The sequence below is a fragment of the Blennius ocellaris genome, assembly GCF_963422515.1.
Source record: "Blennius ocellaris genome assembly, chromosome: 18".
NCBI classification, from domain to species: Eukaryota; Metazoa; Chordata; class Actinopteri; order Blenniiformes; family Blenniidae; genus Blennius; species Blennius ocellaris.
In genome coordinates this window covers 8,209,697-8,465,758 of record NC_137667.1, presented here as the reverse complement: position 1 = coordinate 8,465,758, position 256,062 = coordinate 8,209,697, and the positions used below count along the sequence as shown (strand labels likewise).

General features: G+C 41.5%; 13 protein-coding genes across 14 annotated transcripts; 8 read left to right on the top strand and 5 right to left on the bottom strand.

Annotated features, from left to right (window-relative positions):
• Positions 1–76,871: 76,871 nt before the first annotated feature.
• dusp10 (dual specificity phosphatase 10) lies at positions 76,872–85,943 on the bottom strand. The gene is made up of 4 exons (XM_080514478.1): positions 85,824–85,943; positions 83,862–84,691; positions 79,173–79,541; positions 76,872–77,367 (listed from the first exon to the last, which is right to left on the bottom strand). Exons 2-4 carry the CDS (start codon positions 84,643–84,645, stop codon positions 77,102–77,104), a joined length of 1,419 nt encoding a protein of 472 aa, XP_080370604.1. The 5' UTR covers positions 84,646–84,691; positions 85,824–85,943; the 3' UTR covers positions 76,872–77,101.
• A 19,644-nt stretch (positions 85,944–105,587) lies between these two features.
• On the bottom strand, positions 105,588–111,643 carry taf1a (TATA box binding protein (TBP)-associated factor, RNA polymerase I, A). The gene is made up of 11 exons (XM_080513851.1): positions 111,518–111,643; positions 110,788–110,985; positions 110,155–110,318; positions 109,292–109,405; positions 109,004–109,196; positions 108,653–108,774; positions 108,162–108,320; positions 107,987–108,053; positions 107,691–107,814; positions 107,449–107,603; positions 105,588–105,711 (listed from the first exon to the last, which is right to left on the bottom strand). Exons 2-11 carry the CDS (start codon positions 110,912–110,914, stop codon positions 105,653–105,655), a joined length of 1,284 nt encoding a protein of 427 aa, XP_080369977.1. The 5' UTR covers positions 110,915–110,985; positions 111,518–111,643; the 3' UTR covers positions 105,588–105,652.
• Positions 111,644–113,442: 1,799 nt separating this feature from the next.
• Positions 113,443–129,334, top strand: mia3 (MIA SH3 domain ER export factor 3). The gene is given in 34 exon segments (XM_080514574.1): positions 113,443–113,577; positions 115,261–115,394; positions 115,511–115,597; positions 115,688–117,740; positions 118,306–118,626; positions 118,926–119,080; positions 122,066–122,197; positions 122,347–122,368; positions 122,458–122,546; positions 122,640–122,717; positions 122,911–123,021; positions 123,126–123,197; positions 123,277–123,381; positions 123,475–123,597; positions 123,694–123,781; positions 123,860–123,912; positions 124,007–124,097; positions 124,177–124,315; positions 124,442–124,604; positions 124,799–124,834; positions 124,926–124,993; positions 125,362–125,399; positions 125,402–125,446; positions 125,604–125,606; positions 125,609–125,640; positions 125,642–125,702; positions 125,705–125,716; positions 126,469–126,531; positions 126,627–126,673; positions 126,782–126,799; positions 126,801–126,840; positions 126,843–126,853; positions 127,225–127,630; positions 128,268–129,334. Coding segments are annotated over 34 exon segments (5,238 nt in total). The 5' UTR covers positions 113,443–113,456; the 3' UTR covers positions 128,489–129,334.
• Positions 129,335–130,068: 734 nt separating this feature from the next.
• Positions 130,069–137,234, bottom strand: aida (axin interactor, dorsalization associated). The gene is made up of 10 exons (XM_080513616.1): positions 136,970–137,234; positions 136,119–136,185; positions 135,994–136,047; positions 135,027–135,081; positions 134,882–134,945; positions 134,317–134,423; positions 133,401–133,523; positions 133,053–133,175; positions 132,818–132,935; positions 130,069–132,399 (listed from the first exon to the last, which is right to left on the bottom strand). The coding sequence occupies exons 1-10, from the start codon at positions 137,074–137,076 to the stop codon at positions 132,300–132,302; spliced, it is 918 nt and encodes a 305-aa protein (XP_080369742.1). The 5' UTR covers positions 137,077–137,234; the 3' UTR covers positions 130,069–132,299.
• Positions 137,235–137,702: 468 nt separating this feature from the next.
• rnf8 (ring finger protein 8, E3 ubiquitin protein ligase) lies at positions 137,703–141,114 on the top strand. The gene is made up of 9 exons (XM_080513624.1): positions 137,703–137,855; positions 137,985–138,113; positions 138,684–139,084; positions 139,483–139,654; positions 139,764–139,826; positions 140,208–140,288; positions 140,375–140,482; positions 140,633–140,844; positions 140,991–141,114. The coding sequence occupies exons 1-9, from the start codon at positions 137,748–137,750 to the stop codon at positions 140,995–140,997; spliced, it is 1,281 nt and encodes a 426-aa protein (XP_080369750.1). The 5' UTR covers positions 137,703–137,747; the 3' UTR covers positions 140,998–141,114.
• Positions 141,115–144,776: 3,662 nt separating this feature from the next.
• On the top strand, positions 144,777–147,912 carry drc5 (dynein regulatory complex subunit 5; the record flags this gene model as incomplete). Its single annotated transcript, XM_080514008.1, has 4 exons — positions 144,777–144,876; positions 145,321–145,898; positions 146,266–146,715; positions 147,760–147,912. 4 exons carry the CDS (start codon positions 144,777–144,779, stop codon positions 147,910–147,912), a joined length of 1,281 nt encoding a protein of 426 aa, XP_080370134.1.
• Positions 147,913–152,140: 4,228 nt separating this feature from the next.
• On the bottom strand, positions 152,141–157,489 carry tmem151ba (transmembrane protein 151Ba; the record flags this gene model as incomplete). The annotated part of the gene is made up of 2 exons (XM_080514489.1): positions 152,141–153,577; positions 157,406–157,489. 2 exons carry the CDS (start codon positions 157,487–157,489, stop codon positions 152,141–152,143), a joined length of 1,521 nt encoding a protein of 506 aa, XP_080370615.1.
• Positions 157,490–162,556: 5,067 nt separating this feature from the next.
• nfkbie (nuclear factor of kappa light polypeptide gene enhancer in B-cells inhibitor, epsilon) lies at positions 162,557–170,762 on the top strand. Its single transcript, XM_080514285.1, has 6 exons — positions 162,557–163,329; positions 165,831–165,933; positions 167,516–167,726; positions 167,862–167,950; positions 168,536–168,784; positions 169,860–170,762. The coding sequence occupies exons 1-6, from the start codon at positions 163,013–163,015 to the stop codon at positions 169,926–169,928; spliced, it is 1,038 nt and encodes a 345-aa protein (XP_080370411.1). The 5' UTR covers positions 162,557–163,012; the 3' UTR covers positions 169,929–170,762.
• A 2,003-nt stretch (positions 170,763–172,765) lies between these two features.
• On the top strand, positions 172,766–179,966 carry slc35b2 (solute carrier family 35 member B2). The gene is made up of 4 exons (XM_080513618.1): positions 172,766–172,980; positions 177,243–177,427; positions 177,531–177,691; positions 178,131–179,966. Exons 1-4 carry the CDS (start codon positions 172,961–172,963, stop codon positions 179,061–179,063), a joined length of 1,299 nt encoding a protein of 432 aa, XP_080369744.1. The 5' UTR covers positions 172,766–172,960; the 3' UTR covers positions 179,064–179,966.
• Positions 179,967–181,037: 1,071 nt separating this feature from the next.
• LOC308143038 (saccharopine dehydrogenase-like oxidoreductase) lies at positions 181,038–212,666 on the top strand. The gene is made up of 21 exons (XM_080513696.1): positions 181,038–181,096; positions 183,601–184,071; positions 185,614–185,720; positions 187,529–187,559; positions 189,635–189,721; positions 189,834–189,987; positions 190,415–190,436; positions 190,512–190,581; positions 191,587–191,855; positions 194,770–194,914; positions 206,465–206,577; positions 206,659–206,739; positions 206,838–206,967; positions 207,055–207,104; positions 207,476–207,606; positions 207,756–207,873; positions 208,991–209,110; positions 210,104–210,160; positions 210,687–210,798; positions 211,270–211,351; positions 211,452–212,666. Exons 2-21 carry the CDS (start codon positions 183,984–183,986, stop codon positions 211,579–211,581), a joined length of 2,097 nt encoding a protein of 698 aa, XP_080369822.1. The 5' UTR covers positions 181,038–181,096; positions 183,601–183,983; the 3' UTR covers positions 211,582–212,666.
• On the top strand, positions 198,159–200,791 carry LOC308143087 (tubulin alpha chain-like). The gene is made up of 4 exons (XM_080513770.1): positions 198,159–198,262; positions 199,219–199,453; positions 199,533–199,681; positions 199,753–200,791. The coding sequence occupies exons 1-4, from the start codon at positions 198,260–198,262 to the stop codon at positions 200,731–200,733; spliced, it is 1,368 nt and encodes a 455-aa protein (XP_080369896.1). The 5' UTR covers positions 198,159–198,259; the 3' UTR covers positions 200,734–200,791.
• Positions 202,252–204,852, top strand: LOC308143148 (tubulin alpha chain-like). Its single transcript, XM_080513857.1, has 4 exons — positions 202,252–202,342; positions 203,296–203,518; positions 203,598–203,746; positions 203,818–204,852. Exons 1-4 carry the CDS (start codon positions 202,340–202,342, stop codon positions 204,793–204,795), a joined length of 1,353 nt encoding a protein of 450 aa, XP_080369983.1. The 5' UTR covers positions 202,252–202,339; the 3' UTR covers positions 204,796–204,852.
• A 2,449-nt stretch (positions 212,667–215,115) lies between the features above and the next one.
• On the bottom strand, positions 215,116–231,691 carry snap25a (synaptosome associated protein 25a; the record flags this gene model as incomplete). Of its 2 annotated transcripts, none has more annotated exons than XM_080514278.1 (7): positions 215,116–215,184; positions 215,456–215,600; positions 216,596–216,715; positions 222,070–222,187; positions 226,604–226,652; positions 229,850–229,891; positions 231,620–231,691. In XM_080514278.1, the coding sequence occupies 7 exons, from the start codon at positions 231,689–231,691 to the stop codon at positions 215,116–215,118; spliced, it is 615 nt and encodes a 204-aa protein (XP_080370404.1). The 2 variants fall into 2 exon arrangements, with proteins under 2 accessions (XP_080370404.1, XP_080370403.1); XM_080514277.1 differs by lacking the exon at positions 222,070–222,187 and adding an exon at positions 221,715–221,832.
• Between the last annotated feature and the right edge of the window lie 24,371 nt (positions 231,692–256,062).

Sequence of the window (256,062 nt, the reverse complement as noted above, 5' to 3'; positions counted from 1 at the left end):
GACGACTTGTTCCTTAATATATAACATTCACCGACTAAAAAGAGTAACCCAGTTATTTAGATGGAAAATGCACGTTCCATTAAAGTCTGAAAGCAAGTACAACTACTGTTGAGTCACTTACTACATATGTAGTCAAATGTACAAGGCAAAAATAGTCCGACGGGTGTAAAAGTAACCTTTTCAACTCATTCTCAAGTATCAGTTGAGGTCAAATCAAAGCCAATCAGAGAAAACACACATATGCACAGGGAGAATATGCATTCTCCACATAGAAAGTCTAACCTGGACTCAAACCCTGGATTCTAACCACAAAGTGAGAGAGTTAACCACTACACCAGTGCAGACTGCGCACTTATGGTATGGTGGATAATTGGACTCACATCCTCAGTCTTTTGTCTTTCGATAGAGATATTTGATGGAGTGGCTGGACAAGGCGCATGCACAAACAGGGGAAACATGCAAACTCCACACCGACATTTCCAACAGATGTGGTCTTGTAGGTGTGATGAATTAAATGTTTGAAAAAATGTACATACAAAGTGCAATAAAAGTCATTACTCACTCACATATTTCTCACTAGATTTAATTTTATAAACACTCTTGTTAACACATATTATACGAATGATAGAGTTCTCCAATATATTGGATTTTTAAATATTTTATTAAAAAAAGTCAAAGTGATCTGAAAATAACTCATTTGAATTCCTTGATTCTCATAGTTTTTAATAAATTGATTTTTGAACAAGTGTACAACAACCAAAAATAGAAATATATAGACATGAAATGCAATAAAAGAAAAAAACAAGTAAACGGCTGTGTATTTTCACTAGTCCTTCACAATCTAAACATTTTGTGTTTGTATGCTTTCATCCATCTTTATCACTTAGTCTAACTCAGGGTGGTGGGGTGAAAGCGTTCAACACACTGGACAGGTTATCAGTCCATCTCGGAGAGACAGTCAACAAACATGCAGATTCCCAACTCCAGGTAATCACAGCGTAACCTCAAATGCATATTTTTGAGCTGGAGGAGAAAGCCCAAGCATGCACGGGGAGGAACTGCAAGCACAGAAAAGCAAATATATCAGTTTGATTATTAGCTTGTGTGACTCTTTTCCAGACACCTCTGTTAACACTAATACTTGTGTGACCATTACATGTGCAAAAATAGAAAAAGACAGGGAGAAAAAGTGGGGGGGAAACCTAATTTGCCATATTGTTCTTCCACTTCCAAGGCTATTCCTCCCTCTGGACCAATTATTCAGAACACATGGTCTGACTGATGCTTTTGCTATAAGCAAAATTCAAACTCCCAAAGAAGTAATGGTAGAGAGTCTCCCTGCCGTATCACTTATCACTGTGGCAAGAAGGGGATTATTGACTTAACTGGTCTAAACATCAACAATGAGTGATTTAATGCCTCCTCTCAGACTCTGAGATTTGTGTATTTTACTTGACCGGAGGTAGAAGAGAGAGAGGGGGGGGGGGGGGGGGGGGCTCTTCATTCCATCTCACAAAGATGCGGCTCTGCGCGACGGAAGAAGCTGCACCACGGTGTCGTCTCATCGCCTCAGCGTGATGGAGAGCGCTGGCGACTTTAATGTGCTTGGTCGGGGCTGTGGGGGCGCGCTGATGAGGTGGGAGTGGGTCGTGTCATGGTTGTGAGTAACACTAACAACACTAAATCACCTTCCAATTTAAACTAATCACACAAACATGGCACCGTGGCCGTGCGAGGGCAGTAGAAAAGTCTGTTTGAGTCGGACGTTTTCACCGGGATTTGTTTGGTTTTGAGGCGACAATATTCATACAATATGCAGATTTATTCTGGGATTTTACCATACAAGGCATTTTAAATAGTTTTTTTGTTTGGTTGGTTTTTTTTGCTCATATTGCAATTATTGTCCTCAGGTGTAGCCTTTATGTGCTTTTGACTTGCAACTGCTTCTCATCTCTATCATCTCCCCCATAAATAAATGTCTGCAGCAAGTGCATGCGCACGTGTGTGTGTGTCTGCTTCCACACACACACATGTGCTCTGCGACATGATAGACACTAAAGCTAAACCACAGAGCAATAATTTACTAATGCACTCCTCAGCCGTGCTCCCCGGGCCCGTCTGCAGCTCCTGATGGATGCTGACGGCTCCAGAGATGGACTGCTGCTGATAGGGAGTGACCAGAGAGGAGCCTGATTAAAAGTAGTGGGGCACGGCAGAGGGTGATAACCCCGATCCGGCGGTGATGAATCCACGCCGGAGAGGCTGCTGTCTCATTAGGGCCTAACCTCAACCAGGCACTGCATGTCCAAATAAACTCCTGAAACAATCCTGCTTTTATCAGAAGGATTACGCTTGTTTTTCCTTTACACAACTTTCCTTGTGTGGGCTCCGACGGAGCGTCCTCCCCCTCTGCCGGCCTCCATAAACCCAAGGTGTGATTCACCAGCCCTGACTTCACTCTGTTTACACGACTCTGGATCTATCTGGTTAAATTAATGAGCCCGGCAGCACCATTAGACAACTATTTGCCTGACTAATCTGAGGCCAACATGAAATAGTGAGAAAAAGTTGAAATAATCTGCCCTTTATTTGCGATAAAGTAAACAGTTGAGTTGTTTTAAAAGATGATAACATTAAATATTGGGCCTGGGGAGGGGGACAGAAAGAGGTAGTTTACATTCTCACTGGAGTAGTCTTGATAACAGGCCAGGGGGAATATGAGCCCCTTTAAATGTGTGCATTAGTGTAATTTATTGGGCTTCCCTCTCAGAGTCCTGCTGTTGCTCCAGCTCCTTTTTTTCTTTTCTTTTTTTCCCCCCAAACAAAAGCCAAGGCTCCAGAATGGATGCGAGTGAAAAATCATTCCCTGTTGATAATCACATAAAACAACGGCATATTTGCTGCCGAATAAGCACAAAACGTTCCATCGGCCTCTTCCCTTCGATCAGGATTAGGCGACTCCTCCGAGCAGGCAGCGTGATTTACACCCTGCGATTTGAAAACGCTTTGCTTGCGGAGTGGGTACGTGGAGATTTCGAGGGAGGTTGGTTTAAGGCCAGAGATTTCATAATTCTTGGTGCATGTCTGGAAGTCATCCACGCGTTCCGATTTTTAACCAATTTATGTCCGAACGGAGTGACCCTGGGAATTAATGAGGCTCTGGCTGCGAGTTCCAGCGCTGCAAGGTCAAGTAAATCATGCTTTAGGGCTCCAGTCCTCCCCACTCTGCTCCCTCGCTCTTCCCAACTCCACATCCTGCGATAACGGAAAGACAAGGGGCCTGAGAAATACCACCTCATCGACACTTGTGTCCATCCAGTCGAACATATTTTAGAGTGCGAGCGCCAACTGGCTGTAAAGCCTGCTTTTAGTGGAGACTGGGAGCTGATGAATGTGAGTGGGGCGGGAGCAGCGGGACTAGAGGTCACTTTCTTCATTTCACATTTCACTGCAGATTGTTGATGTTATGCACATTTCTGTCTCCAGAGGTGACTTCTTTTTTTTTCTCTCTCTCTATCTGGGTCTGTGTTTTATTGGAGCATTATATAAAGAGTTTATACTTGATTTAGCGACGCCATTTTCCTTTGAATGAATATGCGGTGGAGCCACATTCGCGCATGAGGGAAAAGTTGACATCATTAGACATAATACCGTGAAACCTAATCGAGTAACACCTAAGTAATGAGGGCTGCAAATCAGTCAGCGCTTTTAATGCTGAAAAATAATTTGTCTTTTCGTTTAATGGCTGTTAAAGTGGAATAAATTTTTATACACGTGTTTAGTGTTTCATATTTAAGAGGAAAAAGGATGACAACATTGTCAAACAAGCGTGAAACTGGAGCACAGTTCACCACTCCTGGAACATTGTGGAGAAAGGCTGCCAAGTCCTGCACGGCTGTGTTTTCTGCCCTACTGTTACCAACAAGGCCACATTTATCACCTAAGCTAAGTATACTACTTTTTAAAAAATCCATTAACGGGACATCCATCTGAAACTTTCCATGTTTTTTTGTGTGTGTGTGTGTGTGTGTGCGTGTGTGTTTTTTTTTAACCAGCAGTTTCTTTTTATTTCCTTAATCCTTTATCGGTAACTGATATACTAGGAAATAAATCCTTCGATATCCAACTTCAGATTTCTCCAATTTGAGTCTTAAATATTCCTCTGAATTGAAGAAAATACCAACTGAATTTCTGAAAAAGGTCATACATCAATTTGGCACCAGTACCTAACATAGTGCGTTATTTCAAATTAAAATATACCACTTAGTCCCACAGTCAGTGCTGACACATTTTAAATAGACCAGACCAATAGATAGATATAGCTTTATTGTCATTCATTTATTGTCACCAGTAAATTGATACTATAAAACCAATAAGTGCATTATGAAAATGTTCACATTTAAAGCACTTCTAAGGGAATCTTGAATACACTCATGCTAATATACTCGTGTTCACAACAGCACCCTGTTATCTGTTCAGTTCTGGGTTTTAGAGTTGTGTTGTGTCTGTTAATCTCACTAAAACTGTGTCACCAACTGTGAATAAAATGAGAACAGTAAAGAAATTTTGTTCATATTGTCAGTTTTACCTGGAGGCCGGATTGGACTGCAGAGGACGTGTTTGACATAAAGCATGCGTTTGACAAATATAGATTGAGGTCGTTTGTGCCAGATTTGTAGAATTAGTGAAAATGAGGATATTATACAAATCCTCCTCCTTTAACTACAATTTAGAGACAAATGTTTTCTATGTAGAGATTTTTCAAAGCTAATAATGTTGCAAATAATGAAAAATGTGTAATTTCTGTTTTGTTTTTCCCACTTTTTGTGCAAAGTCTCTTAAATTTTCTAGCTCCTAGTTTCTATGATATAATATTGTTTCTTATTGATGAGCTAATCAATCTGGATGTTGACAAATTTAAAATAATGACATTAATCACACCTACAATACTGCATATGTAAGAAAATGTGTGTTTCCATTTGTGTCTGTGCAACTTACTCATGTAACCTGATCGTCGTGAATCCCACCGTAAAGCAAAATAACCATAAATTGTTACCCATACTACTGTATATCAGCAGTGAATGGAGCTGGATGGTTGCCAGTTGAAAACTCTGGACTTGCTCAGAAAATGTGGAAGTGGAAAGCGAGTGATTGATGCTTTGTCGTGCCTGCAGTGCAACCATCAGGGTGCCCTTGAGCAAGGTACTTAACCTCCAGTGGGCCAGTGCTGAGTGTCCAGCAGTCTGACATGGGAACGCTCAACCTGCCCGGCAGATCTCCTCCTGAAAAACTGCAATCCCCACGCTATCAATTTGGTTCTGTCGTCACTTTTAAAATCTTCTTGGAAACATTGGTCTGAGAGAGTACTTACTTTTCTTCCCTCACAATAATGTTGCAATGAAGCAGATCAATCCATTCATATTAAAATCAAACCGTGTAAAGTCCCAGTCGGTCTGCGGTATAGAGTGTTTTTCTGTCAGGGCCACAAATAATTGTAATTGTAGATGCTAAACATGTTATCCAGCATAAATCATAAACTGGGCGATACAGTGGTGATTGAGCAACCTGTCCAGAGTGTAACCCAGTGTGTTGATCTAAATGTGATGAGCTGCATTGCAAAGTGTAGTTCCTCAAGGAAACATAAACCAATTGTGTCTTGAAGGAACTAAAACCAGGTTGCAAGTGAATGGTGTCATTTTACTTTAAAGTTTAAGGGGCAAAATGTTATGGTTTTCCAAGGTCTTGTATGAGACTAAAATGCAAGCTCACACAAATATATGTAGCATTTTAAGGGTGACTACCAATGAATACAAACGTGATTGACATGACATGCAAATAGGGATATTCCAATGAGGATTTTGCATGCATTAGGCCCCGTTTACTCAACCAAATGTGGCAGGTGAGCAGTCACGTATTCATCGTTTCTTTACCACACTGCAGTCCTGGCTGTCACTTCCACTACTGCAGGGTAAATTCACACTCACGTTATGGAGCAAATTGTGTATTCATCAAAACGAGTAAAGATCAGATACATTTGGGTTTGGATTAACTACAAAATGACCACTTCTAACCATGCACTGGATTCTGTGCACAGCCCATTTGCTGTTTAAAGACAAAAAGGGAACTTGCACATGCTCAAATGTGCTGGCGTCTTGGAAGGAAATATTGCACTTCAGACTGTATATCAAACCGTACTATTGCCCATAGACTTGTATATGCACACATCAAAAGCCTCAAAAGTGACTTTCCATTTTCTAAAACTCAAACCAAGGCCAAAGTTTTTACATTTTAATCCCCCAGTCAGTCTTTAAACCCCTTGTATATTTCTGCTAATGCAGCTGAAATGTCTTTTATCTCAGGTTTTCTTCTCCTTGAATGTTAATTCATTTGAAAACAAAAACCAGTTTGTGAAAACAAATTTTTATTTAAAAAAAAAAAAATCCTTACGATCCAACCAAAGAGACCTTAATGAAATCATCAGAGCTATCTTCTGAGGCTTTGAGCTACAGCTGATGTTATATGACTATTTTCTCACGGAGTGAACCACTCCTTCTGTCCAATAAAGTGAACCTGACGTGAAAATTCAGTGCCCCTTTAAAGTCATCCCATGTATCACTGATACGGTCTCAGACGGAGAGGGAGGACTCCCTTCTTGTCCAAGTTTATCCACACATTCTTTCCTCTGGCTAATACTTCACCTTGTTTATAAGATTATCCTCCCAGTAACTGTTAACTTAATGTATGAATTAGACCAGGGCGACAATTTGAAATAAATCTGGCCTGCCTGCGATTATCGCCATTACATACTTGAAAGTCTGTTAAAACAAACGCGGCGGTGATGTCAGGCGTCCGAGCAGGAGCGGCTGAGGAGAAGCAGTCTCCACACTGCTGGCTGACGGCTCCAGACAAGCACCTTGATGGCTGTAATTACTGTCATGTTCCAAAAGAGATGAGAGATACCAGAGGCCCGAATAAAACCTAAAACGGTATTGATATGATGGATTTGACCAGCTTTGTTTGAAAATTCCTCAAGCTGTCTGTCTGAGGTCTCGAGAACATGACGACTCCGGGCACTGCAGCCGGCACAATTGAGTGGACAAAAAAAAAACACACAACTTTGCAGCACTCGAATCAACAGATTGAAGCAGTTTGCACGCAGCCTGCTTGCCTCACGTGTAAGTGCGCAGACTGGTTTCGGTAAATGTCGGCGGCGCGTGTTTACATTCTAACTAATGCACTCAAATGACACTGAATCTAAACACATTCACACAGAGACTCTGCTCTGCTCCCCTTTACTAGCACATTCCAAGTGGGTCCATCTTTATGAGTGCAGATGTATTTGGGCTGAAGTTTCTCACCAGTTTGCGCTCGAGCGTAAGCTGTCGCTCACAGAATCAACAAAGGTCTGAATTATGTTGAGCCTTAAAAACAGGAATTTTTATTGTATAGGAATTTCGCAGTGTGGGAGGAAGTGTTCAGATTCTTTACTCTTTAGGTGAAGATTACAATAACATGTAAAAAGGGTCAGTAACTAGTAAAAGTTCTGCTCTATGTGCAGAAAGGCGAGTCACTTTTAGTCTATCGTTGCATCATAAAGTAATGGCCTGAATGAACAACAATTTGCACTTGAGTTAAATAAAAGAAGTGGCATGTAAACTAAAAGTTGAACGCATCAGTGTACTTTGGAATTAATCTTCACAACTTAAAATCATTCAAGAATGATTGCTCCTCACCAGTAATTTAAAAAATAAAAAAAATAAAAACCCACAATAAGGCACTTTCTACAAACTAGAACAGACACAAGTCAACCATTGTTTCTATTCTTGAAGGTTCCTGCTTTTGTATGTTCATGAAAGTTGACGGTTTGGAAAATCAAACATAGCGCACAGCTCTGGGAGTCAGGGACTTAAAGCTAGCCACATTGACTTTATTTTGTAATAACCCAATTTTGCAATCACCAGAAAATGTTAAGCAAAACACTCAGAATATATGAGTGTATGCTAATCAGAATAAATAGATTTAACATGAGATTTCAAAGAACACATTCTGGACATGTCAACAGCCCACTGTGTTGTCACTCAACTCTGTGTCCTCCCTTTTCTGCACAAACCATTAAATCTCCCATTATCCCGTGAAGCTTTGCACTCGTTACACGTTGCAGTTGTGTTCTGATGGACTCCAGTTAAGTAAATGCGTCACAGCAGGAGCTGCCACATCCTCACTGCGAGCGTGCCAGAATCCTAAAAATGAATGACTCCAGCAATCACTTGAGCTTTCACAGGCAGTTTCTCTCTCTGAGCTGCAGGATTTTACACACCAGGGAGATCAAAACCTAATTTTCACAAATGGGATTAAACCTCATAGAATAACAAGAATGGGAATGAATGGGCTTAGTGTATTAAAGAAAAGATGTACCCGATAGTCCCTGTGTGGTTTCTGTTCAACATATTTGTATGAACAGCGGACAGCACTGAGACGCCTCAGATACAGATTTTAACTCCGACAGAAGATCAATCATTTGTGGGCCAAACTGCTGCATGAAATTATCTCTTTTTATGGAATGCGCGTCAAAATGGTCAAATCATGCAGATGGAATCTAGTTTTTATTGGAACAAGAAGCAGCGATTTGTTTACATATGTTTGTAGCTGATCGTACACCAACATGTGCATCAAATCTGCTTCAGTCAAACATTTTTACACTGACAAGCTCATATAATGTGGTTTCACTCCTCTGCAAAAATATTCCATATAGGTGAAATTCCTTCAAATGAAGGAAAAAGTGTATTAAATTGCTCAAGTATCCCAAATTCAGTGTGTTCATGCTTGATCTATTAATCAATTTGTCATTTACTGTCTGATTCTGCTATAGCGCCCCCTATATACACAACCATATATGCCACTGTGTGAGCTGGAAGGATTGTGATAATTCAGGACAAGTGTCTGCAAAGACTGCACACAGACACCAATTCCCCAAACAAATGTTTGACTGAGATACTGACAGTTACTAACACTGAGACACCAGAAAGCAAGCAACAAAACAAGCTGGCCACCAGAACACACAGGAGATGCCCAATATATACCAAAGCCACCAGGTGAAGACAATCACACACTCAGGCACAGGTGAAACACATCAGGACAGGGAGCAGCAATCAAGCACGAGGAGGGGGAAGTCAAGGAGCCTGAAACCAGAGACTGTGTCAGAATAATAAGATGAGATTAATTCAAGTGATTAAGGGTTTTTAAGAATCACATTTTAAATATATCTCAGTATTTGTAACAAAAAGTTAGTTTTTTTTTCAATTCACACTCATTTTGGTCAATGAATAATCAACCAAAAATAAAAAAAAAACTCACATTGTTTTACACAGCAAACAAATATTCTGTTCCGTAATTAATTAATCTAAATTAAAGTATTCCAAATAATATATGCCGCTGGTATTTTAATGGAAAATTCACCAAGATCCTAGATTTTAAATGTGTACTATCTTAAAACCTGAGAGAAAAACATCTCCCCGAAAATGTAAAAAAAAAACATTCTTTTATGAATCATATGATATAATACTGTCATTCAGTATATTATCTTGTTTGTGTCAAATGTGTCCTCAATATGACTTTTTAATCTGATGTCAAACAGGAAAACAATTTTCACCAATTGTACAAATCCTGAGCAAACCAGGCATTGATAAAGAACTTGTCCGAAGCTGCTTGATAAATAAAGAGATAAAACACCATCTTTATTGGGTACGTGTTTGAGATGTTGTTTGATATGAAATGTGGTTCATGTATTGCATGAAGTAAAACAGGAAATTACAAAGCAATAGTTCTTACAGCAGCCATCTGAGTCATAACGAAAGTAAAGAACTAAAGCAGGAATGTCAAACATAAGGCCTATTGGCCAAAACCGGCTCGCAAGCGGCTCCAATCCAGTCCGCCAATAAACCACCAAGCAATTTGTAAAACAAATTCAAAGTAAACATTGTTTTTTAAACACATTTCTTAAGAGTATAGCGGACACAACACAGCACCGAGACCCGAGTTGGGATATCAGTGATGATGGAATGAAAGATAACACTAGCGTGAGCCTCAAATTCTGTCAGGGTGAGTTTGTTTAAAAAAAAAAAAACAACATGCATAATTCCATAGCTATGGAAGTTTTCTAGACGTTTAACAGTATTTTGCACCACAAATATTCTGTAAAATTTACTTCATGTTGAGATTGTTGTAATTTTTTTGTAGAAATTGTTTGGTCCTGTGAAAACATAGACATGACCATGACTTATACCCTGTTACTGTTGAAATTTAAAGGTTATCATGGCATTATTTCACCGGTCAAGATGAAATTGGGATGTATGTGGCCCCTGAACTAAAATGTGTTTGACACCTCTGAACTAAAAGCTAAGGGCTCTATGCTACATGTGGAAAAGTGCGTAAACTATTTTAAAAGCATATTTGGATGTTTCAGGATGTAAGAGTTCACACAGTCATTCAATTTAAAAAAAACAAAAACAAAACAACAACAACAAAAAACTTACTTTTGCAAAAACTTGTGCATTATGTGCAAACCTTAAAAATGTACAGTAAAGCAGAACCTTCCAGTGTTCTCTTCACGGCCTATTTGACATTTATACTGTATGTGTGTGTCTGTTGCATTGAGTCAGGAGGGAAATGCTCTTAATGTCTCCTCTGCTTAAGGTGAAGTGCAGAGGGAGGAATGAGTTGCCAGTTCTCGCCACAGCTTCCTCTTTGTAATACCGCCGAATCTACCGTCAGTGAACATGCCAGAAACACGATTGTAATGCTAGATTGTGGACTTCTGTAGATTCCTAGATTAAAAGAGTTTCCGTTTGTCTCGATGAGAGATCTGAAGCCTTCATTGTCCACTTTTTGTCTTCAGAAATTAGTTTAAAGTAGCAGACATGAAGAGAGCAAAGTGTAGTAACAAACTCCCACACGGGCTTTTGTTGAATTTACCAAAACTGTGGTTTAAGTTGCTTTCATGAAATTTAAGAACGGCAATTAGGAACCTCAAACATGTTATTACTGGGTTTAACTGTTTTTGTTGTTCGAGCCATTTTAGTAGTTTCAGACGTCTTTAACTTGTATTTAAGCCATTTTAGCATTTTTCGCAAGTTTGGCAAAGCCTTCAACAACACAGTTATTTCTCTACATTACAAACACTCCAGCATCCATGACGGTGAAAGAAATGAGACAGTCCACATTAAAATCTATTTACTCAAAGACTTTACTTTATTTGGATTGAAAAATTGGAAGTGATACGCATGAGTCAGAAAACATTGTCTAATATGACACATTGGGTGACTTAAGTTGACAAAACTCATGACATCTTTGTTTTACTCGTGTCACATTTGTTTCCTTAAAAACAACAGTACCTTTGAAAATTAACAATCAAGGAATTAAAATGGAAGATGATTTTGTGAAAGCCGCAGAAACGCTGGCGAAGAATTCTTAAAGTCTGAACTCAAATGGAGCCATTTCAACGCCACTTTGAGCTCATGTGTTAAATTGCCAGTGACAAGCCTAATAGGTGGGATTACGAGATGGATAAAGTGACAGGCAGGGCAGGACGGACAATGAGCAGAGCTCATCATGAATTACCAGAGGAGGAGAAATGAAGAGAGCCCTCGGCCCATCCTAAAACCACAGGTATGATTTACAGAGCCCGGTCGGTCGCCTGCGTAAAATTAATAATAGGAAATGCGAGGGTAGTCCAGTGACTTGTCCAAGATATACTTTCCCTGGCTCTCAGATCCCTGGAAAACCTGGGTGGCCTGTGAGCGGGCTTCCTTTGGTTTCTGATGTTAATGTCATTGCTTTTGCTGGTATGACAGGAGTTTCACCACAAGCATGATTTTGGTCAGACAAAAGGGACAAGCTGTGATAGCAGGATACAACCCCCCCCCCCCGCCTTTAGAAAGGAGAAAATGACTTTTATTTTATCTGAATATTCCTGTCTCAGGTCCGAGTCGGTTGCCACAGAGAGAGAAGGAATGAGGAGGAGGAGGTTGAAATTCTTCAAATCCGATTGTTTTTAAGTACTTCACTTTTCCAGAAATCAGAAACCACACGACGTATTATGGTTAGTGGATGTTTTGAATTACTTCAGCTACTTAATGGTTCCTCCTTACCCAGCCCACAGAATTGTTTCACAGTGGTTTTAAAACTTTGCTTAAATCATTGAGTTGGATGTTGAGTAATCTCCTTTCTAAACCCACCCTTCACATTGAAGCACAGAGGTTGTTCACTTAATTTGAAGGCTGCATTCTTGCTTAATATCAAGCGTACATGTGTTTTATCTGTCATAACTATGAGGGTGGAAAACATATTACTGTTATTAGGTGAAAACTGGTGTTGAATATAATCACATTTTGCTGAGGATTCGAAAAGAGTACTTTGATAGAGTTTTTTTTCCAACCTTAATCAGGCAGTTCATTTTTATTTTATTTTTTGAATGAACCCTTGAACCTTTTTCGTTCGGGGGTCATAAATAAGTCTAAATTAAGCAGAGCTTGTATTTGTTTGTCCTGTCAGAGTAAGTGAGAACAGCCCCGCTCGCAATAGCTTCGTGTTAACCCCGTTCAAGTTGGCGCCGTCCGAAGAATCCCCTTTTCTCTGAAATAACAGAGGATCTAAGGCCCATTACTTTATATACAGAGTATTGTAAAAAAGGTAAGTGGAGGCGAGTGGAACATTTTGTAAATCTTGTGTCACCAAAACCACCGCGAGCAGGATGAATGCGTTGCCTTCGCCAACAGGATATCCCCCCCAGACGTGCTCGGTGCGTCGATGATGAGGATAACAGAGGGGGCATTATTTTTGCTCAACAGCTCGGGAAGGTGATAAAGGGCTCCCAGATTCTCCCACCGGGGCCACAACTGTACACACACCCATTGGAGTTGACGCAACATTTCATCCCGCCAACTACAAGGGGCTTCTCTGACTTTAAACCCTTAAACAGAGTCACCGCCGGCCCACCGCATTAAGAAAAGATAAGAATATGTGTAAATGTGTATTGAAAGGAGTTCTTGCAAGTTTTTATAAATCCCATTTAAGATGTGATACAATAAGGTAAAATATACAATACAATACAATGGTATCCAATATGATGCAGTACTATAACGTGATAGATATGATTGATTTGAAGTGAAACAGTAAAATATGGTGTAGAATATTAGTATAATTATTGTACCATACAATAGGATATGTTACATCACAAAACAATAAAATATAATAAGACGAAAAGATATGATAGGTTACAATTGAATACAATATGATAGGATAAGATAAGATAAGATAAGATAAGATAAGATAAGATAAGATAAGATAAGATAAGATAAGATAAGATAAGATAAGATAAGATAAGCTCCACACATGCTTATTCACCGACCTGCAACTCGAGACACTTTCTTTCCAGCACTGACGTCACACACCTATTTATATGTTTACTATTGTGCCTATTTTATGTTGCTTTTCTATTCTTTTACTTTCTATCTCATTATTTACTTATTTATATTTTGGCATCGACCAGGCCTCACGGAACATGTCCCCTTGGTCACATTGTTTTGGGTTTTTTTTCGACATCTGTTTCTTCAATGCGGTTATTCAGCTAAATCTACTTTATTCTATTGTTTCACAGTGAACAGTGTTAACAGTATTAATTTAAATAATTGTCAGCTTTACATATTATTTTAATACACTTCAAGCCAAACATATGTTTAAGGTTCTGTGAGGAGGTCCCATCCTCCCACACTGTGAAGACCTCTGTTTCAAAGCCTTTTATTTAGACTGTAGATCCCATCCTCACTTGGAAAACATACAGTACATATTGTTCACAACACCAGTGAGAACTACAGTATGTGTGGACGCTTGCGTGTGTGCGTGCATGTGTTCTGTGAAAGTCTGAACATTTTTGGTCTGTCTCAGAACCGTTGACAACAAGACAAACTCTATTGTCTCCTGTGCCCGGTGATTAAAATGAATGATTCCTGTTTTGACTGGTAGACTTGTCTTACTTCCGCTCCATCCACTCGCAGTACTTTTATTGTGACGAGCCGCTTTTTCAGTCTTGATCAGTCTGGGGTGGAAACAAATTTACAGTAGCCAAACTTCCCTGTATTTTCTACTATTTTTGAATTGTGGCCAATTATTATGTCAAAAGAACATATAGCGGGGCTCTGAGGGCTAAATAAATAATGAAAAACCAAATCCAGTGCTTTCATCGCACACATTTTTTTGTTTCCTTATCCTTATTAACCTCTAACAGCTATTCTGCACTTCACCTAAATGTTTTACACATATACTGCATATATCAGATTTGACTTCACCATAAGTAGAGCTACATGCAGTAATTTTTGTACAGAAATCAATAAGCAAAATATCAATTAGTGATTAAAAGAATAGTCTATGTGCATTTTATTTATTTATTTATTTTGTATTTGAAAAGTTAATATTTAAGTAATTAAAAAGCCTTAGTGGGCTGATCTTGGGGTGAAGACCTCCATGTATGGTGAGAAGCTTTCAATCTGCTTCTATATCCTCATCTGGCCAACATCCCGGCAGTTGGATGGGACGGTTCCATCCACAGGTCCTTCATGATCAGGACTGTTCTTGTCTGGGTTCCCATCACTGAGCAGCTGGTTCAGTTGTGCCACTAGTCCGCCCTCACCACCGAGGCACCCGTACCCATGCAGATTCTTATTTCCTACTTCAAGCATGGAAAAAGAAGACCAAAACTGGCTCCTAAAGCCATTTTCACACTGAGCCAGTGACTCACTAATTTTAGCCCTGCTTGGTTGGAGCAGGGTTTGTGTGAACTGAGTTCATTAGCAGGGTGGGCCTACCCGTCATTCGTCAATAGAAACACAGCCAGTAAGAAACTCGTAGTCTCTTAAACATTCATTATGAAAATTGCTGAGCTGGCTCAGACTCCAGTAATTCAATATGAGATGGATTTAGAAAAAGCGTGATTAGAAAGGATTAACTTACCAAAAACTATTACCAAAATATTAAGAATGTTGTCCATCTTTGTTGGAGGAACAAGGTGGCCTTTCTCATCAGCTTTAAACAGGATATGTTTAGATGTTAGTTATTTAAAAAAAAGAACAATATATTAGAATAGACTACCAACAAATAAATATATAGATGCATGTATGTGCTTGATTGTGTTTATTCTGTAATTAAATTGAGTTGAACGCCTGCTACATTTGGTTATAAGGTAAGTAATACCCTGGGCTATTTTTGAGAAGAGGATCTGTACTTAAGCACATCTACTGAAAGTAAATACGTACAAACGGTATTTTTCAATACTCTTTCCACTTGTTGGTGTCATATACTTGGGTCATGTTAGAGTCTAAAATCCTAAAGTTGAATTTATTCATTAGTTTACTTGACAAAACAATTGCAGTCATACTTGAGTTGGAGATAATCTGAATTTCCATAATAATCCAGTACAAGTTCAATAAAGTCTTATCCCTGAAGGAAAAAGTGTTGAAAGTCCTTGTTCGCCTGTGTTAGTCTCTCCTCTATGTGTGTCTCTTTAAAATCCTTCTCTGCTTCCACAGTGAAAACAACTGTGTCGCTTCACGGCAAAATTCATCACAGTAAATCTAACCAGCGAACATTTAGACTGCTGCACTTTTGACATTTTCAAAAGGCTTGAACGGCACTGATTTACCCAAAGTTCAATATCAAGGCCTCTCCATCATTGCCATAACTCACATGACTGGTTGAAGGGAGCTGCTCTCAATTATAGTGAAGGTGGGAGAACATAACGCTTCTTTTATAGCTCTGAAATCATTTCACAGGCTCTGGTAGTGCTGGCATAATTTTAAAAAGCTTAGGTCTGAGGTAGCCCATTAAAAATACTCATAAACATTAATTTTGCCAGTGGGATGTGAGATTGTGTTTCAGTCTTGGCAGCAGCGTGCATACAGTGTGTGGTTTAGCATTGGCAAAAATAGCACCCAACTTTGGCTTCCTTTGAAAAGTGTGTAATCTAGACTGTGACTGTTTGTTAAATCTGCCCGAGGAAAGTGGACGCCACCCAGCCACCATGCGCCTTGTCATGTTGGTGATGCTGGTTGTGTCAACATGAAAGTCTGCAAATGTGATGGGAGGTTATCTGGCCAGGGAAAGTGCAGACTGATTACTGCAGCACATTTTATTCAACTTGGAGCCACAAAAAACAAATACGGAGGTCTTTGATGGGGAAGGTTTTACAGTTAACCCATAAGCTGTGGTTATATAGACCATACATTATCAGATTAAATATAGATTGGATTAAAATCATGTCATTTACACATGTCTACATGATTAGATTGGGCCTCTCTGTTTGAAGATACAATTTGATTGTCGGAAGTGGAACAGTGGTTGTTGTCCTGAATCACTAAGATCCTGCATAAAATGTGCTAAATTGCATGTTCGGGTAACAAGATTTTGCTTCCTGCTTGTATAAAATTGACTAAGAATGACTTCATGTAGTCTTGCATCAAGTCCTATTTACACAAAAAATGGTTTGCCTGCAACTTACGTGTCCATTTGCGTGATTCCCCAGAAGCACAGGCATTTGGAGCTGAATATGAGGAAGTGTGTCAGCGTGTCCTTTTAGCAGATTTGCTTGTGTGTGAACTCACAATATCATGTACCGTAACTTTTTTAGTAGATCAGACCCATGATGTTTGCTTTTTTTTTTTTTTTATGTGAGAGCAAAACACAAGTGATGCAAGATCTGGCACTGCTCTTTAACAGAATAAAACAAATTTGAAATTGTGAAAATAAAAAGCATAAGGTTTGCAATAGTCACTTGTTTAACCTGGTACATGAAATGGAAACTGAATCGAGAACAAACAAATGTATCTTCATTACTGGTTGGATGTGTGATCAGGTGCACATGTCACATACAGTCACAGTGCAAAGCATGATGGGATTGATCTACTCACTGAATCAGATGATATTCTTGATTCACGTTAACTAGTCGGATCATTTTTGTCAGTGCTCAGGTAAGCATCTGATCTCTCAACTAGAAACAACTCAAACTTGACCATTTTGAAAAATAACACGATAATCTAAATTTCCTGATGGCTTTTGCAGCTATGATTTTTGGGTGTTGTTTAGATGACTCCAGAAAAAAAAATCTAGGGATCAGTTGTAAGCTTTTTCCCCAGCATTATCGTTTTATTTAAGTTTTTGAAAGTAATTATTATACTGAGACAAATATTGCACCTGTGATAAAGAAAAATTTCAATAAATTGTAAGTTACAGGAATTGCAGTCTATTTTCTTTTGTAATTTCTCATCATCATGTAAATCAAGTAAATTTCCTTTGTCACTTGTCAGCAATGAAATTCTTTCTTTTTTCATAACAAATACATACATGCTACGTATATTCATTTTACGTGATAGGTGTGATTGAGGGACACTACTTCTTTAAGATCTCTCTCTTTGCAGAAGTGAGGTTTGTCATGTAACTTTGAAAACAGTTGCGTTGTGGATTGCACGCAGCCCTTAAACTTTTATTGGTCTCACTTGCCCAGCCACTTCCACTTTTTTTGTGTCTTCAAAACTCACTGGTGTGAGTTGATAACAGTCACAGAGCACATCCCTTTCCAGACAATAACACATATTTCTTGTGGAAACGAGCTCTGTGTCGCGTACAGGATGAGATGACAAAACTGTGAGAGCGTTGTGAAGATTTCTTTGGAGGATTTGTGTTGAAATAGCAAGTCACTTTTGTAAACTTCATACATTTCAAAGGCATTTATCTTAAAAACATTAGATATTTTTTTTTCCATTAGTGCCCTGTAAAGAGTTAACATCACAGACAAGTCTTTGCGGTCCATTTTTAGTAGGACTGAAACAATATAAACTACCTGGGTGGAAAAGGTCTGCTTATTTTAAAGAAAGACATCATGCATACACAAATGTGTGTTTTAATGGTGCTGTTGTCATGCTCCTATAATAAAGACTCTCCCCTTTGAATTAATGCTATCATATCAAAACAGGATGAGGGGGGGGGGGAAGCATTTCCTACCCTCAGAAAAAGTATTTTTCTTTAAAACAGATGTTGGAAAATGGAGTTCGTCTCATAATCAAGGTTGTCCTATATTTGGTGCTGTGCATGTTGCTGTGCAATGTCTGTTTGACATCAGCTGAATGGCCAAACCTTCACTTCATCACGAAAGCAAAATGATTACCTTTCTATGGTCCCATCTTTCTTCTAGTCTGCTGTTACTGCTATTTACATGTGCTGACTGGCAAAGCTTACATTTGAACGAGCCTCCGAGGAAACAGTGCAGCATTACTCTGTTGACTCCAGAGAGCAAAGTGTGCATTTGTGCAAAGACTATCCTATCTAATAAAGTGAACAATTTCAGTATTCCTGTGCTCTGCTGCAGCTCAACATTTGGTCTGCATCAACAAGCCTGAGTAACACTATCGTCCATGGATTTGGATTTGGGTAATTCAGCCCTTATTTTGGCAACATCCAACACCAATGCATCAAAATGAATTTGACAGTGACATGTTTAAACAGTGAAATGTGGTGTTTCAGCATTCCATCTTAAAATACTCATCGTAATGTCAATTTCAGGTGCTGCGAGCATGTGGAGAGCCGGTCAGAATGATGTGAGCAGTCAGATATATGAGCAGCTCTGTGGTGGAAGGGGCCGGGCTTCCTGGCACACACTAGGTAGCCTGTATTGATGCTCAGCCAGCAGCCTGACCCACACCGGGTCAAATTTATGGGTAGATATTTAGCTTGTCTCTGCCACTCTGAAGGGTAGAAAGAATAACAAACGGGCCTCTCGACTCGTTGCGCTTTAAGCCCGGCGATGTTTTCCCCACAGCAGAGCCAGCACATCACAGATCAACTGAGAAACATCAAAAACACCATGTCGCTCGACTCTCCAGGACTGTTGGTCAGCACAGTCTCGCTTATCCCGATTCTCTCATGCATCAGCGAAATCAACATAACGTTTTCATTGTTGTCAACAGTGTGATAAACAGTACTTGATTCCAGTTAGCCGTTAGTTATATATTCAACATTCAAACATCGTAGCGTGACTGATTCACTCCTTAAATTCTGCTGAAGTTGCTGGGAAGTCGAATGCTACTGCACAATTTACAGTAAGTCTGCTCGAGTTCAGTATTTCAGGGTGCAAGTGTCATCAATCATCAAACTTTTAAACTAATGTCAACAACACAAAGCAGGACCTGAGATTAACTACGAACCTGCACACAACAGTAGTCAGATCTTAAAGCTAAAGTTTATTTGGATACATGGATAAAGGCTGAAGCTTATTAATTGAGATCAACATCATGATGCTGCCAGGAGGGCTGATTTAGTTCAAAATAAAATCTACATCTTCTATAATACCACAACTTCTGGTAGTGATGAGCTTGGAAATATTGACAGTTGTCGATTAATAAAGCATTTACTAAAGTTTTAGTGAGCCTGTGATGTATTTGCAGTTTGAAATTCATATTAGCTTATTAATTGCTGTTGGGTTTCTGATTGTTCTTGTCATGTTTAGACCAAAAGTTATTTGCTTTATAGAATACAAAAAAAACAGATTTTCCCTGAGCATGTGAAGTGGAAAAAAACTAAGTGATGTAATTTCAACAGAACTCAATGAGAGAATCAGCTTGACGTAAACAGTGCCAACAGCTGATGTGTCACAGCAATATAACACAATGCAACACGCCATCCAGACATCCTAATTACATCAGTCAATCCATCAGAATTTTTTTTTTTTGTTTTGTATTCGTACCCCTTAAAGTATCTCTGCTATTAATGAGCAACAGGGGTAATGAGATGTAAACTGGAGGTTGTTAAAACAAAAACTTCAACTTTCAGTAATGGTAACAAAGACAGACAACAGGTTCACAATCGTTTTTAACTTGAGTAAAAGCAATTAACTCACTAAAGTTAAAGTTAAAGTCACTAAAGTACTAAAGTTTAGTAAATGTAATTGTGATATTCATGATACACAAATAATCAGTTACAATCCAGGTCTTGTTAAATACAGTATATTGCATTGGAGTAACATGTCACTTCAGAATATATCTTCAACAACACTTGTTATTCTAACATGCCACGGTGAACTTTTCAGCTTTCCGTGGTCAGTCTGTCTCTGCTGGCGAGACCGACACTAATAAAACCGGAAACAGTCACAATGTGTCATTATCAGAATGAAGAAGTAAAGATGCTGCGGTATCAATATAGTTTTCTCGAGAATTTATGAGTTAAAGTTGCAAGCTAAATGACCTTTCGGCTCGATCTGGTTAAGCATCGACACAGGAAAGCAAGAAGTTCGAAAACACACCTTTTAAAGTCATTTTACTGGTTAATACTCAGCTCAGCATGCTATAGATCACACTTCCAGGATCCAACTCTGCTGCACACTTTTTGTTCGATGAGTATGAAATTACATATAGTGCAAAAATGAGGAAGTGCCACTTTTATTTTCCTGTTACATGAACCTTGGAACATGCTGCCTTCCAGCTGCTCCAGCAGCTCAACCCCAAAAGTAGTTTCACTTCTCTATGACTCAAGTTTTTCGTTTAAGTTGCAAAATAGCCAGCGAGCTCGTTGGTACAATCACTTTCTCCCAAACCACATGTTTGGTCTTCAAATCACTGACATTAAGACTATGACTTCCACTTGCAAATAACAGACTGTATTTAAATTTAATTGCTGTTTATACGGTTTCACCACACAATTACCTGTAAAGGGGAAATCCTCAATTGCCTGGAAAGCATAAAGTGGAAAACCCTTTTTACTGAGCACTTATCATATTTGTTTCCATTTCCCAGAAAGAAGAGTCTCTGTTGATTTGTGATTTCTTTCCTTGGGTTCTGGTGGTGCTGAACCTTCTTGAATCAATGCTTTTCTTTTCAGTTTAATGGACATTGCAAAGCCTGCCAGCTACCTTGATGGGACCAGTATTATCCTAACATTTTCCAGCTCTTTGGTGTGCTTCTTGGATCGCCTGACAGTGTGTGAAATACGTCTTTTTGGATAATTAGGCTCAATAAAGGCGAAGGAGGAAAGATTCAAACCGTTTTTTCAAACACTTTGTGTGAGGTCAGTTAGAGATGCCAAAGAACTGAATCGGAAAAGACTGAAATAGATACGTTTTGCATCTTTGTATGTCCCGTTCTTCCTACCACCACCACCACAGTTCACATTTTTTCAGGACATTTCCCTAACAAAAGCCATGTGTTTTTGTTTGTTTGTTTTCAAATACATTTCTGAATCATCCTCTAGAAGCTGTTTGCAATGTTACAGCGACAAGGACACAAACTCAATTTGTTTGTTTTAGCAGCTTTGTATTAGTAAACTCACTTGCTAAACTGTTCTAATGGTTGATTATGAGTGGATAGTGGTCCCGAAATGTACCGAAACATGTTCAAACTGGGAGTTTCCCACTAGGAAGGTGAGAGATTTTAGGAAGCTTCCAACAATGGGTTTGAAAGGTAATAAATTTACTAATTTTGCACCTAAATGAGTTGCTTCTCTTATTGTTTTCCCCTCATACTCATAGGAATTCATCACAACACCTTAATTTAATCCCAGTCTTGGTCAGTGGATGTGTTGTTCAGCTTGTTTCCCTATTTCTTTTCCTCTGACACCAGCATCGCTGGAGTGACACTTAAGTTTGCTCTAAACTGGGAAATGGGACCTTCCCAATTATAACTATCCCAGGTCCTAGCTCCATGAATGCTGCAGGACTTAAACCGTCCTTCTTGTTGCCTTTAGGTTTTACTCAGAGCAAATGTCATTCATGAGTGGGAGGCGAGCACTATGTGGCTCCGCACCCTTGTGATTGCTGCAACTGCATTTATCCTTCCTTCAAAGATGACAAAACGGGAGTTAAATTCTGCTGACAATGTTGAACACTGTGTAAAATGTTCACTACAGAATTGATTTTGTGCCATGATCAAACAATAATTGGAAAGAAAAGGGCTTTTTGACAGAAAGGAAAGTCATACCGCCAGCTTCCAGAGGAGCCTCCAAAAATCCTTCGTCCTCTGAGAAGAGACTATTCTTTATCGATTATGGCATCTCGCCCTTCTCTTTGACAGCAGGGTTTTCACCATTCCTTTAGTGTGGCTATTCAAAGCAGCTACAAACCATTTAGCCTTCAAATGAGGACAGATGTCCCTTCAAAGCTGCTATTGACACAGCTGGAATACAGAGTAAAACATTAATGTTGAAATAACAGATATAAAATCCTTCTTTGTACTATTATTAACTGTTGTTCTTTTTTTTTTTTGGCATCTGCTTCTCTGTTAGATGTATTCATGGATTTGTGACTCAGGCTGAACTCCCCAGATTGTATTTTATTGTGTCAGTACTACCTGAAATTACATGCCTTCATGGTTTTCACTTGTTTTTAGTCTAAAATCTCAGTAACCGTACCACCAAAAATTCAATATAACTGCCTTTTAAGTAGTAGCCTTGCAGAGAGGGTCTCATATTTCAACTCTATTTCATGATGTGTGATAAAAATGGCTGCCCACGCAGTTCAGAGTAACCAAATATTGCTTTTAGGCTCATCACAAACGCTAAGTTTGAGTTTCAGCATGCTTTTAAATCAATCAGCATACGAAGTTAAGTAGAATTCGCGCTCGGTAACTTGACAGCTGTCTCTCGACAATAGATATTGTGTTGCACAACGTTGTGCATTTGTGCTTTGGCAACAGTGTGCAGAATGACAGATAGATGATTAAGCGGAGTGATTGCGCAGTACAAACAGTACTGCTGTGCCAGGCAAGTGCACGGGTGTAGTGCACGTGTGCATGCGTGTGTGCGTGTGTGGTTGAGGTGCCTGAGCTGAGAAGGTGGGCAAGAACAGAGGGCTTTGGAAACCGTGGAGTCCACACAGCACATTTGTCAATGTCAAAGAAAACATGCTAATTTGTAGTACAGCTGTTTCCCTATATGAAGTGTTGAAACACTCAATCAGAAAAAAAATCGGGCTGGACCAACTTGTGTCTCCAGTTCATAATAATGCCCCATTCAGGCGGTAACTGCCCCGGCCTGGCTCCCAGCGGCAGGGCCGGCCTGGGAGAAGTCACATTAAACCTCAGCTGCTCTAATTTGTAAACTACACGAGAGAGAAACGGAGTGTGTGTGGCACTCAATACGGTGGCAGCGGTGAGGGGGTCAGACTCGCCAGAGCAAAAAAAATGATAAAAAAATGTACCACATGTTCCTGATTGACGGTGATTGAATCAAATGCAGGAGCAGAAACAAAGGCTTTTCCAGTCAGTGGGACGTTTGTGTGCATCGAGGCATTTGACAGAAGGACATGGAGTTTTCACTGAAGTTTAAACAAGCGCCACAAATTGATTAGTGATGACCCATTACGCCAAAAAGAGTGTGTAGAAAGGCTCATATATTTTGGAACTGTGCTGTTGACATAGATCCAGGGGGCGATTTGTGAAGGAACTAGTGGGGGGAAGGAGCTGTTTCTGACGACCACGGTGGAGGAGGTCTGTTTTTCCCAACGTGGCTTAATTCTATGAAATTTGAACTGGTTGCAGGTTACATTGCAAAATAGTGAGTGTAACAGGAACGATTGCAGGCCTACATTTAAGTAAAAGCCTCTGACGCCGCTAATTGCACTTCTGATTGCATTTGGATTGAAAAAAAAATTTTTTATTCGCATGCACTCCGTAATATACAACACAAGGCACTGAGTTTTATCTTCAAGTTGATATCATGACTCTGAGTACATGTATTCCTGCATTACTTGCAGTTTAAAATAAAATGATTTGTTGGGTCTGGTCTTGTTGAGAGTTATTTAGCAGAAACGGAGATATTCAGAAAGAAAGAGGGGATGTCGCACCCTGCATAGATCTCACCATGGCTTTTTATATCAAAGGGAGGCTCAATTTTATATTGATATCATAAAAATCTAAACAACTTCTGGGACCTTTGAGCAGACAACAAAATCTGATCCTCTCCCTTAAGACAAAAGCATAGGAAGATGTAGAAAAAAGGCATTTTTGGGCAGTAAAAAAACCCCCCAAAAAACCCAACTAATCCTTCCTTAAAATGCTGGCCTGTGACACAATGGCCTCTAGTGGCACACCAGCGATTGACAGAGACAGCTCAATCATTTCCTTATAGGCATGTGCTGCCAGGTCCAGCTGGCTTTGACATTAACACCAGGCACTGACTGACAGAGGCCCTGGCCTTGGGCTGGGCTCCTGGGGCCTCCACAGTACATTCAGCTCTCCTTTTAGCCTGTTGATTTACTGTCCCCGGTGGCCGCTCGTTGATCCATTTCCCCTCTCAGTTTGCTCACAGGGCACCCCGAAAACCGTCCTCCAGCAATATATTTGCTTTATGATTTCCTGAGGAGCCGATGAAGAAAAACAAGCCCCCGCTCACTGCACCTGTTCCAGTTAATGTGCAGAGGGCCGGGCGGCCTCCTCTGGTCTCGGCGACTGGGGAAAAAGCAGAGGGCCGCGGTGTCACAAGCTCCATGTGGATCTTCCATTTCCCCTAACCGGCCCAGTCGGGACCGAGCAGCATGGGGATCGGGGCGGTAGGATAGATGGCATATTATATGTGTGTCAGTTTAACACACGCAGGTCAATTGGGGCCCACATAGAGTCTTGCTGCGTGTGCATTATTAACATGTGTGTGGGTGTTTATGTAGCTCAGCGCCCAACATGGAGCTGACATTAATAAGGGAACGTGATGGGAACTTGCTTACATCATTTTGGACGACATGCAGATGTGACTGAATGGAGGCTCTTAGTCATCTTCCACTTGCAATGATGTGAGCAGTTTGGTATTTACTTTCCCCCCCCAAAAAAAAGTGAGCAACAGTAAAAACACTAGGTTTATGTGCAGGATTCTGAGCTTTAAAATGCAGTTTCTTCTGATGTATCATCCAAGTTGAAAATAGGAGTAACATTGGAAATGTGTTTTTAGTGAGTTGGAAGCAGACAGCAGGATGAGCAGTTATGAAGTTCAAGGCCTGCTGAGTAATAGTCACTCAGTAAGTTATTTGAAAAGCAGTCAGCTCATTTTACACTGTAAAACACCATACAGGAGTTCAGTCGAAAATACCCATCTTTTCTTAAGTTTATTTAATATATTGAATCGTATCGTTTACACCAAGAGTACATGCATTGGACCAGATCTACCAAAGGTCTATAAAAACAGACTCAAACACACAGTGTGGAAGTTAATCTACTAAGCGCTCCCATATTGCATTGCTTTGTTTAGTTTTTCTTTGACTTTTTTATGCTATCTATTTATATGTTTGGCATCCTCATGCTTGCACTTATCAAAGAATGTGCTATTGTTGTGGGAGAGACGATGCTTCCAGCATTGAAATTAGAAGCGCAGACTATTTAAGCGAGCATGTAGTTTAGCTGCAGGATCTCAGTAAATGAGGCCCTATGACTCATGCAAAGTGGTATACCTCTTATTTATAAGATGTAAATTGGTGAAACTGCCACTGAGTGCAGTGTTCGGAAAAATCTGTGCATCCGGCCGATGCCTTTTCTCTAACATGATTTTCCTTTCTGTTGTTATTTGAGAAGATAAAAACAACAACAAAATAAAATAAAACAAAGATTCCGTCTAACCATCCGTCTTCTTTACTACATATTGTCCAGATGGAGCCACGGTGGCAATCTCGAGAGCAAACAAGTTTTGACCCAATTTATCAGTATAAAAAGTCCATCTGAAGGAATTTCGTGAATTTAAGTTTCTAAGTTGAATAAACTGCATGCTTTACTGTGTATTTCTCACCCTGTTGTTTAAACTGTGCATGTTTCCCCAAGTGTTAATGCCTGTTTGAGGTGTTTCATGGCCTCTCGTCAATATGTCACTGTCCAACCTCATCGGTGGATCTGTAACCCAACTAAACAGTCTGATGGATCTAGTACAGTCTTCTTGTGAAATGAACTTAAGTGAAAGGCCAGGCCATAATCTCAACAGCATGAAAAAGTGATTCATTTGTTTCCCAGTCTGATATTTCCATTGATAAAAATGTCTGCCATTCAGTCTATTTTCCAAGTCAGAAATGACTGATATGATCACTAAATCACCAGAAAATCCAAACTCATAACTCCAGCAAATTCCTTTTTTTATTGTGGAAGGTCAGTTTTTATTTTCAATCAGACCTTTTTTTTTTTTTTGATTCCGCGACTGTTATTAGTTGACAGGAGGAGAATTCGATTTGACAATTATGGGACTCATGTCTGGGTAATTGCACTGTGCGGAGTGGGAACAGCCCTCACTTCCTCACAGTAAGCCTCTGAACATGGTCGATCACTAATAGTCCATCTGAAAGCTGTCAACTGCCTTGCTGGCCCGGTTCTTCCTGTTTCCTTGGAAGTGGCCCAGTGGTAAAGTGGCCCAGTGGCTTTTAGGTCAAGAAGAGAGGTGAACAGAGTTATGGGAGGAAGCATGCATGTGGCAGTGTCTGCTTTTCTCAGTCATGTGTGTTTAAGTAGTAACCTGACAGAGTAAATGTATTCCAGGGTGCTTTTTTTTTTTTTTTTTTTTTTTTCCATCCTAACTCAAGTTGTCTTCCTGATGGCAGATGCATTGGAGCTCACCCTTGCGTGTAGTTGCTGAGTGTGTGTGAGTCCTCGTGCTTTTCCTCATGTTATTTTTTCCCCGTCTTTTTTCCTCCAGGTTTAAACAGTGTGTTAACCACCAGATCCCATTGCTATCAATCTTAATGGTGGTGGGTCGGCATAAACGCACACATGTGTAGGCTCTCTCCGAGAGGCACGGTTTAAGAATAATTCCCCCCCGAAAAAGGAGAGAAGGGAAAATATTCTGGCCCCATTTAGAAAATAGGTGCTCAGAAAACACCCCAGCCAGGCCTGAGTGATAGCTACTTCCTCAGCTTTTCCACTTCATTGATGGTTATGTGAGTTAAAACAACGAGCTTAATGGAGACTCTGGGCCCTCGGGGGACTAATCATAGCCACGTGACTTCCTCCGGGGCTTCCATGAAAATAACTCCATTACAATGGCCTGTGATATTAATATCGGCTTTGGGAAAGTCAGGCCCGGGGATCCGCAGGGAGGCCTCGGTATGAGCAAACAAAGAGGAATGCGCGGCATTCGAGGGAGGAGAAAAGCAGAAACGGAGCAAAAAGAGAGAAAGAAAACGGCGATCCGTCCGTGTTGAGTGATGGCGGACTGCACAGTCATGATGTTCGCTTGTTCTCTCCGTGCTGCCGCAGTATATTTTTTCGCAGCTGAAATGAGAAGTGGTTCTTGTCTCATTCATCACTTTGCGCCGAGAAATTATTACTTTCTAACAAGAGCGTCACATTTGAAGGCCTGCTCTCTCCTTCGCGCAGAGCAAGTTTAATATGTTGCACATAAATGCACCTCCATACATTGTGCACCACCATCTGACAGCTGTAGGTGATTATAATAAAGACGACAAGTAGAAAACTCTCCAGCTGTATTTCCCATGCAACCGGGTTGTCCTCCTTCAGTAGCAACTTTCTTCCATTCAGGTCTCGGACTGATCAACAGTGCAACACGCTATGTGCAATAGAAAACCTTCAATTCCTTACTTATGATTATGTATTTTGTTTTTACTCTCTGATCATGACATCCCTAAAGGTGCAGTGAGGAATAAAAAAATAGAAACAGAATATGAATCAGAAGTTGCATAAAAAGTACATGGATATTTGCAAAATATACAGTGGTAATAGATGCAATAATTCAGCCTTTTAGACTAATTTTATTACTGCACAGTGATTGTACATATCACATACTTAAACTGTTTATTCTGATTTCCATCTCTCAAAAACCAACAGTTTGAGCTACGGTTGTACTGTCTGCTATAATGAACCACACGGGCCGTCCATGAGTCTTTGCAAACAATGATCTTGTTCGCGGGTTCACTTCCTGTCCTTCCTTGGGCCACTTCTTTATATACATACAGGAACCTTCCAAAAGAGCTGCAGTTTTGTAGATCAAATCTTTATACTTTCCCTTTTTGTTCCCCTTCTAACACTTATCTTTGACAACATGTCCATGATGGTGCTTGATATCACTAACAGATGTCATGATCAAAAGAAACTCGACGAGTATATAATTCTCTGGTCAGTGGCCATATTGCTAAAGCTGACTCCAGTAATCTTGCTTTTGAACCGAAAGAAAAATTATTACTGTCAATACCTGATTCAGCTATTAGGGTCCTTTATTAGACTGAAGTCCAGGGTGCAGTTTCCTTACAAGGTGTTGTTTTAGTAAAACTTATTATAACTGTAATTATGAAATACAGACAAAAGCATGATAAATGACATCACTGGGTTGGTTGCTTTTGCTTTTAAAGACACACCTAATTTCGCAATACTGATGTGAATTACGAAATGGAAAGAGATATGGAAATATGATCTCAACAGTCTGAGTCACAACTGTGCTGCAGACACATGAGTCTAACCACAGTGTAGTGAGTTAACAGTAATCATCTTGCTGATGTGCTGATGAGAGTTACTCACTGTTACATTGAGGCTTCATTCCCTTTAAGAAACACACACACATTAAACCTGCCCTCTTCCTCTTCCTCCCATTCGAGTGGACGTGTGTGTCGGGTCATGCAGGCCAACAGGACATCTTCTGGAGCAGCTGAACTCTTGTATAAGTCACCACTTGTAAAGAAATACTCCAGTTCACGCCATCATAAGCCAGACACATTTTCCTGCAGTCCCTCCTGTTGTGGAAGATTTATTGAATGGAATAACACCGGCTTCACTTTTACCCTCGATTTTATGAATATATATATTGTTTTAACAGTGCTTTTAAATTCCTCCGACACTTTTGTTTGGGTCACAGTGCGGCCTTCATCTCTGTTAGGATTCAGCATTGTGAAGAATTTTACAACATCTATCCACGACATTTCATATTGAATAGATGCATTAAGGTGTAGTAAAATCCTATTTTACAAAAAAAAAAAAAGAAATCTACTCTAAACAAAACGATGGACATGAGATGGACATGAGAGGAAAAAACTAGAATCACCCAAGTGTTTTTGAGTCCAGACAGAAACAATGAACAATGCTGATGGATATGAAAGTAAAACCTTTCTACATTTTATATTAGTTTCTGCTATGTGATATTTTGTTTTGCTCTTGTTATTGAAACATCATGCACGTGTAAATGGAATTCATTGACAATAATTGTTATCAACGAATTGGGGGCATCCTTAAAATAAAACCAGGTCAACATACGCATTTTTACATTTTAATGTATACTAATCGCTACACATACGTAATTCAAACTATGTTATTGAGATGTTTATTGATCATTTATTCAACAATTTCAATTTTTTTTCATTTTTATCCTCAGTGGACAAAGTATTGCACACATGGTTTCCTTCAAATTTATAGAGTTTAAACAGAGTGGAAAAATTAATGAAAGAAAAAAAAAAAGAACTGAAATAAATCTCAAATCAGAACATTGCAACCTTCACCACAAATGAGATGTTCATTTTACAAGTAAAACTAAAATGATCTTATGTATATTTGTGTGACATGGTGAGGAAGTGGTGGCCGAGTTAAGGAAGTATTCCTGCAATCAGTCGTTCCCTGGTTCGAATCCCGATAATTCACTGCTGTGGGAAACTGACAGGTTGTGTCAGGAAAAGCACCCGGTGTAAAACTTGTGCCAAATCATAAACGATCCACCGAGCTGTAAGAGGAGCAGCCAAAACACACTCATATATCATATAAAGAATGTTTTGAATAGTCTTGTTTTTAGCTTCTGAGGCTTTCGTTTAACTTTCAGCATTACTTTCCTTTGTTTTCGGTCATTTTTTCTCCATCAAACATACAGATTATTTCTATTTCCCTTCATTTTTGTGGATTACTCTATGGTTAGATTACTGAGTCAGGGTCGGAATCAACACGAACTACCTGCATTAAAAGGCTCCAGGCTGATGTATAGTAGAGCGTGACGCTTATTTTAGTTGTTGAACTTGAAAAGGATTTATCTCAAAATGTAATTTGTCTCCTCACAGTGCTGGATAAAAGCCATTTATCTCTTTGAGGTATTTGGAAACTTTCAATGTCTCGCTTTTCTGTATTCGTGTCTTTCTAAAGCCACGATAATGACCACTCCACATAATATATGTACAAGAAGTTCTAAGCTTAGTTAAAAATACATTTAAAGAAATTAAATGTTTGCCTGAAAAAGGGTTAAAAGATTTTTAAATACCTTTTTATTTTGATGCAATTATGTGAAAGCAGAGTTCCACTACAGCACAGTTGCTAAGTTTTAATCATTAAGAGGGACAAATTGTGACGGACGGTTCCCTCCACAAGAATATAAAATAATTTCCACAAGTGATTTATTGAAAATAAAAGTTTGAAGAAATAAATCTTAAATACATTTATTATTAGTGCATTTACAGACTATTCAGAATAGATATTAGGTTAAAAGGTGGTTGAAATAAACTCTCCCCCCCTCCAGAGTTGGGGCTGTCAGTCTAATATCATTCACAAAGTATTTAGTATTAATTGTAATAATCAGATTTAAAATGAGCATAAAATCCACTCATGAAGAGATTTAAACATTTCTCGCCGTGTTCTCACACCACATGCAGTGATGTGGCTTTAACATCTTACAAATGAATTATTAGATGGCAGCGGCCAAGCCAAAGAAAAGGTCCTCCTCCAGGGTCCAAATAATTATACGAGTGCCATAACAGATCAGACATTATTTCCTTGACCTTGTCTCCAGCTTGAAGAACAGCTCAGACATTTTGGCTAAGAGCTGAGGCAAGTCTCCGACCTGACGTTTACGCAGGATCACAGACTCATTCACCAACGGGTGAGTGACCCTCTTCCTGGCCAGGATCAACACGACCCTCACTGTTTACAGTCTGTGGTGTAAAAACTCACAACGGGATTAGTTTGAGGGCACAAATCAGCTGTTTTGGAAAAGTTAGACAAATGAGAGCCAAACAATTTCTGTAATACGACTGTTACTGTCAGCTTCCTGAGGAAATATGAACTTGCCTGCACGACGATGGGTTTACATCCATCCGTCGATCTTCTGTACCGTGCAGGCTCCGCCTATCGGCCCCCTCTTACACTCAAACCTGGGACTTCCCCCGCTGTGCAGTGAGAGCGCCGACCACTGCACCATGCAACATTTCGTATGTGGCATATTGCATAAAACAATGTGTTCTCCAGCTGCACGGAACATCTGAGAAAACAGTGATTGTTGCCTCGCGTCCATTTTGTTTGAATCAAAGGAAGTTTGAGAAAGCCGATGAAAGTCCACTTTGTGACACACGGCCGTTGTTTTTAGCGTGTGATGCAATGCGTTGCAGTCTCACTTTCAAGTTTGAAAAGAAATCACGCAGACAACATGAAAAGCGAGCGCGGCCGCGGGCCTTTTGTTTTTCTGTTGAGTCAGCCGCCTCAGGCTTTCCTGTCAGGTGTGGCCTCATCACGATTGAAGGTGATGACTTAATTTCAGGAAATGCTGTGAGATAAGAATTCTAAACTCCTGTTTGCTGAGCTTTATGCTTATTAGAAATTGTGTAGTGTGGGAATATTTAAAAAAAAGAAAAAAGAAAAAAGAAAACGGACTGCAATCCAACAGTGGTGCTTAATCCCACTTGGCTGAATTCTGCCTTTTGGCTCATGTGGCGGTCACACTCTGAGCTGCTGAAATCCTCAGCGTGAAGAGGAACAGTGGACCGCTTACAGCTGCATGAAGTGGTTCAGATTACTTGAGCTTGCATTTGATCCTTCACAAGACTAATTATACCAACAAATGACCGTTTGTAAACAAACAGCTGATTGCAATGCAATGAGAACACAGACAGGAGGCACTGGGCACTTTAGAAGGCAGGCAGAAAACAAATATTAATTTAGATTATCCTTCAGCACACAGCGCAGCGCACTTGCATGATTTCCAGTGTGTGTTTGTTGAATAAGAAATTATGTTTATAACCAAGTTTTGTTGCTCTAAAAGCCACAATGTATTTCGACAAGGAATGTTTTTTTTGGGTCTTTTACCACAGTCCATAAAACATGCACTTGAAGTTGATTGGTGGTTAAATTGCTTGTAGGTGTATATGTCTGTGTGGTACCATGCAAACCTCCACCCTCATAAAATATATATATTTATAATTTGACACATACAACTTGAGGCTGGATCCATTATGAAGCTGGTAAAGTGTCACAGTGTTGTGTTTTGCATATGGCTTCCTCAAGTCCGTCAACACAGCAGCCACCTGTCAGCTGATCATCTCTACTTGGCTCCCTAATAACTCGCCGGTTCACTGGGGGATATGACAGATGCGTGCTTTAATGTTGATGCTCACCCATGGTTGTCCCATGCAGACTTTCGCTCCTGCAGTGTTCAAAACTCACAGTCAGAAAGAAAAGCTGTGAAGAAAAGCGAGCAAGCACAGCGACGTCGTGGTGAGTGATTTAGGACGGAGCTCTTTTTTTTTTTTAAGGAGAGCTTTTCTTTTGTGCCACCCTTTTGAGTTGGAGTTTAATTGTCAGGAAGGGGATAGATTTATTCCCCTGTAAATTACACACGTTTCTTTTTTTTTTTCTTTTTTTTTGTGGTACTACTCAGAGCATAATGTAATCTACACATGTGCACATGTGCATTGCGAGGGTGTGGGTGATCTTGATTTCTCCTCTTTGTTGAGCAGAGTTCGGAGGTGCATTTTATTGCCTTCATTTTCTTCGTCGTTTAAAGAATTGCATGATAACAGAAACATTCAAACTGATGTGACTTTTATTGATTTCATTCATTCGCCTCAGTGAGTGACTCACTCTCTCCTGTCGCGAAAGAAGTGTTTATCCTCAAATGTTTTTCACACTCGATTCAGAATAAGAACAGAATTTATAGCATTCCCCAGTAATTACAGCAAAAGAGCTTGATTGAAGCTCCATATGCAACAGGCCTGCGCAAGTTCATGCCAGGCTTTTTGGAAAATCCTTTTTTTTTTTTTTTTTTTTCCTGCAAATTGGTTTTCCTCCCTGACCATACAGAGTCGCCACTCTGCATCACGAGGACGTTTCAGCAGGGAGCCATAACCGCCGGCTAAAGGCCTTTAAATCCTCAATTTGATGGCTTGAGTATTCAGCAGGAGGTTTTGAAATGGATGAAGAGAAGAAAATTGCACATCCTTAAGAAAACAAAGAGCATTTCCTTCCTTGTCTCAGGATGAAAAAGGGAAGAAGGGAAAAACTAGAAATACATACTAATTCATCATTGGCTTTTACTGCTCCTTGATGGTCCATAACTCACTCTGACCATGATTCCCCTTTCCCTCCTCATACCCACCTCCACTACGCCATGTTTTAATGACCCTATTATAGCCAACCCTGCACAGTACAATAAAAAGGTTTACACTTTGAACTGCGATCCACAGTATGACTAACATGTTTTTATAATACCTCCTGATTTATACAGTAATGGAATAATGGAGGAAAGAGCCCAGAAGTCTTTGAAATAGAGAAAATGAGGAAATCGCACACAGTGAGTGATGAAATGACACCTCAGCCTAAAAGTCCTGAAAGGATGACTCCAAGTATTCTCAATTGTTCTTATAATACTCACTTGTGGAGGATTTGTTTTCTTTCTTTTTTTTTTTATAAATCAAAGTCCTGATAGCAATTCAATGTAGCTGACTGACATGACAAATGAGTTTGTGCTGTAACCTGTCTCGAAGCAACTTTTAAGTATCTCTGCCAGATGGCAACTCCATTCAGAAAGCGCTGCTCCAGTGGATTCCTGAGACTTGTCTGGAACTGTCATTGCTCATCCTACAGACTCTAGAGTGTATCGTCCTCAGCCCCTATTCCTTAAGGACAGTATGGAATTGACTGAATAGGCAGGTTGTCTTGCAGATTGGTATCGAGATGGATAGACATATGAATGCATGCATACATTATATTCATCCCTTACCTACAGGTTTTCACTGTTTATAATGTTAAACCACAGTGAAAGGTTGGGTCATAAATCAAAATGTGAAACAATAGTAGCATTTACAACCACGTTCGTAGAGATGAACTGCACTGGCAGTATCCTTTGGAAACTGGAGCCATAAATTTTATTACTATTAAATGTTTCTAAAGGGAGTTGACAAATAGTTGAATGGAGTTGATTTTCCCCTCCTGCTCTTGGCGCTGTTGAGCGGGGGGAAATTACATGTCTCCAGGAGAAAAAAGCGCTCTCGTATTAGTGCTGCCAATCCATTCGTCTTGATGCTGTTTGAGTGTAATTTAAGCCTTTTTTAAAGCGCCTTCTTAAAATGCAGCGTGCTTAAGGGCAGTTTCAAGCTTTTTATGAGCACAATAAAATTGTCACTGCATATGGATTAAATGAATGTTGATATACGGGTATAATGTTTTTCATGTGCCCGGGTGTTTACAGCTTAATGTTAATTTCTGCTGCTGAAGAGGCTTAAATGACGCAGATTTAGCCCTCGTTGGCATCAATCCTCGGAATAGACAAACAGCTACATCCTTAATTATGCATGGGCATCTAAGCATTGCTTTTCAAAAGTAGCTGCAGATCCTAGAAGTAAAGTTGGAGTATAAAATGGACATACAGAACACCCCCTTTCTGAACTAATGCCACAAAAGGTGATTGTCTAAACATAGCTGAGCACCTTTCCATTTGTATTAAACCCGTGGGACTTTATTTTGAGCAAAAATCAGCTTTTATGGTGTTTATGGAGGGGATGTCTTGCCAAAAACCAACAACACAACAACAAAAGTGTAAGAAATGGATGACACAGTATATCCAGTTATTTACCCGGGCTTTCAGTCGCATCAGTAACTCACCGTAAAATCGCAAAGCTTTGCAGCATATCATCGGCTAACTGCAGTTTAATGTGGAGCCGCAGGTACGTTTACAAAAGCCCCATTCAGGAACGATTTATAGCTCGGTTATCCAAAACCAAACATATAGAAGTGGGGAATAGGCAGTTTTCTGTCTCAATGTTTTACCCATCCATCCATCCATCCATCCATCCATCCATCCATCCATCCATCCATCCATCCATGGCTGTGAAGGGAAATTTCAGAATCACCAGTTACCAAAATATGCATGTCTTTGAACTGTGGAAGAAAACTTGTGAAAAGCACGTGTTGTGATCAAAGTATTTTAGACGAGATTATAGAAAAAGTGAATCAATTGGTATAATTTTAATCTGTAAGTGTATTACACTTCACTTGTAAATGAGGGTGCTGTGAGCTTCAATTTCAAATAAGAATCACAAATTAGAAGCACTGTGTAACTAAGATCTACCAATTGCATTTAAAGGCATCTACTGGTTCTTGCTTGGATTAGGTGACACTAAAGCCGTTCTTAGCTCATGGCATTCCAGTGGAGCAGCAATGAAACAATGGAAACATCAAAAACAGTCACCTTGGACAATTTTGCATCGATGAATATGATTGGTTGAGGGAAAAGTAATTAACTGATTGATGTTGTTTTAGGGCATTCATGTTTACAATATGTAAAAAGAAATCTGCTTATATTTATGCACATCACATTAAAGGACCTGGGTTAATTGAAAGGTCAATCACATTTGTGCTACTGTGACACGAAAAACAGATGGTGGCGCTCCTCATCGAGAACACTACTTTCAGCTGCATCTTTCAAATTAAAAGTGTAGTTTTCTATTTTGTTATAGTGTAAAAGAAAGCAACTTTAAACATTAGTTGTGAAAATTCATTTAAAATCTCCAAAATGAATGTCAGATATAGTTTAAGAATTAAGATTAAATATGTGTATGGATATTTGAGTTTATTGTATGAACTCATTCAGTCCGTCTCCTTTCTGAGGAAAGAGTGGATGTAACATATTCACCACCATGCAAACTGTTATGATTCACAAACAGTGAGTTTCTTTTTTTATCTAACTAAACTTGATGTCCAGGTGTCACTTGATGGTGTATATACACAACTATTCTCTCTTTAATTGACAGTCCTCTTGAAGTTACAAATATACAATTACTTATGAGGTCAACAAAAGGACAAACTCGCGTAATTCATCTGAGCCAAAACAACAAGAATCTGGGAATAGCCTTAGCAGCGTCCTGCCATCGGGCCTGTACTCATACAACCGCAAGATGATTTTGTGGAGAGACTTTTCCTTCCATGGCTCTGGGTCAGCGTGATTTACGCACATGTTTACTGATGTCTTTCAGATGGTCCCTCTCGCTGCTTATTGTCTTCTACTATTAGTTCCCAGATGAATCACCAGCGGACAAATTGGAGGATGTCTCTGTGGATCTGCGATATTTATTGAGGTTACGCATCACTGTGAACCTCTCCATTGGCTTCCCATTGTAACGAGGCAAAAACAGATGGTCCGTGGTCATGGCATGTTTGGACATTGAAACACTTGGGTTTCATGGTGCTTTTTATGCTTTTCTGCACATTTGGTTTACATCTTGTTCAGAGGTTATTGCACACTCCCCTTTGTCCTTCAGGATGTTAGATGTATATTGTCAATTTGTAATTCGGGACTTTTATAAGCCCTGAGCGTGACTTATTGACCGCTGGACAAAAGCTGATATAAAACATAATTTTGAAGTGATACAACTTCTAAATAGTTTGCTCTCTCTCCAGTACTGGAGTTGCTTACAGCCACTTGTATTTGGGTTAACATTCCTCATACCAAAGTAATTCACAATTTCCCAGTTTACACAGCAGTTCTTTTTAATCCCCTCCATTCTTTCAACCAGCTGGTAATACTCCAGCCTGTTTATCTTAATAGGGTAAAAATAAATGAACCGCAATGATTAAAGCAGATATGTAAATAATGTTTCGTGCAGTCCACGCAGAATGGGAGCCTCACTGATTGACTTTAAGTAAAGAATAATGAACTCAGCTTGAAGTGAAGACGATAATGCAGCTATTCTATTAATCTCCATACACTGTGTGTTGAGCCACATCGCTCATGCATTCATTAATAGTGACAGAACATTTGATAAAAGCATTAGAATTGCCTCTGCAATTAATATTTTATACTTCTTATACATGCAATTATCACAAGGATTTCTTGGGGAAGCATCTGAGAAAGTTGCACAAGTAAAAACCTGTGATTCAGATTGAAGAATTTGGTCTAAAGTAAATATTTCTCTTGATCTATTACTGTGTGAGGTGTTTACTTCGATGTTTAGTAAATCATATACGTACTTCTACAGTGGTGTTATTCATGTTATTATTACCTGCACTTGGATTACAGCAGATGGTAGAGGTTTTACCGCCCTAAGAGACACGCCTTGGTAGTGATTACATTCCTATAACTCAGTGGTGTTAAATCCTGGTCGTTGTGGGCCGACTGTCCAGCATGTTTTATGTGTTTCCTTCCTCTCATGCTCCTACGTCTGATGAATGAGGCATTATCAAGGTGTGTGGACAAGAGCTCATTGTATTCAGACAGAGATGGGACATAACAATATATGTGTTCTTTGTTAGAGAACTTAAATAGATTTTTCAGATATGTATACCATACTTGAGGATTCATTTTCCTATATTGGAACACATATGTTTTTAATTCCTCTTACTTACGTTGCTCACACTGGCTTATTGCCAGTTTTATTCTTTCCAAAAAAAAATATCTATATCTCTTTATTAGACACTGGCATAAAAGACCATCAATAAAGTCGTGTGGAGATTACCTAGGAAAAAAACATACAAGCAAATATGAATATGTGACCAAAGATCAGATAGTAATGGGCCAATCCAAAAACTTTATAAAGATCTGTTTATGGAAATATTAATGCAATGTGACATTTTTTTTAAAACTACAATGTATCAGAGAGGGAAAGTTTTGAACCCAGTGAGATTGTGACACAGAAAAACCAACAACAAATTTGAATGAATTTTGAATCAATGTTTATGTATTTGTTTATTTGTTTCACCCAAACACAAAAAAACAAACAAAGTGATTGTTCAATTCGACTTCACAATATGTCGTCATTGAAGGCCTTTAACTTTTAAAGTATCAGTATTTCTGTACTTGTTGAAATGGTCTCCCCTGATCTCACATTTACAGTTTATCATTGTCTGTTCTACTTCTAACTTACAAATGGAATATATTCAATTATTTTCCATTTCAATATAAACATGTGAAATCATTGTTAACAGTCAGGTTATTAAGTACTTATTATATCTTTTAAAAAAATGATTTATTTTGTGACTCATTACAAGTCGGATGATGGTCTGTGTTGTGTAACGGCTTCAAGTGTGCGTCTTTGGAGTGTGCATGTCCTCCCCGAGCATGCAATTCAATTTAATTGAACTAGCACCAATAACAATGTAGTTAACTATGTAGTTGGTGATAATCTCACTGTGAGGCAGAAGTGCTGACCACGATGTCACCGTGTGGCTTGTTTTAAAGGCAAGTACTTAAAAGTACTGAAACAAAATAAGGAGAACATCCCTCAGATTGGTTCAAATCTTGAAAACATATGGGATCCCCTTTGAAGCGTACTGGGAGCAGCTCAGGCGGCTGCACAACTTCTCACTGTTTATCTTTCAATCCCCAGCCTCCGTCCTCCGAATAAAAGGGTAAAATGTTGAAACTTACAGGGGTCGACATCGGCTCTGTTCATTACGGCCAGCTAAGTGAAGACTTCCTAAGTCACATACCACTCCACAGCTCCCTGGAGGGCCTCCTCTGTGGTTTTAAAATGTCCGCTGATACTTTCCCACCTCAATTCCCCCCAATTACACGTCTGCAGATTGGCCTGCAAACCCAGATACCTGTGTAACCTGACAGGCTTATCTAAGAAACAGCCGGTGGTCTCTCACACGTGAATTTTTAAATCAAAATGAAATATGCTTTTAAAAGTGAGCAAGTGTTATTTCATCGTTATAGCTTCCTCTCAGGCTAAATTTAAACCAAACGCCTGGACCATTATATTGTGGGACTGCAAGACGGCCCTCTGGAGAGAAACGCTGCAGGCGAGAGGCCTGGATGTATTTATCTTTCAGTTTTTCACCTGTCTTCAGATACCATTTCCTTTTTAAGTCCAGCGGTAGGGATTTACTGGGCTGCTTCCTTCCGGGACCCAGTGGAATACAACATTAAACTGCAGGGAGGAGAGAAAACCTGTAGTGCACTAAAATAAAGTTATGTCAAAACCATTCTGCTCTTCCTGTAGTCTTTCCTCAACCTCGCAACTATCCTCCAAGGGCCCGAGAACATTACAAGCCATTCACTTTATATGAATGGGCACTAACAGACTTTTTCGCCATTTTGATATGTCTAAATTTTGCAGGCATATCCTGTGGTCTATCAGGCACAGCCTTAGTTTCAATTTAGACTCTCCCTGTGGACCCCTGTCTTCCTATTTCATGTGGAAATTGTATAGAGTTTTTATCCCTGTGCACTTTTAGCTGCTTCAAAGCTGGAGATCTTTTTTTAGGGTTTTTTTCTCCAAACAGAGAGATGTACAAGCCAGCATTTTAATGCTTTGGAGAAGATTGTCAAATTATTCACAAACAGCGTGAATGCGCTTAAAGGCACGGTCCTGTCCAGCACTGACTTCAGATCAGTCAAAGAATAAATGAATGATATATCACGGTTTCGCTGCAAGATGTCTGCAAAAGTCTTTGGAGGAGGAAGAAAAGCACCTGTATTTTTATTAGGGAAGGCTTGCCTTATACTACTCTATAAAGTTTGGCCGCTGTCAGGGGAATCATTTCTGATGATCTTTAGAACAGCAGTGCGCCTTTTCTTCACACAAGTTTGGCCCGAAAGGATTTTGTCAGGAAGAAATGTTTGAAAATGATGTCAGAGAAAAGGATTCATTTGATGGGGCAATTAGGGGTTGTTATTTTATTTCATAGAAATTCTCCTGCAGTGGCCCATCACTGAAAGCAACCCTCAGTTTACTTTGACATGTGTGAACCGTAACAAATGTGTTAACCACGTAGTGTCAATGAACATTCACAGATTTCTTAAAGCATAAGGAAAAGTAGAATCTGAGCCGTTCAACTCAGCCACGTCCAACTCTGTAATTTACTTTTTGCTCTGGTTTTATGGCTGAAACAGGGAAATTCTGTGTAAGATAACACCAGCAAACCGTATACTGTGGCTGTCGGAGCTTCAAACATACGCAACCAAATACAAATCAGTACATTACCTCACTTCCTGCTGTGTGATGAAAATCTCACTTTTTGCTTTGAGTTTATGAACCTGGACAATTTTTATTTTAATTGTTCAATTGCTAATCAAACATTTGATGGTAACGCACCAGCTTTGATTAGTTTTCTACTTTTCTTACTTCCTAAAGTCATTATAAATCTTTCTTTATTCTTGTATGATGTGTTGACATGTTGAAAAACAGGAAGCAGTGTAACTAGATGCTGTTTGCCGTCCCAATTACGGCTGAAAACACTACATTAGTAATATTGTTGTAAAGGTTCACGCTATGATTTATGTTTTCTTCATTTTTTTTTGTTCATCAGTCAAGAGGTCTGAAGTTTGATTCATCATCTCAACACAGTGTTTCTCTTGACGTCCATCAGGATTTATTGTTTTAAAGCTGCAGATGCAAAGAAAAGCATGTTGAGAGACATGTAAACAATGCAAATGAAAACTTTAAAGTTTATCAGACTTTTTCAAACCAGTGATCGATTTGAAAAGCCGAGACTATTATTTTCGTTTAAAAAAAAATCTATTAAAAAAATAGTTTACCTCACTGATTGGCTTGTAGTTTATGGATGCTCATAGTTCATAAACCCCGCATATGCTGTTGTTGACACTATTTCCAGTCGTTTAGCTCCAAGCTGCTGGAACCTCCTTCAACAAGACGTGAAACAGACACTTTTAACCGTAAACTTAAAACTCACCCCTTCGTATGGCTTTTCTGAATCACCTTCAAAATGTATCCCATTGAAAGCTGTAGATGCCAAAAAAACAAAACATGAGACATAAGCAATACATAATACAATATTTAGAAAAATATGTGCGCTGTCGGGATCTGATTGAAACTCTAATGCCGAAGATTTGAAGTTACCGTACATTTTCTACAGCCGTCTCTATATGCGGAGATAAGTCTTGGGTCCAAGACTGTGGGCCCGCATCCAATTTCTTCCCAGTTGTAGTAATCATATCTGCTACAGCTGCCACTTTATCAGAGATCATGGGGACAAATAGATTCCTGGGAGTAAACACAAGTACGCCGCTGTGGCAGCCTTTGGTGAGTGACAATTATGACACCCTGGTTTAAAGCAAATTGAGAAGTGGTTAATATAATATGGAATAAATTACACATCCGCATGCCCTTAAAGGTCAAAAAGTAAATAGTTTGATGATCTTACATTGAAAAAACTCACTTTTCTGGGTCTTTCTATAACTCTTTCGAAATAAATTGTACATCCACTTAAATGTCTGGCCTCCCTGTGTTTGTGATGTCTTATTAAGATAGCTTCCCAAGACATACAGAATTAGTCCGACAGCTTTTAGAAATGACCTCACATCATCTCATTACATGCCGTCCATGTTTCCCCGTACATCCATGTCAGATCGTTTTCAGCAATTAGCCTTGAACTGGGAAAGACGATCGGCTCTGGTTTCCCATCGCTGCGTCCCTCGTCATCTTGGAGTACTTTGAATCTTCCCCCTTGCGTCCTAATTAAGACGTTAATGCTACCTCCCACGGGGACGTGAATGCCCCACTCCCACCCACCACATTCCCTCTGCTGCTTTCAAAACTGTTATGGTAATAGTCAGCTTTGCACAGGTGCAAATTGCTTACATTTAGCCTGCATTTGCTCTCAGTCGCGGCTGATCATCAAAGCTCAACTCTGCCTGGTTGAAGCATTTGCTCACAACTTTGCTGAGATGACACTTGAAAATCCCATTTGTTCGAAGTAGAAATGGCTCATTTTTAAATGTCAGAGGCATTGAAACTGCACATAAGCTGTATTTGACACAGCTTTAAAGCAGAAAATGTACATTTTCCTACAATAAATAGAGCTGCAGCTGTCATCGGGAACCTCAACACACTCGCATGATGAGAACTCATACAGACCAGGTACGGCAATACATTTGCAGACTTATTCCATCAAACCTCTTCTTGAACTTCAAACCACTGAGTTGAACTGGTGTGGCATAATGTCTATAAGCTATGCCGGGCAATTACACAGACCTGGGATTGAAAGAGAGCTGTCATTAGGATGTGCTTTCACATACCAGCCTGCAGAGTTTGGCTGCAGGCCAAGCTGGCAAATGGGAGCAGCCCTGCGAGGAGATTCAGGGGCCGGGGGCCAGGCCGGGGGCCGTGGGGGATAATTAGACAGTTTTATCCTAGCTTGTTGATATAAATGTGGCCAGCTTAGCCCCCTACGCCCTTGCTTCGTGGTAATGATCATGTCTAACAGGTGGCGGGAAAACAGACGGATGCATGAAATGGATACCTTGCTTCCTGGCCATGACTCCTTTTTTTGTTTTGTTTTGTTTTCCGGCCCAATCGGAGCTGGACTCTTCCCCCATTGTGGTTGCATTCAGGATTGTTGATATGGGGGAGTGTTGGATATTTGTCACCATCTCATCACATTCTAGCTAATCTCGACCTCCCCCAGGAGCCTCGTAGTGAGGGCCTCGCGGAGAGTTAAGCAAAACACCACCGATGTGTTTAACTCAAGTGGGCTTTTGAGTCCGATTCAAAAAGAAAGTCGACACTCTTCTTGAATAGAGACACGGTGTTGAAACTGTTAAAAAAATATAGATATATGTTTTTCCTTCCTTGTGTAGTGTTTGGAGCTTCCCGTTTTCTGTATCCTTTGTTTTGACTGACATGTTCATGAGAATACTTTTATCTAATAGGGAAAACATGTTCATGGAGTCATGGAAACACTTTCTGTCGACTCCTTGCCTCCCGTTTCGCCTCACTTCAGGGTCTCCAAGAAGTGTTTTGGAGTTAAAAGCCTCTGGATTGAGTCATCTCTGACATCAGGGGCTGAGCACAGTCCTGCACATCCAAATCTCCTGTATCCTGTGCAGGGGGGAGGGATGTGCTGTTGAGGTATGCATGTGAAGAGGCATTGGAGACCACTCAAGTCCAGGCCCCCTGATTCACTGTCATATAATGGATCATTTGGGGCAAAAAGAAGCAGAAAAAAATGATGCATGTATTGAAATTTACAACCTTCCCAAAAAAAATGTGTGGAACAGATCCGGGCCAGTGGACAATCCTCGTCTTCTCCAACAAATGCCTTTTTAATTCGGAACGCCAGTCCAGCTGAACTGACGATGTAGTTCTTTGTAGCCAAAGAGTGTGTTTACTAAAACATCCAACAAGCCTCCTGCTTCGCCTTGCTTTGTGGTCAGTCATGTCCTGCAGACTGTGGAGGCAAAGCTCCAGATTTAGGAGCTTGATCCTCTCTGGCCGCGCTGCACCGCGGGATTTTGTTATAATTTTCACCTTGCATGTTGTTTTTAAAGCTTACCCCAACCTTAACCCTGATCTTACACTCGTCAGCAGCTTAAGGCTCGACCCCGAGCTTCAAATAGAGCCATTAAAAAAAAAAAAAATGTATTATTGCAAATTTTCAAAGATCTGACCTTATTTCTTCTTTGTGGTTTGGCAGTGCAAAGTGAAAACCAATTCAAAGTGTTTTGTGGGGGACTGGACGTGACATCCACGGACCTCTGGGTCAGTCCGCATGTCAGCGGTGGGGACTTGGTATTTTTGTTAGAATTACCATGTGCTCAAATCGAAGAATGCTATGATATATGGACACGGGGCAGTGAGGAGGAAGTGCCCGGGGCAGGACGACGGTAGGGCGACGAACAAGAGTCTGCCCACTGCTGGAGACTTCGACTGCAACTGGCACCACTCTGGGTTCATAATCCGACGCTCTATATTTGTTTGATTGCCCACCACAGCTGACAGAAGGTCGTCTGCCTCGTTTAAGACAACCAGTGTTTTGACAGCAGCTCTAATAGCCAACAGGTCTGCCTTGGTATTACTTGTATCTTGCTGTAAATATTTAAAGACAAAGTTTCTCCCTTCATCGCTCCTCACTCGCCTCTTCTTCTTTCTGGAAAGATCTTGGCTCGTTTTGTCGGTTGCTGTGCTGGTTCACCGGCATCAGGTCACACCGGCTGCAGCAGAGACGTTGTGAAGCTCCATTGCACTGCACATCGAGCGTCCTATCTAACATTTGTGTTTTGAAGCATTGAGTCTAAGTGATGCAGACAGACACTGGGATCACACCGAGGCTTTTTGTACCAAATGCACTGAAGCAGATAACTTTTCTTTTTTTTTTTCAATCTCATATTATTACAAAACTTTTTTTTGCCAAAGTATGTGGGGTTAGTGTGCTTCTTGAAATGTGAGGACCGGTTAGCATTCAACTTTTTAAAAGGTCAAGTATGTCAAATTTCAAGGCTTTGCGCTATTATGCTTCTTTTGGGATTAATGGCAGTTTTGCATCCATAAAGTCACATTACCGCCACCTGCTGGTTCTAACTACATTGTTTCCAACCGCTCTCCGACTTGTGCACTATTGAGATTGACAATTTGCAGCTTTTGTGGCCATGGAGAGCAAACCACTGATTTAATATGTGTTGACAGAATGACTTTTATTTCACACCTTCCCAGACACGATTAACAGAAAGCTTGAGCTCAAGGAGGTCGCTCAAAGGGCAAACACACATAATTGTGACCAATTTAAACTCTTTGTGAGAAAGCCAGCACAAACAGGAAGAACAATCTGACAATTATTCCAACAGGTTGGGATCCGGCACATGCCCCCTGGGTGATGCCAATGCTCACCACTCCACCAAAAAAGTCAACAATTTACATAAATAGTTAAAAAACAAAAAGAAATCAAGGTTGCTGACAGGCAAACAAAACTTTAATGAGCCAAGGCTTTTCACAGTGAAATCCAAAAGAGAGCAGTAAAATCTGTGAAATGTGTGAAGTGTGAATGTCTTGTTAAGCCATTTGTCTTGTAAAGGTGCAGTAAATTAGCTGTTGATGATGTGTCAACCTCAGCTCTCCTCATTGAGACCACAGCCATTTCTTTTAACATTTTACTGTTTCCTGCTCACTAGCTCCGTCTGCTTTGTTCTCCCCCTTTGTTTGTTTCCGTCATCTTCTTTGTTGTGTGTGTGCGTGTGCGTGTGCTCGTGTGTTTCTCTGTTTACCCACTAAAAACTCTTGTCTGACCCGAAGGTGACGAATATCTTTTCCCACTCCAAAAACCAAGCGCAGGTCTAAATTCGTCTCTTTGTCTTCAAGGCTGAATCCTGTCCAAAACCTCTGACGTCTGCGACCTCTAAAGAATATTGCCCTGTCATTGTCTGAGGCCACTGGCAAGATATTTATTTTTGGCAGTGACACACAAACTCTCGCTTACACAGAGAAATACATGCAAACACAAGCAAAGGCATCCTGGTACCAGGGGTTACTGAAATAAATGTTTTCTTCTCTAAAGTAGAAGTACAGACACTTGAGAAAAAGAATGCCTTTTATCTATTTTACTACTAAATTGCCTGAAATAATTGTTATTTCTTGTCTGTAAAATTGGCAGAAATGCCTCTTATTCCAAGATAACTTCAATCATCTGTGTGTTTGTCATGGTAGTAACAGGGTTATGAATCCTGTCTGCAAGAATTCAATGTAACGCACCGACTCCAGAAAAGAAGGAGAAAAAAAAAAGTGTGCTAAAATGTAGACAGTAGCAGTTAAAAGGTGCCAGGAAAAAGTACAGATCTTTGAAAATTTCCTGTTCAGCTTTCTAGAAAGTATGCAAGTATAAGTTTCAGGTCATTGATCAGATGATATTTTTCATGTTTTATTGAGAAAACAAGACATTATATGTTTATATAGCAGGCTTGTGTAGGATCCTACATCCAATGTTGGTATTTCTTTAAATTCAAAACATATTTTGTTAGATATTCCTGATGATACTGTGACATTTGAAGAAAAAAGAAAAATAAAAAGCTCATACAATGATATACATTTATGAGAATATAAGTGTACATCCATCCATTGTCTACACTGATTTGTCTACAGCTGACTTAATGGTACGATTCATGAAAGGGCAAAAACAGAGAGACAGAAAATTAGACACATTCTCACATCGACAATTTTAGGCTCACCGATCAACTTCACATGCATGTTTTTGAAATGTGGGATTAAACTGTATAATGTGGAGAGAGCCCATGCACTGGGAGAACATGAGAGTGTCAATCTGGGATATGCAAGATCTATACAGCTGTATAGTGGTAACCATGGCAACCTGTGCTTCTAGACCACCACTGTTGACTTTGTATTAATTCTTATAATTTTTATTGAATATTAGCCGTCTAATCTTTCTGTATCTCAACTCATTGTGGCGTTTTCAAGTTAAAACAACCTGAATGTGACTCAGACCAGAAATAAATTGTTAAAAGAATAAAAGAAAATCCTTTGCATCAAATCATAAAATTCATACTTGGTCTTGCAAACACTATTAATGTACACGACAAGGCACTAATGGTGCAGCTGTCGAGGTGTCATTCTCAGTGATACCTCACCTTAGTGTTCATGTAAAGTGGTGTCACCCAGTTGACTCACGTGGGCCTAAAATACAGCCCAGATCCCATTAGCACGTCTGTGGTTGGAAAGGTCCTTGTGAAGAGGCTCTAATATTACAGGACATTATTATACTCCATCAAAATCAAAAGGCCACACTGGAGATGTTGTTTCATGCGCTCGCCTTTGGCCAAGAGGAGGTTAACAAAGACAGGAAGAATAAATAATACATTCATCACATTCTGAGGGGGCCGGGGGCCAAGTTCATGTCAAATCCATAACAAGGCGAGTATCCTCGGCCCGGCTCATTTCCCCCACACGCACGTCACACTCTGCTGGAAATCTGCGTAGAGGATGTATTGATCTTACTGGTGCTTCCTTTCTCACAAGCTCACAAACAGAGCCGCAGTATCACAGGCAGTGCCACAAAACAACCTCACCTCCACCCCTCCACCCCCCCACCCCCCCCAAGACCCATAAAACAAAATAATAAACTCCACACTCGCCAAAATAATACAACTCCCTTTGTGTGTGCAAGCCTCTGTGCTAAAGCATGTTATTGACTTCCTTTCGCTCAAATAGATGAAAAAAGTCTGTGCGTGCGTGCGCGAGGTGAAAATATAATAATGGAAATAATGGAAACAAGTTGTATCGGCAATAAAGCAGGCATATATAAGTCCAATAGTGAAAATGTCTTATTTCTGTTAAAACCCCTCTGCAAAATAAATAAAATAAAGATCCTTCACTTGAATGATTGCTTTTTAAGACTCCATAAAAAACATATTTGATATTGTTTTATGCAATTTAAAATTGTTTACATAAAACTGTATAAAAACAAAAGAAACATTAGTGTTGAAAAGGTAAAAAGTTGACATTTTGAGTAATTTAGTGAGTTGCAGATTCCTTTTCAAGTTTTCAAATGTGATTATATTGCACCTCTGTCTATTTTAGCTACGTAGCATTAGTGCAATTTCGCTTCATACAATATGCCCCCAGTAAAGACGTAAGTCAAACATAACATGTGGAACATATGATTTTAAATAAAAAGATGTTTTGTAATGGATTTTGGGATGCATACTGAAGTATATGTCTTTCGTCAGAATCCACCGAGTGCCTGTATGTATAGCTGTGACTGTTGCACCTGTTGCACTGGTTTTGCATTCTTGTCCAGTATCTTATTTTATCATTTGAATATGGCTTTCATATGTTTGAGTATGTGGTGGACCCTGGTCCTGTTACTGAAAGTGTTAACGCTAACCTACTGCGCGCTCTGCTGCAATATCAACATTAAAGCTTTGACATACTTGGAGATCCGAGTAAATACTGTATGTTGTAACTTCTCAGTGGGTTTTTTTCTCCATCATTGTGTGTTTTGTTTCCTCGCAATCAGTCACACTGCCTCTGATTATTGTGATTGTCCTCCAACAGGAAAGCGGCCTTTTGTTTACTGTTCCTGATTATTGCCTTGTTTGTCCAGCCTTCAGCTGCAGGCAGTGATCTAAAGATAACTATGAGTGATACTCGTGTCCAGCAGGATCATCGACACCGAGAGACGGGGTCAGGGTATACGGAGCAGACCCACATCTTGTAAACTGTAAATTCCTCAACACTGAGATTATCGACTGGGTTCAATCCAGTGTGATCGAGAGGGACACTTTTAGTGTGCAAGTGAAACTCTATCATGTGTTCTGCTCCTGGGTGTAATGGCAGTACTTATCATAGTCATCCTCAACATAACAAAACATGATGTGGTCCATCTGTTTGGTAAACAGTCTAACAGTACTGTATTTCTCATCCTTCTAATGTGTGTATCTGCCTTCTAGTGGATATAGCATGGCACTGCATGCACTTTAAAACACTTAAAGAGCACTGACCATATTTTATGGCATTTTATGACAGTGTGAGTCAGCTTCAAAATTCACATCCCTGCATATTTCAGATGTCTGTGCAGCGAAAGGGCATGTTTAGTTTAATGTTTATACATTACAAAGAAAACAACACCAAAGACTGCTCAGGTATGAATGGATACATTATAATATATTCCCCAAAAAGAAGAAATCACGTTTAAAAGGTTCCAATAAAGATTGATCAAATAATAAAAGAACAAATCAATTAATTGAATCAACAAATAATTTAAATAGAAAATGTGTATTGATTTATTCATTAAATGTTAATTAAACATGGCAATCGTAAACAAATAAATAAATAAATGTATAAAAATGCATCTATATGCACATGAATAAATAACTATTTTTTTAAATAACACTACCAAATGCATTTCATTTGAAAATAGTATAACATTTATGTCAATTATTATTATTATTATTAATAATAATAATAGTAATAATAGTAATAACGATAACTAAAAATAATCCGTTGCTGTATTTAATTGTTAGAGCATTGGATTATTTTACAATTCAAAATGTTTCAGAATCTTGTTTTCATTTTTTTGTACTTGGTGTATCATTTCCTCTATGTTTTATACCCTTCAGCTGTTGCGCTGACTGGTTGGCACATTAAGTTTACACAATAATTCTATTCTTTTCTTGACAGAATTGTACATTTAGCTCAGCTGAGTGGGATTATTCACGTGTCACAAACTAGTGTTTTCTTCCATGTTGATTGTGTGACACATAGAAAATGCAAACATTATCAAATACTGTTCACATTAAATGACCAAGAAAAAGAATAGGCTGAAGCCAGTAGCAGATTTATGGCCATCGTATAAATCCTATGGTTTGGTCTTTTTCCTGTTGCAGGTGCTGGATGCAGAAAATGTCAGGATTTTTTTTTTAAGCCAGAAAGAGAAAAAGAAAATACAGATTTGATTACAATCGCAGAGAGCTCCTGAAACATGACTCCAGGAGCGACAGAGAGGAAAAGAGGAAGATTTAAAGGCTGAGTAAGAGTGTGTGCTGACTTGATGATTTTTTCTTTCTTTCTCTAAACAGCACCTCGAGACACCTGACTGCAGGAAACAGCACTTGGCAAGTCAGGTGGTGGGTGAAATTCAACGAAATGCACCTCCCCTGTGTGCTTATACATAGGGAGGCTTTAAGGACTTTGGGACTTTGCTCTCTCTTTTATTTCCTGCAGACTCAAATGCTTCAGTTTGCAGAGTCAAATTCATTACAGTCCAGGAGCAGCCGAATTAGTAAAGTGATAGCATAGTAACATTGACATAATGACAAATCCAAATGTTTCCCTTTTGCTTAGTGAGTACATAATGAAAAAAACACATTTTAATTAAAACTAGGGTTTTCTTTACATATTCTGCCATTTGTAATACAATACAATAAAATGTCCAAAAAGCTGGTCCCATCTTTCACACCCAGGTTTTCTCTTTTTTTTTTTTTTTCTTTTAGCATGGAATAATGCAAAATATGACATGACTTTTGCAGAAAGATCTGTTCGGCCATAAAAATTTCTCTGCTGGCAAAAAAACCTGTTTCTCATTCTGGGGCATGCTTGTACAGCTGCATATTTTCACCAATCAGTGGAGTTTTTATGTTAATTTTAGCCCGATCTAAACTATATTTGACTGCTGCATCATCGATCATTATTGTGTCATTATGTCCACTATACTGACTGTACCCACAGAACAGGTGACGTTTGTCATTTTGTACACTTTGTAAAGTCATCCAGTGGACCATGCTGGACCTTCTGTTGGGCCAGGTTTTCCTTACGTGCTGTATGTTTGACAGCAATGGCCTAAAACGCATTTTCTTTCTTAGTTGACATGCTGTTTTTATTATTATTATTATTATTATTATGAAAGTAATATTATTACAGTGATGCAGTAGGTGTCAAACATAAGGTCAGCGGATTACATTTGGAGTGCCAGAGTGTTTGGTTTGGGCCACAAGATTACCCTGCATGGTATAAAAAGTGAAAGTAAAAGTAACTAAGTAATCTGTTCACCAGGGACTGAGACCCACAGGACAGTGAAAGATAACTTCTGCTGTTATTTTTTTTAAACTTCTGTCTTCTCTCTGAACCAGCTTTTCCCACGTGAGCACAAAAAAAGACCAGTATAGGAGAAAATAAAAAAAATAAAAAGTGAAATCCGATGTGATATCTGTAAGTCTGCTGCATTTTAAAAATGGTAATCAGATGCCCTACGTTAAACGCATGAAGTTCTCTTTCAAGAACTTTAATGATGTTGTTAAAAGGCGAGGCCGCGGTAATCTTAGCGCCAGTCTTTCCTCCTGACTGAGTCGAGCCAAACTGCACCTCATGGCTTTTCTAAATCACAGAGAACCACAGTCTCTGGAGCCTTGTTGCTCGGATGAAAATGACGAAAATGGAGTGGAGGCTTTTGCTGTCTTAATGAGCTCTTATATAAAAAAGAGAGAGCAAGAGAGAGAGAGAGAGAGAGAGCTGCTGACACCACTTTCATTGCTCCTTCTCTTCTTCCTCACACACACACACACACACACACACACACACACACACGCACGCACACACACACACACACACACACACACCTCCTCTGCACGTCACTGCATCTGCTGCAGCAGGACCCCATTGGCTATCCGGTTACGGCCCGTCTGGCCGGGGCCTTGCATTAGCGGCGTAGGAGAGCCGTGAACAGGGAGTATCAGATGCTGTAATATGGAAATTCCTCTGTAACGCAGGGGCTGCGGGATTGTGCGATTACTTAATTCATTTAGCTGAGTAAATGTTTCTGGTCTGCCAGAGCGCGCAGGGGATGTGGAGCTGGCTTTGTGTGTGTGTGTGTGTGTGTGTGTGTGTGTGTGTGTGTGTGTGTGTGTGTGTGTGTGTGTGTGTGTGTGTGTGTGTGTGTGTGTGTGTGTGTGTGTGTGTGTGTGTGTGTGTGTGTGTGTGTGTGTGTGTGTGTGTGTGTGTGGGAGTGGATCCGTCTTCGGTGGCGATGGCAGCATGTAATGGCACGCATGTGAGAGTACAACCGGGGCCTCGTCAGGAACAACAGGTTGGGCTTAAAGCTCCAGTTTCATGCGTCCAGGGAACAAACCATTAAGAAAGAGTGCTGCGCCCAAAACCTCCTCCTCCTCCTCCTCTAGTACCCACATGACCTATCCCAGACTCTGATTTGTGGCTCCTGACACTTTAATTCATTGGAAAACACAAGTCAGGACCCAGGAGTTAAGTAAGTCCATTAACACTAGGCAGAAGTAATGCTTTCTAGTGCGGTGCCAGCTCTGCCACCCAGCGTGATCAAGCACGGAGACCCAGTCGTTTCACAGTGGGTGAATATTTCCTGGAAGTTTTACACCGAGCCCGCTGACAACATAATTTAAAATGATGGTCTTAGTATGCACGGTGAATTTATGAACGAAAAATAATCATATTATCACGGTACCTGACACTGTGTATGTTTTAGTGCTCCTCTGACGGCCAGAGGTGGAAACAGTACTGAACATTTCAAAATGCAGCTCCCGCTACAGCCTTAGAGTAAAGATACAAATGACTCCTCTCAGATGCTTTTTATTTCCAAATCATCAGTTATATCTGTATTATAAAGATGATTAAACTGGTTTTCCACTAAATGCGATGTGTATGAATGCCTTTCAGAGAAAATCGGTGCAAATGCTACTGGAAAACATCCAAAAAAGTATAAGGGACAGAAATGCATTAAAACAAAGCAAATAAGAAATCATTAAAAAGAGGGAATAAATATAGTAAAATAACTCATTTATTCTTTGTTTGTTTGTTCAGGTTTTCCAATAAAACATTGATTTTATCAATATTATTTAATTTATTCTCCTATTTTAAGTGTTTCCTTTAGTTTTAATATTTTCTTTTGTGCAATTGGTCCAAAAGTGTGCTATATGTATATATAAATAAATAAATAAATAAATAAAGCATCCTTCCTTTAACTACTTGTTAAATGCTGCTGTTTGTTTACGACGAATGAATAACACCAGACACCGTTTTTGCAGTTTGTTGAGATCTGTGAATGAAAGTAGACGAGAAAAAGATCTAAATAGAAGTTGTGTTGAGAATACAGTAGGACTGGTTCCTATTAAAAAAGGATGCGGCTATTAAATGATGTAAACAGCGGAACAAAAGTTCACACAGTCTATTCGACATATTTGTTATGATCTGGATGTTTGCTTGGTTAATAAGTGAGTAATAGTTGCCTTTAGTCAAGTGTTTAATCCTCATGTAAACATCTGAATGCGTTTGCAAACCGTCTGCAGGCTTATAGACGAGAGAAATTTAGTATCCTGACAAATGACAGCCATACCTCATTTGCAGTGTCATTTAAGAAAATGCACTTGTCACCTGAGCTAATGCATGCTTAATGATGTCAGTGCAGGAATTCAAGAGCCCCCCCCCCCCCCCCCCCCCCCCTGTGAATAACTCAACGAGATGGCTGTCGAGAGTTTCAACACAATGTGAAGTCAAAGGAGAATTTTATCAGCTGTTGTATCCCCTGGATTCCCCAAAGAAACCCCCCCCACCCCCTCTCAAAAAAAAAAAAGATTTCATTGTCCTCTGATTCATTATTTATGTCAGCTGAGCTGTAAATGAGTCCAAACACAGCTGCTGGCGGATGGAAAAGCAGGAGCCAAATTCAAGTGGAGCAAAATGGAAAGAAAAAAAAAAAAAAGGTGGAGTCGAAAAGCTGTTAAAACTATCTGACAGATTTGATACGCTCTGCAATGTGGAACAGTGTTATTAATTTGGGAACTGGGCCTGTTAAATCTATCATTCCATTATTCTAACAGGAATCCAAAGGACACATTCGGCCTGCAGTTCAGCTGCCAGTGAGCCTGATCCATTGTTTTAACAGTGTAAAGTCACTTGCTCTCCTTCTTTAGAGGGAGAAAGCAGTGCCACCCAATGGAGGGATGGTCAACGTTCAGCTATTATGAGGGTTTGAGTGCATCTGGATTATTTTCAGCTTGTTTTTTTTTTTTAAACTCCCTGCTTCAACTTCAAACTCCCAGCAGTATTGTGTCTCCAGCAGTTCTGATACAATCTTCTTTTTTTCACTTTGTAGTTAATCAGCTACAGCCCCAAACAGAAACATGTATTTCAAGATGTGTCCTAGACATTGTTGCCCAACAATTTGAGTGATTTTGTTTATGTGGAGCAGATATGCCATCCCTGGAAGCTTCCCTCTACGCAGTGTGTCCCAACTCATAAACCTGCACAACACACTTTGCCAGCAGCATTTATTAAACAGAGTTTTTCATCCCATGCATATAAAAACAGTAATAAATCTCATAAACCTTTTGCCTGTAAAACTCTTTAGAAAGTGACATTAAAGGCAGTGCAGCCTCTGCCTTGTGGACGTCCTCAATCCGAGCCGTTGGCCTGTGACGGGCCTTCATCGTCGGCGCTGTCTTCAAACCGGGGTCTGTGAGGTTGTGGGGTCTCCCAGCTGTGCCAGGGGGGGGATCACAGGGGGCACGAGAGCCTCGGAGGTCCTGGTTTTACAGCGCAGCAGTTCACAGTGTACACACCGACCCCCGCTCGGCCACGACTGGAGTTTGTCACTTGCAGATTTATATTCCTCTCTATTAAAGCTCCTTTACAAGCCCATCGAGAATCCCCGAGACGTGGGGAAGGAGAGACTGGGAAACGCATAAGAGGAGGCTCGAAATGAAAGAATAATGGCAGAGAGAGAGAGAGAGAGAGAGAGAGAGATGTGAAGACCGGAGCCACCTGGAACAAATCGTTTAATGACTGTGGAAGTCTGAGAGAAGTGTGTCTCTGTGCCAGTTCAGCATCAGATTCAGGCTGATCCTCACTGATCCGTTTAGTGGCCATCCAATTACCATGGAGCTCAATCACTTATGCTTTTAGAGAAGTCTCTGTGGAGAGAGCCACCGCAGCGGGGAAGTACAGAAAACAGCAGGATTGTGTGATTTTAGGTGGATGAGTCCGGGTCACCGAGTCACAAAAACAATGATATAAAAGTAAGAAACTGGCTGAAGCCACACAAAATAAAAAAAAAAAATAACAAAATAAAAAAAACTGTCCAGCTGACCTGCAGCTGCTTCACTTCTGTGACTAAAGGAGATTGTATGTCAATATACTCAGAGGAAAGCTCAAAAGTCCCAAAACATGTGTGTTCTGAGACTATGAGTTTTGTTGGTTTGTCATTAAAGTGGACACAATGTCATTCAATCTAAAAATTAAAAACAAAAAAATTTGTTTTGGTTTTTTTTCTTTACACTTTTATATTCTCATAAAAACAAAAAATTGGAAGAAATTTATAAAAACTCCATTGAGACATACGAGTGCCGAAAAAGAACAACATTTGCAGACTATGAAGATTGACCAGATATTCCAAATTAAACGCATTTAAGCACATGAAGAGTTGTTTTATAATGTAGAAAAACCTCTGACATTTTCCTGAAATGAATTTGTATGAGACAGAGCATGAGCATTGTGAGATTCAGGGGTGTTGATGGGAGGTAATGTGGTTCAATGTGAGCCACTTTTCAGTTCAAGTGGTCACAAACAACCTAGGTTGATTTTAATTAAGCCTAAAAAGTTTTGATAATAACCAGGAAACATTGTCATTCTTTTAATGACAAAAACCATAAATTCTAATGCAGCTTTAGGTGCTGCATTGTTTTATTAAAACAATACAGGCCAGTTTTGTTCCCCGTTCCCTTTTTGTGGCTCAAGGTCACCTCGCAAGAGTGAAAAACAACATAAAAACCAATATAAGATAGAACAAAACACAGGAAGTACAATAGAAAAAGATGTACATAATATTATTCAAACACTTTTTCCTGATGTTTCCATTTTTTGACCTCAGGTTTCACTGTCAGTAATCCTACGCAGGGTAAAGTTTCATTTGAATGCCTTCCATAAGCTGATGATAATATACTTGAATGATGTAATTTCCATTTCGTTGCACCATGAGACGGTTTCCCCTTTTGACAGTAGTTGCAGATTTCTAATGCTCGTCCAAAGTGAGAAGCTTTACCCGTTCAAACCTCTTCGAGGAGTTTCTCAGGAGCCCGACTTTCCGAACTTGTTGAACGTTTGGGCCCTGATGCACAAATGAAGTTTAATTTATGTTGTCTTCTGTGGTAGCTAAAAGCCAGAAGTATCCACATCCTCATAAAATCACCCTGGGAGCTTTCACGATCCTGTTTTCCATCCTGTCCAATCATTTCTCAGCGGTCCTATACGTCTCTGTCATTAGAGGCCGGAGAGGAGAAAAGCCTCTTTCGCAACGCAACGCAACCAAAGAGAAGAGCAGATTTATTGAAATGCTATTAAACTTTTATACCACCATGGAAATTATGGATTGGATGCTGCATTTTTCACATCTAATCACAGAATAGTTTGTTTTACACAGTGAGAAGATGCAAGACCAGTGCAAAATGTTGAGGGGAAAAAGGATTTGTAGATTACATATTACCTGGATGAGGGGCAGATGTTTGCTTAGAAAACTTTTATCAAGATAATTGTAGTTTTTCCCACCATTTAAGTAAATTCCAGTTAGTTAAATACGCTTAAAGCTTTATGAATTAAATTTTTTGTCTAATTTTTAACAAAATATCCTCAAAATGATAATTGTGCCATTTGAATCAGTTTATTTTCGTCATGGGTTTGTCCAACTTAGGGCCTCACAAAAGCTTGAATAGCACTGCACCACCACAATAGTTTACATAATTCTGACAATGCCGCTGACAGAGTGTTGCAGATGTGTGGGATGTGGTGAAAAACAAATGAAGATGTATTAGAAAGGTGCTGCTTCTCAGGATGAAGCAAAAAAAAACCTTACCCCCTACCGTGAATCTTTGAAGCTTCATTCAAGCTCAACTTTTATTCTGATTTTATGATAAAATGTCTCTATTAGTACATATAAATATAGTTAATCTTTACAATTAAAACATTTTTTGGGTGGAGTTTAGATAAGAATGATTATCAAATTTTATGAGGAAGAAGAGATTTTTGTTTTTGTTATCTGCTGATCCATTTGTTAATTATCTAATTGCTCTAATTTATTCATCTGAAGGAGCACCAGTCACAAATCAAGAAATCAAAATAGAAAATGAGTTTTTAAAATTTCCATCAGCAATTGAACATATAAACACAGTAAAGTGCAGCCTGAGGGGAGACAACATTCAAATTAAATATAAAATATTAAGGAGAAATGTGTCATTAAAAGACAATTATAGTATGACTCTAGAGTAAAAGTATAAAGTAATAAAGTAACAATTGGGTGTAAAGGTTTTAAAATATAAATATGAATGTGAGTGGGACATGAATAAATACAAACACAGCTTGTCAATGTTTCTGTCAGCATGAGGTGAACAACAGTAGGCAGAGCTGAAAACATAATTTCAGGAATATTTATTTTATAGTCAATAGCTTTTAACTTTTATAGCTTCATATTTACATTTGTTTAAGTTTACAATTTAACCAAGGTAAGTGTTTGGATTGTCTGCCCACTTTCCTCTTTTATATTAAAAAATTTATAATATTACAATATTTGCAACTTAGACATTAATACAAATACCAATTTATGTGACAGACATTCAAAAACATTGAATTTAGTGGGAAATTATTTCAAACATCTCTATAATGTACTTATAAGTAATTATAAAGGCATAGTTTTATACTTCCTGAACGCACAGAACTTTATTTGAAAATGAACCTACATAGCTCCAGTCCGGGCTGGTGGGCTTCATCTATGAAGATGCAGGGGGGTTTATCCAGGTCATCTGACTTTTCCCCCCACATTCCAAATACTCATCCCCGGTTGATGTGTGCTCCAGACTCTTAAGTTGAAAAAAGCACAAGGCGGATGGCCTGGCCTGTACTGCAGCGTGTGTGCAGTTCTCTCTTTATACACAAGAGGGCGTGGTGTTCCTTTGTTAACTGAACCCTGGTCTGCTGTTGCTCTCTCGCTCTGTGCAGGAGATTAATGAGAGGTGTACACCCTCACTGGCCTTGTGTGTAAAACACAAGCTGCATGCATATGGACAGTGGCATTTAGAGCATATGGAGAGGAGGCGTCTCAGAGGCCGTCCTCCACGACTCTTTTCTCTGCCTCCTTCCTTCTGTTCCTTCTTTTCCTTGAAGGGAGCCACCTGCATTATGGCAAAAATCTGCATCGCCATCCACGGGGGTGGATTGCAACTTCCCGGAGACGTTCTTCTGCCCAACCCTCGGCTTGTAGAAGAAGCAGCACCGCAGGCACGTTTCCCCCCCCCGAGCTCTTCAGCCTCCATCCGACGTGAGGCTGCACACTGAAGCACTGCGTCTAAAGATAGAAGCTCATCTGCAGCTGCAGCAGCAGCGTGGGTCAAGCAGTGCAGGCTAAAGGTGAACCAGAAGTCACACAGCAGAGTTCGAGTTCAGCACTCTGTTTTAAGAAGCAGAGGAGGCAGGCATATGGCTGCCTCGTCCTTCCAGCTCACTCCTCCTGAGAAATGGTGTTTGTCAGAGTAATAAAGCTGTCCCATAACCCCATAACCTCTGCAATATTCATGATCCAGAGTTCGGGCTTGAGCAGGCATTCTGATAAGTGTTAGACCTGAGTGTGCTCCCAAGCTCAACCATAACAAGCACATTGTCTACCTGGGTTGCCAGGGACCGAGCCAGTCCAGACTCCCAGCAGCACGCTCCTCATTGGCTGAGCACAGAGAGCTGGCCCGCTCTGTTTATTGATGTCGCAGGCTGGACGGAGCCCATAATAGGCAATGGCTCATCTCAACATTATGACCTGTTTATAAACGAGGTGAAAAATGACACTTTTATTGCCCCCGTGCAGCATCTCTCTGTCCTGCCGTGCCCCGGCCTGTTCAGCCTTGTCACACGCACACGCACACGCACACACACGCACGCACACACGCACACACACGCACGCACACACGCACACACACAGCAGAGGAGGGGCAGGTACCTGAACAAAGACAGCTTTAATGGAGTAAACATGCATTAATCAGAGCCAGGGGCTGGAATAACTTCTGTTGCATACAGATGTGTGTGTGTGTGTGGGGGGGGGGCTTCAGCCAGTTTCCTCTTCTCCAACGTCAGCCATGGATATTGTTTATTAAGAAAGTTCACATATTTTCTTAATAAACAATAAAAATAATTATTATTAAAGCTGCAAGCAGCCTTGAATGGGCCCTCGCTACTTGCAGGACTCCGATCAAGAATGCCAGTCGACATCTATGTACTGCTCTCTCTATGTGTTGTACTGCCAGAGTGTTCACATAGATTAAACAGCCTGCCCAACTATTTTGAGAGCCAGGGACGCGTGCAGCCTTGTTCCTTTAATGACCTCTTGCAGCTCAGTCACTGACAGTCCAACAGAGTGAAGCTAAAAAAAAATGAGAAGACACAAAATCTCTGTCACACAGGTAAACATCACAGTAATACACAAAATGCCATTATGCAGATGAACATAGCTCAAGCTAGCATGTAGTAACAACTGGCAACTATAGCATGTATGCTAACTTTAGCACGTATGTTAATTGGCGTGCATGGTAATGTAAGTGCGTCTTACAAATAAAGCCAATGCCAATTTGGATTTGTACTAAATAGCGTATAATATATGCTAATTGATGTGTTGGCTAAGTAGCCCATATGCAAACCCTGGCGCAGATGCTAATCTCTTTACTCACAAGTGATTATTATCATGCAAGGCCAACACCCAACTTATTGCCTTCTGATGGATTGAATATATGAAAGGCTGAAGGTGGCGTTTTGCCCAATGGTTGTAACTGTCTTTTGACTGTAATCAGACGTGGCAACATGTGAAGTTTGATCCAGATCCGAGAATGAACACACCACGCGATGTGTGATAGTCGTCACTGTGACGTAGCTGTGATGAGCGCCGGACTCTGATGCAGTGTGTGAACCTTGATGCTGATCACACCATGGTCAGGCCATTTAAATTGCACTTCCTGTTTCATAGCGAGCCCACAAATGGCGCTACAAGTGAGTCATGATTTGTTTGTGATGAGGGCCATCCTGTCAATGTGTCAAGTTTGATACCGATCAAGTCATGTTCAGGTCTTTTTCAGAGCACTTCCTGTTCCATCGTGAGGGTGGCCAAAGTCACGACCTCAAATGGCGCCACGACTGAAAATCGTAACACGTGAAACACAATGTGCAGTAATTAACTGTTCAGCAAAACTGTTTCGAACAACAATTGTATAATAATTTTGTCAAAGATCATTGTAAGACACAATACACCTACTTCTTTTATAACTACTTTATTATATATTGATCTACATAATCAACTTTGCACAATCTCGTCTCACAGCAGTGCATGTTTTATTAACATAGTAAGGAAAACTCAATAAATAAGCATTTATAAAGCCAAATACAACTTCCCAAGTTAACAATCAAACACAATATTGTATATCTGATCTCATGCAAGGATGTATAGACATTTTCAATTATTAAATAAATACCCTTTCTTTTTTTATTGAAGGTTGTTTATCTTGTATTCAACACAGTCACTCAATGAATCATTTAAATCACATGAAAATAAATATATTTTTGACATCAGCCGTTGCCTGGATCAAAACAGGCGTGAATGAATCTACAAAGTAATTGAGAACAATCACATGGATAAGTCATTGTGGCCTCTGGGTGTTTTCATAAGACTTACAGAGGAGTTTCAGTGCTCTTCTGCAAGAAAACAACACCGTGCAGCACTTCAACTCCAATCACAGAATGTAATGGATTTGCCTCTCAAATATTTACCTACGTCCTGGGTGCGGAAGAAGGGATTGGTTCTGCTTCTGTCCAGCAGAGGGCAGCAGTCTCCTCCCTCAAAGTCAGCAGCACAAGTGTGGCTGCAGGGGAGCTTCAACATCCCCACTGTGAAGCTCTGTTCTCTTATCGCAGGCTGTGCTATTTATAAAAATCCTGATTCAGCTCCACTGATGTTTCCATTCTGGAAAAAAAAAGTGAACTTACAGGGGGGGGGGGGGGGGGGGGGCTGCTATACGTCAGGCTTATAGGAGTGCGATATGCAAAACTTAAGTACTTGCTTTACATTGGGGGATAGTGTTGAGTCACTTCAGGATCACTATTTTATTTGCATGCCTTTCAGAGGTTTTCCATTGCATGCACAGGAGGAACATGCAAACTTGATACAGAAGGCTTCCCAGTCCTGGACTCAAACCTCAAATACTCTTGGTGTGAGGTGAGAGTGCAAATCATTTTCACATAGATTATTACACTCCTGTGTGGCTGCCGAGAACTTCAAGAATTGTTGTGTCAAATCTACCATTGCCAGACTAAATAAGTCGAGGAAATTAGGGAAACTAGCTGCCTTTGGTTGGCAAACCAGCACACTTTGTTCTCTGGCTTTAATTTTTATCTCATTTGGCTGATTATTTCAAGTTGCAATGATTTACAATTGATATAACCACATAAGGTCAATCTCCCTGTCTTATTAGTGAGGAAGTTGCTTTTCTTTGTGAGGTGTTAGATTTTGTTCCAGGCATATTGTGATTAAAAATAAAAGTGGTCATATTCCAATAGATTCTTTCAACGGTGCCATTTTGGTGATTTTAGTGCTGGCGGCGCTCTTTCCTCACATTAAACGTTTCATAAAGATCGTGAATATATGTATCACTATAATTTTCACCGTGCATAATGTACCTGCAGCTCATTTCCCAACAAATCCATCAAAAAGACAAAGCAAACAATGTATTGCTCCTATGAACAACCACTGACTGAAGCCTGGTAGTTACAGGAGCCACAGAGATCTAGTTTTGTCTGAAACCCTCTGAAGCCACTTCCATGGGCTGCCGCACTGCTCTAAATGAGATATTCCTTAATTACAGTGAGTGTGAGCGCTGTAGTTTATTTTGCCACAGTCCCACATACACTATCCTACTAAATAATTGCTGGCACACCACATTTGAAGCTGAAAATAGCCCCCAACCAATGCAATATTTACCCCCGTTTGGGGTAAAACTTAAACTCTGCAATGCTCTGAAGTTATTTGGGACCATTTTTTTCAAGAAATAAAAGTGCATTTTGGAGGAGGTTTGGGGTTTTCAGTAGGGGACGAATGAGCAGATTGGAAAGAACTGAAAACTAAAATATGGAGCCTGGAACATAAATTCACATTAAAGAGACATAAGTGCCCCGTGTTGACCAATCCTGAGATTTGGAAGCGACCAACGATTCGATTCAGTTTTATTTATATAGCTCAAATTACAACATAGCCATGTCATGGCACTTTTACAGAGGAAAACCCAACAATACCACACGAGCGAGTTTAGGCCATGGTGGAGGGAGAAAAAAAAAACTCCCTTTGGGGGAAAACGTCTGCCGAGCCAAACTCTGAGGTGGATTCTTTCTCCTGAAATTGTCGGGATGAGAAGCCAGAGGGAGAGAGAAGGAGAGGACAGAGACAGAGAACAAACAAACAAGTTGACAGCAAACTAATCCACCCACTGCAGACTTGAGGAGAACAGGAGGATCAGATCATGAAGTTCGAGATCCACAGTTGGAGATCTTGCAGAGAGAGAGAGAGAGAGAGAGAGAGCACACACTACAGCAGAAACAGGGACACTGTGGCTATGAATGCAGTTTTTAATGTCTCTGTTGTTGGTATTGACTTCTGTTTTGAGTGTCCGGTTCTCCCATTTACTGAGAGTCTGTTACCAATGTCTCATGGTTCCACAGTATTAATCCAAACTCCTTCCTCCAAGCTCATCCTCACCGAGCTGGATTTATTAAAGACTGCCTTCAAATGGAACTTGAAGATGCATAAGCTGCTTGGAATTGGCAGATTTGGCATATTATTGACAGCTCTGCTCAAGAAATGTGAATAATAGATGTGTGTTTAAAACATTTATTGCCAAAAAGAAATAGTCCAAACACAACTTTCAGTATCTTCTGTCCATTATTTACACTTTCATTCAAAGATGCTGTTTCCTGAGCATCCCAGCAGTTGTCTTTTATATTCCCGACATTAATGTTTAAAGGGTAATCCATGCAAGCACTGCTTAATGACTTTCCTCTTCTATTTTGTCTTTATCTCCATATTTTAATGCATTCTCTTAATCTGTGCAGATAAATGAAGTAAATATCAGAGCAGGCAACCACTGTGAACTCAAATTCAATCGAAAAAGAAGAGGAGTCGTTCTCATATCTATTCAAGGACAGAAGTTTCCAGTTACCATGGAAAAAATTTACCTCTGTCCTACAACCGAAAATGAGACATGCAGAAACTTAAACCCCAAACAGCCTCGATGCAGCGTCCACTCGAGAACGGAAGGTGGTCTTCATCAAAAAGGATGAAGGCTGCAGCGATGCATTTTCAAAAAAGATAAGCAGAGTTATTACCGGCAGACCAGCAGATGACAACAAGAGCTGCTTTCATCATCCCGCCGGTTTGCAGGCTCTGTGATATGACCGAACGTGTGATTGAATGACGGGGCCAGTTTATTAAACTCTGCAGCTGTTGTTTGTGAAGGCACCAGGGAAACAGAAGTAATTGATGGACCTATTGAGTTACGCCGGCTGCATACGAAACCGTCATGGCTGAAAAAAAAAAGGGTCAGCGACACTAATACAGGCTCAACTTTGCACCTCGGCCCCCCTGTCCACAAACAGACCCGGCTGAGCTACTACAAGCTGTTATGACGTGTGCATGTGCATGTGTGTGTGTGTAGTGTATATACATGCCTAACTGAAAGGTTACAGTCTATTTATACTCAGGGTTTTGTTATTTTTTACCCCCCCCCCCCAACTTACTATCTTCAGTTGCTCGATGTACACTGGACCAGATTTAGCCCTTGACTGTGACTCTCAATTATCAAGCTACTGATATGAACGATAAAACTAGAATACGGACTGCAAGTCATACCGCTACGGGTCCACCATGTTTGTTTACAGGCCCATGAGCAGAAGATCTATTATCAATGGGAAGGATGGGGGAGATGTGCACATGTGCAGCAAGAGCGCATATCTCCCCCTTCATTCATTGTGCAAGAACTATATGTGTTGAATGTTACCGTCTATATGTAATTAAAAGGAGAGTAGAGTTTTGATTGAATGAGAAAAAACTTTAGTATCCCTGATAAGAACCCACCTCAACACAACTGGCCTCAAAGTCCTCCATAGTGCAAATAGTCAATTTTATTAGTTAATTATCACAGGGTGGATTTAAACTTTACGTCCACTCTGATACGCCCCCACTTCCTGAAACTTCACCCTTTATCACACCGTTTACTTGATTTCCTCCTACAGGTGTGAGATTGTGTGTGTTTATCTGTCTCTCTGTGTGTTTGCCCTGTGATGAACTGTTGACCTTTCCAGGGTGTTGTAAACCACGGAGGGATTACCTGTTCTCGTGTCTGAATAACAGGAGAAACAGTATTTCAAATAGAACCTTTCATGCCTTTGTGTTATGAGGGGGGAGCATGATTCATCGTAAAATCTTTACCAATGAAGAAACCACTAAATTTCCTAAAGTAATCCTCGCTGATGAAAACAGCCTACGTTTTTTTTTTTTTTTTTTAACTGGCACATAAGTGAAACCTGTGATTTCATAATGAGTTTCCATTTTCTTCCCACCGCTGCTGTACCGCGAACAAAGCTGCAGTAAAACTAAAGGAGCACTGAAAGTCAGACACCCACTCAGGAGGATTGTGTGTCTTTAACACAGAGATGTTGTGTTAAGAGTGACTAAACACAGGAGTAAAATGACATTCATCTTCATGATTACCATCTAAGGTCTGTTGTTTAAGGATCACCGTCGGGAGCAGACTAAGCTCCAACGCTAGATTCAATCATCTGTCAAAATTTGATGACATCATGACAGCGTGCGACTCGGACTACTTGTGCGAGCCCTCAGAAGAAAGAAGTGCCCCAGTTAACCAGGGGCTAAATGACTGTTTTGGCTTGGCAGGCCCCCCCCCACAGTGAGCTAAAATAGGTGGGTTGGATGATGTGCTATGCAGACTGTGGCGGGGGGTTTCCCAGGGTAGGATGGAAATATGAGGAGGACGGCTGCCTTGTGTCTGTGGCGGCAAGAAGAGATCAGCGAGTGTTCGTGGCGGCGACAGTGCAGAGAGACGGATCGCACTTCCTCGGGATCCGGTCACAGCCGCAAACTCATGTGAATCTGCCAAACAAATGCTCTCAGTTCACAATAACGTGGCGTCGTCTTATATTGTTTTGGGCGAAACCTTCTAGCGTTTACTTGTTTCTTTAAAATGAACCATCATAAGGTTGTTGTTAAGGATTGGAAGAGGACTCATTAGACCATCAGACACAGGCGCTTGCATGAATAGATGTGCTTGGGAAAGGGGTGGGGGAGCAAGCAGCCAACAAAGCCATGCCATCGAGATGAAAATCCACACACAGAGAAAAGCCTGGAGCACAAAGGATGCAGGAATCACAAGGACGCAACCAACGCTGACAGATAGGCGAACCGGCAAACAAGACACACACAAGGAAAGCTCCAATATATACCAAAGCCACCAGGTGAAGACAATCACACACTCAGGCACAGGTGAAGCACATGAGCAGCAATCAGACAGGGGTGGGGGTGGAGAAGAACCTGAAACAAAAGATGGAGTTAGAATCTCAAAATACCTCAAGAAAATAAATGTGAAGCAGGACAGTAATCATGTTTGCAACACACCACTTTTCTGATGAAACATTGCAGGACATTATTTCCGGATCAGGATCAGACATCAGGAAATTAAAACTTAGGGTCAGTTTTACACCTTCCAACTAATTTTTGTTACATTTTGTCACATTTACTTTAAATTACGTCTTGAAACGTTCTTCAGCAACAATGTCACAATTCTCTATTTCAGAAATCTACAATATAAATGTAACTAGTGAAACTTTAGGTATGTGATATGATCTGTTTAAAAAGGTAGATTTTTGCATTATACCAAAGTAAGTTAGATTTTTCTATTCCCGATGTTTAAAAATATGAAATGACAGACATCAAAACAATTGACTCTTTTAAATTAAATCAATAAAATGTTTCAAAATGTTGATTCGCATGGTATTTATAGTAAACACATTTGTGAAATGAAATTTGTTCAGCTGTTGAAGATTCAACAAAGACATTATTTTCATTAAAATCTTCTGTGACCCTTTTATACTTTTTCAAATAAACTGTAATTTCGAATTTAAAAAAAACATTTTGGGACCTTGAGCTGTTGCTAAGAGGTGAGTTTGATCTTTTTATTGTTTCCAGTGTTTCTGTGTTTATTCTAATGTTCACGTTCTATTTATAATCGCACTCGGTGACAGAAGTCAGAGACCTTTAACCCGCCCTCAGGCTGGTGGTGTGACTATAACCACTGCTCCTTGTGCATGCATGCATTTTGTGAGAGGTCAGAGAATGAAAAAAAATATTAAAAAAACAAGGCCAGCAATTGAATCAGGTTATCTAGAGCAGACAAATGAGTAGTAGTGTAGAAAGAGGAGACAGCTCAGCTACAAACGCTTCACATGTTCACTGGTGCGTCTTTTGATTTTCAGGCTTCGTACTGCACTGATGATGAAGATATTATGACTGCAGCAAAACCAGCCACACTCAGAATCGGAGGTTCCATGTAACATTTGTGGTTAATAAAATTAAACCAAATATTTATTCTGCCTCACATTCATTTGTATTTCTTTGTTTTCCTCCTTTTGGTTCACAACCCTTTTTTTTTATTTACACAATAGAGTTTTACTTCATTCCTGTCAGTTTAAATGAACTCATGTTTTTAGAGTGTAACAGACCCAATTTAGTTTTTTCCAGTTTAGAATATTTTTTAGATTAGTTGCATGTTTGAAAATCCAAATCCAGTATCTTGCACAACATTTATGTTGACATGTTTAAGTGTCATTTTTTTTTCTTTTTTTAATAAAAAAAATATCGAACAAACAACTCTTTCCATGTTGTTAAGCAGCTTTATTTATTCTGTTTGTCTGCAATTTTCCATTATTTTGCAAGAAACAGAAGTAAAGACAGAACGTCCGACTTGAACCAAACGCTGTAGCTTATAGATCTGATTTTTCTCATTACTTCAGACTCTTTAAATATTCACATCGACATCCAGCTGTGATGAACTGTAATACCAGCATCGACATTTTGTTGAAAGACGAAGAAGTGAGTTCACATAATTGTTTCTGGAACAAGTTCTTAAGTGAGCTGTGATGTTTTGAAGTTTGGGAATGGCCCTTTTTTGGCATAGTGGCCTGTAATAACAAGTTTGACGGCTTCAGTCCCACTGTTGTCGACCTTTAACCTTGTAAGTTGTGTCAGGAAGTGCATCCTCTGTGAAAACTTGTGTCAAATCAAACAAATGTATAACGAGAGCTAATGTGGCGGCGACACAAGAAACCTCTCCTGATGTGATGTATGAAAAGAATCTCTACTTAAGTCGGCTATATATAAACAGTCCCTGCATGAGTTAAACAGAAAAAAACCATGAGGTCAGCAGAAATGTACAAAAATATCTCTCACTCATTCGTCACTTGTATTTCATGATCGAATCTCCCATGTGTTCGTCACATCTGAATGTATGTGCATTTGATGTTTGTCAAGCTGACTTTATGCTGCAGACATGCACGTTAGCAAGCTGCTTATTTCAATCAGAGGACACCATGACTCTTACGTGGTCACAAGTTTCCGTAGATTCATGACAGCGTCGCGCTGAGTCATGCCACAAATGAGAAGAAATGCAGCGTGAATATATGAATAAATACAGTATCATTTGTTATTTTCTCACAATGTGTCACACTCATGAAACGCAACTCTTTATAAGGCGCTCGCCAAGACATGTTTTGAAGGATGTTTTAAATTGTACATGCCGATTTATTGAGTCACAAAAGTAACTGATTAACATCATTATGTGCCATTAATTGTAATACGTCGTCTGGGAAAAGTATGAACGGGAAATATATTTTGAAAAGAGGTTACAAACAAAGGTGATGATTTATTTATTCAAAATGTGTTTATTGTCACTTTAGTTTACTTAAAGTTCTTGGAGGCAAAAGGGCAGAAAAAAACTCAGAAAGAAACATCACTGTTAATTTAAATATATTATTCTTCATCGTGAGTTTGGAAGAAATGAGGAAGCTCTCAAAATATCCCAGAACACTTTAAAAGTTGGGTGTTTTTTTCAATAATTTGTTCACCCTTAAAATGGTCACTATAACAGGAAATTATAATTTTGAAAAAACTGTTTTTAAAAAAAACATCCTGAGAAATATTTTTGCATTTTTTTTTTTTTTTTTTACAACTTATACGCTAAAACTATTGAGACTAAACAGTTCAGTTCACAATGAATCTGAAATATGGAAGTTTCGCAGTTGCTGTAGCGATTAAAGAAAAAAGCCAATGTGCTCATTTTGCAGACTCACGTCGACAGCATTTTTTATCTCTGAGCCGCGCGGCGCCGGCGCCTTTGTTTGATATCACTTCGATCTCACAGGAAACCATTTTTCTCGCTCTGCGTTCCCCCCCCTCCGAGCTTTCTCTCCTCTTTTGTCCTCAGCTCCTCTGCAGGTGGCAGATTTGCATGGGCTGATTTGCAGAGACATCACCATAGCACCTGTGTCATGCCCGGAGACCTCCTGTAAGCTTCTTGGAGCACTTTGTGGAAATGGGCCGTGACCTCCCCCCCCCTCTCTCCCTCTCGCTCTCTTCTTTCTGTCCTCATCATTTCACTGCTCACGCGCCCATTGGTTTGTTTCCTCGCTGCATCGTCCTGTCCATCTCTCTCTCTGTCTTGTGAGGCAGGAGAATAACTCATACTCACCAGCAAAGAGCTGACTGCAGAGAAGAGCAGGCCAGAATGCATTTGCAGCTGGAGTACATCGCAGTGAGTGGGACAGCTCATCCGGACTAATCTTTATCACAGATACTAATATTGTGAAGCCAGAAGTTTGCGGACATCCAACCATGGATGGTATTATAAAACCTTTTTCACAAGTGAAGCACCAGACACTCTCAATGCTCGCAAACTAGCATTAGCGTCAAAGCTGCGCAGTGACTGCGTGAACAGACGCACTTCCAGATTTTAGTGAACTGTCACGAAAACAGGTTACCTGAAACTTGGCAAACTGTTTTTCCGAGAAAAATGTAGTCATCTTTATCTATTTGAGAACCTTTAAATTCATTTATCTATTTATTTATTTATTTAGTCATTCATTCATTTATTTAAATTTCGTGAAAACTAAATCAAATTTCGGGTTGCTCTGATATTTGGTTATTATGAAGCAATGTAGCAGAGATTTATTTATTTTTTATTATTTACATTTATTTATTTTTTTCAAAAGTAGCAACACCTATTGAAACAATTTTTTTGGTCATTTCAATGCTTTGTAACAACAGGATTTATTTCCAAGTATGATGTATGCAACATATGTATGTATGTAATCTATGCACTGGAGCAAAGTTACTGCATTAATAAGAAATGCTGTTATAAAAATAAATTTAACTTAAAATTATTATTATTACATTCAAATGAATAGATAAAATTATAAGACACATTTCGTGTGTTATTACTATAAACTTTGTTTATCACCTGATACAGAAATGCCACAGGGCTGTTGGACTGATGATGAGTTGGTTGTTTTTATTTCAGTATGCATACCTCGACACTGTTTCTCTCCACTCTTCACACTGATTATGGACGGAGGTCTTCAGGCTTGGTCAGCACTGCAGCTAAATCAATACAACCTCCAGTGGGAAGCTCGTGCCACCGCTAAATGCTTACATAAACACCAGGTTTGTGAGCACATTAAACAGACTGCAGACTCAAATTTACACAAACATTTACAATAAGTGTATTAGAGGAAGGGAGAAAAAAAAATCTCGGAAAGCAAGGGCCTTGTGCTGTTCCTTGTTACCATGGGAAAAAACATAAATCAGCGGTGTTAAGTGAGTGGACATTATACAAAGTAAAATGTGCTCCAGCAAGTATGTGTCCCTGTAAATGAGAGAGAAAAAAATGGTTGGAAAACTATTGCTGCTACTGCAGTCATTACTCTCAAGTACTTTTCACAGATTAAAATGTGGCCTTTTAAGCTTTGAAAAGATTTGTAATTGGAGCCAATGTCGTTCCAATGATACCATGTTCCCTCGTCTTTTATTGCGGCTGCTGAGTGTTGAGGGATCAAAATGAAGAAGTGTCGACTTGTAAACTCTCCTTCCAAGCCATGGTTCAATCTGAGCCAAGAAAAGGCCTTCTTTCCCTCTCAATCATATTTCTGACTTCCCCGATGTGTCGAGGGAGTGGAGACATTCACATTAACACACAGTGGCTTGCAAAAGCATTTGTACCCATCGAGCTTTTCCACATTTTCTCACATAACACCTACAAATATAACGTGCCTGATGATTGAGAAATGGATTGATAGAGGATTTTCAAATTTACAGTATTATTATCGCCTAACAAATAATAAAGAAATGACAAGTGTGGTGTGGAAAAGTATTCATACTTTTCAGACTCTTTTTGCAGAATAGCAGGTTTTTCTCCAACATTGCCTTGTATTTGGCTTCATCCATCATCTCATCAACTGTGAGCAGCCTCCATGTCCCTCCTGAAGAAAAGCATCCCCATAGCATGCTGCTGCCACCGCCATGTTTCACAGTGGGGATTGTGTGTTCACGGTGATGTGCAGCATTTAGTCTACAAAGATTTGTTTTTTCGGTCAGATCTGATCAGAGCACTCTCCCTATATGTTTGTTGTGTTCCAAACAGGGCTTGAGGAAAACGGCGAATAGGACTTTTATCGTCCTGCCATAAAGGTCCCATTTATTGAGGGAAGTTTGTTTTTTATCTTTAGGAAAAATGGGGGGGGTACTTTTTCCCAACATCATTTTCTCTTTTTTTGATATGTATTCATGATTACATTTTTTTTTTTAACGAAAGAAGTGGAGAATAAAACCAATAAATTGACTTATTTAGTGGCCTAAAGAAACAATGTTGGGATAAAAGGTTCGAATACCACCATAGACACTGTGCATTCCTGAGGAAGACCCGTGACCCCCCAGACTACTCCCCCCGGAAGCTTGAATTACCTATAGATCACAATACACTTCTTTTAAAAAAAGGGGGGACTCCAATGTCCAAGCAAGTGACTTTAAGAAGCATGTGCAGCAAGGCATTCCCCAACACATACACTTCTATACCCCCTGATCTGAATCCAAACCACAACCTTAAGCTCACGTCGTCACAGTTTGCTAAACATGGAAAGTATTATTTTATGCATGAGGTGTGTAGGAGCCGCTGTAGGAGCTGCTGCAGTGACATTTAGTGACGCTGTGGTGGGAAGTCGTGCAGCTCAGAAAGGAACCAGCAGAGCTCACAGATCCTCTCTGCTTTCTATCACTGCTTCTTCTGACTGGACAAGCATGCACGCAACCTCAGTGTGTGTGTGTGTGTGTGTGTGTGTGTGTATGTGTGTGGTCAGGAAAGGTGGGTCCTCCTCTCAGGCCTATTTTTCCTAATACGTCCATGCAGGGCTTGCTGAGGAGCGGTGTGCAGCAGCGCAAAGATCAGAGCTATTCTGGTGCTGCCAGCCTGCCCAGTGCTGATATGAAAAGGATTAATGAGGCGGGGCGCTCATCGCTCGTAATTAGAAACAACGCTAAAAAACTATTTCTGTGCTTGTTCCTACGGAGAGATCTTGACCCCTAGGATCCCCCACACCCTCAACTCCAACCCCCCCCCCATTAACTCCCATTCCCCACTTGCCCATGAGGGCAGGAGACGCCTGAAAAGTCGGGAGTAAATATAGGCTCGTAACTCCTGTAGCTATGTGACACATGGTTCAATGGAGGGTAACGCAGATAATTCACAACTCCGGCTGTGCACTTCTGCGGACACTTCAAATGTCAGGAGCCTGACGGAGGCCGTCATTTTGTTCTCGCAGGCAAGCTGCAGGGCCTGGTTTGTTCGATCATCAGGGGGGAAATCTGAGCTTCCATAGTTTCCTGGTGCTCCAGTTGGCCATTCTGGCTTTAATTATGAATTTATCTTGGGACTTGTGTCACGTGTACTGTTTTCTTACCCAGTTTATCCCTCAGCCTGCTGCAGTTCTAAGACAATTTGATGTGAAAAATGTTGCTGTTAAAATGATGTCACTGGCTATAGTGCTGGGAATATTTGAGAAAAAAACCTATTTACAAACTGTCTGTTGAGGGGTGTGTACAGTGGTGTAGTGGTTACCACTCACGCCTTGTAGCCAGAAGGTCCCCGACTTCCAGTCATCCGAGGTCGGGCCAATGACACTTTTTTGTGTGAAGTTTGCGTGGAAACCAGGAATCATGCTGTGCATCACTTCTTTGTTTTAAAGAGTTTTTTTTTTTAATTATTATTTGTGAAAGAAATCCTGATTAAATGAAGGTAAAAATGTTGATAACTGATATCAAAACACTTCAATTAATTGTCAGAGTGATAGAGCCATGATCACGTTCTGAAGCAATCTGTGTATGGATTTTAAACCCTTGAAACTGGAAACACATGCGTACTCAGCTTTGTGTGTGTGGCTTCGGAAATGAGAAGTGAACACAAACACGGGGTGGGGGGGAATAAAAAAAAACAAAAACAAAACAAAACAAATTTCCGGACGCCAAACTAAACTTGAAGCCTCCCTGTTTATTTCAACGCTCACAAGTAGGGATTACAAAATTACAGTGCTTCAATTGCAACAGTTGGAGGAGTAGTAGGAGAAGAGTAGGAGAGATGACAGGAAGTTTGAGCAGAGTCATGCAAAAAAGGTGTGGGAGAAGGCCTCCGTTATATTAGCACCCTTTGTGGAAGAAAAAAAATAAATCCATCTGTCCGTAGGTCAGTGCAAAAATAGTAATGAATATATGCATACGAAAAAAAAAAATATATATATATATTTATATACTGTTTATACTTGACTGTTGACTATAGACACAAAGAAAGATACAGAGACTTGTAGAGCGAAGCCCGTGTCCACCACAGCCTTGGAGCCCAAAGCAGAGACTCTTGAACAAGTCTAGTTGTAAAGAGTGCACATCAAACATGACAGCTTGATATTGTTCGAGTACAGAATCGTGTTTCCGAACAAAGTAAGGTGGGGGGGGGCAGGTGGGGGGGAGGAGGGAGGGGGGCTCTCGGTGGCCGTCACTCGGGCTCTATGACCTCTACAGAAAAGAGTTGGAAAGACAGACAGCACCATAAAGACTGCCAGAGTCCCTCACAGACCAGGAGCACACGGCATGCTTCGTCTCCGACCGGAGAGTATTGTACAGTACCATGGTGACATTATTTAGTCAAACACCACACGTAACAAGCCACGTGTGGCTGCAATTACAGGAACCAGCGGGTGGGAAGAAAAGGAACAATTTTCTCATGTAACGTTGGCTCAGATAATAAATTCTTTTTTTTTTTTCTATCTCTCTTATTTTTCTTTCTTTTGTTTTTTGTTTTGTTTTTTTGTAATAGTAACCACTGAATATAAATGCACAAGCTGCAAACAATAAAGGAGTTAATCAAAATTTTTTTTTTTTTTTTTTTGTCATACCCAGATACAGGTGCATCACAAAAAATTGGAAAAAGCAACTGTTTCGTCAGTTATCTCTACAGACATGACATATAAACTGGATCCTTTTGAAAGTTAAAAAAAAAAAAAAACCCCACCTGATCTTTTGAAATGTATCGTATTCACGTGTGATCAATCAAAAATACAAGGAAGAATGACTGTTTTTCCATTTTCCACTCAGTGTTGCCAACTCCTCAGTGAAGTCGTGACCGGTTGTCTTATAAATCACCAAAACTTCCCATTGTCACATAATTTGCCTAACCGATCCTGTGCACATAATTGAAATGGACGCTACAGGACAGGTGAAATAACTTTGTGGAAGACACACAAAAGAAAATGTTTCAAACTCTATTAATTTGTTTACGCCTATAAATCTGCGAGATCAGCAAATCCAGCATGATGGGGGAGTGAAGATTTCCTGGTCTATAGACAAATGTCATGTTATCAAAACAGAGGCTATATATCATTGTAACTTTGGGGTGAATTATCACACATCCATCATAACCGAAACTTAACTGCTAATGTTGCGTGATATTCAAATTTAGTCACTCCAACAATCAGCAGCTCCGACTCACTGTGGCATTAAGCTAAATGTGTCCTCCATCTGTCCTGACTGGGGGGGGCGGGCGCAGCTGATAATTCAACCAAACATGCTCTGAAACATTTGTCCCAACAAACTATGTCAAACATGTCGTGCGGTAACTGGTAAAGTAAAGCTATAGCTTTCCTATTCCGAGTTCCATCGGGACTGTGTTCGGTTTAGGGGTCAATGCCTTGACGTCAGCATTAATCATAATGTGGAGTAGTAATGAAAGAGTGATATAGGAAGTATTGATATTTTGGTATCACTCAAAGAGAAACTTTCATGGTTCACACAAATGAGCAGGTTGATTACAATCACAAACTTGCAAACTATTAATTTTAGCAATTACAATGACATATTCAAGAATTCTCAAGTTTTTCCGATTCTGACACTTACGGTGTCAAACAAATACGATACGGGGGAGGAACCACGATTCAGAAAAATTATTACATATGGTAACAAGGTATTTAAGTTGGCAACACTGTTTCCACTGTGTCCTAACTTTTTGAGATGCACCGTATGTTGAGAGGCACCAGTAGACACCAGCGACGACAACATCAAGTCAGAAAAAGTTCGCACACACACTTATTTCTTTCTTTTTTTTTTTTAACTTCTCAGTGAGTCACAGTTAAATCCGAGGCTGCAAACCTGTTTTTCATGCTCAAAATGTTTGCAGACACCTCATCGCACCATTTTCGGATCAATGGAAACAACCTGTCACCAGTCAATTTTGCATAGCGTGGATTTTTCACATGAGGGATTTTTCAAGCTTATTGTTTGTGAATGTTGGTGTTGTAAAGCCGACTCAATGACTGCATTGTATTTGAAAACTTGCACTCTCCTTCATGTTAATGACACACAGATGATCCTTCCAAACATTTGGGTTCAGTTTTAAAGATATTGAGCGTATTACAACACACACATGTTGGTTTCGGTGCTTTGACAGTGATATTTTTAGCCCTGTGCTTCATTTTATGCCTTTTATTTTCATGCAAACAAGGGGGGGAGTTCAACATAAAACCAGAAGAATAAGAACATAAACAGAACTAGGACAATCATTTGTGAGGAAAATGCTCCAATCAATTATCTAGGGGGACTTAAACTGTATATCCAGTTAAAACATAGCGAGCCATTTTGTGTTGGAAAACCTCAACAGCCCTTGAGTTTCTTTGGAAACAGAAAAGTAGATTGATGATGTGTGATTTTTCCAGGCAAAAGCAATGGTTCTTTTTTTTTTTCTTCTTCTTCAATCAAAAGGGAAGGTTTAAACTTTTTGGACACTACATACAACAATAATATAAAAAAAGAAAAGAAAAACAAAAGTGAAAAGCTCAGTTTTTATGTCCAGGCACACAGTCTTCTTAAGAAGAGGTCTTAAACACTGTGTGCTCGGTTCTTTAGAGGTGGTTGAAAAAGCTTGAAACGCATGCATCCCAACCAGGTAGTTGAAAAGTTAAAAGTCGAATATCTTTTCATCAGTAAAACAAATGTGACAATCAATTGTGTAAAAACCAACTGGGGAGAAGTAGAAAATGTAGAATCTGTGCACCAACGATGCAGAAATCTGCAGCTTAGACAAGAACACACAGACGAAGACGTAACTCGTGCAAGCAAGAGTGTGGGTTGGGTTTTTTTTTTTCTTTTTTCTTTTCTTCAAACACTCTTCAAAAATATATACATGTATTTGTTGCAATATGGGTCAGAGGTGAGTATATTTAGACACAAGAGGAGCGTAAACCTCCTGGCTGCATATAGTCTGGACTACAGAACTGTTTGAGTGCCAAGTTGATTTACAATTCATGGTGGTGCTCAGTTTCTCCCACAAATGCCACCTCTTGATCTACGTTACATAACGAGCATTGTTTTTGTTGTTGTTTTGTTTTGTTTTGTTTTATTTAGCATCTCTGAATGTAGTTTGGTGAAGTTCTGCATATCGATTAATCGTTGAACGAGTCAGACGTGCAACGTTACACAGAGGCAAAACCAGGAGTCGGGCGCTTTGTGTCTAGGAGCTGAAACTGGACCTCAGCGTGCTCTGCGTTCGTCTGCACGTGGTGGCGGTGGTGGTGGTGGTGGTGGTGGTGGCGAGCCGTGCGCAGGCTCAGTGGTGACACATGATTTAAGGCATTGATAGAGGCACTCGAGCAGCACGTGACAGCAGCGCTTGCCTACGCATGGCGGAAAAGGAGCTCTCTCTCGACGGGAGCCGAGCGTCAGCGTCGCTAAAGATTAGACAAAGGGTCACACCGCTCCGCTTGTAAATCAGAAAGTGTACATTTGTTTGAAGTCTGTACCTCTGCTACCTTAAGAAATGTCAAAAAAATTATAGCTCAAAAAGAAATGTAGGGCAATGGTGGGAACATGAAACAGTACAACGGAGTCGGCTCGTAGATGAATTGGAGCAAAAAAAACAAAACAAAACAAGAGATGAGACAAAAGTAGGCAGTGAATTTCCTCCGTTGTGTTTTACATTAAACATCACTAGTAGCCTCTGCCAACAGCCATGGTGAAAAATAAAGCTCTGGTGGCTGTCTGGTAATTCGTATATTGCATAAAATAAATGCATATGTGGATATGGGAATGGCAAAATAAAAAGATCAGCGTATAAATGGGTGGTTCAGTTGAGGAAAAAAAAAACCACGAAAGCTGCACTCATCAAATAAAAAAAAAAAACTATTTCCGTCTCTTGTACACATCCACACCAAATAACAACCGTATGCACCATAAATTTGAACGCAGAGAACTGAACGACAGTAAATACATTAACATCAAAGTGGTACTTCAGCAAAGAGCTGGAAATGTTTTGTAATCATCACCGATATATACACATAAGACCGAGGTCTCAGTTGCATTCCACTCTGAAATTATTGCACAGTAAGCCACTGCGGGCTCGTCATGGTCATCCCCAATAAACCCCTGTATAAAAATAGAACAACAACATTAAACACACCAAACAAGTCTTCATCTTTTTGTTGTTTTTTTGTCTGTTTGTTTGTTTGACCTTCTTCTCTTTTTTTTTTCTTCTTTTTTTTTGTCAGGCACTGCCATGGCCAACCCTGCCTGCAAAGCATGAACTGTGTGCCACAGTGTGAGCTTTAAGAGTTTCTCTTGTCAGTAACTACCCCTAAAGCACAGAGGATATCTCTTTCCAAACCGATTTTCTTCTCCTTTGCGTGCTCTCCTCTGCGGCCACAAAATGGAAAGCCTCCCGCTGACCGCTCCCTCCCTCCCTCCACTCTCTTGACTCGTCTTCTCCTCCGGGACGTCGGCCAGGTCCAAACAGTAGGGATTTTTTTGGCATTTCTCTTCACCACGCTGACCCAGAGCTTTGGCACTCTGAAAGAGTCCCAAATGAGCGTGAGGGAGATTCAAGAAGAACGCAGCAGCTCAACGCTCACACCTCACACTCCTTAAAAAAAAAAAAAAAAAAAAAAACAGCCGGCAGAGCAGCGAGATCGGAGTGCGAGCTTCGGGTCAAGCGGTTCTGCCTACACGATGGTTTCCACACCAATCAGCTTTGGCGTGAGGATTCGTGGCGTTATTCCGTTGTTCAGGTCCTCCTCGAACTCCAACAGCTGGCCCATGAAGTTGAGGTTCGGGGAGATGATGGGCCGCCTGGTTTTGACGAACTTGTAGGCGTCCGTCATGGTCATCCAGGTGTGCTTCATCAGGTAAGCGATCACAATGGTGGCGGAACGAGACACGCCTGCCTGGCAGTGGATCAGAAGGCCCATACCTGCTTGGTGTGCTTCCTCTGCAGAGAGAGAGAGAGAGAGAGAAAGAGGGAAAAAAAACAAAAAACTAAACATGTAAACAAAGCACAAAATAGTAAATGCATTGTTTCCCAATGAGGAAGCTCAGTCATCACGCACAAGATCATTTTAAAAGCTTCCTTTGTGGCAACGCGGCTATTCAGGGCTGATAGTTGACTGTCAGTACCCATTTATCTCCTACTTAACTGTGCCTGGTATCATGGCAGCCTGCAAGCCTACAGCCCCAGTTCACACACACCAACTCTTCTGTTTAAGATTTTTCCCCTCAATGCTATAATTTTTTTTTTTTTTTAATATTATTTCACATTTAACCCTTTTATACCTGTGACGCAACCAATTGAGAGGACTTGGCACGCATATGTTTCCCTTTAATAACTCCTGGAGTGTTTATGACATCAACAAAATTCAAAACCCACCAGCAAGAAGAGAAATAAAGCTTCACGCCTGACTTCTGAAGGTACGACTGTGAAACAAGCTTCTCAGTAATCTCAGCAAAGCACGCACTCAATGCACGTATATTTAAACATTTTTATAACCATAATTCCAGCTTGTCTTTTATCCTCAGATGCATTTCATGTTGCAGTTCCCTCCAGAAAAAAAAACAACAACATCCAGAACATTGGCTTATGCAATATAGCAGTTGCATTTGTGATCCCATATTATGAAGTCCTGTTGTAGAAGAAATAGAGTTTATAGCTTCCTAGAAATTGCAGTCCTCTCCTCAGTTCAACCAGACATCAAACAACTCTGCATGTGTTCATGCAACAGTGATAATTTACCCACTTATGTTTGAAGTGGATCAGTCGATCCACTTCAAACATAATTTCTTAATCAATGGCATGAAAAAAAATCTACATTCCGACTTTTGTCTTATATTAACGTCAATTTATGATTTTGCGTTTTAACGCATTATTGTGAGAGTGAGTCACTTTTGGGGGATTTTTTATTTATTTATTAAAATACTAGTTAAAAGAAGAATAGTTGTGGGGGGGTTTTTGTATTTTAACAGCATGTTTTTGACTTTTTTTCTTCAAAAGAATCTCCTATTTGTTGCATTCATGTCAATAAAACTGCCATAACTGTGCACACAAAACTACTAAACATAAAACCAATGGGTAGAGCAAAGCATGTTTACTGTAATTTTATTTTGAAGACTGTATGAAGAATGTAATCCTTAAGCTTTGCTTTATCCAATTCAATTACTACTGTATGTGGGGTATTTCAGTAATATGCATATCATGTACATTCATACATTTCTTTTCCCTTTTCTCAATTACTGTCCTGTATATATGACACTGTTGTTACAAGTGTCCCTGCTATATGATCAAAAGAAATGATCTTATCTTACTGTAACTAATTTTATCTTAAAGCCTATTTAGAGAGATTTTTTTTAACTAGAAATGATCAAATCTGTTTAGTTTTGGTCAATTTTACACCTTTTCCATGAGATGTGATTGTGTAACTTGCACATGTATTTTCTTTTTATGGTGTCTTTTACTTAAGTAAGTTTTTTGTAAATATAAATAGTAAACAAATATGTCCAATTATGTCTAATGATAATAACTGTGCTTGTTACGGAGAGCACACAAGCACTTTCGTCATTGCTGCTTTCTGACACCATCTTCTTGTTTGGTAAATGATGTTTTTCTTCCACTTCCCACCTCTGTTCACCTTAAACAATCTGTAAAAGTAAATATTGGTCTTTGGTTTTCCTTGAGCCGCGGCAAGCTTCGTCACAAGACACAAAGCTGAAGCCATAATGCAAACAAGGCATCGGTTTTCATACCAATGAATTCAAAGGCCTCCTCGAAGTACTGGCGCAGGTTCTGCTTGTTGCTGTCGGTCGCGGGCAGGCGCTTGTAGATGAAGAGGCCGGTGTCGTAGTGGAACAGCGGCAGGTGGGTGGTCACGTTCAGGATGTAGCCGATGTTCAGGCGCTGCAGCAGGTTGATGTTGTGGGCGTCGTGCTCGTTCCCCAGGTAAAGGGAGGGCAGGATCGGCGTGAGCTCGGCGTTCTCGATGTCCGGGGTGGAGGGCAGAGCGTGAGGTAGAGACCCCGTCAGGCCGGAGGCGGCACCGGCATCCAGGCCCTCGTGGAGGTGCAGCGAGTGCTCACACAGGTTCTCGTGGGACTGCCTGAAGCAGCTAAGGCCTCCTGTGAGGGAAAACAGAAAAGGCCGCGCTCAGAGCTCAAAGCAAATATTGTGCTCCCGGTGTGTGTTTTGGTTGCCCAGTGCAGAAAATGAATGAAACTGTCAAAAACATTTCTTTACCTTCATGTAAATGTGAACGCAAACCGGAACCCCTGCGCTCTCAGTAGAGCGCGCCGCCAGCACTGTTTGGGTTAATGGTTCAATTCCCACTGGAGCTTTTATTGCTAAAAATACATGTTCTCATGCCTCCGACTGCCGCATGGCAACATGTTACCACAAACCCAGCTTTACATGCACATCTGATGAAAGCCACGGACATTCGAAGAGCTCCGGCGGCTTCAAAATCGACAGAAACCTCACATGTGCTTTCTGCACAGTTACATTTGGTTGCAATTTGAATATCAACTCCATATGAAAAGGTGGACACAGTCTGCCGGCACTCCTTTTGTGTGGAAACGTATCCAAATCCACTGCACACACTGACACATGAGCAGGTAAAGAAAGTTCAACGGACCTGCCGGCCGGTTGTTTGCACTTCTCCAAATAACCAGTTTGCACCTGTTTGCACCAGTGACAGCATCAGCCAAAGTTTCCCCTTCAGCTCCAGTATCAGTTCAACTTTTGTTCACACTGCAGGAGCTGACTTCGTGCCATGTGAGGTCACTGCACAGGCTCACAAACGCCCCTCAGAGGGCAGCAGGTGGGAATCTCCTGTCGTCTGTCAGACCACTATAAACATCGACACGGAATTCAACCTAAAGAGAAGCACGTTCCGGCGGCGTTCTATTCTCAGTTTGATTGGCACATAAAGGAGTCAGCCAGCAATCACATGGGGGGCTTCCACTGAAACCGATCCAAGGCGTTTTTGCTTTTCCCACAATAATGACCATTATATCTTTACATCCCAATAGCTTAAGAGCAGCATTTGGAAAAATTCACGACAACTGATTTAATAATAATCGAATAACTCATTTTAAATCGCAAATCGGCCTCGGATTGTTTGACATGAAGGACGCAGACCGCTCAGGTCCTCTGGGACAAGCGACTCTGTTTCCAGGGCCAAAGAAGGTGAATCAAGTTTCAGTTATTATATTTCCCACCTGCGTAACAAACTTCCTGAATCTGGTCAAACGATTATCCAGTGAGCACTTTAGTTCTTGATGCTCTTCCTTTGTTTAGAATTATTTGTTTCTTATTCACTGTCTTGTATTTCAACCGTTTTAATTAATTCAACGTCTTTGTGAAGCACTTTGGGTTCTCTTGCTTGTGAATGCTGCGATACAAATAAACTTACATTGCTTCACAAATCTGTAATTTATATGGCAATTTTGAAGACTTCCTTAAATTTAAAAAGGCCATCTCATACTTTTCATTTATTTAGGCTCCATGGGGAAAAATATTTATACCAAATAGGTCTGCATGAAAATAATATTACCATAACAATATGATTTATGATACACACATGACAGTACATAACGTTAAAAGTCATGTACTGTCATGTTAAAAATAAAGACTCTTTCTCTAAACTTCTTTAATTAGCCAATAGAAGAATATTTATGAATTAATTGTGCTTTGTTGCACTTTTCTTTCCAGTCTAAGTTTGAATTTGCCCAATATGGAAGCAAGGAAACCTCCAGTCAGTCTGTTGCAACATGTATATTTTGCACATTGATATCACAATAATGATACATATATAGTGGAGCCCTAATTATATACATCATCTGACTCCCCTCATGTTTTTCCGCACACTCCTCTTCTGCTTTCACCTCACATTGTGGACGACTTTATTTGAGTAATAATGACAGGAGAAGAAATATTTTGGCATGTCGTGAGCAGGATGCTTGAAAGGAGATCTGTCTTCTCTGCTGTGTGATGTTATGTAACGGGGATGCTGCATTCAAACCACCACAAACATATCTCCAACACAATTGTGGAAGGATTTCTTGTTACATAATCTACGCGCGGACGGCGAACGTTGACGCTAACACACTAGAACTTATATCGATATCTGGTACTTTATATTTGTAGCTCAACATAATTTAGGTGAGCCCACACAAACAGAGGAGCAGCGTACGGCAAATTAAAAAAAAAAAAATATTCTGGTCAAACTCGACACTTATCACAGTAAACTGAGAATGAACAGCCTCCCGGAGCAGCACATTGCCGAGAGATGAAATCTGGAGAGTGCGACCGTCTGTCGCCGGGTCTGACTGAAGTCACAGAGGAACACATGAGAAGCGTCTCCATCACTTCTTCTAGAAGCCACTGGCTGGCTTCCTCTTTAAAAAAAAAAAAAAAAAAACAACTACCGCTTCTGCCCTGCGAGGCCTTTCCAACCACAGACATGTCGTTTCAAGCACTTAAACCCTGAAACTTCTGACATCGCTGCCATGTTGCTTACGTGTGCCATGTTGCAAAACCTGTTGTTACTCTCCTGATGGAAGAATCTGTGTTTCCAGCAGAGGAGAGAGTCACGTCACAGCCATTCACTAGAAATTGTGTTTACTGTGCCAGTAATGTATATTTGTGTGAGTAAATGAGTCAACAGCATGTGTTCAATATTCACTCATTTCTACATAGTTTTACCACAGTAATGATGAATTTATCTGCATTACATTTAGAATAGTAATATAATTAGGACTATTAGTAATGAGCACAGCAGTGGTTTGTAGAGTTTGGGGCAGGAATATTGGGATCAAGAGGATACTTTTTCCAAACATGATTTTTTTTCTATTCATTTTGGAGAAGAAATCCTGATTTAAAAAAAAATGAATAAATGTGGAGGGCTAAGTTGTTTTGTCACAACACGTGTTTTCAGTACTGAGTCATAAAAACAAATAAAGGTTAAAACAACAGTTGCAGACTATAATTGAAGAGCTGCCGTCTCTCGAATTAAAACCTCTTAACAAGCACACATGGATCCCAAAAGTCATTCACAATTATAGTGTATTTTTCTTTAATGTAATAATTTTTTGTCAAATCTGGCATTTAACCATAAATCATCATCAGTTTGATATCAAAATACGTGTAACGATCGTTTGGGGGTATTGAGGGAACCCAACATGAGGAAAGCTGGACTTAGAGTTACACTTGAGGTGCGTTGAAGTGTTGATGATTTTTGAAACGTCTCCTTACAGAGAGAAATGTGGGCTGCGATCAGAGAATTCTTTGATATCGATAGAAGTAGGTAAAAGTTAGTCTGAGCGCTCGGCAGAGAGGGTGGGCTTGCATTTTGCAAGACTGAAAGCAGTGGAGGGAAGGAGGTGTGAGACCGTCTGCCTCTTTCCTCCCACAGACGCTTGGATGCAGGATGAGAGTGAGAAGTGTGGTCAGAAGTACACGAGGAGAAGAAGAAGAAGAAGAAGAAGAAGAAGAAGAAGAAGAAGAAGAAGAAGAAGAAGAAGAAGAAGAAGAAGAAGAAGAAGAAGAAGAAGAAGAAGAAGAAGAAGAAGAAGAAGAAGAAGAAGAAGAAGAAGAAGAAGAAGAAGAAGAAGAAGAAGAAGAAGAAGAAGAAGAAGAAGAAGAAGAAGAAGAAGAAGAAGAAGAAGAAGAAGAAGAAGAAGAAGAAGAAGAAGAAGAAGAAGAAGAAGAAGAAGAAGAAGAAGAAGAAGAAGAAGAAGAAGAAGAATCAGAAGAATCAGAAGAAGCAGATCAAGCTGCTGTGATCTTTTGGCGAGACGGTGACTGAGAGGCAGTAAAACACTTTCCGCCCAGCCCCCAACGCAACAAACTGCTCCGGCTTCAAACACATAAACCAAAGATAGAAAACATGGCAGTGACCCAGAGACTGCTATCTCAACAGGCGGCCCTTATTTACTAACAGCTGCTTCTCGCTCCCCGCAAAATGCCTAACGTGTGTCATATAGAAAGCTGCTAAAGACAGGCCGCATATGTTTGCGTGCACGAGGGAAGCACATAGATTAAAAGGTGCAAAGGCTGCTGTATGAGGTATGATAAACTGCTGGGAAGTTTCTGTAGGCAGCTGATTGGATTAGAAAACCACAACTACTGTGCTGGTGGTCAATATCAGCTGACCAGAACAGTTTCACGGTCTCTCCACACACGCACACACACACACACACACACGATCATTCCAACACATCAGTTTCATATCAGTCTATATTGCCCCTAAGCTTCTACAGCTGCTAAATCAGACACTGCTTTCAGATGTCTGGAGTCGTTCGCCTCTCCGGAGTCACACTAAAGCCCATGCACTCGTGGTTTTTATCCGTCTTCATAAAAGGAAAAACCTTCGTTCCGTCTTCAGCCCTCCCGGAGCTTATGTCCCCCCGAACTTTGATACGCCTGCTTAAAGCGTTTACCTTTGAGGATGATGGGGTCCTTGCCTTCCCTCCTCAGCGAGTCCAGCACCACGTGTAGAGGCTGGGAGGACGTGAGCCGGTTGGGTTCCATGGTGCTCTCGTCGTAAACCACAATCTCTTTGGAGAAGATGCCCTTAAAAGAGTCCTTGCCCTCGCGACAGGAGATCAGGTCCAGCACGGTGATCTTGCCCTGCTGCAGCCGCCGCCGGCTGATCTTGTCGGCGCAGTTGATGTGCACGGCCCCCCGGATGTGGCTCTTGTTGTACTCCATGAAGGGCCGGCAGTCGATGATGACCGGCACCGGCCCCACGGGGTGACCCATGGGGCAGCAGGTCATCCGCTTGGCCAGCTCATTGGGGTGGATGATCCTCAGGGCGGACAGGGCTTTCGGGGTGCCCGGCGTGAGGCTGGGGGCGCTTAATGCCTCATGGTTGCTGACCATAGAGTTGGGAGGCGCAGCATAGCTGAGGTTGGGGCTGCTGGCGCTCACCTGGCTGTGGTTGAGGCTCTGGCTGTCCTTCTCATAGGTAGTCACAGAGCAGCAGCTGGCACTGCTGCAGCCACACGACAACGAGCGCGTGGAGCCCTTGGATGAGGGCATATACGTCACAAGATTGGCCGTCGCCCGGATCTTCACCACGGTGGTGCTGATGACTGCCTTGCTGCTGCTACTGGTGGTGATGGAGTCCAGGTAGCTGGTGTCCAGGCGCAGTTGGAGTTCCTGAGGTCGGATCGGCCTTGGCAGCGCCACCACAATTCTGTCGTCAAGGGGAGATGGAGGCATGGGGAGACCGAGGGCTGCACGTTTACGGAGAACTCAACGGGCCGCTCTGTGGAGACACAGGAACAAGTTTGATTTTTTTGTTTGTTTTATTTTTTAAACAATCAGCTTCCAGAAAAGAATCCTGCAAGACCAGGTTTAAGACTCGGAGTGAAACAAGCTCAACACACAGCGCACAGGAGGACCTCCTGACAGTCAGATCAACCAGAAAATGACTTCTGAAGCCAAATATTAGTAGTGTCAACACCTGCAGGGCAACACCCAAGTTGGTGGGAAAATGTAGGTGTGACAAGTCTGGCCACTAATAATAAGCAGTGAAATCCTCAGAGAGTCTCCTGTAACTGAATCACTGGCAGAGTAATTAATATGAATCACCCTCCAGATACTGTACATGCCTGTGCGATGTTGAATTTTTCATCTCAACTCTGCTCTGTCTGCTCTAAAGCTTTTATAACGAGAGAGAAAGAGAGAGAGGGGGGGGGGGGGTGGAGGAAAAAAGATAAAATACTGCATCAACGCTACGCCGCAGTTTTGTCTCTCACCCGAATGGAAAGTCGGGGGGTACAAAGAAGAAAGAAAAAAAAAGAAGAAGAATAGGGGGTGGCAAATCCAATTGATCATAAGCCCCCCTCCCAGCATTTTGAAAGCATGTCATGCTGGCATATTATGTAAAGACACACGCCGAGCTGTGCCTGTCCCAGCCATTGCCGTCCTTTGAAAGCTCGGTGCAGGTTCAGCAGGAGCAGAAATCATTCATGGCCAGATTCATTGAAGAAACCGGCATGAGAACGTGCTGTGAATGTGATATGGCTTTCAGTGGGGAGACGATGAGCTGCAGACTGACTGAATAAAACCCAATTTCACACCACTGCTAATCACATTCTCCTCGCAATTAAATAAAAAAATAAAATAAATAAAAAAAATAAAATAGCGAGAAGGTTTATTCCAACAGGCAAGGGGCTGCAACTTTGTCGCAATGGTGAGATGGAGCAATAAGCGCAAAATCAGGAGTAAAACGCACCCTTGAAATTATGTAATAATAATAATAGTTTAATAAAACAGTCAAAATGGATGCAGCTATATTTTGTATTCGTTTTATAGCAATTATATAATCGCGTTAAATCTCTTAAGACTGTGCATTTTGACAGCAACTTGTGCCACTAATTTCCAAACTTGCTTACCGGAGACTGTCGCGGATGGCCGAAGACGTATTTGTGATCTCCACTGGCTGTCAGCGGCGCCTCCATTCAGTCCGTCCCCGGGTTGTGGATCGGCAACATTTTTTTGTACTTTTACCCTGCTCCCCAGAAATAATATTGAAGGAAGTCTGCCAGCCTACAGAAGGAGCGCGGCGAGATTGACGCGCGTCTCGGCCAATGCGCGTGCTCATGAATATTTAACGCGCTGCCGTCCGTACAGTGAGGTCCGTCCCCTGCAGGGGGCGGGGCTTGTTGGGGGCGGCCCGCCGGGGTGAGGGGGTAGTGGAGGGGAAGGGGGCAGCGGTTGTCGCTTGCACTGCCTCCAGTTACGAGCGCTGGGATGATGTCACTGGCAGCCAATCAAAAGTCTCTCCAGGATCCTCGAGGAGGAAGACGCGGTGCCTTCACGTCCCGCTCGGAAACCCGGGATTCGTCTCCAGAGTTCTAAAAAGTTCGTAGCACTATGAGCTATGAGTAAGAATTCTTCATAAAACGTCCAGCGAGATCCTTGGAAGTTATAAAATGTGCTCTTTTTTAGAAAAAATGTCCAGGCTTTTTCTAACTTATTTGGCTTTGCTTAAAACAATTACAAGTGGATTTCATTTATATATCACTTCTCCATCCACATCTGCAGCAGCCCCTGAAGCACTTTATATATTGTTAACAGCCTTCACCCATTACACACACACACACACACACACACACACACACACACACACACACACACACACACACACACACACACACACACACACACACACACACACACACACACACACACACACCACACTCCATCCATCCATCTTCTATACTACTTTATGTAACTCAGTGTGGAGTTGGGCTGAAGCTTATATATTTGAACACAAATGGGGATAAAATGCTGTGAAGGAATTAACTTTCACCAAAGCCACTGCCAGGTAGAATCCCCCAGTTTGACTGCATCTTTCCCACACAGAACTGGGACCTTTCTATTCCACATCTACTTGAGAATGCACCATTTAATCTCATGACCCAAACTTCCCAAGGTTAGGGTGAATTAAGAACACTGACAGCATCCAATGAGCTTTAAAACAAGCAAAAAAAAAACTCAAACACAAACACAAACAACTTTCATTTTAAATTGGATTTGTGCCATCTATTTCCCTGTCCTCCAGGATCAAGACTGTGAGACACAATGTGGACCCTTGTGTGTATCTGATGGATTAAATTCAGACCTAATCAGTGACTGAGTCAATAACATACTCAGACAAAGTTTATTTGGTTCACACAGCTCAGATTGTGCAGGGACTGTATAATGTTGTATTTATTGATGGAGCTCGATAGTCCCAAAGGGAAGATGATAGAAGAGGACCTTTACTGACGAGCTCAGGTCAAATGTAAATGTCATCAATTTGTCATTAAAAAATCACCAAGCTGAGTGGTTAAAAAAAAACATTTTAAAAGAAGAATGAGGTTGGACTATTTCCCAGTGTACATTATTTCTGGTATTTTTTTAAGAGTTTAAAACTAAACTTTTGTATATTAATGCAAACATTTTTAGGATTGAATTATTTAGACACATCGGGGGAGAGAGCGGGTATAAACCTTCTCACCCATGAATGAGGAGCACATATGTATTTAATTCAAAGTTTGTGATCTTGACAACTTTTACACGCTGATTTAAGGGAAGTTCAATTGTGTTTTTTTTTTTGTTTCTGGTAACTTTCAACACAAAAAACCATTTTGTGTTGTGGTGGTCCTCCAGGTTTTCAGCTAAAAAAAAAAAATCAAACCAGTCTGTGTCTTCCAAGGGGGGGAAAAAACATGGCTTCCCTTCAACTCTATCACTGAAACTTTATGAAACACTTCAGATTGTTTTCAACATGAGTCAGCATGATGTACAAACTCTTTCTTTTACGATAAGCCAGCTTCCTTCAGTGGACATTTAAATGAATTGAGGCCAAAAGCTCAACTGACGAACTCTGCGATCACAGAGTTTCATTCATGTTTAAAAAGAAAAGTTTAGTTTTGCTTTCTGTCATCATAATGTGGCTTTCTGTCTTTGTAACGTGTGACCTGGAAACTTGCACCTCATTAAATTGAACTACTTTCACCACATCTTTTTCATTAGTTTCTCCTCCCATACGATGGTGTGGAACAGTGTCTGAAAAACAGTAGTGTATTTATAGTTTGATTTTCTTTATTTATAGTCATATAATCCTTTTAATAATGTCACAATTAAATGTGTCGTCACTGGAACAAAAACTAAATCATCATTCCCACTACTGATGGGGAAAAGGTCCCTATGCTTGTATTTTGATAAATGGGTGAACCTTTTATTGTGTCAATAATTCAAAACAAGTGTTAATGGCAGTTTTATTTTTGACCTGTGAAACATTCTGAATAAATCTTGGACCGGGCTTCTTCACAGAGCTTCTTCAGCTCAGCCAAATTGTGATGTGAGTGACTCTGAGTCATTTTATATAAAAGTCAGTTACTTAAGGTCTTCATTGGATTTACTTCACCGTTTAGGGTCTTGCTCTGTTGTATCTATTACATTTTATATGTGTCTTTAAGATAGTTTGAACAAATGAACTTCTTCTTGAGAATGATAAGCAAAGCAGCCCAAAGCCATGATGCTGCCTCCACCATGCTTCACCTTTCATTGTGGTCTGCTCCATAGTTCACAAACAATGTTGTCAGATATTTCCATATTTTATCAACTTACTGCAATCAGTCATATATAGTTCATTTTTTTTCCATTAGTATTGTTCAGTTCTGTTCGGTGGTGATTAAGAGAACGGTGGTTTGCTACATACTGTCTCAGAAATTTACATTTGGTTGACTCATGAACAGCCATGGAAACCAGCTCTGGTGACTCATTTTGCCTTTTGGCTGTTACTCTTCTTCTTTTTTTTTTTTTTTACCTCATTGTGTGTTACGAGCTGAGCGTCCATCATGGTGTGAGTCCAGTCAAAGTACATCACCTCTTTGTGTAGTCAGTTTGTGTATCTCTGAGCTGATCAATATTTACACTCTTTAAGACTAGTTGGGAGCGTTTGCAGCTTCCCGACGACTCGGGCGGTCTATGACCCAGGGCATTTGCGTGAGCCTGTCGTCACACAGTCATTCGTGTGAATACCAGATTTCCTTCAGCGCAGTCAACTTTGCGTGGGTGCGGTTAATCTGATTGAGTTATTGGTGATTTTTTTTTTTCTACAGTTTTCTGCCGGCTGCAAGATAGTCTTCCTGCTCCTCAGTGTTGTTTTATTGATCGGACCAAGTTTGATAACTCCTAACTCAAGTTTGCTTGTGTTGATGTCATTAGCCTCAAGGTTCACACACTTTTTCTCTCCTGCCCACACTCTGTGAATATTTCAGTGCTAAATTCAATGTGAAGACATGATTGTATTTATAGGAAGCAAAAAGCCAAACATAAACTTCAGCATGCAGAATGGTGTGACAATACCCTCTGCTCTTATACTGAAGTAGTCATTTTGTTCGGTGTTTTTCAGATGAATAATTTCCTTTACTGATAATCACACATTGCCACTGTTTTAAGATTCTCCTGATATAGATTCTCTGAGTGTAATACTCGCTGGAGTCCCCACAGTTACCACGGTATAGACAATGAGTATTCAGACAGGAAAAATACACAAAAGGCAAAACCCATTACTCCAAGTGAAGTCTTTATATAATATAGTTCAACATGTGCACAACACCATCAATACCAGTACGAATGTAATGTGGTTCATGGGACCTAGTTGGCCCACTGGAGATATCTGGAGAAGTCACACAACTTGAAACCACAGCACACAGTATGTGTGTATAATTGGTTCATTGGTTGACTAATTGAGCCTGGGTATGAAAAACAATGAATATCTAGACTGGATTTTGAAGATATCTCACGATTGAGGAAGTGTTACATTCAGGTTGGTCCATTTCAATGTATATATGAATATTTAAATGTAAATCACTTATATGATAAAACATATTAGTCTTATAATAAAGAAGTTGAGAATAATTCTTGACAAAACAACTGTTTCAGCAAAGTGTTTTTATATCTAAAATATATTTTCTATCTTGTTTAAAGACCAATGGTTGATGGGTAATATAGTAAATTGTAAAAGTTCATGCCAATTGATTTTTTCTATAAGTCTGTAATCATATGGAAATGTATTGTGGTTGTTATTAATGATAATTTATGGAGAAGTCAATAAGCTTCCTCACACTCGTTTGGGGACATGCAATCAATATACATTGTATTGTTCTTGTGTCGTATGTTTTTTAGAGCAAAAATCTATTTTGTTTGATGAAAAATATGAAGATTTTTTGTATTTGAAGTTAGAAAACTGTAAAAATACAACCAGGAAACATATTATGGTTGTTGTATATATGCATGTTCTTATTCCCTGCGAGGGCAGGATACATTCCCACCTCGGGGCAATTCAGGGTCAATTGTTCATTATTACCAATAAAAGAAGTGGAATAACACAAGTGCGCATCACTTTTCTTTGTTGGTGAATGTTTTGCATCACCTTGTATTTTCTTGTGTGCCTCACAGTTCTGTCAAAGTTTTATTGCTTCATTTCCTCACTTTCTCATTCCCCCAGTGGAAAAATACAAAGTGACCTTTGTTTCAACCTGCTGGTAGGGGAAACAAAAGAAGCTTCTTTTTTGTTTGTTTTAAATAGAAATGTGTGTGAACTCTGACTCTGAGCTCTTGTGGCTGCGGAATTAAACATAACCGAACAAGAGAGAGCGCTTGTCGTGTGTAAGACAACACAAGTGACCTGTGTGGGATGGGGAGGGGTCATAAATGGTAATAAGTAGGTGTCTTTGGCAGGAGCACACTTAAGCAAGTGCCAAGTTGGCTGACTGCAGCCAACCCGCAGGACAACACCCGTGTTACGGTGAAAAAACGGCCTCGCTGGCTTCGAACCCCACAAACATAATCTGAGCACTCTATTTATCCTGGCTGGCAGGCTGAAACAATGCAGGGCATGTATTATTGCTTCTATTATTAGTCCCCAGTACAGTTATTTATAAAGGGACACAGCTGATCAAAGCTTGATTGGATTCTCAGCGACTCCTGTTTCACTCTGTGTTAAAGGGTAAACGAACAAGCACAATGCACGGCTGGAAGAAGGCCAAACCACAGTTTTATTCACAATGTACAGTCGCATTATGCTCCTATTAGTGTATTCAACCCTTAACCAGGCAGCACGCACCATTACATATGCATTTTTCATCTTCCTGTAGGGATAATTACATATTCATCATAGTTATTCTGATTGAAACTACAATATCCTGTTATAAAACGATACCAGAAATAAAGCCATTTTAGATTAAACTATCCGAAGGTGGAGTTGTTGACCAATATGTTGCCCTCTAGGGGTTTGGAGTATAACTGCTATTTAGCGTTGTAGAGTACCCTTTAAAAGACAAACATAGATCATTGATATTTAAAATTAAAACATGAATGTGTTATTTTTCTTAATCAAACTGAAGCCGACTGTCGTGTAACAGATCTGATCGAGTTATGGTTTCAAATCAGGTGTGCTCTTCAATGGAAGAGCTGCTGTCTTTATTGATTTATTATTAATTGGTTATAAGTCCTCTTTTTCTGAATGAAATAAAATAACCTTTGTAGATTTCTATAATAAATCATTACAAAATCTTAAAGATATTGCATTGGCAGAGTGGAGAATAGCCTGTTATAAGTAAAGCTTAGGTTGTTTTAATGATTTAATACTCCAAATTAAGACAAATTCAGCTTTAAACATTTCAGAATCAAAGAGGCAAAACACAACAGTATTTGCGTGTTTATTAAGTAATGCTTTTAAATTCTGAAAAATGACAAGATAACAGAAGATATATTATTAAGACAGTGTGAAACGATTCATAAATCTTTGGTCATTTTCAAAAATAAGATATTAAACTGTTGGTTTTCAGTAGTTTTTCATTTGAAATTCCTAAATAAGCGTCACCTATACTTAAAATAAACTGTATGTTTTTATTATAATTCATTGGCCTTAAAGGTACTATCTGTATTAATGATTAAAAAACAAAAAACAAAAAAACAAAACACCTAAATGATCCCTTTTAAAACCTAATATGTTTTTGGACGGCTGACCAAAGTAACTGGGGAAAAAAAATAGAGTTACAAGATTCGGAAATGAAAGATTTATAGACACATAACTAATGTTTTTGTACAGTCCTGCACTGGTAAAAATGATTCTAAATCTGAAACATCTGAGGGTAAATTCTGCACAAAGTTATGTAATCTGGACCAGTTGAGCCTGTGTGGCTGGTTTCCTTCACACTGCCTTTCATCTAACCCACAACTGATGGATTTGCAGGGGTTTTATTTGAGCACAAGATGAACGATTAGCTCAGTAAAAAGAATACCAAGGAAGCAGGTTTACACCATCAAAGATGTGAAAACTATTTCAGCACTGTTGAGACGGAATGATAATATCAGGAGATTATTGTTGCGGCATTAAAGAGTACAAGAAGCAGACTTGACGTGCTAACAAGTATCTGGAAAGCTGCTTCTTTGTATCTCTCAGAGTTTTTTTGTTTTTTTTATCTGATTTAATAAATGTGTGGATTTCAGAGTCAAACTAGCTTCATATCAAGTAAATTCGGTTGACATGCCTCTAATTTACTGCTTAGAACTGCATTGGTAATGAGAACATTTTCCCAAGTGAAGCTAAGGTGCTATATCTGCTGGATGAGGTGTAAAATGGTGAACATATTTCATAAAATTGTGTGGTTATCATACTATAAAAAAGCTGTTTTAATTTCGGTTGAGTGCAGATTGTGGCTACACGGATAAATGTCAGTTAAAGTAATCAGTCTTATGTCACACGACAAGAATTCAACCATAATGGTTTTGGAACCTAAACCAAGAGTTCAGCGGTTCCTGTAACACACTTAGTGTAAAGTTTAATTAATCTTTAGCTGCTACGAGGGATCAAACCACAGGAAAAACGGATTAAATGATTTAATTACCCACAATTTTTTTTTTTTTTTCAAGTTGATGAACGGGATAGGCGTGGGTGAGACAGATGGGAAAATCACAAGTTTTAAAAGAGAATTGGCAAATGGTGCATGGACTTTAGAAATATTGGTTTTCTCATATATTCCCACTGTGCACATACCCGTGAGTTATTTTAACTTTTGGAAAACTGAAATTTACAGTTGCATTTTCACATATGTCAATACCAATAAACAAATGAACCCTTTCAAAAGCAATCGCCAGAGAGAAAACTCACACACATCAGTAAGCAATTCATTGATGGTATAAACATACAGTGATGTTGCTCATGAAATCTAACAGGATATTCTGTAAGCAACAATAGAAAGCAACTTTTACATGCTTTTGCCAATCCACCGGCCACCTTTCTAGTTTATTCTGACACCAAGGTTATTCAGATGACCCTCATATTTGAGGAGATGTACTTTTTTTTTAATTTGGGGTGCGTCATTTTTGAGAAGAAATCTGACAGTTGTGCGCAATTTTATTGATTTGTCAGTTATTTCTACACTGATAACATTTACATGTTATCAGTGTAGAAATAACTGACAAACCCACAAGTCTGAATAATTATTTCCATATCTTAACTATGACGATTAAAGAAGTTCAGATTTTCGAAACAAAAAAAATATCACATTTTTTAACATGTATATTCGTATTTTCTTGACTTTCGAGCTGAAATGACCAAGAGTTAAGCAAAGAACACTTTATTTCAATTCTTTTAGACGATCTTGTATATGCATGTGCGAGAAAGCTTGAAAATATCATGAGAGATTTAAAACTCTCATGAGAGATAAATATAGCAAAACAACTATAAGCAAAGTCTGAAATGTGCTGTCACAAGAGTTTGAAAGCAGGTGGATGTTTAGATGTTGAACTAAATTGAAACGACTCCCTTCCTTTTATAAATGTCAAGCGGTGGAAAACATGACAAACTGCGGCTTTGCGTAGCTGTTATGAGATAATGTCAAACTTTCGATGTAAAACAGTCAAGTGGTTAGTGAGCCTATTTTTTTTCGATTGGGGGGGGGGGTAACTCGTCATGGAAAATATGAGCGCTATGTTCACTGGCCCACATGAAACACTCCAACCACTTCCTGTCTTCAGCAAGGTGCATTTAAAATACTGCAAGTAGATCTTAACCCCACACAACCTTGTGAAGCAGTCAAAACACATGCATTCATTCAGCAGAGACCCAGGAGGCAGAGTTTGAATCACAAATTAGCCTGTTTTTTTTTTAATTGCCGTGTTTAGTCTTTAATATGCAAAAGCCTGCCCTCTCCCACTCGTATTTCTTCCCATCTGCCTATTAACTTCAGCCCTGTCTTCTTTTTTTTTTTCTCCCCAGATTTAAAAAAAAAAAAATGTTGTTGGACTGGTTTCTAAGGAGGAATGGCACAGATGGGCTTTCTGCAGCCCAACAGCTTGAAAAGCAACATGTCCGACGACGGCGAGGAGGGACACTGCCAAAGACTCAACAGCCCGCTGACCTATGCCGCTTCACTTTCTGCATATTTATCAGCCTCAAACACAAAGAGACGCACACTTTCAAACGCGCCCGACCTCTCCTAACATGACGGGACCCCCGATTAGCTCCCCCGCCACCGTTTCAATTCTGTTTCATCAGCTTTTCCCGGACAGTTTAATTGAATGAGGAAGATCTCAGACTCAGCTTTCCAAAATAACACTCTGTTCATCACCGAAGCTGCGCGGCTCTCAGCATACAGACCGTCTGAGAGCCGTGCGCTCGAACCAAAAAATGAAAAACTGTCAGCCCAGTCTGTCGGTGCATTATGGTGCCTCCCTCTGAAATACTGTCACATCATGACTAGCTTTGTTTATTGGTGGGGGGTTTTTTTCTTTCTTTTTTTCTTGATTCGCTGGTTGGAACTTCAGTTTCCTGTCTAAACTTCTGAACAAAGTGACAGCATGTGACAAAACTTTCACAGCTCAAAGTAAAACTTCAAATCTACTGAAAACCTGAAAAAAATACACAGATACATTATCTGAAGTCCTGATTGAGTCAAGCCTCTTGACCAGTGGTGTGAAACATACCAGCCAATCAGAGGTCCAGCCTGTAGGAAGACATAGCAAAGTGTAATACATTCCATAACCCTATTGCAAAGTAGGTGTGAACATGCAAACTCCACACAGAAAACCCTGGCTTGTATTTGAAACAGCAACTTTCTCACGCACCAATGGAGGCAGCTGCCATACAAGGAGAATAATGGACGGATCGAGGATTGAATCTGCAACCTTAATTTAAATAGTCCTTTAAAAAACGTTTTTTTATGATTTACACATTTGCCATAAACCAAAGAGAGCCCATCAAAGTTTATTTCCATTTGGTAGTCTCAATATTAAAGACTATTAAAAGATTGGATATGGATAGCTTTTGTATAGTGTTTCAGTCATTTCACAGATTTGAATTAAAGCATCTTTATCAGTTTGATTATTTTTAAAGCCTATTTTAGATTATAGCCATGTATAAATCTGAAAATGCAGTTTAGCTACACCACCAAAGACAAAAGATTTTTAAAAGCCCTTCTTGCAACAGAAATGACCCAGATGACATTCTATCTGTCCACATTCATTATGTTCTGTCTCCTTCAGAGTTTTATCAGTTTTAACTCTCAGCAAGAAAAATTCCAAAACTGAACACTTTTTTCTTTAATTATTAATAAATAAATAAATACATTTAATGGATTGAACTTCAAAGCACTGATAAGGTGAAGAAAAAAAGAAGATGATTCTCTCAAGTGACCCAGATCTTATATAAAGGACTTAAACCAAAATAGGACCTAAATGTGACCCTTGAGCTGCCCAGAAATCGTAAAAATAACTCATATCAATGGTTTACTGTGTTAAGAAGGAGACAATATTATTAGAAAAGCATTTCGTAAGTTATCTTGTGATACCCACCGCCTCTATAACCGTCTCGTAGCCCTCGGGGGGGAAGTTCCAGCTGAAGTCTGAGCACCGCTGAAATTATCAGATGATTGTCGGCAGTGGAAATGAATTGAACTCATCTGTGAACGCGTGCACACATTTCTCCTCTGAGCGTTGTTCTGTGCGAGGTGACGGATTAGCGGCAGAGGTATGGTTTACACCTAACAATAACAGCTCCATCACTGAACTCATAACAACCCTATTTCCTCCGAGTTGGGCCAGTCTGCTCAGTATTATTCATTCGAGTTGGCATGTCCCTCCGCCTGAGGAGGGGGTGACTCATCCTTGTGGTCACCTAGCAACAACCAAATATTGTTTAGCTAACGTTCGAAAAGATTTAAGCGTCCGCGCACGCCTGGTCCACGTACACACTCACACTTATAGCGCATAAGGTCAGGGGAGGGAGCGTCACGGGCCCCGATATACTGTGCCTTTCCATACGTGCGCTGCCATTTTGGTTTACCTCATGATGACATGTGAGATAATGATCTCAAGAATAGCAAATATTGTCATTCTGCCTGCGGTGGGGTCCCAATTTATTCCTGACCCGAACCCAGAATGGAAGCATATCACACACATGGGTGGATTTACACGACTAAGGGGTATTAGATGATGTCCTCTGATATTTATACCCATCACCCACAGCGAGCGTCTGTTTATTAAATGCTTTTTTGTCTCAGTAGTTATAAACCAAACTTTTCAGCCTTGACCCTCCAGCGGAGCAACTTACCAGATGTACTCTCTTCTCTTCACCTCTGAAGCAAACAAAGGGAGAACATAGTATAAATAACAATGACTCTCTCTGCACCCGCTGCTAATCATGTCTAAATAGCAACTGTTTCTAGGACGGTGGTGTGGGGGGGGGTCACCTGCTGCATGGTTGTGTGAGAGCCAGGCACTTTTAGCTCTGAATGGTAGCGTCCCAGAGGGGGCCGAGCATTTAGCCTCAGTTGGCAGCTGTCTCCCAGCTTTGGAAATGAGCTGCACCGACCAATTACCGCAGTAAGAAGACTGCACAATCATTAAAAGTAATGAATAAGCCAGAAATTTAAGCACCTCTTGTTGAAAATATGAATTCGCGTAAGGGTCTTGATTGAAACGTGAGTTTCCAGCATTAGCTGCTTCGTCTCCCTCACTGTGATCAGTCCTCATGTCGCTGTGCACAAGCTGCTGTGGCTGTCAAAAATGTAGGAGGCTCCACTTCCTGATGAGAATATGACAGAGCATCATTTCATAAGAAACAGAACTTAGAAGACACCAGGTGTAGAGAATCGAACATGAAAAATCTGAGTCAGCGGAATATTAGCAGATGTTGTTTGAGTACTGTTCAGGCAGTCGCCTTGTATTACTGTTGTTTTAGAAGTTGATACTCCTTTTAATGACCGCAGTCACACAGAAAATAGATGTACCAAAGACAGTAAGGATCCCATGAATCCATCCATCCATCCATCCATCCATCCATCCATCCATTTGCACTTTGTTGTTCATTCATCAGGAGAAACTCAGAAGAACCTACAATGTTTTCTATCACTAAACCCTAATATAAAAAACATAGTTGTTGTATTCTCTGGTGTTTAAGAGCAGATTTGTCCCATCTTAACCTCAGCACACACGTTTCATGTCAGTAACGTTAAAGACTTTCATGATTGAATTTATTCGGCCTGTGTCCTCGGTCTGTTCCTGTGACCACAGACTGACTCCATGAGATCACAGACTCGCTTCACAAAGACATTTCAAACTGATCTACAGTCGAACACTTCAGTTGAAGCTCATGACCAAAGTCCTATGCTCACATCATGTGATGACGAAGGAGCAAACCGAACTCCCTCCACATATAAAGACTCCGTTTGAAGCACACTGAACAGATGATAAATCTTCAGTTATAACGGGTGTTTGTTGGTGTTTGTTGAGGTTCTCAAAGTGAGGAAGGATGCTGCCCCCATCCCATCGCACCCCTCCTGTAAGGGCTTGAAGCAACTCTATTGCTCATATGAAGAAAAAATGTATCTTCTTCAGACACATGCAAAGGTGCCCCCATTTAGGAAGTACCCAATAAATACAACAGCCATCGGGACCTTTGTGAAAAGAGCAGGGAGTCTCAAGGCATTGAGGACTCTGCAGCACAAACTGACTGTTGGAAGTAACTTTATCCTTCAACTATCAATTTTCATAATGATGATTTTTAATCAAAAGTTAAAAAGACAAACTCATGCCTGGAAAGATTGCTGCAGTGAGCCTTCTCTCCTCATAGGAAGAAAACAATTGATTTGTCTCAAAGGCACATAGAAAATGCGATTTATGGAAATGTACAAAAGAAATTGAGGTTTTTAATTAAGCTCTCAAAGCACTGCTGAATACTATCTGTTACAAACAGAAAAATTATATTCTAAGAATCACCATATTTGTGTTCATGTGCTGCACTTCTATTCAACATTGAGCCCTGTCGGAAGCACCTCACATTTGGTCTCCCTATACCTGAGTCTCCTCGAGGAACTCATAATGTCCTTTAATGCCCGTCCTCCCGCCCGTTCGCGGGCCGACAAGCGAGGAAGCCGACAGAAGCAGGAAAGCTGATGAGTATGCAAACGACAGGAGACAGAGAGACGGCAAAAGAAAGAGGCAAATGCATGAAGAGAGGCAGCGGCCGTGAGTGATATGTGTCATTTGGTGAAGTCATGCATCCGAGCGTCCAGGGTGACAGCGGCGGTGGTAACGGCCTGAGTCAGAGGGTGACATCAACGGTACAAGCTGTCAGACAGGTTGTAAAAGGGCTTAGTCCCATGCTCCCATTGTCCCCTGGTTAATACTGTTATTCAGGCTGCCACCGGCCTTTACCATTTGTTAATCTGACCTAACACGCGGTTAAACACAGGACAAAGGGACACAAACAGCTAATTTAAAGGCCAGGAGTGAAATGTCAGCCTATAATACACCGTCACAGCTTCTTTTCTTTTTTCTTTTTGGGACACAAGAATAAAATTGTGTCTTTTAAGTGAGGTCAGGCAGTAAAGATTTACAAGTAAACTGAGAGGAGGAGGGATATTTTGAACTACTGTTCCAATGATTACGCTTCATATTGTCGCTTGGTTAAAAGACAGATTATTCCTCGTCAGACGTGGAAAGAAACAACCACTTATTGTTCATTCCTCTGTGCCACAGAGCCCCATTGTTGTCTAAAAACACAGAAATCAACAGGCTGTTGCACGGAATGGCAGGTTCCTTCATCATCCAGGACACTGACAACGTCATTTAAGCCTAGAATCAATCCCAGAGTAAACGTTCTCGGTCGTCTAAATGTGTCTGAAAATCTCAGTTTAAGAAGGATTTCTTATTATTTTAAAGAAAACTTCCAGAAGGAACGTGAGCCACCATCGGGACGCATTAACAGATGGACAAAATCAATGTTTGCTTTGTTCATTTCTTGGAGTTTTCATGCAGAATGAAACAAATTGAAGAAGACCAAACTCAGCCAGTAGGATGAGAACATGACATGGTCACTATGACATGGACATAGTTAAAGTTCTATGCCGGACTTCTTCTTTGACACAACCTAAGCAGTTGGAGGTTGAGGATGTTACTCAATGACCCATGGCCTATCTGCAGTGGGATTCAAATCAGTCAACCGCTGGTTAACCAGCATTCTTTCCTAACCTCTTTTCACCCCACTGGGTATTTCTTTCAAAAATACCAAAACAATCCAAGCGATGTCATGACTTACGCAACAATACAATCCAACCGCTCTGTTCCACATTTGTTGGGTAAAATGGCGACTTTAAATAAGACCTAGATGTGGGTGTGTGGGTGTGACTGCTTCTATTTCTGGGACAATGAACCCACTGACTTTTACAACCTAAACTACTAAGTTCTACAAGAGTCTGTAACAGCTTTTACATTTGACCTCATAACCGATTACTCTTCAGAACAACATTGGTAGTTTATCCAAGTGCTGCTTATTTTAGTTGTTTTTAGTCCATAAATGTGACGCTCTCAGGAACTCCTAACAATCAGATGACAGCTGAACTTAATGAGTGAATCTGACCCATACAGCTAATGTGTCTCAGTGATACAATACAATCATATGTGCACATTATTAAAACATCCTAATTGAAACACTATGATGTAATTACCATCCCAAATATGAAGTATTTTTAAAATTTTCATTAAAGCATCGACTGACTTTGAAAAAGTAACTTGTGACTCTAATGAAGTACAAATCTTAAGTGACTCTAACAACACTGCTTATGACTGTGGGGGGAAAAAAACATATAGATCTTTATGTACCTTGTGTACGCAGTGTAGGAGGGCAAATAAATGGAACCTTAAAATTCTACTCGAAGAGGTGTAATGTCTAGACCAAAATCGTCCCCGTTTCAAGTCTTGGCTGGTGGGTATCTCTGCAGTTTGCATGTTCTGCATACAGATGTGTGGCTTTTCTCTGGTTCCTCTGGTTTCCCCCCTCGACCCAGGGTGACGGGTTAAAAAGCTTTTTGACAAATGTATTTAATAACTTCTTTTACATGCAAAAGTTGCACGAAAGGAAAGGCACATTATCTCCCTTAACAACCACGCAGATGTAAAGAAGGCGGAAGCGTGGAGACCCACGGGCCTCGCGCTCCTCGGCTCCCACATTCATTCAACATGCACCCAGGCTGTATTTTCCAACCGCACCATCTCCTCCTATGTAGACGAACGCGGCTCGTCTGGGTCAGGTTGAGCTTGTTTGCTCGCTGCTCTTTGTGCTTCCACTGAATTACAGACATGCAGGCACAAAATGAGTCACAGGCCACAGATGCACTCACTCGACTCAGTGTGGCACACAATGGAAACAAGTTGATCTCACATTAAAGAAACTCTCCTGCACCTGCAGAGGATTGCACCAACCTGCGATACACACTCATTTAGAGACTGCAGGAGAGTTTTTTTCTTTATGTGTGTGTTTGTGTGCGGAGTGATATCACCTTCATGATATCACCTCTCAAGCAGTGTAAATATCCATTATGCTTCTTTCATTTTTGAAACTGAGTGGGTGATGGAGTTCTAAGATTACATGTTCAGTGAAAACAAAGGGCATTGTCCTTCTCTGTATAGTCACAACAGTCATCAGCAGGACAAGAAAAGGCCCAAAATGAAAGGATTACATCATGTGGATCCTCATAAATGATGCCCACATCAGGAACAAAGAGAGATTTTTTTTTTGTTTTCTTTTTTGATTTCCCAGAAGCTCTGCTCAAAATCTTCAGACTCTTCTGTGGAAACCTGATGAAATGACAATATTATAGTGTGAAGATAGAAAGCTATATCTTAGAAATAAATGTAACAGGACAGTTCTGCTAATCAATTACATCAAGCTCAAGCAGTGTTTAACTGGAGCACCCCCTGCAGGAAGGGGAGATAGTGAAGAGTAAGTGTGCATCACATTGAAAAGATGTGAAAAGTTAGTTATTTCTACTTTCACACCAAATGAAGTATTATTTTTTTTAATCTTATCTAAAATTGTTTTTCCGATTGTGATCCAGTTGGTCGTTCTCCACAGAGATATCCCTAAATTGCCTTTTAGATTTAAAAAAAATATATATAATTTACATCTCTCTTTTTCTTTCCAACCTTTTTGAAAATGTGGTAGTGATACTTTGCATCTGTCTTGATTGCAGTTGTTGTGTGTTTCACTCCTGATGCTCACTCTCCTGACCAGCTGTGGGCCAGCCAATGATTTCATCCGATTTGCCAAATGGAGCACAAAGTAAAGACATTTATAAGTTTGGATGCAACAAAATTCAAAGAGAATGTTGTTTACTAGGAGGCATCATAACATCAAATTTGCAAGTTGTTTTTTTTTTGTTTTTTTTAAATATCATGACAATCCTTCTGAGTCATGACCAACCCTGATCCTGTTAACACTTTAGGTTATAGCTTTTATGGTTGTGCATCATAAGAGGCTATGTGCGTGCACAACACTGCAAGTGACAATTTTCTAGTGTTCAATACAAAGACACGAGATCGCATGTTAATGTATGCAGATATATAAGCTGTTTATTTCAAGCACAGGGGTTTCTATTCCATTCTGGATAAGTAGAGCAATCTTAGAAGTCAGAGAGGATCAGTTTGTGTTCGCCAGCCTGATCTTTTCTCAGAGAAAGCTCCTGGTCCCGGCACATCCACCCAGCCGAGCGTCGTCTCCCCAGAAATCAGCTCAGTCTTTATTCTCCTAATACATTATTGAAAGCTATTTTTGCAGCCGCTCTCCGAGAACAAAGGTATTGTAGTTGTCACTTTTTAACTTCACAGACTGAACGAGGAGGATATTTTGGGAGTCTGTTCTCTTTCCTTCTCACTGAAGTTCCTCAAGGCTCGATTCCCCCCGAAGCAGTTTTTGGTCTTAGCATCTTCCAGCAACGTGAAATGTGAATAAATGCCTTTTGTTATCTTGTGAACTGGAGTACACCTCTGATCTCCTGGCCATTCTGCAGCGAGGCTCTCTTCATTATAAGGCCGCGACCATCTTCTATGCTATTTTATTTTTTCCTTTTCTGATTATAGGCACCTGTTAGCCCATCACAGGGAAAACACAACACATACCCACACACACACCTATGGGTAATTTCAAAGTCACTAAACAGTTTCAATGTACTGGGACTGTGGAAAAACCAGAGTACTTGGAGAAAACCCAGAAAACTCTAACCCCTACTCCACCATGCACTCGATCCCATGTTGAACTTTGAACTACAATGTTTGTCCTGTTTTATCAGTTTGTGGCACACAACACTGGCAAACACATCAGCGTGTTAAGTCCAAATTATCACAACCTCCCACCGCCCCACAAAGCCCAATCTTGCTCTTTTCCTCCCCTCACGAACCCCACCAGACCTCAAATGTCACGCGCAGTTACTGAGATGTTACCCTCGCACTGTGTAAGTCTGGATTTTAGGTTACAAATCCTCAGAGCCCTGCGGACCAACCAAGCGAGACCCTGAGTCACCAACTGCAGCATGTGTGTCTGCATGTGTGTGTGTGAAGAAAGAAAAGAGAAAGACTATAAGAGATGGGGGGGAGGTCAATTAATATCAACCGAACACAGCAACAAGGTCTTTCTCCATCAGGCATAAAATTAAAACATCTCCACCAACACGATTCCTTTGTTTTCGTCTCAACAACAAATGGATTCGTTCTGCAACTTTGCACGGATGATTAATCGCACAAACCGTTATTAAGGCTGTCAGTTCAGTTCACAGTAGGGTTAGCAGAGGCTCAGGACATCAGGAAATGTCTTCCTGGGCAGGGACGAGGTTTAAAAGGTCTGTTAGAGTCGTCAGGCGAGCCCAGGGAGGCAGGGTTTTTCTTTTTTTTTTTCCCTTCACTGACTGATAGACTTTATAGTACAGTATGTCCTCCACAACCTTGGGGTGCACTCCCAGATGAACATGCACGTCTCGCCCAGGCACAGACCTGATCCAGCTGGTGGGACCAGGAGCTGTGGATGCCCTCTATGTTCTTATTCAACAGGATACATCAGCTTGAGATTGCATTAAGTCACCGATGAGACAACGTGTACTGAACAGCGATGGAGTTTATGTGAAATAAGTCGAGACTTTTTCATTCTGGTGCGTCTCAAAAATGATTTTCTATAAAGTGTACAGGCGCATCACAACAAATTTCAATACAACAGTCAAGTTAATTCAATTACAACCAGCAAAACTTATTTGTATTGTAGCATCATCACACCAAAACTTAAAATTTGAGCCTAGTTTGTTTTAGTGTAAAAGCCATGAAAAAAACCCAAAACAGGACAAAACATATCTCACAATAAAACATTTCATTCTATTCTGTTTGGGTTTTTTTTTAAGAACAGGCCACAATTCTCAATTACAATTTTGAAAAACAATAAAAGTGTCAGTTTATGTTTTGATTGTAGAATTAACTGGCAAAACAATTAACTTTTCCATATTTAAATTTTTTGAGATGTACCTGGACAAGACATACATTTACACAGATATAACCATACCTACAATTACTTTAGAGTCACTTATTCTACTATAACGCGTCTTCGGATTGTGGGAGGACGGAGTAGCCACACAAACTCACAGGGAGAACGTGCAAACCACACAAATAAGAGTCAAAGCCAGGATTCAAACCTGGATGTTCGCGCTGTGAGCCGATGGTGCTAACCACTGTAACACCAGGCCATCAATAGATACTTCCTATTATTTTCTATCTTTCATCTCGCTTTGTTAAAGTTTGAGTCACCGGGTGATGCTGGAGTCGATCCCAGCTGATGAAGAAGAGCGGTACAGTCATGAGGCTGAACAGCAGGTATAGAGGTGAGAACAACCAGCTCACAGTGACAATGTCCCTGGTTTGATTCCGTGCTTGTCGGGGAAAGCATGTTCTCCCTGTGCATGTTTTGTCCGTGTACCAATTTCCTCCTACAGTCCAAAAACATACATTTAAGGCTATTGGTTTCTTTCTTTCGGTGTCCTTTCTTTCGACCTGTTCACAGCGTAACCTGCGTTTACCCACTGACAGCTGGGATCGGCTCCACCTCTTTGACCCTGAATTGGATAAGCAGCGCAGAAGATGGCTGGATGAAGAGACGGAATGTAACTTCAATGATAATGTGACCTGTGAACATCTGTGCAGGTGATTAGAAAAAAAATGTATAAAAGAAAATCAAAAGAGCCGCAAAAGAAAGTTGTTAAAAAAGGTCACGCCCGGGACAAGGTCCGAGAAAGTGACCAGCTCCCTCCTCGTCCTCCTTGCTGCTCCGCAAGTTTTGAATTTTCAAATGACATGTGTTATGTATTCCCAGATCCCTTCTGCAGCTGCTCCTTTGGTCAGGCAAGGGCTCTGGGCTTTGGTTTATGTAATGACTGCAAAGCAACACACACACACACACACACACACACACACACACACACACACACACACACACACACACACACACACACACACACACACACACACACACACACACACACACACACGCACACGCACCACGGATGACTGAGTTGCTGCACCACTGTGGCAAGCCCAAACAGAATCATTACAAACACTTTCACTTATTAAATTGGCATGCCACTGGATGTAAGACTTTATTTCATGGTTCGGTGCAAAAGACTGAGGAGAAAAGCCCAGCGTCTAAAGGCCGGCAACACGTCACGCTATTCTTCCTAAGGATAAAAATATCCCCCCCCCCCTTTTTTTTTTTTAGATACAGTAAATAAGCGGCATTGAGAATTACAAGGCTTCTATTGCAGAGACAAGCAGATCAAAACGAAGGCACCGTCCACAAGAAGCAGTCTGAAGCCGTTAGCGGCGACCACCTGACTCCACATGCTGCTCAAAGGTCTGCGATGAGTCTTGTGACATGACAACAGGGATGACAGGGAGCAAATCCCCGAGGCTCTGCATGGTGCACACTCGCTAGTGACGTTAAAGCCCCCCCACATCACCCTCCTCCTCCGTACGGCCGGTCGGAGTTCATCCGAGGTCAGGCGCAGACTCAGCTCTCGTTAAAAAATGGTTACGGTCGCCATGAAAGCGACGATAACGCTGACATTCGAGCGCTGCACCGAGTCCAATTTGAGAAGGCCACCAGACCTGCACAGCCAGAAACGCAGAGCAAGAGCGCCACATAGTGGACGTTTCAGCTCAAAATTAAAGAGCAGGGATTTAAAAAAAAAATAAAAAATGAATTGGGAGAGTGGGCCGAGAAATACATTACTTTGTTTTAATCATTCTATATTTTCATGAGAAAAAAAATGACTTCATTAACAATTTGTCAACTGTTTATCAAGACACCGTATTAAAAGTTTTCACTTGCTTCTTGATCACACATCAACTTTCTTTATAGTTTTCTGAAGTCCTTGTTTGTTCTCTGTTCGGTGGTGTAATTCAGTGTACAGTCTGTAAACAGAAAAAAAAAAATCTAATTAGAAGAAAATCTGCAAATGATGTAAGATATCTAAATATTTTGTCTTAGATTGTGCATCTGCTTCAAAAAATTATGTAGTATTATGTAGTATAAAAGTATTGTGATTTTGTAGATATAATACATCACATGCCAATGATTTATGAAAGTATTAACATTTTTATATTATTTGCTATAATAAACATTTAATATTACTATGCAATCTGGTAATAAATTCATCCTTGGATTATTCCATAAATGTATCATAGAACGCCATCAAAGAGAAGTAATCAGCTCTAAAAACAACAATATTAATGAGCTGCACAGCGTTTGTCAGCAGCTTTCAGATATTCAGAGTTGGCGAACATACTCTCTTTAGGAAAGTAGAAGTACAGATATTTGTGTAAAAAAAACAAAAAACACTTTGCTGAAAGTAGAAGTAGTCATTTAACTTATTTGCATAACGAAAGTAAGAAAGTTAAAAAAAAAAATATTAATCAGGTTTTAGCTTTATTTATTTCACTTCTACCTTTATTCTGGTGGTGGTTGGTTACATGCATATGTGCACACGATATAGCTATTTTAATGGATGTTCATTTCAGTTTATGTGGATTATATGGCAGCTCAGCAGTTTAAATGCTGTGAATTTGTATCAGTCGTAAAGTGCTATTCCTTCCTGACTTGTTCTGGTGCATTAAAGCCGTCTGACGCACTGTGTTTTCATGCGACCCTGAGTAGCTGCCACTCCAGCATTAATCCAGTAGCTTAAATGGGACAAGAGGAACTTGACCCCAAGCAATAAACTGCATTTCTTCTCCAATGTCTGCTCTAAAAATAGAAAAAGATACCATGACAGAGAAAAAGTTAAATTGGCATCAAGTAACATTTAAAGCAGGAGTGTCAGACATACAGCCTTACGGGCTGAAACTGCATGAAACGTGCAGATAATAGATGAACTGCAGTGTTTCTATAGGAGTTTCTGATGTTTTCACTGTGTCACACAGTATCAAACATAAAAGTAAAGTAGTATTACAAAGAGATCTGTATTATGGCGGTGAGTTTGTGAAAGCCTGCTTGGTGAAGGTCGCAGAAATCATGAACCCAGAGACGTGACGGGCTTTGATTTTACCAGCATGACTTTGAGGAGAAACACTGTGGCAATACACGACTTCAGATCTTTTAATAGATTTGCCAAAATATGAAAAACTCATGTCATTTGCTCTATTTTTGCATTTAAACTGTTTTTGTACATTTCACTATGGTTTACATTGGGAGGCATGATGAAAACTGCATGATGTTGAAACCGAAGATAGTTTTGTTTCCCCCCCCAAACAAATCCTGATTTTTGATTAAAAGCTGAGTTTTTTTTAATACAGTACTAAAGATGTTTAAAACATTTAAACATGTCATTATTTCAAATCAAATCAAACTTTAGCCAAGAGAGGAAACACCATCCTTGGGAGCCGAACACATGGAGAGGAGCCACAGCCTACAGCTATATAGAGAGGGGCATTTAAAGATTATTGTGCTCAATTTTTATAATTATCATTATTACTCATCCTATATTATCTATATTTGTTCCTATTCTTATCGTTATGAGAGTAAAAACTCCTTAAAAACATCTAATCTGAAGTTTGGTTCGAACACTGACAAGAAAATTAACGAAACATTTTCAAAAGTGACGATAAATTGCTCAAACTCAACGACAGCTGTGAAACTGCACCCCTGCTTACCTGGAAAAAGGACTTCAGTCAGTGAGGATTTCACTTTGAAGAGCTCTGGGTTTTCTTCGGAGTCCTGACTGGCATGGAAGCTGGTGAAATGCAGCGCGGGCCACCAGTCCTTCCTCTGGGCCATGTTTTCGACGACAACGCCCTCCCAGTCCGCTCTGTTTTCAAACACAACCATGGAGAACCACGTCCAGTGTGTGGAGAGCTTCCAATATATGTCAGGCTTCCAGCGCTGTTGTACCTACGTTGTCTGCAGCTGCTGAATAATGTTCTTTAACGGTTCCCACACGTCTAGGTTTCTCTTCCAGCAGTCAAAGTCCAGCATGTCAAGAATGACTCCTAAAGCTTTGTGGGCAGCGTTGTGTTTCTCTGAAAACAAAAAAAACAACACATATAGATTCCTTGCTACTACTGAAAACAATAAAGTTGGACCTGCAATGGATGGATGAAGGATCACTATTGTTCATTCCTTCAAATTAATTACGCTGAAACCAGATTATGTTGATTTAACCTGAAATTTCCAGGCTATTTCTAGCTTTACCTGACCGTAGCAGGATTGAGGAGTACTCCAACATCAACTCATGGCTCGGGACTAACGCATGGAGGACCTGCAGTATGACATCCCAATGTTTAAAGTCGTGCTTCACATAAAACCGCCAACTGCAAATCTCACAAAATCCAATGTAGTAGACAGTACTCTCCTTTTCCTATCATACCTTCAAAACTTTCATCAGTTTTTTCTCTGGAGCTTTGTGTCGCTTCAAGTACTGGTACAGATACACGTGTGCGTTGGGATTCGGTGGGAAATCGCTGTCGTAAGCATAGTTATTCAGGGCATTCAGAGCCTCGTCGTGAGCTTCGTAAAACTCCAGCATCTACCAAAAGAAGGGCAAAGGGAGAATATGTTGAAAATCCTGCAAAAAATGCAAGACAGACGGGACATGTGGCATTTAAATGCAAAGTAGGCTTTTCCACAGAGAGAATCATAATTTGAGAATAATACTTTTGAATTATATGATCATCTCAAAAACATCAATTTACAAGAACACGTTATCAGAAGTGGCAGATTACAAAACTGGCATAAAAGAGCGTGAATATGTCCAGTCGTGTTACTCTGAACAAAGAACATTCTGCAGCCCAACGCGTCTTCAAACGTGGCGTATCATCAGTCCACAATGTAAAGACCATGTGGGCCATGAGTGCTCACCTCAACATAACTCAGTATGAAGGGATCCCAGACGCCCGGGTTTTTCAAAATCTCCCGCAGATTCACAGAGGCTTGCCTGAAGTGGTTATGAACAGCCTGGTTGTCATTGGAATCAAGAAATTCTTAAAAAAAAAAAATGGAAGGAAAAGAACAAAAAAAGCTCTTAAAAATGAAGAGTTATTGACTGAACCAATATCAGTTTTGTATTTTTTTAACCAGGTTGACTGAACAGAGACACGCACATAGTTACTCATGTGACCAGTAGGTGGCAGTGTAACATCACAGAAAAACTGGAGCAGCTGACAAATAAATAATGGATGGCTTTGGGTGTTGAGCAATGCATCTTCTTACTGCTGTGTCTGGACGTCCTGTCACACCAGTTGACATAGTTCAGCAGACTCCTGTAGGCCTGGATCAGTTTGACCTTCTGATGCTGAGCTGCAGACTCCTTCCCGTACCTCCAGCTCTCTGCTGCAGCCAGCTGCTGCTTCGCTTCAACAATATGGCCCTGGAGCATCAGGTGGAAAGCATGTTCCAAGGAAATCTATACAAAAAAAAAAGAAATAATAAGAATAAGGCAAGAATCCCTTGATTTGAAAGGCTACCAATACTGGAGTGCAGGTTCATCAGCCAGCGTACCATCAGGTAGTGTCGAACTCCTGAGTGTTTCATTCTCTCGTAGAGGATGTTGTAGTTCGCCAGTGTCGAGTTGGGGAGATGATGAAGGATCTCGGTGCCGATTCTCCAAAGAGTCTGGGGTGGAAATGTCAAAGGGAGCTTTAATGGCGAGGACGAAACGAGAGAAAGCGCGTCGGTGTAGAGGATCGTGTGATCCACACGTTTGATTCCGGAGCGTTTGAAAGTAAAGGGCCCTTGTTCAGGGACCCTCAGTCCAAGCTCATTTCCCTAACCTCTCGGCCGCCACGGAAAAATTACTGTACTCGTACAAAAGAACTGCTTCAAATTACACCCATTTTTACTGACCTTACACATTTTGGTAAATCACCTGCAAACTTCTGCCCATTTTTTTAAGCATTTTAACTTTGTACACCAACATAACTGGTTAGAACCTAAAGACTGTATGTCAAATGTAGGCTTGTAGCTTTACTTTTAAAATAATTTAAAACACATTTCATGTGTGCACTCCAACTGTTTTCTACCGAGATCTACAGACAGAAAGTCACATATTCATTTTCTCACATACTGACATTATTATTCTGAGCAAATAAATTCAAATGCATGATTTTCGACTCAGAGGAAAGTCGAGAAAGAGAAAACATGTAAACTCTTCATTTGGATGACGACTCAAAAGTGCTCAATACGCCACTGCACAGTATTTTATTATTGGGAAAAATTGGTGTAAAAGGATGAATTTTCATCTTTAGTTTGATGGCAAATTTTCCTTAACAGCTCAAAAGACCAGGCAATTTATTTCATTTGTGTGAAATGTTCTATAATTATCTGTCACATAAGACCAAATGTGCACCAAAAACCCAACGTGCCTCTGTCTGCTGCTGTGCTGAGGTGGGATACGTGTCTTCTAACACTTGGGGATAGCACGCCATGTATTCTGCTGCCTCTTGCCATCTATGATGCAGCATGGCTTCGCTGATGTGCTCCAGACACACGCGGGTACTTCGGTGAAACCCAGTTTCATGTGGAGTCTCTGGAAAGCATAAAGAGCATTATCCGATTAATATTAAAATGGTGGAACCAGTTTTTGAGGCAAAAAGGGTTCAAATTACTGCGGTTTTGTGAGAGTTTCCGAGATGGAGGTTCCAAACTGTATGACGAACATTACAAATTGATGCTCATGAGGGTTTGGTTTTTATGAATTAACGGCATACTTCAAATACGAAGTTCACATATTTATGCATCTCTGTACTTTACAGAAAGCCAATATCCAACTGTTGGATATTACAGCATTTCTAAAAGATATGATGAATTGCAGATGCACCTGAAATGCATTCAGGCTCTTTATGTAGGGACACAAGTAAAGAAAATCTGACAATGGCAGAAACTAACGAAAGTTGGTACCATATGAGTAACATTCCTAATTATTAAATAAAACGTCTCTTTGATTCAGAAACACAGAGCCGTTTTGTGTGGAAGCAATACACTCATGTCATACTCACCGACATTCAAAGGGGAAGCCAGAGGAAGCTTTGGTTTTTTCTCTGTATTTGTGGAGTCGTCTGAGAAGTCGCTGTCACAATGGAAGCCTCTGTCCTTTGGCCCCAGCTCATTCTCCAAATCATCCATCGCAATTCAGGTTCAACGTCTCCCCCCTTGTTTTTTTTAAATCTGGTGACCTATCCAAGGTGTTCCCTGCCCTGGCACAGGATAAAATAGATTCGGTGTTAAGGGCCTTAAGATGGCCATGTGGTAATAGATGATGTATAAACAAAACTGAATTCCATGACGTGCTGCTGCATATCTGGTGCTGACCCAAGAAATGTGACTCATGATTTAAGTATTCAGTTTTTAGACATGCCACTGATTTATTTTGCAGTTTGACAACAATCTAACACGTAAAGACGTCTAAAAAAAAAAAAAGCATTGAGAAGAAAAGATATTTAAATATTATAGTGTAGTGGTATGTTTAAACTCTCACCTCTTGGGTAAAGTATGCAAGTGTGCATCCAGAAAGTGTATTTGGGAACGTGATGCTACAAATATGCGAGAAATTACTGCAAATACTCTCGATATATTTACAGCAGACTTGATCTGAGCACAGTAAATACAACTTCACTGCTTCAGTCATTTCCAGTTCTTAAAAACGTCCTACATGCGAATGTTTTGGAGCTAATTAACACCAGCTGATATGTTGTAATTTGAACCAATGGAGATCAGATTTTGACTAACCTCGTAGATTCCAAGTCACATTAGCAGCGAGCCTGAAAAATCTTGTTCACGCAGAAGTCCAAACGCGCGAAGAGACTTTAAATCCACGACGTTTCTCATACAGATAAGTACAGAGTGAGAACTGAATATAGATTAATAAGAATTTGATACATCTTTTCTATGAACTTCCATGCTCTCAAATCTTGAAGCAAACAGGAAGTGTGGGGGCTGTTGCGTGCTGATTGGCTGCTGTAGGCAGGAAGAGGCGGGGATAAATGTATGACGTTTTACATGCTGACGTTGCTGTTTCTGCATTGCATGTTTTGTTCTGGGTTTTTTTTTTCTTTTTCTCATTTTTACTCCTGATCTTGTCGTTGTTCACTGAAAAATCATATGAAATTTAAATATAGCTGCTTAATTAATTGTACTTTTGTGACATCACTCTTAAACAATATATATTATTTATTGTATTATCTTTATCTTAATGAAGCTTTCACCTTATTTATTCTTTTTATACCTTTCCTCATCGAAATATTTTGATATATTTCATAATCTCAATTGTTTAACATTAACATTCTTTATCACCAAGTTTTAATGTATTTCCTTCATTTCACTGTAAATCACTGTGGATTGTCTTGTGTCTGAATGGTGTATAAATACATTTCCCTGGCCTTTCCATAAAATTTGGGGGAATCACTTTACTAAATTATACTGTTTGCTTATTACTCTTTACAAATTTAAAATATTGATTATGTTTTCCTCTTCCTTCACTGTTGTCTTTGCTGTCTGGGCTCTTTCTACTGCAAATATTCTTCAGTATCTTTGTTTACTGAGGGCTCTGGACAGGAGGGAAGTTTCATGCACCAAGTACTTGTGTGAATATTCACATATGGGTACGATAAGAGGGACCTTGATTTCAGTCTACTCAATCTGAGGAGAAAAATTTATGTTTTGCCAGATGATTATTTTCAGGACTGGCTGATTGATAACTGCTCTTTGAAGATAAAGAGCAGTGGGATTTCTTTGACCCAATGAAATTGTTTGACCCCAGGCTTTAATGATAATTAAATAATTACAAAAAATGACAATATTTTCACGTCTTGTCAGATTAAACATTTGAATATAGATTCACATACAATGCCAATCATGCCACAGTCATCCCAAGGCATATTTACAGAGATAAAATCAACTGTATGAGCAAGCCTGGGCAATTGTAGAAAGGAAAAACTCCTTTTAACAGGTTGAAACCTGCTGAACCAGACTCAGCAGCGGAGACGTTGTGCTGTTTACATCGGTTGTGTTTAGGGGATCAGAGGAGAGAAAGGATAGGACAGGGACAGTATCAGATGCCTACTCATGAACTGTTTGAAGAAATTCTAGAAAATATGCATGGGGAGAACATGCAAACACACAGGGAAGCCCCCAAGGACTGAAACTAGGGACAGAGTTTTATTATGCAAGAGTGCCGAACTGAGTGCAACTCATTAATACTAAAGATTTATAACTGGATACAGAAAGTGACATGAGATTGACATCCATAATGTTCAGTAGCTTTAAAGAAAGCTAATTTTCCCTGGACATCCAAGTGATGTTGTATTTTTATATTGTGTATTTACAAGGTAATCTCACTGTGACACATGTTATCAAGAGAGACTTGTAAAAAATGCATGCAGGCTCATATTGCATAGGGCAGACAGATTGGAAGAAAAGTAAAATGATAAAAGCAGTGTAGTGGTGTTTGCCTTTGTGTGTGTGTGCGTGTGTGTGTGTGTGTGTGTGTGTGTGTGTGTGTGTGTGTGTGTGGAGCTGAAACACCTCCATCCTGGAGGAAAGCCCTCGTGAGTCTACACCCAGCCGGATCTGCTGTGCTGACGTGTCGGCTCGTGCCGCCCAGTGCTCGTGCTCATACTCGCGCTCCAGCAGCAGCAGCAGATCCGTGCCCGGCTCCCACCCTGCCAGCATGGCAGCTAAACACTGCTACCGAAAAGGCTTTTTACTACTTCTGTTCAACTTCATCTCCACCGCGGCCTTGGACAAGAGGTTCTCCGACTTTAAGAGATGCGCCGACGAGGAGTGCAGCAGTAAGTTTCTGCGGGCTTGTGAACTCCGAGCTCCGGGGAGAGAGAGAGAGAGGAGGAGGAGGAGGTGGAGGAGGAAGGAGGGGGTGAGAACTCCCTGGATGCGTCGTTCCCTCTCCATCCTCCATAAAAAAAAAAAAAAAAACTGCGCCTTATCTCTTGACCTGTTGCCGGTCGATATTCGCGACCTTGGTTGTCCGCCCGCCGCCCGCCCCGATGCTGCTTGACAGCGCGATGCTCGGGTGTAGCAGCGGGAGTTGGCGGCGACGGCAGCCTGCGGCTCGGTGGAGTTTTTCGGGGAGACGCGGTGGAGTTGGCCGGTTGCCTGGCTGCTCCGGCCTTCGCTCCGAGGACTGGGAAGCTAAATGTTAGCAGCTAATTAGCCCCCGGTCGGCTCACTCCGCTAGTTCTCGAAACCCGGTCCCCGCACAAACAACAGCTGCTTCACACAGATTCCTTCAAATATTGACAAGTCACAGATACCTCGCTGACAATAGGTATAAATCCGTGATTGCTTTGCGGGATTTAAGCAAGATTTAAAATGAGCTGCTTTGCCACAAACCTACAATGTATCGAGCTAAACATCTGCTTATGTTCAAGGGAATGCTGGATTATTCACCCTGATCTCTTAAAACACAACCACGACAGAAACGTGTCCTGAAAGGAAACACTGATAAGGACTTACTCTGGGTCATTACATTATAATTAACATAATAATACCATCATTATAACTAAGATATGCCTAAATACAAAACCTGAGACTTGAAGACGTGACAGTTCCAAACAACAACACCATAGTCAGAACACACTTGTTTTTATTTCTCTTTCTGCAGCATCAGGTTTTGTCTTTATTTTCTTGAACCTAATGATGATGCTTATAATGAAATACACATAAAGAGCTGCTGCTTTAATACGATGCAATCAAATCTATTCCGCATCAGAAGATAGCAACCCACACACACATAGGGTCCGTTTTTAATTGGTTAGAGTCTGGTTAGGGTAATGGAGAGAGACATGAGGATTTCATCAAGCATGTATCCCTAGAAGATCATTGTTTAATTCCTCAGGATGTTTCAAACAACTTTCCTGCAGTGTTCTTTCACAAGCTGGGCAAATGTAGGAAAAATAATGCTGCTTGCAGGGCAAAGGGCTACCAAATTCCTTGTTCTTTGCATATTTGCTTTGCATTTCATTGCTGGAATAGAAATACTCTCATTGCCTTTGATTTAAAAAAAAAAAAAAATTCTTACTTTGCAGCATTTTATAACAACGAGCTGCATTTGTTTTAGCATATCTGGTATGACAACTATGCAATGCAAGTTTTAATGACCCCTGGTGAAATGTTGTGGCTGATTAGATAAATCTACAGAATATAAATAGACATAGGAGATTTGCCAATTCTCCTGACAAATGAACTTATTTTATGCAGAAATCATTGATTCCAGAGCATTTCTGAGAAGCTTTTACTTTCTTGACATAATGTTTAACAAATTATCGTAATGGATAGTCAGATTAATTGATGTTTCTAAGAAGCATCTATATTTTGAATAAATCACCACAACATAAACATTTTTGTTTTCGTTTTTAAAAAGAAAGAAACTAAAATGGACTACCAACTGCATGTTTGAACCATTGTGCCAGAGGAATAAATGACTTTTCTAAATCTTGGATGTTTCACTTTTTCAGTGCTCCTTTGTCGGGGAAAAGCTTTGAAAGATTTCTCAGGGCCAGATTGTCGGTTCCTGTCATTTAAGAAATCTGAAACGGTCTATGTATACTACAAACTGGCCGGGAAAAGGGAAGATGTATGGGCAGGAAGTGTAAGTATACTGGAATAAATGATGAAGTGTGATTTTTTTTTTTTTTTTTTTTTTTTTTTTTTTTATCTATTTGGTTTTTTTGTATTGAAATCCTCAATGTGTTTTCTTACCAATAGGTTGGGAGCAGCTTTGGCTATTTCCCAAAAGATCTCCTTGCTCTAAATCACCTTTATACTGCTAAAGAAGTTGAAATTCCAGCAGAGGTATGAAAACATGACATTCTTCATATACTTTTCAACGATCGCTTTACTCTGCATACTTGTAACATTATTTTTACGTGTGTTTTTTCCCAGGAAACAGATTTTGTCTGTTTTGACACTGGATTTGACAAATTTCACAATTACAACTTAGATTTGTTGTTAGACACATCAAGACAGGAGAGTGAGGGAAACCCTGAGCAAATCCCAGAGGTGGACAGTACACAGAAAGAAACACAGCAAGAAGCACAACAGAACAACTCAGAAGAAGTGACGGAGAGTGAAAAACCAATTGCGCATGACGATGACTTAAATGATCCAAGTGCCTCTTTACATGTGCCTCATGACACGTCGACTGAATCACTTTCATTCGACGCAACTGAGTCCAGGACGTTTGTTTCACCTGATGAGGAGGCCGATCAAACGGCAGAAGACGTTCATGCAACTCACAGGGTGGAGAGTGTTCTGGAAACATCACCAGAGAGCAGTGAAACCAAAGATGCACCCACGATATCTGAAGTAGTCCCTGTGCCCGCAGAACATGAACCCATCTCGATTTCTGAAGGCATGCAAATCCCTTATGTAGAGACTACGTTTGGAACAACCTTTGATGCCGTCGCCACCGACAACGAAATCACCAAGAAGGTCACTCCAAATGAGGAGGAGGACAATGAAGAAGAGGAATATTATCCCGAAGATGACGACGATGTCGTCCCTGAAATTCCTCTGCTTACATCCACCTTGGAAACCGTCAACACTCCATCATCCGATCCAGTGAAATTGACAGAAAGTCCACCACCAACACAAAATGACGAACCAAAGACTGAGGAGGGAAACATGTGGACGTCAGATGGAGATGTCAAGTTTTCGGTTGTTACCGGGGGAGAGAGGACTGCAGATGTGAGTTCGGAGGAAGATGAAGATGAGGATCAAGAAGAAGAGGAACCGACAGCACAATCCTCCTTGATTTCTGAGGAATTAAAGACAGAAGCACAACCTGAAGAATCTCCTAAACCTCTTGAGATCGTAGAGCCAGACATTCAAGATCCTCCTCAGTCCAGCCCCATGCATCCAAACATAAAAGATGCAAAGAAACTTTTATTTGTAAATGATGAGGAGGGTGATAGTGAAGTGATTGAACACGAGGAGGCTTTGGACGACCCAGTGAATTCGGCAAAACAGCGTCACACAGAAGACATTGTGTTATCAGTAGATCCAGTGTTGGAAAAACCCACTCTAGGAAGCTCTGAGAGTGAACAACCTGATATTAAATCCCTAAATGAACTCACAGAGGAGGAAACAGAGGAGGACATGGTCGATGACTTAGAAGTTATTGAGAGTAATGTAAATGTACAGGACAGCAGTACAGTAAACCAACAGGATGTACACCAAAGGGTTACTCAACAAGCAGTAGACACAAGCAAAAGTGAAAAAGACCAAAAGGAGCGATCTGTGCTTTCGTATATCAAGCGCAATGAAAGTATAATAGGTACTAGCCTACCTAATGACATACAAGCCCATTCAGCAAGTGATTTAGAAAGTAAAAATAGTGTTGAAGAATCTTCATTTGAGGTACAAGAGGAGCCAGACACCATGGAGGCGGAGGAAGAGCGTGACAAGCAGAAAGAAGAACTACTTGAAGATGAAAATGCAGTTTCCTTTTCACAGTCGGATGCTGCCGAACAGTCTCCCGAATCAGCTCAGCCCACGACTCCAGAGCCCGAGTACAGTGACAGCATCATGAGACTGAGTCTGCTGAGAGACCACCTCTCACATGAGAGCATGGAGCGAGTCCAGAAGCTTCTAGGACTTGAAAACCTCTATAAAATAGAGGCCATGTATAGTGACATGGACGCAGAGTTACGGGCGACTCGTCTGTCAGACGCGGCCGCAACACAGGACGTCGAAAGCGCACTGGAGGCCATCCTGGAAGTTTCCGAGAACGCCATCTTGGATCACGTGGAGCGCATTCTTGACAATCGCAGTAGGAAACAAAACTATGGCCAGCATAGGGACACGAGTAGTTTTGATGAGGAAACTGAAGTACTCGATGAATTTCAAGAGCTTGCATTCAGCCTGAGACAGAAATATTCAACCGCCAGCGACAGCACACCGTTAGCACCAGGAGAAGCACTGGATAGTACAAAAGGTAGGTTTTGATTTCTCTGGCAGTTTACATGCTATGGACACAAGAATGCTGATAAGCGATGGACCTCTATGTGAATGGTAGAGTCAGGCAGCATTGCACATTTTGCTTTATAGGTAAGACGGCTCTAGCATATTGCGACAGTTTATTGTTCACAAATAAAATGAATACAGATCTTTATAAAACCAGTATCTAATTTCCAGGTAGATTGGGAGCATGTTCTCATTAAGCTAAAAAAGGACTGCAGTTCACACATTGCAACAGAATTCATCTGAAATAACTTGTGATGATTGACTTTCAGTTTTCATTGAATAGTGATCAGAAGGAGCGAAAGCTGTTTTTATGGTTGTGCATTGTAATTGGAGCAGGTGTCGCTAAAATGATATGTTGGCGATAAAAGGTAAACTGAATTCAAACTCGATGTGTTCTTTGGTGCTCCTTGCTTGGCACTCACCTCTGTACAGTCATACAACAGCATAAATATAATGTTCCCCTAAAACCCACAGAGATGTTAAAACTGATTTCACCGACTCACCCCCATGCGATAATTTTGGTTTTGCAATTACAGATGAAGAGAAGTTAAATGCTACAGCTGACATTCCGCCGGTTGTTCAAGAGAAACCTGGTGAAACCATCCCTGAGCCCGAGAGCGAGGACAAGCTGAGGGTAACCGATGGAGAACAGCTGAGGGAAGTGGAGGAGGAGCAGATCGTACTGGATGAAGGTCCCGCTCTGCCAGATAGCAGCATGGAGGAAGATGGTGGACACTTTACTAAAAGCAAAGAAGATGAGCCGGACTTCAGCGCATCAGATGAGATGGTCCCTCAAGACTCTCTGGAAAATCCGTTAGACATGGGCCTCGGCGTGGAAGTTGATCAATCCCCCTCAGGTTGGTAATCTTAAACCATCCTAGTTGTGGAAGTCGAGCTTCAGCTCTCAATCTTATTGATTATTATTTTTTTTTTCCAGATCATTTTAAATAGAGTATCTACTCTTTGTAACTGACAACTTTGTTGAATAGAAAACAATCTTTTGGTCCAAATGCTAATGCTTCAGTGTTGACAACTGAGTGCAGAATTTAGGTTTTTAAGGTTATATTGCATTAAAGTCAAACAGACATGTTTTCTTTTAATTGTCCCACATTTTCCACACATACCAAATCACTGAAAACAAATGTTGTTTGATTAGGAGCGGTGGATGATTCAGTGGAGCCAGTCCCTGAGATAAGTCAAGAAGTGGAAGAAGAAGAAGGAGACAGTGTGGGATTATTCACATCTGGGATTGTTTACGCTGGCTGCATTTTTTCAATGATCCAGAATAAAACTACGGAGTGGACCATTGTGGTAAGAATTTTAAGATGCTAAGATTTGTATATAGTAGCTTCATCATAGTTGCACATTTTCACAATTGTGTTTTGTCACAATTATGAAGAAATGTGGTTAAATCCTCGAGAATGAAGTTTCAAGAAAGTTTGTTACTTTCTTGAATGATAGAATGTTCTGATTATACCTTATTGGGAACAATGTTCTCTGACTCTCTTGATCATGTATGACAGTAAACTGAATATTTTTGTGATTATAAACTACGAGTGTAATAATGCATTTGAGACCAATATAAAGATGAAACAAATATCAAATTGTCAGTGAAAACAATGCATCCTTATGGCAGGTATGCATTTTAATAACCTACTTTCAACACATACAGGGAGAGATCATTTGCTAATCTGTTATAATAACGCTGTTATGTAAATATAAACTTGTGACTGTGTGTCTAAGATCGTTGCATTGCATAGGAGTTACAGGGAGTTACATTAACTCCTTGTGTGGCATTACATGGAGTTGTTTATGATTTAATTTTTACTGATAATATATTTTAACAGATTTTGTATAAAATAGCGTTTGTGGACATAGTAAAACACCTAAAACAAAAATAAAAGTTACTGTATTAGCCACTGACCATGAAAAACGCGCCTTGTCACTGGGCTTTCTTGCAATCATGCTGCGTTCATGTAGTGGTGAAATAGTCGGTGAAAATAACACTCAATGCGGAGAGTTTGAGCGAATTTCCCGAACTCGGCTACAACTCCTTAGTATGGTAAGAAAATGTTACTATCAGCAGTAATACTTTTATTGTCACTTTACTGTTGAATGTAGACTCAAAAAGTATTGTTTACATACTATTTATTGACCTTGTTATCGCAAAAGCAATGTATCCTCATGAGTTCTGGCAGTTTTGGGAAGATGGAAATTCCGTGATTTCCTTGAACGCCCCCCGGGCCTCGGTCTTGTTGACGATGCTGTTGAAGGCTGAAGTTCACTCAGCCGGTGTAGAACTGGGCACTCGTACAACCGGCAGGCCTTATTTTGTCATCCTTTGGCAACCTATTACCATAACACAGCGTCGCGTAGTAGACTAAAAGCCCGTGGACTTAATGTCATTACAGCGCTTTTGTCTGTGCAGTGTTATTTGACGTTTGAATGTAGAGGAGCTACCGTCTGTTGTTTTCCTGTTTGAAACAGTAGTGGTGAGCCGGGATTCAGTAGCCGGTCGCAGGCGGATTTATTCAGCACCTGTCTACTACTATCTCACGCTTTCGCCATTAGTGACGACCTTTCTTGAATTTTCTTGTTTTCGGGACACCGTAGTCCCATTTGCTAACGGCTAGCTCACGCTAACGCTTGCTTTGCTGCCCAGTGTTAGCACGCCAGCTAGCTGCTGTCAGTCAGGTGTTTGGCGTGATATTGCTCCAAAACATGGAGAGTGAAACCTTGTCCCGGCCTGTGCTGGAGCCGGATCATGTGTATATGCTTTTCCTGAAGGCACTGCAACATGTAAGTGAAACACTGATCAGACTGAACCCATGCGTCGTGTATTAATTGCTGCTATCACGGCCTGCTGACGTGTTAATGAGAGAATGGCTGATGGGTTTTCAACGGAGCCTCACAACTGTGTGAGCAGCACAACTTCCACTTTTATGTACCTTCTTGCCTTGTTTACCACATTCTGATTAGATTGCCTTGTCGTATAGAACAAAAACACTTCTGAAACCTCGCTAAAATGTTTAGTAAATCCTTGTGGAGTTGAGGCACATCATAATATCACACTCGAGGTTACTGCATCAGTTCCCTGCACTGCAGCCAAACTCATTCCCTTTATTTTCTCGTCATTTGTGTATGCAATCCATTAGACAACTATTCTGAGATCACAATGCTTGTAGGTCAGGATAGATGCAGGATATGGTTCGAAACCATTTTACAAATATGGAAATATACATGTTTACAGACATTAAACAAGGTCTGAACTGGCTGCGTCAACCTTAGTTTAAAATTGTATGAAATCCACTATTGGCACTTGCATTTGTCTTTACTGAAGTAGTTCAGAGTTCACATTCATGAAGGATAATGCTGGTTTAGTTCTATTTACGGGTGAATGTGCAAGTTCTGGAGTTTGCATGTTCTCCCTGTGTGGGTGCGTAGATTTCTTCTGGGTACTCTGGTTTCCTCCCAGTCCAAAAACATGTACGTGAGGTGAATTGGTTGGCCCGAGGTGTGGCCGCCATTGTGTTGGTTTTCTGGAAGTGTTTAGTTTTGCACTACCACTATACAGGTTTAATTTCATTTGGTACAACAATGCATGGGCCCAGCGGTATGAAGCTCTGTTGGCCGGGACTGATGGAGGAAACTTATAAAAGCGTCTTCACTCATCTTATATTAGCATTTAACATTGTTGCTTTGTTATCCTATTGCTTCTGCGATCATCACTTTCTCTCAGCTTAGCTCATATTGAGGCATTCATTGTTAAATATAAAGATATTCCTCGTGTTTACTGACCTTGCAGAGGGTTCGAGCACTGCTAATATTTTCATTTGAACTCCAAAAGTATTAGGTTGGTGGCCTAATCCAATAAACAGTTCAAACTCCACATAGTAAAGTAAACACTATTTATGAATAGACTTGTTTCCTGCTCTTTTCCAAAAAATTTTTAAAGAACAGTACTCAAAAGACCTGTAACATTGGATGTTTCTCTGGGGTAAACGTATAAAGGCATTAAACAATTCTATAATCGGTTGCTATTTATTGCCCTGCCTTTGTGTTTTGTTTAAAAAGAATTACATTTTGGCATTGCTTATTTAATCAATATACATTGACTGCTTAGAGTTGCACCAGTTAACTCATTGCATATTGTTTTTGCGTGTGTGTTCTTTGCAGTGGCCACTCCCAGTGTGTAGATGCATGTGCATATTGTATATTGAATTTAAACCGCTGTGCTGAGCCGGCTCCATTTCTCTTGTCAGTATGAACGTCACAATAGTTTTTCCTTGTGTGCAGATGATTTCATTACTGCCAGACGAGTGGAAGCCGGGTGAAACTTTGTTTGGGTGTCCTTGGCAAGCTGTTGTCATCACTGCTCTGGTTGGAGTCCTGACCTTCATCCTCTTTTTGTGGAGGACCGTGTTGTCTGTAAGTGTTGTGATAAAGTGTCTTTCCTCTCCGCCCACGTTTATGTCAGTATGTTTGACAGCAACAAAGATTAAAAATGTACTGGTACACGGTTTGGTTTAATGTAACACTAAAGATTTTTTCACCGTTTTTTTTGTTGTTTCTTTTAGGTAAAGAAGAGAGTATATCTCGGTAAGTTTTCAACACATTGATTTGCACATAAATGTAAAAAATTCAGTCGTGTGGATTCTCGCTAACTGGGATTGTTGTTGTGTGAAAAGTGGATGAGAAAAAACTTGTGGAGCAAATCCAAGCACTCAAGAAAGAGAAGACGGAAGCTCTCGTAAAATTATCAGAAGTGGAGAAACAGGTGAGCTTCTGGAAAAAAAAATAACATTTCATATATGCAGGATGTACCAAGACGATGAAATGTTTGTGACTCACTGGGTGTTTCTTTTCCAAGTCTGAGCAACTGAAAGAGCATCAAAAACAGTCGAAGGACACCATCAGTAGTACGATGAAGAGGATGCAAAGCCTCAAGGTGAGCGAAGAAAAGGATAGCTTCATTACTCCCTTTTCTTTTCTTTTCTTTTCTTTTTTTTTTTAAACCTTTTAACGGTGGCCCGTTGTTGAAACGTGCCTTTCTCAGTCACTCGTACTGTGTTTTGGAAATCTTGACTTGTGTTGTGTGCTTCGCCTTGAAATGACTCCTCACTTTTGTTTCACTCTCCCAGAGTAAAGTTTCGGAGGCGGAAACGCTGAGTGAACAAATGATGGTGGAGAAAAAGAAAATAGCAGCACTCCTCGAAGAGGAGCGAGCAAATTATCACCGAAATGAAACCAGGGTGAACGTTTGCTTCTTTCTATTCCTACTATATTTCAAACAGTCTTGCAGATTCATGATGATATAAAATATTTTGTTTTGTTGTTGGGTTTTTTTTATGTACAGATTGAAAAGTTAGAGGAGTCAAACAAGAAGTTGCAGCTCAGCAGGAAAAAGATTCAAGAAGCGCTCGCTAAGGTGGAAATTCACAATATTCCGCAATATTCTCTGCGACTCTCTAGTGTCAGTACACCTAATAATCTGTATTTTGCTGCAGACTACGGTGCTCCTGGATGAGGCAAAGATCCGTGAAGACGCCCGAAATGTTCAGCACAAATGTCGAGAGAAAGACTTTGCGACGTTGAAGGAGGAAAACAAAAACGTACAAAAGTTTTTAGAACTAGTTGCACATCAGATTTAGTTCCAAACTGGATAATTGACTAGTAATATTCCTCTTTTGCTTATTTGTCCACAGTTCAAAGTTGCCATCAAAGGCTGGGAGGACAAACACAAGGAGCTGAGCGAGCAGATTAAAGTCTACCAAAAGTCCCAGAAAGACCTGGAGGATTCTGTGGTGCTTAAAGATCACAACGTGGAGGTCAGGCCGTGAACCACCGTCACGCCTTCGTCTTAAAGTCTTAACTCGGTGGGGCCCACTTATTGGCTCACCCTCTCCCACGCTGTCTGCCGGCAGGTGCTGTCCGACCTTCTGTCCGACTTAGACGCTTGTGACTCTCAAAAAGGCGACGCCAGACTTTTAGAAAACGGCGACGTGGAGCCTGGTGAGTGCGGCTCCGTCGCTAAATAAGGGCTGTAATGAAATAAGGAGGTTTCAACTTGTGTGCGTTTGTCTCCTTCAGATAAGAGGACGGGCATCAAGAACAGGATCAAACAGATGATGGATGTTTCCAGGGTAGGATAGCAACGCGTGTTTGCAAATGTTCCAAATGGGAAGAGTAAATGTTCAAAGTGTTTAATCGTGGAAACTGTATTTTGATCTGATGAAGGTCCAGACCACTCTGAGTGTAGTTGAAGAAGAGCGGGATCGCTTCATGGCGAAACTGCTGAATGAAGAAAAGGCCCGAAAGACGCTGGAAGGTTCGTCCGACTGGAATTTTCTTTTGTCGTCTTCATTTCGTGAGCCATAATCTGAACGAGACTCTCTGGGATTGAACAGAACAACACCAGGAGCTGGAACACGCCATCGCCACTCTGAAAGGCGAGAAGAGCCACGTGGAAAACCAGTTCACCATCCTCCAGCAGAAGAACGAGATCATGGTGGAGATGTACCAGCAGAAGGAAAACGCTCTGCAGCAGTGAGTCAAAAGCGTGTCGCGTGATTTCCAGCGGCGTTCCATTTACCCCCCCCCTGTGGATGAAACCGCCGGAGGATAATATTCCGTCATGGTAAACGGCCCCGGGACCGCGGTGTGAATTCGCAGGAAATTGACCAAGGAGGAGCTGGAGCGGCGCAGCAAAGAGAGTCTGCTGTCGGAGGTGGGCGGAAAAGCCGTGGAGGCCGAGGAGCAGGTCAAAGTCTTGAGGCAGCGCATCAATGAGATGGAGGAGCAGATGAAGAAGACCGAAGAGGTCTACAAGGAGCAGGTCATCCTCTTTCACCTCCTCTTCAGATGTTTCTCAGGCCGCGCAGTTCTTCTGAGTTTGGATGTTGAGCTGGTGTATTTTAACGAGTTTCACTGCAGCGTCTTGTCAGTTCACTTCATTCTCTCACCAGATGTGTCTCCTACAGTGGGTTCCTTCAAATATCCACACGTTTCTTTTTGTCTTTGAATTTTCAGATAAAAGAACAAGAGAATAAGACTCACTCAAACTGGGTACGTTGCACCGAGTTCACTCGCACGAATCGAAAAGTCGGGATTTAAAGCCGTTTTGCGCACGCGTACTAATGCTCGCCGTCGTCTGCAGGTGAACGCTCGGAACGCGGAGCGAGCGCTGAACCAAGAGAAGCTTGAAGCTTCGAAGCTTCGTGAAAAGTACGTTTTTGCCTCAAACTGCTCAATTTCAATCTCTGCCATCAAACGAGTGTGTCTGTTGATATTTAGAGGATGCATCTGTACTTTTTCTGACCCCTTTTTTTTTTTTTTTTTAATTCTCCCTACATTTGAAGACAAGTAGTTTTTCCTCCCTTCACTCTTTGAATGTCTCCTCTGAGGACGATTCAGTTAGTGAACGGATTTGTTAACGGCAGTAAAGGTTGAATGCCAAGACTTCACGTTTCTTAAAAAAAAAGAAGAAGAAGAAAAGGATATTATTTAAATAGGTTTTAAGTGGATTTCTTGCCGTTTGATGAAATGATCTCGTCCTCATCACAGCCAATCAAAGCTCTCTGCTTCGTCCACAGACTGGCCGTCCTCACCTCCCAGCTGAACGAGCGGCGGGCTCTCTGTTCAGGCCAAACTCCGGGCAGCCCGCCGGCCCTCGGCAGGGTGAGCAAACTCTTTGTTTCTTTCTTCTCTCTCTCCTTTTTTCTCACGGCAGAGCGAGGGAGCGAGTCGCTGCTTCGCCTTGTAGCTGTCGGGAGCGACGATCTCCCCTCCGTTGTCTTGTCAGCTTCAGTTTAAACGGCTGCTTTGGTTGTGACAGGTGATCATACGGGCCCTCCCCTGTGAGCGGGGGCGCCCGTCTCCCCCCCGTTAATGATAGAGGGTCCCAGACGGCCCCCCTCTGCCCCGGTCGGGCGACGATTGACCCGTATGGTGAGTCCACGTGGATTTCTTCACCTCTTCGTCACCTCCACTACAGCATCACCCCCCCCTCTTCAGTGTCTCCTGACTTTTATTTTTTTTTCTTCCTCCCAGCCTCCTTCACCTTGAGTTCCTCATCTTTTCCCTCCTCCTCTCAGTCTGTATCGCATCTTCCTGGTTCCCGCCCCTGTTCTGTTCCTTTCAGTGAAGAAGATCATCCTTCTGTTGAAATGCATGTCACCTTCTGTCCTTGTGAATGTTTTTTAACAACAAATCTGGATGAAACAGTCTTTTTAATTCTCGGTGAATAAGATTGTCGAGTTGAACCTTGGTTTCCGAACAAGTCGGGTCAAGATGTTGCTCGGCAACAGCCAGCAGAAATGTTGTCATTTTCCATTGCGTTTGTGCGGATCTCTCTTCTTCAATGCAGTTAAACATTGTTAACCTCAATCTGCTTGATAAGGTCCCTTAAGGGAACATCTCGAAGAAATGGATCAACTTTCAGGAGCGAATGAAGTTCGAAAATCAAGGTTTTTTTTTTAACTCGGTTTCCAAATTTCAAATCCAAATGTTCACTGATTTAAACGGAACATTTTCAGGATCTTTCTCATCTCTTGGCTCCCTGTTCGAGTCTCTCCCTCACCCTACATCGTCTCTACCCGTCTGATCCCTCCTCTCCCGCCCCACCCCCCCGGGAAGGCGCGACACGTGGACTCCTGCTGGCTGCTGTTATTCACCCAGTACGTTGTTCTTATTCTCCGCAGGTCCTCGGCCTCCGTCAGACCCGCACGGCCGTTACGCTGAGAACAAACACATCTCTGGGATGGGTACGTCCTCCGTGGGCTTTGCGTTTAAAAGCTTTCACCTGTCGATCTCTGCCGGTCTCGTCACACTCTGACCTTTCTTTTTTTCTCCTTTGCAGACATGATGGGCCCTCGCAGCTCCTCTCCAGCCAACTTGGACGGATCGGTAAGTTAGTTTCCATTGATAAAACTCCCCCCCCCCCCTCCGAATTGGATGCGTAGCTCCAGAGCTCCTGCCTACATTCTCTGCCGTGTGTGTCGTTGCTCTGAACAGACACAAGCAGTAGATCCACCAGATAAAAGAGGCCGAGGCTGAGGCCGAGGCCTCCACAGAGAGCCGGAGCCTGTGAGTATCCAGGCCGTCCAAGTCCGGGTGGCATCGGTTTGCTTCCACTAGAAGCTGGATTTTGGATCCGAGAGGAGATTTAACGTTGTTTCCCTGGGGGGGGCTGTGTGTGTGGTTTTCACCGGGCTTTCACAGAAGCACCGTGATCCATTTGTCACTCAAGTTGAAGCACTTGTGAACGTTTTCCTTGGAATAATCATGGTGTGTGGTGACTGGCCTTCCGATTGAGCCCCTACTAAATACACTGACGGTCTGCGGGTGAATTCTGTGGTTTGCGGGATGTTTTTTGGTGCATGAGTGGAGTGTGAATACGTCGGTACTCCGCCGTGGTTTTTCCTTTTCTCCATCACACATCTCGGTTCTATTTTCAGGGCCCGGGATCCTTCCTGGCGTCGCCAATAAGGGACTCTCCGGGCCCCATGCCGCCGGGGCCTCCGCCCGGACACGGGCTCCACGACCCGCTGCTCCCCGGGCCCCACGTCCGCCTGCCCCCGCCCGGAGCCTACAGGGCGCCGCGGCCCGGCCCCTACCACCTCCCGCCCGGACCCCCTCCGCACATCCCGCCCCCTCTGCACGGGCCGCCGCTCCCGGCAACGGTTATCCGGGCATGCCCCCTCCCGGGACCGATGGCCGGGGATTTTGGACCGCGGCCGGCCAACGGGCACGTGTTCCTGCCGCGGCCCGGTCCGGGACACGTCATGGATATGCGGGGTCCGCCGCCGCCTCACTTCCGTCCCCCGCCACCTCATCACTTCGGACCGATGCCTACGTCACATGGTACACAACCTGAACTGAAGGATTCTTCAGGCATTTTGTTACAAACTTTTATCAACCAGAACTCAGGATCTAAGTGTTCATTAACCCTTGGATGCACAGAAAGAGTTGCAATATTTTCAGATTCTAGGTATTTCCTCAGAAAACATGTTTGTGACATGAGGGCCCATTTGCATTTTTATTTATTTTTTTCATTAATTTGAAGAAATTTCAGTTTTTGTCTTCTATGAAACTTAATTCTTAGCAACTCTGACTGTCCCACTTAAACATGTGATGTCAGCAGTCTCACTGCCCTGGAGGTCAGTTTTATCCAGTAACATGAACTTATTTTCACTGACAGATTATGATGTGTGATGAATTAGTAATCAAATGTTACTTTGACCCCCCCCCCCTAGTGGAAGAGTGGGGTAGTGATACAAAAACTGCAATTTCTTAATATTATGAAACAAATATATAAAAATGCAAATGGCCTCATGTCACAAACACGTTTAATGAGGAACACCTGGAATATGAATATATTACAACTTTTCATTTTAAAGATGTTGAAGAATAACAACCTGTGGGGTCATTTTTGTCAACAATTACAATCGCGATGGTAAAACAAGCCGTATTGACCTCCTTTTGTTCTCGTCCCGTCCAGATGCCCGTGGGCCTCTGGGGCCGCGTCCACCCGTCCCTCCCGACGCCTACTTCCACAGCGGGCCCCACATGGACCTGCCTCCGCCGCAGCACCACCACCACCACCACCCCCACCCCCCCCTGCAGAACTCGGCGGGCGCCCACGGCGGTCCCGGCCAGGACCTGCACGCCAAGCAGGAGGCACCTCAGGACTCAGCAAGGCCAGCCGCGGTCAAGCCTTAATGCCCCCCCCCCCCCCCCCCCCCCTCCTTGAACTTGTCCAGGATCCAGTCCAAACACCGGTCATGATTATTTTCATGTTTCTGTTCTAAAAATTAAAAAAGAAAAAAGAAAAAAAAAAAAAAGCATCGTTCATGAAAAAAAAAAAAAAGGTCCTCAGATTAATGAAACGAGTTGTTTGAGTTATGAGGGTCGCCATTTTTCTCAGCAGCTTTTCGTGCAATAACACTCGACCATATGCCAGAGGATCTTCATTTTTGTTGATATTTTAATAAATATATATATAGCTATGATTTTTTTTTTTTTTTTCTTCATGAGGGCAAATTTTTAAATGTCATTTCCTGTGGAAATTATTTTAAAAGAGGAGAAACAGGAGGGGAGGTGTAGCTTCGAGCATTTCAGGATATTCTCATTTTCCCCCAAAGCTGTTGCTTTTAGTACGAACTGAACAGTTGGTTTATGTAATTTGATGGCCAGATGTATAACTTATTTTACTATGTTGTTAGAACTTTTAATAATAAAGAATGTGAAAGCAGCGGACGGTTATGGAGAGGTGCTTTTAAACACACGCGCTCCAGTCGGGCAACGAGGAATCGAAAGAATTAAGGCGTCTGTGCCCAACCTGAACCACAAGCTCCCGCTCTCACAAGGAGAAAAATGTTTTCTAAAGGGCTTTGAATATTCATTGTTTTGAGCTGATGTTAAAAAAAAAAAAAAAAATGTTTCCATAAATGAAAAAAGTGTGTCTGCAGTCATTGTTGTTGCTTCCACCTGCACTAAGACGCTTAATAAAACCTTTAGTTTGGGAAAAGGTTTAAATCTTCCGTCCCGGTGATGAAAGAAAAAGAACGGTCCAATAAACCAAGCAAATAAAAAATTAACCATTGATTTTTTTTATCTTTTTTTATTTTTACATTTCCAAGATATCAATGATGCTGCCATGAAAGTTATCAAACTCGCTTTAGACTCAAAGCAGTACTGTCAGGATGAGTTTGTAAAAACCTAATGCAACGCCTATAGAAGTTTATTTTGGATATAGTAATTAGTTTTTTTTTGGAAAGATCAACCTTTCTATCACGTATGTGCTGCACCACAACAAAGAACAAGAAAAAAGTATCAAATTAAAGATTATTATGGCGTTATTTTACAGAATAGTAATATTTTACGGCCCACTGGAGATGAAATAAAAGTTACACGTGGCCCCTGAACTAAAGTGTTTGACTCCTCTCATCTAGAATTAAAAGTATTCGTCTACATAACTGTACTTATTGCAAATTATACGGTTATTGCGTGACTTGTTTATCTGATATGCTACAGACCAATTTGCAGTTGTTGACAGATTATGGTTTTTGCACTTATTTATTCTAACTTGTTCTGGTGCGTCACACTTTCTTGCAAGTAGATTATCTTGACCTGGACTTCTGTCTCGGTCAGATTCATTTGCACGGATTAAAAAAAAAACACCACACAAATGGAACCTTCTGGTATAAAAACTAGACAAAATGCTGCAGTTTATTTTACTGTATGATGCTGTACAAGAAACGAACCCAACAACAAGCCTCATTTTCTGCAGTTTATTAGAAATTACAAGCATTTTAAATGTTTAATACAATCCCACTCAAACCTGAGCAAAACACTGAACAGTTCTCTTTGTCACACACACACACACACACACACACACACACACACACTTGCTATATATTCATCCGTTAGTGTATCTTAGTTAATTTACAGTCATGGTTTGTTTTTTTCTTGTGAAATTACAAAAAATAAAATCTAAAATTGAAATATTACAATGCAGGTGTCTTAGTGGAGAAGCGCATCCGCAGGAGTCGGGGTGGAAACTCGAAATTGTTCTGTCCTTCACTGCAGAACCGACGTGTTGAACCGGGACTTTGCTTGAAGTAACACTGGATTATAAAACTTCATGGAATTTTCTAACACTCCTAAAGGTGCAGCAGGTACAAACTTCCGTAATGCAACTTTCTGTGCATTAGGTGGCAGTAGTGAGACCCTGTACCTTGTCTTCAAAGCAGCTTATTCCCCCCCCCCCCCCCTTCAAATTTGTCTCTGAGGGAAGTTTGTTTTGTAGGAATTCATAAAAAAAAACTCTCTGTACTGCACCATTAATCATTCATAAAACCTTCCAAGCTCAGAATCCAAACCGGTGCCTCGAAACTACAGAGACTCCCGATTAAATCAGAAACGCGAACTCCTCCAACCAAGCAGAACTCGTAAAGTGGATGACAACATGCAGATGCAGTCATTTTCACACCGGATAAAAGAATCACTGAAGTAATAAACGGATCCAACGTGCAGCCGCAGCGGAGTCTGTACTGCAAAGATCAGATGTGCTTCCACAGCATGTTTTATTGTGCTGCGATTCAGATTTAATCATCTTTAATAATCTAAAATGTGAAAATACTGAAAATGTCTTTGAAAGGCCAGTATGTAGGGTTTTCTGGCATCAAGAGGTGGAGATCTGGTTTTGCAACTGATACCGGTAAAGTGCATCTTATTGTGAATTTAGAAAAGCACCTTTTTGAGGCTGGCTTCGTCGCATTAAAAAGATAACGCACAGCTAAGGGGGGGCAGTTCTGCTCTTTATGAGCCCCTCCAAGGAAGTCTAATCTGATCCGGGGTCTGCAAATGTTAAAGAAACCAAATGTGATAAAGCCAATGAAGTAATATCATTTTGTTAATAATTCAATAAGCTGGTAAAACAGTGAAGTAGAATTAAAAGATAAATTAACTATTTTATTACATCATTGGCTTTATTACATTTATTATTCTAGATCCATTTTTATTTAAGTGGTTTAGTATTTTTGAAGACCCAAATTCTCCCAAACTAACACACAAGAGCAGGAACCAGCGATTAAAAGGAAGAAGAAAAAAATACATTAAGGTTTTACCAGCCCCACGGATGCATCTCAAAATTAAGATTGTTATTGAAAAGTTAATTGTTTTGCCAGTTATTTATTTTCTTGCAACATGAAATTAAAAAAATCCTAGACCATTAAAGTTTAGTTGATAAGATTTTATGAAATATGTTGGGGTTTTTTTTTTTGGGGGGGGGGTTTATATAAGTTTTGTGACTGGATTTTCATCACCTCAGGTAAAATTTACAACAAAATGTGTTTTTGTGAAATAAACCTGAAAAAAAATGCATGAAAATTTCCGCTGTTAGAAATACATCATCAGGGAAATGCACTTGTTGCTGAGATGCACTTCAGTGAGTTAAGAAGTCGATGTTGTGCTGAACGACGCAAACGGATCGACTTTGTTCGCCACAAAGGAAGACGGGAGGAGATGATCTCAACATGCTACAGCAGGAATGTTCAAAAGTTTTCATTCCTTCAAAAACTCCTGGTGAACAAGGAGTTTGTTTGTTTTTTAATGCATGTGTGTGTTGAGTGTGTATTTACAATAAAATAGGGTCCTCTGTAAGAATTTAGACAGAAAGTCGTCGGCATGAGGCTCCTGGGTCTCGTTTCAATATCACACGTTTTGTCTTCTGCTTCCAGACGTGGCTCGTTTCCCCGACTTGATGACCAACATGTCAACGACTCCGCGGGATCGGTCATGTACTTGTTTTTTTGTCAAACGTCTTCCTCGTTGAGGTGTCCGGCTGAAACGCCTCATCGGAACATCGGTTTGACGACTCCGCGGCTGTGGACGCCACGACGGCTGCTTCTTCTCACGGACGGGGGAGTCTTGACTTGAGGACTGCTGGATGTGGTTTCCTTGACGTTGGTGTGAGAGAGAGAGGGAGAGAGAGAGAGAGGAAGAGAGAGAGAGGGAGAGGAGCGTCTCCTTAGCTGTCCTTGTGTAACGTCTGATGAAGGTGGAGATAAAGTGGCTTCTTGGTGAGCAGCTGCAGCTTCTTCCTCTTAAAGTCTGTTGGCTTCTTGTACCTGCAAGGCAAAAAAAAAAAAACTGGGCTTAGTTTGGTGAGGGAGGAAGATATCACACCAAACTGCACAAAAAAACTATCCTCCATCTGTTTATTTATTGCACATAAACCCCAGTAGATCAGTTTTATTTCTTATTTGAAGGCCAAGTCTGTTATAAAAGGCAGAGTGAAGAGTAAAATGCTTTTTATTGAGCTGAAAGGGGAACATCTGCTGCTCATTTAGTCATTTATCCTTAAAATATATATAATGAAGGAGCCAAATGAGGGGTAATGTGACCACAGGGTGGCGCTGTGGCTATGTAAGGGGTTGCTCTCATGTAAATCTGAGTGTATTTACGTATGAACGTTTTTTGCAGCCGATAAACTGAGAAGACGTCGATGACGAGAGAGAAAGTGCGGCGGCCTTCCGTCCCACTCACAGCTCGATGACGATCGGCCCCGGTTTGATCTCGTCCATTTCCATGAAGGCGAAACACTTGGTGCTGGTGAACCTCTTCTTGGGTTTGTAGTGCTTGAACTCGAAGAAGATCGCCGCTCCTGGAGGAAGTGAGAGCAGAGCGTGAACGACACACTCCGCTCTGCCCCGGCTCAGCAGAGCCACAGTTGGATTGGAATTGGAATTGTTTTGTTGGGGTTTTTTTTGTTTTTGTTTACCTTTGGGTAACTTCTCCACGTGTCTCTGGATCTCCACGTCCACACTGAAGTGGATGTAGGTGTCCTCCTTCCTGCTTGCCACCGGCGTGTCCTGCACCGGGTTCACGTCCACGCCGTTCATGTCTGCAGACGGAGGGAGAAGACAGGCGGCTGACGGAGGGGACAAAACGGACTGAGACAAACTGGGAAGCGTCACACACACACACACACACACACACACACACACACACACACACACACACACACACACACACACACACACACACACACACACACACACACACACACACACACACACACACACACACACACACACACACACACACACACACACACACACACACACACCTTTGACGCTGATGGTCATGTAAGGATCGATGCACTGTCCCGCGTCCTTCAAGCCAATTTTTTCGATCTTTAACGTGAGTAGTGTCATCCCGGGCTCCGACGGTAACCGTGGCAACAAGGTACCTGCACGAGGGCAAAGGTTGGTGGAAAACAGGACAGACACATCACTTTTTTTTCAAAAACCATTTAACCATCTGTTAAGTGACTGTTTTAAAATTAAAAATTAAGTGAGTTTTGCTTCCTGGTTTTGTTTAGTTCATCTCTTCATTGAACATGTGACGTGTGCAAAATGCCAAATAAAACTGCAAAATGTGTCTGGTTTTTTTTTGTTGTTGCTCATTTTCATATTTTCTAACACCATTTTTCAAATATTTATACATGTCACACGATGGTGTTGCTAAACAGTAGATGAATTGAACTTGTAGAGAGTTTTGTCCACGGCTTCAGTCCCCAAAGCGTGTCACACTGTTCACAATCACATTCCTGCACAACAATGGAGTCAAAAACACACAAAAGTGCACAGATACTGAGACTGAAGGTCTCTTAGATCAATTCAATCATTGGGAGTTATGACGTCAGGCAGTTGTAATGCAAAGTCAGGATACCTGCACCCTTAAAGTCATATTTCTGACCACTGACAACATAAAATAGGACAACAAAACCTTAAAAAGGTGCGTAAAAGATGTGAAAATGCAAGAAAAGGAAAATGTTGTAGGTTGGGCTTCGACATTTAAAAAAAATTAAATAAAATCTCGCACTTGTTTCCCTTATTTGGGAGGCAGGAGTGACAGTTTGCGCAAGAAATAAATACAAAAAATGGTTTTAAAATTCTATCAACAACTTTGTTCTTGTATAAAGTATATAAACAGAAACACACACACACACACACACAGCAGCCACGGCGAATGTGAATTACCTGAGGCTCTAGGTGGGAAAGCCTCTGTTGAACCTGCTCCTGCTGCAGCGTCCTCCTCCTCCTCCTCCAGCTCCAGGTTCTCCTCTTCGCCTGGAGCCAGGATTTTCCTGACGGGGACGGAGAGAAGCCATGACAACACAATCAGTCCGCTCATCGCACTTCAGTTTCTCTTGATATAGTTCAAGATATACAAGAAAAAAAACCCTGCAAAACTACAAGAAAGCAGAGAAATTGAGCTGCTTGTAAATATACTGGACTTTCACAATAAAACTATCCGATCACAGACAAGATTTCCCGGCGTGCCATTTTTAGACAATTTTACAACCGTCAAATCTTAAGAAAAATATGAAATACATGCAATTTGATTTGATATGCTTCATTCTGTGTCAAATTATTACTTCCAATTCACGTACAATGTTAAAAAATATATATTTTTTTGTCACCATGGGCAAAGTTACTGCCGAAGTTCTAGTTTCCAGACATGTTTTGGAGTTTTTTTAATCTACATTGTCAATGGAAACACCGAGCTGAATACGAATGTAAACCCTGTAGCTTTGAGTTTTACCTTAAGGGCACCGGCTGGACGTCGAAGGGAAACTCCTTGTTGAAGGTCAGTATATTTTTAATGACTGTCAGAAGAAAAACAAAAGAAGGTTTTATCATTGCATGACTACCTGATGATCCAGAGTTAGAAGGTCTCGCAAACTTACTGGTTTCCAGTTTTTTCAGGTCTTCTAACTTGAACTCTTCTTTTGACTGAGCGCACTGAAGAAGCAGACAAAAGGAAGAGAAAAGTCCAAAACACATCAGCGCCTTTTTTTTTATAATCTTCTGTGATTGTGATGAACGAATCAGTGTTACAGTAGGGAATTACAGAATAAAGGTTTTGGTCAAAGAATAGAGTCACGACTATGAAATGTAGGTCAAATTGACCAACTCTGAGATATTATGACATTAACTGCAATACATCAATTTGGCCACCAGGGGAGCACTTGAGTTTGTATGATGTGGTGAGTGATGAGGCGATGGTTTCCTACACAGATGTGGGAATGTGTGAACATTTCTGATCATTTCTATATTTTCGCAAGTTATTCTGATCATAATATGAGCTAAACTATTATATTTTGAGTCCCAGCTAGATGTGGCCAAATGTTTTACTCCTTTTGAAAATGTAAATAGTGTAATAAAAACCCACTGAGATCGATTGACTAAGGCGTAATGTTGTTGAAACTGCAGTTCTTTTTATCCACATTTCAGGTTTGTTATGTGCTGCTAAGATAGTTTAATAAATGGGAACTTCTTAATGCTATGTTACTACAAAAACAAAGATTCAGAGTTATAGTTGTTTATACATCATGCTATTATTTACCAGTTCAGCACTCCTGAAATCAAATTGGCTTTTATTAAATGTCCCTATTTTTAACTGTTGTTGGACTTTTAGAACATTTATTTATTCATGTATTTATTATATGTATATACAATGGCGGGTGTGTATCACTCTGTTTTTACACTTTGTGCTTGCACTTGTTTGTACTAAAAATGTTATATAAATAAAGTTTGATTTAATTAGCACTGTAGGTGGCCCCTGAAATAAACTGTGTTTGACTCTCCTGAGCTGAAAGGATGCCGAGGATGGAGAAAGGAGGCTTATACACACAGAGGACGATCATCACAAACCTGCAAACTGGCGCTCCTCATCTCCAGGCATGTTGCAATCTTCCCTAAAGTTTTCTAGGACACAACGAGGGGGTTTCAGTAAATGATCAGCACTTCCTGTGTTGACTTTTACAGATAATGATTACCTTCTGCTCCTCTGTGAAGTCCGACGAGTTGGTTGACTGGCCCTCCTTCTGCAGCTGTCTGGCCAAACTGCATCAACGGAGGCAAAAGTTTAATAAATAACACTAATGTGGACTCTTCGGGTGTGTTTTTTGCGCCACCTGGCGGTGAAAAATATCGCTGCAAGGTTGACATTTTACATTATTTGTGCAGTTATTGGGAGTGAAAAAAAAATTAATTATAGGATTAAAGGAGATGACATGTTGAAGGCTTGGTCGAAGAAGCTGATGTGGGCCGAGGAGGCGGACGGGAGCATTCCTCGGTGAGCAGATGAAACCGAGCCAGAACAATGAGAGGGTGGGGCGGACTGTTTCTCAACACTCCCGAGGAGCGCTTTGGCCCGCATGACACACAACCGAACACACTGCAGGCAGCCCCGCTTTTCCATGACTGGATGGAGGGCTGCAACACACACACACACACACACACACACACACACACACACACACACACACACACACACACACGCACGCACGCACGCACGCACGCACACACACGCACACACACGCACTGCCACATCACGTCATGTACAGGCAGGGTGTTTCTCCCCTGCTGAAAGCGGACTGACAGCCCGGGTGATAACTTCTTGTGCGCGCGCACACACACACACACACACACACACACGCACGCACGCGCTGTCACCCTGCCCCGCCATCTCCGTTATCTCCCCGCACGTTCGAGGAGGAGACGGCTCGAGGCGGATGGGGAAAAGAAGCGCGGCGCCTGGCAGGAGGCGGCGACGCAGAAAGACACTGACACACGCATAATATACACGCGCACACACACACACACGCACATGTTGAATGCAACTTACATTTGGTACTCGTCTATCGCCTCCACCAACTGTCCCCACGAGTCAAAGTCTGTGCCTTTCCTGAAGCTCGCGTGCCATTTCTGGACAGTCTTTTTGACATCAGACATTTTGGCGGGGCGGTGCTCGCGGCGCTCTCAGGGCAGCATAGCCGGGGAGGAGGCTCACATACGGGGCGTCAGTGGTGGCCGCGGCGGCGTGTGTATGTGCTGTCCAAACCGGTGACACCCCGACCAAGCCCTTTGTGCTGCCGCTGCTGCTGCTGCTCGCGCCCCGACGCATCCGCACCAGAGAGGAAGTCCCGCCCGGAGTCCGGGGTGCGCGCGATTCTGGACGCGGGGTCGCCCGAGTACACAGCGGTGCCACAACACCGCAGCACCACAATACAATACAATACAATACAATATTGATTACTGTGCAATATCGTTAAGGAACAGCAAGGAAGAAAAATATGCAGTAGAGATGTAATAACAATAATTTAAGAAAAATCAAAATATGATTTTCACAATTAAATGAGAACTAAAGATGGGTCCTTGCTACTTGCGGGACTCTGACTGAGAATATCACATGAATAGTGGACAGATGTGCCAAAGTTAAATGAAGTCTGAAGATGAAACCTATATTTTATATCTATGATCTTGAGGAAAGTTTTGCGTCTCGCTTTTACTTTGAAAGGCCACAGAGCGTGCCTCCGTCTTCCGGTGTATGGCGGCAACACGTAGCGTCGAAAGACACATCACACTACAAAGTGGGCTACTTTTTTGGACAAACCGATATAAAGATGGAAAATGCAACCATAGCGGAGGATGCAATATCCTCCTCGGAGTTTTTCTGTTTAATGAGGGTGGGAAGGAACTCGGACTGGCTGTATTTACCCGAAAACTCCCCGGTACAGACCTGCTAATGTTTACAAGAAGCTAGCTCAACTTCACTGAGGATTTTACGCAGCTTCATGCGGTTTTATTCCCCCAAATGTCGTGTCGAGGAGGCGTTATAGAACTGCTGTTTGTGCTTTCAGACCAGCATCGGACGCGGTGTGACAGTAAACTACCAGCTGCTGTCTCCGAGCTGCCCCTTGATGATCTCCAGGATGCATTGCACTGTCTACCCAAAGTCTGGACAACAATGGTCTATCGTGGACAACCAGGTGACCCGATGCCGTCCCCCACTTTTACCCCGTGTCCCCGTGTTATGTTGGATAAACACACTTGAAGAGGAGTGAACCTGCTCTTTTCAGTGATACACACACTCCCAAACACATGTCCTATAAGATTTCCCCCATCTGCACAAACACAGATCACATCCAAATAACAGTTGAAAAATCTAGATTGAATTATTTGTTGGTCCTCGAGAGCCACCTGTCCTGCATGTTTTAGTTCTCTCCCTCCTTCAGCATACCTGAATCAAATGACGATGTCATCACCAAGGTTGTGATAAAGCCCAATAACGAGCCCCTCATTGTAATCAGGTGTGTTGCAGCTGGGAGAGGGCTAAAACATGCAGGACGGGGGGGGGGTCTTGATGACCATGGTTGGAGACCCCTGCTGTAGCAAGAAATACATGTTCAGCCTCAACAATGATCTTTAAATTGCATGCCCACAAGTTTTTCTGTTTTTAAGATTTCTGATCGTATGAAAAAATCATATGAAATGTTATATAAGATATCCGTTGCCCCGAGTATGATTAGAAGCTGCTGCTAAACGAAGTCTTTTCTCAGACTCTTAACGGCGTGTGGGTGAACGAGAGGCGTATTCCCGCATTCGAGGATTATCCCATCCATGTTGGGGACTCGATACAGATTGGAGTTTCCGTGAGCGGAAACGAACCGGAGTTCAACTACGTCCTCGCCCAGCGGCCACGCCAAGACGTCGCGTTCTGCATGGCGAGGCGGCCCGTCGAGACCGCCGACAATCAGGAAAACCCCAAGAGGAAGCGGGCGGCGGATGAAGCCGAGCCGTCCACCTCGGAGCCGAAGCGCGTCCGCCCCTCCTCTCTCGATCGGCCCTGTCCCCTGTCGGTGAAACGTCAGCGTCTGATCAAACGCGCAAAGCAGCAGCAGGATGTGGACCGACCGCTAAGCGACACAAACAATACGTCCGACCTGGACCAGCTGCAGATGTATGCCACCTTTTTTTTCTTTTTTTTTTTTTAAAGAAAGAAAAGGCAAAAACCGTAACCGTTTAACTGCGTTAACAATTTTTCCAAAATTTCTCACCAACTATTTAATTTAAAAGTGTAAATCTGTTCTCTGAAAATGTATTTTGATGACAAAGATGTAGAGATTAGTGTCAGAATTGTTTGGTCAATAACACCAACGTAAAAGTTCGGACACACAATCTCCATCTTATTGATTTTTCTCTGTGACTCCAGTCAAATAAGTGACTTAATGTTTTTAGATTAAGTTTTCCACATTAATAACATAGATTATGGGGGGAAATGCGGTTCCGCTAACAAATGTGGCGCTGGCGGAAGGTACGCGCTCGTATGCGCCCCGTCCTGATTTTGTTTGTTTGCAGGTACAGCAAGAACATCGTGATTTTGAAGGGTCAGGTCGCCTTGCTAGAAGGAACGCACAGACACGGAGCAGAGGAGGCCACAGGGGAACATGACCTGGAGACGATCCGAACAAAAATGTGCCAAATGGAAAAATTAGAAAAGTCCTTCAGCGAAAGAAAAAAGCAGCTCGAGGTGAGACTTTATCACACGGATAAATCTCAAGTCTGTGTCAAGAAGACCTGACACAGACAATAACCGTGTGGATAATTGTTTTAATCCAAATCTAACCTCTACCGCTCAGGAGCAGAAAATACAGCAGCTTGATGAGCATCTGAAGCATCAGCTGGAAAACGCCTTGCAAGAGGTATGAAGTATAAAACGATAGAGAAATACATTGAAGTTGTGCTTATGTTTAGGGCATTCAAGTGTCTCCACAAAATAGAATGTTTAATGTGTTTCGAATGTTCATTTTGAGCAAGAGTGGGTCACTTGCGCCCAACTACTTGGATGATAATTCTTCCCACCAAACTCATCGATTTAAAATACTGCTGACACTCCTATCTGATTAGGTCGGCTCCGTTTCATTGAAATTACAATAGAATAAGAGGAGTCGGCGTGTTCCTGTTTCTCATCAGATCGGAGTTCCCACCCTCTGTCGCAGCTTTGTGCACATATCAAATGATATCAAATGACCTTAACAACTGCACGTGCTCTTTTGATTTCAATGCATCTTCAACGCCATCAGCAAAAGAAGGTGATGCAGGAGCTTGTCGACTCTCGGCAAAGCCTTGAAGACAAGCTGTTGGCCAAAAACAAAGAACTTGAGGTACAGTCAAAATGATATTTTGATTATTATTGTACTTTTTATTTATTTTTTTTAGCTGCTTGCTGATTTTCTTCTTTATTTCCTAGAAAGAGAAAGAAAAGGCAAAGGCGCAGAAGGAAGAAGTCGTAACACAAGTGACCGAAGTCCTGGAAAACGAGCTGCAGTGCATCATCTGCTCAGAACTTCTAATCCAGGTGAAGTCGGCTTTCTTAACTGTGTTTTTTTTTTAAATCGGGAAGTTGGAACTCTTGAGAAGCTTTTTACAAGTCGGGACGAAATGAAAGTGGTCCTGCGAGATAAACCATTCCAATTCCCGTAAATCTCGTGTTGTCATCCCCCTGCAGACCTGCATCCTGAACTGCGCTCACAGCTTCTGCAGTCACTGCATCAACGCGTGGCGCCTGAGGAAGAACGACTGTCCCATCTGCCGGAAGGCCATCCTGTCTCAGACGCGGTGCCTGGCGCTGGACAACTGCATCGACAGCATGGTGGAGAACCTGAGCTCGGACATCAAGGCGAGGCGGCAGACCATCATCAACGAGAGGAACGCCACCAGGTGCGTTCGTCTCGGCGTTCCTGCAGGAAATCCATGACCGCGACATGATTTTGGGCAAATCGAAGCAAAACTCTCCCGAGTCGGTGAAGCTGTTTGTGTGTAGAAGTGTCTGTGTCTCCTGACTGTTTCCATCTCTGTGTTCTCAGACTCTGACCTCAACAACGTCGCCCACGTCTCTGATGACAGTAATCGACCACAGCGTGAGCTGTGATGGCATGTAAATAATTCTCTCTCACTGTTCTGGGGTGTTGTATAGTTTTTTGCGTTTCTCTTGGTTGTGTCAAAGAGGATTAAAGATTAAAAGCTCGGAAGTTGTTTTCAACTGAGTTCTTTCTGTTTTTTGTTTTTTTTTCTGTATTTATTTATTCTGGATTACTTTAAATAAAGACTCTCCCCTGAACCTTCACACGTCGCTCCTGCTGGCAGGTCCTTGGTAGTTCTATTTATTTCTCAGAATTAAAGGTTCATTTCCCTCGGATAGAGAAAGTATTCTCTCCGTTAACTTAAGATTGTGTCAGATTGGCCAATCGAAAAACCAATCTTTGTGCAATAATAACAATATTGGTGTTACTCAGCAGAACTTTTAAGATTCTCTTCATATCCAAAGTGACTTTCATATATATATATATATATATTTATATATATATATTTTATAAATGTATATTGTATATTTTCTTTACTTACACTTGAAATAAATGGTTTGGAACTCTTTCTTTTGGATGGGGTTTTAACAAATCGATCTCTGAATGCTTCCAGTGTCCATTTAAGTTGAGATTTAATGATTAATTCTGTGTTACTGATAACATTCATAAAATGAAATGTAGATAAATATTTTTTAGTATTTGGATTAAAAACAGAGATCATCTGATTTGGGTTTGTGGGGGTCTGTACTTTTGGTGAAATGCCAAAAACAAAATCTTTCCATTCACAAACAAAATGGAATTTCCACTCTATCATCATGGTCTCTCCGAAAAGAGGCGGCTTGAAATCTAAGTCATGCCTCTGTTACACACTAGGTGGCGATGTTGAGTCGTTATTACACCAACGTAATACCAAGAGCTTTGTTTATGACTTATAAATATCACATTAAACCCAAATATTACATATTGCATCTTTAAAAAAAGAAAAGATGAATGGCTTCTTCTTTTCATATGCAGTTGAGTAAAAAAATAGAACACTCATGATATAAACTAATAAGTGAAGCTTTTTTTTAAATGTTTCTGGTTAGGTAAACAAGCTTAAACACTAAAATGTTCAAACATGGGTTCAAATATCTTTTATGCATTTTTGTTGTATTACTACAGATAGAATTCAAATGAACAAATCAACATAATTTTGCTAAATCCTTCAGTTTTGTTTTGTTTTGTTTTATTTCTAAGTAACTACGCACATGCTGCGTTGCTCGGCAACTAATACCAGAGCTACTTGGGCTCCCTGAAAGAAAAAGAACCTGTAGGCAGGTGGCAGGGATCCTGCACGTGGTTTTGTTTACGGCTTTGTACAAAAAAATGAATGAAAATGAAAAAAACATCACAGCAGGTGAACAGCAGTCTAGCCTCAAATGTCATGTTTATGAGAAGAAAAAAAACAGGCATTCAAGCCAGTACTGGGCTGTTGATTTTATTCCACAAGAATTTTTTTTTTTTATTCAGTAGAGAAAGAGTTGCATTTGCTTTTATGTGTGGACGAGTGCAACTCAAAAAAACAACAGGAAAGTAAAATTTTTCCAGTGATTTATCTAAATATATCACTATATTAATAAGAGAAAGTTGAAGAGTAAGATGGTTTTTATTGTAGGGTATCGGTGGGGGGGGGGGGGAATACAATCAAGTTGTCTTTAAAATGTGTGAATGCATGTACATTTCAAACAAAGTTTGAAAACCAAGTTTGGAAACTGAGCTTTGTTGGGGCAAAAACAAAGATTAAAACACTAATATTTAGCCTTTTCTAATAATTTTTTGGAGTAAATGTATGCAAATAAAGCAGGAAATAAAATTCTGTTGGTATTTATGATAGAGGATCCCCCCACCTCTGACTTTACCCAGAGTGCACGGGGAGTTTGCCTCCTGTGCTGTGGATGGCCGCTGTCATGTCAGTCCATTAAAGCCAGAGTACGAGAGAAGCGTGTGTCTGTCAGGCTGCATTACACGAGGACGACAGTGATGGGCCCCCTCGGGGCTACAGTCGGAGCCTCTCATTCCTCCGTCCGGCCCTGCGTCCCACTCTTGAGTACCCTCACCGGGCCAGAAACAACCACCTCTCTCCGCCTCGGCCAAGCTCTCCTCCTCGAAGAGAGAAACAGAGGCAGCTCCTCTGCATACCTGCCTTCATGTGAACACGGGAAATGTATAACTGCTGAAGGCAGCTTGAGCTGAAAGAAATCACTTTTTAACTAAAAGTTAGTACACTTCTTTTAAAAAGTTACTGTCAGAGCATCACTATGATGCTGCTTCGGCTTCCATTTAGACAGAGAAGTAAGATTATATGTCCTCCCTCTGTAATTGTATACAGTATATTTTACATTATCATAGATGTGGTTCTGGATGTACAGTGTAATATGAATCTTATATGATAGCAGCAACTTCCGATTCTCCCTCCACATCCTCCCAATGCAATTACCTCTTATAACCAAATGTGCAATGCCAGTCTCAATCTGGGTCACTGGAGATGCTTCACATAGAAAAGAACTTGGCTTTAAATGACTAACAGCCGTGAGTCTCTTGACTTATACACTGTAGCTGTGCACCTGCTGTATGTTTTTGTTTGTGACACTCATGGATCCTCTCCAATATGCTCTTTTCCAAAAGGCCCGTGGTCCACATCCGAGGTCCATCTGGCAGTTTTGTGGAATCTGACTGTTTCACAGCTTGATCTCTGCGAAGTCGCTCTGACTCGGATGACGCAAAAAGCTCAAGTGCTCGTCCTACTCCTCTTAGTGTTGTTTTATGTATGTTCATGTGAAAAAAGAAATTACACCACGGGGGTTTGCATTTCCAGAATAAAATACAAGTGTCAATCAAAGGAGATCTCAGTATTTCCATGGGAACAGACACTGATCTCACCCCTGATCTGAGCGTCTGCTGGTTCCCTCTGCCTCTCCATTGCGACAGACACGCAGACTTGCTTGATCCTCAGTTTTTTTTTGTTTTTTTTTAATTTGGACACAGTTAAAGATATGAAAAGGAACACAGCACAGCACTCACCCCATGAACAAACACATTTTGATTTTTTGAATGGTTCAAATCGGTTGAAGATTGAAGGAGAAAGAGCGGGGCGTGGGAAAATTTAGAATAATAATAACAAAGACTTGGATCATGTTTGAATGTCTTCCGCATTCCAATCCATCCATTCAGCTTTATAAATCACAAGAATAAATAAATGTTTCTAAATTCTCCTCACAATATCAAATCATGCAGCTATTATTATTTTATTTATACACTTGCATAGTGCGTGCTGCGGACGCTCCAAGTAAGTAGGAGGAAGTTGCGTTCAGGGCTCCTCGGAAATGTAGTTTTCAAGTCGGAAGTCATTTCCACCCGTTCCTGTCATTGCGTTTTCTTGAATTTGTCCATTTATAACCTTTCTTGAACACAATAACAGACTCAATAAACTCATCTGTTTTGTGCTAATTATTTATCTGTACAACCGAAAGTACGGACAGAAAGTGTCGTTTATATTTACTTGAAGCCATAAATATACCATGAGTGCTGTTACCATGGAGACGGATAAACGCCTCACCGGTGCTCTGCAGATAGTACCGGTTTAGCGAAAGGGGTCTGCTTGATTCTGAATTGAAATTGGGAAGAAAAAAAAAATCATCTACAACTCGTGAGATCCGAAGCTTGTCTTTCTTGGTAATGAACAGAGAAGTGAACTAATAGCACAGAAATAATCTTTATAGAAATCACAAGAGGCCCGGTGAGAACAGCAAGATGAAGAGGAGGATCTTTGCTGCAGATTCAAGTTGGACCCTGGTTGTAGTGCCTAGTTTATCCAAACTCTGCTTGCTAACCATTGTGGATAACTTTGAAGGTATGCTGCTTTTTTTTTTTTTTTTTTAATGTCATGACCTGTTCTTGATTGAGAAATGTGAGGACGGTGTTGGGTTTTCTGTCTTTTTCCCTACTAGTGGAGTAAAATGAGCCATTTTGTTTGTGAATAGAATGTAATATGTGTCCACAGATTTAGAAAGCACACTTTATAATAGTCAGTCAAAGTTGCAAATTGTTGGGGACTGGTCACTGAGCTTAACCCCAAATGTTTGAAAGTGTTTGGGAAATATTAATAAAATGATAATCAGATTTCATCAAAACATTTTCCTGCTCATTTTACTCCACCAACTTGAAACTGCTCCATTGTTTTTAGGTTCCCTTCCTGGGTTGTGACTGGGTCGTATGTTTAATGTTTCATACCAGAAACCCAGAATAGTTGTGGATTATAGAAATGTATGATTCATTTTTTTTGTTCCCATTTCAGCTGTTGCAAAAATGCCCTTATTTGAAGAACTTCAACCTACAGAGAAACACTTCATCGAGGAGAGGCTGTCCCCTGACCTGCCTCTGCACCTGACAGCCAGCCGGGTCTCTGACGGGGTCTACTGGAAGCGGTGCTGCAAGCAGAGGTGGAAGCTTTGCGATGTGTCTCATTACAGCCACAGCTGGAAGCGAATGTTCTTCGAGAGGCACTTGGAGAACATTATTGAACTTTTCACTCCGGGAGTGACCGAGCCTCAGGAGGTCCTGAACGTGGTCCCGTTTTGTCAACGCTATGTGAAGAGGTTGGACATCTCCCAGCTGCTGCTGCCAATTAAAGAACCTCAGGGGGAGGAAGAGGTGTTCACGTTGATTTTAGAGCCTGAAGACGAGCTCAATCAATCTAAAATGGGCCACTTTGACTTCAGTATCCTGCTGGACAGGCTGACAAACCTGGAGGAGCTCAGTTTGGTGTATCGAGTCAAACAATGTGGGATGAACTTTGAATGGAAGATGTTTGAGATGACGGACCAAGACTGTGAGTTACTCGCCAAGGCCCTGAAGTCCTGTGAGACTTTGAAGGTCAGCAAAAATCAAATCCCTCCTTATTTATGGCACAGTATGTTTTATAGATAATGGATTCTGATTGGTTTACATTTGTAGTTTTAAAGAGATTTCTTGACATTTAAAAAAAGCTTCACTCAATAATCAACAGATATACCGGTAAGTGTAAAATGTGATTATATAAAAAAAAAAACCTGGTGCCAGAACACTTTTAAGACCACAGTGGGCCTTCAAACAAGCCCCCCAAACCCCCTGACTGTTCTTTTATAAGGCAGCTCATTGTATTTGTGGACAGAGTTAATTATGGTCAAACACAAGGCCTTGAATTATTTCCTCATGGTGGTCTTTAAAAAGGAGCCAAACTCTTTTTGTGTTATTCCTCCAGGTCCTGAGGCTCCGTTTCAGCCAGGTTGAGGATAAAAAGTGTCGGGTTCTGGTGAAATCCCTGCTGGACCACCCGTCTCTGAGGGAGCTGGATTTTTCCTACAACCTGATTGGCGACCGAGGAGCCAGAGGCATCGGCAAACTCCTCTCTCGGAGTCATCTGGAGATCCTCGATCTGTCCGACAACAAAATAAGCAGCCACGGAGCCCAAGCTATCGCTCACGCCTTATCCAAAAACTCCACTCTTTTGTCGCTCAACCTGCATTTCAACCACCTGACGGACGTGGGGGGTGAGGCCATTGGCAGGGCCTTGATGAGCAATGAAACCCTGCGTCACCTGAACCTCGGAGGCACCGGTGTCACCTGGCACACTGCTGTCTCCCTGTCCAAAGTGCTGCAACAGAATAACACACTGAAGACCATTGTTCTCTCCTGTAACAAGCTGGGCGACGTAAGCAACATGTTCAATACGCTGCAATACTTGACAGTGGTTTGCCTTTTTAAAGCAGAGGTGGCAAAAGCACATAGAGTCGTACATACAAATAGTCATGAATGAATCAAAAATTCCATGTTGCTTTGGAGGACCAGATTGACAACAGGGTAAAGGTCAAAGACCTTAATAATTTGGTTCGTAGTTTGCATGTTCTACCTGTACAAATGTGTTTTTCTCCCTCGATACTCCAGTTTCCTCATACAGTGCAAAAACATGCACGTGCAGTTAATTGGTGACCTTAAATTGTTATGTATTGTGATGGTCCAGGGCATACCCTGCCTTCATCCAGTGTTAGTTAACGGGATAAATCTGTATAGAAGATGGACGGATGGCTCTATGGGAGACGTTTCAGCTTCTTGAGCAAAGTTATCCATAGAGATGGAAAAAAAAGTGAATTTGACTATAAATTAAGACCAGGAGGTTCAGTTATATATACTATAACATCTAAAAAAAGAAGAAGAAGAAGCGTGATTGTGTAGCTATAGCACAGTGATACTGGTAGAAACTCTTTAAACTACAAGGATTTAAATTATTCATGGCCATGTGGGGAAAACATGCAATAATGGAAAACTGAGTAAGTGTTGTTTCCCCCGCGAGAGGGAGATCTGAATTTGGCCTCTTCTCATGCTCTCTGCTCTTACAAGATTTCATAGAATGCCGTCTCTGTGACTGGAATACACTGCGGAGGATCAAAAATCACTCACATTGCAGAAATGCAACATGCAGTACCAAGGTAACTCTGACCTTGGTCCATGCTACACCAAAATAGAAATGGCTGCTTCAGACCAAACAATAAAACACTCGTGACACCAACAATAAATAGAGTAGTAACTTAAGGAAAGAGTTGCTGAGAGGGGATTTTTTTCAAGGTTATATGGAGGCCTGTAGGAGCAACGTCCTGCGATGTGGGAATATGAACATGCATCAGTGCCAAATGTGCTCCGTTGTCTGCTCACTCCCCTGTGTATGTATGTGTGTGTGTGTGTGTGTGTGTGTGTGCAGGTCGGTGGCAAAGCGCTGGAGGAGGGCGTGTCTGAGAACATCAGCTTGACAAAGTGTGACCTCGGCCTGACAGAAGTAGATGAGCAGAGTCTTTCCTTCATAAGTGAGAGGGTTTGCAGAAACCAGGATTCAGAGCTCCGGAAAGGAAAGTAAAGCAAACACCTGTCACTGATTGCTGTTTGATGACAAGGCATCTCAAACCAAAGTATATTGAGAAATACAAGCAAATCTCCTCTGAAACATTGTAATTCGAGTAACACTCACCAAGCAAGGCAAATCATAAAATATTTATATCCTCACCATCTGTCGAATATCAACTTGTTCCTTGAAGATTGCAGATTATCAGGTTTGAGTTCAAGTTCAAATTATGATGAGTCGTGACTTATTACCTGGAATGTCACACAGCAGATTACATGGTGGAAATAGGAATAAAATGGCATGCGTGGAAAAATACTCTATATTTTTACATAAGTACACAAGTACACTTATATCTAAATATAAGTGTACACGTGGTTGAGTAGTGGGGGGACCCGGACCAGCAAAATGTTGACAATGTCAGGAAATTTGTTTCTGGAAACAAAAATGTCAATTTAAAGAAACAAAACATCAGTTTATGAACTTGTCAGTCACACATTGAAACATAGACCAGATACTTCAGTGAGCATTTCAGTTTATTGAGCCTTTTTTTGTTGTTTTTTTTTTAACTATGATATACATATTTGGTATTTAGTCCTTTTGTAACATCAAGGCAACGTTGTGGTTGTGGTGGGATACATACAGAGTTGTTTTACTTTAAACTATGTCTACTGCTAAATAGTGTAACTACTTTGCAGGCAACAAAAAAGTGTAATTTATGTAAGAAGTTTTTTTTTTAACCTTGCAGAAATCACTCGTCAGTGTGTAAAGTCATGTTGACTGAGGTTATTCTGCAATCTCAGGTGGACTTATTCAGTCAGAATTACAAAATCTTAAAATAGACACTGAGCAAGCAATCAACAGTCTCTTCAAAAGATTATGGTTCAATGTTCTAAATCAGACAAATCCTTCTGAAAGCATCAGTAGTTTAAAAACGTACAAAAACGATGTACAAATATTGTTTAAAGGGAAATAAAGTCCTTGAAAATGAGCAAATAAATAAACAGCCGCAAGATGCTGTTTCGTGTTGTCACAGCTCGGGTTACTTCTGTGTGTGTGTGTGTGTGTGTGTGTGTGTGTGTGTGTGTGTGTGTGTGTGTGTGTGTGTGTGTGTGTGTGTGTGTGTGTGTGTGTGTGTGTGTGTGTGTGTGTGTAAGAGAGAGAGACATTCACAGCAATATCCACATCAACAATCATTCTACACTCCCATCTCTATGGTATTTACAGTACAAAGCCTTTAATTTCTGCAGTCTTGAAAAATCTACAAACGTATTTAAATGTAAAAAGATTAATCTTAAAGCGTCCTCGAGTGAATCAGAACATATTCTGGCTACCTAATCTACGGAACAGACATGATAACAGTTTAGTGCTTTGCATATCAAAAGCCTTCTTTCTAACAGTCATCTACTGAGGCAAAATGTTCCAGTTTCTATTAGTCAGATTTTCCAACCATTTCAACACTCCCAATAGTAAATTTGTCACTGTTGTTTCGTAAACATTGCACTAGTAAACACATTTCTCTAGTCCTACTCATGACTATGAATGAATATCACAGTGAAGCCATCATGAATGTACCTAATAATATACTTAAACGTATGTTTTGGTCATTCGTCTGTCGGCTCACGGCCGGAATGAAGACCGGACGTGGCGACAAAAGACAACCTGACATGGTCTAAAAACAACTTCCGTGTTGTTGAGTTTGAAAACAGATTTTTTTTTTAAACGAGAGAGATGTAAGTATGGTTCAGGTCATCAGGTGTATAACTATTTATAGAAGTGTCATGAACACCAGAGCCTGGAGCTGAAGTCTGAAGGTAGCAAAAGACCCTTTTGTTGTTCTTTAACCTGAATGTATTTCTGAAACTCTGGCTGCGGGTTGTTTTCTTTACAGCTGGTAATACAAACTGTATAAGTAACATTTCATTACAATGGCCTCAGATGTTTGCGGTTTTGTAGATTTGCTTGAATGAAAGCAAACTTGCATCTGCAAGGAGAAATAAGCGAGATCTTTCTGCACCATGTGTTTTTTCACTGGAGGATTTTCCATGCCTTTAAAGTAAGATTCTTTTTAAGTCATTATCTTAAAGCAAGTAGCCGTATTGTCCTGTTTCTACAATAGCCCATGACAGAAAATCCAAGTGCCATAGTTCTGGAGAGGATCGTTAACATTTTCCTGCAAGTGGCCAACAAAAGATTCCCTCACATTGCTTGAAAGGAGAATTCCACAAACAAAATGTTTGGTTTATCTGCAATCTCACGGCAAAGAAAGCTACAAAATCCTACAAATGGGTCATTTACAAACAATAAAGTAAAAAAAAAAAAAAAAATCTAAGTCAATGACCTGTTTTATGAATAAAGAAATGGAAACTGATGGTCGCAGCCATATATACTGCTTTACAAAACGGAAATGGAATGAATCCATAGTGGGGAAATAAGATAAAGTTAAAAGGAGAGAGAGAAGTATTAACTGGGTGTTTTGGTGTTGGAACCAGAATCGTTACCCTGAATACCATCCTGAGTTTTTTTTAAGAGCTTGCATAGATGAACTAGAGCTGTGAAAACAGGCCAAAACAGTTAAATACTTTCCTTCTAAGCTTAATGAGATGCAAGGGTTGATTAAATTTGTGTTTTGTTTTGGTTTTTTTTTATTAACTTTTGTTTGCCCCAAGTATTGCTAAAAAGGTAGTTAATCAATCTGAACTCCAGACATGGAATGTAATGAATATGGCTTAATTTACAATACAATCCTATCAGTGCGAATATAAAATCTCTTAACAGAGACAAAATGTTTACAAAATAGGATCCGTTGGCCGAGTGTGACCCTTCAGCTTTAGTCGGCAGGCCTCATGGATGTTGGGTGGTTAATTTCTTTTCCCTTCACGCAGCATTAAAATACAGTTTCAAAAGATTTTAAAGGAACAGAATAGGAAGTTGTGGCATGTCTCATTTTCATGACTGTTAAAAGTTAAACATTACATGTATTATTGCCCGTGGCTTGGCTGTAAAAACTAAATTCACTGCATGCAGCCAGCTGAGAGGAAGTAGTTTTCTTAAAAGCGATCCTGTCATATTATTAAATCTGACACTATCAGTAGTGAATCCGGGGCTATGCCTATTTCGAGCATCTTTGATGGCCAGTTCTCTGCCTGTCTCTCTGATACGCATCAGCAGCAGCCCAGAGCCGGTCACACGAGACCTGTTTTACTGTCGGCGAAATCATGTGAAAAACATTCACCGCCCCACTGTAGAGAATTTGGTTTGTGAAGAACAGTTGAGATCTGGTCCAGCAGCGTCAGCGTCCTTCCCTCCACGCTACTGTTCCGCTTGAATCCGTGAGAGCTTATGTGAGTAACAGTTGACGCGAGGCACTTCAACAGGGAGGTAGGCTGGATGCAACAGTATTCCCAATTGTGAAATTAAATGACATTTTGCAGCAATTTCTGTTCACACAACACTCGATTTGTTGGGGAGTTTGTAAGATGTACATCGGAGACAGTCTGCGGAAGTGTTGATTGACGTTAAGTTAACGTGTCCTTTTAGTCCTCCCTCGCTAAATTATTCATGTTCCTCCTGCGCTATATTTGGCAAGCCGGAGAGTATAATGTCATTGCGACCAAGCTGATATTTAATCTGCACCAGTATTGAGTCTACAAGTGAGCGTATCAGACTCAGCCACCGTCAGAAGGTTTTACATGCAGAGAATAACATGTTAGATTTTCGTAGTAATCGCTCCTTTTAAGACCTTGTATATTTTAGCAAAACGACTTAGACCTGTTCATCATGTTTGAACAAAAGCTTAATATATTTTTTTTATGGCGCCAAATCACAGGATTAACATGACATCTGTCTCACGGTTTCATTTTTCATTCAGGCGACCCTTAATTGTCATCCCCTTTTCATTTCTCAGCGATTTCTTCATCTGCTGCTGAGTCACGATCCTTTTTAGGTTTCAAATACTAGGAAGTGTGAGTCATGTCGAAGATCTATAAATATCACATTTACAGTAGAATGTGACTTCCCCTTGGCTTTTCTGTAGTTATTCTGCTCTCTGTATGTGACACTTTGGCAATATGGTCTTTATGTCTGTTTTTTCTCTGACTGAATTAGAGAATTGTTCTTCTCAGCTGCAGTAACTTGTCGATGGCTCAGAAGGTCCGTGTCATCCGAGCCCAGTTGGTAACGTGGCTTTTCAGCCTTTGTGTGTGCCGTCCGTGACCGGGCCTCGGACGAGTGCGGCGGCTCCGGGTCATAGCGAAGTCTCCACGCAGGAGCCATTTCTGTGGAGGGAGCGGTGGTCGTGATTGAGGCAGCCCTCGTTGCGATGCACGATGAGAACCGGGAAGTACAGCGCGTCCTGATAGGCGGGGGGGTTCTCCTCGCCGCTCTGCTGGCCCGACAGGCAGCGCGTGCTCTCGGTGGGGCGGGAGGGCCGCTCGTTCAGGCTCCCGCTGCTCCTCCACAGGCAGCTCCGCTGGGAGCCGTACAGCCGGCCCAGGGAGAAGCGGCTGGCGCTGAAGGGGATGCGGGGGCTCGCCGGGTTGCAGATACTCAGGGCGCTGCGGGAGAAGATGGAGGAGCTGCTGATGGCACGGTGGCAGCGCTCGCAGTTCTGCCTGTAGCCGCCGCACGCCGAGTAGCTGTTGCAGCTCCCCGAGAGCTGGGCCAGGTCCATGAGCACCGCCTCTGAGTAGCTGGGCACCAGCTGCTGGTTGGAGCGGATGTGCCACTCCAGCTCCGTGCTGTCGATCGTGTTGACCCGCGGGATGTGTCTGCAGTACGGCCGCTCTTCAGACGGCGTCACCGGCACGTAGTCAAAGCCAAACAGCTTCTCCACGTGGTAGTGCACGCAGGCGGTGCGGTACTCCGTCAGCACCCGCAGAGGCCAGGAGAAGGTGAAAGCGGCCGCTGCCCAGAAGGTGGAGTTGGTAGCGTACCAAGGGAGGTGAGTCGGGTCAGAAAAGGCAATCATATACTCCTTGAAGTCTACATTCTTCAGGTGCATCCCTTCGCGGGCCTCCATGTAGTCATCCAGGCCTTCGTTTTCTGTGAAGAACCGGGCTCGCTGAGTCAGGTAGGAATTCTCCGACTCCACGTTGGCAAAGCTAAAGCACTTAGTGAACCTCAGCCTGGTAATGGGGAAGCTTTCCAGGCCCAGCAGGGTCTTGGAGATGTCCTTCACCCCGCAGTTCCCATAATCGAACTCCGCCTCTGCTACGTGCGTGTTCACCCTCTCGTGGTAAACCTGCGTGGTGGTGTAAGCGTCTCCGTTCCGGTACCGCGTCACCTGCCGCGTCCTCCTGACATAGTGATAGCTGATGGCCTTCCACCAGATGCAGGGTGTGGCCTGCTGCATTCGCTGGACGCGCTCGGCCACACTCTCCACGTCCACCTTGTACTGCAGCTCGTTGCGGGTATGGCAGTGCCAGCACTCCACCAGGTAGACCACGTAGAGCATGACCAGGAAGGCCAGGGGGATGTAAATGTAGCCGTTGGAGCAGGGGCTGTCATGGTACATCATGGACTTCCCCTTGTACGCACTGTCGAAGGAGAGGCGCGTCACCTTGGTCACCTGACACCAGGCCATCACGCCGACGCAGCCGTACATCAACAGGGACAGCAGCAGGCATTTCCAGTGCGTTTCCTGGCACAAGGATTTGGTCAGAGTTTGCTTCTGAGGCTGTTGCTGCAAAATACATGAGGGAGTGGAGGGGGTGGTGGGGGAGAGAGATTTCAGTCAGTAATTAATGCAAATCAACTCATAAGCATAAATATTTCTATACACAACAAGGACTTTGCAAAAAAAAAAACTGATTTCAAATAGAAAGATAAAATAGATTGAAAAAATGTGACCTAAATGCCTTGTTAGGATCAGCTTAAAAAGCAGCGACTCATGCATATAAAATATTTAAGGAAATATTCTGCGTTGTAAGTGCTTTTGCATAGTTTATGCATGAGACGCAAGCTAGTTGCCCATGGCTTTTCTGTGCATGTTATAATTCTAATATTCACCCTCTATTTGATGATGAAACCCAAATAGATTAAAACATTTTTTTTTTTTTTTTTACAGAACACATTGCTTTGAGTCCAGCACTGGGCAATCTTTTATTAGATTATTGGATGGCTGTGTTTTTACAGCCCCAGCAATGGCAGATGGACCATAAAACAACACATGCAACATATCAGATGTTAAAAAATATATAGATTTTATCATTTCATGGAAAATATTGACATATTTTGAATTTGGAGGCAGAAAGGTTGGGACACTGCCTTGTCTGTCATTCTGTATCATCACAATTTGTACAGGAAGAAAGGAGGTCGGTTGTTGGCGTGACGTAGAATTTGAGCCGTTAAACAGTCCTTACCCGTGTTTCATTATAAAATGTAGCATGTTTTCTATTAATAAAAGATCTCAACTTGAGCCAGTTTATCAAACTCTGCTCTTCTACCGTGAGCCTGGATGATGGATATAATATGTTTTGTTGAAATAAACAAGACCTTTTCTTGTCCAGATATTGTTGAGATGATCACATGTGATGTCATAAAACCTTCATATGTTTTTCAGCATTAATAGCACCTTCGCAGGGGTGTACGTTCACCAAGTTGACAGTAATAAAACGTTCAATATAACTGCTAATAACGACACAAACGATCCGTCTCTTCTTTACTCCACAGCACATGGTGTTTTTTTTTTTTTTTTTTAATCTATCTAATTTTGAGTCATCTGCCCAAAGCGCAGTTTTCCCATCTCGACTCCGATCATTTCAGATAAGTTGTGGCTCATAGACAACAGAACCGCTTTGACATATCTTCTTTCCATGATGCAGCTTTGACTTGCATTGGTTTATTGCTCTTTGAGCCGTGTTCACAGGCAATGATTTATGGGTTTAATTCTGAGCTCCGTGCGATGGCTTCTCACACAAAAACATGTATGTCCTTGAAGGACATTGTCGGGAATCCAATATTGAAAATAATGATATCTTAAAAGTTGCGAATCATTTTAACTGTTGGTTAATTTTTTTTACCCTCTTAAATGTTTTGACACTGGTAAACCTCTGCTGAGAGACCCTGTCTCTCTAAAATACTCTTTTTTTTAACCACTATATTTGTTTCACTTATTTGAGGTCCTCCAGCCTTTTGTCAAATCTTTCCTCATGGTTTTTTTTTTAATTGTGTTGCTTCCATTTAATTGAAAATGCTCCAATATTATTACTTTGGTGAAGATAAAGAGACACTCTGCTGTGGTAAACTCCATTATTCAATGCCAAGCCGGGCAGAAAAAAGCGGCCGTTTGTCTCTGGCAGCGAAAAGCCGGTGCCATCCTTTATCACCTCGGGGTACAGGAAGCCCCAGTGGTCGTATCAAGAGCTCAAGAGCTAGTCACGCCCTGTACGGGCACAGCAACACACAAACGTGGCAGCGATTCAATAGCCCCTGGAGGGATGGGATTTGAATAAAATCCATTAAATGAATTTGCATACAAACATTGCGCTGGGACGCAGTCTGCCATTTCTAAACACCAAATATTCCACGCAGAGCTGTTAATCTGACCTTTATCGTCTATTACCGCACGTGTGAGAGTCCATAGATCAACGTCAACCACAACAGCATCACTGCATCGATGTATTGAACCCGACACGTCAGCCCTGTCCTCTTCAAGTGACAGGCGAGCATAAATAATAGATGTTGTTCCTCCGTAATTACCTTCCCCACCTTGGTCACATGGTCCCCAAGGCCCCCCCCCTCCAACACAAGGCTGCACCGCGCAGGGTGGGAAGGGATAAACACCGAAATTCGCCAGTGAGAGGAACCTGCTGCAGGAGGAGTATTTTACTCACTCGCATCCTGTGCATGCTCGATGAGTTTAATCAATACAACATGACATACTTTGGTGCTCATGTTACATTTCACAGGCTGTCGTTAAACTGGAGGAATAATGTGATCACATATGTATACGAAGCAAGTGCAATCTTGTTTTTGTTTGATCAAAAAAAACAAATTGTGCAGTGATTGAGAAACACAACTGTATGTGGCATTGCCTTCACAGAAGTTTATAGATAGGGCAGTAAATATGTTTTCTACATACAGACAGTCTTAGCAGTTTGTTAAAGATACAGAGTTTTAAAAATAAATCAGGAGTAAGGACATTTCCACGATGTAAAGTGTCTGTATGAGATCATAACAGAGATGCTCATTAAGTCAGTGGTCGGCAGGAAAGAAAGGAACTGACTCACCACCACGAATGCCGCGGTGCTGACATTTTTTAATACATTAGACAAAGACATTCCTGTGACCTGACGAGCAGGTCATGAAAACGACTTCTCATCAATCATTAAATGGCAGCGACACAATGTATATCTTTTGTTATGTGCAGAAAGGAGGAGGGAAATGAACTGAAGGTGTGCTTGAAAAATAGGTTTTCTTTCTTTGTGAGATAGTTTAGAAATACTGGATTTAACAGCTGCATCTGAGTAGAACCAGAATAACATTGCATAAAAGGGTCACCTGATGGTGCTCGTCTCATTTTGTTGAACATTTGATAGCCGATTTTTGTATCTATTGAACTGATTTATGTCCACAGGAACACATATAACAAGTGTACAAGCCTCAATGCATGAACAGGACATCTTCAGCATGAAGGTGTACTTTGTTAAATGCTTATTTATTTTTATAATGCTGATATCGGTAATCCTATTTACACGTACACCGAACACTGATAAATAAAAATATCTAAGAAAAGAAAGTCTTGAGGAGACTGCATGTTGTGCCTGTCACTAAGTTCCTCTCACACTCACAGGCACTTTCTTTTGACATAATAAGAACAGCTAGGTTATATAAAAAGCCTCTTGTGTAATGGATATGTAACTTATCCAACATGTGTGTTTGTAGTTGACGTCTACGCTCTGTGTTTAGAGATAAGAGGAAGTCTCACAAGGAGTATTTAACTGTGCAGTCACCCATGAGCTGAATCCTTGTATCCCAAATTAAAGAGCTTCGAATGAGTCTGTGTTTTAGTTGTGGCCTTGAAATGCAAGGATGTGAGATTCGGAAGACTTTGGATGTCTATTTAAACATTTCACGTCCCTCCTCTTTAGACAGCCACTGCCTGCAACCAAATTTCTTTGTCTAAAATTGCTTAGACATTGCGCCTCTGGCTGTGTTTCATAAGAAATATGAGCACTTTGTGGGGGAGAACAACAATTATTTGATCTTTTCTTCACTGGATGACCTGACTGGACCCCGTGCGGGACCCATATTAGTTCCCTGAACCTCGTTTTGTAAAGCACTTTTCTGGAGGGTGGACAAACTGGAGCGCAAATCCATCCTCGTACACACGCGCGGGTGCGCGCCTGGTCACAGGTTCATGTATCTGTGCATATTATTAGGCCAATAAATAGTAGAAACATGTGCGCCAAATTCCTAATCTCGAAATTGTGATTGTCTGAGTCAGATTACAGTCTGTCAATAAAAAAAACTGAGACGGTGCGTTTGGTTTCCACCGGCGGGTCCTTACCTCTTCCCGGGGGCCGTCACTCTCCTCCTCTGGGACCGTGGTGGTGCTGCTCTCACTGGCGGTGGCAGCCGATGCGGGGGACATGGTGGCGACGACCCGAAAACCGGTGCATGGAGGTTCTGCGGGCGGGATGGGGGGGCTTCCGAAGCAGGGTGAAACGTAAACACGCCGAGAAGCCCTCTGCGCATCATTCGAGAGAAGAAGCCAGCCCGGCGGGAGCGCGAGAGGAGCCGCTCTGGTGAGGGCGCAACATCATCATCATCATCATCATCATCATCATCATAATCATCATCATCCCAGCCCGGGCCAGGTGGGCTTCACCTCAGCTGCGCTCATTTCTGCCTCCCCGTCTTCATGAGGCGCACCGACTGAGAGACTCACAGACTGGAGGAGGAGGAGATGATGGAGGAGGAGGAGGAGGAGGAGGAGGAGGAGGACGGTGAGGGATGGGGATGTTTGGAGACGACAAAGGCGGCAGTCAGCTCCTCTCCCCACAGACAGACAGTGCCCATGGCAGCCAGCGGAGATCCAGCCGTGATCCAGCCGCGATCCAGGACAAAGGCAGCAGACGGGCGGGCACGTGTGAAGCTGCCAGCTCGACACCTCGTTGTAAATAACAACCGCACACACATACACACACGTTTGTTTCCATGCGCACATGCGCGTCTATGCAAATTACGCACAGGGGCGCTGCTAAGAAGAGGGGAACCCCTCCCCCTCCGCATCCCATGAGCCCTGCATTGTCTCCAACACACCCCCCCCCCCCCCCCCCCCCCGTTCCTGTAATAACGATATTTCTCACCTCAAGAATATTTTATGAATACATGATTTCCAGGAAATCAACTTCACAGGCAATTTAGGCCCTTTTAACACGACAACGTTTAAAGTGAAAATTAATCGTTTTTGCATTTTTGTTTAAGAAAGGTTTCATGTCTCGTTCACAACTTTCCAAAAATGATGTTCATACACACGGCAGAAACTCTGAAAATGATGTAATTTTCATGTTTGGCCATGAGTGAGTGCTGTTTTTTATGTAATAAAACCACATGCGCACAGAAAACAACACACTAAACATTCAAGCTCTTTTAAAGGTTATTTTTGTCATTTTTGGCCTACTGTATGTGAGAAAACAACGTGTCTCCGCTTCATTAAGCGCTGTTACAATCAAGAGTGAACAGCAGGCTCCACATTCATCGTTATGAATGAATACTTTTTACACACCTGCAGAAGAAATATTTACTCCGACCAATGTGTGTGTGTGTGAGGTAGCAGCATTTCGGAGATGGAGTGTTTTCAAATCATTGTGTTGTCTGTGGCTCTGAGCTAAACATTTTCTAGCTGTGTCCCTTCCAAATCTCTCAAAGGGAATCCAATTTGAAACCCACTGATCCAGATTTTGTATTTCTATTGATTTTGCACGTAACAAGGCAAATAAGAAATCCTCAACTCGATAAAGACGGTTTGAAAACAGATGGATGGCTGAATGGCAGATAAAAGTCCAAATTTCTTTTGGCCCTTTATTGTGTGGTATAGCTAAAATGTATCTGTATATAATTATTATTCTAGAAAATGTATTCCCAAGTGGTTGACCAAGCGAATAGTTCAATCACTTGTACTTTCGTACTTAGACTATGCATCAGTTGTTTGGTCAAACACAAATGAAAAGAACCTACAGAAGTTGCAAATAGCTCAAAATAAAGCGGCAAGAATTATTTTAGGTTGTCCATCTAGATCTAATGTGAGGACAATGCATGAAAGTTTGGCGTGGTTAACAGTTAAATGTAGATTAAATTACTTCCTAACAACATTTACGAGGAATGTAATTGTTACAAAAACACCCCAAATCATATATAATAAATTGTCATTTTTCTCAGATAACCATAATTATGAAACACGTCAGGCCATTGACACAAGGTGTGCTTTACCCGGTTGTAAAACTAACCAAATGCAGCGAGCTGTTTGTTACAGAGCCATGGTTGCCTGGAATGCTTTACCTGGATTTTTGTTGTCAGAGAACAACAAAATATGTTTTCAAAAGAAGTTGAAAGTGTTTCTGTTTACACAATAATGAATTCTGATTGTTAATTTAAACTTGTCAGTAGGTGATAGCAAAATGATAATGTTGCTATCATTATGTGATATGTTTTTTGTTTCACATTGAACTTCCACTGTTTGGTTTGTTGTGTGTGTGTGTGTATGTGTGTTTATGTTGCTTTTTATGTATTAATTTGTAATGAAATTGAAGGAGACCCCAGGCAGAATAGCTCCTGCAATAAGTCAGAAGCTAATGGGGCTCTCAATAAAATGAAATGAAATGAAATATAAGTTCACTTTACGTAGATTTTTTTTTTTTTTTACAGAGCAGAGAAATTTCACTTCTGTTTTATGTATTCTATGTATGTCAACTTAACAAAATGTTGATTTCCATCTTGAATTTTGGCTCTTCTTCTGAAATTACACACGCAAGGAAAAACACCTACGTTTGGCTATACAGCTTTCTAACACATTCACAGACTACACACACTTACACGCCTACACACACCAAAAAATTAATTCTAACACAAGGATATAGTTTCAGCAAAATTACATATTACACGTTTCAGTTTTTTCATTTTATATTGTGGCAAAAGGCGCAAATGACACTTCTTCAATGTGTCCCTATGAGATTATATAAAACTGCTTTTATGTGAAATCCAATAAATGTGGCACTAAAACGATCAAGTGTGTATAAGGAAAAAAAAATCCTCATACACAGCACTTATTTACCCACAAAACAAAATCCTCCCTTTGAAATCCAGGCACACACATATACACACACACACACACACACCAGTCTTTGTGTATCATAGCCCGCAATGTGGACATTGGACTGGACTGCTGGCATAAAGTTGAATAAGTAAACATAACAGCAGATGATGAAAACAGATGGCAGCTCATGGCAGCACTGAGAGCTTTTCCCTGACAGCCTCTGACAGTCAGTTTTGTCTTATCGACTACATTTATGATGAACGTGGTTGTCAGAAAGCGGATCAACTGTGCAAGTGAGCCCTCTAAAGGCCAAACCACAAGAAGCACTATGGAAAAAAAAACTGGGTCTGAGCGTGTGAGTGGGTGTGTATCTGTGTGGGGCAATACACAATAGCTGGGTAATACCTGGGGGTTAGTGTTCTAAACTCAGTGCTCATGTATTATTGTTTATTGTTGACGTAAGGTAGAAAACAATGGGTTCTCAGGCTAATTGTTGAACTATAAATTGCGTTATTGTTTGCTTGTGGCTGGTAAACACAGTCCATACAAAACAACTTTGCACATTGAAGATATGTGTAATACAATATGTCAGATTGCAAAGTGATAGTGTGGCTACATCGTTATACTTAGCTGCCAAATGGAAATGGACATTGCTTTTATAAACTAAGCTCAGGTTTTGCTGCTTCTCAGAAAAAGGGCTCAAGTCCATGAATAATATTGTATGTGTTGTTTATTGCTGCTACCAGTTAGAGCTGGAGGGGGAAGTATTCCGGCGTCGGCCATAAAAATAAAACTCACAGGCTGTTGCGGATGAAAATAGGCAATGTGCCAAAGGGCAATGTGGGTTTTTAAAGTTACAAGTAAGATATTTAAAATGCAAAAATGTGTACTTGAGCAAGACAACCATGCAATGGAACCAACAGTTGTGCATAGTCATTTAATGGCTCTGTGTGTAATAATTAAACACTAAAAACATTTGATTTATTTTCATTTTACTATAAGAGCATACCTAAAATCGTTGTCAACTTTAGAGTTTGAGTCATCTACCAGACTCCTGGAACTTAAGGGTTACGTACAGAATCTGGGCTATTTCTGGAGCTGGTGTCTTCTGAACTGACATCTCAGATGTTGTACCAGGAATCTGCTGAAGCCACTCTCACAGTTTATAGGTCACAACACAGAGTGAATCAGACTCTTGTTCCCAGAGTTCGGTTAACTTCCCATCACATTGCCAGGGTTCCTGGTACCTTATCCACTGGTAACATCCAAGCTAGTGTTACAATGATACTCTGGATAAATGATATGGGAAGGCATTGGTGCCCAAAGACCAATAAAGGCCCAGCCTTGTCCAAATGGTCAAATCCCTTGGTCCAACATCAGATGTCTTGGTTAATGGAGCAACTATATAGTTTGAATATGGACATTTCTCCAGTAGTGTCAACAATCAAGCAGAATTTGTCAAGGGAATACGTAATGTATCTAACATTACATTCTAAATTATAATCCACTAAACTCACAATTGAAATTGGACATGGAATGATCGGACAAAATGGAATGATCGAACATTCCATTTTTAAGCTTCAATTCCCGAGCAGAGTCTGTTAAAAAGAGTATTCTAACAAGATACATTTACCTTTTCCAGACTCTGTCAGTGCCAATACCAACTAAAACATTTAAGGAATGTGATACAATGTTGATATCTAGATACCTCTGGCAGGGGGAAAAAACTATGATCAAATATATAACTTTACAAGAAAGCAGAGACTGTTGGAAGATGGATCTCTTATTTCTATACAAATATATTACTACAGAGCACAACTAAGACCACTGATCTGTTTATATACTAAATCCTACAAAAAACACAGGAAAGAAAGTGAGAATACAATGATTAAAGTGATACTGATAGGTTTCAAGGCACATTTACAATTTTTTGTTTGTCATCGGCAAACCATTTCAGTAGTTTAACTCATATACTGTAGGTACATGATGTTATTTTACTGTTTTCCAACAGTTTTTCAATATATTAATCAATGGATTATTTACATGAAGCTTCTTTGTCAATTTAATATATGCTGTTCCTATTATTAACGGGACATTCCAAAGTTCTGAATTCCCATATTCTATTCTATTCTATTCTATTCTATTCTATTCTATTCTATTCTATTCTATTCTATTGTGTTCTTATCCTCTGAAGTATAGACTCTTAATTTGAAAAAGCCCCGACGAGTTTCCTCTGAACGCGTCGACTTGCGCTTTACCGCTTCTCACAGCCGAGAAATAGCTCGTGTGCGCGCGCGAGCGTGTTTGTGTACGTTGTCGCGCGCACTGGGGATTCCCCCGCGTGACAAAAACAGCTCTTCCCCTTATCGCCTTTCATTGCTCATACGCTCTCCGGCCGGAGCTCATGCTGTTACCGGATATCTAGTCGACTGAAGGCGGCGGTGGAGGGGGGCACTGGCCCGGCTCGGTTCGCTCGATTGGTCTGTGTTTTAACCGGTTCCGCTGCCATGTTTTGAAAGTGTGTGAGGGAAGAAGAAGAAGAAGAAGACGAAGAAGAAGAAGAAGAAAAAGGCTTGTAATTGGTGGGGAGCGGAACGCCGCGCGGCTGTCGGGGACTTCGGTGCGGAGTGGCATGAAACGCAGCGACTCCTTCCTGGTGGTTTCCTCCGGTGTCCGCAGGCTGTCCTCCGCTCACACCGCCGAGCACCGAGCGGCGACTCCACCCGCGGCGAGCCGCTGAATCACCCGGAGGGGGAAGCCCAGAGAGAGAGAGAGAGAGAGAGAGAGAGAGCGCGAGCGAGAGAGAGAGAGAGAGAGAGAGAGAGAGAGAGAGAGAGAGAGAGAGCGAGCGACGCCGCCATGGCGAGTGACGGCTGCAGCAAAGACGAGCTGCTGGAGGAGAACCGCACGGACTCGGGCATCGAGTCGTACCGCTCCATCGTGAAGTCCGAGGAGCCCCGCGACGACCTCCCCGCGGACCGGGGAAAGTTCTCCATCACCGGGACGGAGGAGCGCCTGGACTCGGCGTACGGGTCGTCGTCCATCACCGTGGAGAGTCTGTCGGAGATCGTGAAGGAGTGCACACTGTCCGACGAGGCCGTCGAGGAGCCGACGCTCACCTCCGAACTCTCTGAACAGGAGAACTTACTCAGAACTATCACAGACGAAGGAGACACGTAGGTTTCTGTCTAAATACTCACATTCGAGCCTTCTGCTTCTGTCTGATCGTAACCCTGGTTTGTCATGTTTAATCCAACTACACCTCTTTTACTAGAAGATGCAGCCTATTATCCTCCCGATAATTTCACGAGTGTATGAATTTTTGTTTTAATATTGGGTATTAAGTCAGAGGAATCACCATAAATAATGGGGATAGTTGCATGTTAAACGGTCCTAAATTATGTAAGGGCAATCTGCCACACCATTATGTTTTCCATCCAAGTTGAGAACTTAATACACCCATGAAAGTTTATAGTCTGTAAATCGCACTGAATCATGAGGCATCGTTTTCCCATGATGCCGGTTTTGAAGGGGATTTCATAGTGTGATACTGCAGACTTTTCTTTCTTTAAAAAAAAAAAATATATATATATATATATATAAATGAACTTTGTCCATGTCATGAATGAGGATGATCTCCTGTAGGGCGCCTCTCAGTCACAAAACAGAAGTGAAACAGATCAGCCTGGACTTCCCCCTGCAGCCCAGACAAAGCACATGCTGTAAGGTAGCAGTGCAACTTGCTTTTTAATCCAAGGAACTTGTTGATCAGGATGGGACAGTGCTTACGCATGTTTTGATCCCCCACCACCACCACCACACAATGCACCAGCTTCATTCTCTTATCTTCCTTCCTTTTGTCACAGACGTCTCAAGATGTCAGTTGTGGCCCAGTGATTTTTTTTTTTTTTTTTGCTGCTGCTTTTTTCTCACTTTGACTCGGGTACACATTTGACGTGCGTCATGCTTCACACATGAAGCCCATGCAGACTCCGGCTGACCCGTTCATCCAGAGATGCTGTGTCATCATCACTGCATGCTTTTTTTTTTTTTTTTTTCTTTTTTAATGAGGATTCGTTGATGAGTCCTGTGGCCTCTGTCCAACCCGTTGGCTGCACAAGTGTCATCTTGTCCCTGACCCCTTTACATTTCATTTGATTGTCAAGACCGCATGCTTTCATTTTCACACCTGAAACACGCCACTCTTGTCAGGCACATTTTCCCCCTGTGTGGGTTTTTTTTTTTTTAAAGTTTGTATTCATTCAAGTCTTACTCAAACCAGGAAGTCTCTTTCACACTGAGACATTTGCAGGGTTGAGGACCTGTGCATGTATGCTCGCACAAAAGCAGATTTGACAAGAGCATTTTAAAAGTTATGACGTGGATAGATTTAACTTTTATCTTACTGTAATCTTATTTAATCTGCACACCAGATTCACTTCCTTTATTTCATTCATGTCCCGCACCATTTTCCAAAATTGAATTGAAGATAAAGTAGAAAATGTTTTATGAGAAATTTACACTTTTTTTTTTTTTTTTTTGCATTTCTGTTGGAAAACAGTAGTGAGGGCATTCGATTTCAAAACTTGACTGATGCAGTTTGATCATATATTTTTCAAACTTTTATTCTTTTGTCATAAATGAATAATTTTCAGTGCGAATATTGTAAAACCACATTACACAGCCATATCTGGGATTCAATTGAAAAGTTAGAAACTAATTTTATTTTAAACTGATGCAAGGTCTTATTAATGAGGCGTTTAATCAAACCGTGTGAAATAGGATTTTATTAGATGTTTGTGTTGTTGTTTTTTTTAGCTATTAAAGTAATAAGATTTCTTCTTTTAATCCATTCTTTAAATGACAGAACCCGACTGTTGATTTCTAATAACATCAGACATTAGAACGAACAGTGAATGCATGATTTTGAGGTGAAAGTTGAATCTATACTTGTGACACGCGGTGACATTTTCTGAGAACGTTCTCATTCTACTTTGGGTGCGACAGACTGCGGCCTCCAGTCTTTGGTTGCATGACATTTACGTGAAAGAAGAACCACTCACAACCAGAGTTTTACAGTTAAAAGCACACAGCTGCGATCGCCCCTTCTGCGGCGTCGGTTTCCAGCTTTACTGAAAATCAAATCCGGCCAGAATTTGCACATCCCATCAACTTTCACGTGAACCTTCTTATCTGTTTAAATCACTTGTCGTATCAGAGCTTTGTTGTCCTGTCTAAATTAAGCACCAAAGCTCTTGTTCCATTTCCTGCTTTGTGCACATATTTGTTTGCTACAACTTCCCGCTCTGGTTTTGAGGTTTGTGTGTTTTTTGTTTTTGCAGTTTTGGGTGAATTTTTTTTTTCTTTTCTTTTTTTTTAACCCGGTCGCAACCTGCAGCATTGTTATGTTTTTGGATTGCGAAATATTCCAGCTACTCAGTCTTGCCATTCAGCCTACTTATGAATACTCTCCAGATGAATACTGGGGGAACTTGTGATGCAACGTTTTTTGCTGAAATGCTTAGTTTCTGTCAACAAGCTAATGTTCCACCTTTTCTTTTTTTTTTTTTTTTTGCATTGATTGCTCAGAGTGAGTGAAAGCAGGCTTTCAGAATGAAGATGTCAAATTTCCTTTGCTTTTTTTTTTCTCTTTCTTTTCTTTTTTCTTTTTTTGTAGACTCCTGCACTTAGCAATCATCCACGAAGAAACGTCGTTCGCTCAAGAGTTGATACAGCTCTTCCCAAAAGAAGTGCTCGACATCCAGAACAATCTATACCAGGTGAGTGCAGCAGGATTTTTTTTTTTAATCTTGCACCTTCTGTGGGAATTTTTCAATAGAAAAACACTTCCCCATTGTCTGTGTAGGCTGCGGCATTATGTCTATCTGCGCTCTTCCAGAGAACCGTTGTTCCTCTTTACTCGCAGTCGGCCCTCTCGCCAGGGACGTCACTGTGGGTGGCTGCACTGTTGGCTCATAAGGGACTTTGCATGGAAACTCCCCTCCTCTACCTCGCGTTAGAAAATAGAAGCGCAGGGAGCCGCGCCGTGTATCCTTGTGTGGATGTGGGTGGAGGGTTTGTGTTTCCAGGCACTGTTGAGAAGTCGGGGCGGAGATGTTTTAACCTGAAGTGAGGAGCGAACTCACAGATATGACAAAAGGAAACGCGCGAAGTGAAGATTCAGCAGGTTTTTTTGCACTAAGTCTTGCACTGAGTCACATTTTTTTTTTTTGTGTGTGTATGTTGTTGCCTAATTTCCTCTCGGTCGACATTTTGAGACCTCACATTTGGAGACTTCATAAAAGCTTCAAGTTGGAAAAACTTCCCCTCATAAATGCACAAACACAGCTTTTTTTTTTTTTGTTATTATTTGTTTGTTCAAGTATGTCGCACTGCTGCTTTTGAGTGTGATTTGCAGAACACGTGATACACAAAGAATATTTAAGCTCATTGTAAAAGCAGAACCAGAGATATCCTATTTTACACTCGCAGCATTGGACATAAAAACACATTGCGACCACAATGCCTCGAGATGAATGTCCACATTTCATTTCCAGGCTCGACTTGTCTTTTTTTTGTTTTTTGTTTTTTGTTCTGGGTTTCTTCCACCTCTGGCCCCCAAAGCAACATGCAGCTGCATGTATTAAATTCTCCGTAAGGTGTTAAAGTGTTTGCCCTGGGATGACCCGGTGGCCTGCTCGGGTTTTATCCTGCTGACTCAGCTGGTGTCGCCCCACGCGAACGGGACTGAACGGGATGTACCTGTTTTGGATAAAAGACACCACGGTCGCTTCCATTACTGAAATAGTTAAATATCGCTGTCTTCATTTATACGTACGACTGACATTTCAATACAAAAAGTTAAACAAAAACAGCAGAAGTGGTACGACGAGTTATACTGATCGTCGATAAAGTAAAGATGCATGTGTTCAAGGGTACAGATTATTAGAATCAATCTTAGAAAACACAACTGGATATTAGAAAATGGACTGAAATGACATTGTATTCAGTAAAATATAGTGGGGGGGGGGTCTGTAAAAGGTGAAAATTGTCACTGGATTACTTCAAAAAGCTTTCAACTTTTGTTCTGTTAATGTAATCACATGTGGTTTTTCTTTTTTTTTTTACATCAGAAAAGTGAAATTTGTTGAGTTGTATGAGTTGTAATTATTCTCCAGGCCAGATGTGCTTTTTTGGCCCGTGAAGAGTTAATAGAACAACACTTCATAAATGACCTAAACTATGTTTTTCGAAGTGGCAGAAAGAGAAGATTTCGCCTGTCGCGCTACTTCAATCGACGCGTTGAAAACCACTGACGTGAACGATGACGCTGAACCACCGAACTGCGTGTGCGATCCTCAGAGTCCGTTGCACTTGGCCACCTACCTGAACCTGGCGGCCGTGGTCCGGGGTCTGATGGAGAAGGGGGCCAGCCTGGAGCTGCAGGACCAGGACGGGAACACGGCGCTCCACGTGGCCTGCCAACACGGGCAGACAGACTGCGCCACCGAGATGACCAGAGACCTTCCTCCCAGCGAGCTCGTCCCCGTCCTGGAGACCCAGAACTGGAGAGGTGAGGAGGGGCGACGACGATGACGCCGACGCCGAGCCGAACCTCGGCTCCTCCGTTTGCTCGGCAGCCAATTCTGGCCTAATTGTTTGAAAACTCTTAAAGCTTGTATATCTGTAATAGTTGTTGTCCTTGCAGGTCTGGCCTGTCTTCACTTGGCTGCACTCAATAGGCAACATCAAATTATGAAGCTGCTGATGAAGAAGGAGGCCGACCTCAATGTCCAGGTTGGTTCTGTGGCTCCTGACTTTCATGAGCATCTTCTTTATTTGATGCCTTTTAGCGTTTCGGCCTGAATTGCCTGATATTTCAAAGCGGTAAAAGAGAGAATCGGTCAGTTCGGCGTGAGCGAACGTCAAAGTTTCCTTCTTTCCTGACGTGACCCAGCAATGTGGTGATTATCCGCGATCCCGGTTTGTCTCTTTCAAGCTGCTTTTACAAGCGTCTGGCCTCGCGCCGCGTTCCCGTCTTGAAAGCCGTTTGCACCTGTGCAACGCTGATAGCGATACGAGCTGAGCTCAGGGCTTCCCGCAAAGATTCAGGGAGACATAATTAGATTTGAGATATGATTAGGGGCTCGGCCGGTCAGCTGCTCTTAACTTTCTATTGATGGACGGGAACATGGCACTCAGTCCCGAAACTATCCCCGACATTCCCCCTCGATTCAAATCACCGGCTCAACATATCGCGGTGCGTCACATCCACTGTGTTGAATTGAGTATTTGCCTGATTATTCAAATTTTGTGCGTCACGGAGTCAAACTTGGCAAAAACCGACTTGCTTTTGAGAGCATTCTCCCTTGTGACTTGCAGGAGGGAACCAGTGGGAAAACGGCGCTCCACCTCGCCGTGGAGCTGCGCGACATCACGTCGGTGAAGCTCCTGCTGAGCAGGGGGGCCAACGTGGACGCCGCCATGTTCAACGGCTGCACGCCGCTGCACCTGGCGGTGGGGCGACAGGACGCCCCCATCGCCAACCTCCTCTGCCAGTCCGGCGCCGACACAATGCTGCGGAACATGGAGGACGAGACGGCGCTGGATCTCGCCGACGGCAACGACGACGTGAGCGTTTTTACTAGCGACGGTCGGGGCGCCGACTATCGCCGGCGGACATATTTCAGGGGGATCGGACTGGGCAGCGTTCTTGTATTTGTCTTGTGAAGAGACCAAAACCAGCTGCGAAGTGAAGGACTGCCTCTGCAGCCAACACCTCTTACAATTTATAGACTGCTGTCGCGGCCCAAAAGCCAGCGCCTGTATGACAGGTTCACACTTGTTATTAAGTTTAATTTGAGTCCGTCCCACACGAGGCAGCCTTCGATTCTCAGGAGAGCATTAAATGTGTAGTAATCCTCAATTTGAAACGGCCAAAAGTGACATATTCTCTTTAAAAATATAGACATAATTGGGTAAAGTGAAAGTGTGCATGTGTCAAATGTAAAAATTCCGAGTATTCAGAATAAATATTTTGCTTTATAAACATTTTAAAAAAAGTTTATTAAGCTTTGCGTCACATTGGAATAGATTGGTATAATTGTTAGGACGTGGAGATTTTGTGACTCGCGCCAACATTGTTATTATTGCAATAATCTCAGGCTCAGTGTCACTGCTGGGTCAACAAGCACAGCGGACTGGCTGCGGCTGGAGGCGTAATTACAGGCCGTACCATCTCCGTCATCCCTTTTGCCCTTTGCCATGAACATGATAGTCAGATCAGCAGTGGTGGAGTGTTGATCTCCCTCGACAAGCTCAGAGGGAAGCCAGACCCCCCCCGCCCCGCCCCCCCCCCCAAATAAGACACATGAACATTGAAATCTTCCCAGTTTTAAAAATCGCCACCATTAATCCATGAAATCCAAGTTTGGCTGGAATGAAATCCTTCATAAAATGTCGCAGTGGGAATGTTTGATATTTCACATGAACTCAGTAAAATAAGTTTTTTTCCAAATTAGACAAATATTATTGACTTTTGAGAAAAAAGTTTGTCATAAGACTTAATGACCTTCAAAAAAAATAATTTAGGGGGCTTGTTTTACTGTTTTGTTGTTGTTGTTAAAGTGTTTTGAAATGCTTTTTTTGTCTGTCATTGCATCAGTAAAAAATTGTTAATTATCCATTTCTCTTGCCTGTCTTTCAGATTCTGGCTCTTTTTCCCTTTGATGACATCCAGATCTCTGGGAGGTCGGTGGTAAGCGTGAGGTATTGAGCTGAACCGTTGGCTGAAGAGTCGCCGAGTCTCACTGCAGCCGAAACCATGATTTAAAAAGAAGAAGAAGAAAAAAAGGAGCTTTATTTGAGCTATTTTCATTAAATAGTTGTCTGTCTGTAGTATACTCTAATATGTAAACAAATACCATGTGTGCACCACATAAATCCCACTTCCCTCTGAAGTAGTTATTCTCATTTGATCAACACTGATATGAAAAGGAAATCTGTCATTATAGGAATTATTTTTGATATATATGTATATGTATATATATACATTTCCCATCATGCATCAGGACAGGTTGGACTCAGCCACCAAACCCACCTCACTGTGAGTGCTAACAACATCAGCAGTTCCCATTAAGAAAATTCTACCTCTATAATGTATTAATCCTGTTCCAGTGGCTTGAAATGTAACCTCCATTGTTTCTCAAACTTTTCCCGCCTTTGTGTTGTCATGGAGATTTTTTTTTTTTTTTTGGTTTGTTTTGTTTTTTCATTCCGGCCTTTAAATTGTCAGGTTGTAAGCCAGACTTTTTGACAACCGCGACCAGAGTTGGAGAAAATGATTTGTTTGCCGAATGGAAAATCTGAATCCTAGAAAGATTGTTCAAGCCTCTCTCTTTTTTTTTTTTTTTTGCAGATGAACAAAGGCAGAAATGTAATATATAACACAAAATGAAGCTTCGTCTCTTTTGAGTTTTAAGATTGTTACCTTGTCCGCTATTTATCTCATCTTTGCCTTCATCTGCTGCAAACTTACTGTTTTCTCTTGTCCGTAATTGCACTGGCCCGTCTAAAAAAATATGAGCAATTCATTTATTTTGTAATAAAATGACAAAAAGTCATGATTTCTTGTGGGGTTTTTTTTTGGTTGTTGTTTTTGTTGGTTGCGTTTGACGAGGAGGTTTTAACTCATGTGATGCCCGTACACACCCAGACGCCGCTGAGTTGATCTCGTAACTGACAGCTTCACTCAAAGCTTCGCAGAAACTATTCCAGGTATGCACGACATCCTGCGTGACTGCAGAGGTGGGACGCTGCATGAAAACACCTCTTTATTTATTCACCGCGGGTGCTGCGTATGTACAATTAAGCTCTGCGGGGGAATTCTCATGGCCTTTTGCACATGTTACAGGAATGATATCCTGATGACAAAGGCCTTTTCTTCGCTTCCTGTTTCAAGGTGTATCATTTGTTTCCCCGCGAGTCCCGATGGCTCCTCGCGCACAATGACCTTTTGCGACGCCTGGAATTTCCACTCAACTTGATCTTTCTTTCATAAACACGCTCTCGCCGCGGAACAGGTTCCCCGTGTGTTCGTGCAGGAACACGACGCTCAGCCGAGAGTGGAATCGGACAGAAAAACGCGGCTCATTTTGGCCATTTGGAAAACGACTCTCCCCTTGAATGCGTCTGCGAAGCGCCTTAGAACAACGTCCGTGTACACAAGCGGCCCATGACGCAGGCTGCTCTCACAAAACCTGTGGTTATCAGTGAGGACAAAGCGTTATAAAACAAACCCTACTTCCCCATTCAACTGTAACCTGCGAGACTTCTTGTAGGTTATCATAGTGTTGCCCCGAAGCAAAAAGAGGAGATGGGAAATAATGTGGTTTTGTACTCATAAATAGATCACAGATTTTAGTAGAAGACAACATTTCTGAACAGACCTGCAGCATGAAGATATGAGCACATATTACATGTACTACATATTATTAGCTATATAGCATTAACTTTAAGTAATGTATTATTCCTGGGCAAAAATACATCTGAATTTTACCAGTACACAGGAAATATGGGAGATTTTGAATCTCATCACTCGCCACAGTGAGATTTACAGAAGTACATAAGATAAACTGTGTCATAATGATGTCCTTGAAAAAGCATAGATGATACACATGCTTTTTCAAGTACATCATTGTGATACACTTTATTGGGGAAAGCTCACGACATGTGATTCTGTATCTAGTAAAACGATCTCCCATTGTCACTGATGGTGTGATATTGTTTTGTGAAAGACTCGAGTTTGTACTTTTATTGACCTTCTGAACTGTGTATGAACTACATTTGTTCATACAGTGCCTGGCATGTTCAGAAGTTGAACTCTATCTGTACTGAACACCTGATTAGAGCTGCTGTGTACTCCTGACCATTGGTTATTGTTACTTATATTATGTTGCTTGTCTTGCGTGGGAATGTGATTGTCTGTTTCACTGAGTTTCCCCTGTGATGGACTGATGACTCCTCGAACATGAACGCTGTCTTTACCAATACCCAGCTGGTAAGAAAATGATGTATGGATGGATATATTTAATCTCTGGGGAATTAACAATATTTTTTAAATTTATCAACAGATTATTTTTCGAGCTGATTTATAATACTAATATTCCTCTTTCTATTACCATGTAATAAAGTCGTTTGCACCTCTCATGGGTCCTTGTGTTCATTGATTTTCATGTTTTACTTTTAACCTGTGACATGTTCACTTCATCGACTGAGCTTCCCTGTTGCTTCTGATTACTGATGCTTCATTTTCCTTTAGATTTTTTTTTTTTTTATCACTTTGGACTTTCTGAGCAGGTCTTAAATTTTGTGAAAAGCCTTTTGTTTGTCAATTTAATCATCCATCCAAATTGTATCAAGAAACACAAATTATTCTCACGATTTCCTTCTAAAATATTCCATAGTTATTTCTGCGACTATTTTATTCTGGGAGCGTTGCAGTTCTTCCTCCACACCAGCAGAGGGGGCTGGTTGAGCGTCGCCGCGAGCCGCGCCGTCTCCCGTCTCCGGCTTCCCGTGCTGCGTTTCCGGTCCTTCCGATGATCACTTCTACCGTGGAGGAGAGCCGTCTGAGACGTCCCGGAGCTGAAGGCGGCGGCCGCCCTCACGGAGCACCGTTCCCCTTGCTTGCTGAGGTCCTTCCGGTGGTGGAGCCGCCGCGGCTTCGTGCCGGCTCGCCGCGGGCACGTCTGAGCGTGAGGACCGGAGCGCCGCGCCGGGGCTCGGCCGCACAGTGAAGGGGGGAAAATGAAGACTTTTTCATGGAGGTAAAACAAACAAACAAACAAACAAAAAAAAAAAACGTTTTTCAAGCCGCGGAGGCTCACCGGGAAATGTGAGGGTTCGTCCAGCTGGCAGGCTCCCGACCGAGCCGGGAGGTCTGCTGACAATACATACACGTTGTTCGAAGTCTGCAGAGGGAAACCAGCGTCTGGGCTTCAGCATCTTATCACACAACTTAAGTGACATCTTGAAAATGTGCTTTTGTTGTGTGTTATCCACTGTTTTAGTAACTATTAGCCACTTTACTCAGGCATCACATTTACCATGGCTTGCTGCAGCAAGGAGGCACAAAGAAAAGCATAGAAACAAATGGATCCATTGATACACAGTCACAATCTTAAAAGAAAGGAATAAGTGTTTTACTGTGGTTATATATTAAAAGACAAATTGTTGGTTGTATGTTATTTGTGAAAGAGGAGCGCAGACTCAATGTAGACAGTTTTAAGGTGTGTTGAAATATGTCAAGTGTTGGTATGTAGTCTTTTGGATGACAAAGGAAGCCAGATGTGCGTCTGTACAGAGGTTGTTACTTTCTTTGTTTGTTAACATTATAACTCAAAACGTTGTTCCTTTTCTGGAAAGTACTGTAGCAAAATGCAAGTCACAGATTTTTAGGTCCATTAACAATGCATCTGTTATCCTCCAAATTTTCTACAAGTGTTGTGTTGTTTTGTTTTTTTAGATTGTTTTCCAATAACAATTTTAGGGGTTGAAGACCCTCATCTTGCCTTGTCCATGTGGTGAAGTGTCCTTGAGCAAGACATTGAACTCCAGATAGCTGCAAACACCTTGTAAGGTAGTTGTTTTACCGTTTGACTGATGAAGCAGTGAATTTGCACCATATGATTGATATAATAGCCATTGAGTCTTAAGTGTCAGATAAGTGACGGCTGCATTCCAATTGCCGTCGTTCCATTTCTTATTGGAAAACTGTCAAACATTTATGACATGAAGGCATGCCAATCCAGTACTGCAGGTCACAATATCTTAAAACCTCTCTCTCTTTGTTTTTGTTTTGTTTTGGGTTTTTATTTTTTATTTTTAGACATGCTGATTTTCCTCTCAGGTGAATTATGGCCATGCACACTCTCTCTCTCTCTCTCTCGCTCTCTCTCTCTCTCTCTCTCTCTCTCTCTCTCTCTCTCTCTCTCTCGCTCTCTCGCTCTCTCGCTCTGTGCTCCAGCAGCCAGTGGGTTGGCTGCCCGGCCAGTGCAGTGAATTCCTCCATGTAATAAGCTTGTTGTTCAGAGCCCAGGTCCCGCTGCAGTGGGCTATTCGGCCACAGCCGAGTTGCACACAAAGAGTCTCAGTGTTACTTGGGCTCACTCACCCCCCCCCTCCTGGGAGGAGGCCCTGCCTCTCCCTCCCTCTGGTTAAACAGGATCCATCTCAGTGCCACGACTGCAAGAAGCACACCTTTCAACCCCCGAGCCGCAGGTGTGTCACAGCTATGTGCCTCGTGGGTCTGTGACTGGTTTGATGGGTTATGGATTTTGTTAGTTTTTAATTATACACCTTTTGTAGTTTAAACACTGATGGAGGATTGTAAGTAATATGATCCCAGGTGTACTCTTATCAGGTTGGAGGATTTGTCAGAAAAGACTCTGGATGCAGATCTGGGCTTTGTGGCCGAGCTCACCATTTGAAATAGATATTTATCTAGCAGTTGTGCCACTTATACAGCTTGCCTTGTCTGAGTCGGACTTCATTTATAATGGCTTTCATACATTCGCCAGGTTTTTCCTCCAGATTGACTTTAATATCTTGAAGTAGTTGACACAACTTTGTTCTGCTTCAAATCATACAAAAAGGCGGTGTGACGTAATCGGTAGGTTGACAGTGAAATCTATTTCAGAACAATGAACTTATCGGCATGCTGAAGGAACCAGTTTGGGCTCTGTGACAATGGCAAATCATTATGAGGCGCGTCTATAAATGAGATCGTAATAAGTTGTTTGCCTTTCCGTCTCCCATTGTGACATTTTGAACCAGTCTGGTCTGTAGCCTGCGGCATCAACAAGGGGCTTCGCACCGGAGACTCTTAAGAGGCTTCGCTGTAAATTCAACTTCTATACCGGTTATTTCGCCGATCCATCACAAACCAATACGTACCTTTTGAGGTTACCTTCAATTCGTTTTTGGACTGTGGTAAGAAGCTGAAGTACCTTTTAGAAAAGAAGCACACACAGGGAGAACAGGGAAACGATAGCACCTTTCAACGTTCTATTCATTGTGTTTCGTTGTGTTACTCTGGTCAGATTTTGTCCTTATTACTTCTATATTGGCTTGTTTTTTTGATTCATTCTTTGACAGTGTGTGTTGTGACAGGAATTCACGCGAGGGTAATGGTTGGTGTTGCAAAGCTACGCTCTGCTCTGAACTTCTTGTTCTTTATGCTGTTTTCTTCTGCTACAGGATCAATTCAAAGCCTGTCGGACTCTTTTCTGTTTCCATTGTAATGGTTTGATGAATGGCTTGGTTAGTACTATGTAGTACAACGAAAACCTGTCTTGACTGTGCTTTTCAAGCTCTCGCATCAAAGCTGTGGAATGTTCTTCTTCTAACAGCTGAGAATGTTTTTAATTCAGCCAGGCTTTTGGTTTACCTGTAGCTCATCAATTTTATTTATTTTATTCAATGTTTTTATTTATGTATGTTTTGAGTTTTATTGACATCAATTCTTCTTCTTTATTTATTTTTTTTTTTTTAAATCTTTTTGCTATTAATGGTGTAAAGCATTCTGTGATCTTTATTTATGAAAGGTGCTATATAAACTAGAAAATTCCAGAGGAAATTTTGTATGCCTGCTTCTTCTTCAATCTCACCGTCTCCCTGGCAACAGACGCTGATTTCCCTTGATCCCCTTGCGCAGTGGTTCTCAATTATTTTCTGTCACGCCCCCCCTAGAGGACAGAATTTTTTTCAGGCCCCCCCCCCCGAATTGTACTACCATTGAGAACTTGATAATATTTATTTATTTATCTGTATAAACCACTGTATCAGTTGCTGGCACCAGCATTCTGCATACAATCGCCTGATTATCAAAATAAATCTGCTATGGTGTGAGAGTTTTATGCACCTTGCAATGTGGTGGGCAACTTTGTAAGAGGCTAACAGGGCTTCTTTGTTTACTGATGCCGCACTGACAAAATGACCGGCTTGTTGGCGATACTCATGGAGTTTACGATGAAAAAACTCCAGTGGCTTACTGACATAACGGGTGTATGGTCTCCAGGTGTATGGTGTATGGTCTCCAGGTGTATGGTGTATGGTCTCCAGGTGCCGTCTTCATTTATTTGGTTTCATGCTCCGCTGCCAGAGTTTTTAGGCATAAAACACAAACGGGTGTTTCCTGGTTCCCGACGTGTTCACGGTAAACCCAAGGGCTATGTAGGCATCGTCATATCTCCTGCTCTTACTAGCTTTATGTTTACTCTCACCTGTTTTCTTTTCCTCTGATGCCTCATCCTTTTTTCTTTTCACTCCTGTCAGAAACTTCTCCACCTCTCCTCCTCCTCCTCCGCCAGCTCTGTGCACCGTGTTCATGTGTAGTACTTCTTCTTCTCTACTGGGTTGAACAGGCAGCCTGTTGATTAGTTTGAGCACTGCTGCCACCTAGTGGCTGGAGGCCCTTTTTTTTAATCCTTCAAGCATGAATAAAGACACTAATACTGAAAGTCGTGCCCGCCTCGCGCCCCCCCTGACACCCCACCACGCCCCCCCAGGGGGGTGCGCCCCACCATTTGAGAAGCACTGCCCTTGCGTCTCCTCCATGAGGTGCCTCTTCAGTCCGCTTTGTATTGGACATTTTTTTCATTTTGTTTCCCATACAAAGTTACGAAACCAAAAAAATGGCATAAAAGACAGAGAGAGCGAGAATCACTGAGGGTTTTATCGCTGATAAAGTATTTTATCGATAGTTTGCCGATTGTGAATAGTAAGATTTCTCAGCCAAGAAGTCCAGCAGGGCGGCTTTACGTGATGCACCTGAATGCATCACTCACAGCCATCAGCTGCTGGAGTCCTGGACCACCAAGAGGAGAAATATCACTTTTAGGGCAAGTTTTGGAGAAGCATTGGCTCAAAACAGCATGCAGAAGTAGAATCTGACGGCACGAAGCCCGTATAAATCCATAGATTAGCCGCGTCATTGTATAAGCGTGTGAAAAAAGTAGCACCTTATAGTCTGGAAATTACGGTAATAATTTGTTTGTAACCTGACGCTCTGTGTCGCTTCACACTCTAGGGTTTGCCAAGCGCTCGTGTTGCTTCTGTCCACTTCCACCATGGCGGCGGAAATGTTCTCCCTGGAGGGCTGGCACGATGTCTGGTTCTTCCGCTTCTTCGTCAACGTGCTGGGATACTCCACCATCATCATCCCGGGCTACCTCCTCATCTCTTACTTAAAACGCACCAATTACCTCGAAACAGGTTTGTGCGGGCTTCACACGCCGGCGTTTTAATTTCCCAGCTTGTCTCAGCGATGACAGAAACTTGTCACGATGTGTTTGGGGTGTCTCGGTTTTTCTCTCAGGTAGTGGGATCTGCTACCCTTTCCTAAAGTCTTGTGTTTTTGGCAACGAGACCAAAAGCGGTCAGCTGGATGACGCGTCCGTCACAAACAGGAACGAGGGGGAGTCGGGCTCGACGGTCAGACAAGCCGTCAAGTTGGTCATCTGTACCGCTGGGCTTCAGGTGGGTCGTCCAGCTTTCGAACAAATCTTAATAAGCACCATCGTAGGAGTAGTTTGCCTCCAGGACATTGATTCATTCATTCATTCGTTCATTCATTCAACACTGACTGCTGGTCATTAACCAGAGTGTCAATAAGCCACAAACTGCTGAGTTTTCGTCAGTTGTCCCTGGCAGCAACAGTAAACACAGTGAAAGCAGACGTTTGGTTAATTACTGAATAAACAGAAAAGCCAGACAGTAATTCAGACTAAAGACAAACTGGTTGCTATAGTAACTCATTACTGGCACATAATTCATTAAAGTGGCAGCGCTTGAATATGATAAAGTGCGTCTTCTTTGACAGGACGTCTGTCAAAGATTATTCATTTGCACATTTTGCTTTAAGAGCCTGAATAGTCAAGACTTTCAGTAAACGTGAAGTCGTTCTTCTTGTCCTCAGGCGTCGTACCTGACGTGGGGCGTCCTGCAGGAGCGGGTGATGACCCGCTCCTACGGCGCCAAGTCTCCGGAAGAGGAGGGCGAGCGCTTCAAGGACTCGCAGTTCTTGGTCTTCATGAACCGGATCCTGGCTCTGACCGTGTCGGGCCTGTGGTGCGTCCTGTTCAAGCAGCTCCGCCACGGCGTGCCCATGTACAAGTACTCCTTCGCCTCGCTCTCCAACATCATGAGCAGCTGGTGCCAGTACGAGGCGCTCAAGTACATCAGCTTCCCCACGCAGGTCCTGGCTAAGGCCTCCAAGGTCATCCCCGTCATGCTCATGGGCAAGATCGTGTCCCGTAAGAGCTACGAGTACTGGGAGTACCTCACGGCCGCCCTGATCTCGGTGGGCGTCAGCATGTTCCTGCTCACCAGCACCACCAACAAGCACCCGTCCACCGTGACCACCTTCAGCGGCGTGGTCATCCTCGTCGGCTACATCGTCTTCGACAGCTTCACCTCCAACTGGCAGGACAACCTGTTCAAGTACAAGATGTCTTCGGTGCAGATGATGTTCGGGGTCAACCTGTTCTCCTGCCTGTTCACCGTGGGCTCGCTGCTGGAGCAGGGCGCCTTCTTCGACTCGCTGGCGTTCATGACGCGCCACTCGGAGTTCGCCTTCCACGCCGTGCTGCTGTCCGTGTGCTCGGCGTTCGGCCAGCTCTTCATCTTCTACACCATCAACCAGTTCGGCGCCGCCGTCTTCACCATCATCATGACCCTGCGGCAGGCCATCGCCATCCTCCTCTCGTGTTTCCTCTACGGGCACGCCATCAGCACGTTGGGCGGCTTTGGCGTGGCCGTGGTTTTCCTGGCACTTTTCCTGCGGGTGTACGCGCGGACCCGCATGAAGTCAGGCTGCCGGCCGTCGCAGGCTCAGGCGCAGAAGGTTTAACTCCACAAAGTGGCACCAAACTGGGAAATAAGGCCACGTTTTCTGTGGTGCTATTGGTCTATTCATGTGTTCTATGTTTATTTCATTGTTTCTTTCTTTTTTCTTTTTTTTTCTTCAATGCGAAAAACGGTACAGAAAGGGATTGTGCAGTCTGGACTCATATAAGGAAGAGTCTTTATCTCTCCCTTTGAGGGATCCATGTTGATTTGTCGGTTCACAGACGTTTTGAGTGCCTGTATGATTGTCTGATACGGAAAGTCCCAAACTGCTAACGGCCTTTTAGACTCTTGCACACTTCCAACAGACAAGACAAGTTTCCATAAAACACCACATATGGCCTGTGCAGCCAGTTTCAGGAGAATGTGACCCCTGAGAAAATGTGCGGGAGTTGTGAGTGACCACACTCACATGGTCACCCTCCATAACGGAGCCTTTTTATATATTGGGTTTGATTTCAGTTACTGTATTCCCATGTTTTATTTCACAACCCTCTGGTTTAATGTGGGATTTTATCCCTTTAACCCTTCCTATGGTTTATACACCTGGTGCAAACGTTACTTTAAAATGCATCAGCATGATATGGGAGGTACTGTATATCCATAACAGATGGTTATTGGGGCGGTTGTAAAGGAAGAACGATCCTGCTTTGGATTTGGGTTATTTTAAGATATTATTTGACTAAATTTAAGCTTAAAATGCACGTGTGTGTGTTTTTAGCCAACATGTCCAACATATGTTTCATTTGGAGGAACTCTGAATGGATGGTGTTGCTTTTACAAGCATGTGAGCGGTTGAATGCATTAAAGGGAAATGCAATGTTACTGGTACCTTGTTTTTATCATTCTACTATTTTGTCTGTTTTCTGGATTAATAATAAAACGAACACTACCAAGTGGCGTGTGATTTCACTGCTTCATGGCGCTTTTTGTTTGCGACTATAACTATTAATTCTAAAAAATGTCTAATTAAAAGCTAAATAGTGGAAGTCTTCATAAGCAATCTTAACTTTTGCACTTCATTAAAGTCAATTACTCAAATTTCTCTCCATCACACTTCAAAATCAACTTGAGCTTGAATAAACCCACTTCAAAAACTGTTTTAATAAAATAATGAATAGTTTTACCCTACACGTCTCTTTTCTTCTCAGCTGGACCCGATCTTAGACCACTGTGTTACTGCTTAATAGTATCCAGGAAACTTGGGACTTTTATATCCCATCATAGTAGAAGACATGGAGATGTGTTTTTTTTTTTGTTTTTTTTTTATGTATTTTCAATTCAGCAGTCGCCACAGTGAATCATGTCCCTCCTCTACTGTTACACCAACCATCTCCATTTCTCCTTTCCTGGTTTCTTCCCATTTAAAATATTATTACATCAGGCATTTGTTTAGGTTCAGGTATTAAATATGGTTTAACGGCGGTTATACGAAAGCCGTGATGTGATCATATTTCCATAATTGTCACAGTTGCAGTATTGGGGCTTGTCCACCAGGTGTCAGTATTTTCCTACAAATTATAATAGTAGACGTTAGAATTAAAGATAATTAAAATATATATTTTATATTTGCACATTTCAATGAATTCAGTAGTGCTTATGTAAAAAAATATTTCTCATCATTTCAAATGTATTTTATGATATTAATTGTATTAATAATCATGTAATCAGGATGAAATGTTGAAAAGTCTATCTATCTATCTATCTATCTATCTATCTATCTATCTATCGTAACCTTATATTTTGAAAAGCTATCAAAACGTACCGATGGTTTACCGTAATGTCCAGTATAAACGGGCACATTGAAAGAAGAAAAAAATCTAGTGGCGCCTCTACTGTACCGCAGTGTGCATGCAGGAGCAGATGTGTGTGTCTGCGATGGGGGGAGCGGAGAAATCCCCGGATTGGACTGTAAACAAGGAGCAGGATTGGAGAGAGGGAGAGAGAGCGTCGGAGAAGGAGGGCAGAGAGAGAGAGAGAGAGAGAGAGAGCGAGCAGCTGTGGAGGCCCACCCGGACCACCTAACATCCTCCAGCGGTGAGTACCTCTCCATCCTCCTGCCTTCGCACCTCCACACACTTTACGGTCAGCCTCGGAAAGGCTGTTAGCAGAGAGGGACGTCACGGACTAAAAGTGACAAGTTGACCGACTAGTTATGGAAACGTCCAATTCCGGGGATGAAGCGCAAGAAGAAAAAAAATAAATAAAAAAAATAACGCAATAAACTCGACACCCTGTCTTGGACAAGCCGATACAGACACGCGCATGTCTCGTTTCTCTTCAACGGAACCGCTTTCTGGTACAAATGTTCATTTTAAATGCTTATAAAACGAGCTAAGCTGGTGTAAATGGAGGTTCATTCACGTTCATATGGAACACGATCGGCTGCGCGCGGCCGCGTCACAGACACGTGCCTCCGTCCGACCGCCCGTCACCCCCGCTGGTGCGACATTTCTTTAGATTTGGTTTATTTACCCCACGGAGGGAAATAACAGAAAATACACCAACAACCCAACTCCAGGTGAATGCTGGGTGTGATGTAACACACACACGTGGCTTTTATAATTATTTACATTTATTTTTTGTCATTGCTTCTTCACTCGAATACACTTGAACACTTTGTTTCATACTTAAATCTTTCCAGGAATAGGGATGTCTGTGTCATGTTTACATGTTTACATGTTCTCCCCGTGCACGTGATTTTCGAAATGGTGAGGTGAGAAACGTCAAAACCACATTTAAACCCCCAAAAAGTAAAACACTCCAAATACATTTAAAAATTTTAGTTCAATAAGTCTAATTTACAACCATTCGGATTTTTGGGGGGTATTTTTTTTTATTACAGCGGGTCAACAAGCTTGATTATATTAGTTTTAAGCAAAATTTTATATCGATCCAGATTTCCTTTTAGAAACTTAAAGGATCCTCTGGTATTTTATCTTATTTAATTTTAAGGTAAATATCCAATTTTAAATCACTTGGGTCCCAATTAAAAGTACTACATTATACTGAACTTTTTCAGATGATGTGCCTTGTTGATCTGTTTTCTCTCCATGTTAAGATGTTCAGGAATAAATCAAATGGAGACACTGATGCTTACTAGGCTGCAAGAACTCATTTGACAAAAGTCAATTCAAGGCTTTTATTTTATTTTTGTTTTTTTTAATGTAGAAGTTCATTTTATTTGGGTGTTAAAAATAAAATTTTTGTCTCCAAATTATGACACAAGTGGAATTATGATCTGTGCCATTGCTATTAATTACACCTGAGAGATGCTGTATGAAGCTGTTTAATTACACACACATATTCACTCAATTAGTTGAGTATCTATAGGAGGATTTTGAGTTTATTTAGGATTTTTCCATGAAACGGGTGAAAATGCAACTTTTCTGGAATACTTTCCTTTTACTGATATAGAGTAGTTGAATTGGTACTTTTATTTAAGCTTTTTTTTCCATACTTAAGTATCAAACCTCTGCTTTTCCCACACTTGACATCTGTTGTCTTTAAAGTATCTATTCTTACTGACAGTTGACTCGCTAATAGATGGAGAGAATTAGAGCCTTTTCATTTTGCAGCTGCTGTTTGTACTTTGTGTCTCATTCCTCCTGATCACATGACTGCGTGCTGTCGCACAGCTTTCATACCGTCAAACCAACCGGGCTGAAAACGTAAATCTCGTGACTCAGAACGATCTACATCTTCGGCTCTCTACAGCCATGTGTTGTCAACCCAGCGGAGCTGTCCACTGTCAAGCTTCTAGAACACGGATCAAAACTTCATGTATGAACTGCCCCGTAGCGAGAGACGCTAACCTTTGAATATCTGATGTACTGAAGTCAGACTGAGAATGACATCATGAGTAACATCATGCACTTCAAGTCTGAGCCAGTTAGAAGTTCCTTCTGGTACAAGACGTTGAGGATTGTCAGACTTGTGGTGTAACATCTGAAACACGTCCCAGCCTCCATATTCAGAAATTCAAAATACTCTAAAATGGAGAGTGTGTGTTATCTTCTTGCATCTGCAGACGTGATGCTCGATGTCTCAGTTAGCAAAGCAAATATTGCATGTGTTTTGTGTCCAAGATCACATTTCTTTTAAGGATGTTTAAGTTAATTTTGTCACTTTATGAGAAACATTTTTTTTTAAATGTGAGGTACAACGTGGCGAAAAGCTGCTTTAACACTTTAAAATCTAGATTTCAACTATCAAATGACCACAGGCTACAATTGTTCCGCTCATAAATCCCGTGTAAACCACACGTAGATCGCCGGTCGAAGGTTATGTAAAACCAACACGCTCGTGTTGTGTGTGTGTGTGCCCGCCACGTTACTGTTTACTACCCGGGCGTCTTTTTAAGAACGGAGCACTCCACCATGCATCAGTTGGCAGTCATAGTTTAGACACAAGGACGACCCATTTACTCAGTGACATAACAGCCACTTCACCAGCATCCGAGTCAGAGCACACTGCACTGCATTGCACGAGACGTGTGATTCATTCTCCTGGTAAAATGTGCCTCGTTTTCTTCCCGACAGATATTAAAAGGACTGAAAATATCCCGCCAGAGCTGCGAGTCGCTTCCTCTGCAGTCCCGCCTTCCCCCGCTCTCGTTTCTCCTGCTTCCTGGCCACCCGGGAGAGGTGATGGAGGATTAAATCACATGTTCCGTTGAGAGCGACTGCGAGCCAGACCTGCCGACACCACCTCCGGGAACTTTCAGAAGACGCGGGGGGGAAAAAAAAAAAAAAAAACCCTCCCACAAAGTGAATTTGCTTATCTGTCTTAAAAGGAAGCACTCTGATAGAAGTCAGATACAGGTTGATGTGTTCCCGGTGAGGGCCTTGGAAGAGGAGAGGAGACCGTAGCCACGGCCCACCGGAGGGTCTCCGAGGGGAAGAGCGCTGCAGTGACGGAGGCGATGGGGAACAAAAACACCAGTCCGGCCAAACGCCCTGAAGGTGGGGACACTCCACAGGAGGGAGGGCTCTTCATAGATAGCGACACAGGTATAATACATGTATTTATGTGTTGTTTATGTGTGGGTTATATGACTTCTTTTAGATGGGGATGCTTCACGAAAACATGTTGCTTTTTTTTTTTCAATAATATGTCTAGAATGAGGCTTTCAGGCAACGCTTGGCCAGAATGAAAATCATGAAAGTACGGTTCAGTATGGAAAGCACAAGATGAATATCTCAAAAAATCTAGATAAAAAAGAGCAAAAACAACAGCAAAGTTAACAAACTGCTCTTTTTCTGAATCATACTATGGTGTAAAAACTAAAAAAAATTCAAATTTGAAAGAACAAATCTCAAAGCACAAAGATCATCGGCTTAAAAATGTGTATTTATCACAACTTAATCGTTTCCTCAATTCTCTCACGTGACCGTAATTGAGTTTTATCCGTTTACTGGAGTGAGAGCACACGATGGAAATCTTTTCAGAAGCTCAGCATCAGTCTGGAGGTAAAGATGATCAGGATGATACTCCGCTCAGACGGTCGGATGTTTACATGTTACTGTACAGCTGCAGCTGATAATCAGTGTTATATAAGAGCTGCACCGTAAAGCTCGCAGTAATTGTTGCTGGCACCGCTGATTGCAGCCCCCGAGGTCTGTCGGTTCGCTTTATCGTGAAGTGTAAACGTATGGTGCTACATTTGTCTCCTTAATCACGGCAACATACCTTTAATTTATAACACCGTTACATTACTGATTGAAAAATTGACCCGTTCTGACATTTCACTTCTGCAAAAATACTTTAAATATAAGTATTTCACCTTGAATTTTGCTGTTTTTCTTAATGTTTTTCTGGAGAAAAAAAGTTTGTAAAACTTAAAAAAAAAAAAAAAACCTTCTCCCTGCTATCTAAAACCTTTATTAGGTATTAATCTTTAATTTATATATTTTACAGCACATTAATTCCGGTTTCATTCATGATGAGTATAAAGAAAACTGAACTCTAAAGCATCAACTTTTCAGAAACTAAAGTACATTTTTAAGATAGCTACTTTTTTTTTTTTTTTACAAACTTTCTCAGCAATCATGATGTTTGTACTGAACATACATATAAATACCGTCATTTCCATTTGCGCACTTGAATATAAGCAGTCCCACCAAATTTAAAAAGAAAAAGAAAAAGGTCACAGTTACGTGAAGCACCTGAACGCATCACCCTTGTACTGGCCCCTAAAAACCCCAAAAGCAAGCATTGGCATTCTAGTAGCAGTCTAGTCTAGCAACTGCTACTTTAGATTTGAATGTTAAGTTATAATGAACATACTCTAGTTGGAATAAACCTTAATTTTTGTACCAAATGTGACAGAACGGTGACAAAATGTAAGACTAGGTCTGCATAAAATGTGACGAAACGGAAAAATATAAGATAATCTTTCATCATTGAGAGAAACTACAGCAAAAGAGTTGTACCTTGTGTATCTACTAAATATCCAAGAAGGTCATGACAATTTGGCGAAATGGCAGTACAACTAACCCAAACTCTAATCGAAGATGTGGATATTGTGTTTGTTTGTGTTTTGCGTTTCCCAGGAGGCTCTGCAGGAGACCCTCAGGGCCTCAGCACAGAGCTGCTGGCCTCGCTGCAGTCCCTGGGAGAAAACAAGGACTACACACTGCTGCCACACACCCTGCACCAGGTGTGTGTGTGTCTCTGAGAGGAATATCAGCTGAGTGTGTGTAGCGCGTGCCGACGTGTGTCTCAGTATTGTATGTTTGCCTCCGTGTCGACATGTTTCTTGTGGAGTTTCCTGCTGGGCGATTCTGTTCTTCCACTCCAGGTTCTCCCGGATTCGAACCGGCAAACCGTTTTGTTTCGCGCGCGCTGCCGTCGCATCGCGATCGCGGTGTTCGACGGGCACGCTAATTAGCAGCGTGATCAATATAGCTCGGATCGCGGCGAAACATCAGCAGGCTCTCGTGTCGGCGCACAACAGTTTGTAGAGCGCAGCTTCCTCCCCAGCGCTCACGACGTGATTCATTTCTCCGCCGCTGCGGCATGGAGGGAACGCGGGAGTGAGTCGGTGCTGCCGACTCTTCTTTCACCATCTTCCTGTCAGAACTGACTTCATCCTACACAGCAGCACGCTCCAGTAGCTCGTCGGCGGTCACATGCTTCAATGAATCTTGATTTCCTTTCGATAGACGCGGTCTCTGCAGGCCAGGAATGCTCCACAGGAGCTGCAGTGTTGGAGAAGCTCTGATTCAGCTGTGCTGCCTCCACATTTGTTTTGTCCCCGTCGAACATGTTCGAATCATCACGCTTGTCCTTTTTTATTCTGCTTTTGGCGTCGCCGGGAGTCAGATTAAAGCTGTTTAATGCTTCCAAGATGAAGCCGTCCTGGCAGTGGTGACTTGCCACTGCCAGATTTGAACGGATTCTCGCCTGCAGTGCCGCCACTGAGCGTCACGACGACGTTCTCCTACTGATTTTAGTAACAATAATGCCAAACATGCGGAAACATGCAGAAACTCCCACTCCTCTCTCTTATCTGGGTAGTGGACATGCACCATATTTTCCAGATTATAAAATGCACTTGGCTATAAGTCCAACTGACCCTAGAAATTCATCATGAAGAGGAGAAGTCACGATAACAGTTTCTCTGCTTCTCTCCAGCCCCTCACAAGTTTCTCACACACTCTGAACTCTTTCTGCTTCTTTCTTCCTGTTTTCCGATGCACATTTGATAATTTTTACCGTTTTCTTTTTGAAGACGTTTTTCTTGCTTTGTCAGTCGAACCCAATAGTGATGGAGAATTTTCTGTGGTAGTCCAGCAGCTTTCCGTTGAACGACAGTGACACCTAGTGGTCCCAGATGGTAATTACCAGTGTTGTTTCCCTCGCCAATGAAAATTGGGGCGACCAACGGAGGTTACTTTTCTTTCTTTCTTTGGTTTGTATGTATTTTACCAACCGTTCGCAAAAACTACTCACCGGAATTACATTGAAATCATCAAACATCATCAAAGGGCCTATAGATAAGATTTTGAGATGTTAATGGCTAACCCTTTCCGAATAAATCCCAAAATACTGCTGCAAACCCACAGTGCTCTTAAATCACAGAACATTGTGGAAGGAAAGCAAATTTTTCCATCTGTAGATGTGCTGAATGATGGTGGTGGATATGAAGGTACGAGGCTGGATGGGGGGGGGGGGGGGGGGGGGAGCTACAGAGACATGTTAATCCTCACCATAAGTAGTTGCATGTGACTTCTTGTTTCACAGGTTGCCTGCATGTCTGTGTTTTCTGGTGTGACACCAACATGTGATCCTCGTCTTTGAAGGGATTTGGTCAAATTCTGCAAAAAAAAATATATTGTTGAACAGCTTAAGATAACAGCACGTTTATCACATGGAAATGTGATTTAATGACTTGTACTTCATGCCACACAGTGATTTCACTTGCTCCTGTTTAATTCATTTCATTTTGTTTTGTTTCCTCCTCAGATTGCAGTGGCCTACTCGCACAAACATGACTGTATCCTTTCCAAAGCACCGGGACCTCGTCTCTCTCTCTCTTTTTTTTTTTTAATGCTTTGTGACATTAGTCAGTGAGCAGCCAAAGTGCTGGAGCCAATCCCAGCTTACTTTGGTTGAGGGCCGGTTACACCCGAGACACATCACCAGTTATATGTATATGTACAATATTTATTGGTTTTTCTTTAAAGGAAAATTCCAAAACCTAAAGTAATCAGCTGAAGGAGACAACAGTGATGTCAAAACTTTCCGGATAAAGTTGAGTGGATCATTAAGACACTCACACAATCATCATGATCCGATTCTTCCTCATCTTTAAGCGTCCGTTAAATTAAACTTTTTATGAAATACAGTATATTATCGACGGATGTCAGCAGCGTTTTCCTACTTTCCGCAGCTTGCTTAGTCTTGCAATTCCAGTTTCCGCCACAAGATGATGGATTGGGTCAGTTTAAGAAGCGGGAAAAAGTAGAAGGAAGTTCACACACAAAACCCATGTTGGCCCCAGAATCAAACAAACCTCTGATTTTGCTCTATTCAGACCATCGAGCGATAACTAAGGAACAGGATGTCAGAGGGTGAAAAACACTGGTCTTTGTGTGTCTCTGCGTTATTGTTCTGTCTCATTACTCTCTCAGTCACTGGGTGTTCCCCACACTTTGGCTCAAAGCCCTTAAGGCCTCGCCGGGGTAGTTTCCTATGGGGCTGTTTGTGCCGTTGTCCTGGAAACAGCTGTTGGCTGTGAGGAGGATGGTGTGTGTTTACATGTTCATGTGTATATGTGAGAGAGAGATTTTGTAATATATAGGACAGTGGAAGCACAAGAAATCAGAAACTTAGAGAAGAGGCACTGGTTACTAAACATTATTTGAATCCCATAAGCATCTCAGTTTTGTTTTGTTGTTTTGTTTTCATCTCAGCTTTGTTGTTATAGTTCTTTGACACTGACAAGAGGTGAAGCTGACGTCAAATTTCAAGCAATGTATAGCTAAATTGTTGATTCTTGCAGTTGAATGCTCCTGGAAGGTGAAAAGTCTATTAGTGACATTTGGATGATATTTTAGAAAGAGAGAAGTTTTGGTGTTTTGAGGTCGCACGAACAACTCGTATAAAATAAACTTGAACTGAGGAACATGAAAGGTTAAACTAGTGAAGCTTCAAAATGTGGAAAAAAAACAAGCAATGGAAATTACCAATAGTCTCCTTTAAATGTCACCCAACTCTACAAATCAATGTGCATGAATGGATTTGTGTGTTTGTGTTTGTGCGTGCATGCATTTAATGCTCTTTTGTCACTTGTTTTGTTTCCCACTGATACCTTTGTGTTGTTTTTAAAAAAAATATATATACAATTTTTCAAAATATAAAATTTACCGTGGTTTTGCCTTCTCTTTAGTTGAAAATACTAGGAGTGAGTAGAAAATGCACAAGAAATAAACAGGTTGTTTTGTATAACCAATCTAAACAAAAAACAAAACAAAACAAAACAGTTAAAGTGGCTAAAAGAATTAAATAACTGTTAAAATGACTAAGAAAGACAAAACAACTACAAATGGCCAAAAGAAAAGATACAGAAAAAAGTTAAAGCAGTTAAATTGGCTGAATTGACTTAAAAACAAAGGGAAATTAGGTTTAACCACTAAATGGCTGAAGGAGCTAAATGGTTATAATAATGATAATGAGTGAATCCATGACAATATATGGAAGCATATTGCATTCACATTAAAAAACAAAAAAAATTGAATGTTTTTCTGAATTAATGACATCATTTTAAGAAAATATAAATTCTAAGAAAATTTGGCTCTGTTTTCCTGAATTTATGAGATAATTATCTCATAATTCTGAGATAAAATAAATAATTTAAAAAAAGGTAAGGTTGTCTAATGTTGAAATTTGACCTGGTTCACATTCACTCGAATTCAATTTGAGAAACATAAGATATACTGAGATATTTGTAGCAACTTGTGAATTAACTCCTTTAAAACAAAAAGCCACTTGCTTATTTTCAGTAATTTGCCGAATATTGATGATAAGCGAACCTGCATGAGTGACGTCCTTAACTGGTGTTCGCACCAGACCAGTGGGCCATCCAGTTCCTCCAGCTGGAGAAGCTCTACCATGAACGCCTGCTCACCAACCTCGCCTCGCTGCAGGAGGACTGGGGTATCTGTTTCTCTCCTTTCATGTAACCACTGATTTAAAGAAAGAAAAAAAAAAAAAAGATTCCATGCCAAACCCAGGTAAAGAGCTTTGTTTATTTGTGCATTGCTCTCAGAGAGCCAGTGGAGCGAGAGGAGAGACGCTGAGAGGAGTCCTCCTCCTCCTCCTCCTCCTCCTCCTTCATCTTCTTCACCTACTAATGCTGAAGCTGAAACCATCGGTCCGAACCACATCGAGACCCTGAGCCAGATCTGCAAAAACCACCTCAGGTATGTGAACGGCAACACGCCTTTCCTATGCCCCCCCCCCCCCCAAAAAAAAAAACAAAATTCCTTTCATTCCTTGGCGTCATAAGTCAAACCCAGACATTGATTAAAATCAGAGGCCAGAATGAGAAGGGAGAGGGATGAACTGGGGAAATCAATATTTCTGAGATTTCCGCACGAGGATCAAACAAACAAATACCAGACGGTATTGTGTCCCGCACAGGCGTCTGCCTTCCCGGTATTTCCCTGCAGTCATTTAGCGCAGGTGGATTTGATCCTCACAGGCAACATGTGTCACGTTCTGCTGCGAAACCTTCACTGATGTTTGCAATAATAAAGTCGGAAACATTAAAGAAACTCTCTGTGACCTTTCTTGTCCGTCTCTCTTTCTCCCTCTGGTTTGTCTTGTCTTCTTGTCTTTCACTCTCAGACCGTCCGCCAGCGAGGAAGAGGTAAGACACTTTTAACTTTCTGCTTCGCTGTCGAGCTCAGTTCAGTGAGCCGTGAAACTTTGCTCCGTTCAATAGAACAAGCTGATCGCGATGCTCCGAGGGCTTCTGGCCGAGAACGAGACGCGACAACCGCGACACGACAAAGGTAAACAACCGCATGAACAATACTGAAGAACGACCAACACATGCTTTTGCCGCAATTATTAGTGAGCTTTGTCAACATTAAAAACAACAGATGGCAGATGTGGGACATTCGTATGATTTTATCGTCTTTTTACTCCTAAGTTATGAACAAAAAAGACTTTGCACTCAGCTTATGTGTTGGTTAAATGAAAACAATTCTCGTCACACTCATGGTAACATATTTTCCGAACTGTAAGCCACAACTTTTAGTTGTTTGGCTGCTCGTGCGACTTGTATTAAGAAGTGACTTATGTGTACAAAATATACCAGTTCATACCATGTTGTACCTCTAGGTGTCACTGTAGGACAACAGAAAGCTGCGACAGTACCAGAGAAGGCCTCTATTTCTACTGTATTGATGGCAGAGCAAGAAAAATGTCTCACAAACAGAAACAGCATCAGAAATAGAAATTCTTGAGGGACTGGAGAAAAGTAGAGAATCTGTTTCCGTGATGAAGAAAACCTATTGTGGGTCTAAAAGCATGACAACCAGAGCTGAGGAACAAATTCACAGATTGCTTTGGATTATTAAAAGTGCAGTTACATCTGGATGTGGAAAAAGAAATGTCACTTTACACCAGTGTGACTTATATTCTGTAAAATTCTGTAATAATGGTCATAATTCCAATATTTACCCCGTTTACCCTGAGTTTAACATGCTACGATTGCTGAATGAAGTCATAAAAAAATTATAAATGAGCAACTTCTAAAACTTACTGACGATGCTTTCCAGTTGCTATTCAGATATTTATTTGTAAAAGTACATTTTGAAGTGTGATAGCAGGAAAAACGCTGAAGAAATCAATACATCTGTTCAAAAGTGTGTAACTTTTGAAAGGTTTGGCTCAACATCAAAAGATCTTTTCCACTAAAGGATACCCCATAATAAAAATAAAAAAGTGGTCCTTATCAATATTCAATTAAGCCTTTCAAATTCTCATCTTTCTATTGTTCTTGCACTTTCCAGCCAGAAAGCCTGCGACAGCATGCTGGGATGCAGCAGCAACGGAGCAAAGCAAGGCCTCCGAGGTTTCCTCGGCACAGACGGACTGTAAGGAGCAGGACGGAGGCGGGCAGGAGATCTACGAGGAGGGGCAGGAAGTGGAGGAGCAGGAGGAGGAGGAGGAGGAGCAGTGTGAGGAGACGCCAGAGGAGGAGGAGGTGAAGGTGGAGTGGCCAACAGGAGTACCGCAGGCCTCAGACAAGGACCTGGCCAAACTGTCCAACAAGGGAGGGGTACGAGTGCAATTTATATTTAATTATGCGTTTTCCTACAAATACTTCAGGCGTGTTTGGTATTTTCAGTCGCTGGTTGTGCTGAATTTGTTACTCCCATTAGTTGTGAGAATTGTTTTATTGGGACACACTTTTCACTTCTTGAAAAATTCTCATTATTTTGCTTTGATGGAGGTTTCCTGCTCAAATTCCGCCTCCTGACTCACTGTGACCAATCAAACGAAGCCACAAAGTCACATGACTCACATTACACACATATAAAGTCTCTTTAGAGTAATGGGTTCAAGATTATCTTTGTGTTTGGGAAGAAAACAAAGAGGATTAAAAAAATTATAATTGGATACTGAACTTTGGGGTTAAATTCGCATTACTGTGTTATTTTTATAATGATGCATTCAATTTCAGTAAGAGTTGTAAAAATTCACATCAACAAGGTTTCTCAAGATTTACTCACGACTTCATTGATCCAAGTACTCCCTTACTTATACTCGAGTAACCTTTTGAAAATGATCCAACTTCATCTGCATTTCTGTTGGCGGCAGATTTAATAAAGAACCTGTAAGAAATATTTGATGGGAATAAAATAACACGTTTGACACTTTTAAACATTGTGTAAGAGAAACGTCAACAAAAAGCCTACAGGGAGAAGTTTAAAATTGGAATTCCTAATATTAAATAGAAATATTTCAGTTTGACATGTTAATGCATTCTTGTTTATTATCTTTCTTCCTCCTTCTCTCGCTGGTTTCTTCTGTTTTCACCAAAGTAGAAAATATTCCTGTTTAAACGCACAAATCCTTCACAGCTCTTTGTCTTCGCTGGGACACACCCGTGAATGATCTGTGTGAGCTCATCCTGAACTCTACTGTTCAGAAAGCCCCCGACTCCACCCACGCTGGTTGGTGTGGCCTCCCTCCCTCCCTCCCTCTCTCTCTCCCTCCGGGGAAATCTTGCCCTGCCAAAAAGTGCTGGATCACCGAGGCAAAAGCCTGATGCCAAACATCAGGTCCTGGAAATCAGAGCCGTTCCAAACAAGTTCAGCACTGCAAAAAAAGTAGATGTTGGGAAGAAATAAGCAGTGGTGAGTCATGTGCACATTTGCTGGTGTTTTAAATATACATTACCAGCAGCAAAGTGGTCTGAAATCACTGCATTGAGGAACTGAGTGCTCATTGCTTTCAGTCCCGGCCTCAGCAGAGAGCCGCTGGGTGAAACTAAGCAGCGTGAGTTTACAGGCCACATAATAGATCACTGTGTGACGCGTGTAACAGGCTGCGTTGTGTCGCTGGAGAGGCCGAGTCGACATTAAAACACTACAAGTATGTGAGAGATGTATTCATCTGTCGCGGTTGAATCATGGTGTTATTGCTCCGTTAGTTCCTCAAGCATTTCCCGATGATTTTGAATTCCTCTCCATTACGCACAATTTTATTTTTAAATGACCAAGTCCAGTTGAGATATGACTCAGTTGCTTAAAGACAAGTGAAAGAAATGTTTTGATAAGGGAATTTTAGTCTACTCTTAATTCATTTTATCATGATTTCTTCTCCGAAATTAACCCAACTTATTCGTAATCCCATGCCACTTTGTGTACACACGTAATACACATTTCTATACACATTCAATCGTCAATTTGTGGGAAGATTTTGGAAGTAAATTTGCAGTGAAGATTTTAGTTTATTGTTTTGAACACGAGCAACTTGAATGCAAACTTTTTATAAATAATTTGATATATTAATGTCCCAATAGCACGTTCTTCCTCTTCCTGTGGGAATTTTTAAAAACTCCAGAAATTCCCATGTGAGCCTAACTGGCGACTCTGGTTTGAAAGGGATATTTGAATGTGGATGGATGTCTCCATAGGTTTCTCGAAACCGTCAATATATATTTTAAATGATGAAAATTTCCACCCTTCACAGCACTGAACAAGTGTGACTGAAGTTTACATGATTTTGCATTGTGCCTGTGCAGACAGTACGATCAGCAGTGTGATATTCAGCATGCTTCGACCCACTGACCTCACATAACAACTGACCTATATGTTAGAGCGGCCTGTTTCAGCTTTGCACTTTATTTTTAGATCTTAAACCAGCGTTTCCGCATCTCATCAGAGAAACAAGCAACGAGGCTTCTGAAAACATGCGTGGATGGATGGATGGATAGAAATGAATGAATATAGATGTAAATAACACAAATAAACATATAAAATCTAACTAAAAAGCCACAAAACAGGCTTTAACATTGAAGTCAGATTTGAACTCTTATTTGTACCTTTATTGATAATTGACTGTAGTATCGTTTCCTTGATCTTTCCTTTTCTTTTAGTTTTGTGCAACTTATATTTTTACTCTTTCATTTTCATATTCCAATCTGTTATTTAGCCCCTCCCAGCCCACACTGGCTGAAAGGCAGCGTTCACCCCAGAGAGGCTTTCACACCATCACAGACAAACAAAGTGATGAAATTGTTACGGAAACGGTTGGTTGTAAACACTGATTGCACTTCACAGATCTTTCAGATTTGCGCAAATTAGCAGCTCTGGTGTTAAATGTCCTTTCCTCGTAGACAGTGAAGCGTCTGTCAGGCCGTAAAGGCAGAATCAGGTTTGTTTCCCTACTGGAGGGAATGGATCATTTTACATCCTTCACCCTCAGTGGATACCAATGAAAATATTAACAGAATAAGGAAAGGTTGCAATCAAAGATATGTATGATTTGAACCAGTAAAAAAGTTTTCATACATGAACTGAGTTCTTTTTAAATTCTGTGACGTGACGTGACATTTATTGAATAATTGCAGCGTGTGTTTTCTATGTCATTTTCCTCCTGTGCAGCTCATCCCAGCAGCTGGTTTATTCTTATGTATATTTATTTCAACCTGACAGAGCCTTTAACTGATTATTTCCCCGCCGTAGAACTCCTCCCCAGACGGCCTGGTCTCCATCCTGAAGAGGAGGCGAGCGTCCCTCGACGGTTTGCCTCCCCCGAGCACGACTACCGTCCAACAGAACTCCAAACGCAAAGTTCGCTTCAGTGAGCCGGAGGACGGCATCGAGCAAGGTACGCTGATCGGAAAAGCTGTCACAAATACTGCAAGGCTTCATTGTTCTTGTTTTGTTTTGTTTTCCCCCTCCCTCATCCTTCCATCCTTCTGTTTCCTTCTCCTACCTGCAGATGAGGTGGGTGGAGACTCCTGCCTCATCCTGCTGCTGCTCTGTCTGGTTACCGTGGTGATCAGCATCGGCGGCACTGCGCTCTACTGCACCCTGGTGGACACTTACTCCAACATCTGCACCGACTTCACTCACAATGTGGACGTCTACGTCACGTACGTGCGGAGGGTCTTTGACGGGCTGGGGCGTTGGCTGCCCCTCCGGACGTAGACCGATACCCCCCCCACCCCCACCCCCCACCCCACCATCTTCATCTTCATCATCATCATCTACGATCTGGACAAGATGAGACGTCTCGTGACCGGTGGACAAAAAACGGCACGGGTGGCCTGAACGAAAGAGCTCGCATCCTTTCTGTGTGTGACTGAAGCGGTGCTCAACTCGACACCAGGCAGTAAAAGCTGTCGACGCTTTCTCATACGCCAGAAGAAAACTGTGACACGTGATACGAACGCAGAAAAAAAAAACAACCCTACACAAACACCTGTTTACGACTGTCCGCGTGGATGCCACGCCACACGACGTGCTCACAACCCTCTCCTCTGCTTATATGAAACCAGAAGAAGAAGTAGGTGGTCTGTTTAGTTGTGTTTCCCCCTCACGGCTGTAGCACCCGTAGCCCTTTTGTTGACTTTCCTTAGGAGTTGAAATGAAGATAGTGTCAGAATCAGCTGAATCGTATTTGTGTTTTTTTTTTTTTTTTTTTTTTTTAATGATTTATGAACCAAACAATTTACCGTCACCTGACTAGATAATATGAGCAGGTGAGACTGAAGCATCATGTTCTGTAGGAGATTTTCACATCACGGTTTGTCAGAGAAAATTATAAAAGCCCCTTTTCATGTAAGCTGCACACAAGAAGTGAGGATGCAGGATGCATTTGGTGGATTATTTCTTCATTCAAAACATTGGATAGTCTGGTTATTGTCCTTTTTAAATAGTGCCACAGTTGTGAGGAGCTGACAGAAGCTGCATGTTTGCCATCAAATTCCAGTTAACTTGCTCCGATTGTAGAGTCACTGACAGCTCCTGTTTATTAAACTGGTAAAACTGTCTTTTTACTTCAGATTCAAATCTTGAAAATAACCAGTCTTTCCAATAGAATATGATTTATTTACAAGAAGCATCGTTATAACAAAGAAATGATCCTCCCAAAATAAAAGGTCCTGACGGGAAGTTTTGAAACACAATCAATCATGTTGCACAAACCTTTTTTGGGATTTAACCTTTTGTAAACAGAAGTTTCTGCTTTATCCACTAACCACTTGAGCTCCCTCCACTGTGTGACTTGCAGAAAACAGGAACAGTAAAATTTGACAGGCATCAACTTGATAGTGACGGCTGCTATTCCTCCAGATTGAGAGGATCCAGCTGAGGTGGTCCTGCTTGCCTCCCACCAGGCTCTGCTCATAAGAGCTGGTGGACGGAGATGTCTGAGCCTCTTTGCTCTCTATACTGCCTCTTCATGTTCCTCTGTGCCAAAGAATTAGGAAAAAAAACCTTCCTGTTTAGAGTTTTGGACACCATACAGAGGAGAAAAGTACACAGTTACTGCATTTGCACAAATGAAATGAAATGAAATAAAAAAGTAAACTGGAAAAGTAAACAGTACACTTTAACTGCGGAACTTCCGAAACGAGTAACAAACTCCAGTCGGGGTTAAAAGGAGCCCCGAGTCACAACTCTAAAAAGTCTGCGTGTATACAGTAATCAAAGCGACTAGAAAGTAAAGAAATTTGTGTTTGGTACATTATTTTCTTTGTGATACTTCAAGGCCCGTTGCACTTGCATTTGTGGGATGAGCATCAGAGGCTGTGTCATCTAAAATAAAGTTTTATTGGCAAACCAGGTTCCACAATGTTTTCATGAGCACAACCCACAAACTGAGCTCTGCTGCTCCTCCAGTTCCTTTAAAATGTGGCACCTGTTAAAATAGATAAAAAGCAGACTTCCCAACGGTGTAAACATTACTGCTAAAGATGTCTTGTTACAACAAAGTATGAGTCAGCTAATGGCAAATTACAGAAAATTAAAGCCCTCTTCCAGTTACGCTTCTGGGGAAATCTTGTATATGTGAATATTTCAACAAAAACGTCATACGTAAATTCAAAGAGAGCTATTTCAGTCTTATGTTTAGCGATGGTGGTAACTATCATACAGTGGAGTGACCTACGAGAAGAGGCCCTCAACAACCTCAGGCACTCACCCTGTTTTTTTTTATACTTTTGATGCTCTGTTTTTAAAAAATTGGTCCCTCCGTTTGCAGCCCAAAACTTTGTCTTTGTCAGGATTTGTAGGATGATATTTTTCTACCCATATCCTCTAACAGATGTACAATTATATTGAAAGAAAATAAAGATTTGAATTGAGGGACCAATCTTCATTTCCTTAAAAAAAAAAAAAAAAAAAAAAAAAGAGCTGAGCGGGTCATCGGGTGTGAATCCTGGCTGGATCAGGAAACGCAATTGAAAACATCCCTCTCAGCAGAGAAAGCAACATGAAACAGGCATGTTCCTTGAAACCTTTGTTTTGTGACAGATGTTAAACGTGTATTCTCACTGTGGTTTTTGTTTACCGACATGTGTCCCCTTTTATGCGTGTCTGTATTTATGTTGAATTCGGAACCTTGAAAGAATGCTTTGTAATGTAATTTTAAACGTGATTATAAAAACATTTTTATGCAAATTGGAGCGTCATGGACCCGTTGCTGTAATTCCTGATCGTTGCCACGTGGTGTCGCTGTTTACACCGAATTAACAAACTGCTGCAGTGCCGCAAATCTGCAAGTTACACGCCTCTAAACAAATCATATTGTCAGGATTATATTACCGGTATGTTGAATACGTTTGTATGACTATCTGACGTACACACACACACACACACACACACACACACACACACACCTCTCATACTGTAGACAAAACATTCTCGTTATATTTACTTTTAGATTTGGAAATTCATCAAAACAAGCAATCAGCTGAGTTCTATCACTTTAATCCTTTCTAGGAGTGTCAACTAAACTGATCCAGTTTCTAGCCAATAGGATTTGAGCAGGTGCCACGTAGCACCAATGGGATTAAACCTTGAACTTGTTATAAAACACGCCCACACAGCAGCACTCCTTCATTCACTCTCACTCAGGACTCATAGAAGGCCAACGCTGAGAGTTCACCGTCTCTTCTTTATTCTTCAACTTGGAAAAAAAACCCCGAACTCCTCAACTTCAGGAAACATGGTGAGTTCACAGGGTTTTGAATAACTCCTCCTCACAGTTTGTTTTTAACTATTTGAAACTAAAGTTATTTGTTAAATCATCCTGTGGGTTACAGTGAATTTGACATTAAAAGCTGTTATAGAACATTCTTGTTTTGCTGTAATGCTTTGAGTTCAAGTCGAGTTCCTGCATTCCAGCTCACGTTGACCCAGTTTGCCAAGGTCAATGTTCATTCAGTCTGAAGCTCTCTACTCTTTGAAGGGGCCAGGCCTTGAAATGAAACCGCCACCACAGGCTTTTTAAACAAACCCTATTCACACAAAGCTTAGGACCTTTAATCTTGCAGGACTGGGCGTGTGTTCATTCTGCTACTCTTCTGTGGATCCATCAGCTGTGTTTGTGTAATCACTGAATTTTGATGTAAGAGGGATTGTTCTCAAAGTACATTCAATGCCTGAGGTAAACCTCGTCTGTACAGTATCTCTATAAAAGGGTTCACTTCAGAGGGAAAATGCTTGAGAAACTGATCTGGTGACTAGTCATGATGTTCTGGTGTCTGATTCTCAACAAAAGAGCCCTTTTCCTATGAGGACCTTGTATTGACTCAGGCCTCAACATGTGATGAGTAACTCTCAGCAGGTCAAAACTAGACTGACTGTTCACTTGATTATCAGTGTTTCTCTGGCTTTGTTTCTCTTTCAGCCACATATTTCTGGGCAGTAATGATGGGCTCCTCTTACTGAGAGCGTCGGCACATTGTTTCTATCAACCATGCCTGGAATGTCTGCTGTTTTTGAAATTTCCATGAGATCACCCCCCCTCCCCCCCTTTCCCCAGCTATAGGCTGACTTGATTAGGGACTTTTGTCTCCAGAACTACAAGATGTTGCTTCACAAGAGATATTTTGTTTCCTTCTCCCATATCACACCTAGAGAAAACTAAGAAAACATACATGACTGATTGTCTTGTTTCCACAGCGTGAATGCATCTCAGTCCATGTTGGTCAGGCTGGTGTCCAGATTGGCAATGCATGCTGGGAGCTGTACTGTCTTGAGCATGGTATCCAGCCAGATGGTCAGATGCCCAGTGGTAAGAACATTGGTGGGAACATTGGTGGAGGGGATGACTCCTTCAACACTTTCTTCAGTGAGACCGGTGCTGGGAAGCACGTCCCCAGAGCAGTTTTTGTGGATCTGGAACCGTCGGTCATTGGTAAGACTGGTTCCTAATCTGGTAAAAGTGAGGAACTGTAAACTCGGTCAGTTGATTTGTGATCCTGTTATCTTATTAGATGAGGTGCGTAGTGGGACTTACCGCCAGCTGTTCCACCCTGAACAGCTGATCACAGGCAAGGAGGACGCTGCCAACAACTATGCCCGAGGACATTACACAGTGGGCAAGGAGATCATTGACATGGTTCTGGACAGGATCCGTAAAATGGTAAGTTGTTTTGAAGTGGTCTCGTGAGATATTCCTTGAAAATTACCAATAATGTGACATTTCTCTCATAGGCTGACCAGTGCACTGGCCTCCAAGGTTTCCTGGTTTTCCACAGCTTCGGTGGTGGCACTGGGTCTGGTTTCACCTCTCTGCTGATGGAGCGCCTGTCTGTGGACTATGGAAAGAAGTCCAAGCTGGAGTTCTCGGTCTACCCAGCTCCCCAAGTGTCTACTGCTGTGGTGGAACCTTACAATGCCATCCTGACCACCCACACCACCCTGGAGCACTCAGACTGTGCCTTCATGGTCGATAATGAGGCCATTTATGATATCTGCCGTAGGAACCTCGATATCGAGCGCCCCTCCTATACCAACCTGAATAGATTGATCAGTCAGATTGTGTCCTCCATCACTGCGTCTCTCCGGTTTGACGGTGCCCTCAATGTGGATCTGACTGAGTTCCAGACCAACTTGGTGCCTTATCCTCGTATCCACTTCCCTCTGGCCACCTATGCCCCCGTCATCTCGGCAGAGAAGGCTTACCACGAGCAGCTCTCGGTATCTGAGATCACCAACGCTTGCTTTGAGCCCAGCAATCAGTTGGTGAAGTGTGACCCTCGCCACGGTAAATACATGGCCTGCTGCCTCCTTTACCGTGGAGATGTGGCACCAAAAGATGTGAACGCAGCCATAGCTGCGATCAAAACAAAGCGCTCCATCCAGTTTGTGGACTGGTGCCCCACCGGTTTCAAGGTGGGCATCAACTACCAGCCTCCCACTGTGGTTCCTGGTGGCGATCTGGCTAAGGTGCAGAGGGCAGTGTGCATGCTGAGCAACACCACTGCTATTGCAGAGGCCTGGGCTCGACTTGACCACAAGTTTGACCTGATGTACGCAAAGCGTGCCTTTGTGCACTGGTATGTGGGTGAAGGTATGGAAGAGGGAGAGTTCTCCGAGGCCAGAGAGGACATGGCCGCCCTGGAGAAGGATTACGAGGAGGTTGGAATGGATAGTTTAGCAGGAGAAGATGATGATGAGGGAGAGGAGTATTAAGCATATGTTTTTTTTCTCTCCATGTCAAAAATAAAGTTTCTTTACTTGCTGCACAAAATGTCTCTTCATTTAAAATACGGCAGGTTGCGAAGTTTCATTTGGTGTTTGTCTCAGTATAAAGTTTCATCCTCTGAAATGTTTGCAGTAACTTGGGTCAGAGAACTTGAGATTTAATTGTGTACTTTGACATGTTTAAAAGAATTTCACAAGTAGCTGAGTCGGGGAAGTATTTAAACTGGAAGGGAGGCCACACGCAGACCATGCAAACTCTGCATAGAAGGCACTGGCACCTGGTTCTAACTCACTACCTTCTCACTTTGAGGCAGAACTGCATGTGCACAGTGTATATAAACACATTCTGATCCATACACATAAGCTTACAAAAGGTCATGCTATGCTGGATTACTGAAGCAGAGATGAAGGCAGGGGCTGTGGTACTTTTCTCTCTTACACTGTAGGTAAAAATAATTGCTGCTGAAAGTCTGTACATGCACTGTCATGTGAGAGGTGTCCATAATGGATTTTGTTTGGTTCCTATCCTCTTTTTGCCCACCTTCTAGTGTAGGAATGCGCTCCCTCCGACCCAGCTTGTTGGAACCTCTTTCACAGCCTCTCTACTTTACCTATGCTGACTGTTTTCTTTTCCTACATTCATTTCAACACTGTCTGTACAATCTCCTCCTGACACCCTTAAAATGTACATTTCTTAGTCCAACCTATACATACCATATAATCACCTTTTTTCATTTATAAATTATATAGTTGCTGACTGAAGGAGTGCAGGTTAAAATCGCACAAAAAGCTTTGTTTCAAGAACAGTGTAAAAACAATCTCTTGCCAATGGAAACATCTTTCAACAGGAAACATTGCACACAGCTCAGCAGGCTGATGCACTGGGAGTCTACAAGTAGAAAGAATGCCACTGCTGCAGAACAGAATAAATACACACTTTACCACAAGGAAATACACCAAAATGCCTGTGTCAACTCAAACCTTAATATTAAAGCTTTTCAAATGAACGGATGACCCCAGATTGCACCACCATTTGTAATACTAAATGCTCATGGAGAAAGTCTCAAGTTATACAATATGGTGACAAGGCAAACCAGAAAATGGCCTGTGAATTTAATACAATTGAAATTATGACAAATTTGTGACAATGTACATGCATTTCTGATTTTTGACTTTGGAAAAAGTGATTTCAACTGATACCTGTTTGAAAAATATGAAACCATCTCATGTCAAACCATCCAATGTGTTGTGTTCTGAATGTGGGATTTTTTTTATAGACATTACTCGCTAGTTTTACTTAGGTTTTGGAAATTGGAAATCCATTAAAACAGGCAACCAGCTGAGTTCCATCACGTTAACCATTTTTGGGAGTGTCAACTAAACTGATCCAGATTCTAGCCAATAGGATTTGAGCAGGTGGCACATTGCACCAATGGGATTAAACCTTGAACTTGTTATAAAAAACGCCCACACAGCTGCACTCCTTCATTCACTCTCACTCAGGACTCATAGAAGGCCAACGCTGAGAGTTCACCGTCTCTTCTTTATTCTTCAACTTAGAAAAAAATCCCAGAACTCCTCAACTTCAGGAAACATGGTGAGTTCACAGGGTTTTGAATAACTCCTCCTCACAGTTTGTTTTTAACTATTTGAAAGTGATTTGTCTAATCATCCTGTGGGTTGCAGTGGATTTGACTTTGGAAGCTGATATTTTAGAACATTCTTATGTTTTGCTGTAATGCTTTGCGTTCAAGTCCAGTTCCTGCATTCCGACATTCCAACTCACGTTGACCCAGTTTGCCAAGTGTTCATTCAGTCTGAAGCTCTCTACTCTTTGAAGGGGCCAGGCCTTGAAATGAAACTGCCACCACAGGCTTTTTAAACAAACCCTATTCACACAAAGCTTAGGGCCTTTAATCTTGCAGGACTGGGCGTGTGTTCATTCTGCTACTCTTCTGTGGATCCATCAGCTGTGTTTGTGTAATCACTGAATTCTGATGTAAGGGGGATTGTTCTCAAAGTACATTCAATGCCTGAGGTAAACCTCCTCTGCACAATATCTCTATAAAAGGGTTCACTTCAGAGGGAAAATGCTTGAGAAACTGATCTGGTGACTAGTCATGATGTTCTGGTGTCTGATTCTCAACAAAAGAGCCCTTTTCCTATGAGGACCTTGTATTGACTCAGGCCTCAACATGTGATGAGTAACTCTCAGCAGGTCAAAACTAGACTGACTGTTCACTTGATTATCAGTGTTTCTCTGGCTTTGTTTCTCTTTCAGCCACATATTTCTGGGCAGTAATGATGGGCTCCTCTTACTGAGCGTCGGCACATTGTTTCTATCAACCATGCCTGGAATGTCTGCTGTTTTTGAAATGTCCATGAGATCACCCCCCCTCCCCCCCTTTCCCCAGCTATAGGCTGACTTGATTAGGGACTTTTGTCTCCAGAACTGCAAGATGTTGCTTCACAAGAGATATTTTGTTTCCTTCTTCCATATTACACCTAGAGAAAACTAAGAAAACACACATGACTGTCTTGTTTCCACAGCGTGAATGCCTCTCAGTCCATGTTGGTCAGGCTGGTGTCCAGATTGGCAATGCATGCTGGGAGCTGTACTGCCTTGAGCATGGCATCCAGCCAGATGGTCAGATGCCCAGTGGTAAGAACATTGGTAGAGGGGATGACTCCTTCAACACTTTCTTCAGTGAGACCGGTGCTGGGAAGCACGTCCCCAGAGCAGTTTTTGTGGATCTGGAGCCGTCGGTCATTGGTAAGACTGGTTCCTAATCTGGTAAAAGTGAGGAACTGTAAACTCGGTCAATTGATTGCATATTCGTCTACATTATTAGATGAGGTGCGTAGTGGGACATACCGCCAGCTGTTCCACCCTGAACAGCTGATCACGGGCAAGGAGGACGCTGCCAACAACTATGCCCGAGGACACTACACAGTGGGCAAGGAGATCATTGACCTGGTTCTGGACAGGATCCGTAAAATGGTAAGTTATTTTGAAGTAATCTCGTGAGATATTCCTTGAAAATTACCAATAATGTGACATTTCTCTCATAGGCTGACCAGTGCACTGGCCTCCAGGGTTTCCTGGTTTTCCACAGCTTCGGTGGTGGCACTGGGTCTGGTTTCACCTCTCTGCTGATGGAGCGCCTGTCTGTGGACTATGGAAAGAAGTCCAAGCTGGAGTTCTCGGTCTACCCAGCTCCCCAAGTGTCTACTGCAGTGGTGGAACCTTACAATGCCATCCTGACCACCCACACCACCCTGGAGCACTCAGACTGTGCCTTCATGGTCGATAATGAGGCCATTTATGATATCTGCCGTAGGAACCTCGATATCGAGCGCCCCTCCTATACCAACCTGAATAGATTGATCAGTCAGATTGTGTCCTCCATCACTGCGTCTCTCCGGTTTGACGGTGCCCTCAATGTGGATCTGACTGAGTTCCAGACCAACTTGGTGCCTTATCCTCGTATCCACTTCCCTCTGGCCACCTATGCCCCCGTCATCTCGGCAGAGAAGGCTTACCACGAGCAGCTCTCGGTATCTGAGATCACCAACGCTTGCTTTGAGCCCAGCAATCAGTTGGTGAAGTGTGACCCTCGCCACGGTAAATACATGGCCTGCTGCCTCCTTTACCGTGGAGATGTTGTGCCTAAAGATGTGAACGCAGCCATAGCTGCAATCAAAACAAAGCGCTCCATCCAGTTTGTGGACTGGTGCCCCACCGGTTTCAAGGTGGGCATCAACTACCAGCCTCCCACTGTGGTTCCTGGTGGCGATCTGGCTAAGGTGCAGAGGGCAGTGTGCATGCTGAGCAACACCACTGCTATTGCAGAGGCCTGGGCTCGACTTGACCACAAGTTTGACCTGATGTACGCAAAACGTGCCTTTGTGCACTGGTATGTGGGTGAAGGTATGGAAGAGGGAGAGTTTTCCGAGGCCAGAGAGGACATGGCTGCCCTGGAGAAGGATTACGAAGAGGTTGGAGCGGATAGTGTAGGAGAAGATGAAGACGATGGAGAGGAGTATTAAGCATATGTCATGTGTTTTTTTTTCTCTCCATGTCAAAAATAAAGTCTTTACTTGCTGCACAAATTGTCTCTTCATTTAAAATATGGCAGGATATAATGTTGTATCCTGTTTGCAGTAACCTTTAGGGTAGTGGTTCTCAATAGGAGTACTTGAGACTTAAAGGTGTATTTTGCAAAAAATGTAAATGTGTTTAGAGGTTGAATTAATGGAATTCAAGCTTTTAAGTGCAGAAATGTTTCTTTGGCCACTTGGAGGCAGCATTGTTATGATTTTCTTTTTTTTTTTATTCAACACTTACTTACTTCAAGTACTCTATTCTTGAAAATCGTTTCCATTGAGGAACTAGCCACAGTTGAAACAGACCAAATCCTGGCCAGTTTTATAAAAGGCTGTTCACTCATAGTTAGTTTGTTCTGTTGAGGCAGATTACAGGTAATGACTTACAGGAGAGTATAATTTATACACACGCCTTCCACTGATGTTTTTTTTATTTATTATTAAATTACCACTGTCCCACATCATAATAAAGACATATTACTGCTGTAGTGCTGTCACTCGCATATTTATGATTTGTCAGTGTTGCCCGGTCCAATATGGCGGTTACCGTGACGTACGATTTCCACTGGCCAATCAGGGGGCGGAACCAACTCGATGTGACTAATGGGCGGAGCCTTAAAGTCAACCTGCACACCGGAATAAAGTTGTTTATAAATACGAAAACAATGGCGGCGGAGAGGCCGTATCACGTTGTTATTTTCGGTGCCACCGGCTTCACCGGACAGTTTGTGGTGGAAGAGGTGGCACGGTGCGCAGCAGAGAGCAGCGGCGGTCTGAAATGGGCCGTGGCCGGGAGAAGCAGACCGCGCCTGGAGGAAGTGCTGAGGAGAGCCGCAGAGAGGCTGGGTAGGTGTCCGGAGAGGGTGTCCCGTGTAGCGGCTAACTGTTAGCTCAGTGTCCGCTGTCAGACTGGAGCCCGGTGCAGCCCCGTGCAACGACCGTCGCTCCACACACACCCACATTCTGAATTTGACCTCTAAATATATGTGATTGTTCTGCTCCACATCTACAAGCTGCATTTAAATATTAACAGGTCACTCAGCTGTACTGCTGGACATTAGTCTGACTAATAAGTGTCATACATGATAAATGGACGTTTGTATTACTGCTTAACATCTGTGGTTAATGTAGACCGTATTACTCGACAGACTTCACACAGATCCCCACATTATTATGCAGGTTTTAGTATTTATATAGGCCTCCCTGACTAATTATACTTATTACCATCAACTGATTATATTAAAACTATAGTATCAGTATTGATTATATTCAACTTGGCAACACATATACAGTATAAGTCTTCATATACCTTGTGCTAAACTCCACACATTAATTTATTTCGCACTGCAGGAATAAAGACTTCAAGTTTAGCTAACGTTCATGATATTTTGAGATGTGTTATCGCTTTAGGTCATAATTATAAAAACCAGTCAAGAAATATAAACAGTTCCGTATAGATAGAACATTTCCATTATTTTTTAATGTTTGAATTGAACTCTTTCCAGAGTTGACTGTAATAAAATATCACCCATAAGGTTTCGATCTTCATTTATCTGTGTGAAGACGAACTTTACTGTCGGTGAGACGTTTCCACTTTTCCCTCTCTTGTCAGCGATGCCGGAGCTGAGGACAGACATCGAAATCGTTGTTGCAGATGTGTCTATCGAGGAATCGCTGGCCATCATGTGCCAGCAAAGTGTGGTGATTCTCAACTGTGTTGGACCAGTAAGTTTGAAACGGTGTTTTGCACAACCCGAGCCTAATAAACTGCACATAGATGTCTTTACTCTGCCCTTCTCCTCTCAGTACAGGTTTTATGGTGAGCCAGTGGTCAGAGCTTGCATAGAGAATGGAGCTCACTACTTGGACATCTGCGGGGAGCCTCAGGTAGGATTTAGAGGAGGGTGTGAGACAAGGTATTTGCACATCGAGGAGTCAGTGCATTGTAATGGCATGTTTATATTTTGTGCATACACTCTCCACAGTTCCTGGAGCGAATGCAGCTGGAGTACCACAGTAAGGCCTTGGACAGAGGAGTGTATGTGATCGGCAGCTGTGGCTTTGACTCCATTCCTGCAGATCTGGGTATTATCTACACACAGAGGCAGTTCAAAGGTGGGAAACACAACCAACCATTCAGTCGTTCTGTTTTATTTTTGCACAGATTTTTTTTTTTATTTGGAAATCTGTTGTGGATTTCAGGAACTCTGACAGCAGTGGAGAGCTTCATGAACATTATCAGTGGACCTGAGGTAAATTGAACCAGCACGAATTAAAAACGTCTCGGCTGCCTGATGCTGCAGTCAGTGGTGAACACTTTTCTTTCAGAACACCATTGTACACAACAAACTGGCACTTTGTTTTCATCAGAACTTGCTTTAACCTCTGCAGCAGTTTGGATGAACCACACAGAGTGTATATAACTGGACATCTATCTTGTTTGGATTATCTCTTAATAAATTTCTATATATGGTCTTCAGTTAGCAGACTGAGGCTGGTGTCAAATGGCAAATACTCAGTGCTTTGTCTCATAGCTGCTCTGTTGGAAGTTTTAGACTTTACCGAGTGTAAATTGAGGATGGTTTTGTGTGTTATCGATTCACACAGTGTCATGATTTTGCAGGGCACTTCTGGCCACGACGCCACTTGGCAGTCTGCGGTGTACGGCTTCGCGGACAACAGATCCCTCCGCCAGCTGAGGAGGAAGTTTGGCCACAAGCCGCTGCCTCTCGTCGGAGCCAAAGTGGAGAAGAGGTGAGGCAATAATTTAGCAATTACTGTCTGGCACTTTAGTTTATTGGAACATGGGGTCTGGCAGCGAAGAAGCCAAGTACAAGCAGAGACGGTTTGGTGATGAATGTGCGTGTGTGTGTGTGTGGGGGTGTGTGTGTGTGTGTGTCCAGGGGTTTTTTGTTTTTCAGTAAAGAGATGGATCAGTATGTCATCCCCTTCATGGGATCGGACCCCTCGGTCGTCAGGAGAACCCAACGTTTCCTTTATGAGGATCAGCAGCGCTCACCGGTAAGTCCAACATCACACAACAGTTATTTTTTTTTTTTTTTGTATCACGCTTTATTCCATGTCGGGCCTCTGGATGCTGCTGCTCTTGCTATACAACAGTGGGTGAAGGCGGGATATCCCACGGGCATGTCGCCAGTCATTCACAGGACAAATACATTGAGACAGACAAACTCAGGATTTGATAATTGTGTATGAAAATCATATGGTTACATTTTGTCGTCAATACTTTCACAGTGACTCTCTCACGGGCAAATGAAGAGTTTCGATGCTCTATTAATTTATTAACTTTCACACAAACTAATTGTGTTTCATATCTTATATCAAGATTTGTCTTCACACACGTACAGAAGTTGGCCCCAGTCAGCATAATCAGTGGCTCAGTGGCGAAGGCCCTCTCCGTATGGAAAGTTTAAAAAAAAAACTGCTCGGAAAACAAATCCCTGCTGAAACCCGCGACATCCATTCCTCATTTACGCTCATGGATTTTTATCAGCAATTTGCCATCGCGGCTGTTTTTCACAGACCAAACCAGATGAAACCACCACTGTGCAGCACCTAGAGAGAGCTTCACCCCCCCCCCCCCCCCCCCCACAACCCCCTCTGTTTTGACTCAGGGGCTTCTATCTCTCCACCCACACTGAGGAGTTTCTTTTGCTCTCTCAGCTCCTCCTGCCGTCACCCGGTGAGCCGTCTCACTCCCCGAGGGCTTCCTGATCACAGCTGGAGACGCTGTACTTATTGGAAGTTATCTCATTAGGTTGTTTAGACCGCCATCTACCAGCTGAGTGGAACAAAAAAAAATGTGGAGTCGTGTGTGGTGATTCATCACTTTCTCCCTCACTGCTCATTACTCCCTCTGACACCTCATCTCGCCTCCGTCACTCACTCACTTCCCTCTCTCACCTCTACACTTCCCTCTCTTCTTCTTCCACTTTTTAATCACTTCACTCTCATTTTTTTTGTCCGTCATTGCTCATTTCCTCTCCCTCTCTCTCTCTCTCTCCCGCACCTTTAATCTCCCTCTCCTTATCTTCTTCCCGATCCTGTCAACTTTAATTTCCCTCGTTATCGTCTCCGCACTTCCTCACCCCTCCACCTCGCCTCCCCGTCTCCACAGGTCCAGTACAGTGCCTTCGTCGGTGTCGGCGGCCTCCTCTCGGTGATCAAGATCCTGTGTGGCGGCCTCCTCTTCTGGGCGATGGTTAAATTCAGCCTGGGAAGGAAACTGCTGACTACAGTAAGTATGGCTGAACTCTCTGTCCGGCCACACAACACCAGCCGAGTCTCCTTATAGATAATTTTATTTCTTGAGACACATTGTGGTCCTTTTAACTCTTTCTGAACAGAAGAGCTTCTTTTTTTTCCCCCCACTTTCCACCAAATATAAATTGTCTTGAGTCACACTTACCCTATAAAATTAAGGCGGCGCTCATAAAGTTTCATAGTCGTAGAGCGTTGCGATGCATACAATAGTGATAAGTTTGATAATTTATCTTGACTATTTCAGGAACCCAAAACATGCAGGACATCGTTTGAGCCCCGAGGGAGTTTGTGAGTTTAATTCAGGGCACAATCAGGTTTAGTCGTAAGCAATAACAGTCAGGGAGGAAATGTATTGTGTATATAGATAGTGGATCATGTGCACGCGGAATCTTAAGCAGGTAAGTTATGCAGCTGCTCATCCATCATGTAAAGGTAGCTGGAAGGTGTCTGATTGGCTCCAAATTTAATCTGCAGCCTAAGAAAACAAATCAACGAACCCCAAACGTACAGCCAGTGTTTAATAAATAAGATCCAAAAGACTGTTGTGGAATCTGAACCAGATCTGTGACGTGTTCTGCCAAACGTTTCAACACAGACTCAAGCAAGTTGCAAGTACAAGTTTGTACTCATGCTTTTAAGGGTGCACACAACAAATAGTGATTTATTTGTATGCATACATTTACCACATTTTCTCACGTTAGTGTAATTTAGTTATTTGTTTTCGTGTACTTGAGTCATTTTTAAACTCTGTAATTTGACTCAAATTAAGTATTTTTATTTTTTTTAAGTATCGTACTCCACTACACTTTCAATCATATCTGTTACTGAGTAGAAATAATAATAATAATTTTTACTGGAGTAATATCGGATCCAAGTAATTTTCCTTTTACTAGAGTAGAATATTTGAGCACCCTTTCCTCCTCTGTTTACTGTAAATCTAATCCTGTTTTGTTTTTTTTGTTCAAAGTTTCCGTCATTCTTCTCCTTTGGTTTGTTCTCCAAAGCCGGTCCAACCACAAAACAGGTAACACTGAGATATACACATTATTCATTGTTTATAGACTGAAATCATTACTAAATTAATAAATCATTAGAATTTGTACTTTTATTTTATTTTTTTTTACATTTCACCATTTCTCTGTAGTCTGTGACTGATAACTGTTGAATGTGATATCTCTGGTGGCTTCCTGTCCCTTCCAGGAGACTCAAGCCTCAAAGTTGGTGAAAGTTGCATTTTAGTTAAGGTCAAAGTGTCAAATATTATAAATGGTTAGGGGGGGAGGGTTGTGGGAATATGATAAAAAATGACATAATGTTTGAATGAACCTGAAGAAATTGCCACATTTCTCATAACCCATTTCGATATGGAAGCATCTCCACTTGCCAAAGCGGCAGATGCTGGTGACAAATTACAAACACTTTATGCCATTTTTCAGGAGGTTTGGCACTGTTGAAATGTTTAGATGTTGACCTTCCGTGGGCACGAACATTCACAGTATTTGTTGCCGTGCTTCACATTGAGGTGAGACGTGCGTCTTCCTCTTCGACAGATTGAAGAAACCTGTTTCAGCATGACGTTTTACGGGGAGGGGTACTCAGAGGGGACGGATCCCGCCGAGGGACGGCCCAACGCCAAGATCTGCACGCAGGTCGTGGGAGCAGGTGAGGCCACTTTGTTTGCTCCGAAATATTCTCCGTGTGAAGCAAAAATGATAATAATTGTGACAATTAGTGGGTAAAATTGGAAGAAACAAAACAAGCAAAAATCAAATGTTTTTGAGATTCTGTGGTTTTTTTTTTTTTAAACGACTTAAGAGATCAAATTATATATATATGTATATATTGTGCAATTAATGTAAAATATATTTCAAGTGTCACTGGATTGAAGTATTTTCGTTCAAATATTTTTGTTGCTCGTCACTATTAGCGAGCCACCCTGAGCACAGGGATTCAGCGGTTCAGCTGCATTCGAAGTCCGCCTCTCCAACCTCCAGGCTGGAGACTCAAAATAAGCAAAACAATGAACCTGCATTGTGAATTTAACAGCTCTAACCACACCGAAAAGCCTCGGTCTGAAATCAGGACAGCCTTCTCGCTGTGACTCGCTGCTGTGACTCCTGTGCTTGTGAACAGAGCCCGGTTACGTCGCCACGGTGTCTGCGCTGGTCCAGTCAGCCGTGACGGTGCTGGACGAGGTGCACTCTCTCCCCAGGAGGTCGGTGCAGTCGCTCACAGTTTTTCGGGCCTCCGCCTCCCTGTAAACGCTCCGGTAATGAACCTCCTCCTTATCTCTGCCCGTCTGACGTGATCCACAGGGGAGGAGTTTACACACCGGGGGCGGCCTTCTGTCGAACCGGCCTGATCGACCGGCTCCACGGTCACGGCATCAAGTTCTCGGTGAGGAGCGGCCAGGAGGAGGCGGCGGGAGCTCCCACCTCCACGTAGACTGGAAACATCTGCAGCAACTTATCGAGTCATTTAGACACAAACGGTCCACTTCCTAAAACCTTGGAAGATTAGTTTTCTTTTTCCTCGCATAAATATCTATGACATAACTGTCAAAATTAGGGAATATTTAATCAGATTGAGGGTTTTACCTGCCGTCTCCATCTATTTTCAGACAATAGTTGATGTATCTCTGAAAGAGAATGACGCCTACTTGGTTATGCCACTTTTTTTTTTAAAAACATTTTAACAATTAAATAACTGGAGTGATGGGGTTTGGTCCCTGTGCTTCCTGCCACATGCCGCTCACTATTTCACTTTCTTCTGGAGTCGGCCAGTCTCCCCTCTCACGTCTGCAGCCGGTTCGAAATGCAGCTGTGCGTCTTTTACCTGGACCACGTACGAGTGATAATATGACATTCTGGCTTCGCTGCACCGGCTGCCCTGTGTATTTTAGATGTTCATTTGAATCTTTTATTGGTTTTTACATATCTGAATGGTTTGGTTCCACCATATCTTTCAGTCTCTCAGGTCAGCTGATCGGCTGCTCCTGGCAGGACCAAAATCAAATCCAAGCTCAACGAAATGTGAAACAGTCTGCCGTTGTATATGAGACAGTTCTCTTCTTTGTCCACTTTTAAAACCCATCTTAAATCCTACTTTTACTCACTGGCTTTCGACCCAGCATGAGACGACAATTATTTTTTTTTTTTTAATTGTACCTGTTTTAGTTGTATGTGTTATATTTTGAATGCACAGCACTTTGTTTCAAACAAGGTTGTATGAAAGGGCTTTATAAATAAAGATGGGAAGTACAAAAAATGATTTGGAACTGCTCAATATTAGGTGCACTGATGCATTCGACCGGATTAAAAGTGTATTATAGCTTATCAAAGCATCATTTCTCAGCTTAAAATCTCTTACTGGCTCCCCAGAGGCCAAAACTCTGAGTTGTGACCACGAGTTGGCTCATTTGCCTTTTAATTTTTCTTCCCAGGTAATGTTTACCTCCATCAGTGAGCTCATTCTTCAGTTCTTCTGTTGGTTGATCGTCAAAATGAACAAACCTCCGTGGAAACTGGGATGAATAGTTTGCTCCCGCTGCCCCCCTGCTGGTTTCTTCATCCATTCAGTTGATCGAGGCAGATGCAGGGCAGAGGCTTCACAAGGCCACATGGAGAAAATGCATACAGATGCCAGTCGTCTGACATCACTGTACTCGATATTGTAGATTAATGAGAGCCAAAGCGTTTCTGTTTGAGCGAATACAAGTCAAACAACTTTTAATAACTGTTTGAATCTGACGGATTATAAAGATTTGGTGTTTAACTGCCAAACGTTCACGTGGTGTAAAAGTTGGTGTAGGTTAGTTTAAACTCCCTCTCTGACAACCTCATATAATCACTAGAAATCACTAAATTTCACAAAAAAAAAAAGATTAGTGTGGAGGGCTGAGCCTGCGTCATTCTTTCTCATTCTTAATAAAACATTTGTCTTGCATGCACCATATTCACTGAATTTCATTTGGGCCATAATTTCTCATTAATCCGCTCTGGTTGGTATTAGTTTGTTTCGCGAAAAAGTGATTTTCAATCCAATTCCTAAGTCAACGTTTTCGTGCTTAAGCCGTTAATGCTAATTCCAAAACAATATTTCCACTGTACTGTCAATTTCTCCATAATATTTGACTTGTTAGCTTTTCAGTGTGTCCATAGGCTAAATTAGCCTCCTCCTTTTCACTCGTCCTGTATTTTCGGCTGTAATAAAACCACAGGAGAGATGAAAATGTGGCCTGTCAGTGCTCTAATCGAAGGGTTTTGCTGACCTCCCTTAAGGTGCAGTGGTTGGTTGTTAAGAGGAAATGGGGACATGTTCGCCTGTAAAAGTCGCCCTGGACTTTAGGGAGGGAGACAGAAGCCTGTGAGCAATAACGACAGACACCAGTGCGACCAGGGTTTATTACTTTTAATCAATTCAGCTAGCTACAAAATGTCCACCACTTCACACACTGACAGAATACAGAGAGGGAGTCTTTAATATTACATGCGTTGAGGACATCAATCTCACAGTTTAACCTATGGTGTCATTCAGGTTTGGGTATTTAATCACCTTACTCTAACTACTCGACATTTTGGCGATTTGGTGTGCATAGCTCTAAAGTACAGAAGCAACAAAAAAAACAAAACAAAACAAAACAAAAAAAAAAACCCTTTTGTATGTATTTTTTTGTTTATAGTATAGTTACCATGGTTATTCAATAGTATCATTATTTTTTACCAATAACAAACCACACGGGGAGAATAAACTTACAGGTACAGTCTTCTTATAAAAGTAAGGTCTCTCAGAAATATGCGTCTTTGCTTTACATTGCAAACGTTTATTCGTATTTTTTTCAGAGCATCCAAAACCTATGTTACAGTACACAACCAGTCCTCATCTTTCATCACATAATCAACATCTTCATCACTGAACTGCATAATCATTTAGAAAACAGGTCATTTTTAAATTTTTTGCAATACAACCCCCAAGTCCTCATGTTTTTTTTTTTTTTTCTTTTTCTGTTTTTCAACTTTCAACACACGTTTTTGATTCCTTTTGCATTATCGTACAACGAGATGGTCACAGTCGGTAAATATATCGAGACAGAAAGAGTGGCACTATTGCAAACTTGCAGGAGTATGGAACGATCAACTGTGTCCTAATACTGAGCATGCGTTTTCGTCAATTTGCTACTGCCATGTTATTGGGTTTTTTTTATATATATTTTTCAGACAGGTTTTATTTAGAAGACTAAAATCTACCATTTGTCATGCAGAGAAACGCACAATTCACATCACTTGGAATGCAATGTCTAATACAGCTACAGAGAGTCTAGTTGCACATTGTCTAAACAGTAACTCAGTATGATTGCGATGAAGGAAAATAGACCAACGACTGCTTTTATTTATTTATTTTTTGATTGTAAGTGCTCTTTGCAATCCCACTCGACTGTGCCGCCCATTTAGTAAAAACTTCTCCATCCGTCCTCTCCCTTTATTTTGTCCTGACAACACCAAAATAAAGAGCATGACAGTAGCCTAGATGGAATGACACAGTTTTACTAAGACGATACTGAGATACTGGAAAGGAAAAAAAAAGAACCAAAACAAACACAAACAGCTTGTATAGCATTCCTATTATATACTTGTCATCCAGAGCAGTGTATTTCTCGTATATATATATATATATATATATATATATATATATATATATGAGAATAAAAACTTCACAGGTGAGCTAGAGAGCCATCAAGTCAGCACTATATACAACCTTTGGAAAGAATGATATACGGAGTATAAGAAATCATCTTTTTACGAGGACAATCATCTTGAAAAAGCTGGACAGACAACACAGAACAACATTTACAATGGGGAGGGGAGGTGATATGTGCATGTGTGCAAACCTAGAAGGTCAATACCATGATGAAAGCATGTCAGCGCCTGTTGACGTGTGGCGCGAGACGCCAGCCACGATCACGCTCCGGAGTCAGGGCGCTTAGCCACTGCCCAGCATCTTTGTGGCGCGCTGGTTGGCCTCGTCAATCCTGGTCTTGTTGGAGTCAGCCTGGAGAGAGGGAGGGAAGGAGGGAGGGAGGAGTGGGTGAGGGTGAGGATTTGGTCTTTTGAAGGTGGTCAGTCTCGGACCGTGTATCTCTGCTTCCTTCTTTTAGCTCTTTGCAGTGACTTTATTAACCAGACACATTCAGACCGATCACACTTGCTCTGAGTTCATTGCACTGGTGTCAATCGGTGGCTTAGTTGACCAATTTAGTTCTGAGATTTAAATCTAAAATCATGGGACAGATTACACAGCCATCTTTGCCACGCGTGCGTACCTTCTCCATGATCCTGTCGATCTGGCGGTTCTGGGTGTCGATCTCGTTGCCCATGTCCAGGGCCATGTGGCGCAGGTTACCGATGATGCCGCCCACCTGCTCAAGGTTCTCATCCATCTCATTTTCCCGGGCATCGTCTGTTACCCTGAACACAAGAGGTTACGGAAGCAGAAAACATTAAATATCTTCAGAGAATCACGAAAGTCTGGAAGAGTGCAACATAATATAGTTTCAATAACCTAGGATTGGTTCGAGCGCTGGAGAAAGTGTTTTAAATAAGCATGGTGTAAAATAAAAGTTGTGCCTCATTTGTACATTAGGTGGCAGTGTTGGTCTACTTTATAGCCAGTCTGTCGTTTGTCTGGAGTTATGGCTCTTGTTTGGTAGAAGCACTAGCAGTAAGGATGGCTGTCATCGGTGTTTTACATATTTCTTTGGTGCCTCACTGAATGACTCAAGACACCATCTGGTGGCGCAAACTTGCATTGCGGGATGAAAAAAGCTGTCGCTAACTGGATAGTTTGCTGATTTTCTTAGATTTATCAGCCACATATAATTACATTTGATGACAAATGATGATCTATGAATATCTGAAATTAAAATCAAATATTACATATTTTATCTTTATCTATGTCGAAAAAATTATAATTATTTCTAAAAAATGTATTCTAGTTCTCTCATTGATGAGTTAAAACCAAAACGTTTGTGCCACAATCTGAGCTCTCATTGAGGTGGCTAATGTGGCTGTAGCAACCAAGATGCTAAGGCAATGGGATAAAAAGGAAAACGAAATATACTTTATGTCAAGTGGTTTGGATAAAGGAAACTTGATCAATGACGCTGTCATTTGTATCAGAGAGAAGACATTAGCGCAGATCTTACAATATAGAAATCAGCCTGTGACTGTTGGTTTGACTCAGACTTAGATTTGACTAGGATATACAGTGTTCTTAAGCTATCTGGAATAAATACTGTAGTTCTATATTTACAGTGCCGTATGGTATCAATAGGTTTGAAGGGAATACTAGTGGTTCGTAGAAAGACTCGGGCAAACCAGTTCTCTCATGGCTCATTTTAGCCATCAGCCAGCCAACCAATTGCCCCATTGCCTGTCTACTTGAAGTTTTGGGGGTTACCTACCTGCGGATGAAGCCTCCACTGATGGCCATCTGTTCACGCTCATCCACCACGCGGGCAGGCTGGCTGGCCACCACCCCGTCCTGGTTGTTCCCCCAGGCCTTGCTGGCGCCGCTCTTCATCCTGGCCGCCGACGGCAGCAATGCAGAGGACGAGGAGAGACAGTTAATCAGACGGCTTGACAGGACGACTCAACAATGACCTCAACCAGGCTGGTTTCCCATTAAACACTAGAAAGAGAGCCCTAGATTTGAGGTACGTCAATATCATATAAAGAGATGTATAGATGTATATCAGTATGTAGCATGATCAGTTGACACAGGTGTTAATTGGTTTCATGCATCCAGCACATAAATATATGGTGGGGACTAGACTAAGTCAAGCAAAGCATAGCAGGCATGGACTGGTTGGTAGTTTGGGGTACAGGCTCATTCTGCTATGTGTGTGATGTTATATCGTGCAGATATATAACATACTGTTCAGAATCAAGCAAGGCTTGTATGCTAAAGTCACAATTTGGCATCACATGCACTTGTTTTGAAATTACAAGATTTCGGATGACTCGGAGTGAGTGTACCCCCCCCCCCCCTTTTTTTTTTAACCAACCGACTCCTGCCGTGTGGCTATAATCCCTCCCCCCCCCCCCCCCCCCCCCCCCCACTCCCAACACTTAAATGTCCCGGTGTGACAGAGAACAGAGAAGAGACAAGCTTTTAGCAGACACACAACACAGAGTGTACAGGACCGTCACACTGTCAGGAGGGACGACGATCAATGCAGAGAACAAACTGCGAAAAAAAGACAAAAGAAAACAAAACAAGAAACTAGAGGGAGTCAATAGAGAGTAACACAGTGTTTAAATAGACCTTGACCTCATCAAACACCCCTCCCACCCTTGAGTTGATGATTTAAAGAAAATATTGCCACTATTTCCTCGGCCTTGTTGATCTGGGACGCCAGGTCGCGGTGAGCCGGTAAGTATTTGGACAATGACACACCCCGATGTTGAAACTGGTATCTATCTGCTTTTGTCTCGACGGCAGAGCTTGTACTGACAAATCCAGCTGTGCCAACACGATACGCAATCACCGCTCAGCCACACGGCTCTGTAAATGTCACCTCGCTGTGTCTCGCTCTCAAATCCGGCAACAAAACAGCGTGAGATTGATAGATAGAGCGCACATTTTGCACCTCTTCAGTTAACGCTGCCTCACTGTCGCCTCAATTTTGAGGCACGTTGGGTGGAAGCATCCAATCGGCAGTATCCCGTCGTTTCTTCACTGGCTTTACAATTTCGCTTCTGAGTTCTGTGTAACCTTGGAGAGCTGTGTAAATGTACTCTGTCCGTATCGGGGATGGCTCAGCCTCCACCAATGCTTTTATTAATAGAAATGGACTGAGGCAAGGCTTTACTGGGCTCTCTGTCCCCACTGACACACACCAGCGTGATAAACACAGAGTCCCTACCCTTTGTAGCATTTGCTCTATACCTCTGCTTTCTTCCCTGACATTGTTTCTCCCCTCCTTCGCCTTTTGCTTTCCCGCCATGGTATAATAGATGTGACGCACCTCGCTAATCAACTTTTGCCATGATTGAACTGAGATGATCTGATTAGATTCTGCGGAGAAATTCAACTCTCTGTCTCTCTCTCTCTCTCTCTCTCTGATTCATTCCTCGAGCGACCTACACAAGTCCACCAATCAGAAGAGAGAATATGAAGGCATTAAGTGCCCAAAAACCTGGAGTCAGCTAATTCTGACAGACATCCAGCCTGCTGAGGGGATTAAGGAACCCAGTGAGCTGCAGTCTCGCTTTCACCCCCATAGAAAACTGGATTTATTTATTTTTTTTGCCTCTCTGCCGTCGATCGACACGCGCTCCTGACCGGTTATCGTGCCGCGACGTGTCATGGCTGACCTACATGTGAGAGCTCCCCTCAGGAGTGAAGGAGCCCACACTATGTGCAGGATAAAAGTTCATTTAGCACAGCGCTCTGCAGGAGAGGTGGCACCACAGAGAAACTGCAGCAGGAATCACAGAGGGGGGAAAAAAAACAACAAGGCAAAGCTCTGAGCTGGAAAACCGCATGGAGGCTTGTAAAGACAAGCCAACCACGCGGTACATGCACCCGTTTTTTTTCTTTTCTTTTTTCTCCCCCCCCCCTCCAAACGTCTCCAACATGATCCCTTCAAAGATCACACTGCGCATGTGTTGTAACCCAGTTTCCAGCTCGCAGCGACACTGCAGATCACTCCTGTTTGTCTCTTTCTGCTTTCATCGTGTCATGCTGCCGTTTCTTTGTCCTCCCGTTGCTGCGTTCGCTGCCTTCTAACGTCTGACGGTTCTCTCGCTTTCCTTCTGCTCTTGTGTAACGTCTTTTTTGGTTTGTGTCTAATGAATTTTAAAGGAAACATTTGAACAGCTTTTACCACAACACCAGTTCCTCTGAATTGAAGACATTGTGTGAAATGTCAATTGAAAGGAAAAGCAGGGACGTGTTAACGCTTGAAAATAATCCAAAGACAACGTGAAAACTGTTTTAAAGAAGCAATTCACGTTTGAAAAGTTAAATGTCTTCCTAATATTGACCGACGTAAGATATCAGCTACTTTACACACAATTTCATCATTTATTCATATTTCCTAACGTGTGCATTGTTTCCAGTGGATTAGAGACAGGACTCTATTTACTGCAGGTCACATACAGAATGTAGTGTTCCCTCGCTGTTGCTTAAGAAAACCCTCCTTAAAGAAACATTTAACATATATAGAAGCATATAAAACATTGAAAAATGTTCACCATCACTGAGCTTCATTGATGTTGATCCTGATGCCATTTTTCCTCTTTAGCCAACAGCTTCAATTATTTCCCCCCCCTCAAAAAAAAAATCACTATAAACTTTTAATGTTCAGACTTTTTATCAACTTGACCCTAATCCATCTTAAGTCTATCTGGTTTACACAGTTTACCTGTGGTTCATTTAGAAACGTTTCTGATTTGCATGACACAACTAGATCTGCTTCTTGGAAGCAGTTTCAAACATTTGCTTTCAGTCATATGATATTTTGGCCCAACATTTTTTTCAATGCCGTTTCAACATCTTATGTACCCAATTGACCCCCCGCCTCTATTGGTCCGATCTAAAGAACAAAGGAAACCGCTCATCCTCGTCATCAACATCATCCTCATTGTTCACATCATGATCTTTGCATCATCACGTGCAGCATTGTTATATGAGTTGCATCGTCATGCATGCATGAGCATTCCGAGGGTCATGCTCGCCAGTCATTCCATTCCATTGGCGCTCATGGCTTTTCAAAAAGATGGCGGTGGGGAGGGGAGGGGGGGGGACAGGAGGCGGAGCCTGCGAAAGAAGGTGAGGATCTACTGGATGCTAGAGCGGCGCGGTGGTGGTAGAGGTCATGCAGAGATGAGGAGAAGTGTCAAACAGTCCTGGACCAGGCTCGCCGGAGACATTTTGGAACTGAGATTAGCACTTTAAAAAAAAAAAGATTTCCCCCCCAGCTGAGGTCAAGCACACGTGGAGGTGATCTCAGTACCAAGATGCCTCAGGAGCCCCAGCCCTGCTCTTTTTCTTGGCTGAATCTCGCTGTTTTTAAAATATATAGATTTTGGAAGACCAGCAGCTGCAGTCATGGCATTGTAGAAGTCCCATCAGCGCTGAGAGACAAGACTCTCTCAACGTATCAAGAGATCCTTCTACAACAGCCAAACCTGAATGTAAATGACTCCTGTTATAAAGATGTTTGGAGAAGTGGAAGCTTGCGAGAATGAGGGCACTTTGAGAAGGGCACTTGGCAGAAGGGTGTTAAAAAGAGGCACTTATGGATGAACCATGGCCTCGGCAGAGTGGAGGAGGGATTCTAGTACGTGGAGGACTGGACTCTCCGACCCTGGGTGTCAGAAACCTACTTGCACAAGTCTGCACGGACTGTGCAAAATGAGACATTGGAGTATTAATGGGAAGTGGTGCAACTTCTCAGGCACTGATTCAGACTGACGCACCACCAGTTTCAGAGCTTTAAATTCAGGGGATGTTGGTATGTTTGGAGGCCAACCCAGTGAAGAAGGCACTAAAAAAAAATAATATATATATATATACCCAAGGCGGCTGCATGTGCCTGCAGTTTCCCACAATATGTGTACAAGTAGTATCTCAAATCGCATTAAAGTCGAACTGAAATACCCCATTGGAAATGACCTTTTTTTGCATTTTGTTTGAACACTTTGGCAGTATTAGTCTGTGTGATTCCAAGGAATTTTTTTGACAGTTTAATGTGTGTTCAGCACTGCGCTCTGAGTCGTCTTCGGGGGTTGCACTGATCTTTATTCTGCTCTTCTGTGTTGTGGCTCCTCGGAGCCGAGGTGTTGCGGCGGTTTGGCCGTTTGCCACCGTCACGTCTGAACCGAACGGACTGCGGAACGCCGTCACCAGCTCCACCTGTTTGCTGCTCTAACGTGTGACAAACGCAGCCGCCCGATGTGTGCGAGCTGCCAGCGACTCAACGCGCAAACAATAACGTCTTCAGGGAATCTCGGCAAAGTGCCGGGATTTATTGACATTGTATCGCTGTAGAATTGTCACAACATGTGCCCCGCGCGAAAACTTCTGCCTCATGAGGATTGTTCCAACAGTGACCTCACTCTTGCCCCTAATTTAAGTTGTGTTTATTTATTTTTTTTGTGGCTTTTTTTGCCAGGATGGATTATGATGGAGCTTTATAAGACATGATCCTTGTTAAATTGTTCTGTTGAAAAAGGACATTTTTAATCACATTAGAGTTCTTAATTGGCACAATTAACAGAAAACTAATAGGAAAAACAACAACCGAGAATCCGATTTCAGTTCGACTTTAAGAATGCAGTTTGTGTTTGTAAGTATGAGGGGGGGATTCGGATGAAGTGCCAGAGTCGGAGTGCATTTGCAGCTTGAGCAGAGCGAACAATTGGCTGATGGCCATCGTGATGTCACTTCTACCTCAGTTCTCATCATCATCATAATCATCAACATCATCATCATCATCATCATCGTTTGATTAGTTAGATAATCGATTGGTATCGTTTGAATGGCAGGCAGGCAGGCAGGCAAGCAGCACCTACTTGTTACATGGACAGGAGCAAAGACCACAGAATTTCCCTAGATCGTTCAAATTCTTTTCTGCATCCTTCATGTCCTTATTGATTTGGTCCATTCCCTCCTCGATGCGCTCCAGTTGCTCTGATTAAACAAAAGTCATTTTTCCCCCACAGAACGAAGCACGAGAAAGAGAGATAAAGAGAGGACAAAGGAGAGAAGACAAAAACTTCAGACACTCACTATGACGAAAGAAAGTAAAACAAAAAAGAAAATCAAAAATCAAAAAAAAAAAAAAAAAAAAAAAAAAGGGAAAAACTGGACGCCACCACATATGTAGAAAAAAAACAAAAACCTTTGGGGCACATTGTCAGTACCTACTTGTTACATGGACATATGAAAAGCCCACAGCATTTCCCTAAATCTTTTAAATTTTTCTCGGCTTCCTTCATGTCTTGGTTGATATGGTTCATGCCATCTTCGACACGATCGAGTTGCTCTGGTCAGGACAAAGGATGACAGTAGTGGAATGAATTTCATTGACTGATCCACAGAAATATGAATTATGATGAGCAGCAACTGAGCCGTGTGTGTGTGTGTGTGTGTGTGTGTGTGTGTGTGTGTGTGTGTGTGTGTGTGTGTGTGTGTGTGTGTGTGTGTGTGTGTGTGTGTGTGAGTGAGTGAGTGAGCGCGTGTGTGAGTGAGATCAAAACTAATAGATGTTTCTGCTGAGTGCATCGACTCGGTGGAGTAAAATACAATTACGTGCACTTGAGCAGATTTTCAGTCTAAAAATGGGCTGAAAAAGCCTCTAAGATCAGATCATGACAGGGACTACAGTTCCTCAATTTGGTGAATTGGGTTTTTATTGCAAATCTTTCAACAAGGATGTTAAAGAAGCAGTGCGACAGTCTCAGAATGAGTTTTTCCACTTTCTTAAATGAGCAGATCAAGACAACTCTCAAACAATGGCGCTACTGTTCGGAGCTCATTAGCTTAGCATCAGGTGAACCTGGAACTAGATTGAGAGCTGCAGGCTGCTGTTAGAGACAACTTGTCATCATGTCTTATTCACGCACCTCCTAAATCACTTTATGCATGGTTTGCACTCACTTTTATACCTACTTAAGCCCAATACCGACATAATACTTAATTCATGTGTGCAACTCTGTCACACACATTACAAATAGTGAAATAGAAAACACAAATAGTTGTTTTAGTTAATGTCCAACAAGAATTTTTTATTTTACAAAGATCTGTAGCAACCAACCACATACATTTTTTTTAGCTATTTGATGAGTGAACTTTCTTCTACAGTAAGTGACGGTGCATTTTTGCAAGAGATAAACACTCGGGTACAAGCCATCTGCTAGCAGACCTGCAGCACTGACATGAGGGTTTTATTGCTCACACATTCTCTAAGTTTATACAACAAAGCTCATTTTCAGGATTCCTCTGTCGCATTTCATTGTGAGATTACACCACCTTAATTTAAGACCTTTGATAAATGTGCTGTTTTTTTGTTGTTGACTTAAAACCATTTAATGCATCGTGCATCAGTGGCAGATCTTACGACATGGTCCTTTTTAAAAAAATTAATTTTTAACACTTAGATCTTCTAATTTGATGTCTTCCGAAGAAATATTATTACTGCTAAGATTTCAACATTGTTTATTGTTATGATGATGCTTGTGCAGCTCATCCATCGATGGTAATAGCGGCTGGAATCATTCAGATGTTACAGGAACTGACACAAAAAGCCAGCTGGTCTGGGCGGTCTGTGGATCAAATGATGGACTCAACCTATTTCCCCTTTTTCTCGGACATCTCAGAGGAACCGTTGGGCTCGTGAAGTATTGCGTGGTGCCTTTTGGATGTGCTGAGTGAGGAAAATAGCTGGGATTTATATTTGGCGTCACCAGAAGCAAAGCAACTCCTGTTTTTGATAAGTGTGATCGATTGCAGAGATACACGCTGACTGCCTGCAGCAGGGTCAATAAACGAGGGGTCAGAGGTGGCCTCAGTGTGTCCAGTCAGCCGATATGATTGGTTTTGGAATAGTGGCGTCGCAGTGGGTGAGTGGATGTTCAGCGCAGCGTTTTTCTCGCGTCCGCTTGAACGACTGTGCTCATTAAAGACCGTGGACTGTACAGATAAGGGAGTGGCTGTAGATTTTTGTCATTACTCGGAAATTCGATCGCTCAAGTCCTGAATCAGTTCATTCTGGAAGGTTATCCAACTCTCCCCAGACCTGTTTGAGCTTCAAGGCCTCTTTAGGAATCATTTCAAGGAACAATATTTGTCATGGTTGTTCTAAATTCCCCATGAAATAACTTAAACAGGCCGGCTGACTCATTTTATAGATATTTCCATTGACAGATTTGTCGAGTCTGCTCCCTCTTTGAAGATGCAGTGAGTCCAGTTGGTACAAAGTCGACCTCTTCCAGTTTATTTCTAATCCCAAAATCCCATTATTGTGTTACTACTTTCACAGGTAAAGGGAGGAAGAGAACAACTTAAACCACTTTTTAAACTGATATCATTGGAAATACTTTGAAATTACTCTATGAATAAAGGTAGTTTAAGATGTTAAATATCAAAAACTGATTTTATTAACTAATTTAATTTGGGTTTGAGAGTGTATTGTTGCTCATCTCTAAGCCTGTGGACTGCTACTTGTGCCTCCCATCAGATTTGACCGATTATAAATTAGAGACATGGTTTTGTGCAAATGATTGACTCAGTCAACAGCTGGTTCACTGGAACAAAACAATTTTATGATGATCATAAAAATTCCCAGTTTACAAGATGCTTTGACTCCGTTTAATGAGATTGTCATGTGGCTGAGATCCAGAAAAGCGGCGGGATTGATGTTCCTAAACTCAACTTCTGTGTTGTCTCTTGGTCTTTTCAAAGAGTTAAATTCAAAACTCCATTCAATTGTGATATGAAACATGGAGATCGATGCAGCTGCTGTATGTTTAGCCCACTTGCTCTCGTTCCTCCACCTGACTGACGCGTTAAACTTGGAAATATCATAAAAACATTTGGAAAAACAAATTATGAGCAGAGCACTGTGCACATAAAGTTAGTGCATTATCATATGATCAAATTTGAGTGATTTGCGCTTATATAACACTTTTTAAAATCATATTCTATTTTGTAAAAGGCACATAATGGTGTTTTACAGTGACACATTAATACACAATAATTGTAGTTTGTCAATAGTTCTGTAAGGAGTTGAAGTGATTGCAACAGACATTGTTGAATTTTGTTTACTTCTAGATTGTTTCTGTAGGAGGTTTCTGGAGTCATAGTTCGGCATAAAGTTTGCATAAACGGTTGAGAAGCTGGCGTCTGTTGCCCTGCGCATCACGTCCACAGATTTTACATTCCAGATTATATAAGCGTTAAGTGCAGTTTTCCTGCTTTTGTGTGGATTGGGAGACGTGTGCATGTCCACATGGACGAGTGAGAGTTGTGTTTGCATGGTTTATTTCCAGGTCTCTCTCTGTCCTGTGCTTGAACACACATATGCAGGAAAACCTCACTTATGCAACAAACAACCACAGTGAATCTGAGTCTGTTTACATTAGAAAAATCTGCTGGAAACAATGTAAAACTTTACGTTTTTGTTTCAGAAAAACTGCAAAAAAAGGCCGCAGTTTGCATGCCGGACCACTAGTTGGGGATGTTTGTTGATTTTGTAATGCATGTGTGCAGAGAACAGTATAATATAAAAGTTCCTTTCAGCTGTGCTTGAAGACCCACTCAGTGTCTGCGCTTTGTAAAGTGTCTCTGCTCATGCAGATGATGTCGTATTGCTACACTTTAGTGGAAAAGTGCAGCTAAACAAAGACTCTGGAACCTCTCATGGTTGCTACTCTAAATTTAGACACACATGTAGAAAATCTTTCGATTTCAACCACAGTGCAAGTACTGTTGATTTTCAGAAAACTTTCCTTGCTCATGGACGTTTCAAGAATGTTCCAGTCTCAGCATATAAGACAACCAAAAATTATGCGAAATGTTTATCTGATTTGGAAAACAGTCAAAATAATGAATAATTTCAATGTTTTTAGGTTCAAAAAGTTGATTAGATTTCAAAAATAATTACGCTTTTTAACCTTAATCTTCCTCACAAGGGGTATAACTGTATATATGAATAGACAGGTTGAGGAAACGATAAAAAAAAAAAACCTTTACTAAAGTGACTCCTGACCAGAGCTGTGTGTGTGTTTATGTGGCTTTTACAGCACAAACAGATCTGAGGAGAGTCTGGAAATGACACTGGCAAAAACTACCCCAGAGATAATCTTGTTCACCCAGCACAGCGAGCAGAGCTGTGCAAGCTGGAGGCTTTTGGCACTTAATATTCTCCATGGGATCTGTTCATGTTTTGGCACTTTTGAAGTCTCCTTTCACTGTCACTCTTGGGTAACAAACAATACAAATTAAAAAAAAAAGAAAAAAAGAAAAGCTGCTGGCAAATGAAAAGCAGTTAGGCAAATCAAAATGTAAAAAAAGAAGAAAGGAGAAAATGTTAGCCAAATGAAACACAAGTTAAAAGAAGCTGAAAGAAAGAAAATGTCCCCAAAGTTAAATGTGCACCCTTCACCGTGTTAAAAATAAACCATGTTAAATCAAACCCAGGAAAAAAAAAATCACTTTAAAACAAAAATCTAGAGAAAAAAAAATGAAATCATTTAGCAGTTAAATAAAAACAAGCAACAATTCAAGCATTCACAAAAGCGTTTTTTTCCTGTTTTTTTTTTCTTTGAAACGATTAATGCAGCTACGAATATTCATGTGTCGCTGACAGTGTGTGACTATCATCATGATTTACTGAATCTTCTTTACACCAACACAGATAGTTGTGAACAGCTCAGTTATTCCTCCGACATCACAGACTTACCTCCCTGCTCGTCCAGCATGACCAGAGTCCTGATGCCAGCATCTTTGCTCTACTCCACAAAACACAAGCAAGAGGAGGAGGAGGAGGGAGGGCGAGGAAGAGGGGAAGATAGGTGGATGCAGAGGGGGGGGGGAGGAAGATAAAATGAAACAGAGGTCAGCAATGAACAGTCGTGGTAGGAGAACTGGAAACATGCATCCTAATACAACTTGTGTTGATAATTGCAATCACTGACAATAAACATGTAAGGGATTAAGTGATCCGTAAAGCATAAACTGTAAGCAGGAGAGTTAAAAACAAACACATTTGCAACACTTACATTTCTGACTGCATAATGCATCATAGCCACAAACACAACTTAAAATCTGCAGAGAGCCAAACATTTTTTTTCAGTATTTCATCTCTACCATCTTGGCAGGTTATTGATTAAAACATGAAAATAGAGGTTAACAATACGAACACGAACAAAGTCTTTGTTTTCTCAGTGCAGGATCAAACACTGAGGCGCTCTGATGGAACGTGCGTCACTGTGACTTCCAACTTCTTTTCCTCCTTCCCTTGAGATTTTAAATAGCGCTATTCTGTGAGCCTTCATATTTTCATTTCATTGGCGAGCCGAGCCTGCCCGAGTCTCCAGCCGTGAAGCTTTTCATGACAGTTCGGCTGAACGGCGGCCCTGTAACTGAGTCTGAGGAGGGACGGGATGGAGACGCTCGTATAAGCACTAAGATGTGGCACCTGGCTCACACTGATAGGCACAAATGAGATTAACGCACACGCGTGCGCACACACACACACACACACACACACACACACACACACACACACACACACACACACACACACACACACACACACACATCTACTTTTGCAGGCAAGGATGCGTACGTACACATCATTATACGCTCCCTCTTGCTTCCTCAGCAGATTTGGGAGGAGAAGCTACACTGACACGAGAGGGGAGCAATAAGGAAACGGGGGTATGAATTATTCTGTAACTCGGTAAGCTTCTGTCCTGGAGAAATCCCAAATGTGTCCCCGAGGAAAAACCCAGTAATAACGAAGCAGGATCCCTCACAGGAACGCCTCTGAATCAAACTGAGCTGCAGGATTTGTGTTTATGAAGATTGAAGTAATTTGACAGGTTAAAGTTTGGCAGAAAAAGATATTTACTTTAATATTAAAGTATTACATACATATGAAATGAGTGCAAGTTAGGAATATACTTTTTCCCATTATTCTCAGAATAATCTTACCTTTCAAAAGACTGAGGAAAAATTAGGAAATTACATGCTTTTATGGACAATTTTGTAAAATTGGCTTCTTACACGGTAAGCGTGAAACACTTACAGGAGACAGAAAAGTTGATTTATTGACTTTTGAATTAAAGAGTCAACATAAAACACATTATATGGTTATTCTTGGTTATTTTTTTCTGATTTGTTCAGGTTGTTATTCACAGAACTACTGAATAGGTTTGTAATAAAGACTTTTTTTTCATTACATGTGTAAAACAGCAAATTAATACAATAAAGTAATGCTTATGTTGGTAGATTGAACTGTAGTTGTTTCATTTATTCAACATATTAAGGATAGATAGATAGATAGATAGATAGATAGATAGATAGCAAATATTTTATTATAATACTATACCTATTTTTGCTTTTACTTCATAGAAATCCAGCCATATTTGCATATTAGTACATTATAGGTCGCAGTTTTTACAGTTCAATAGTATTTTTTAATGTTAAAGGAGAAAACGTAATACAATAATGGATCAATTATCTAATGACAATACTGGTATGTTATGATTTTAGGGGATCTATTACATTGAAAAAGGCCCAAATTATTACATTATTGGCAGGTATTTGGCCTGGTTGTATCATTAGTTGGTACAGGGTTGCTTCATTCTCTATCTGTTCTTTTTTTTTGGACTAAAGAGTTGATAACAAATGCAGGTAAAGTGTTAATGCTTCTCAGTTAAACGCACAAAGAATAAACTGGACGGTCGGCTTCATGTGAGCAGAAGCAATTCAATGAAGAAGAGCAGAAATGAGCGGGTTCAGTTACGTAACACTATGATGTACCGTCTTGCTCACTTCCTCCATTTTGTTCCTCTGCAATGTGTCCAGCTGGATGTTTCCACTCGCTGCGATAATTTTTTTTTTAAACACTCCTAAATTCCTCCATCTCTCTGGCCATCTGCAGTAAACTTTCTCCTCCCGCTCCTCCTCCTCCTCCTCCTCCTCGCCTGCGGTGCAGTTGCAGGGTGGAGCTGCTCGCTGAGATACGCAGACTGATGATCAATATGACCTTGAGAGACGCACTGGGTATCTCCACCCCCCCCACCCCCTGCCCTCCATACATCGCCCTCCCTCCAGTCCACCTCGCTCCTGCCAGTTGCCGTCATCGCTCCCAGTCGATCACAGTTTTATTTATTGCCATGAATGTTGCATGAGCGTGTGACAATCTACTGAGCGTGATGTCAGCTCGCTTCCTGTAAAGTGCCATTAATGCATCACTCAGTCGACTCACGGCTCCCTCAGTCATGCCCGGCGGCACTAATGGATTCAAGCACTTAGATGAAAAAACAATGTTATGTATATCACAGCCACGTCAAGAACCCAGATATAAGATGATCGCCCGGCTTTATAGGTACGGGGGTCTGCAGTTTTCTTATGTCATCATTAGGTTTTCCCAGGAAGACGTCAACATCACAAACCAATCCTTTTTTCTTTTTTTTTTCTTTTCACCAATTAACCTCAAAGGTATGTTTTGGGACTGTGGTGGGACACTAGAACACCGGTACCCAGAGAACACTGACTCACAAACTCTACACATAAAAGCCCAGCCTGGATTCGAACCCACAACCTTCGCACGATGTGGCTAACTGCTAAAGCAATTTTGGCTCATCTGGGGAAAACATCTAATTTCCAAGTAAGAAATGTGACAATCCAAGCGGCAACTCAACCTTAACAAAATGTTACAATGGAAGAATAAATAAATCCACGCAACTAAATATTGTTTGCTAATAGGACCTGTCATATTGATTTTAAAATAAGTAACAGATTGTTTTTCAATTTAGCTCAAAGTTGCTGGTTAGCCAGGTAACCCTAGTTTCTGTCACACTTCTTCCTCCCTCCATTGTATATTCATTTCCTTACACCCGATCTCTGAAATTGTGATTTTTTTTTTTTACAGCAGTGATTAACCTGAAGGATTGAGAGTATCGTGGATTTTTCTTACCTCTTCCACCAGCTGCAGCATACGACGAGTACTCTCCAGTGACTGTGGGGAAACAAAAAGTACAGTTAGTTTCTCTGCGTTGGGATTTTCTGCAAAATCAGTGTCAATCGAATTGTGCAGGGTTTCACACAAAAACAACACAATCTCTTTCATGCCTGTTCAGCCGCGCTCCCGTGTGACCAGACGGGTTGATGTGAGCAATTAGCAGGACAGAAAGTAATCAATGCTCGATGTTTATCGACACAGTTTCAACTGAGGCTCACAGACAGACAGTCTGAGGTCTCAGCCCTCAATATAATAAGATAAACAAACAGCCGATTAGGGAACATGCTGGTAGTGATTAGGATTTGGGATCGCATGTTTCATTAGCGAACGCACCTGCAATCTAAGCATAAAAAAATCGACAGCTCTGCCAATGAAAATAATTACACCTTCACGATCAAAGCAGGCTTTGATGCCCCCCGACCATCCAGCCCGGGGGAGGCCTATCATTAGTACGTGCTCTGACAGATAGGCAACATCTCTGTCTGGACACAGCGCAGCCATCTTTTCCTCTTCCTCCTCATTCGGATTCATTCGTCACTGCATGTGTTCTGTAATCCCTCGCTGTTCTTTCTGTCAAACAGAATCCACTCTTTCACTGATATTTCAGCTCTCGTCTGCAAGTTTTGCGACGCGGGCCGCCGAGACATTGTCGTCTCTCCGTGACTGTTAGTGCAACAGAGGCGAAAAGTGTTATTCCGGTGCCGCCATTTTGTGCATGCCTTATGTATGCGCGCGTGTGCGTGTGTGTGTGTGTGTGTGTGTGTGTGTGTGTCTGTGCGTATTTAATATTCTGCTCAGCTGTGCCACTGTGAGTCATATGTGGAGCTGGAGGGGTGTGGGATGATCTGCTCTGGGCCATGACGGTCTTTTGCTCTTGCTTTTTTTTTTTTTTTTGCTGGCAATGAGACACACACACACACACACACACACACACACACACACACACACACACACACACACACACACACACACACACACACACACACACACACACACACACACACACACACACACACACACACACGCTTGGGGATGTTACGTAAAGTCTTGTCCAGGTTGTGGTCTCGATCACTTGCTCACATGGACACAAACAGACACATGCAAATGTGCGCAGGCCGATTCAAACATGTTAATGTACAGTTTGTCTCTGCAGAGCTGCTTTTGTTGCAGATAGAACTAATTTGAGGTCCTGTTATAAGATAAAGTCTGACGTGACGTGAATATGGATGATCTTCGCAAAGATCACTGTGATCTTGTTGGTATTGTGGAACTCTGTCAGAGGTGCGTTTTATTATTCCTTATTCAAAAGGTTCATCATGAATCTCTTTGGGCGATGCAAATGAAACTGGCTACTGTCTCTTTAAAGGCCAGCCCACTTTTTTTCTGAATGACCAACTCCCAGAAAATGTATTTCTCAACAAATAAAGGATTTGACTTGAGGTCCACAATGGAAGGATTGTAATTTGACATCAGCCTCAGTGCGATACGTTGGAATGTGCCGCTTCTGGACCAAATGGCCATATACTGTATGGAAACTGTGACCTGCTTGTGTCAGCTTGTGCAAACTTAATGTTCACAGGAGTCTAAAATAACTCAAACATGGAGTCGACATGAACATTTTCGTTTGCCTTTAAAATGTTGCAACTTGAACCTTTCTCTTGCGATCGTGTGTTTTTTCATTTGTTTACGTCCCGTCGCCCGATGCAGCGAACGTGTGGTTCTCACCTCATCGGCCAGCTGGTCGGCGCGCTGCTGCATGTCTGACAGCTCATTGCGCATGTCCGCGTCATCTGCCATGGCTGCTGGATGTGGGGGGTGGAGAAGGTCTCCAACAGGGAAGAGAAGATCCTAGTGGGAATCCGGGGAGGGCTGAAAGAGAGACGAGGGAGAACATAAACAAAAACAAAACTGTGAATCCTCTATAGGATGCCGAGCTGGAGCGGAATCCTCTCAGGCATTGATGCTCTCAGTGATAACACAGCTGGCGTGACATCAAAAAACATGTTGTGATCACGTCCGGGATCCAAACCAACGTTTCACATTTGCATGATCTCGTCTGTGTATCTCTCACAACGACTGGCAGAAGAAAGAAACGGAGAGGATAACGGATGTGGATCCACTGTTAAACGCATTATTGCCATTGGTATTCAGTGCATATATCTGTATTCATTATGTCTCGGTGTTCATGTCTTTGTGAAGAAGGTCACAAATGGCAGTTCCACTTCAGACCAGTTGCTAGGATACTGTACGAAGGTCACGTAAGGACCCTCACCACAGAAAGAATCCCTTTCTCTCACGACACGAAAAACCACCGCTTGCTTGTGTGATCATGAACACACAGACACAGACACACACACACCCAGGCAACGAGCTCTTCCTGGTGACAAGCTGTATACTATAGCCAATGGCAGTGAAGCACAGACATACACCTCAAGCTACTAGGAAGAGGACAACGCCCTCCGGAACCTACATGTTATCAACATGTATCTCAAGGCTTCGTTTAGGTCTGTTCCTGTTTGAGTCCACGGCTGTTTGAACTGTACCTGCGATCCTGAAGTAAAACAACTGAATTTCATCTTTTCACTGCAAAATACAATCATCTGAATCCAGCCTCAACACCGACTCGCTTACCTTTTTTCTTAAAATCATACAACACAAACAATATAATCACTTCATAAAGTCCAATTTATATATACATAAAAATATTATGAATGCCTTCAACATTGCTGCTTTAAACTTTTCTGACAAGTCATTTGAACAATTTTCTTTAAAATGGCTTGCAAAAATGTGTTTTTGAGCCCTGATTATTACAAAACACATTGGTTTTCACTCATAATTGTTTTTTTTTTATCAGCCACAACTGCATATATATTATCTTTAAAACATTGATTGAGGTTGAGTATAATACTCAGAAACACAGTCGAAAAACATAATCAGATAATACATATACTATCTTTATGTGAAAAACAATTATAGCAAAATAAAAGATTGAAATGCAATGTAAATTTCATTTTGAAGAGAGGTTTTGGCATAAATCATACAACTTACTACGCTCAGTTTGTCATAAGATTTATTTACTGTCAGTATTTCAACCATAGGACAGTGAAGAGAAGATCAGAAACTGTACAGGTGACATCTGATTCTTACTTTGTGCCACTTGAGCTCTTCACAGACTAACAGAATAATTTAATAGCACTTGATCATATAAAGTACAGTTTATCCTTGAGATTCAACACATCCATCAGTAGGAATGTTTCCTGTCACTTTGCCCTTGAGCAAGGTGATGGACTGTCTTCTCTCTACTGATGTTCACTTTATTACGCAGCAGCAGGAAATCTCTTAAAGCGGGAGGTATGTAGCAGGTGGCTGTTCACTGTTGCAGGTGGTATAATGGAGGATTAGGAGGCTGCAGAAGCATTGCTTGCTTGTTTGCTGGAGGGTGAACGGGAGCCGGCTGATGTTTGAACACAGCAGGGGCTGAATGGGATTTTGGAGGATTGACCACAGACAGACACAAACACGCTGTGATCATTCCCTCTCTGGAGGTCAAAGAACCAGCATCACACGATAATCAAGTTGTCGATTTTCCATATGAAAGATGATCATGAAATCAACCTGCCATCAGTGACTCCAGTTAAGAGTTGTCGAGTGATCTCAAGCCTTTTGAGAATCATCTCTAAATCTGTCTCAGTTTTTTTGGACTCAGCAGTAATCCTGCTTCAATAGCCACCGGGAATGAGTTTCTTTTTTAAATGCATATTCTCAGAGACTTGAAAATCTAAGTATGTCGACATCAAGTTTTATTGTACTAACAGTGAATCAGAAGCATCATTTACATGAAGTCAAGATGGTTTTTTTTGTGTGTTTAAGTACATTTTTAGCATGCTGCAGCTTGATGTTTTGGTGGTTTTTTTTGAGTCAGTTGGTTAATAATGGCGCTCGTAGAAGAGCATTAGTAAACAGAAACAGTACTTGCAGTGGATCCCACAGGGAGATTATGGACCACCTTGAGGGTACGCCAGAGATCTTATGAGACTTTGACTGCTTTGCGGTTAAACACTATCCACCCTTTAATGTTTACATATCTGTAAAATTGATGCAATTGTTATTGGAATAAGCAGTTTTGGATATTAGCTAAGTAATATATATTTCTACGGAAGAAAGATTAAGTAGGGCAACTTCTTAATATAGATCCTTCCCCTATTTCAACATTTATTTCAGATACTTTATTTGCAGAGAACTAATTTCACTGCATTATTGTGAGACCTTGTAATTGTTACCAATAATCTTCTCATGGACTCTTCTTACCATTGAGCATAACATTCCTACAGCGATTGGAACAGGTCCTTTCAAATAAACAATGTGAGTTTCAATCATATTTACAAGACAGATTCATGTTCATGTTTATGAGTACTTTTTCGCTTATAAACTGAATTATGGGAGTTCCACAAGGCTCTATGTTCAGACTCATACTTTTCACAGACACACACGCACACATATAAATAGCCACGCTGGATGACTTTACTTTGACCTTCAACACCAGTCGTGTTTGACCAGGATTTATTATTTGACTCACACATTTAGACAAATACGCAGCACTGCTTCCTATCATCTGTGTAATTGCCATATAACTGCATCACTACAAGAAAATTAAAAAAAATAAGAGTCTTGAGCTTTCACCCAGAACCCGATCAAGTGGTAATAATAGGCAGAGTTGGTGTATTGTCTTAGCTGGATGGAGACTTTACAGTGTTTGCCTCAGCCTTGCTGCAGGATATGATGCCACTTTTTACTGCTGGGACAACATCACAAAGCACGTGAAGCCCTGCGTCATTACTGGTGCATTAATCCGACTGCATTCGTCTCTGTAGGGGGTTTCAGCTTTGTATACGTCCTGCATGGTAATGATCACGTCCTGCTCTCTGCACCACTCCTTTAGCATCACTCGTTTCATTCAGAGGTTGCATTATATAAATGAAGGTCTTCGCAGTTGAATCAGAAACATCTAAATTCATGCGGTGTGTGTGTGTGTGTCCCCCCCACCGTGCATATACTGTTTTCTCACGTGTTCCTCCGTCTCCGCCTTCCTCTCGCTCCCCTGCATCGCTTCACATCAACGACGGCCATGTTGGGTTACATAAACCTCAGCGTGGTCAGTGCAGCGCCTCATGTCTGGATCCAGACAGATTCACAAACGCTCTCCTCACAAATGACTCGCTTAAGGAAGAAAGACCGTCATGGCCGGCCGGGCCTGCTCACTTACATAACCAAATTCAGGCAATTAAGTTTTAACAGGCTGCACTGACCTTTTACTTTACGTTTCAATTACAAGCTTCATGTTTTGCATCTCAGCTGCCCTCAGCAGCGCCTGCTCCGGTTGTGGGACGAACCTTTCATCAGGTTTACATAAGAACAGACGGAGGATAGAGACAGAGCTTATATCGACTGACCACATGTCAACCGCTAAAAGAAGTATAGAAGAGTATTGCATTCACATGTGTCAAAAAACGTCTGAAATAATGGATGAGTTCTATATTTGTATGGGATGCCTCAAGTTTGCACCACACGTTTGGCTGAACAAGTGAAGCCCACAGACTGACCTGGGGTCCGAGGAGGAGGCTGATCTATAATGTTGTGCAGTAGATCTAATAAAAAAAAAAAAAATCTATCATGATTCAAGCAAAATAACTATGTGAATGCAAAACACTTCCTTTGAGAAAAGGAAGTGGTATTCTTAATTTTCCTCCTAATCTTGGCTCAATGTGTAATCCTGTCCCCCACTTATCTCTTCCAGTCATACATTCTCTACTCAAGTGGACCATCAAAGTTAAACATGAGCCTCTATTTTCCAAAGCAGCTTATTGAACATTGTAAACACATAATTCTTGACAATTGTGCAATAAAACTGTCAATTAGGCACAGTAACAGACCATAGAATAACATACACTCCCAGTATGTCACAGCAGTAAATACACAAATAACTTAAAGACATGTGATATTATTATAGCATAGCAAGGTCACATAGTTCTTGGAGTTTACAGGATAAACTCACTTTCATGAGCAAGACTACACTTATATTCTCCAGAAACTGTATGGAAAAGATATATGTTAATAATTGTTGATCACAAGGCACGATGACGGTAGAAATCCCCTGCAACGTCTTCAATATTCTCGCCACATTTCTGATCAGCCATCACTGCTGGTCTATTATCATAAATTGCACAGATCCTTTTATTAGAATGTGCAGTGACCAGAGCAGGCAGACACACGAGTTAAATGGCTTCAGGCAGATAACATGACGGGGATCACACGTCTGACCTTTGGGCCGCAGAGTCTTTTAACCAGAAGGCTGCTCCGTCAGCCGTGAAACATATTCCCATCTGATTAAAGGCTGAGAAGCTCATCACAGACATTCACGATCACACACGGGAAGTCTAAACTTGCGACTGAACAAGACGCCCTTCATGAGTTTATATGTGGACTTTATTCATATTAACAGTGGCTTGTGATCAAAAATGGCAGAAATCCAGACTTCCGGATTCCCTCATATTAAAAAAACATGTATCACCAGCTGATCTATACATGTGCAAATAGTGACTTTTGCACCAATATTGCACCAATAGTCAGTGACATAATTCCTGTCAGAAAATGTAAAGCATTTAACAATTGTCAAAGCGGATAATGTAATAACTTTACAATAATATCATGATGAAATATAAGAATATTTTACCAATAAATGAATACGCAAGTGCATTGTTAAATTGGCATTGATAATCTTTTGTGAATGTAATTACAGCTGATAATGTATGTTTGTAATAAATACAAAATAATAGTCATATATTCTAAATAATTCCAATACGTGAGGAGTTTTACATATTCTAGGATACTGTTATTGTATGTATTACCTTAAACCTTGCCACAAACAAATCCAACCAGTAGTGTAGCTAATAACTTGCCCCGAAAGAAATGAGTTATTGCCCCTGGAATCACTTCCTTCTCAAAGTGATCTAATGCGTACCGCTCCATCTGTCAGTATAGGGGACTCCATAGAGGCTGACTGGATCCTTAATGTAATGAACACCTTCATTTCCTCCAAACATCTGCCACACAGGTGGCTCCAAAGCCCCCTCCGCTCTATCCACTAACACACACCTGTCTCCTTTTGTTAGCCGTCAAACAAAAACCACACGTGCGCGCACACACACACACACGATCGACCTTTAGCCCCACAGTGTCTGACATGGATGCCGACATTTTTGGAGGGTGACGGTGACCTAAAGTCAACAGGAAGGTATTAAAAGGCACAAGGAGGGTAAAGACAAGTCGTGCTCTCTGGAGACCGAAGTCCAGATTAGTTATTTGTACGCCGTCCTCCATATATTCGGGTGAACAGTTGCACATATTTATATATCCACACTTTACGACATCCGTGTGGCTGGTGGAGCTTCGCGGAGTTCCTTTATGGCAGGGTGGAGGAAAAACGTGACTCGGTGTGGCAGTCATCGGAGGCTTACATGCAATTATCAGTGTGAAAACACATTTATCAGTAATGAGAAGGCACTAATGTGGAGTTTAGGTGCTGCAAGCTAATGAATGTTTCATAGGGTGTCCATGTTTCCAGCTCCCCGTCTGTCCATCCGTCACCGTCTTCATCGCCTCTGCTGCGACACCAACAATAAAAGATATGAAGATGGCCTTATTTCCAGTCCCTGTGCTCTCCAACCTCTGCATATTTCACACCCTGTCCAATTACACTCCACCGCAGGGAGATTACACCCCCCCCCCCCTCCAACAGCTGCTACGCCTCAACATTTCCCCCTTTCATCCTGCCTTTCATATCTCTCCTATCCCTTTAAATCAGCCACTGCCGACAACTTTTAAATCAGTGTGTATTTAATCCACATTCAGTCCAGTTTCTTCAGGTGAAACTTGCATTGTAAAAATGTTCAATACTCACGCGCAAGATCATACATTCAAAATACTGTCAGTTATGACAGCGATTGATGAAAACACTGTAAACATAACTCTACTGTAAGTGCTTCATCAGATGTTCAGCTGATATTATGTCATATTGAAGGCAAGAGCCTTCTTTAATTTCTTATCGTGTCACTTTTGAATGAAGATGACTTTGATTATGGTCCTGGTTTAGGAGACTTCAGTCCTTTGTCAGCATTGATATGCCAAAAACACATGAAATGTGGATGATTGTCGAAGGAAATGACAGGTTTATGACGACTGGACAGCAAAAGTAAAATGGAACATGGAGAACAAACTGTCGTTTGTCGTTTGTCTAAGAAAACCCAACCACAGCATGTTTATATATATAAGACACATGTACTTTACTGAATCAGACTCGTATGATGTCGTTTCCTTGGTTTGTTGGTAAAAGAAATCTTATATAAACTATGACATTTGGTCAATTTAATGATTCTCTCAATATTTACATATGAAGACTGGTGTTTTTTTTGCTTGATATTGATTTAAAAACATAACAAACATTACATAACAAAATTTTAATTTGAAAGTTTAAAAAGTCACAAAAAGTAATAGAAAGTTGTGGAAAAGTCTCCAATGTTGTATTTGATGTGAAAATGTCCAAGTATATTAATGAGCACGTCATAAAGGTTCAGATAAACGTCACATTCTGATGAAGGAGAAAGAAAATATAACTCTCTGATGGTAAAAAGTGATCGTCCCGTGATCGTTGCCATAAAATAGAATTTTTTATGACTTTTTGTTTTGCCTCCGCTGTTTATGTGACGGGACTCTGTAGAGCTTTGTTTGGGTGGAAAAGATGACAACTGCGCTTTGTTTTGCTGTGTGTGTGTGTGTGTGTGTGTGTGTGTGTGTGAGCGCTAACGCCCGTTGGCTGCCATTTTGTTTTGTTCGAGTTCCAGAACCACTTTCAGTGTCTCAGTGCGTCAGAAACTAATCCACAATGTGGTAAGTAGAACTTTCCTGCACAAAAACACATGTTGAGAGGATCTGCTCGGACCCAGAGCTGCTTTAAACTCTTGAAGGTCGTCTCAGAGCTTCAAACCATCCATCTTTGCACTGTGACACATTATACTTCAGGATCATGTGGGTGTTTCTTCAGCTTTCATCAAAGTGATTTCCGACGCTACAGCACATTAATGCAGCCACAATAAGTCCATACTGTCCTTCCGGGATGTGCAACCAGCCTGAAGAACAACTGTGATGTAACAATGCTCAGTAAGAGTCAGTGCAGCTGGAGTCTCCCTCACAGAGATACACAGAGAAAGCAAAGCTTTAAGAGGATCAGGGCTGTGCTGTGTGAGAATTATAACAGGATCACCCCACCTGCCTCTCACAGAGGACATCAGATACTCAAATCCAGACAAAACAGTCCATTTAAAGTGCTTTAGCCTTGTGTTGAAGTCGACTCAGGGGCTGTTAGACTAATGGTTAAAACAAACAAAAAAACAAGCAGTGTGATGGTGATCTATTTCATCTTTAACACTTCAAGGACCAAATTCTGAACCAGTCAGTCTAGAAAGTTCCTAGAAACATTATTCCATTTTTCACACAATCCCTTTTAAAAGTTTACATCGAACATCTAACATTTCACTTGCTCAATATTATCATGATCAGATATTCTATTATATCATTTTAAATACTTTTAGGACTTTTCAGGACTTAAGTCATTTAATTTGACATTATTTGAATCAATTTGTTTTATTATATTCACTGATATTCTAAAATATATTGCTGATTTTTCAACTATAAGTGCTTCATATTAGGTAACGTTTGCACAAATAATACAATATATAACCAGCAAAGGGTTTTTAATAGCATGAAGTCAACCTTTAATGGGAATTCCGTTGAGAACATTTACAAATTTTAGAGTTATGTAACATTTTTTGGCATGATAATGTTACCATGTGTAAATGTAAAATAAAGAGTTTCACAATAACTTGGAAGTGTTGAGGCTTTCTGAAATGAGGTACCTGTATTATAAAATATCACAAGGAGTTAAAATAAATACTATTACTGTAATAGATTTCTTTCTTCGACACTGGAATGAAAATACATGAGCACAAGGATATATTGATGAGAGGAGAGTTGCATCCCCCAGCCCCCACCCCCTCCCTGGCAGATCACACCCTGCATTATGAATAAACGCACCATAAAATCTCTAACCAGTGTGTACACAAAGATTTCCAGCACTATTCCCTCCGTGAAGAGAAACACAGTCGCTCAAACACGATCTGGATCATGGTGGCCTGCAGGGCACATTATACAACACATACGTAAATCCTACAAGACATGCTCCATCCTTGCCTGGGGGGGGAGAGCGAGAGGGGTGATGGGGGGTGGGGGTGGGGGTGTTCAGAGCTCTGCGCAGTTTTACCATAAATCATGGTGGATGTTGGTGTTTTTAAAGCCGCTGAGGAATCCAAGTGCTGCCGCTCGGCTTGCTTTTATGGGCATTTCATCCCTCGTTACAGACTGCGTTAATGTAAAAACGGCCTCCATCATCACAACTCCAGCTCAGACAGGTGATGCTGCAGCTCTGTTTGCTAATAGAGGCCCGACAGACGAAGGGCACGTGGTAATTTAAGGCCTCTATCGGTGCGGAGCTGCACGACTGCTTATCAGCCTGCTGGCAGAGCAAATTGACCACGAGCCTCTGCGCACACCATTGTCCCCATGGTCATCATCATCATCATCATCATCATCATCATCACCCACAGCCATGTTTAAAACCACATGGCTGTTCCAGCCGCTGCAGCCACCACAAATGTGACCCGGAGGGCGACTGGTGGTTTGCAGTTGGAAGAAAAATAAAAGATATAAGACATGAAGGTGCAGGTGAAGATGTGACAGAGAGTCATGCTGCACAGCCCCCTGCCCGCCTGTTTTGAATTAGAAGTAGCAGCTCTCCCATTTTACGAGGCAATAAACATCAGGGCGAGGCGATGTGGAGGCTCTCCGGGCGAAACACGCCGCACACCTCCAGTTGTTTTTTATGATAGGAGCATGTTTGATGGAATCCCCGATGGAGAGCGGTGGAGCCCCATGAGGCAACTGACGGCGGACCACCGCACTCTTCGACATGGAACGCACATGGAGAAACCAGCTGGACAATACAGCAAATATCTGTTCATAAGAGTAACAGTCAGAATGCGATTTTCGGTATGAAAAAACATAAACAAAAAGTTTGGGGATTTCTCTCCAAACACATAAATGCCACGGTAGCGAGGCCTCCATTCATGTTTTGATCGTTTCTTTTTTGTGAATAGAGGAATTAATCATTCAAATTAACAGTTTCTGATAATAAGGTTCTCATTCTTGGTTTGTAGGTACACTTTCAAATGTATCACATCAAATAAATATAATATTTGCATGATAATAAGTGAAACATGCGATGATAGACTGACGTAACCCGATTCACAGCCAAAACAAACACTTATTTAGATAAACTTAATGTCTTTGTGCTGTTGGATAAATAATAATCATTTTGAATGCACAGTGCATTGAAAGGTTCCCACAGGTCTTTGCTACATGTAAATTGTGCATGTTGGTACCACTATAATGATTTAAAGAATTTAAAAAAAGGTTAAAGGCTCAATAGGAAACAAGTTTAATGTTGTCTGCCACAGTCTCTTTGAATTAATGTCTGACAGATACTTTTGACTTTCACTATGCCTCTGTGAGCTATTTAATAGTATACATTTAGTTGTTATTGGAAAGATTTTGTTGCCGTTAAACACAGTAATGTTTGATATATTGTCATGCAAAATTGTAACATGAAGCTTATTCTTAGTCTTATTTATTCTTTTCTTACTATTCCTTCTGTCACATATTTTCCTCATTTCCATCCCGAGAGTCCAGGTTTATCGGTGACTCGTCCGGGCCAATTAAAATGCTCCAGAAGTCATAAAAACATTAAAAAGTGATTTGAGGCACCGAGAGGTAAATTCAACCACAAATGTGATCATAAAAATGTGATATTACACCTCTACTCTCGCCTTCTTCTGTCGGAGCTGCTGATTCATTAACAGTTATGAAATTAATAGGTGCTCAACAATTGAATTAAACATTGACATGCCCCATTAAGATGTTGTATGCAGCCAATGACAATCTGTTGGATTATAAATATAAAACTCCTCCAAAAAATGCTTATTTACATGATAAAACATGTTGGAAATATCTAAATAAAATATCAAATAATGAGAAAAATTAAACAGAAAGAAAGACAGAAAGAAAGAAAGAAAGAAAGAAAGAAAGAAAGAAAGAAAGAATAAGGAATAAATGGAAGGCAAAGAAAAAAGAAAAAGGTCTAAGGTCTTCAAGAGTTATAATACCATGTGTTGTATCATTCATTCATTCATTCATTCATTCATTCATTCATTCATTCATTCATTCATTCATTAAAATTCCACACAGTACCACCTCAGCCTTAATCACTCTGAAACAAAAAAACAAACAGACAGACGGATGGACAGACAGACAGACAGACAGACAGACGGACAGACAGACAGACGGACAGACAGACAGACAGTCTTCTGATCAAGACCTAAAATACACAAAACGTTTCTGACACATGATGGAAGGAACGTTTCTTCGCCCCAGAGGAAAAGCTGCACCGGCCGCCTGCCCGGCCGCACTGCAGCATCGTAAATTGCACAGCATCCGTCCCCCGAAACACAAACCCACGTGTAACGTCCCCCAAGTGTGAGTGTTTGATGGGACAGACGCACCGTCCACCTGGACACGAACTGCTGTGTGACGCTGAGCCGGGCAGAGTCACGGCTGGACTTTATGCTCCGGTGACGCATGGATAAGATGTAAACACACACTGTTATTCAGAGAAATGGAGGCTTACAAATACAATACAATGCAGCTAATGGTGCGGTGAAAATGATACGTCAATGTGAAACTGAATGCACATGCACACACACACAATATAATGCCTGTCTGTCTATTGATATGACACAGAATACTTGTATATCGTATGATTTAAAATATGTTTTATACATACATATACTCGTAGTCTTGCATTTTCACAAAAGACAGAAAAGTCACTATAATTGTTTTGATTGATTATGTGATTATGTGTACTGTATATAAAGTTCAGTATATTGCATAAATTGCGCCTCATCTTACTCATTCCAAGTTCTTGTTTGATACATTTTATTGTCCGAAGTGAGATAATATAGTTTAAAATTGAATTGACACAACTTATTTCTATACACACTTTCATAATATAATACAAAATGTAGTATAATGTACTTTCAAATGGTGCAAAGGCCTGAAATAATAATAATCTGTCCTTTTTTGGGCCATGGGAGCTTCTCAGAGATCTCAGGTGTGGTCCAGTAGGTTTCCACTTTCCACTTTCTAGAAACTTAGATTTTAGATTGAATTTGGAGCAGAGCTGGGGAAAAGCTCAGTGTTTTTTTTTTTTTTTTTTTAATGCATTTGTATGTTGTTGAATGGATGTGTTCACCTGGCAGAACAGTTTTGGTTTTGTGGTTTTCATCTGCGAACAAACAAACAAAAGCGAACCTGATGTGTTTTCAAGTAATCATGTCAGCTCTTGTTTATCATATGAAATCATTCTGATTAATTTCTTGCCTGGCCCATTTTCCATCTCCCCACATCGCATTTCTTGATCACTTTCATTTTCTCTCTCTGAATTCCTTTCATGGATGAGAAGAGCCCGGTGGGAGCCGAGACAGGACAGATAATAACAGTGCCTGACAGCACACATCACCTTCTCACTGCAAGTGTGCTTTGAAAGTCCTGGATACTTTTTTAAAATTATTAATATTATTATTACTCAGACTACAAAAAGAGAAAAGATCACTTGAGTGATCATATCAACTCTCTGTGAGAAGATGAATGAAACTAAATATAGAGAAGCTGGCTTTAGTACTGAAGAGAGATTTTAGAAGTATGCCACATCTATTAACCATGTTAGTTGACTGTATGTTGCACGTAGGCTGCTTGTTGGAGGAGAAAATACTCTGAAGACGGCGTGCACGTGTCACGGAGGGGAAATAAATCCAGAATTGACGCTTTATCGAGAGGAGAAAGCGCCATGCCGCCTCCTCTCTGAAGGCCGCAGCCTGCAGCGGTGGCCATTTTGTTCCTCTGTTTTTGTTTACGTTATTGAGAAAGTGAGAGGTGGTCCCGCGGGGGCTGAGTGGACACAAAAAAAAAAAATCTCTACCCGATCTGCCACTCACACTGCCGGCGAGCTGTTTACGCTCACGTAGCTGATAGAAAAACAACAGTTTCTTCTATCTTCCCCCTGAACAAGAAGACTTATAACTGAAGTTTATTCTCTCAAATCTTCTCTCAGGCACTAGTTTACAGCTGGTTTTCTTCAAACAGAGTCTCAGAGTTTGGAAAAACAAAAACATGCGCCTCTCTTTTGCCTGTTGCCAACACTAACAACCTGTTAGTTTAAATAACCCTTAAAAGGTGGAAACAGAAAAGCACATTCCGTCTCCAGGTAATAAAAATCAAACTCTCAGCACCTGTGAGGCTTAATTTCAGTGTAAAACCACACAGTGTGTTTATAATCTTGCTAAAAATCACTCTTCTCTTTACCTTTCTGCTTTAGTGCGAGCTAAACAAACAAGATAGAAGGTTTGATTTGCAGGCTGCTTCCAAACTTCTGCTTGCTTTCAATCTTATAGTAAACCGCAGGCTGGTGACTGTTGAACTTTGCTTCGCTGTATTATTGACTCATTTAACTCCCAACAAGAAAGCCTGGTGCGACTTCATGACCTGCAACCGACTTTGGTAGGTTTTGATTAGAAGCATTTTCAAAAACATAACCTCTGTATACTATTGCCTACTGTTTTAATTGGAGGTGATCAGCACTAAAGTTATGATAATGCTAACATAGTGGGGAAGAAATCCTTGTCAGACTCGCCATACTCTGGTCTATAACCCAAACTATGTGACACCATTCACACAAATAAAAACGAAGCGAAAGGCACATCTAACCACCGTGGGGGAGGTTTGGTATATCTCGGAGCTGCTAATGCGACAGAAGCAGAAGAGTCTCTGCTGAATCGATGAGGAGGACTTTGTCATGCAGCTAAAAAAAAAAAAAAAAAAAAAAAATCTGAGCTGCGCTGTGAAACAACTGCAGTCGGCTTTGAATTCACAATCCCAACACATGGGGCACTTCACTGAAGACGATGCAAGGGGTCGTCTGGTTCCTGGTTTAAGGGGATTTGAAAACAGGCCCTTGATCATATAGATTTTCCTCGGTTTCTTTCCCGCCCTAGATTTACAAACGGAGCCGTTTTGGTGCCTGATCGTCATCTGCTGTGTGGTGAATAGCATGTTCTGCACAAGCGTCATGTGCAAAAAGCAAAACACTGTCACGCTACGGTGAACGAGGAGTCGATGCACAGACACGGGGAGAGAGTGTGCTGTCTCTGGGAGGGATGGGGGGGAACAAACGAGCTTTCCAAACGTGAGGAAATCAAACAGGGCCCCATACCTGCAACCCCCCCCCCCCCCCCCCCCCCCCCCCCCCAAAAAAAAAAAAACCAACGCAATGCGCAGCCGGCTGGTTCTGTCGGCATCAATCAGCCAGGCCGCAGCTCTGTTGCTTCGTGCACATACGAAGTGGAACAGAATATATACGACACGAGCGGGCGTGAGACGAACAATGGCCAGGGTGTTTCTAAGAAACAATCAGCGAGTGGTGATGGTGTAGTGAGTCACCATTTATCCACATGGCAGCTCCTCCACAATGTATGCAGTATAGGCCCGACGACCCCCCCCCTTCCCTGTTTCTGTCTCTCTCTCTCTCTCTCCTTCTCTGCAGTCTAAACAGAGCACGCTGCATAGTGTGATACGTTACAGCGGTCATTGAAATAAGAGGATGCCCACTGGCTTTTTTTTTTTTTTTTTATATATATATTTGTAATTACTGTAGGAAGTAGCCTGTCCCTGTCATGAATCCACAGCCCACTACATCCAAAAGTCTCGCCTCATATTTGTTTGTGCTGCTGGGGAAAAAAAAAAAAAAAAATCTCAATCCCTGGAGGACTCGTGTGTCCTTTTAGTCGCTGCTTCCGCGCTCGCGGCGAGGCGTCCGACTGATGTGCCAGCGGTTGGGTCAAATCTTAAGAGACAGCGGCTGTCAGTCAGCGGACGCCCCACGCGGCCCATGTGGTAATGGGATATGATTCCAGGTGCGCCAGAGATCAACAGCACCACGGCTAATCTGCCGCATCATCAGACCTGAAGACCGGGGGGGGGGGGGGGGGGGGGTCAGGTACAACTCTCCCCTCATCGTGCACCGTTCAGGTGCAGGCAGCTTCAAGTAAACCTCGCAACACACACACACACAGCTCCTCCTGGGGGTTCCTCCGAACCTGCGCACCTACAGAGACGATCAATACTGCGAAGTACGCTAAGTTTGTGTTCAGAATGTGGAAAATTACACGCACCCGGGAGGAGAGGCTCGTTTCATTTGGACACGCACGACATGGAAAACGCCACATGTTGAGGCAGCGTCACAAACTGTCACAAACAATCTGTAGATAAATAATGTATGTCAGACTGGAAGACCACTACGGGACCGTGTTAGCACGCAGCCGGTGTGCACCATGCGTGATCGGCAGGAGATCAGCATGGAGGATGGATGGATGGATTGGGGATTGGGGATTGGGGGGTATAGACAAGTTTGTATGGGGATGGATGGATGAATGGATGGATGGATGGATGCTGAGGTATACTGGGGGGTGGAGGGGGGGGTGGCGTGTCATAGTGCGGGTATCACCATGGTCCTCCCCGATGCTGTTCATTCACCCCCCCCCAACACCACCCACCCCCTCATTTTTCCATTCTTTCCTTGTACCCCCCCCCCCCCCCTCCACACTTTCAACTGGATATTTCTGCGTCATGCCTCGCTCACGGATTCAGTCTGGTGATGCAAAGATACTGCGTAAAAAAAAAAAAAGAAACGATCATGATATAAAAACAGGGAGCGTCGCAACCCCCCCCCTCCCCCCCCATCCCCCCCACCCCCTGTTTATATCGGCCAGCCTTCCTCTGACACCTACCATGGCGCAGTTTTACAACTTACATTCTCTCAACGCAAGGAAGCCACCCCCAACCGACTCCTATCTTCAGATATTCAGGGTTGTTTTTTGTTTTTGTTATGTTGCGGGGTTTTTTTTTTGTTGTTTTTTTTTTTTTTTCCCCTGATTTGCGCCACATTGATTCACGCTTCCTCAATCTCACTGCGACACCAGCTGTGTCTCCCTCGCTGGATTTGAGGAGGAAGTCAGGCACATTTGTTTGTAAATTAAAAAAAAATTATAATTTGTTAACAAGGAAGCAAAAATCCTGTATTAAAAGGAGCTCGGAGCCCCGGCGCAGAGGCACGTTCTCCTCCTCAGTGCGTCCTGCGCCTGCGTGCCTTCCTCCCGTGGCGCTGTCCGAGGTGCTGAAACACGCCGAAAACGCCCACAAGTGAATATTACGCATTATAGCGCACCGCATCCATCCTCGGCTCCTCACTGCGCCTTTCACATCCAATCCCTCCGTCCGTTTTCCTCGCCTCACATCACCACAAACCAATTCCGTCACGACAAAACAAAACCTTTCAGATCTCTTTTGTGTGTGTGTGTGTGTGCGTGTGGTGTGTGTGTGTTTAGAAATCTGAAACATCAGCATCCTGCGCTCGCGCTCAAAGATCAGCCGCTCCAAACGCAAATGAAACAAAACGAAAAAGCAGATCGCGGCGAATAAAGAGGTTAAAAAATGATTCAGAAAAAAGGATGTGCGGTCCTACCTGCGCCTGGTGTCGGTGCCCCGCAGTCAGTATTGGAGGAAATACCTGCGTTAACCAGCAGCTAACCGATACCCGCCTCTCTCTGTACAAGACTGCGATGCTGCAAAGGCACTGCGCGTCGACTGCTTCCTCCTCACTACTTCTTCAATGGGGGGGAAAGCAGCTCTCCTCAAAGATGGCGGACACTTTTGACGTCAGCAGCAGCTTTTAATAGATATCTGTCAGCGAGAAACAGGGAGAGAGAGGGAGAGAGAGAGAGGAGGGGGGGCTTCAAAAAGTCTTTGTTATAATAGGCAGCTGCGCAGATAGCCGCTCAACATCTGAATATTATACATGTTTTGAGTTTCCCATCCCACATGGCTACGATGTAGAGGCAATAGATCTGAATCGTGCATCATTTCAATAGCCCTGATTCATGTAACATTACCATCGCATGACACCGCAACTTTTTTTTTTTGTTTGTTATTCAGAGCAGCTTTTTCTTTGCAGCGTCATCCAGGTGCGGATCCAGAGAATCTGTTTAAGGGCCTTCAACAACTCAAACTTAGGGTGGCACCTGGAGGACTGACACTTTAATGTTTCACATTTTTATTGACAAAGTTTGTTGTTTCTCTTTGTGAAGAGGTTTATTATGAATTACGCCATTCCCATTCCTTCAAATACCATAAAATACAACGTTTGTGGGTGTTGTTTGTGATGCAGTGGTTTGCAATCTCACCTAAAATGGGAATGTTGTGGATTGAAGTCTGGGCCCAGCTATACCAAGTGGAGATTGAGCATCTCCCTGTGCATGTGAGGCTAATTGATAACCCTAAATTGCCCACAGATGTGTTACTGGTTGTCTGTTGGCAACTTACACAGTTTTAATGGGTCAATGACAAAAAGGTTTTTTTGAAGTTTGCAAATATCTATTAGTAAAAATGTTTAGATTTTGTACTGAGAGAACAAGGGTATCCTGTACTAATGGATGCATTGATCAACCAAACATTTGAGAGAATAGATTGGACTTGTCGCTTTTCTATTGGCCGTTGTGGTTAGTTTACTCCCTCAAAACATGCTTGGTCAAGTCATCGTCTGCACAAGGGGGGAAACGCAAAGAAGCTTGCACTGTGGGGCTGCTGTGCAAACAATCAACAAGTTTTTTGGTTCCCCCCCCCCCCCCCCATGGATGGATGACTAAAATGCCCTGCAGTCTGTGGATATGAAGAGCCACTATCTAGAAACCAGAAAGTATCTGGGGCATTAGAGACCTTTATTTGGCATTTCACCCAGCTCAGATTGGAAAGGCTCGCATCTCAATAAATCACTATAGAATTATTACTATCACTCCACTAACTAATAACCCCCCCCCCCCCAACTATTAAACTGACCTTTTTTTGAGTAAGATCTCAGAATGAAAGCCCACAGGAAGACAAAGAAGGACATGTATGTATGTATGCACATGTTTAACGCGCACTCCAATGCTTTACTGTTCAACGTCCTAAAGAGAAGCTACATGTTTACAAGGTAGTTTAGTCCCGAAGGGGTTTGTCCTGATCAGTTTCTGAGGAGCATTCGGAAAAGAGAGTGATTGATGTTCACTCAGCACATCCACACACTGTCGTCTGTGGACTCAGCAGCGTGGGAATGCTCCCCCTCTCCCTCCCTCCAGCTCGCTACCTCTGCTTGGGACTGTAACAAATGACTCTTCAATCGCTGTGAAGCGAACCTGTCTGCTAAATTAATGATAATGATAACTCTGCATGAAAAATCAATTTGAGAGAAGGAGAGCCAGAGGAGAGGAAATGACATGGGGGAAGTGTGTGTGTGTGTGTGTGTGTGTGTGTGTGTGTGTGTGTGTGTGTGTGTGTGTGTGTGTGTGTGTGTGTGTGTGTGTGTGTGTGTGTGTGTGTCTACAGGTTTCTCATTTATTCCCCCTGCAACAATATTACAGCTGTCTAACAAACTAAATTATAGTATGAGGAAAGTGTTGGATTTTCATACGGTTTCAAAAAGTAGAGCAGACCCTTACACTATATATATATATGTATATATATATATATATATATATATATATATATATGTATTTATATTAAAACTAGCTGAAGTGAAGTAGCTCATTTTCCCATGAAGAGATTTATATATATATTAAAAAAAAATCTGGCTTCAAACTCATGAAATTTTCATGACATTTTCTCAAATTCAACAAATAACACATTAACTTTCCAATAGTGTGATGAAATATTTGGACAAATATCATAATCATTACATCATTACATATTATTAATATTACAATATTTTCAGTAGTATTGAGATAATACTCCGAAAATGTGATAACTGCAGTCATTAAGGTATTACATAATACATCAATAGCATTTTTGCAGTTTTTGTGCAGTGCAGTGTTTGGTAGATTATATGTATGTGACTCACTACACCATCTTGTGGTGCAAAATTGAATTACAATAAAGGACCGCTTAAAGCTAGTTTGTTGGATTGTCACATGGAAATCCAAGTTGAATGTTTTGTGATAATGAATGCACGCTAGCCAGTGTGAATAAAACAAAATCCATTTCCTTAAAAAGGTTTTACATCTGAAAAATGGTCAGAAATGTTGAGTCTTCTGTTAATGGCATTTCAAGGTTACAATTACTATTCAAACCGGATTCAGGTTTCCCATTTTAGGCACGCTGTTGTTCAACAATTCCAAAAGTAAAGATGAATAGAATTCGATGTGTGGCGGGTTATGGGCTGTCTGAGCCAGTCATTGTCAGCTCATGTCCGGAGACATCCCCCCGCGAGCACTTGCCTGTCGTTCACATTAGATCCTCCACAGAGCAGCTCCAGATCGAACCGCCCGATGAAGTCTCAGTGCCGCAGGTTCGAACGTCTCTGCCTCGTGGCTTCAGGAGTGAGTTAACCCTGTCAGTCTGCACAGACCGAACGATACCAAAGAGGAATTGACCTCAACGATGTCACTGGGAAGATAAAACCTCCGTTCTTTGTCTTTTCACCCATTAAAGCTGCTCTGTGGTGGTGCTTTTAGCGGGGATTAAAGAGAATATCTAACTTTTCTAAGAGGTCTTTGAAGTCAGGAGAAGAGAGCGTGTGCGTGCGTGCATGTGTGGATGTATGTGCACGTGTGGATGTACGTGCATGGGAGGCGCATGTGGAGCTCAGGGAGTTGGGGGTGGGGGGTGGTGGTGGGCTGCTTCGTCTCACGGTCAAAGAGCAAAACACAGAAAGTGGAGGACAAGATTAGCTGCAGCATTAACAAGCCTGTAGCAGACAAGCTGGCGGACCCTGATCCCCCCCCCCCATTTCTCTATTAATTAAACTTCACAGTGAAAGGTGGTGGTGGTGGAGAAGTGCTGGGGGGGGGGGGGGGGGGGGGGGGGGGGGTGAGGCAATTTGCATGAAAAAAACAATAGTTTAAGGATGAACAGAAAGAGAGAGGAGAGAGAGAGGTGACAGATCTGCAAATACTATGCATGCGCTGCACAGAAATGTGTGTGTGTCTGTGTGTGTGTGTGTGTGTGTGTGTGTGCGTGCGCGCGCGCGTGTGTGTGTGTGTGTGTGTCTAGAGAAGAGAAGGAGGGCAGGATGAGAGGGTGTGGGGGAGGGCGCTGCAGCAGCAGCAGCAAAGGCCCTCACTGTGACTCAGCACTAAAATCTGCCTCTCTCTCTCTCTTCTCTCCCTCAAATATCAGCCCTTAGTCATCGGAGCATCACACCGTTACACTTGCATTTCATCAGCTTTCCGAGAGCCCCGTCACGACACCATGTTCCATGTGATGTGGCTGATTTGCTGAAATGTTGCATCGGATTAAAGTAATGTGCTCCTCAGACTGGCTCCAGCTATTTAAGTCTCTTCTACTGTCTGGTTTTTTTTTTACTTTGGTGAACGTTGTCACATCTCGGACAGGGTTTAAGGAAAAAGAACGACTGAGACGTTCTGCTAAAATAGGACACAAGAGATGTGTAACATGTAAAGTCGATTCACCTCATATAAACCTGATTAGTCTGGGGGAATAACAGTGATGATCACAGATCAGTTTGAAGCTTAATAAAAAATTTTTTTTTAAACATTTAATATTCACATCAAAATTAAGGTTCAGGTTTTATGACTTTTAGGACCTGCCAGAAAAAAAACAACAACAAAAATACTGCAAAGTCACCGTGGTTCCAGTTGAGGAAGTACCTAGCTTTCTTATCCTAATACATACATAGACAGTTATGAAAATTTGCAGATGTGTTAAGGTGGCAAATAAACTACTTTAATAGATTTGCTCTAAAAATGCATCTTCTTACATTCAAAGACTGGTTGGTTTTAACCTCCATGAGGAGGATTCAGAGTGACAGTGTTTGTTATGAAGCTGCAGCAGTTGATGAATTGAAGGAACATCAGTAATGGCTGAATGCCAAGACTCCATGTTTGCTTTAAAAGCTTTAAAAAGATTGATCAAAATGACAAATGATTATGTTGACGTATGCATGCACAGCGATTGTGTATTACTGTAATCGTGAGTATGAATATGTGCAAACATATTAGACCACCATCATCAGAGGTGAAGATGTGGGAGATGCTTAAAAAAAAAAGGCACTAAGTTCAGGACCTGTACATTTGAACTTTTCCTCAAGTAACAAAAAATCAGTAATTTTTGTTTGCTTTGTACTCTTTATATGTGGGGTCGTTAAAAAAGTTTTTTTCTCAGTAGCTTACATCTGTAACTTGTGCTCATTAAAACTGTTACACGTACGGTTTTGTACTGTAGCTTTTTTTTTTTATAGTTGAGTTCCACTAAAATTGAAAATGATTAGGAAGTAAAAAACTATTTCATCCCAAGAAAGAAAATAAATTAAATAATTGTGACTCCCCAATTTTGCAGCAGTGATCGTAGTCACTGATTATATTAAAATATTCTTTCATGGACGAGTAAGCTTTGTGAAAAACTGTAATTTCTGGCAGAAAAAGAAATCCATCTATACACACATAAAACATAAATAAGTTATTATTTTTCCAAGTTGGATAATTAGCTATAAATCCCATTTTTTAAACATCCCTTCAAAAATAAACAATGAAAGACAACAAGACTCTGACAAACATACAAAATGTGTGTATCACACATTTTGATTTAATTCGATTAATAATGAACTATACTTTAAGTTTGTCTTTTTCTTTATTCTTTCTTTGCACATTTTTATGACTTACTTTGAGTTATCATCAAGAGTTGAGATGAAGAATTTAGTTCTACGAATTGATCCTCTTTTGAGAATCTGACTTTTATGATCCAAACTTCATGACTACACATGTATTAGATCTTTCATGTTTTGTGAAGCAAAATCTTTTAAGTTGCAAAAAAACAAAGAGCAAATACTGAAGCCCAGCACACACAAGGAGTATTTCAGTTAAATATTTGAGAGGAATGGATTATGAGGATGACGAGTTGATTGTCACTGCATTTGGTGTCCCAGCAGGCCCACTGGGGAGGCTGAGACTCAATCTGATAATTGAGGTATCGATAGATGGGGAGTGAGTGGCGACATTGATAAGTGTGGGACTGAAGGTCTTGTATACGATGGTGAGGATGGTTGTAAGAGGGAGGATCGATCAGCATCGACCTGCAGCTCTATAACCCCCCCCAGCACCACTTTCTTCTCCTCTTTTGTATCCTTGGCTTTTTGTTTCCCAAACCATCTTTTCATCTCCTCTCTTCTTTGCTGTCTTTCCTCAGTTTCGCCAACTTTTATAGCACGAATCCTGCAAGAGATTCTGAGCTCAATCTGAATGTGCTACACAAGAAACTACACAAGAATTGCATGTGAGAAAGTTTGAAAAATATCTATCACATTTTTAACAATTGTGCTAATTTTGAAGTTTGGACATGAGCCTGTTCACCACCGGGTTGCATCAGTTCCCACTTTCCTTTGACTGGAATTTTTTGCAGGGTCATGAAGTCATCTTGTCTTTGTACAACTCATATCATCTGGACTATAAATAGCATTAACCCAGATTCCTCAGCTCTGCTCGTTGAAGCTTTTTGCTCACGATTTGCCATCTGAGCTTTCTTCGTCACTGCAACAGTTTTTCTGAACTCTTTCTGATGCGGTTTCTCTTTTGCCTGGACTGGAAGCAAACTGGCCGGTTCCTCTTCGCCACATGACAGGCCAGAGAGTCATGACTTATCTTGTATCCGTCTGCTCTTTGTGTTGCAGAATTGAGATATAGCATCCATTTGTGGGTGAAAGGGCAAAACTGTGTGCAGAGCTTTTCCCCGAGTCCATGATGCGTTTACCACCAAACACTCGTGTCTTCATTTTAACACACTGCTGCCAGGGGGCCTGAAGATCACAAACAGCACTGGTTCTCCCTTGAGTAAAGCCATTTCTCCCTGCTCTGGATCTTTTGATGAAATTATGCCAGAGAGATGATAAAAACACAAGTTCTTTGCAGTTACTGTTGCGAAATGTAATTTGTGGGAGACAAATGTGTGCTGGAATTTTTTTTTTTTTTTGTACTAATAAACAGACACAGGGCTGAAGTCAGAGTGTACACAGTGGATCAGAGGGGAGCAGACAAGAAAGAGGAGTGAGCAGGAAACAGCACATGACACATGATGCAATGTAAGGTTATGTAAGAAAATCATGTATCAGGAACCTGACTAAGAAAAAAACATGTACAATGATCCTCACACATGGAATTATAAGGCAATGTTACATTACACAAAAAAGAAGTGGGAGAGGTGCACTGGACCAGGCGCTAACGTCCCTGCTGGCTCGCTGACAGGAAGTGGCACATTGAAGTCAAAACGTGCGTACTCTCCACCTCCCATATGTGCACATGTGCCTGTTTTAAGCCCGGGCATGAATATGTGCGTGTGAATGTTTGAACAGCTGACGCTGGCCTGCTGCATGACTGGGGCCGAAATGCCCACTGAACAGAGAAACGCAACGAGGCCATGATTCCGGATGAGAGGAAAGCAGATGGTAAAAAAACAACAACAAAAAAAACAATGATCAATACCTTGGTCTTTCTCTGAAAGGATCCGTTCGGAAAGCAAATACTGGCTTTGACAAATAAAATATGCCACCGTTCTGACAGTGTCTGCTTGACTTTGATTGATAACGCTCCTTCAGAGTGCCTTCACTGACGAGGAGCAGTGGAAATGAAATCTGAGGGACAAAAGGAATCAAAAGAGAAGCTGCACCTCAGGAATTTTAAATCTACTTCAAACAAGTGATCCGAGTGAAAACAAACAAATTAAAGCCACAATGGTTTTGAAATGACTCACTGAAATAAATGTGTTGAGTAAGACACGATGGGAGAGACAGAATTCCCTCTGTGGATCTGTGCTCAGGATGGTAAAAATAGCTGAATCGGCTTATTGACATATTAAAGAGCAGTTTTTAATCGGTAATATTCCAAAAGTGTTGTCCATCTTTTACTAAAAAGCTGATAAACAAGTCAATATCTGTACCTTCGGGATCAAACCTTCCTTTTTGATAAAGCTTAACAGTTGCCTCGGGCCAACCTGGATCAGTTTCTTAGTTGAGCTGCAGTCGGTTTAAATTATTGATATCTTATTTAATTCACCAAGCTTGTCTTCTCTCTTCACACATCTGTAATACAAGTCATTAAAATTGTCCATCTCTGCCCGGTAGTCTGTGCTCTCGTTTTGTTTCCATGTCCTCTGAGTATGAAGCAGCTTTTCTTCTCTATTATCAGTGCTTACTCATGTGCGAGTAAGTCCCACCCACCCCCTATGCTATATTAGAACTGTGAGTAAAATGAGATGACTGAGTTGTTATTGGTGCTATAAAGGTAAACTAGCATGGAAATCGTTTTGTAATATTTTGCAGCATGTTTTTCACACTCATCCTTGCTATGCTGTATTTAGTTTAGATTTTTTTTTTCATTTACAAAAAAGCATAATATATTGTATTTATACTCACAATGAACGAGCACAATACCAGCCTAACCTGTAACATTCTTGTCTTATTCACACTGTTGTAATAAAATGATACTATGCCTCTGGTTTTCCAAGGAAGTGATGTGATACTGAGCAGAAAATCAGCACAAGACCTCAGTTCAATAAGAAAATAGTTGAAATATAAGCAGGAAAGCAGCAATTAAAAGTTTTTGTAACTTCTCGAAACAGCTGACTTTTATGGATATTATATAATGAAACTTCAATTTATTTCCTTAGTCATGCTTATTATATATCAGTAAATTTGCAAACGAGCTTGCACATTACAAATTACTTTCCTTCCGACTCGCCACCTCTTTCTCACTTTTGCACTCAACCTCTTTTTTTCCACTCCAATCTCTCCTCGCCGTACAATAACAACCCCACCCTAGCGCACCTCCTTCTTCATCATGTAACGCACCCCCGGG

What these genes read in the sequence shown, in the direction of transcription:
- dusp10 (XM_080514478.1), bottom strand. Translation starts at nt 84,645, where the DNA reads ATGCCTCCATCTCCCCTTGACGACAGAATTGTGGTGGCGCTGCCAAGG. An exon ending in GGACCCCATCATCCTCAAAG is followed by an intron (nt 79,542 to 83,861) that starts GTAAACGCTTTA and finishes TTTCCCTCACAG; the next exon opens with GAGGCCTTAGCTGCTTCAGG. An exon ending in GGAGGCCTTTGAATTCATTG is followed by an intron (nt 77,368 to 79,172) that starts GTATGAAAACCG and finishes CTCTCTCTGCAG; the next exon opens with AGGAAGCACACCAAGCAGGT.
- taf1a (XM_080513851.1), bottom strand. Translation starts at nt 110,914, where the DNA reads ATGGATGATTTGGAGAATGAGCTGGGGCCAAAGGACAGAGGCTTCCAT. An exon ending in TCATACTGAGTTATGTTGAG is followed by an intron (nt 108,321 to 108,652) that starts GTGAGCACTCAT and finishes TTCTTTTGGTAG; the next exon opens with ATGCTGGAGTTTTACGAAGC. An exon ending in GACTGAAGTCCTTTTTCCAG is followed by an intron (nt 105,712 to 107,448) that starts GTAAGCAGGGGT and finishes TTCTGTTTACAG; the next exon opens with ACTGTACACTGAATTACACC.
- aida (XM_080513616.1), bottom strand. Translation starts at nt 137,076, where the DNA reads ATGTCTGATGTCAAAAAGACTGTCCAGAAATGGCACGCGAGCTTCAGG. An exon ending in GCGATAGACGAGTACCAAAT is followed by an intron (nt 136,186 to 136,969) that starts GTAAGTTGCATT and finishes CCGTTGATGCAG; the next exon opens with TTTGGCCAGACAGCTGCAGA. An exon ending in TTTCCCACCTAGAGCCTCAG is followed by an intron (nt 133,524 to 134,316) that starts GTAATTCACATT and finishes GCCCTCGTGCAG; the next exon opens with GTACCTTGTTGCCACGGTTA.
- rnf8 (XM_080513624.1), top strand. Translation starts at nt 137,748, where the DNA reads ATGGAAAATGCAACCATAGCGGAGGATGCAATATCCTCCTCGGAGTTT. An exon ending in TGGAAAACGCCTTGCAAGAG is followed by an intron (nt 139,827 to 140,207) that starts GTATGAAGTATA and finishes CAACGCCATCAG; the next exon opens with CAAAAGAAGGTGATGCAGGA. An exon ending in CCAAAAACAAAGAACTTGAG is followed by an intron (nt 140,289 to 140,374) that starts GTACAGTCAAAA and finishes TTTATTTCCTAG; the next exon opens with AAAGAGAAAGAAAAGGCAAA.
- nfkbie (XM_080514285.1), top strand. Translation starts at nt 163,013, where the DNA reads ATGGCGAGTGACGGCTGCAGCAAAGACGAGCTGCTGGAGGAGAACCGC. An exon ending in TCCAGAACAATCTATACCAG is followed by an intron (nt 165,934 to 167,515) that starts GTGAGTGCAGCA and finishes TGCGATCCTCAG; the next exon opens with AGTCCGTTGCACTTGGCCAC. An exon ending in GGAGACCCAGAACTGGAGAG is followed by an intron (nt 167,727 to 167,861) that starts GTGAGGAGGGGC and finishes TTGTCCTTGCAG; the next exon opens with GTCTGGCCTGTCTTCACTTG.
- slc35b2 (XM_080513618.1), top strand. Translation starts at nt 172,961, where the DNA reads ATGAAGACTTTTTCATGGAG. An exon ending in ATGAAGACTTTTTCATGGAG is followed by an intron (nt 172,981 to 177,242) that starts GTAAAACAAACA and finishes TTCACACTCTAG; the next exon opens with GGTTTGCCAAGCGCTCGTGT. An exon ending in TCTGTACCGCTGGGCTTCAG is followed by an intron (nt 177,692 to 178,130) that starts GTGGGTCGTCCA and finishes TCTTGTCCTCAG; the next exon opens with GCGTCGTACCTGACGTGGGG.
- LOC308143038 (XM_080513696.1), top strand. Translation starts at nt 183,984, where the DNA reads ATGGGGAACAAAAACACCAGTCCGGCCAAACGCCCTGAAGGTGGGGAC. An exon ending in TGCCACACACCCTGCACCAG is followed by an intron (nt 185,721 to 187,528) that starts GTGTGTGTGTGT and finishes TTTCCTCCTCAG; the next exon opens with ATTGCAGTGGCCTACTCGCA. An exon ending in TTCTCAACTGTGTTGGACCA is followed by an intron (nt 206,578 to 206,658) that starts GTAAGTTTGAAA and finishes TTCTCCTCTCAG; the next exon opens with TACAGGTTTTATGGTGAGCC.
- LOC308143087 (XM_080513770.1), top strand. An exon ending in TCTGGAACCGTCGGTCATTG is followed by an intron (nt 199,454 to 199,532) that starts GTAAGACTGGTT and finishes TTATCTTATTAG; the next exon opens with ATGAGGTGCGTAGTGGGACT. An exon ending in TGGACAGGATCCGTAAAATG is followed by an intron (nt 199,682 to 199,752) that starts GTAAGTTGTTTT and finishes TTTCTCTCATAG; the next exon opens with GCTGACCAGTGCACTGGCCT.
- LOC308143148 (XM_080513857.1), top strand. An exon ending in TCTGGAGCCGTCGGTCATTG is followed by an intron (nt 203,519 to 203,597) that starts GTAAGACTGGTT and finishes CTACATTATTAG; the next exon opens with ATGAGGTGCGTAGTGGGACA. An exon ending in TGGACAGGATCCGTAAAATG is followed by an intron (nt 203,747 to 203,817) that starts GTAAGTTATTTT and finishes TTTCTCTCATAG; the next exon opens with GCTGACCAGTGCACTGGCCT.